The sequence below is a fragment of the Hemitrygon akajei genome, chromosome 6 (genome assembly GCF_048418815.1).
Source record: "Hemitrygon akajei chromosome 6, sHemAka1.3, whole genome shotgun sequence".
Taxonomy (NCBI): domain Eukaryota; kingdom Metazoa; phylum Chordata; class Chondrichthyes; order Myliobatiformes; family Dasyatidae; genus Hemitrygon; species Hemitrygon akajei.
Genome location: NC_133129.1, coordinates 182606404 through 182869519, shown reverse-complemented (window position 1 = coordinate 182869519; position 263116 = coordinate 182606404). Strand labels below are relative to the sequence as shown.

The 263116-nt window shown below is 43.8% G+C and overlaps 1 protein-coding gene and 1 non-coding gene across 3 annotated transcripts; both read right to left on the bottom strand.

Annotated features, from left to right (window-relative positions):
* Positions 1-2455: 2455 nt before the first annotated feature.
* Positions 2456-2562, bottom strand: LOC140729874 (U6 spliceosomal RNA). The gene has a single exon (XR_012099418.1). It is a non-coding gene; the product is annotated as a U6 spliceosomal RNA (small nuclear RNA).
* A 57721-nt stretch (positions 2563-60283) lies between these two features.
* syt9b (synaptotagmin IXb) lies at positions 60284-194739 on the bottom strand. Of its 2 annotated transcripts, XM_073049881.1 has the most exons (7): positions 193986-194739; positions 125108-125453; positions 117770-118313; positions 89595-89715; positions 87245-87416; positions 83997-84126; positions 60284-61717 (listed from the first exon to the last, which is right to left on the bottom strand). In XM_073049881.1, the coding sequence occupies exons 1-7, from the start codon at positions 194131-194133 to the stop codon at positions 61649-61651; spliced, it is 1530 nt and encodes a 509-aa protein (XP_072905982.1). In that variant the 5' UTR covers positions 194134-194739; the 3' UTR covers positions 60284-61648. The 2 variants fall into 2 exon arrangements, with proteins under 2 accessions (XP_072905982.1, XP_072905983.1); XM_073049882.1 differs by lacking the exon at positions 60284-61717 and having other exon boundaries at positions 84008-84121.
* Between the last annotated feature and the right edge of the window lie 68377 nt (positions 194740-263116).

The following is a 263116-nucleotide window of genomic DNA, read 5'->3' as shown; positions in this document are numbered from 1 at the left end:
TTACTACCACTGAGGAGGAGGCACAGGAATCCGAAGATCTACATTGTGCTTTAAGAACAGCTTCTTCCTTTCTGCCATCTGATACCTGAACAGTCCATAAACCCCAAAAAGTTCAAAGTAAATTTATTATCAAAGTACATATATGTCATCATATACAACCACGAGATTCATTTTCTTGTGGGCATTCCCAGTAAATGCAAAACACAGTGGAGTCACTGAGAAAACCACCACAACATGACAGATAAGCAACCAGACGCAGAACATGACAACCCGTGCAAATCCAAAAACAGAAACTAGTAATAATAAATCAATAAGCAATAAATATGGGGAACATGAGATGAAGATTCCTCAAAAGTGACCCATAGGTTGTGGGAACAGTTCAATGGTGGATGAGTGAAGATGAGTGAAGTTATCCCCTCTTGCTCAAAGAGCCTGATAGTTGAGGTGTAATAATTTTTCCTAAACCTGGTGGTGTGGGTCTTAGTGTCACAAAACTACAAATTTCATAAGTGATAATAATCTGATTCTAATTCTGATTCCTCTTATAACTATCAAAATACAAGCCATTATCACAAGAAGCTTTTCACAAATCAATGTAAAGCATGGCTGTTTCCTTCAGTGGGGAAATGATCTCTATTAAGGCTGTTTGCATCAAATGTACCGTGGAGCCACTGTTATTTGGTACATTAATATTTACTTTGACAGTTCGGTACAGTTTGTGTGAGAGACCTTGCCATGATAGTCACACATCGATGATTTGTTTCTTATTAGATACCGTCTGGCAACGTGAGGGAATCGTTCCTTCATCCAGCAGAAAGAGAAGCACGTTTTTATTCCTTAAAGATCAAGTGAACACATTTCAGCTTCTCAAAAATCTCCAGCCAGCTCCAGCAGCGTGCGCACAGCGGTCTCACGAGACATTGTTGAAGTGTTTGGATGTGCAGCACAGAGGGAGGCCACTTATGCCATCAGATGTTTTTCCACAGTTAGCCTAGCACATCATGGAAACTAGCCTCCCCTCCATGTCCTCTGTCTACACGTCTCACTGCCTCCATAAAGCAGCCAATGTAATCAAATACCCCACTCACCCAGGGCGTTTTCTCTTTTTGCCCCTCCCATTGGGCAGAAGATACAAAAGCTGGCTCAAAAATAGCCTCTACCCTGCTGTTATAAGGCTATGGAATGGTCCCCTGGAGTATATGAGGTGACAAGGGAGGGGTAGCACCTCTGGTGAAGGGGTTTTTCATGTCCATTCTGGGGCAGCTCACTCACCTTTGTCCCCAGTGGACACTCAGCTCTCACCTGTGGTTCCAAGAAGTATTTTGCATGTGACAAGAGCCATACACCAGTACATGGCTTTGACAGGTGGGCTGAACCAGCTGAGGGTAGCTGGTGGCCTCATACCCAGGCAGACAGGGACATGCCTGCCCTAGCATGCGAAGTAAGCTCAATGGACTAGGTAAATGAGATCTCCATTGAGATCCAATGCCAGAATGGTGGATATATAACGCTTTGTTGAGAGTGAAGGACATGACGAGGCACAGTAGATGTCATAGTCATCCACTGTAACCATAGAAGACCTCAGCTTGTAACAACTACTGATACCACCAGCCCTGGATTTCTGAGCTCGAGAGACTGGAATTGCCCCAGCTTTTCCATTTTAAAAACATTAGAAGCACAGGTCTCCTGCCATTGTTGACCTCCCATTCCTATTTTAACATGTCAGTCCATGGTCCCCACTACTGACAAAATGAAGCCACTCTCAGGCTGGAGGAACAATTTGTCCTCCTTCTGCTCCCATCTATCTGCACCTGGCCCAGAGCCCTCCATACCCCTCCCATCCATGTAAACATAGAAACATAGAAAACCTACAGCACAATACAGGCCCTTCGGCCCGCAAAGTTGTGCCGAACATGTCCCTACATTAGAAATTACTAGGCTTACCCATAGCCCTCTATTTTTCTAAGCTCCATGTACGTATCCAAAAGTCTCTTAAAAGACCCTATCGTATCCACCTCCACCACCATCGCTGGCAGTCCATTCCACACACTCACCACTCTCTGAGTAAAAAACTTACCCCTGACATCTCCTCTGTACCTACTCCCCAGCACCTTAAACCTGTGTCCTCTTGTGGCAACCATTTCAGCCCTGGGAAAAAGCCTCTGACTATCCACATGATCAATGCCTCTCATCATCTTATACACCTCTATCAGGTCACCTCTCATCTCCGTCGCTCCAAGGAGAAAAGGCCAAGTTCACTCAACCTGTTTTCATAAGGTATGCTCCCCAATCCAGGCAAATCTCCTCTGCACCCTTTCTATGGCTTCCATCCTGTAGTGAGGTGACCAGAACTGAGCACAGTACTCCAAGTGGGGTCTGACCAGGGTCCTATAGAGCATCTAAATACAATTCCCCAGTTGATGAAGGCCAATACACCATACATGTTCTTTTTTTTTAAAATATGGAACGGTTCACAAATTTGCGTGTCATCCTTGCGCAGGGGCCATGCTAATCTTCTCTGTATCGTTCCAATTTTAGTATATGTGTTGCCGAAGTGAGCACCATACATGTTCTTAACCACAGAGTCAACCTGCACAGCTGCTTTGAGCATCCTATGGACTCAGACCCCAATATCCCTCTGATCCTCCACACTGCCAAGAGTCTTACCATTAATACTATATTCTGCCATCATATTTGACCTACCAAAATGAACCACCTCACACTTATCTGGGTTGAACTCCATCTGCCACTTCTCAGCCCAGATTTGCATCCTATCAATAACCCGCTGTAACATCTGACAGCCCTCCACACTATCCACAACACCTCCAACCTTTGTGTCATCAGCAAACTTACTAACCCATCCCTCCACTTCTTCATCCAGGTCATTTATAAAAGTCATAAAGAGTAGGGGTCCCAGAACAGATCCCTGAGGCACTCCACTGGAGACCGACCTCCATGCAGAATATGACCTGTCTAGAACCACTCTTTGCCTTCTGTGGGCAAGCCAGTTCTGGCTCCACAAAGCATTGTCCCCTTGGATCCCATGCCTCCTTACTTTCTCAAAAAGCCTTCGATGGGGTACCTTATCAAATGCCTTGCTGAAATCCAGATACACTACATCTACTACTCTTCCTTCTTCAATGTGTTTAGTCACATCCTCAAAAAATTCAATCAGGCTCGTAAGGCATGACCTGCCCTTGACAAAGCTATGCTTGCTATTCCTAATCATATTATACCTCTCCAAATGTTCATAAATCCTGCCTCTCAGGATCTTCTCCATCAACTTACCAACCACTGAGTTAAGACTCACTGGTCTATACTTTCCTGGGCTATCTCTACTCCCTTTCTTGAATAAAGGAACAACATCTGCAACCCTCCAATCCTCTGGAAGCTCTCCCGTCCCCATTGATGATTCAGAGATCATCGCCAGAGGCTCAGCAATCTCCTCCTCCCACAGTAGCCTGGGGTATATTTTGTCTGGATCGGTGACTTATCCAACTTCAAACACGAGGAAATCTGCAGATGCTGGAAATTCAAACAACACACACAAAATGCTGGTGGAACACAGCAGGCCAGGCAGCATCTATAAGGAGAAGCACTGTCGACGTTTCGGGCTTCGTCAGGACTTATCCAACTTGATGCTTTTCAAAAGCTCCAGCACATCCTCTTTTTTAATATCTACATCCTCAAGCTTTTCAGTCTGCTGCGTCATCACTACAATCACTAAGATCTTTTTCCCTAGTGAATACTGAAGTAAAGTATTCATTAAGTACCTCTGCTATTTCCTCCGGTTCCATACACACTTTCCCACTGTCACACTTGATACGTCCTGTTCTTTCACGTCTTATCCTCTTGCTCTTCACATACTTGTAGAATGCCTTGGGGTTTTCCTTAATTCTGCCCGCCAAGTCCTTCTCATGGCCCCTTCTGGCTCTCCTAATTTCCTTTTTAAGCTTCTTCCTGTTAGCCTTATAATCTTCTAGATCTCTAACATTACCTAGCTCTCTGAACCTTTTGTAAGCTTTTCTTTTCCTCTTAACTAGATTTATTACAGCCGTTGTACACCATGGTTCCTGTACCCTACCATAACTTCCCTGTCTCATTGGAATGTACCTATGCAGAACTCCACACAAATATCCCCTAAACATTTGCCATATTACAACAGACAACAAACCAAATGGTCCCCTGGAAGGACCACATGGATTCTTGATCTTCCAGCCTATCTTGTCATGGCCCTTGCACCCTGTTGATTGCCTGCACTGCGCTGTCTGTAACTGTGACACTTTTAGGTCATTAGACCATGCTCTCTTCTTACTGCTGCCATCGGGAGGTTGGCACAGGAGCCCCAGGACCCGCTTCACCAGGTTCAGGAACAGTAATTACCCCTCAACCACCAGGTTGTTAAAGGGGTTACCTTCACTTGCCCCAACACTGAACTGTTCCCCTAACCTACGGACTCACTTTCAAGGACTCTTCATCTCATGTTCTTTATATTTATAGCTTATTTATTCATTATGGTTATTTCTTTTTTCTCCTTTTGTATTTGCACAGTTTGTTTGTCCGTCCTGTTGGAAGTGATCTCGCATTGATTCCCGGATTTATTGAGTGTGCCCACAAGAAAACGAATCTCAAGGTTGTAGAAAGTAACATATATGTACTTTGATAATAAATTTACTTTGAACTTAGATGAAATCTGTATGATGACATGCAAAATTACCTCAGCCCATGTGACAATAAGAGATTAATTTAGGTATGAGTATGATCTCAGTCATTATCCAGTTTGTTGGGAGATACGACTGCGGAATATCACAAATTGTACCATTTCACAGAGCTCAAGTGCAAATTTATTGTCATCTGACTCTACATACAGTATATACAACCAAATGAAACAACTTTCCACCAGACCATGATGCACCCACAAAACATATATCACACACAGCACATAAACAAAATATTACCACAAATAAGTTCATAAATGTAATTTAAAAATGCAGATAGTGTGTAGCACAGACAAAGAATAAACAGAACAATAAACAGCTTGTAGTCTTAGTGACAAGACATCAAGGGTTTCAGGGTATTCATTAGTCTCACAGCCTGAGGGAAGAAGCTGTTACCCAGTCTGGCAGTTCTAGTCCTGATGTTCCTGTACACCTTTCCTGATTGTAGTGGGTCAAAGAGATTGTGGGACAGGTGGTAGGGATCCTGAACAATGCTTTGCTCCCAGTAAATGTCAGGAATAGTGAGGAGGCAGACCCCAGTGATTCTCTCGGTGATTTGTAACTATCCTCTGTAAAGTCTTGCAGTCCAATGCTATTCAGCTTTCGTACCACACAATGATGCAACCAGACGGGACACCCTTGTTGGTGCTCCTGTAGAAAGTTTTTAGAATGGGGTTGGGGAGAGATCAGTCCACCTTCTCCTTCATGGACTCTGTCTACACTTCCCGCTGCCTCAGTAAACCAGCCAAAATAATCAAAAGCCCCTCCCAGCAGGCAGAAGATACAAAAGTCTGAAAGCACATACTACCAGGCTCAAGGAAAGCTTCTACCCCACTGTTGTAAAACTGTTGAATGCTTCCCTGGTATGCTAAGATGACCTGAGGATTTAACTCATCATGATCTTTGCCTGCACTATACTTCCCTGTAAGAGAAACACTTTATTCTGCATTCTGTTGTTGTCTTTCCCTTGTACCGCCAGAATGGGTTGATGTGGTGAAATGATTTATATGAAATCACAGGAGTAGTATCAAATGATTGGAGGGGGGAAATATTGCTCCTTTCTTCAGTAAAGGTAATAGAGAAAGCCCTAGGAATTTTAGATCAGTGAGTTTTACTTAGCGGTGGGCAAAATATTGAAGAAGATTCTCAGAGACCTGATTTACAACCATTTGGAGAAGCATAGTCTGATTAGGGATGGTCAGCATGGCTTTGTGAGGGGCAGATTATACCTCATGAGCCTAACTGAATTCTTTAAGAATATGATAAAGCACATTGATGAAGGTAGAACAGTGGATGTGGTGTATATGGATTTTAGTAACACATTTGATAGGTGTCCCATGGTAGGCTGATTCAGAAAGTCAGGAGGCATGGGATCCTGAGAAACATGGCTGTGTGGATATAGAATTGACTTGCCTATAGAAGGTGTTTGTAGATGTTTGTATATTCTGACCAGTGGTGTTCTGCAGGGATCTGTTCTAGGACCCCCACTCTGTGTGATTTTTATATTGATTTGGATGAGGAAGTGGAAGGCTGGGTTAGTAGGATTGCAGATGACACAAAGTTTGATGGTGTACAGAAGGTTGTAGGTTACAACGAGACATTGACAGGATATCGAGCTGGGTTGACAAGTGGCAGATGGAGTTCAACCCGGAGAAGCGTGAAGTGATTCACTTTGAAATGTCAACTTTGAAGACAGAATACAGGGTTAAAGGCAGGATTCTTAGCAGTGTGGAGGAACTGAGGGATCTTGGGGGGGGGGGGGGGCAAGTTGACAGGGTTATTAAGGAAGTGTATGGTGTGATGAGCTTCATTAGTCAAGAGCTGGAAGGTCATTGTTACAGCTCTCTAAAACCATTGTTAGACAACACTTGGAAGATTGTGTTCTGTTCTGGTTGCCCCACTATAGGAAGGATATGGTTGCTTTAAAGAGTTCTAAGCCTTAGTACAGTGGGATAGAAGTTGTCCTCGAGTTCTGTGGTACCATTTTTGTGTATTTTATGCTGAATGAGAGGGGGAGAAGAGAGAGCACAGCAGTCCTCTCATGATGGTGCAGGAGCTGTCTGATGGAGTAGGGAGCTTGTGATGTGGCCGCCTCCTTCTGCCATTCATTTGGATCTTTTGGTTTTCCCAGCACATAGACTTGAGTTCTCAATATGACTTGAATACTTCTTGGCCACAAGGAGTTGGGAGATTCCCAGGAGTCTGTGGGAAAGTCTCCATGGAGGCTTTGAGTGCATCCTTGAATCATTTACTCTGTCCCATTAGACCAGAAGATTTAGGAGTATAATTAGGCCATTTGGCCCATCTGGTTTGCTCCATCATTCAATCAACCATTCAATTATTTAAAATTGATGGAAAAAGTTGGTCAAGATTATGTTCTGATAGTATGATAAATACAATAAATGTTTGACTTAGATTAATACAATATAATTTTTTACATCAATTATATATAACACCACAGAAAATAAATAGATTAAATTCAAATATGTCTGACCAATGTTTTCGATGAAATCAAGAAATTGGTACCTTTTTACATTCTACTTGGTCTTGTTTTAAAATTCAACCATTTTGGATAAATCTAAGACTTTTATTGGAACAAATTACTGGAGTACAACTCCCACATAGTCCAATATTATTTTTATTAGGAGATATTGAAGGGACAATACTGAAACTTAAACTGAATAAATATCAGAAAAAAATTATAAAAATTGCATTGGCAGTAGCTAAAAAGGTTATCGCAGTTACTTGGAAATCTGATTTATATTTAACTATGGATCATTGGAATAATGAAATATATAGATGTATTCCAGTTGAAAAAATTACATATAATCTAAGAAATGAATATGATATATTTTTGAAAATTTGGCTCCCATACCTACAAAAGATGGGATTAAATATATAGATCCTTTGAAAATAATATTATAAAGTAATTAGGGAAAGTAAAAAAAAATATTAAAATTATTTTGAACTCCATGGAGCATGTGGGGATCCTTCGATATCCAGGCAATCTTTTTCTTCTTTCTTTCCTTCTTTTTTTTTCTTTCTTTAGATAAGGGTTAAGGGGGGGAGGGGGGAGGATTAATATTATTTTTCTTTTTCTTACTAATTTTTCATTACATTTATTCTTTGTAATTTTCTAATAAATAAATAAATAAATAAATAAATATTAACCATTCAATTATTTTTTCAATCCTATTCTTGCACTTTCTCCTCTTAACATTTTAGATCATAAGCTCAGAAGATGTAAGAGCTGTACTAGGCCATTTGGCCCATTGAGTCTGTTTTGCAATTTCATCATGGCTGATTTATTAACGCTCTGAACCCCATTCTCCTGGTTTCTCCTCATAACCTTTGCCACCTTTAATAATCAACCTTCTCTTTAAATATACCCAATGACTTAACCTCCACAGCCATCTGTAGCAATGAATTCTACAGATTCACCACCCTCTAGCTGGAGAAATTCTTTGTCATCTTATTTCTAAAGGGATGTACTTCGACGCCGTGCTCTCTGGTCCTAGACTCTCCTATTGTACTCTTAGTCATCTAATCTCATGACAGATTAAGACTGATGTAAGAAGCTGGCAGATGATAGGTAAATCTAGGTGATGAGATGAAAGGCAGATAAGAAAGGGAGGAGTGGGATTGATGCATAAAGCTGCCAGGTGAGAGGTGGAAATGTCAGAGGGCTGAAGGTGATGGAATCTGATAGGAGTCACAGTGAAAGTAAATTCATTATCGAAGTACCTATGCATCACCATGTACAATGCTGAGATTCTTTTTCTTACAGGCATTTACAGGAAAAAATACAATAGAGTTATGAAAACTATACATAAACAAAGACAGAAAAACAGCACACGTACAAAAGAAGACAAACTGGGGGAAAACTAATACCGAGAGCATAAATTGTAGGATCCTTGAAAGTGAGTCTAGATTGCAGAGTTCACTGCGTATCACCTTATATACAGATATTTCTGCACTTGGTGGCACTTTATGTACATACAATCAGTCTGCACTCAGTGGACACTTTCTTATGTACCTCCTACACCTAATAAAGAGGTCACTGAGTATATGTCATGGTCTTCTGCTGCTGTAGCCCATCCACTTCATGGTTGAACACACTGTGCATTCAGAGATGCTCTTCTGCACACCACTGTTGTAACGGGTGGCTACTTGAGTTACTGCTGTCTTGAACCATTCCGGCCATCCTCCTCTGACCTCTCTTATTAAAAAAGTGTTTTTGCTCATAATACAACGGCCGATCACTGGATATATTTTTGGTTCTCGTGCCATTCTCTGTAGATCTTCCCGATTCTGACGTTTGGGCTGAACCTCTTGACCATACTGGCATGCTTTTATGCATTGAGTTGTTGCCACATGATTGGTTGATTAGAAATGTGCATTAATGAGCAGGTGTAGAGGTGGTTGTTTTGTATGGCATGGCCCGGGAGGCCACTGTGTGTATATCCTGTCAGTCACTTTATGTACAGACACTCCTGTGCCTAGCATCACTTTATGGACATACCATCTGGCTATGTATATAAGCTGTCTTATGTATTTATATTTATTGTGTTCTTTATGTTTATTGACATTTTTTTATGCTGCATTGGATCCACAGTAACAAACATTCTGTTTTCCTTTACATTCATGAGGCTGCTTAGCAAGATAAGAACCCATGGAATTACAAGGAAGTTACTAGCATGGGTGGAGCATTGGCTGATTGGCAGAAAACAGAGAGTGGGAATAATGGGATCCTATTCTGGCTGGCTGCCGGTTACCAGTGGAGTTCCACAGGGGTCGATGTTGGGACCGCTGCTTTTTACGATGTATGTCAATGATTTGGACTACGGTATTAATGGATTTGTGGCTAAATTTGCTGATGATGCAAAGATAGGTGGAGGAAATGGGCAGACTATTATTTAGATGGGGAGAGAATTCAAAATGCAGAGATGCAAAGGGACTTGGGAGTCCTTGTGCAAGATACCCTAAAGGTTAACCTCCAGGCTGAGTCAGTGGTGAAGAAGGCGAATGCGATGTTGTCATTCATTTCTAGAGGTATAGAATATAAGAGCAGGGATGTGATGTTGAGGCTCTATAAGGCACTCATGAGACCACACTTGGAATATTGTGTGCAGTTTTGGGCTCCTTATTTTAGAAAGGATATACTGACATTGGAGAAGGTTCAGAGAAGGTTCATGAGAATGATTCCAGGAATGAAAGGGTTACCATATGAGGAACGTCTGGCAGCTCTTGGCCTGTATTCCCTGGAGTTCAGGAGAACGAGGGGGGATCTAATAGAAACATTCAGAATGTTAAAAGGCCTGAACAGATTAGATATGGCAAAGTTATTTCCCATGGTAGGGGAGTCTAGGACAAGAAGGCACAACTTCAGGATTGAAGGACGTCCATTTAGAACTGAGATGCACAGAAATTACTTTAGTCAGAGGGTGGTAAATCTGTGGAATTTGTTGCCTTGAGCGGCTGTGGAGGCCAAGTCATTGGGAGTATTTAAGGCAGAGATAGATAGGTCCTTGATTAGCCAGGGCATCAAAGGGTATGGGGAGAAGGCAGGGGAGTGGGGATGACTGGAAGAAATGTATCAGCCCATGATTGAATGGTAGAGCAGACTTGATTGGCCAAATGGCCTACTTCTGGTCCTATATCTTGTGGTCTCATGTACAGATGAATGACAGCAAAAATCTTGACCTTTGAATTTATTTATTTGTGGAACAGGCCCTTTCTTGCCTATTGAGCCACATCGCCCAACAGCCCAGCTGTTTAACCGATGGCTAATCACAGGACAACTTTGACCAATTAACCTACTAACTGGTATGTGTTTGGACTGTGGGAGGAAACCTGAACACCTGGGGCAAACCCATATGGTCACGGGAAGGATGTACTAACTTCTTATACAGGATGCTGGAATTGAATTCGAACACCGACATCCCAATCTGTAATAGATTGAGGGCTAGCTACTCTGTTACCGTGGTGCCCAAATCTTGAATCTTGGATCTTGAGTTGAGGAAAGGAGTGGAAGATTGAAATGACTTTATTTCTTACATCCTTCACATAGATGAGAAGTAAAAATCTTTACATGATATCTGTCTAAATGTGTAATGTGCAAATTGCAGTAATCTGTAATAAACAATACACACAGTAAGGTATACAACAGGACAGTCACTATAGCTTAGGAATACAATTCTGTCAGCATGAATGAATCAGCCGGATGGCCTGGTGGAAGCAGCTGTCCCGGAGCCTGTTGGTCAAGGCTGTAATGCTGTGGTACCGTTCCCCGGATGGTAGCAGCTGGAACAGTTTGTGGTTGGGGTGACTCAGGTCCCCAGTGATCCTTCAGGCACTTGTTATGCACCTATTGACTTCAGACATGCGACTGACGGTGCACCGTGAGGCAGCCTGCTCCACAATCCTGAGGTGTTTGGTAGCTCAGCAGTTAGCGCGACACCGTTACAACTCGGGGTGTCGGAGTTCAGAGTTCGTTTCCGGCATCATCTGTAAGGAGTCTGTGTGTCCTCGGCATGGAATGTGTGGGTTTTCTCCGGGTGTTCCAGATTCCGCCTGCTTTCAAAAGATGGATCAGTTAGTTGTAAGTTGTCGTGTGAATAGGCGAGGGTTAAATGGGAGTTTGCCAGGCAGTGCGGCTGCAAGGGCCTGTTCCAGGCTGTATCTCCAAATAACAAACTGATGCTCTCTACAACTGATCCAAACTCTTCACAGAACCACTGACAGAAAATGCCGCTGTGATGCAGGATCCTTGTTGACTGCTTAGCGCTTCTCTCCAGTGGATCTATCCATCACAAAGCGGTGCTCTGATTGTGAGAACAGCCTGATTAAATGGCACAGCTCAGGGCTGAGATCCCGCCGGCTTTCTCAGCCTCCAAATGTTAGGCCTCAGGGGGAAACATTTAGTTTAAAGATAATGAAAGAAGAGAAAATTTGGCCAGCTCTCTGTCAATTGTATGAGATACATCATTTCAGGGGAATAGTATTCTTTAGCATGGACCCATTGTGCAAAGCTATTAATGCAATATCTCAATTTTATTGAGCAATATTTTGGCAATATTAGAACTTTGGCTGCTTTAGAAATAGCTTCTCATCCACCATCACTGCACTGGAGTGACAAAGCACAACATAAGACCATAAGAAAGTGGCCAGTGAGTGAGTGGGCCAGTGAAGGAGTGGAGATTTGAGGCTTTGACTCGAGAGATTCTGGCAGTTTTGGCAGTTGGACTGTGTAATCAAGTCAATCAAGATTTGAATAGCTCAGCAGAAAGCCGCTGATTAGACAATCAAGATTTGAATAGCTCAGACTCAGCAGAAAGCAGCTGATTGGGCAATCGAGGTCAGGTGACCAAGCAGTTTGAAAAGCTCAAACAAATAAGTAGAGAGTTACCTCAAGCAGAGCGGCCTGTGGAAAGTGGCCAGTGAGTGAGCGGGCCAGTGAAGGAGTGGAGATTTGAGGCTTTGACAAAAAGAGGCTGAGGACAAGCTTCACTCCAAGTGAGGTAAGGCTGGGTAAGTTCCTTTCAAAGGAGAAAGTTTCAAAAGTTGAGGCAAGTATTGGGTAGGTCATGGCAGCTGAGATCGGCCCTGTGGTTTGTTCATCCTGCAGCATGTGGGAAATCAGGGATACTTCCAGTGTCCCTGAGAACTATGAGTGCAGGAAGTGTGTCCAGCTGCAGCTTCTGGCAGACCGCATTGAGCGTCTGGAGCTGCGATTGGATTCATCCGCGATGCTGAGAAAGTCATGAATAGCACGTTTAGTGAGTTGGCCACACCGCAGGTAAAGGCTACACAGGCAGAAAGGGAAGGGGTGGCCACTAGACAGCGTAGCAGTAGGCAGGTAGTGCAGGAGTCCCCTGGGGTCATCTCCCTCCTAAACAGATGTACTGTTTTGGATACTGTTGGGGGAGATGTCTCATCAGGGGAAGGCAGCAACAGCCGAGTTCATTGCACCATGGGTGGCTCTGCGGCACAGGAGGGAAGGATAAGGAGTGGGAGAGCTATAGTGATAGGGGATTCGATTGTAAGGGGAATAGATAGGTGGTTCTGCGGCCGCAAACGAGACTCCAGGATGGTATGTTGCCTCCCTGGTGCAAGGGTCAAGGATGTCTCTGAGCGGCTGCAGGACATTCTGGAATGGGAGGGTGAACAGCCAGTGGTGGTGGTGCACATAGGTACCAACGATATAGGTAAAAAAACGGGATGAGGTCCTACAAGGTGAATTTAGGGAGTTAGGAGATAAACTAAAAAGTAGGACCACAAAGGTAATAACCTTTGGATTACTACCAGTGCTACGTGCTAGTCAGAGTAGAAATAGGAGGATATTTCAGATGAATACGTGGCTTGAAAAATGGTGCAAGGGGGAGGGATTCAAATTTCTGGGGCATTGGAACCAGTTCTGGGGGAGGTGGGACCGGTATAAACAGGACAGTTTGCACCTGGGCTGGACTGGGACCAATGTCCTAGGGGGAGCGTTTGCTACTGCTGTTCAGGAGGCTTTATACTAATGTGGCAGGGGGATGGGAACATGTGCAGAGAGACAGAGGGGTGTAAAATGACGGTAGAAGCAAAAAGTAGTAAGGTGAAAAGTAAAAGTGGCAGGCAGGCAAATCCAGGGCAAAAAGCAAAAAGAGCCACTTTTCAACATAATTGTATAAGGGCTAAGAGTGTTGTAAAAACAAGCCTGAAGGCTTTGTGTGTCAATGCGAGGAGCATTCATAACAAGGTGGATGAATTGAATGTGCAGATAGTTATTAATGAATATGATATAGTTGGGATCACAGAGACATTGCTCCAGGGTGACCAAGGATGGGAGCTCAACATCCAGGGATATTCAATATTCAGGAGGGATTGACAGGAAAGAAAAGATGGGGTAGCATTGCTGGTTAGAGAGGAGATTAACGCAATAGAAAGGAAGGACATTAGCCTGGAGGATGTGGAATCGATATGGGTAGAGCTGCATAACACTAAGGGGCAGAAAATGCTGGTGGGAGTTGTGTACAGGCCACCTAACAGTAGTAGTGAGGTTGGGGATGGCATTAAACAGGAAATTAGAAATGCGTGCAATAAAGGAACAGTAGTTATAATGGGTGACTTCAATCTACATATAGATTGGGTGAACCAAATTGGTAAGGGTGCTGAGGAAGAGGATTTCTTGGAATGTATGTGGGATGGTTTTCTGAACCAACATGTCGAGGAACCAACTAGAGAGCAGGCCATTCTAGATTGGGTATTGAGCAATGAGGAAGGGTTAGTTAGCAATCTTGTCGTGCGAGGCCCCTTGGGTAAGAGTGACCATAATATGGTGGAATTCTTCATTAAGATGGAGAGTGACATAGTTCATTCAGAGACAAAGGTTCTGAACTTAAAGAAGGGTAACTTTGAAGGTATGAGACGTGAATTAGCTAAGATAGACTGGCAAATGATACTTAAAGGGTTGACGGTGGATATGCAATGGCAAGCATTTAAAGATCGCATGGATGAACTACAACAATTGTTTATCCCAGTTTGGCAAAAGAATAAACCAGGGAAGGTAGTGCACCCATGGCTGACAAGGGAAATTAGGGATAGTATCAAGTCCAAAGAAGAAACATATAAATTAGCAAAAAAAAAAGCGGCACACCTGAGGACTGGGAGAAATTCAGAGACCAGCAGAGGAGGACAAAGGGCTTAATTAGGAAAGGGAAAAAAGATTATGAGAGAAAGCTGGCAGGGAACATAAAAACTGACTGTAAAAGCTTTTATAGATACGTGAAAAGAAAAAGATTGGTCAAGACAAATGTAGGTCCTTCACAGTCAGAAACAGGTGAATTGATCATAGGGAACAAAGACATGGCAGACCAATTGAATAACTACTTTGGTTCTGTCTTCACTAAGGAGGACATAAATAATCTTCCGGAAATAGTAAGGGACCGAGGGTCTAGTGAGATGGAGGAACTGAGGGAAATACATGTTAGTAGGGAAGTGGTGTTAGGTAAATTGAAGGGATTAAAGGCAGATAAATCCCCAGGGCCAGATGGTCTGCATCCCAGAGTGCTTAAGGAAGTAGCCCAAGAAATAGTGGATGCATTAGTAATCATTTTTCAAAACTCTTTAGATTCTGGATTAGTTCCTGAGGATTGGAGGGTGGCTAATGTAACCCCACTTTTTGAAAAAGGAGGGAGAGAGAAACCGGGGAATTATAGACCGGTTAGTCTGACATTGGTGGTGGGGAAAATGCTAGAGTTGGTTATCAAAGATGTGAAAACAGCACATTTGGAAAGAGGTGAAATCATGGACAAAGTCAGCATGGATTTGTGAAAGGAAAATTATGTCTGATGAATCTTATAGAATTTTTTGAAGATGTAACTAGTAGAGTGGATAGGGGAGAGCCAGTGGATGTGGTATATTTAGATTTTCAAAAGGCTTTTGACAAGGTCCCACACAGGAGATTAGTGTGCAAACTTAAAGCATACGGTATTGGGGGTATGGTATTGATGTGGATAGACAATTGGCTGGATCACAGGAAGCAAAGAGTGGGAGTAAACGGGACTTTTTCAGAATGGCAGGCAGTGACTAGTGGGGTACCACAAGGCTCAGTGCTGGGATCCCAGTTGTTTACAATATATATTAATGATTTAGACGAGGGAATTAAATGCAGCATCTCCAAGTTTGCGGATGACACGAAGCTGGGCGGTGGTGTTAGCTGTGAGGAGGATGCTAAGAGGATGTAGGGTGACTTGGATAGGTTAGGTGAATGGGCAAATTCATGGCAGATGCAATTTAATGTGGATAAATGTGAGGTTATCCACTTTGGTTGCAAGAACAGGAAAACAGATTATTATCTGAACGGTAGCCGATTAGGAAAAGGGGAGATGCAACGAGACCTGGGTGTCATTGTACACCAGTCATTAAAGGTGGGCATGCAGGTACAGCAGGCGGTGAAAAAGGCAAATAGTATGTTGGCATTCATAGCAAAAGGATTTGAGTACAGGAGCAGGGAGGTTCTACTGCAGTTGTACAAGGCCTTGGTGAGACCGCACCTAGAATATTGTGTGCAGTTTTGGTCCCCTAATCTGAGGAAAGACATTCTTGCCATAGAGGGAGCACAGAGAAGGTTCACCAGATTGATTCCTGGGATGGCAGGACTTTCATATGAAGAAAGACTGAATCGACTAGGCTTATACTCACTGGAATTTAGAAGATTGAGGGGGGATCTTATTGAAACATATATAATTCTAAAGGGATTGGACAGGCTAGATGCAGGAAGATTGTTTCCGATGTTGGGGAAGTCCAGAACGAGGGGTCACAGTTTAAGGATAAAGGGGAAGCCTTTTAGGACCGAGATGAGGAAAAACTTCTTCACACAGAGAGTGGTGAATCTGTGGAATTCTCTGCCACAGGAAACAGTTGAGGCCGGTTCATTGGCTATATTTAAGAGGAAGTTAGATATGGCCCTTGTGGCTAAAGGGATCGGGGGTATGGAGAGAAAGCAGGTACAGGGTTCTGAGTTGGATGATCAGCCATGATCATACTGAATGGTGGTGCAGGGTCGAAGGGCCGAATGGCCTACTCCTGCACCTATTTTCTATATTTCTATATTTAAGACACAGGAGCTGAATTAGGCCATTTGGTCCATTGAGTCTGCTCTGCTATTCAATCATGACTGATTTATTTTTCCACTCAACCCCATTCTCCTGCCTTCTCCACGTAACCTTTGACGCCCTTACTAATCAAGAAGCTATCAATCAAGTCATCCAATCTGTCATTCCACAGATTCACCTCCCTCTGGTTAAAGAAATTCCTGCTCCTCTCTGTTCTAAAGGGATGTCCCTCTGTTCTGAGGCTATGTCTTTTGGTCCCAGACTGCCCTATGACAGGAAACATCTTCTCCACATCCACTCTATCCATTATTGAACTGGACAAGTCAGGAACATGCTTCTTCACCCCTACTACGTCCATGCCATACTAATTAAAATTGATGACACTTAATCCCTTCATGAACATATCCCTCCAGAAACGCAAGAGATTCTGCAGATGCTGGAAATCCAGAGCAAAATAGACAGAAAATGTTGGAGGAAATCAGTAGGTCAGGCAACATCTATGGAAATGATGAACAGTTGATGTTTCCGGCTGAGACCCTTCAGCAGGACTGGAAAGGAAGGTAGGAGATTCCAGAATAAAAAGGTGGGGGGGAAAGGAGGATAGCTAGAGGGTGATAGGTGAAGCCAGGTGGGTGGGAAAGGTAAAGGGCTGGAGAGGAAGGAATCTGATAGGAGAGGAGAGTGGGCCAGAGGAGAAAGGGAAGGAGGAGACTCAGGGAGAGGTGACAGGCAAGTGCGAAGAGGTAAGAGACCAGACTGGAGAAACAAAGAAGAGGAGAGAGGGAGGGAAAAGTATTTTTTTTACTGGAAGTGGAAATTGATATTTACGCCATCAGGTTGGAGGCCGTCCAGATGGAATATAAGGTGTTGATCCTCCACCTTGAGGATGGCACAAGATGGGCCGACATACCGGAATCAGAATTAAAATGTTCAGCCACTGGGAAGTTCCACTTTGGGCGAATGGAGCAGAGGTGAATGACGAAACAGTCCTGCAATTTATAATGGGTCTCACCAACGTAGAGGGGGCCACATCAGGAGCAGGAGCCTCTTAAACACCATAAGTATATCTGTCTCCACACAACCCTTGGCAGCTATTCCAGGGACTCCCCACTCTCTGTGGGGGAAAAGCATCTTACCCTTGCACATCTCCATTGAACTTACCCCTGTCACCTTAAGCAAACAAGTAAAATGCTGGAGGAATTCCAGTCCTGATAAAGGGTCTCGGTTTGAAACGTGGACTGTTTACTTCACTCTGTAGATGCTGCCTGACCTGAAGAGTTCCTCCAGCAATTTGTGTGCATTGCTCTTGATTTCCAGCATCTGCAGGAATTTCCCATATCGCTCGCACCTTGAACGCATTCCCTCTAGAATTAGACATTTTGACTCTGGCAGAAAGATACCGACTGTCTAATCTATCATAATCTTATAAACCTCTATCAGATCTACTCTCAGCCTCCCTGGCTCCAGGGAAAAGGACCCAAGCTTGTCTAACCTCTCGTTATAGCCCATGACCTCTAATCCAGGCAGCATCCTGGTAAACCGCTTCTGCACCCTCTCCAAGGCCTTGACATCCTCCCTGTAACAGGGCAATCAGAACTGTATGCAATACTCCAGAAGAGGCTGAACCAGGGTTTTATAAATCTGCAGCATAACTTCCTGATTCTTGACCTCAGGTGCCTCGACTAATAAAGGCAAGCATGTCACAACAACTGGAAGGTTAGTTGTGAGGCAGCAAAAGTTTGATGAAAAGTAAGGGTTACTTAAACAAAGGATGATGAGGGTAGAGTTGGACTAGACTGGGTAGATTTTAGGCAAGGAGGCATTACACTGGGTAAGGGTATTTCAGAGTGTGAGGAGAGAGGGTAGAGGATTAGACTGGGAAGGGATATTAAAGAGTGTGGAAGTGAATGTGTGGGTATTTGACTGGCTGGGGTATTAAAGAATATGGGAGGGGGGAGAAATAGACTGAGAAAGGGTATTAATGCGTGTGGGGAATGAGTGAGGAGTATTAAACTGGGAAGGGCTTATTAGACTGGGAAAGGGTATTAAAGAGTGGGAGACAGTGTTGGCGTGTAGTAAAGAGTCTGGGGGACAGGGTGGGGTAATTAGACTGGGCAGAGATATTAAAGCATGTGGGAGTGAAGGAGGGGAATTAGATCTAGGGGTATTAAAGTATTTATTTTTCTGAATATTAGCTGTGGTACGCTGGAGATTTCCGATATCAGGGATTTTACTACGTGACAGTTTCAGGGATCTGTACAGAGAACAGGTTAATGAAGGTTAATGGCTTTTCTGTCTGATGTGGGAGCCTGAGACGTGTGAACTAATAATGATCTGCAATATTGCCACCACTTTGTTCTCCTACAGCAGCCATTGAATGCTTGATTGTACCTTTACTTCTCTTTGAAAAATATCCTCTATTACCCCGTTGGGGTGCTGGGGGAAGAAACGGGGCACCAGCTGTTTGCTAACATCTGCCACTCCCATCTCCTCTGCAGCAATAAACTCAAATGCATTTTCTGTGATGGTATTTTGTTTTCTCTAGAGTGCAGAGGCTGAGGGGAGACCTGATGGAAGTTTATAAGTTTACTAGAGGTAGAAACAGAGGAGTCAGCCAGTATCTTTTCTCCCTGGGTCAAAATGTCAAATACTAGAGGATCAGGGTGGGGGCGGGGACATATGGGGCAAGTTTCTTAAACAGAGAGTGGAAAGTGCATGGAATGTGCTGCCAGAGGAGGTGGTGAAGGCAAATAGATACAATAAAGGTATTTAAGACTATAGAACATAAGATATAGGAACAAAATCTGGCCATTTGGCCCATCAAGTCTGCTCTACCATATTATCATGCCTGACCCAATTTTCCTCTCAGCCCCGATCTCCTGCCTTCTCTTGGTAACCCTTCGTGCCCTGACCAATCAAAAAACTATCAACCTCTGCCATAAATATACATAAAGACTCGGCCTCCACAGCTGCCTCTGGCAAAGAATTCCACAGATTCACCACACACTGGCTAAAAATAATCTTCCTTATCTCCATTCTAAGAGGACACCCCTCTATTCTGAGGATGAGTCCTCTGGTCTTAGACTCTCGCGCCATAGAAAACCTTCTCTCCACATCCACCCTATCAAGGCCTTTCACAATCAAGAGTTTTTAATGAGGTCGCCCCTCATTCTTCTGAATTCCAGTGAATACAGACCCAGAGGCATCAAACACTCTTCAGGTGACAAGCCATTCAATTCTGGAATCATTTTTGTGAACCTCCTTTGAACCCCCTCCGGTTTCAACACATCCTTTCTCAGATAAGGGGCCCAAGATTGCTCACAATACTCCAAGCGAGGCCTCACCAGTGTTTTATAAAGTTTCACCATTACATCCTTGCTTTTATATTCTAGTTCCTCTAGTAGCTGGTTGTGGACTACCAGAGGAATGGAGACAGACTCGCCCCTATTAACATCAATGGATCTAGGGTTGAGAGGGTGAACAGCTTTAAGTTCCTCGGCGTAAACATCACCGAGGATCTCACGTGGTCTGTACATACTGGCCGTGTGGTGAAAAAGGCACAACAGCTCCTCTTTCACCTCAGACGGTTGAAGAAGTTTAGTGTGGGCCCCAAATTCCCAACACTGTGTTCCATCTGCCATTTCTTTGCCCATTTTCCTAATCTCTCTATTCCTCAAAACTACCTGCCTCTCCACCTATCCATAAGACACCTATCTAGCTCCTTCTTGAAAGCATCCAGAGAATTGGCCTCCACTACCTTCCGAGGCAATGCATTCCAGACCCCCACAACTCTCTGGGAGAAGAAGTTTTTCGTTAACTCTGTCCTAAATGACCTACCCCTTATTCTCAAACCATGCTCTCTGGTACTGGACTCTCCCAGCATCTGGAACATATTTCCTGCCTCTATCTTGTCCAATCCCTTAATAATCTTATATGTTTCAATCAGATCCCCTCTCAATCTCTTTAATTCCAGCGTGTACAAGCCTAGTCTCTCTAACCTCTCTGCATAAGACAGTCCAGACATCCCAGGAATTAACCTCGTGAATCTACGCTGCACTTCCTCTACAGCCAGGATGTCCTTCCTTAACCCTGGAGATCAAAACTGTACACAATACTCCAGCTGTGGTCTCACCAGGGCTCTGTACAAATGCAAGAGGATTTCCTTGCTCTTGTACTCAATTCCCTTTGTAATAAAGGCCAACATTCCATTAGCCTTCTTCACTGCCTGCTGCACTTGCTCATTCACCTTCAGTGAATGCACCAGCTGCTCATATGACCATCCACCACCTGCTCCCATAGCTTCATGTGATCCTGAGAGTGGGGGGGGGGGGGGTTGCTAAACAGGTTTTATCCTTTGCTCAAGGGTGACCTGCAGGCTAGCAGAGGGAAGGAGTGACTTAGACCTCCTTTGGTAGAGACCTTTGGTATCTTGCACCCTGCCACCCACACCTTGCCCGACCTATTGCATTTTATTATACATGAGTGAAGTATCCATGCTACTTCAAGAGCCTGATGGTTGAAGGGTAATAACTGCTCCTGAACCTGGTGGTGTGGGATCTAAGGCTCCTGTACCTCCTGTAGCGAGAAGAATGATGGATAATGGGGGTCCCTGATGATTGATGCTATTTTCTTGTGGCAGTGCCCATGTAAATCTGCTTAATGGCGGGAACGACAACGTCTGTAAAAGACTGGGCTGCATACAGCACTTCTTGTAGGCTTTTGCCTTCCTGCAAAATGATCCTATTTAATCCTTGCATAAATTTATTGATTTATTTTATTTATTGAGATAGATTGCAAAATAGACCCTTCTGGCCCTTCAAGCCGCGCTGCCCAGCAACCCCCAATTTAATCCGAGTCTAATCACGGGACAATTCATAATGACCAATTAACCTACCCGTTGGTACGTCATTGGAAATGCACGCAATCACGGGGAGAACGCACAGGCTGCTTACAGGTGGCGGCGGGAATTGAACCTGGGTTGCTGGCTCTGTAAAGTGTTGTGAGAGCCACCACTCCCATGCTTTGCCGTGAGCAGTTGACAGTTCTTGGAGCAGAATGTGCAGCCACAACCCCGTGCATCAGCCCTCCGGAAATGACCACGGACTTTCCTCCCGGGACCTCTGCATTCAAAGTAAATTTATTAACAAAATTTGTATATGACACTCAACTTCACGTGCCCCGTCTCTGAACTGAGCCGTACCCACAACCTATGACTCACTTTCAAGGATTCTTCATCTCACGTTCTTGAAACTTGTTGTTTGCTTGTTTATTTATTTATTATTTTTACTTCTTTGTTTCTCTTGTATTTGTACACTGGCTGTTTGTCTGCCTTGTTTCATTAATTCTCTCATTGGATTTACTGATTATGCCCGCAAGAAAATGAATTTCAGGGTTATATATGGTGATATATATGGAGTTTGATAACAAATCTACTTTGAACTTTTAACTTTAAGTAAACTACCCTGAAGTTCTTTTTCTTGTGGGCATTCACGGTAGAAGAGATTTTGAAAGAGAAATAACCTAAAGCTTAACTTGCAGGTTGAGTCATTGGTACAAAAGGCAAATTGTCACGAGGTGGGGACAGGGGTGCTGGGACATCTTTCTTAGGTATAATAAAATAACTTTTATCACTCACTGCACAGAAGATCGGGAAATCGAGGACAAAGAGGAACACGAACCACGGACTAGGGGACTAGGGACTTGGATCGCCACGGACCTGGGACACGGACGGGGGAACATGGACAGCCGTGGACCTTGGACTTGGACAGGGGGAACACGGACAGTCATGGACCTTGGACTTGGATGGGGGGAACACGGACAGCCGTGGATCTTGGACTTGGACAGTGGGAACATGGACAGCCGCGGACCTTGGACTTGGACAGTGGGAACACGGACAGCCGCGGATCTTGGACTTGGACGGGGGAACATGGACAGCCGCGGATCTTGGACTTGGACCCTGGGGACTGGGACAGCCGCAGACCTTGGACTTGGACAGGGGGAACATGGACAGCCGCGGACCTTGGACTTGGACAGTGGGAACACGGACAGCCGTGGATCTTGGACTTGGACGGGGGAACATGGACAGCCGCGGATCTTGGACTTGGACCCTGGGGACTGGGACAGTCGCAGACCTTGGACTTGGACCCTGGGGACTGGAACAGTCGCAGACCTTGGACTTGGACAGTGGGAACATGGACAGCCGCGGACCTTGGACTTGGACAGTGGGAACATGGACAGCCTCGGCCCTTGGACTCGGACGGGGGGAACATGGACAGCCGCGGATCTTGGACTTGGACGGGGGAACATGGACAGCCGCGGACCTTGGACTCGGACGGGGGAACATGGACAGCCGCGGACCTTGGACTCGGACGGGGGGAGCACGGACAGCCGCGGACCTTGGACTCAGATGGGGGGAACATGGACAGCCGCGGACCTTGGACTTGGACAGGGGGAACATGGACAGCCGCGGACCTTGGACTCAGATGGGGGGAACATGGACAGCCGCGGACCTTGGACTTGGACAGGGGGAACATGGACAGCCGCGGACCTTGGACTTGGACCCTGGGGACTGGGACAGCCGCAGACCTTGGACTTGGACAGTGGGAACATGGACAGCCGCAGACCTTGGACTTGGACAGTGGGAACATGGACAGCCGCAGACCTTGGACTTGGACAGTGGGAACATGGACAGACGCGGCCCTTGGACTTGGACAGGGGGAACACGGACAGCCGCGGACCTTGGACTCGGACAGTGGGAACATGGACAGCCGCAGACCTTGGACTTGGACAGTGGGAACATGGACAGACGCGGCCCTTGGATTTGGACAGGGGGAACATGGACAGCCGCGGACCTTGGACTTGGACAGGGGGAACATGGACAGCCGCGGACCTTGGATTTGGACAGGGGGAACATGGACTGCCGCAGACCTTGGACTTGGACAGGGGGAACATGGACAGCCGCGGACCTTGGACTCGGACGGGGGAACATGGACAGCCGCGGACCTTGGACTCGGACAGGGGGAACATGGACAGCCACGGACCTTGGACACGGACGGGGGGAACACGGACAGCCACGGACCTTGGACTCAGACGGGGGGAACATGGACAGCCGCGGACCTTGGACTCAGACGGGGGGAGCATGGACAGCCGCGGACCTCGGACTCGGACGGGGGGGAACATGGACAGCCGCAGACCTCGGACTTGGACGGGGGAACATGGACAGCCGCAGACCTTGGACTTGGACGGGGGAACATGGACAGCCGCAGACCTTGGACTTGGACGGGGGAACATGGACAGCCGCGGATCTTGGACTTGGACCCTGGGGACTGGGACAGCCGCAGACCTTGGACTTGGACAGGGGGAACATGGACAGCCGTGGACCTTGGACTCGGACGGGGGGAACACGGACAGCTGCGGACCTTGGACTTGGACGGGGGGAACATGGACAGCCGTGGACCTTGGACTTGGACGGGGGGAACATGGACAGCCACGGACCTTGGACTCGGACGGGGGGAACACGGACAGCTGCGGACCTTGGACTGGGACATGGGGAACACGGACAGCCACGGACCTTGGACACGGACGGGGGGAACATGGACAGCCATGGACCTTGGACTCGGACGGGGGGAACATGGACAGCCGCGGACCTTGGACTTGGACCCTGGGACCTTGATTTACCGCCGCCAGACACATGGATACCATGGATCGCTGCAGCCAGAAACATGGACACCAAAACACAGGACAAGGAATCTTGAACCAGGACTCCTCCTTCGGATCAGCCATCGAGCCAGGACTCTTTGAGGGGCAAACACAGACAACGGGCAGGAACGTCGAGTCAGGACTCTGCCTTCCACTCAGGCACCGAGCCGGGACTCTTCGAAGGGTAGACATGGACAAGGGGCATAAACGTCGAGTCAGGACTCCGGCTTCAACTCACCCCTGGTAGATTGACCTTGCCCGGACCCACTCCGGCGACGGAAGGTGAATTGCTGGTACTCCGATGTGGGCTGGATCACTCCGGCGACGGAAGGTGAATTGCTGGTACTCCGATGCGGGCTGGGTCACTCTGGTGACGGAAGGTGAATTGCTGGTACTCCGATGTGGGCTGGATCACTCTGGCGATGGAAGGTGAATCGCTGGTACTCTGATGCGGGCTGGATCACTCTGGCGACGGAAGGTGAATCGCTGGTACTCCGATGCGGGCTGGGTCACTCTGGCGACGGAAGGTGAATTGCTGGTACTCCGATGCGGGCTGGGTCACTCTGGTGACAGAAGGCGAATTGCTGGTACTCTGATGCGGGCTGGGTCACTCTGGTGACGGAAGGTGAATCACTGGTACTCCGATGCGGGCTGGGTCACTCTGGTGAGGGAAGGTGAATCGCTGGTACTCCGATCCGGGCTGGGTCACTCTGGCGACGGAAGGTGAATTGCTGGTACTCCGATGCGGGCTGGGTCACTCCGGCGACGGAAGGTGAATTGCTGGTACTCCGATGTGGGCTGGGTCACTCTGGCGACGGAAGGTGAATTGCTGGTACTCCGATGCGGGCTGGATCACTCTGGTGACGGAAGGTGAATTGCTGGTACTCCGATGCGGGCTGGGTCACTGGTGACAGAAGGCGAATTGCTGGTACTCCGATGCGGGCTGGGTCACTCTGGTGAGGGAAGGTGAATTGCTGGTACTCCGATGTGGGCTGGATCACTCTGGCGACGGAAGGTGAATTGCTGGTACTCCGATGCGGACTGGGTCACTCTGGTGACGGAAGGCGAATTGCTGGTACTCTGATGCGGGCTGGATCACTCTGGTGACGGAAGGTGAATTGCTGGTACTCCGATGCGGGCTGGATCACTCTGGCGACGGAAGGTGAATTGCTGGTACTCCGATGCGGGCTGGATCACTCTGGTGACGGAAGGTGAATTGCTGGTACTCCGATGCGGGCTGGGTCACTCTGGTGACGGAAGGTGAATTGCTGGTACTCCGATGCGGGCTGGGTCACTCTGGTGACGGAAGGTGAATTGCTGGTACTCCGATGCGGGCTGGATCACTCTGGTGACGGAAGGTGAATTGCTGGTACTCCGATGCGGGCTGGATCACTCTGGTGACGGAAGGTGAATTGCTGGTACTCCGATGTGGGCTGGATCACTCTGGGGATGGAAGGTGAATTGCTGGTACTCCGATGTGGGCTGGGTCACTGGTGACAGAAGGCGAATTGCTGGTACTCCGATGCGGGCTGGGTCACTCTGGTGAGGAAAGGTGAATTGCTGGTACTCCGATGTGGGCTGGATCACTCTGGCGACGGAAGGTGAATTGCTGGTACTCCGATGCGGGCTGGATCACTCTGGTGACGGAAGGTGAATTGCTGGTACTCCGATGCGGGCTGGATCACTCTGGTGACGGAAGGTGAATTGCTGGTACTCCGATGTGGGCTGGATCACTCTGGCGACGGAAGGTGAATTGCTGGTACTCCGATGCGGGCTGGATCACTCTGGCGACGGAAGGTGAATTGCTGGTACTCCGATGCGGGCTGGATCACTCTGGCGACGGAAGGTGAATTGCTGGTACTCCGATGCGGGCTGGATCACTCTGGCGACGGAAGGTGAATTGCTGGTACTCCGATGCGGGCTGGATCACTCTGGCGACGGAAGGTGAATTGCTGGTACTCCGATGCGGACTGGGTCACTCTGGTGACGGAAGGCGAATTGCTGGTACTCTGATGCGGGCTGGATCACTCTGGTGAGGGAAGGTGAATTGCTGGTACTCCGATGCGGGCTGGATCACTCTGGCGACGGAAGGTGAATTGCTGGTACTCCGATACGGGCTGGATCACTCTGGCTTGTCGTAGCGGTGGCGACTTGCGAAGGCTTCTTAACAGTCTCGCCCCGAACGGCTAAAGCCAGGGGCTTATAAACTGCTGGTTCGGGTCGAGGGTAGATTACCTTGATTGCCAAGCTCAAGGGACGCGTGAAATGGAATTAGAAGGGAACAAGGCGTCAATGGTCCGGATCGCAACTTAACTAAATTTAAAAGGGAACCGATCCGGACCATGACACAAATACAATGTAGCATTCATTTCAAGAGGACTAGAATACAAAAGCAGGGATGTAATACTGAGGCTTTATAAGACATTGGTCAGTATTGTAAACAGTTTTGGGCCCCTCATCTAAGGAAGGATATGCTGCCACTGGAAGGGGCCAGAAGAGGGTCATTCTGATCTGGGAATGAAAGGGTTAACTTACGTCAGGCATTTACACAGCAGGGAAACCAACTTATTTTAATTAATTTACTTTAATTTTTATTTATCCGTGCTGACCAAGGTCGCTTACACATCTTATCTCATTTGCCTGTGTTTGGTCTATATCTCCCTAACCCAGGGGTTCCCAACCTGGGGTCCATGGACTTCTTGCTTAATAGCATTGCTCCATGGCATAAAAAAAGTTGGGAACCCCTGATCTAATACTTTCCATCCATTTACCTGTCTAAGTGTTTTTTAATGGTCATAATTGTATCTACTGGGCCTATACTCCCTGGGGTTTAGAAGAATGAGGGAGATTATCATTAAAATCTATTAAATACCAAAAGGCCTAGGTAGGTTGGAGTGTGGAGAGGATGTTTCCGAAAGCGGTGGAGTCTAGGACCCAAGGGCACAGCCTCAGAATAGAAGGATGTCCCTTTAGAACAGAGATGAAGAGGCATTTCTTTTAACTGAGGAGTGGTGAATCTATGGAAATCATTGATACTGACAGCTGTGGAGGCCAAGTCATTGTATATATTTAAAGTGAAGGTTGATATGTTCTTGATTAGTCAAGGTGTCAAAGGTTACGGGGAGAAGGCGGGAAAATAGGGTTGAGAGTAATAATAAATCAGCTAGGATGGAATGGCAGAACAGATTTAATGTGCTGAATGGCCTAATTCTGCTCCTACATCTTATGGATCAACCTGTGGTCAGGGTCTACACTTGTAAAACTACAAGCCCCACCTCCCACTCCTCCTCCTCCTATTACTGTGGTGTATTAAACTGATTTAATGGCAATGACGTTAACACAGCATCAGTCTGTACAGATCCATGAACTGTCAACAGGGATATTTAAAAATAAATCACGAGTCACACCAGTGGATATGTGGTGTAACTGATTAAATTAAGCATTGGAATGGTTTAGCAACACTTCATACTCACTGAACATGTCTTATGAAGGTTCTGTTTGTCTTTGGAGCAGAAGTTCTCAGTGATGTGCTTCCCTCACACTGCTCTTCTGCTGGGGTTCCCTTACAATGACAGTCCAGGTCCGGGCCTTCAGCTACCAGGCCCAGTGGAACCATTTCTCCTTACAGGTGAAGAGGGCAAAGGTGGATTACTGGCGCCTGAAAACAACCGGAAAACAAATCACTTTGGGCAGATGGAGCTTGTCAGCTGTGGTTGGCAGCTCACTTAGGAGAAGGAAAACTCTGATCCCAAACCTCCTCTGCCCTGCAGCGATACCTACCCAGGGAGAAATCTTCAGGAATAAACTCTGAGGAAAATCTCAAAGCTGGAGTCTGTAAGGTAGTTCAACACAGACTGGCAATTCCTGCTACGAGGCTGGTGTCGAACTGTATCGGTCTCTGCCATTCCTTTGGGTTCATCAGATGCAGGGGGAGGGGGAGCCTGCTACACGGGCAACAGCTTGTTCTCCATATCATACTGCCCTGGCTTGTGTATCATATAGAGAGCTAGGACTCAACATCGATGGTCAACTCCAACCTCAATGTCTGTGACTATTCCTGGAGAAATTGTATATGTTACTTACTAACATAAGCCCATCAGTCCTACTGGGGCATAAGCTGCTGGCAACAGCTCACCAGAGCTCTTTGTCCTGGGCCAGTCTTTCAACTTGTCTCCAGGTTTAGCCCATTGTCAAAGCTCCTTCCTCTCCCAGGGATGACCTTCTGTTGGTGCTTCTGCCCAAAGTTCAAAGTAAATTTATTATCAAAGAACATGTATGTCACCATATATAACCCTAAGATGCATTTTCTTGTGGGCATTCTCAATAAATTCATAGAATAATAGAATCAATGAAAGTATACAGCTACTTGGGCGTTCACCCAGAGTGCAAAAGAGGACAAACAGTGCAAATACAAAAAGAATAATAGTAATTAATAAATAAACAATTAATATCGAGAACATGAGTTGAAGAGTTCTTGAAAATGGGTCTACAGGTTGTGGTAACAGTTCAGTGATGGGGAAATGAAGTTGAGTGAAATTATCCCCACTGGTTCAGGAACCTGATGGTTGAGGGGCAATAACTGTTCCTGAACCTGGTGGTGTGAGTCCTGAGGCTCCTGTACCTTCTCCTGATAGCAGCAGTGAGAAGAGAGCATGTCCTGGGTGGCGGGGGCCCCTGATGATGAATGCTGCTTTTCTCCAAGGGCTTTGCCCATGATGGACTGGGCCATAACTATTACTTTTTGTAGGATTTTCTGTTCAAATGCATTGGTATTTCCATGTTAGGCTGTGATGCAACCAGTCATGATACTCTCCACTACTTACCTATAGAAGTTTGTCAGAGATTTATATGTCACACCGAATCTTTGCAAAATCCTAAGGAAGTAGAGGTGATGCTGTGCTTTCTTCATAATGGCACTTGCATACTTGGCCCAGGCAGGTCCTCCGAAATAATAACACCGAGGAACTTACCCTCTCCACCTCTGATGAGGACTGGCTCATGGTTCTCATGTTTCCTTCTACTGAATCTACTGTCTGATTAAAGTGGAGGCTAAGGGGCTCTTGATTGGTCAGGGTGTCAAAGGCTACAGTGAGAAGGCGGGAGAATGGGGTTGAGAAGGATATGTCAGCCATGATGGAATTACAGAGCAGACTCGATGGGGTGAATGGCTTAATTCTCCTCCTATGTCTAATAGTCTTAAGTCTTATGGACAGTATGGGGGGGGGGGCGATGTCAGAGGTATGTCCGTTACCCAGTGTGTGGGATGTGTTGTCTGATGTGGTGGTGGAGGCTGAAACATTGGAGACATTTAAGAGTTTCTTAGATAGGTCCATGGATGGCAGAGAAATGGAGGGTTATACTGTATAGGAGGGAAGAGTTAGATGGAATTTAGAGTAGGTCAAAAGGCTAGCACATCATCGTGGGCTGAAGGGCCTCTACTATGATGTAATGTTCTTTGTTCTATTATTGCAGCAACTCCTACAGGACCAATAAAAGGTGTTATTGTCCTTTTTAAATGTGTTTTATATGATTGCAAGAGCCTGATGGACATTAAGAACTTGCAGTACTGCAGGTCTGCCCCGTCAGCGAGTTGCTTGTAGGTGGAGAATCTGAAACAGCTGGACTTGGTGCAGATGACGCTGCTGCCTGCATCAGAGAGGAGTTGGTGCGCAGTTTAACAGTGAATGATTGTCTTAATCACTTTTCTTATAATTGCAAGACCCTGTTGGATAATGTTAATGTGGAATATTGCAAGTCTGCTTCACTGATTTACTGTTCAGTGACGGGGAGGCTGTGTGGCCTTGGTCGTAGTGAGATCTAGGGTTCAAGTTGAGGTGTTGCCTGTTTACAGCTGCCCACGAGAGAAGCATTGGAGTCGATGCGCTCCACCGGAGGGGGTGCGGGTCGGTGTCCAAACTGACCCAGTGTTTCCTGAGCAAAAGACAAGCTGCATTGTGTTAGTCTGCAGATTTCTGCAACATTCATGGGCTCGTGGTCTTGGGCTCTCTATTTTGCATGACTGTATTTTACTGCTATTGTATATGTGCTACATGTGCCTTGTGCTGTGTGTGAATGTTGGTACTATCTCTTGTACCTTGGTCTCAGAGAAATGCTGTTTCATTCTGTTGTATTCATAGGTAATCACGTGTGTTTGAATGACAATTAAATCCAAACTTGAACTTCTGCATTGTGTCCACTTTTTTTTTTTAGGTATACTGTTATACCTGCTCATTAATGCAAATATCTAATCAAGTGGCAGCAACTCAATGCATAAAAGAATGCGGACATGGTCAAGAGGTTCGGTTGTTTTTAGACCAGACATCAGAATGGGGAAGAAATGTGACCTAAGTGACTTTGACCCTGGAATGATTGTTGCCAGACAGGGTGGTTGAGTATTTCAGAAACTGCTGATGATCTGGGATTTAATTTTTAAAAAAACTTGAGATACAACATGGAATAGGCCCTTCCAGTCCTTTGAGCCATGCCACAGAGCAATCTCCTAATCATGGGACAATTTACAATGACCAATGAAGCTTCCAACTGGTATGTCTTTGGACTGTGGGAGGGAACTGGAGCAGCCAGAGGAAACTCACGCAGTCATGAGGAGAACGTATAAACTTCTAACAGGCAGCAGTGGGAATTGAAGCTGGGTCACCTGTACCGTGACGTGATGTGCTACCGTGCAGCCCACACACGCCAGTCTCTAGAGTTTACAGAGAATGGTGCAAAAAACAAACAAGAAAACAAGTGACAGCAGTTCTGTGTTGAAAAAGCCTTGTTAATAAGAGAGGTCAGAAGAGAATGGTAAGCTGACAGGAAGGCAACAGTAAATGAAATAACCATGAATTACAACAGTGACATGCAGAAGAGCATCTTTGAATGCTCAACACATCAAACCTTGAAGGGGACATGTTACAACAGCAGAAGGCCACACCAGGTTCCACTTCAGTACCTAATTAAGTGGCCACTGAGTGTACAGTATGCTTTTTGCAATTCCAATTCCTTCCCTCTGTGCTAATTCAAAACAGGCTTCACAGGGTTAACAGCTGCATGGTGGATAGGGTAGCTTGCTGCCAGCTCTGGCCCAGAGGAGCAGTAATAGTTAACTTTCGCCTGCCAAGCAGCCAGAGCTGGGAAGGTGACAGTTAACTTGCTAACAGGAGCAGCGTGTGATTAAGAAGGACAATATTGTAGTAATCACGCTGGGACCACTGCAAGAGTCTCCACAAAGACATGTTATCACTGATGTTATACTTTATTCTACAAATCACAGCAACACTGGAATTGTGCCCTACAGGACTACAACATTTAAAACCACGTTTTATATTACAGCTTTAGACCCCGCAGTGGTCTTAATGGAAGACTTCTTTGTGTATAATAATCTTGCCAAATTAGTCTCTTTTGAGTTCTTGTTTTGAAAGTCATTATGATGCCAATTTAAACCAAAGATTATTTTTCAAAAACAGTTTACAAAAAAAATTACTGCATTTATATTGCACATCCTCATGACGTGCTCCTCACTTTCATGGACTCAGGTTCTCGATAATTATTGCTTATTTATTCATTACTATTATTATTTTTCTATTTGTATTTGCACAGTTCATTGTCTTTGAATACAGGTTGTTTGTCTTGTGTACAGTTTTTCATTGAGTCTATTGTTTTTCTTTGTATTTACTGTAAATACCTGCAAGAAAATGTATATGTTGACATATGTGTACTTTGATAATAAATGTACTTTGAATTTTGACCTTTGAACATCTCTAACCACTCTACACCCACGGATGTACGTATTTCTGACTCTGGGAAAGGCAAAGTCAAAGCTAGGTTTATCATCATCTACACAAGTCCACGTGGGCACAGGTACGGTGAAAAACCTACATCAGCATCACAGGCACGGAGCATCAGATACACAACATTCACAAGAAAAACATAAATAAAGCACAAAGTATGTACGATTTTACAAGAAAACATGCAATTAGAACTAAAAAAGGAATCCATTGTAGTGTAAACAGGTTGTATTGTTATTGTACTGAGGTAGTGATTAGGGTTGTGCCAGTCGGTTCAGGACCTGAATGGTTGAAGGGAAGCTGCTGTTCTTGAATTTGGTGGTGTGGGACTTCAGGCTTTTGTACCTCCTTCCTAATGGGAACTTGGAGAAGATGGCACAACACAGATGGTAGGGATCTTTGACGATAGATGCTGCCTGTCTCAGGCAGCACCTCCTGTATATGCTACTGCGGGTGTGGAGGGATGTGTCTATGGTGTATGTGTTGGGAAAATTCACACTCTCTGCAGCTTCTTACATCCCTGTGCATTCGATTTGCAATACCAGGCTGTGATGCAGCCTGCTAGGATTGCCACATAACTACATAATGCTGGAGGAGCTCAGCAGATCAGGCCCCATCTATAGGGATGAATAAACAGTCAACGTCAAGGCTGTTAGTTGGTTAACTTCAGACAGTGCTTGATATAAGATACAGGAGCAGAATTAGGCTATTTGGCTCATCAGGTCTGTCCTGCCATTCCATGATGACTGATCTGTTATCACTCTCAATCCCATTCTCCTGTCTTATTCTCGTAACCTTTGACACCCTGACTAATCAAGAACCTATCAACCTCAACTTTAAATATACTCAGTGACTTGACCTCCCAAGCCGTCTGTGGCAATGAATTCCACAGATTCACCACCCTCTGGTTAAAGAAATTCCTTCTCATCTCTGTTCTAAATGGACGTCCCTCTATTCTGAGGCTGTGCCCTCTGGTCATAGAGTCCTCCACTGTAGGAAACATCCTCTCCACATCCATTCTATCTCGGCCTTTCAATGTTTGATAGATTTCAATGAGACCCTCTCATTCTTCTAAACTCCAGCGAGTACAGACTCAGCCATCAACTGAAACAAACCCACAAATGTTGCAGTGACCTTAATTAGATGCACATTCATGTTTTTCCTCGCATTCATGTGGCATAGTAGCTTAGTGGTTAGCATAATGTAATTGCAGTTCCGGGTTCAGTTCTGCTGTTGTACATTCTCCACATGAACATGTGTGTTTCCTCTGGGTACCCTGCCTCTTCCCACATTCCAAAGATGTACAGGTTAGTAAGTCAACATACACAAAATTCAGGTCAGCAGGTATTTATAGAGAGGAATAAAGTGCTGATGTTTTGGACTGAGAATCTTCATCTGTCTTGAAGGGACCTGGCCTGAAATGTCAGCTCTTTATTCCTCTCCATCGACATTGCCTGACCTGCTGAGTTCCTCCTGCATTTTGTGTGCGTCTGCAGACTCCCTTGTGTTTAGGCTTAGTAGCTCAATTAGTGTCATGGTTATAATTAGACAGCACGGGTTCGTTGGGCTGGAAGGCCCTGTTACTCTGTTGTCATCAACATCATCATCATGTGCCATGTTGTATAACGTAGGTGATCATGGTCTCATGACCATGATTGTTCTTGGCAAATTTTTCTACAGAAGTGGTTTGTCATTACCTTTTTCTGGGCAATAATTTTTTCAAAATAGGTGACCCCAGCCATCATCAATACTCTTGATGTTGCAGTGTTTGCTGAACTTGGCAAATAGCTTGCAGGTGTTTCGTCACCAAATGAGGTGACATCTTCAGTGCGCAGTTGTTGGTGCTTCTCTCTGCTTGTCTTGGTCCTGATTGTCTACCCCTTCAGTTGACCTTTGAATTCTAACCACCTCAACCCGAGCAACCAATATTCATCATTACCAATACTCTTCAGAGATTGTTCACCTGGTGTCAGTTGATGCATAACCATGAATTGTGATATGCCCCAGGCTGCCCATATGACCATCCACCACCTGCTCCCATGGCCACACCTTGCCCAAGGGTGACTTTCAGGCTAGCAGAGGGAAGGAGCACCTTACACCTCCTTTGGTAGAGATATATCTCCACCCCGTGCTGTATCTCTAGATAAAAATAAAACAAACTTGAATTTGAGTGGGCTGTGTGGAATATGAGAGGTCAAGGGTTAAGGGAGAAAGGTGAAAAGTTTAGGGGGGAACATAAGAGGGAACTTCTCCACTTAGAGTGTGGTGACAGCGTGGAATGAGCTGCCAGTGCAAGTGGTGGAAATGATTTTGATTTCAGAAATTAAGAGAAATTTGGATACGTACGTGGATGTGAGGGGTATGGAGGGCTATGGTCCGGGGGAGTGATGGGACTAGGTAGTCAAAATGGTTTGGCATGGAATAGATAAGCCAAAGGACCTGTTTCTACACTACGGTTTTCTATGAGTCAATGTCGATGGCCTGTCTTTTTGTCTCTGGGCTGTGTTCCAAGGAGCTGTACACCGTCTTTGTTCTTCGATCCAACCGTCTCTTATACAGGTTATCTACAATGACTAGCCAGGTGCTGGCAAGGGTTCAGAGGAGGTGGGTCGGTGAGGAACAGCTAATGATAGAATAAATTTCCATCAACCACAGCTTTACCCTCACACCTGAACTCTCTGAATATCAAGCAGTTTCATTCCTCTCTGCCAAGTTCAAGTTTATTGTCATCTGCCTGTACATATATACAACCAAACGAAACAATGCTCCTGCAGACCACAGTCACCCACAGCACACAAATCAAAATATTACCACAAATAGGTTGATAAAATATGATTCTGAATGCATGTACTCAGCAGTAGAGGTAAACAGTAAGCTGTTCAGTAAACAGCTCACTTTCCTAAGTGACATGACATTGGAGGTGGCAAGGTATTCATTAGTCTCACAGCCTGAGGGAAGAATCTGTTACCCAGTCTGGCAGTCCCAGTCCTGATGCTCCTGTATCTCCTTCCTGATGGTAGTGGGTCAAAGAGATTGTGGGATGGGTGGTAGGGATCTTCAACAATGACTCAGGTCCTTCATCTGCAATGTTCCCAGTAAATGTCACAAATGGATGTGGGAGGGAGATCCTGGTGATCTTCTAACCAGTTTTTACCATCCACGGTGGGGTCTCACAGTCTGGTGCCTCACAGCTTCTGTATCTTCACGAGGATTTTGTTAAATCAATTGTTTCAACAGAGGGAACTGTGTGACTTGGAAATTTTTGGATCTCAGGACCAGATCGGAGTTCTCAGATTACCCAAGTGCCTGGCCTGGATCCATGTTCCACAGTTCACTCTGAAAATGCACATTTAATTTGGTAAATTGGTTTATTACTGTCACATTACCACAGTACAGTAAAAAATACTGTTTTGCTTGCCAACCACACACATTAGTACTGCGAATAGTGTGATCACTCGAGTCAATCTGTTGTTCTCCCAAGGGGTTATTCCCTTCATGGAGTTATTCCCTTCATGGAGAGTGACTGTATGTGACTTTGTTTAATGTGGGGAGGCTGGTGCACGGCCCACCACCACTCAGTCGTTAACAGATCGGGGTCAGGGTCTAGTGCCATGGAATGCAAGATGACAGGGGACTCTTCACTGCCACAGCCTTCCTTTGTCTTCACTGCCGTTCTGATATGTCATCACCTTCCACCAGCTCCACCATTGAAGTCTTGGTTAGATTTTTCTTTGTCTAGATTCTCCCCCTTGACCATCCCGACACGTGTGAGCCGACCAAGAGCCAAGTGCCAGCTGACTGCACCCCAGTGACAAGACCCCACCACCATGACAAGGTGATAATCCTTGGAGAGGAATCACATTAGTGCATTAAGGTTCAAGTAACAGAATTCTGAATAGAGTGTTGCAGCTATAGAGACAGTGCAGTGCAAGACGACAATAAGGTGCAAGGTCATAACTGTGAGCTCAAGAATCCATCTTAGCTGAAGAGTAGAGTTGGGTTGAAGTTGCCCTTGAGCCTGGTGGTACATGATTTGTACATTCTGCCCCATGGGAGGGGGCAGAAGCAAGAATGTCTGGGGTGTCCGGGGTCTTATATTATGTCATTTGTTTTACTGAGGTAGTGAGAAGTGTAGGCAGAATTCACGGAGAGAAGGCTGGTTTCTGTGATGTGCTGAGCTGTGTCCATGACTCTCTGCAGTTTTGTACCAAACCATAATGCATCCAGACAGAATGGTGCATCGATAAAATTTGGTGAGAGCCGATGACAACATGGGGAATTTCATTCGCCTCCTGAGGAAGTTCAAACTTCAAAGTAAATTTATTATCAAAGTATATATATATATATAACTGTGCAAATACAACAAGAAAGAAAGAATATCAATGTATAAGTCAGCAATAAATATAGGGAACATGAGATGAAGAGTGCTTGAAAGTGAGTCCATCGGTTGTGGGAACAGTTCAGTGATGGGGCGAGTGAAATTGAGTGAAGTTATCCCCTTTAGTTCAAGAGCATGATGGCTGAGGGGCAATAACTGTTCCTGAACCTGGTGGTGTGACTCCTGTACCTTCTTCCTGATGGCAGCGGTGAGAAGAGAGCATGTTTTGGGTGGTGGGGGTCCCCAATGATGGGATGCTGCTTTCCTGCGACCGTGTTTTATGTAGATGTGCTCAAAGGTGGGGAGGGCTTTACCCGTGATGGACTGGGCTGTATTCACTACTTTTTGTAGGGTTTTCTGTGCCAGGGCATTGGTGTTTCTATACCAGGCTGTGATGTAGCCAGTCAATATACTCTCCACTACACAGCTATAGAAATTTGTCAAAGTTTTAGATGTCACGTTGAATCTCCACCGACTCCTAAGGAAGTAAAAGTGCTGACATGTTTTCTTCATAATTGCACTTCCATGCTGGGTCAGGACAGGTCTTCTGAAATAATAATACCAAGGAATTTCAAGTTGTTGACCCTCTCCACGTCTGATCCTCTGATGAGGACTGGCTTATGGACCACTGGTTTCCCCCTCCTGAAGTCAGTAATCAATAATAATGAGCAAAAGGTTGTTGTTTTGGCATGACTCAGCCAGATTTTCAATCTCCCACTCAACCAGATTTGCAATGTGGGCATTGGTGAGTTTTCTTGGCTTTGTCATCACGACGGTTGGGCAAGCTGTTGGTTGTGCTCACACCTCGGAACTTGAAGCTCTCAATTCTCTCAAGTTCCACACTGTTGATGTACTGATGAACACATGCACCGTCCTCCTTCCTGGCAGCAGTGACCATTGAGGGAAAGGAGGTTGTCATGACACCATATCACTAAGCTCTTTATCTCAAGTTCAAGTTTATTGTCACCTGTCTGTACATATATACAAACAAGCTGAACAACATTCCTCTGGACCACGGTGCACCCACAAAACACATATCACCCACGCTGTGACAAAAATGTTACTACACATAATCTCCCTCCTGTACTCCATTTCATTGCTAATTAAGATAAAGGTATAATGGGTAATGGTATTCCAGTGCTGGGGAAACCTGCCACCCACAACACAGATGAGTATCCCAGCTGCATTGTATTAGTGAGAGTCTCCGTGCCTACTCAGGATGATGCAGAAAGTCTCATTCACTCAAGCAGAAGGCATGGTTCTCTAGGGATGTAGCATCTCTTCAAGCAATGTCATGAGCTATCGATTGTGTGGAGAGCTTGTGGAATTGTGCTCCTCTGCTTGGCTGCAGAATTTGGTTACAGTGGGGAAACCAGGACTAGGAAGTCCAGCCACAGAGAGGAGGAAAAATACCTTTAGCCAGGTGATGGTTAATCTGTGGATTCATTGCCATTGACAACTGTGGAGGCCAAGTCATTTGGTATATTTAAAATGAAGGTTGATAAGTTCTTGATTAGTAAGGCTGCCTTATAGGAGAATGGACCTGAGAGCCATGATGGAATGGTGGAGCAGATTCGATGGGCCAAATGGCCTAATTCTGCTCCTATGCCTTACAGTTTTATAGTCTTAAATGGCAAGTGGCTTCTCAGGAGATCAGTTTTTTAAAGATACAGCACGATAACGGACCTCCCAGCATGATGAGCCCTTGCCATCTAATTAAACCCATAGAGCAATTAACCTATGAATCTGTACGTCTTTGGAATGAGAAAGGAAACCAGAGCACTCAGGAAACCCACACAGTCCTTGAGAGAACATACAAATTTCTTACAGGTAGCAGCAGGAATTGAATAGTGGTTATGCTACCCGTAAGATACCATGCCACACAAAAAAAAAACTGAATTAGAGATAGCTCAGTAGCATAGTGGTTAGAGTAATGCTTTATAGTGTCAGCAACTGGGATTCAATTCCCACCATTGTCTACTTGGAACAACACACACAAAATGCTGGTGGAACACAGCAGGCCAGGCAGCATCTATAAGGAGAAGCACTGTCAACGTTTCGGGCTGAGACCCTTCGTCAGGACTCGGTTAGGGTCTTGGCCCGAAACATTGACAGTGCTTCTCCCTATAGATGCTGCCTGGCCTGCTGCATTCCACCAGCATTTTGTGTGTGTTGCTTGAATTTCCAGCATCTGCAGATTTCCTCGTGATTGTCTGCTTGGAGTCTGTATGTCCTCCTCGAGATCAGGTGGCTTTCCTCCAGAATGGCCAGTTTCCTCCCATTGTCAAAATCTTCGCCTGTGGTCCAAGTGCGGAGAGAGAAACATTGAGGCTGGTCAACAGTTCACCGGCTTTAATGAGACCTATTGCAGAATTTAAAGGAACCGAAAAGCAATAAACACTGGGCCAATAGGGCCGTTAAATAAAACTCTCAAACTGAAAGTTAATGCCAATGCTGTGGCTGGAAGCAATAACTAACCCTAAATGAATACCACCTGTTAAGAGAGACAGTTGAAAGGTAGGTCTCCTTTCCTGGACAAGGGCAAGGGTAAGCAGGGAAAATAAATGTTGCTGTGCTTTTGGTCAAGTCTCAGCAAAATTAGAACAAAAAGAAGGGAGTTAAATATTTCCACAATGAAACCATAATTAGCTGAGTAATGCACTCAAAATGCTGGAGGAGCTTAGCAGGACAGGCAGCATCTATATATATTAAAAAAAGGAGTACAGTCAATGGTTCAGGCCGAGACCCTCCTTTGGGGCTGTAAGGAGACCTTTCCAGTGCTGAAGAAGGGTCTTGGCCCGAAATGTTGAATACTTACTCTTTTCCATAGATGTTGCCCGGCCTGATGGGTTCCTCCAGCATCTTGTGTGTATTACTTTGACTTCCAGCATCTGTAAACCTTCTCTAGTAATTAGTTGGAATGTGCATGCACATCAGGCAATTGCTAAACCTGTTGCACAGCCCGCCTGCGTGGGTGCATAGACCCCATGGTTGTAACACCCACATTCCAAAGAAGTGTGGATTAGTAGGTTAATTGGTCACATAGTTATCATTGGGCAATGCGGGCTCATTGGGCTGGAAGGGTCTGTTACTGTGCAGTATCTCTAATAAAAAATAATAATATCCATAAATATTAAAATACAAATGCAAACATTTTCTGTTTGGAATCACAGTTCCATTACCTGTTTTCTATTCTCTTCTAACAGCACCTAGCAACATATCAGTTTCTGTTCTGCATTGGAAGGTGTCACTTACACTATTGTTCTAGCTGACTGGGGCTGACCTTGAGAAGTCAAAAGGATCCAGCGGTAAGATTTGCTCAAGTCTGGTTTCCCTCATCTGCACTCTGATCATTAAAGGGAGACAGTCAGTGAAATTACTTCCTACCGAATCTTTCTCAACAAGAGTCGAGCAATTAAAAGTTGTCAGTTGATGCACCACACTGAAAAGGATAGAGAGACTGCAAGACCTAACTTACAAAGATCAACAGTTCTTGCAATTGATGTCGATTATGTAGTTGACAGGACAAAGTGCAATACATCCATTTTGTTTTTATTTTGGCATTTCCAGCCCAATGAGCTTATCAGCTGAATCAGATTTAATATCACTGTTGTAAAATGTCATGTGCTTGTTTTTGTGTGTTGTGTTGGTGCATGGCCTAGTGGATAAAGCATCGGTCTAGTGATCTGAAGGTCGCTAGTTCGAGCCTCAGCTGAGGCAGCGTGTTGTGCCCTTGAGCAAGGACTTAACCACACATTGCTCTGCGACGACACCGGTGCCAAGCTGCTTGGGTCCTAGTGCCCTTCCCTTGGACAACATCGGTGGCGTGGAGAGGGGAAGGCCTGCAGCTTGGGCAACTGCCGGTCTCCCATACAACCCTGCCCAGGCCTGCACCCTGGAAACCTTCCAAGGCGCAAATCCATGGTCTCATGAGACTAACGGATGCCTATTTCTATTTTTATTGTTTTTGTGTCATAAAATATGTTGTGTTGCAGCAGCAGTACAGAGCAATACATAATAATAAAAACTATAAACTACAATGAGAATTACTATATACACACACGCACACCATGGTAGTGTAGCGGTTAGTGCAACACCATTACACTTCGGAGTTCATTTCTGACATCATCTGCAAGGACTTTGGAAGTTCTCCCCATGACGGTGTGGGGTTTCTCCAGGTGCTCTAGTTCCCTCCCAGAATTCAAAGACATACCGGTTAGTAGGTTAATTAGTCATGGCAAATTGTTTTATGATTAGGATTAGATAAGGGTCAGATCAGGGGCTGCTGGACAGCACAGCTCAAAGGGCCAGAATAGCCTATCCTGCCTGTAGCTCTAACTAAATACATGAAATTAAATTAGTGCAAAATGAGAGGGAAGAAATAATGAGGTGGTGTTCATGGGTTCAATGTCCATTCAGGGCATTGGCAGAGGGGAAGAAGCCATTCCTGAAAGATTGGGTCTTCAGTGCTGGGGAGGCTGGTGCCCAAGATGGAGCTCGGCGAGTTTACAGCTTCCTGCAGCTTTTTCTGATCCTGTACAGTGGTTCCTCCAAACCAGACAGTGATGCAACCTGTTAGAATGCTCTCCACAGCACATCTGTGCAAATTTGCGAGAGTCTTTGGTGACATACTAGTTCTCCTCAAACTTCTAAAAATATAGCCGCTGTTGTGCCTTCTTAGTAATTGTATCAATGTGTGGGGCTCACATGACCAATTACATAGAACAGAGAATACAAAATATAGAATGTTACAACGCATACTGGCCCCTCAGCTCAATGTTCTGCGGATGATTTAACATACTCTAAGATCAAGCTAACTCTTCCCTCCCACATAGCCCTCCACTTTTCTATTACCCATGTGCCTATCTAAGAGTTTCTTAAATATATCTCCCACTGGTGCCCCGGCAGCATGTTGCACTCACCCACCACACTCTCTCCATAAAGATATCACTGACATTCCTCCTATACTTTCCTCCAATCACCTTACAATTATGCCCCTGCTACTAGTCATTTCCTCCCTGGGATGTATCTGGCTGTTCACTCTAACTAGTTGGGAGGATTCAGGACAAAAGAGTTGGATAGAGCTCTTAAAGGTAGCGGAGACAAGGGATATGGGGAGAAGGCAGGAACGGGGTGATCATGATGGATGATTATTATTATGGATTATAATTATAATTATAATCATCATTATGGATGATCAGCCATGATCACAGTGAATGGTGGTGCAGGCTCGAAGGGCGAATGGTGTACTCCTGCACCTGTTGTCTATTGACATAGCACATAGAACACTACAGCACAGTACAGGCCCTTTGGCCCACACTGTTGTGCTGACCTTTTTAACTACTCTAAGATCAATCTAACCCTTCCCTCCTACATAACCCTCCATTTTTCTATCAACTATTTAAAAGTCTCTTAAATGTCCATAATGTATCTGCCTCTACTAACACCCCAGCAGTAAGTTCTACATACCCACCACTCTCTGTAAAAAAACTATCTCTGACACTCCCCATAATTTCCTCCAATCACTGTATAGTTATGCCCCCTCGTACTAGTCATTTTCACCAAGGGAAAAAGTCTTCAGTCAGCCACTCAATCTTTTACATCATTATTCATTCTCTTTTGCAAAGAGAAAAACCCTTACTAACCTGCGTATCTTTGGAACATTGTCTGTTTATTCCTCTCCATAGACGCTGCCTGACCTGCTGAGTTTCTCCGACATTTTGTGTGTGTTGTTGTGAATTTCCAGCAACTGCAGAATCTCTTGTGTTTGAGAGAAAGCATTATACTTATGATTTATTTATTTTTTTATTTTATTTAGAGATACAGCACAGTAACAGACCCTTCTAGTCCAATGTGCGTACACTGCCTAATTACACCGATGTGACCAGTTAACCGACTAACCTGTATGTCTTTGGAATTCGGGAGAGAACTGGAGCACCTATAGGAAATCCATATGGTCATGGGGAGAATGTACAAGCTCCTTTACAGGACAGTGGTGGGAACTGAACCTGGCTGTGTCATAGTGCTACATTAAATGCTGCAACACCGCAGTTTGCTGGAATGCAGAGCAGCTCTGAAGGTACCGATGCAGTTTTTGTGATTACACCAATTGTGTTGTGGCAATGGACAAATCATATGTAGATTCTTTCAAAAGTTCAATCGAATTATGGACCGAGTTGTGTTCAAGGGCTGAAACCTTTCACTGGAAATGACAATGTAGAAGGAAAAGAAATCCATTTTGCTCTTAGCCCTTGAAGCTAAAATGAAGCACATTAACTGGCATCCAGGACATCAATGGAATAAGAATAAAGGATTCAATCCTGACCTTCACAATGTTCAGTAAAAGTATCAGGGCTTGGAATTCTCTTTTTATGAAAATTAACTGTTTCCTATAGTGTGGGAGTCTCGGACCAGAGGGCACAGCCTTAGAATAAAAGGACATAATTTAGAACAGAGATAAGGGGGAGGAGGAATTTTAGCCAGAGGGTGGTGAATCTGTGGAATTCATTGAAGCAGAGAGCTGTGATGGCCAAGTCATTGGGTATATTTAAAGTGGACATTGATTAGTGAGGGTGTCACAGGTTATGGGCAGAAGGCAGTAGATTGTGCTTGAGAGGGATAATAAATTAACCACCACCAAGAGCAGACTTGATTGGCCAAATGGCCTAATTCTGCTCCTATGCTTTATGGTCTTATGGTGCAGTCTGGAGGAAATTCAAGAGTATGTGGAAGGATTAGAAAAATGCAGATGAATCAGATTTGATATCACTAGCATACGATTCTGATTCTGAAATATTATGTAATTTGGAAATGTTTTATTAGTTTGATATCTCCTGTGAGTATTAAGCTGTGTCAAGAATTATTTGTGTAAATTAAATGTATATCACTAAAAATAAAATAAACTGTTAGCTGGAAGTATCTCCTCGTGGGTAGCAAGGGCTAACATACCACTCAGATGGTGATTATTGACAGCTAGGCCTCACTGTGGAGACTAAACAGTGAAGTGAATTTGTTCTGGAAGAATAGGTTGATACAGTATAATCTCCTTATAAAGAGGATTCTCACAGATACATATCAGGTAGGGCTTAAAATCTACTATGAAGGTTAGAGCTCGTGAACAGTGGACTCAATATCATTGCATAGCTAAGTCTCCACTCCACATAGTGGTCTAACTACATGGCAGTAACTCCTCAGTGCTGTACTGTCCTGAAATAGACCCCTACAACAAGGAAACAGACCCTCCATCCTGCTTAGTCCAGACAACGCTTGTCTCATTTGCTTGAGTTTTCCCATATTCCTCTAAACCAGAGGTTCCCAACTTGGAGTTCATGAACCCCTTGTTTAATGGTTTTGGTCCATGGTATAAAAAAGGTTAGGGACTCCTCATCTAAACCTTCACTGTCCATGTATCTAAATGGGATATATCTGGATGCACCACAGCTGAAGATGGAAGCTGCTCTGCCTGTGACCACAGAAAGTTATGGTCAGAGCACAGAAACCAGCCTCCCCTCCATGGAATCTCTTTACACTTGTTAGTAAAGCAGCCAGCCTAAATAAAGACCTCACCCACCCTGGACATTCTTCTTCCATCTCCCCCCCCATGAGGGAGAAGGTACAAAAGCTTGAAAGCATGTTCCACCAGGCTCAAGGACAGCTTCCACCCGGCTGTTATCAGGCTCTTGAATGGACCTCTTGTACAATAAATGTACTCTTGGCCTCACAGTCTACCTCATTATGACCTTGTATTTATCATTTCTTCCTCTCTCATTGGATGGAAAACAGAAAAGCCTGAAAGCATGTTCAAGGACAGCTTCTATCCAACTTTATTAGACTCTTGAATGATTATGGCCACAAAATCATGAGATATAGGAGCAGAATTAAGCCATTTGGCCCATCGAGACTGCACCACCATTTCATCATGGCTGATCCATTTTCCCTCTCAGCCCCAATCTCCTGCTGTCTCCCTGTATTCCTTTGTGTCCTGACTAATTAAGAATCTATCAACCTCTGCCTTAAATTTACCCAATGATTTGGCCTCTGCAGCCATCTATGGCAGTGAATACCACGGATTCACCACTCTCTGGCTAAAGAAATTCCTCCTCATCTCCATTCTAAAAGGACGACTCTCTATTCTGAGGCTGTATCCTCTGGTCTTAGACTCTCCCACCTTAGGAAGCATCCTCTCTACATCCACTCTATCGAGGCCTTTCAACATTTGATAGATTTCAATGAGGTCCCCCCTAACTCTTTTGAATTCCAGCGAACATAGGCCCAGAGCCATCAAACACTCCTCATGACAAGCCTGTCAATTCCAGAATAAGTTTTGTGAGCCTCCTTTGAATCCTCTCCAATGTATGCATATCCTTTCTTAGATAAGGGGCCCAAATCTGCACACAATACTCCATGAGGGGTATGAGTGCTTTATAAATCCTCAATATTACATTCCTGCTTTTATAGTCTAGTCCCCTCAAAATGGACGCTAACGTCGCGTTTACCTTCCCACCAGCGACTAACCTACAAATTAACCCTTGAATCCTGGAGCATAGGAGAATAAGGGGTGATTTGATAGAGGTATATAAAATTATGATGGGTATAGATAGAGTGAATGCAAGCAGGCTTTTTCCACTGAGGACAGGGGAGAAGAAAAACAGAGGTCATGGGTTAAGGGTGAAGGGGGAAAAGTTTAAAGGGAGCATTGGTGGGGGGGGGGGGGCTTCTTCATGCAGAGAGTGGTGCGAGTTGCCAGATGAAGTGTTGAATGTGGGCTCACTTTTGACATTTAAGAAAAACTTGGACAGGTACATGGATGAGAGGGGTTTGGAGGGATATGGTCCAGGTGCAGGTCAGTGGGACTAGGCAGAAAAATGGTTTGGCGGCCTGTTTCTGTGCTGTAATGTTCTATGGTTCTATGAATCCTGTATGAGGGTTCCCTAGTCCCTTTGCACCTTGGATTCTTGAAGTTTCTCTAGTATGATAAGATGGGCTCTTGAATTCACACTCGTTATGACCTTACACATTGTCTACCTGCTCTGCGCTTTCTCTGTAGCCATTTTCATTATCAATGAACACAACCAAAGGATGTGCTGTGGTAGCCCACAAGTGTGGCCACATACTCTAGTGCCACCATAGCATACACACAATGAATAACTACAGCTTTACCTGATTCTGTCTTAATATACTGTACAATGAACTGATGGAGGGCTCAGCCCAAAGCATCAGCTATTACTCCCCTCCATTGACACTGCTGAGATCCCCCAGTATTTTGTGTGTTTGCTCTGGATTTCCAACTGTGGTGAACTAGATATACCTGTCTGACTGCTCCTGTGGCTCCTCCCACAGACCCCTGTATAAAGGCGACTGTGGTCTGCTGCTCTCCCTCATTTTCCCAGGATGTAGTGTTGTTTGTTCTTCCAGTCAATAAAAGCCGATATCTCACTTCCTAAGTCTCAGCGTGAGTTATTGATGGTGCATCAATTTTATTGACTGAAATTTCAACATGGAAACCGCTTTACGCCCAGAACGCCTGGACTTGGACCCCCAAGACCCTGGAGCAGCTCTTGCCTTTGAACACTGGCTGGTGTGCTTCCAATCGTACTTAGAGGAGGTTCGTGCCACCGACTCGGCTGTTCGGCTCAAACTTCTCCTCTCGAGGGTCGCCCCAAAAGTTTATTCGTTCATCAGGGACATATCCACCTACGAGGAGGCGCTTGCCGCCCTCAAAAGACAGTACCTGCGGCCAGTAAATCCAGTTTATGCACGGCACCGCTTGGCAACATGAAAACAGCGGCCTACGGAGTCGACTGCTGAATTTCTCCGAGAACTACAGGCACTTGCGCGGACTTGTGACTGCCAAGCGCTCACAGCGGAACAGCATACGGAACTCTTGGTCCGAGACGCTTTTGTGACTGGGGTCCGGTCAGTGTGTATACGCCAGCGGCTGCTGGAAAAAGCTGATCTTACCTTACGCTCCGCGATAGAGACGGCCGATACGATAGAGGCTGCGCAGCTGTACGCCGAAGAGGTCCAGCCGCGCGATTCCCCGGTTCCGAGCGAATTCGCCAACGCCGCTGCCAGTCGCGGTATCTCAAACCCCACGAATTCGCCAGGTATAAAACTCTGTTACTTTTGTGGGCTTCCGAAACATCCCAGAAACAGCTGCCCGGCACGCGAAGCGACTTGTTCCAGCTGTGGGAAGAAGGGCCATTTCGCCAAAGTATGTAAGTCTAAACCGCGCCCGGGGTCGAGCAGCGCTGCGTCTGAGACCTGGGGGCCGCCATTTTGCATGACCGGATGTGGACAACCATCTTTGCCGGCGTCACCAGGCCCCGCCCCCGACTCGCCATCTTGCATGCCCGGATGTGAGCGGCCATCTTTGCCGGCGTCACCAGGCCCCGCCCCCGACACGCCCCGTTCAACGCTGGCTTCCGTGACCCTCGACCAAAGCGCTCCGCACCAGCTCGCAAGGTCGATGATGGACATCCTGGTGGAGGGGCACAGGACTAGCTGCCTGTTTGACACGGGCAGCACTGAGAGTTTTATTGACCCGGCCACAGTGCAACGCTGTGGACTCGTGACACGGCCGGTACGTCACAGGATCACCTTGGCTTCTGGGTCGCATTCCACAGACATCCGGGTGGGTTGTGTAGCGACATTGGTGGTGCAGGGCACAGAATATCGGAACTTTGCGTTCCTGGTCATGCCTCGGCTGTGCGCGCCTGTGCTATTGGGGCTGGACTTCCAGAGCCATCTCGAAAGTGTGACTATGGCATATGACGGGCCCCTCCCACCACTCACTGTCAGGAACCCTCAGTTTGGTGGGACTTCGCCATATACTCCGTTACCACACGCACATACACCCCGAAACCCACATCCCGCCCAGCACCATGCCGATAGCTGTGCTGCTGACACTATTTGCAACCTCTCCACCCTCAAGATCCCTCCCCCATCGCTGTTCACCAACCTGACCCCCGACTGTAAACCTGTGGCAACTAAACGTAGGAGATACAGTGCGGGGGACAGGGCCTTTATTCATTCAGAGGTGCAGCGGCTGCTCAGGGAGGGGATCATTGAGCCAAGCACAAGCCCATGGCGGTCCCAGGTGGTCGTTGTTCGGACTGGGCAGAAAAATAGGATGGTTGTGGACTACAGCCAGACCATCAATAGATTCACGCAGCTTGACGCATACCCCCTACCCCGCATCGCGGATATGGTCAACCAGATAGCTCAGTACAAGGTGTACTCGACAATTGATCTGAAATCCGCTTATCACCAGCTCCCCATCCGCCCAGAGGACCGCCCCTACACTGCCTTCGAGGCGGGTGGCAGGCTCTATCACTTTCTGCGCATCCCATTTGGTGTCACAAATGGGGTCTCCGTCTTCCAGAGGGAGATGGACCGGATGGTGGACCAGTACAAACTGAAGGCCACATTTCCCTATCTAGGTAACATCACCATCTGTGGTCGCGACTGGTCGGATCACGACGCCAACCTCCAATGCTTTTTCCAAGTGGCCGATGCTTTGAACCTCACTTATAACAAGGACAAGTGTGTGTTCAGAACCACCCGACTCGCTATCCTTGGGTATGTCGTGGAGAACGGGGTCATTGGCCCTGACCCCGACCGTATGCGCCCCCTGTTAGAACTCCCTCTTCCCACTACTCTCAAGGCCCTCCGGCGGTGCCTGGGTTTTTTTTCCTATTACGCCCAATGGGTTCCCCATTACGCAGACAAGGCCCGCCCCCTGGTCAAGTCTACCACCTTTCCCCTCTCTGCCGAGGCCCGCGCGGCCTTCAGCTGCATTAAAGGGGACATTGCCAAAGCAACGATGCATGCGGTAGACGAGACCATTCCCTTCCAAGTAGAGAGTGACGCCTCTGACGTCGCGCTGGCTGCTACCCTCAATCAGGAAGGCAGGCCAGTGGCGTTTTTTTCTCGTACCCTTCAAGGCTCTGAACTTCGGCACTCCACGGTGGAGAAAGAAGCCCAAGCCATAGTGGAAGCTATTCGGCACTGGAGGCACTATCTCGCCGGCAGAAGGTTCACCTTGCTGACCGACCAGCGCTCGTTTGCGTTCATGTTCAGCAACCAACAGCGGGGCAAAATCAAAAATGATAAAATTTTGCGATGGAGAATAGAACTCTCCACCTACACTTATGATATCCTCTACCGGCCTGGCAGGCTCAATGAACCCTCTGATGCCCTATCCCGGGGACCGTGTGCTAGTGCCCAGCTCGACCAGCTGTATGCCCTTCATGCCCAACTTTGCCACCCGGGGGTCACCTGTTTTTATCATTTCATTAAAGCCCGGAACCTGCCGTACTCCCTGGAGGACATCAGGACGATGACCAGGGACTGCCAGATCTGCGCTGAGTGCAAACCGCACTTCTACCGTCCTGACACTGCGCAGCTTGTCAAGGCCACCCGCCCTTTTGAGCGACTGAGTATTGACTTTAAGGGCCCCCTTCCCTCCACCGACCGCAATGTCTACTTTCTCAGTATTATTGACGAGTACTCGCGATTCCCCTTTGCCGTTCCCTGCCCCGACACTACTACCACGTCGGTCATAAAAGTCCTGCGCCAGCTCTTCACTCTGTTCAGATATCCCTGCTATGTCCACAGTGATAGAGGGTCCTCCTTTATGAGTGACGAGTTGCGCCGGTTCCTGCTTGCTAGGGGCATAGCTACTAGTCGCACCACGAGTTATAATCCCCGGGGGAATGGCCAGGTGGAGAGGGAGAATGCCACAGTGTGGAAGGCCATACTTTTAGCCCTTAAGTCACAAGGGTTGCCGGTCTCCCGATGGCAGGAGGTCCTCCTTGAGGCACTCCACTCTATCTGCTCCCTGTTGTGTACGTCCACTAATGCCACCCCTCACGAACGCTTATTCTCTTTTCCCAGGAAGTCTGTCACTGGGACCACCCTGCCAGTTTGGCTGACGTCCCCGGGGCCAGTGCTGCTACGTAAACATGCGAGGAGTAATAAGTACTCACCACTGGTCGAGAAGGTTCACCTCCTGCATGCTAATCCCCAGTATGCCTACGTGGTCTTGCCTGATGGGCGGGAGGACACGGTCTCTGTCCGCGACCTGGCGCCCGCCGGAGCAGCAGACCACTACCCCGAACATTCCACGGTAACTATGCACCCTGTACCCGAGGTGACTCCGCGCGCACCGTGCCCCACACAGACTCCGTATGCGTCTGTTCCAGGGACCTCGCTCACACGCGAGGGATCCCTGACACCTCCTGTTGGGACAGAATTAACCCACTCTCCGCCTCCGGAGCAAACACCACCTCCGGCACCTGTGCCATCATCACCTCCGGCTCCTGTGCAATTGCAGCCGGAGCTACGTAGATCGCAGCGAACGATTCGACCACCTGATCGACTTAACCTGTAAATATGCTTGGGAATTTTTTTTTTAAACAAAGGGGGGGGGGTGAATGTGGTGAACTAGATATACCTTTCTGACTGCTCCTGTGGCTCCTCCCACAGACCCTGCTGACTGCCCGTGGCTCCTCCCACAGACCCCTGTATAAAGGCGACTGTGGCCTGCTGCTCTCCCTCATTTTCCCCAGGATGTAGTGTTGTTCTTCAGTCAATAAAAGCCGATATCTCACTTCCTAAGTCTCAGCGTGAGTTATTGATGGTGCATCAATATCTGCAGAATCCCTTGTGTTGTGATGAACTGATCTGTATGGAGACAAACTTATCACTATCTAAGTACATGCAACAATAATAAACAATTCCACTTCCAATTAACTGTCCAAATGCCTTTTAAAGTGTTGCATTTGTACTCACCAGCTGAGACCAACCAGTGTAGTGTCTAGACCTCTTGCCCCGAGTCACTGAATCACTGTGCACTGTGAATCACAGCTGGGACTAACCAGCCTGAAAGCAGCTGGACTACTTGGTCAAACATTTAATAAATTTATTCCTAGATATGAATAGATAATATCAGTGATAAAAGTATTTCCATATTTTCAATCCATTCCCTTTTGTCCATAAATAAATAACGATTTCTTCCTATGAATCAATAATTTCTGGTTATTTTTAGTGCTTGTTACTTGTCGTGTGGAATGTGTGTTCTAGCACGTGTGTTTTACCGTGTATTACTGTCATGTGGAACATGTGTTGTAACACATGTTTTAGCATGTGTTACTGCCAGGTGGAAAATTCTTTGGAGAATCAGTTTATAAAATGTCTGGCCAGATTTTTTATTTAGACGGTGACACTTTCAGACAGACCTTTTGACTATTCATTTATTCTTGTTGTATCCTCTTCTCCCACCCCTCTACATCAGAATTAGCAAGGCATTGTGTTAATAAGTTGTACCTGGATTGTAATAGTGTTGCGAGGGTTTTTAATGAGGCCAGTCGATGGTCTAGTAGTTGCTGACCTTTATATTTATTTTTCACATGTACAGTGCTGTTCAAAAGTCTTAGACCCATAGATATAGCTAGGGTGCCCAAGCCTTTTGCACTCTACTGTAGTAATTTTATGTATTGAACTGTACTGCTCAGAATCAAGTTTAATATAACCATAATATTTCATGAAATTTGTTGTTGGTGTTCTCAACCTCCTTTTCCCTACACCACTCACAGCCCCTGGTTTCTACAACTCTTGAACAACATTGGTGGACCAAAGGGCCTGACCTTATGAAGTTCTTTCTTATCAACAACAAACAAGTTTAAAAGGATGTATCAGCAGCCTCAAGTACAGCTTCTATCCCACTGTTATCAAACTGTTGAATGGTTCCCTAGTACAATAAGATGGAATCCTGACCTCATACTTCTAACTCATAGTGTCACAGCACCTTCATGTCTGCCAGCATCGCACTTTCTCTGTAACTGTTGCACTTTATTCTGCATTCTGTAATTGTTTTACCTTGTTCTACCTCAATAAACTATGTAATGATCTAATCTGTATGGACAGTACGGGAGACAAGGTTTCCACTGCATCTCCGTATTTTCGACAAGAATAAACCACTTTAACCATTGAATGATGAGAATGTTGAATGGACAGGCCATGGAGTAGTTTGTGACAAAGCGAAGTGATGGAGGCAGATATGACAGTAAATGCGACAATAATGACCCAATTGCCCATTGCTGCATTCAGCCCCTCTAGACTTTGGCTCTCTTGACCACAGTGGCATTGACCCTTAACTGGCTTTGAGTTTATGGACAACTTGAAGAGAAGGTCTCTTTTTTGGACCTTAGTTCTGAAAATTATTTGCCTGCTTTTATAGCTTGCACAGTTTGTTTTTTTCCTCTCTGCATATTGGATATTTGATGGTCTTCTTATTTTTAATGTTTTTTTTGTTTTGGGTCTGCCTGCAAGGAGACGAATCTCATGGTTGGATAATGTATACTACATACTTTGATAATGTACTTTGAACAATAAATATTGCTCCCAATTAACTAAAATGCTTCAAAGTTATTAAAAATAACAATGCATTAAATTTTACTAATAATTTATAACTCAGAAACAGTTCTATGGCCTCACTTTAAATTGCTTTGCGTCATTTCACTTCTGCTGAAAGCAATCTTTGACACAGGTCTACCAGAGAACAAGTTCTGATCCATTATCCAAATGGAGTCTGTAACACATTGTGAGATCAATTAAGGAATAAATTCAACTGGTTCGTGGTAAATGGCCGAAAGCTCCCAGGAAGAACATAAAACATAGCATAGCCGTTTGGCCTATGATGTGCTGACCTTTTAACCTACTTCAAGATCAAACTCCCACAAGCGATAATGATCAGATCTGCTGTGGCGGTGTTTAGCCTAGGGGAGCTCGCAATTAGAGAATATGGCACAGTACAGGACCTTCTGCTCATAATGTTGTGCTGACCTTTCTGTCCCACATAGCCCTGCATTTTTTCTATCATCCATGTGCCTATCGAAGTTTGCTCCTTAGGTAGACTGTGTGTCCCTCCAGCTTCCAACATCTGCAACCTACTGTGTCTCCAAACTCAACATAATTTACTATGGATGAAAGGGATCTGGCAAACTGTCAATGCTGGGACTTCCAGAAGGCATCTAAATAGATCCCACATCAAACATTATTGTGGAAAGTATAGGTTCAGGGTGTAATAGACTAAAAGACAAAGGAAGATGAAGACTAGCTTTACCTGTCATGCATTCAGAGATGCTCTTCTTCACACCACTGTTGTAACACAGTTATTTGAGTTACTGTCATCTTCCTGTCAGCTTGAACCAGTCTGGCCATTCTCCTCTGGCCTCTCTCATTAGCAAGGCATTTTTGTCCACAGAACTGCTGCTCACTGGATGTTTTTGTTTCTTTCCCCATTCTTTGTAAACTCTAGAGACAGCTTTCTGTCAAAATCCTGGAAGACCAGCATTTTCTGAGATACTCAATCCATTCATATGGCTCCAACTATCATCCCACAGTCAAAGTTACTTAGATTATATTTCTTCCCCATTCTGATGTTTGGTCTGTAAAACAACTGAACTGCTTGACCATGTCTGCATGCTTTTATGCATTGATTTGTTGTCACATGATTGGCTAATTAGATATTAGCATTAACGAGCAGGTGTACAGGTGTACCTAATAAAGTGGCTGCTGGGTGTTGTGTACTGAAGGGTATGATCATGCACTTTGGTAGAAGGAATTAAGGGCTAGACTATTTTATAAAGAGAGATAATTCAGAAATCAGAGGTGCAAAGGGACTTGGGAGTCCTTGTGCATTATTCCCTAAAGGTTAACTTGCTGGTTGAGTTGGTGGTGTGGAAGCCAAGTGCAGTGTCAGCATTCATTTCCAGAGGACTAGAATATAAAAACAAGGATGAAATGCTGAGGCTTTATAGAGCATTGTTCAGACCACATTTGGTGTATTGCGAACAGTGTTGGGGCCCCTTATCTGAGAAACAATGTGCTGGCATTGGAGAGCGTCCAAAGGAGGTTCACATGAGTGATTCTGGGAATGAAAGGGTTAATGTGTGAGGAGCATTTGAAGTACTCACTGGAGTTTAAAAGAATGAGTGGGTGGGGGGAGGTTGAATATTGGAAGGCCTCAACAGGGTGAATGTGGAGAGGATGTCTTCTATTGTGGGTGAGTCTAGGACCAAAGAGCACACTCTCAGAATAGATAAATGTCCCTTTGCAGTAGAGATGAGAAGGAATTTGTTTAGCCAGAGGATGGAGAATCTGAGGAATTCATCAGCACAGACAGGTGTGGCGGCTAAGTCATTGGATATATTTAAAGTGGAGGTTGATAGGTTCTTGATTAGTCAGGGTATCAAAGGTTCTGGGGAGAAGGCAGGAGAATGGGGTTGAGAGGGATGATCAATCAGCCATGATGGAATGGTGTAGAAGACTTGATATATGCGCCTATGCTTTACTTTCTATGACAATGGACCATGGGAGAAAGTGAAGGATGAATGTAACTGGAGGGAGGTGATGAGCAGGTGAGAAGGAAAAGCATGAAAGGGAAACCAGAATGGGGAATGGAGAAAGAGAAGAAGGAGCAAGGAGAAAAATACTGGAAGTTTGAGAAATTGATGATTTATAGCTCCAGGAGAGGAAGGGAAATCCCATTTTTAGATAAAAAAGGACATTTCAGATGTTCTGGAATGGAAGGCCTCATCCTGAGAACAAATTTGAATCAGAATCAGGTTTATTATCACTGGCATTTGCCATGAAATTTGTTAACTTAGCAGCAGCTGTTCAATGCAATACATATTATAGAAGAAGTAATAATAATAATAATAAGAAAAGAACAGATGAACTGAGAGAAAATAATAGCATTTTTACAAGTGGTGGGAAGAGGTATAGTCAAGATAGTTGTGAGAGCGTAAAAGATGTCAGTGGATAGTCTGTTAGCAGAAATGGAAACGGAGAGATTGAGAAAAAGGAGAGAGGTGTCAGAAATGGATCGGGTACATTTGAGGGCAGGGTGGAAGCTGAAGGCAAAGTTGATGAAATCGACAAGTTCAGCATGGGTGCAGGATGCAGCCCCAATGGAGAGTGGAGGGACAGGTATCATGCACAGGCAGAATGGATTAGTGTCATTAAGCATCAATGGCTTAATTAGTTTACTGTGGGCTGAAGGGCCTTTTTGTGTGACAAATGACCATATGACAGTAATACTCTGATCTGCTACCCACAATGTTTGCTGAACCAATTAACCTAATTATGCCTAATTAAACTAATCTCTCCTGCGGGCACATGGTTCCTGTTTTTCTATTCTCTGTATATTTATGTACTTTTAAAAAATTAAACAAAATATACTTTATTCAAAAATAAAATTATATACAATAACCATTCAAAGACTTTCAATTCTTTACAGTTGGTACCATTACTGTCTTCACATTTTCAAAGTTCAAATGTTTTGCCACCCATGTGGCACTTTGTTCTTCCATATTTACATTCAGGGCGTATACCCCCAACCCCTGCTACCCCTCAACTCCCATGGGAGAAGAACCCTAGACTGTGGTCCTTCCCCACCGGGCCCTTGCGGTGGCTGCACCGAATTTGAGTGCGTCCCTCAGCACGTACTCCTGCAGCCGAGAATGTGCCAGTCGGCAGCATTCCCCCACGGACACCTCTGTATGCTGGTAGACCATCAAGTTTCGGGCCGACCAAAGAGCGTCTTTGACCGAGTTGATGATCTGCCAGCAGCACCGGATGTTGGTCTCGGTGTGCATCCCCGGGAACAGCCCGTAGATCAGAGAGTCCTCTGTTATGCAGCTGCTGGGGATGAATCTTGACACTGCCCCTTCCATCCTCCTCCACACCTTCTCGGCGAACCCACAGAGTGCAAAGAGGTGGGTCACCGACTCCTCCTCACTGCAGTCCTCCCGTGGGCAGAGGGGTGTAGGGACGACATTCCGGGCGTACAGGAGGGATTGGACTGGGAGGGCCCCTCTCATAGAGAAGCAGCACGGTCACAGGTCCTTCTGGCCCCACAGGCCGGTGAAGCCCGGCTACACCCATGTGAACAACTAACCCGTGGGAGGAAGCACCTATAGTCGAGGGGAGAACATACAGACAGCAGTGGGAATTGAAGAATTTCAGAGTTGATAATAAATGAACATTTGAACTTTTGAGCCTGTGTCACCTGTGTTCTAATAGCAGTATGCTAATTGGTATGTCTCCTTATCTATCTACAAACCTCAACCGTATCTGCCTCCTCTACTGTCCCTGGCGGCACATTCTATGAACTCACCACTCCTTGTAAAGAAAAAACATTTGCACTGCATGTCACATCTCCTTTGAACTCCCCCCCACCGCCCACTTAAATAAATGCTGTCTGGTATTAGGTATTTACTTATTGAGATAAGCACGGAATACATCTTTCCGGCCTTCTAGCCACGCTGGCCAGCAACCCCCTGATTTAATCCTAGCCTAATCACGGGAAAATTTACAATGACAAGCTGGTACTTCTTTGGACTGTGGGAGGAAACCAGAGCACCCAGACGAAACCCATGTGGTCACGGGGAGAACATACAAACTCCTCACAGACAGCAGCGGGAATTGAACACGGATTGTGTGGTGCTAGCTGCTATGCTGCTCACCCCATGTCTACAATGCTCATCATCTTAAAATTTTATCAGAATGGTATTTACAATGCTGGGTGGCGGGTGGAGATACGTCCCTACCAAAGGAGGGGTAAGGCAATCCTTCCCTCTGCTAGCCTGCAGGTCACCCTTGGACAAGGTGTAGCACCTGCTTAGCCCCTTGATCAGGGTCATGTGAATCTGTGGAAGCAGGTGGCAGCTGGTGCATACCACAAGTTCTGTTTGTGTGACCACTGATGCCAGTCAGGCAATCTCTGAAGAGTATTGATAATGGATCAGGTCACCTGTCTCAGAAAGACACTGCCCAGAAGAAGTCAATGGCAAACCACTTCTGTAGAAAAATGTTTCCAAGAACAATCAATAAATAGATAGGTTGCTGGATAGTGTGGCTCAGTGGACCAGAAGGGCCTGTATTTCTAAACAAGCAGACAAACAAAAATGTAATTAAATACATAAATAAATAACAAAAATCTCTGATACTAACTGAACTACTGGGTGTTTCCTAGGTTTTCTATCTGTATTTCATATTCCCAACCTTCCTATTTATGGATTTGAACTCAGGATAATTATTTTAAGAACTGAGTTTTGGAACTCCACCCGGTAACGAAATGCAGTACATTCCTACATCAATCAAACTCCTGTTGAAGCCATCCAAGTCCCTGTACCCTCCAGACAATTCTAGCCTATTGTATTTCTGGCCACACATTCTTCCCTCTAAAAACATTGGACAGATTTCCCTCTCACAATTCTTCCCTCGGAAACTTTGACCTGATCTCCCTCTCACACGTTCTTCCCTCTGAAAACATTGGACAGATTTCCCTCTCACAATTCTTCCCTCGGAAACTTTGACCTGATCTCCCTCTCACACGTTCTTCCCTCTGAAAACATTGGACAGATTTCCCTCTCACAATTCTTCCCTCGGAAACTTTGACCTGATCTCCCTCTCACACGTTCTTCCCTCTGAAAACATTGGACAGATTTCCCTCTCACAATTCTTCCCTCGGAAACTTTGACCTCATCTCCCTCTCACACGTTCTTCCCTCTGAAAACACTGGACAGATCTCCCTCTCACACGTTCTTCCCTCTGAAAACACTGGACAGATCTCCCTCTCACACGTTCTTCCCTCTGAAAACACTGGACAGATCTCCCTCTCACATGTTCTTCCCTCTGAAAACACTGGACAGATCTTCCTCTCACACGTTCTTCCCTCTGAAAACACTGGACAGATCTCCCTCTCACATGTTCTTCCCTCTGAAAACACTGGACAGATCTCCCTCTCACACGTTCTTCCCTCTGAAAACACTGGACAGATCTCCCTCTCACACGTTCTTCCCTCTGAAAACACTGGACAGATCTCCCTCTCACACGTTCTTCCCTCTGAAAACACTGGACAGATCTCCCTCTCACACGTTCTTCCCTCTGAAAACACTGGACAGATCTCCCTCTCACACGTTCTTCCCTCTGAAAACACTGGACAGATCTCCCTCTCACACGTTCTTCCCTCTGAAAACACTGGACAGATCTCCCTCTCACACGTTCTTCCCTCTGAAAACACTGCTTGTGTTCTGTTCACTGGCCATCAGTGCTTGACTACATACATCATCCCTGAGTTCTGCCCTCAGAAGGTGGAGGGTGGTTGTAGGTGGAGTGTATTCTGCCTGGAGGTTGGTGACCAGTGGTTCTGGGATCCCTGCTCTTTGTGATGTTTATAAATGAGTTGGATGGGAAAGTGGAAAGGTGAGTTTGGATATGACACAAAGGTCAGTGGTCTTGTGGATAATGTAGGTTGCCGTGGGTTGCAACGGGATATTGATAGGATGCAGAGCTGGGCTGAGAAGTGGCAGATGGTGTTCAATCTGGAAAAGTGTGAAATAATACCCTTTGGAAGGTCAAACAAGAGGCAGAGTATAAGGTGAATGGCTGGATTCTTAGCAGTGTGGAGGAACAGAGGAATCACGGGGTCCATGTCCAAGTTGATAGGGGGGATTAAGAAGATAAATGGTGTGTTGGTCTTTATTAGTTGGGGGATTGAGTTCAAAAGCCATGAGGTAATGTTGCATCTCTATGAAACTGTGCTTAGACCACACTTGCTGTGTCAATTGTTCTGTGTCAACTCTGGTTCCATTCTATTCAATTCAAGCTTAGTTACCATTCAATCATACATGAATACCCATGAAGACAGCCAAACAAAACAGTGTTACTCTGGGGCCAAGTGCAAAACACAGAACCAATGGGCAAACACAGCTCAAGGCACAAATAGCACATATAAAATATCAGTAAAATACAGTCACACCAAAAAACTCCAGTCCAAGATCCTGAGTCCATGAACGTTGCAGCAATCTGCAATCTGACACAATACGGCTTGCTGACTGAATACTGGGGGGCAGCACTGACGCCACACCACACTGTCCCTGGTATTCCAGTGCAGAGCATCAACTTCAACGCCTCTCCCCCAGGTGACTATAGCTAGGGGCCCAGTCCTCACCCACGACCAAGGTCACGTAGCGCCTTCACCATCCGCCAGTTATCAGTGAATCAGACTTGCAGCCTTCCACATCAGCAATGTCCAGCAGGGTCTTGCGATCACAAGGAAAGTGACCAAGGCGCTCACCTACTGTTAGACTGCACATCTCCTTCGCGCACCGACTCCTCTGACGCAGACAGCAGTACGATTTGCATCAAGCCCCGCTCTTACCACAACAAGCAGAAAATGATGGGGTAGATCTGCGGTACTCCAAGTTCTCGATGTCCAACATGGTCTTAAGATCGTAAAAAATAATCTACAAAAGACAATAACACCTCTAGTTGGCCCCATAGAAGTTGTTGCACCTGAGCACACCACCATCATAGCTCATTACCTGGTTGCCATTATAGGGAACACATGGAAGCTTTAGAGAAGGTGCAAAGGAGATTTACCAGGATGTTGCCTGCATTATAAAGTTACGGGGAGAAGGCCCAGAACTGGGCTTGAGGAGCAGATAGGAAAAAAGGATCAGCCATGATTGAATGGCAGAGCAGACTCGATGGGACAGGTGGCCTAATTCTGCTCCTATGTCCTATGGTCTGATTATCTTATGGGAGAAGTTGAGTGAGCTATGGCTTTTCCCTTTGGAGTGAAGGAGAGATAACTTGATAGAGGTGTATATCTAGAGTGGACAGCAGTGCCTTTTTTCCAGGACGGCAAATACATTAGAGACTTTAAGAGCTGTTTAGATAGGCACATGGAATTAAGGAATATGAAGGGATATGGACATGTTGTTAAAATGTCACCGCACCATCATGGGCCAAAGGGTCCATTCTGTCCATTCTATGTTCTATGATGTTTCAATGTTAAAGTTCCCATGCTTATTTTCTAAACTTTTCATGGTCTCTGTTCTCCCTTTCTGTTCAAGACCCTACAGCACCTAACTTCTTCAGCTGTTGAACTACAGTAAATCACCCTTGAATTTGGAAACATGAGTGACTGCAAATGTTAGAATCCAAAACAAAAATCCTTGGATTTAGCTGTTCATCTCCAGAAACTCCTTGCCTCTGCTGTCAAAGACCTACACCTTGGAGGTCCCTTTCTAAATGTCTCCAGCTTCAAGGCATATGTTTCTGCAGATGCTGGACATCTTGAGAAACACATAGAAAATGCTGGAGGGACTCAGCAGGTCAGACAGCATCTATGGAGGGAGTAAACATTGGAGGGAGCCCCGTCAATGGAACTGGAAAAGGAGGGGGCAGAAGCTAAACTAAGAAGGTGGTGGGGGGGGGGGGGGCGCGAGGAGTACAAGCTAGCAGATGATAGGTAAATATAGCCAGGTTAGGGGAAAGGTGGGTGCATGGGTGGGTGATGGGGGGGTGAAGGAAGAAGCTGGAAGGGGATAGGTGGAAGAGGTAAAGTGCTGAAGAAGAAAATATCTGGATAGTCGGTGGAGAACTGGAGGCAAGAGGGAACTATAGCCAGGTGAGGAGAGGAGAAGGGGCAAGAGGGGAACAAGAATAGAGAATGGAAAAAGAGTGAGAAGGGGAAAGAGGGGGGAGACATTACCAAAAATTAGAGAAATTGATGTTCATGCCATCAGGCTGGAGGCTACCCAGAAAGAATATGAAATGTTGCTCCTCCAGCCTAGGTGGGCCTCATTGTGGACTGACATCTCGGAATGGGAATGGGAAGTTGAATTGAGATGGGTAATGACCAGGACAACCAGCCTTTTGTGGTGCACAGAGAGAAGGCCCCAAACAGCGACTCTTTATTACTTTCCATAGATGCTGCCTGATCTGCTGAATTCCTCCAGCATTTTGTGACTGTCCTACTTTAAGATGTTGTTTTCTTCACCAACCTTAGAACATCTGGCACAATGTTTTCTTGGCTGCCTCGGCCACAGTTATTTCCTGTTTATCAGCACTCATGTGAATTACCTCGGGAGGCCCTCTGTTACCTGAAGGTCACCATATACATTCAACTTCTGTGAAATTTATCAGTGAATTATGAAGTAAAAGTCATGGTAGGCATTAACACAAACAAGTTCATGTCAAAATTGTATCTTTTATTAGGAACTGAGATTTTTTTTTACATAACATATGTTTATAAAGAATAAATCACAGCACATTTAAAATGCGATTTTTTATATAATAAGAAAAAGGAATTTATTTTGCCTTAAAAATGAATCTCACCAAAAACTGGATGAATATAAGTGCTGACATTTTGTCTCGAGAGTAGAAATAACAGCTCTTCTTGCTATAAATTAAGGCCATAAGACCATAAGACATTGGAGCAGAATTAGGCCATTTGGTCCATCCAGTCAGCTCCACCAGTCCACCATGATTGATTTGTTATACCTCTCAACCCCCTTCTCCCCGTAACTATCGACACCCTTACAAATCAAGAATCTATCAACCTCTGCTATAAATACACCCAATGACTTGGCCTCCACAGCCGTCTGTGGTGATGATTTCCACAGATTCACCACCCTCTGGCGAAATAAATTCCTCCTCATCTCCATTCTAAAGGGACATCCCTCTATTCTGAGGCTGTGCCCTCTGGTCTTAGACTTCCCACTATTGGAAACATCCTCTCCACATCCATTCTGTCTAGGCTTTTCAATATTCGGTAGATTTCAGTAAGATTCCCCTTCATTCTTCAAAACTCCAGTTGAAGGCTCCAGGCTCAGAGCTGTCAAAAGCTCCTCACTCGTTAGACCTTTCATTTCTGTGATCATTCTTGTAATCTGACTCTGGACTCTTCCACTAATGGAAATATCCTCTCCATATCCACTTTATCCAGGCCAGTAGGTTCCAATGAGACTCCCTTCATCCTTGTGAACTCCAGCGGGTATAGGCCCAGAGCCATCAAACACTCCTCATACGTTGATACTTTCATTGCTGGGATCATTGTGGATCTCCCACTATCGGAAATATCCTCTCCATACCACTCTATCCCAGCCTTCCAGTATCTAGTAGGTTTTAATGAGATTGCCCCTCATCATTGTGAACTCAAGCAGGTACAGGCCCAGAGCCATCAAACACTCCTCATATGCTGCATTAAAGTAGTTTGGTTTCATTTTAATGGCAGATGTGGTCATAATTAATAGAGACCAAATAATACAGTCACATATTGGGACGACTAACAAAAAAACCCACTGCCATCGTCAGGAAGGATGTTATCAAAATCTTTCCTCACAATGGTTCACAGGTCACCTAACAGTGACATAGTAAGTGGTTACCCGGATATGATTAACTAGCATGCAACTGAATACAATGTCTTCATGCACGGGAAATTAAAAACAGGAAGATAGAGGGGAAAAAAAATAACGATTTCTGATTTGGGCCATTGTCAGAGAATTCCCAGTGCTCCGGCCTTTCCTGATTACAAGCCTTCAGGAATGTTTGTGATAAGGATCCTTGTGAAGTTCCTTGACGAGTTCCTGGGAGCTCCTCCCCCCTCTCTCAAGGAGACGGCGCATTCTTCAGGGAATTATAGGACCCCTGGTTGCCGACAGAAGATGGCCCCAGCCACTGTGTTACAAAGAAGTGAACAAAAGAATAGATAGCATTAGATTCATCCTTATTTGTGCTAAGAAAGTAAAATCATCGCTGCAGCATTGTCTCTTTCTCCATTCACTTTTCCGAATTGGAATTGGTTTATTATTGTCACATGTACTGAGATATAGTGAAAAGCTTGTCTTGTATACTGTTCATATAGATCACAGAGTATTGAACTAGAACAAGGTTAAAAATAACCAAATGCAGAATAAAGTGTAACAGCTACAGAGAAAACGCAGAGTAGAGTTCAAAGTATAAAGTAAGTTTATCATCAAAGTTTGGAGAAGAAGAATCTTAGAATCATAAACTACATACATACTTTGATAATAAATGTACCTGAACCTTGAATCTGTCACCATATACTATCTTGAGATTCATTCTCTTGCAGTCAATCACAGTAGAACAAAGAAATACAATAAAATCAATGAAAAACTATATACAAAGACTGACAAAAGAAGACAAACTGAAAACTAAAAAAACTGATAATATTGAGATGAGTTGCAGAGTCCTTGAGAGTGAGTCTATAGGATGTGGAATCAGTGCATGGCTGGGGTGAGTGAAGTTGTAGGCTTAGGTTCACTGTTCCTGAAGCTGCTGATGCGAGACCTTCTCTTTGCCCGGGTTTCACCCATACCTTTCCTGTACGGACACTTGGCCAAGTACCTTCTAATTGTTGTTAATGTACCCTCCACAACCACCTTCTCTGGCAGCTTGTTCCATGTATTGCCACACTCTGGGTGAGAAAAGTTACTCCTCAGGTTTCCACGAAATTTCTCCCCCTCCCCTCTCACCTTAAACCTTCTGCACACAAGTTGAGCACCCAAGCTGGTGCAGCCTTTCACTGAGTCTGCAAGAAAATGAATCTCAGGGTTGTATATGGTGACATACATGTACTTTGATAATAAATTTACTCCAAAATTTGAAAGAGACCTGATGAAGAGTCTTGGTCCAAAACATCAACTGTCCATTTCCCACTGCCTGATCCAGTGAGTTCCTCCAGAATTGTGTGTGTCTGTCTGTGCATGTGTGTGTCTCTGTGTGTGTGCGCATGCGTACGTGTGTGTCTGTGTGTGTCTGTGTGTGCAAGCGTCTGTCTGTGTGAGTGTGCATGTGTCTGTGTGTGCATGTGTGTGTGTGTCTGTGTGAGTGTGTCTGTGTGTGTGTGTGCAAGCGCGTGTGTGTGTGTGTGCATGTGTGTGTCTCTGTGTGTGTGCGCATGCGTACGTGTGTGTGTCTATGTGTGCGAGTGTGTGTGTGTCTGTGTGTGCAAGCATGTGTGTGTGTGTCTATGTGTGTGAGTGTGTGTGTCTGTGTGCAAGCGTGTGTGTGTGAGTGTGTTTGTGTGTGTGAGTGTGTGTCTGTGTCTGTGTGAGTGTGTGTGTGTGTGTCTGTGTGTGCATGTGTGTGTCTCTGTGTGTGTGCGCGTGCGTACGTGTGTGTGTGTGTGTGTCTGTGTGTGCAAGTGTGTGTCTCTGTGTGTGTGCGCGTGCGTACGTGTGTGTCTATGTGTGCGAGTGTGTGTGTCTGTGTGTGCAAGCATGTGTGTGTGTGTCTATGTGTGCGAGTGTGTGTGTCTGTGTGTGCGAGTGTGTGTGTGTCTGTGTCTGTGTGAGTGTGTCTGTGTGTGCAAGTGTGTGTGTGTGTGTGTGTGTGTGTGTGTGTTGATCCAGATTTCTTACATCTGCAGTCTCCCTTGTGTTACAGAATGAGGTCTTGCCAATTACAATTATGACCGTGGATACAGAGACGGTGAATTCTGTTTCACTCCGGCTGATTCCATTGGCCTCGTTCCCACTGCAATTTCAACAGAAATCACTATTTGACCTCCAAAATAAGGATACTGTAACTTAACCCTGTCTCCAAGGAGATTTCTGTGACAGGAATACATCCAGGCAGTGTGAGTTGACTCAATGATTTCCTCGTCTTCAATCTATCATGCACATATCTGGCAGGGTCCCAGCAAACCACCCCTCCCTTCCACCTCAGGCTGGACATTTGCTGAATGAGACACTGGCAGTGAAATAAGATGTGGTCTTGCCAATGTAAACTTCCTGCCAGGCCTGATGGAATCTTATGCAAGGCAAGATGCAACTAGCAGGCTCGAAGAAGGATGTATTATACTTGGGCTAAGGGCAGAATGGGTTTAGGGACAATGGGGAGAAGCAGAGGGTGAGAAAAGAGATAACACAGGTACAGAATCAGAATCAGAATCAGACTTTAATCGCCAAGTACCTATGCACATACAAGGAATTTACTTCCGGCAGATGTTGTCTCTCTGCTCATAACAATAATAATGATAAATATAAATGAAAATATAGATTATACATACAGGTAGTGCAATCCAAGTAATAGTTAGCCGACAGTTAACCGGCAGTTAACTGTCCAGCAAAGTGACCGCAGTAGGGAAAAAACTTCTCCAGTGCCTATTAGTCTTAGTCTGGAGGGATCTGAAGCGCCTACCAGACGGAAGCAGATCAAACAGTCCGTGCGCAGGATGGGAGGAGTCCTTTATGATGTTCCCCGCCCTCTTCTTCAACCTGGAAGAGTACAGGTCCACAATAGAGGGCAGGGAGGCTCCAATCTAATGTAGGAGGTACAAACTTCCTCTGGATTCAAAAACCAATGACTTAGGGCAGCACAAGCTCATCAGAGCATAAGTCCATAGACATGGGAGCAGAATTAAACAATTAAGCCCATTGAGCCTGCCCCACTGTCCCATCATGGTTGATTAATTTTTCACTCCCAACCCCATTGTCCTGCCTTCTCCCTGTAACTTCTGACGTCCTAATCAAGAACCTACCCACCTCCACATTAAACTCACACAAGGACTTGCCTCCACAGCTATCTGTGACAATGAATTCCATAGATACACCACTCTCTGGCTGAAGAAATTCCTCCTCATAACTGTTCTAAAGGACATTCTATTCTGAGGCTGTGCCCTCTGGAGCTAGATTCCCTCACTGTAGGAAAAATCCTGTCCACATCCACTCTATCTAGATCTTCCAAAATTGTTAGGTTTCAATTCATTATTCTAAACTCCAGTGAGTACAGGCCCAGGGCCATTAAATCTTCTTCATTCCTCAAACCTTTCATTCCTAGGATCATTCTCATGAACGTCCCCAGACCCTCTCTAGTGCCAGCACATCCTTTCTTAGATACAGAGCCCAAAACTGCTCACAACACACCACATGTGGTCTGTCCAATGCCTATAAAGCCTCATCATCACATCCTTGCCTCAGCATTATGTCCTTCCTGTCTGGCCCTGTTTGTACTTCCCTGTACTGAATGACAGGGTGGAGATATGTCTCCACCAAAGGAGGTGTAAGGCACTTCTTCCCTCTGCTAGTCTGCAGGTCACCCTTGGGCAGCTGCTTAGCCCCCTGATCAAGGTCACGTTAATCCATGGGAGCAGGTGGTGGATGGTTGTATGAGCAGCTGGTGCAGATCACAAATCCTGGTTATGCGACCACTGACACCAGGCAGACGATCTCTGAAGAGTATTGATAATGGCTGGGGACACCCGTCTTGTAAAGACACTGGCCAGAAGAAGGTAATGGCAAGCCACTTCTGTAGAAAAATTTGCCAAGAACAGTCATGATCATGAGACCAGGATCCCCCACGTCATATGACACAACACATAATGAATGAATAGGTACTGAGTTCTGACTCTCAGTGTGAAAATGTTCCCCTCACATCTGCCCTCCTTTGTGTCTTTGCCCGTGGATTTGTGTTCTCTTCTCCTTGAACCTTTCCTTCCAGGAACTATAGTGCCTGTCCCTGCCAGCTCAGGATGCTGGAGGGTCACTGCTCACGTTATAGCTTCAAAGTTCAAAGTGTATTTATTATCAAAGTACGTGTATTGTATGTCACCATGTACTACTTTGAGATACATTTTCTGGTAGGTATTTACAAAAAAATAAAGGAATACATTAGAATTTATTAAGAAAAAAACTGTATGTAACAAAGACTGACAAGCAACCACTGTGCAAATGAGGACAAACTGTGTAAATAATAAATAAACTCAATAAATAAATAATTCTGAGAACATGTAAAGTCCCAGAAAGATCACAAGACCACAGGATAAAGGAGCAGAATTAGGCCATTTGCTGTATCGAGTCTGCTCCACCGTTTCATCATGGCTGATTCATTTTTCTCTCAACCCTGTTCTCCTTCTCCCCGTATTCCTTCATGGTCTGACTAATCAACAATCTAACTACTTCTGCCTTAAATATACCCAATGGTTTGGCCTCCACAGCCACCTGCGACAACGAATTCCACAGATTCACCACCCTCTGGCTGAAGAAATTCCTCCTCATCTCCATTCTAAGTGTACATCCCTCTATTTTGAAGCTGTGTCCTCTGGTCCTAGACTCACCCACCTTAGGGAACATCCTCTCCACATCCACTCTATCCAGGCTTTTCAACATTCAATAGCTTTCAATGAGGTCATCCCTCATTCTTCTGAATTCCAGTGAGTAGTGGCCCAGGAGCCATCGAACGATCCTCATATAACTAGAAAGCAGGACTGCAGTTTGTGGTGTTGGTTGAGAGCTGCAGTGCAGGAGTAAGTTCTGTAAAATAACTGTTCCTGAACTTGCTGGTGTGGGACCTAAGGCTTCTGTATCTCTTGCCTGATGGTAGTGGTGAGAGGAGAGCAAGGCCTGGATGGTGGGGGTCCTCGATGATGGATGCTGCTGTCTCATGGTAGTATTCCTCGCAGATGGTGGGGAGGTCTTTGCCTGTGATGGAAAGAGCTGGATTCACCACTTTCTGTAAATGTCTCTGTTCCTGGGTTTAAAAGGTTAAAGACTGAGTAAAGCCCCAGCTGCTCACTGTTCCTCTCCGCGCAAGGGTGTGAAATGCAAGCCGGAATCTTCTCTCACATAATTCCCTACTGGCTGACACATTCCTAGGGTGAGGAGTTGAGGAGGAGGGAAGAGTTACTCATCTGCTGCAGAGTTTAGCATGGAGGCGGGAATGATACAGAGCCTTCTGCCAAGAAATGGGCAATTCAGTCCTTCTCTGTGAGTCTCCTGCTGCCCCATCCTCCAGTTCCATTCACCCTCATGTGTTTAACCAAGTTGTGCTTTACCCTGTTCACTGCCTAAACACTCTCTGTGAGAGAAGTTTCCACATAAACTGGAGACAGGACCTTCGACAGGGAAACAAGCTCTGGCCCTACTCCTCCATGATATGTTGCCAAGTGAGCTGGCCCGATCTGCCCGTGTTTGGCCCATAACGTTCTAAATCTCTTCTATCCATATGGACTTATTGAGGAGGCTTTTAAATGTTGCTAGTGTGTCTCCTCCTCAACCACTATTTCTGGCACCTCCCTCGGGTGAAGAAGCTATCCTTAATTCCCATTCTAAAGCGCTTGCCAGCAGCTGGCCTTCAAGTGTGGCTTAGCTACTAAGCGTAGTGGAACCATTTCTACTGACAGGAGAAAGGGCAAAGTCAGGTTGCTGTCACCTTAAAACCAGTCACTTCGGGCAGATGGGGCCCGTCAGCCATGGCTGGCAGCTCATCTAGGAGAAGGAAAATCTGATCTGAAACATCTGCTGCCTTGCAGTTGTACCAACTCTTGGGAAAGGCTTTGGGAAATATCTGGAGCTGGAGTCCTGAAGGCAGTCCTACGTTGAGTTCAATGCTGACTGGCAACTCCTGCGACACTGTTGGTGCTGAACTGTATCAGTCTCTGCCGTTCCTTTGGATTCATCATCAGCGTGGTGAGGGTGAGTCTGCTACAAGGGCAATAGCTTGCTCTCCATATCATACTGCCCTGGCCTGCGTATCGAATGTAGACAGCTAGGATGCAACATCCATTGTCAATCTCGACCAACCGTGCCTCAAAACCTCGAATCTCTCACCTCTGATCTTAAACCCATGCCCTTTTTCTTTTTCATAGTGGTAAAGCAGTAAATTGTTTCATTATTGTCACAGGTATTGAAGAACAATGGAAAAACTTGTCCGACAAACCTCCATACAAATCAGTTAATTACACGTTGCATTGAGGTAAAACAACAACAGACTGCAGAATGAAGTGTAATGGCTACAAAGGAAGTGCAGTGCAGGCAGACAGCAATGAGATAGCTTGTAAGGTGAGTCCAATATAGCACTCTGGCACTGGGTAGAGCTCTCTTGAGCTGATATCTTTATCACAGGAGTGTAGGTTGAGCAAGTGAGAGTTTTTCTCTGGAGTGAAGGAAGATGAAAGGTGACTTGATAGAGGTGTACAAGATGAAAAGAGGCATCGATCAAGTGGGTAGCCAGAGACTTCCACAGACTTTTTCCTAAGGTGAAAATGGCTAATACGAGGGGGCGTAATTTAAGCTGATTGGAGAAAAGTACAAGGGGGATGTCAGATGTCGGATTTTTACACAGAGAATGGTGGGTGAATGGAAAAAGCTGGCAGGGTTGGTGGTAGAGGCAGATACATTGGGGACATTTAAGAGACTCTTAAATTGGCATACAGTAGATGATAGAAAAATAGAGGACTGTGTAGGAGGGAACGGTTAGACTGATCTTAGAGTAGGTTAAAATTTCAGCATAACATGGTTGGTCGAAGAGATTGTATGACATTCTATGTTCTAAACCATATTTAAACTTTCTTGTCAGAAAGTGCCAGTGATTTTCAAAGTTCAAAGTAAATTTATTACCAAAGTGCACTTATGTCACTATATCCAACCCTGAGGGCGTTCACAGTAAATACAGGAAACATAATAGAATCAATGAAAGACCTTCCCCAAAAGGACAAATAACCAATGTGTAAAAGACAACAAACTGTGCAAATACAAAAGAAAAAAAATATACAGTAATAATAATAAATAAATAAGAAATAAATATTGAGAACATGTGTTGAAGATTCCTTGAAAATAAGTCCATGGGTTGTGAGAACAGTTCAGTGAAGGGGCAAGTGATGTTATCACCACTGGTTCAAGACCCTGATGGGTGAAGGAGGAGGAGTGACAGAACTATGGGACACTGGAAGAAAGGTTGCAAGGTATGGTGGTCAGCACAGATGGTGTGACACAGCTGGAGGTACAGGGCAGGTGAACAGACATATGAAAGCAAAGAGTTAAAAAGCAGAAGACAGACACAGACTATTCTTCACACTCATTTTCCTCTAACTAATCTTATCCACCCCACGTTACTATCAGCTGGTCCTCATAATCCCATTCCTCACTAACTCACTTTGGACAACTAAACTCCCAACCCACACGTTTTTGGCATCACCTGTGAACTTCTATATTGTGACCCCTGCATCTAGCTTCTTCCTCACCACCATCAGATTTCTGAACGGACCATGAAGCCATGAACACTATTTATTTATTTTTAATATATTTCTATTAGTGACTTATCATCTCTTATGTATTGCAGTACACTGCTATATGTAAAACAATGAAGTTCATGACATATGTCAGTGCATCAATGTTTCTGATCAGCGACCCTTCATCCCCTGAAAATCAGAACATTCCCAGTTGTGATGAAAGGTCACCAAGATGAAATGATGACTCTGTTTTCATCTCCACATTGGCTGCCTGACTGTTAAGTAATTCCAGCATTTTCTTTAGGAGTTTGAGGAGAATTGGTATATCACCAAAAACAGTAGCAGTTTTTTACAGAAGTACTGTGCAGAACATTTCTGCCTAGTATGGAGGGGCCACTGCACAGGACTGGAAAAAACTGCAGAAAGTTGAAACTTCAGCTGGCTCTATCATGGGCACTAGCCTTCTCAGCTTTAAGGACATCTTCAAAAGGCAATGCCTCAGAAAGGTGGCATCCATCATTAAGGACCCCCACCATGCAGACTATAAGACCATAAGATATAGGATAGGGGCAGAATTATGCCATTTGGACCATCAAGCCTGCTCCACCATTTCATTACGGCTGATCCAATTTTCTTCTCAGCACGTATCCCCTGCCTTCTCCCCATATCCCTTCATGCCTGACCAATGAAGAATCTATCAACCTCTGCCTTAAACATACATAAAACATACATAAACATACATTACTCAGAGAGTGATAGCTGTGTGGAATGAGCTTCCTGTAGAAGTAGTAGAGGCCAGTTCAGTTGTGTCATTTAAGGTAAAATTGGATAGGTATACGGACAGGAAAGGAGTGGAGGGTTATGGGCTGAGTGCGGGTAGGTGGGACTAGGTGAGATTAAGAGTTCGGCACGGACTAGGAGGGCTGAGATGGCCTGTTTCCGTGCTGTGATTGTTATATGGTTATATGGTTAAAACCTCGGCCTCCACAGCTGTCTGTGGCAAAGAATTCCACAGATTCACCACTCTCTGGCTAAAGAAATTCCTCCTCATCTCCATTCTAAAGGTACATCCCTCTGTTCTCTGGTCCTACGCTCCCCATCATAGGAAACGTCCTGTCCACATCCACTCTATCAAGACCTTTCAGCATTTGATACGTTTCAATGAGGTCACCCCTCATTCTTCAGAATTCTAGTGAATACAGGCCCAGAGCCATTGAATGTTCTTCATATGACAAGCCATTCAATTCTGGAATCATTGTCATGAACCTCCTTTGAACCCTCTCCAGTTTCAGTCCAAAACTGCTCTCAGTACTCCAAGTGAGGCCTCACCAGTGCTTTATAAAATCTCAAAATTACAAAGTTGCTTTTATATTCTAGTCCACTTCAAATGAATGCTAACATTGGATTTGCCTGCCTCACCGCAGCCTCAACCTGCAAAGTAACCTTTAAGGAATCCTGCACACGGAATCCCAATTCCTTTTGCACCTCAGTTTTTCATATTTTCTCTCCGTTTAGAAAATAGTCAACCCTTTCATTTCTACCACCAAAGTGCACCACACATTTCCTGACACTGTATTCCGTTTGCCATTTCTTTGCCCATTCTCCTAATCTGTCTGTCCTTCTGTAGCCTCTCTACTTCCTCAAAACTACCTGCCCTCCACCTAGCTTCATATTGTTTGCAAACTTTACAACAAAGCCATTATCCAAATCTTTGAAAAAATCATCGAACAAAGCCATCATCCAAATCGTTGACATATAACTTAAAAAAGAATCAGTCCCAACACAGATCCCTGTGGAACACCACTAGTCACAGCAACCAGTTTATTCCTGCTCTTTGCCTCTTGCCATTCAGCCATTCAGCTACTGCTTTATCCATGCTAGAATCTTTCCTGTAATACCGTGGGCTCTTAGCTTGTTAGGCAGCCTCATGTGTGGCACCTTGGTAAAGGCTTTCTGAAAATCCAAGTACACAATATCAACTGATTCTCCTTTGTTTATCCTGCTTATTATTTTTTCAAAGAATTACAACAGATTTGTCAGGCAAGATTTTCCCTTGATGAAACAATGCTGACTATGGCCTATCTTATCATGTGCCTCCAAGTACCCTGAGAACTCATCCCTAATAATTGACTCCAACAACTTCCCAACCACTGAGGTCTGACTAACTGGCCTAAAGTTTCCTTTATTCTGTCTCTCTCCCTTCTTGAAGAGTGAAATGACATTTGCAATTTTCCAGCTTCTGGAACCATTCCAGAAACTAGTGATTCTTGAAAGATCATTTCTAAAACCTCCATGATCTTTTCAGTTACCTCTTTCAGAGTCCTGGGGTGTACACCATCTGGTCCAGGTGACTTACCTACCTTCTGACCTTTCAGATTCCCAAGAACCTTCTCTCTAGTAATGGTGAATTCACACACTTCATGACCCCTTGCATCTAGAACTTCCACCATATACTGCTAGTGACTTTTGCAGAGAAGAGTGATACAAGACAGACCATGCCCTCTTCTCATTGCTATTATCAAGGAACAGGTACGGGAGCCTGAAGACACACACTCAATGTTTCAGGAATAGCATCTTCCCCACCGCTACCCGATTTCTGAATGGACAATGAAACCATGAACACTAAATCACTACTTTCCCCCTCATTTAGGCACAACTTATTTAACATTTTTTTAATATACTTATTGTAATTTATAACTTCTATTACTATATAGTGCACTGTACTGCTGCCCTAAAACAAAAAAAATCATGAGATATGGTGGTGATATTGAACCTGATTCTGAATAATACAGCACAGAAACAGACCCTTCAGCCCAACTGGCCCATACTAACCAAAATACTCCATCCAGTCCAGTCCCATTTGTCAGAGTTTTGCTCATAACCTTCTACACCTTTCTAATCCATGTACCTGTGTTTTAAATGTTGTTATTGTACCCGCCTTAAACACTTCCTCTAGCAGCTCATTCCTCATAGATATTGCCCTTTTGTATATAAAAAAAGTTGTCCTTTAATTTCCTCTTAAATTAATTCCCTCTCAGTTAAAATGTTTCATTGCAACTTAGATGTTTTTTATACATTGCACTACACAACTGCCACAAAACAACAAATTTCATGAGATATGTCAGTGACATTGAACCTGACACTAATTCTGATTCTTGATCACCTAAGCATGGGAAACAGACTGACTCCATTCACCCATTCTATTCCCCTCATGTTTTTATACATCTCTATAAAATCAGCGGGTGGTGAGTTGGAGATGCATTTCTACAAAAGGATGCGCAAGGCGCTATTCCCTACACTAACCTGCAGGTCACCCTTGGGCATAGCACGTGCTTAGACCCCCCCGATCAGGGTCACATGAAGCCATGGGACCAGGTGGTGGACGGATGTTTGAGCAGCTGGTGCATATCACAAGTACCAGTTATGCGACCTCTGATTCCAGACAATCTCTGAAGAGTATAGATAATGACTGGGGTCACCTGTCTTGTAAAGACACTGCCCAGAAGAAGGCAATGGCAAACCACTTTCTGTAGAAAAATTGCCAAGAATAAACATGATCATGAGACCATGATTGCCCGCGTCATACAGCATAACACATAATGATGATGATAAGATCACCTATTGTGAAATAAGTTTAATTTCAGCATCAAAACCTCCAGGGAGAGAAGGAGTTAAATTGTAAAAAACTGAACCCTGAATCAATGAGTCACCAACAACTTTTGATGTGCAGCAACATTTTAAAAAAATCTCTTGTCACAATCAAAGGCTTGTTCGCAATTGTGAGTCAGAGGGTTAAGAGCAATTTATGCAGAGACACCAGTGAGGTGTTGAAGGAGTATTGCACTGCAGGAGACAACGTCATTTGATCTGTTGGGCACATTTACAAGGAACACAGCCACAAGAAAGCAGAATTCATCATCAAGGACACATACCATCCCAGTCATGCTCCCTTCTTGCTACTGCCATGCACAAGAAGGTACAGGAGCCTCGGACCCACACCACCAGATTCAGGAGCATTTATTACCCCTCAACCATCAGGCTCTTGAAACGGGGGGATAACTTCACCCACCTCAGCACTGACTAATTCCACAACCTACAGACTCACTTTCAAGGACTCGTCAGCTCACACTCTCAGTATTAATTATTTTTATATTTGCACAGTTTGTCTTCTTCTACACAATGGTTCTTTATCTTTGTTATTTATAGGTTTTCATAAATTCTATTGTATTCGTTTAATTTCATGTAAATGCCTGCAAGAAAATGAATCTCAAGGTGACATGTGCACTTTGATAATAAATTTACATTAAACTTTTGAACTTTGGAAGCTCCAGTGCACTCCCAGCTTTATACGTGGGCACTGTCAAAAGTATCCTGACCAGTTGCATCATGGCCTGGTACAGCAATCTGAATGCACAGGAATGCAGGAGAATTACAATCAGATTTATTATCACTGACTAACAGGGTTAGTAGTTTTGCAGTTTGTAGTTTGTAGTTTTGTATCAAAGGTGTAAAATGACTATTGCTCATTTGTTACGTGCCAAGTTGTATGATATATGCACTCATGACCTTATCATGACCGCGATTACTCTTGGTAGTCTTTTCTACTGAGGTGGTTTGTCAGTGCCTTCTTCTGGGCAGTGTCTTTACAAAGCGGTGACCCCAGCCATTATCAATACTCTTCAGAGATTGCCTGCCTGGTGTCAGTGGTCACATAACCAGGACCTGTGATATGCACCACCTGCTCCCATGGCTTCACATGACCCTGATTGGGGGGAATAAGCTGATCTTGCCCAAGGGTAACCTGCGGGTTAGTGGAGGGTCATCTCTTTTTGTAGAGGGGCATCTCCATCCCACCACCCAGAAAATTACTACAAACAAACAAACAAACAAATAAATAAATAAATCTAGAGAAAATAAATTATAGGATGGTGTTTATAGGCTCAGAATCTCAAAGCAGAGGAAAAGAAACTATGGACCAAAGTACCTGCCTAAGCCAGTTCCATTTGTCCAAATATGGCACATATCACTCTTATCTTTCCTATCCATATGCCTGTCCACGAGTCTCTTAAATTTTGTTAATGTTCTTGCCTCACCTTCCTCTGGCAGTTCCTTTCATATACAGACAAGCTTCTGGCTGAAGAAGTTGTCCCTCATTTCCATTTAAATCCTTCCCTTCTCACCTGAAACCTTTACCATCTAGTTTCGTAGGTCTTTAATTTTGGTCAGCATAGCTCAGTGGAATGCCCTTCACTCCAATAGATCAGTAGGAAGCACTCCCAAAGCTTGGATCTGAGGTCTAAAACCAATCTCTTGAGTACATCTTGAAACAGGGTTGTCGTCTAGCTGCCAATTTGTGCACATTCTGGTGTCACCTACCAGATGCTAAGCATCTGGTAGGCAGATGCTAATCTTTGTGAACTCACTGCACTAGATCCTGAAAACCAACAATATATTCATGCCGCCTGTGTTGGACTTTGAGGGCCTTGTTAATTCTCAGGGAAGTCTAGATACCCTACTGATAAACATTTTGGTCACAATCCTTATAAATTGAAAAGTTCACAGGATGGGAAAAAGCTGCAGAAGGCTGTAAACTCAGCCAGCTGCATCATGAGCTTTATCCTCGCCAGCATCCAGACACCTTCAAAAATCCATCACCCAGGGCATATCCTTTACACTTTACCACTATCAGGGAGGAGGTACAGGAGGTACACACACTCACTGTTAGGAACACAGAACATAGAACAGGAGAGCACAGGAACACAGCCTTCAATGTTGTGCCAAGCCAATTAAATTAGTCATTAAATGGCCAAGTAAACTAATCTCTTCTGCCTACACAATGTCCATATCCTGCCGTTTCCCTTCCAATCATGTGTCTATCTAAATGTCTCTTAAAGTCACCCATGTATCTGCCTCTGCCACCACCCCAGGCAGCTCATTCCAGGAACCCACCACTTGCTGTGTGTAAAAAAACATGTCCCTCACATCTGCTTTGAAATTACCCCCTCTCACCTTAAATCCATGCCCTATGTATTAAACCCATGCCTGATGTATTAGACATCTCAAACCTGGGAAAAAGATATTGTCTGTCTGCTCCATCTATGCCTCTCTCAATTTTATAAATCTCCCCTCAGCCCCTGCCACTCCAGAGAAAACAATCCAAGTTTGTCCAACCTCTCGTTATAGCACCATGTCTTCTAATCTAGGCATCATCCTGTTAAACCTCTTCTGTACTCTCTCCAAAACCTTGACATCTTTCCTATAATGGGGGGACCAGAACTGTATGTATGTAATACTCCAGATGCAGCCGAACTAGAGTTTTGTAAAGTTGCAACATGACTTCCTGGCTTTCAAAATCGATGCCTTGATGAATAAGGCAAGTGTCCCAGATGACTTCTCAACCTGTGTAGCCTCTTTCAGGGTACAGTTGTTTTCGGAATAACTTCTTTCCCTCTGCCATCAGATTTTTGAATGAACAATGAACTCATAAACATTACTTCACTGTTTTTTGCACTACTTATTGAATTATTTATATATATATATATATTTTTTTAATTTTAGTTTATAGTATATTTTATGTAGTGCACTGTACCACTGTCACAAAACAACAAGGTTTACAACATAGTGTATGCCAATGATAATGAACCTGATTCTGATTTAAAAGAAATTGTTATTGGATTATCTTCAAGATTTACATTTCAACTTTGCTTTAACAGGAGGTTCAGTAGCCTGTGTACAGAGAGTTAGTGAAATGCATCCTACAAATCCAGAATAACACATACAAAATGCTAGAGGAACTCAGCAGGTCAGGAGCACCTGTGGAGAGGAATAAACATTGAACATTTCTGGTGAGCCCCTTCTTCAGGACTGAAAAGGAAGGGAGAAGATGCCATCATAACAATGTGAGAGAAGGGGAAAGAGGATAGCTGGAGAGTCATCTTGTAAAGTTTAAAGTCCATGCTTTGGGAATTACTTCAAAGTTTACAAAACATCTAGAACTATGTATTATAAACATATAGATTCTACAGATGCTGCAAATCCAGAGCAACTCACATAAAATTCTGTGGGAACTCAGCAGGTCAGGCAAAATCTATGCAAAGGAGTGAACAGTCACTATTTCAGGCTGAGATGTTCAATCTTTATGAGCCCTGATGAACGGTCTCAGCCAAAAATATTGGCTCATTATTCATTTCCATAGATGATGCCTGACCTGCTGAGTTCCTCCAGAATTTTGTGTCTGTTGCTCTGGACTTCCAGCATCTGTGGAATATCTTGTATTTGCAAAAGTGGAGGGAAACTGAGGAGAACTTTTATTCAATTTCACCAAGAGGACAGGGTAGATTCAATAGTAAGACACTGGGTAAGTGTTTGAAAAGGCAAATGTTTCAGAGACAGGGAGGAAAGAATATCAGAGCAAAACCAATTTTCTTGCTTTATTTCTGTGAGGTAAACATTGCTGTCAAGACCAGTCTTTATTACACACCAGCGCTGTACAACAGTGAATTCCTCCATTAAACTACCCTCACCCTCCCCATATAATCTTTAATCCAGTTAAAGATCTCCGATAACCTTGCCTCAATTCTTAACTAACATCATTTTTATGATATGGTGCAAAGCTATTTTTATCGATGCAGCACAGAAAGCATCCCATCTGGATGTATCACAGCTTGGTACGGCAACTGCTCTGCCTGTGACCATCAGAAACTGCAGAGAGTTATGTGAACACAGTTCAGCTGTGAACAAGCCAACTCCCCATGTCTACACTTCTCACTGACTTAGTGAGGCAACCAGCATAAGCAAAGTTCCCACCCAGCCCAGGCATTCTCTCTTCACACCTCTCCCTTCAGGCAGAAGATATCAAAATCTAAAAGCACACACCTCTAGTCTCAAAGGCTACTTCTATCCCACTGCTAGTGGATATCTTGTACAATAAGATGATTTTTTTTTACCTTCCTGTCTATCCCGTTATGACCTTACACTTTATTATCTGCCTGCACTGCACTACCATAGAGTATTGAACAGTTCAGAACATTGTGATGACCTTCTAACCTACTCTGAGACCAATCTAACCCTTCCTTCCTACAGAGCCCTCCATTTTTCTATCCATGTGCCAATCTAAGAGTTTTAAAAATGTCCCTAATGCATCTGTCTCTACATCCCCTCTGTCAGTGTGTTTCACATGTTCACCCCTCTCTGTCTAAAAACACCGCTGACATCTCCTTTATACCCCCTGGGAAAGAGTTGCTGGCTGTCTACTCTATCTATGCCTCTTATGATCTTGCATACCTCTATCAAGTCAACGCTCATCCTCCTTCACGCCAAAGGGAAAAGCCCCAGCTCCCTCAACATCTCCTCATAAACCTGCTCTCTAATTCGGGCAGCATCCCGGCAACACACACACAATGCTGGGGGAGCTCAGCCGGTCAGGTAGCATGTATGGAAGTTAATAAACGGTCAATATTTTGGGCTGAGACCCTTCATCAGGACTGCAAAGGAACAGGAAAGATGCCAAAATAAAAAGGTGGGTGGAGGGGAAGGAGGACAAGGTAGAAGGTGATAGACGAAGCCAGGGAGTAGGAAAGATGGAGAGGAGAATGAACCATAGGAGAAGGGGAAGAAGAAGGAGCACTAAGGGTAGGTGACAGGCAGGTGAAAAGAGGTAAGAGGCCAGATTGAGCAATTGAAGAATAGGGGAGGTGGTAGGATTTTATTTTACCTGAAGGAGAAATTGACATTGATGCCAATAAGTTGGAGGCTACCCAGACGGAATATAAGGTGTTATTCTTCCATCCTGAGGGTGGGCTCATTGGGGTATAAGAGGAGACCATGGACCAACATGTTGGATTGGGAATGGGAATGGGAATTAAACCGGGTAAATTTTCTGCGTACCCTCTCTAAAGCTTCTACATCCTTCCTATAATGAAGTGGTCAGAACTGAAATCAATACTCTAAGTTTGGTATAACCAGAGTTTTATGGAACTGCAACATTACTTGGTGGCTCTTGAACTCAATCCCCTGTAATGAGGTGACCAGAAATGAACACTAAGTAGTCGAGAGATAAGCCATAATTATGCAGAATGAAATCTCACCTCCCACATGAGGAAGTGACATAAAAGCATAAGACATTGGAGCAGAATTAGTCCATTCAGCCCATCGAGTCTGCTCCGCCATTCCGTCATGGCTGATTTAATATCCCTCTCAGCTCCATTCTCCTGCCTTCTCCCTAGTCCTGATCACAAACCTGTCAACCTCCGCCTTAAATATTCCCATCCTTCTGTGGCAATGAATTCCATAGATCTACCACTCCTTGGCTAGCGAAATTCCTCCTCATCTCTGTTCTAAATAGATGTCCCTCCAGGAATCCTGCCTTGCAGAAATGTGGTCGTCATATTTCCAGATACCAAGGGACTGAGTTCTAGAATTCCTTCTATAAAATCCATTAGCCATTTTCTCTTGCTGAGATGCTCCTTATCAGATCAATGTCCACGTCAGTTTTTGTGATTCAGTCACCCAGTATGACTGATAGTGTACTAAATTATTAAGTATCTCCTGTACTTAATAAAGTGGCCACTGCGTGTATATTCATAGTCTTCTGTTGTTGTAGCCCATCCATTTCAAGGTTCAATGTGTTGTACGTTCAGAGATGATCATCTGCACACCACTGTTGTAATGTGTGATTATTTGAGTTACCGTCACCTTGAACCAGTCTGGCCATTCTCCTCTGAGCTCTTTCATTAATGAGGTATTTTCACAAACAGAACAGCCACTCACTGGATGCCTTTTAGTCTTTCACGCTATTCTCTAAAACTCTAGAGACCATTGTTTGTGAAAATTCCAGGAGATCAGCAGTTTCTGAGATACTCAAACCACCCTGTCTGGCACAGTCAAAGTCACTGGGATCACATTTCTTCCCCATTCTGATGTTCGGTCTGAACATCAACTGAACCTCTTGACCATATCTGCATGCTTTTATGTATCAAGTTGGTACCTTATGATTGGCAGATTAGATATTTGCATTAACAAGCTGGTGTACAGGTGTACCTAATAAAGCGGCCAAAGTGTGTATAAAATAGACTATAAACTACAATAAGAAATTTTTATTTCCCTATTTAGCAACAAGCAGTCTGCTGGAGGAACACTGCAGGCTGATCAGAATCTGAAGGGAGAGAGGAGCAGTTGGTGTTTCAGGTCAGAATCCTACCTCAGAGTGGAGAGGGGAGATGGCTGATATAAAGAGGATAAGGGGAATGGTGACAAAGGATTGGGAGGTGATTGATGGTTTAGGGAGGAGTGTATGATGACAGGTAAGTACGGCCAGGTAGGGGATGTGAGAGATCGCATTTGGTAGATGGTGGCAGCCAAATGATTAAGGTTAACTTTCAAGTTGAATCTGTAGTTCAGTTTGTCCATTATGTGCCATGTCATATGAAGTGGACAATTATGGTCTGTCCATGATCACAATTGTTCTTGGCAAATTTTTCTATAGAAGAGGTTTGCCATTGCCTTCTTCTGGGCCGTGGCTTTACAAGAGAAATGACCCCAGCCATTATCAATACTCTTCAGATATTGCATTCGATGTTTTGGGGCTGGGATCCTCCTTCATGCTGTGTGTGCTTCTTTTGATCTTCAGTATCTACTGATTTTCTGATGTTTGCAACTCTTCAGAGGTTGTCTGTTGGTGTCAGTGGTTGTATAACCAGGATGTGATATGCACAGGCTGCTCATATGATCATCCACCACCTGCTCCCAGGGCTTCATTTGACCCTGATCAAGGGGCTAAGCAGGAGTTACACCTTGCCCAAGGATGACGTGCAGAGGGAAGGAGCACCTTACACATCCTTTAGTAGAGACTCATCTCCACTGCCACCTGCAAGGAAAATGCAGTAAGGATGGCAAATGCAATGTTAGCATTCACTTTGAGATGACTAGAATACAAATTCAACAATATAGTGCTGAGGCTTTATAAGACATTGGTCAGCCCTCACCTGGGAGCAGTTTTGGGCTCCATATCTTGGAAAAGATGTGCTGGCATTGGAGAGGGTCCACAGGAAGTTCATGAGTATTATTCTGGGAATGAAAGGTTTAACATATGAAGAGTGTTCCAGGGCTCTGGGCCTGTACATGCTGGAGTTTAGAAGAATGAGGTAGCAAATTGGATGAGACTTTGGCTTCGCTGGAGAAGACAGAAAGTAATAGTTGATGATTGCCTGTCTGACTGGCGGCCTGTGACAAGTGGAGTACCGCAGGTACCAGTGCTGGATCTGTTGTTGTTTGTCATCTACAGCAAATCAATGATCTGGATGATAGTATAGAAAAATGGGATCAGCAAATTTGTGGCTGATACCAAGATGGGGGGTGCAGTGAACATTGAGGAAGACTGTCCAAACTTTCAGTGGGGTCTGGATCAGCTGGAAAAATGGGCTGAAAAATTGTAGATGGAATGTAGTACAGACAATTGTGAGCTGATTAAGGTAGGATTTCCATGGAAGGACATTGAGGAGTGCATTAGAACAGTGGGATCTGAGAATACAGGTCCATAATTCCTTGAGAGGGGCATCACAGGTACAGTTGATAGGTTTGTGGCACATTGACATTCATAAATCAAAGTTTTAGATACAGGAGTTGGCATGTTAAGTTGAAGTTTTAGAAAATGTTGATGAGGTCAGATTTGGAGTATCGTGCACAGTTTTGGTCACCTACCCAGAGGAAAGATATCAATAAGATTGAAAGAGTGCAGAGAAATTTGACAAGGACGTTGCCGGGACTTGACAACCTGGTAATTGGTGAAGGTTGAATAGGTCAAGACTTTATTCCCTGGAGCAAAGGAGATTGAGGGAGAGATTCGTTAGAAATATACAATGGCATGAGAGGGGAACTGGCTAAAGTTGACTAGAAAGGGAGGCAACAGAAAGGAAACTATAGACCTCTTAGCCTGACATCAGTGATTGGGAAGTTGTTGGAATTAATTGTTAGGGATGAGATTATGGAGTACCTGGAGGCACATGCCAAAGCCAGCATGGTTTCCTGAAAGGAAAATCCTGCCTGACTAACCTATTGCAATTTGTTAAGGAAATTACAAGCAGGGTAGACAAAGGAGATGTAGTAGATGTGGTGTACTTGGATTTTCAGAAGGTCTTTGACAAGGTGCCACACATGAGGCTGCTTAGCAAGGTAAGGGCCCATGGAATTACAGGGAAGTTACTAGTATGGGTGGAACATTGGCTGATTGGTAGAAAACAGAGAGTGGGAATAAAGGGATCCTATTCTGGTTGGCTGCCAGTTACCAGTGGAGTTTCACAGGGGTCGATGATGGGACTGCTGCTTTTTACAATGTATGTCAATGATTTGAACTATGGAATTAATGGATTTGTGGCTAAATTTGCCGATGATACAAAGATAGTTGGAGGAGCGGGTAGTGTTGAGGAAACAGAAAGCCTACAGAGAGACTTAGATAGTTTAGGGAAATGGGCAAAGAAGAGGCAAATGAAATACAATGTTGGAAAGAGTATGGTCATGCACTTTGCTAGAAAAATTAAATGGGCAGACTATTATTCAGATGGGGAGAGAATTCAAAATACAGATGCAAAGGGTCTTGGGAGTCCTTGTGCAGGATACCCTAAAAGTTAACCTCCAGGTTGAATCGGTGGTGAAGAAGGCAAATGCAATGTTGGCATTCATTTCTAGAGATATAGAATATAAGAGCAGGGATGTGATGTTGAGGCTCTATAAGGCACTCGTGAGACCACACTTGGAGTATTGTGTGCAGTTTTGGGCTCCTTATTTTAGAAAGGATATACTGACATTGGAGAGGGTTCAGAGAAGATTCACGAGAATGATTCCAGGAATGAAAGGGTTACCATATGAGAAACGTCTGGCTGCTCTTGGGCTGTATTCCCTGGAGTTCAGGAGAATGAGGGGATCTCATAGAAACATTCCAAATGTCAAAAGGCCTGAACAGATTAGATATGGCAAAGTTATTTCCCATGATAAGGGAGTCTAGAGCAGGAGGGTGTAACTTCAGGAGTGAAGGACAGCACTTAGAGCAGAGATGAGGAGAAATTACTTTAGTCAGAGGGTGGTAAATCTGTGGAATTTGTTGCTGTGGAGGCCAAGTCACTGGGTGCACTTAGGCAGAGATAGATAGATTCTTGATTAACCAGGGCATCAAAGGGTATGGGGAGAGGGCATGGGAGTGGGGATGACTGGAAGAATTGGATCAGCCCATGATTGAATGGCAGAGCAGACTCGATGGGCCAAATGGTCTACTTCTGCTCCTATATCTTATGGTCTTATGATCTTATACAAAATTATAAGTGATACAAACAGAGTACAATGCCCCAAAGGAGGAAATGGAAAACCACTTCTTTAGAAAAATTTGCCAAGAATAATCATGGTCGTGGTTAGAGAAAAGAATAAGAATAACAGCATGAAGATGGTCTTCCCCACAGGCAATGATCAGATTAAAGACAGATGGATGGCCATGATCACCCATGTCATACGACATGGCACATAATGATGATCGTGATGAAATGCAAGCAGGCCTTTTCCACTGAGGTTGGGTGAGACTAGAACTAGAGGCCATAGGTTAAGGGTGAAAGGTGAAATATTTAAGGGGACCATGAGGGAGATTTTCTTCACCCAGAGGGTGGTTGAGAGTGTGGTCTAAGCTGCTAGTGGAAATGCTGATGTGGGTTTGATTTCAACATTGAAGAGAAATTTGAGTAGGTATATGGATGTGAGAAGTCTGAAGGTATATGGTCCAGGTGCAGGTTGTTGGGACTAGGTCAGCATCAACTAGATGGACTGAAGAACCTGTTACTCTTCTGTAGTACTCTAAGACTCTGTAGTTTGATTTCATAAGGGTCTTGTGTTTTATTCCATTATTTTATTTGTTTAATTAACTGAATCAAAACGTCTCTTTGAATGGAAATAATGGTTATTCACTCCACTTAAGCATCAAATACATTTGAAACAATATAGAGAACATGTCAGACATCATCTCATAAAGTATTAATTAAAATAATGAGAGAAATTAGTTTTATCTGAGAAGATTAAATCCCATACATTATTTAAGTGTGTTGTACTCTATCATAGGTGCAATAACATGATGAGGGACATAAATGGGTTGAAACTCAGAATGAATATTCATAAGCCATCTGTTTAAATACTAGTACCTCCCTGATGGATTTTGTTTAGCCCTACATCTACTCTGTAGGCCGTTCTGATTTGCTCCAAATATTATCCTATCCTTCAGAGATGAGAACAAGTTCAAAGATGGACTGTTGGCTTTCAAAACTCAACTTTTACAGAATTTAATTTGCTATAAATAGCCCAATGATACACACTGTTCCAGTCTCCATATTCAGTCCATCAGCCACAGGAGTCGAATTGGGCCATTGTGCAGTGCCTCCTGTACAGAAGAGAGTGCGCTAGGGTGAATTTTAAGGCAGATTAAAGTGTGGCCTTAGAGTGGAAAACGAACCAGTGTTCAGCCACACTACTCAGTGCCAGCCAAGATTCCCCACCTGAGCCCATCCCGACTGCCTGCACTTGACCTATCGTCATTTCTTCATCGGGAGCCGGGGTTCCCAACCTTTTGTATGCCATGAGCCCCTATCATTAACCAAAGGGTCTGTGGACCCCAGGTTGGAACACCTGATCAGGAGGAAGGTGCAGGAGTGTTGGTCACTATGCTACCAGATTCAGGAACAATCTTTGCCTATCAGGCACTGGATTGCTAGACCGGGCTGGATTTCTTTACTTGCCTCACAGCTGAACTAACTACATAGTTTCAGAGAATCTACTTTGGTTGTACATGGTTTTTTTATGGAATCTATTGTATTCCTTTATTTTTCTGTGGGATTTCCTTTTAAAATCCTTTGAGTTTCTTTGCTCTTCGATTGGAGGCCTTATCAAATATGAAAGGTCATCACTGGGGACACACCCACGTGCCTCCTTCTAAACCTGCAAAACCATCCAGGTTCTTACCTCTGCCAACTGGTGCCAGTGTGCCACTGGTTTCCGGGGATAGCTGAGCATTTCACTCCAGTGATCTCGTCCCAGTCTCTCGGCGTCATTCCCCACGCGACACACACCGATGACCTCATTGTGACCTACGCTGTGAAAAGTTGGCCATAATGATTTTCCTTAAAAAGCCAAAACAGTAATCATCTCTCGAACAAACAGCTGAGGAAGACATGTATAAAATAATGAGAGGCAAAGATAGGCTATGCTTCTCTGCATCACAGCCTGGTATGGAAACACCAACACCCTTAAATGGAAAATCCTATAGAAAGCAGTAGATAGGCCCCAGTCCATCACGGGTAAAGCCCTCCCTACATTGAGCACAAATACACGGAGTGCTGTCACAGGAAAGCAGCATTCATCATCAGGGACCTCCACCACCCAGGCCACGCTCTCTTCTTGCTGCTGCCATCAGGAAGAAGCTACAGGAGCCTCAGGACTCTCATCACCAGATTCACCAACAATTATTACCCCTCAGCCATCAGGTTCCTGAACCTGAGGGGACAACTCCACTCAACATCACTCACTCCAACACTGAACTGTTCCCACAACCGATGGACTCACTTTCAAGGCCTCTTCATCTTATGGTCTCGATATTTATTGGTTATTTATTTATTTGTTATTATTTTTCTTTTCATTTACTGTGAATGCTCATAAGAAAATAAATCTTAGGTTTGTACATTGACATATTGTGATAATATACTTATCTAGAACTTTAAACTTTGAGATAGGCAGAGTCTCTTCTCAGGGTGGAAATGTCAAGTAGGTAGAGGAAGTAGCTTTAAGGTGATAGGAGGAAAGTTACGTGCTAGTTTTATTACTCAGAGGTAGTGGCTGCATAGGTTTAGGGTGGGTGAGAGCAAGTTTAAAGGAGATGTGCAAGGCAAGTCTTTTGTACCGAGAGAGTTAGGCACCTGTAATCCGTTGCCAGCATAAGTGATGGAAGTGGATACAATAACAACATTTCTGAAACATTTTAACAGGTGAATGAAAAGTCAGGGATACACACATAGATGAACGTCAAGCAGTGGATGTGGTGTATATGGATTTCAGTAAGGCATTTGATAAGGTTCCTCATGGTATTGTTACGAATGAGGAGCAACTCTGATGGGCAGAAGGGTGCAAAGTCACCCCCCCCTTTTTGAGAATCACGAAATCGCTATTATTTCGGGTCTGATACCAAGGAAATGAGAGAGATAAACAGCTCATGTCAGTTAATGAGAGAGAGACAACGCAGAGATACACAAAAGTGGAATGTCTCCTCCTAACAAAAGCGGAACGGAACCACTGATTACTGCTATTGTCTCTTGGAGAAGGAATTGTGTATTGAGTACTGTTCTATTCATTGAAACCCCTCAGGGGGCAACCAGAGAGGTCTGGTTGATAGGTTGCATCATCCCAACCTGATTGACACCTGAGACCCCGTGAGTGGGGATAAAAGTAAGGTCTGGGGAACACCCCTCAGATGCACCAGGAGAGATGCTACGAGACCGGTGGGGGCTTGTGTGTGTGTCCACCCTTGCCTGGGTGATGAGTCTGCCATGGAAGAATGGTCTAGCTAAAGGACGGAGGGGTCATACGTGAATGGCCACAACAACAACGCATCGACGGATCAAGATCGAAAAGGAAAGTCGGCAAGTCAATAGCTGTTTCTCTCTCTCTCTCTCTCTCTCTCTCTCTCTCTCTCTCTCTCTCTCTCTCTCTCTCTCTCCCTCTCTAACAATTGCAACATAGTGACCAACAAACTACCGCAGCCTGCATGAAATGAACTGAACTTTATATTTCCATTGGACAATTCATTATCCCCTAGACAACGATAGAGCTTATTTCTTATTGATTATTATTATACCCGCACTTTTAGGTTTAGTATTGATGACGTATATTTCTGTATATTTGCATTGATATTATTTTTGTGTATTTTTACTAATAAATACTGTTAAAAATAGTATCATCAGTCTTCAACGGATACTCCTATCTTTGCTGGTAAGACACCCAGTTACGGGGTTCGTAACAGTGGGCTCATCTAGAAAGTCAGGAGGTATGGGATCCAGGGAAACATGACTGTGTGGGTTCAGAATTGGTTTATCCACAGAAGGCAGAGGGTAGTGTATTCCCTTTAGGGTAGATGTGGAGTTTTCCTGCCTGGAGATTGGTGACAAGGGGTGTTCTGTGGGAACTTTTTTCTGGGATTCCTGCTCTTTGTGATTATTATTAATGACTTGGATGGAGAAATGGAAGGGTGGGTTAACACATTTACAGATGACATGAAGGTTGGTGGAATTGTGGATAGTTTAGAAGGCTGTCATAGGTTACAATGGGAAATTGATAGGATGCAAAACTGGGCTGGGAGGTGGCAGATGGAGTTCAACCCGGGCAAATATGAAATGATTCACTTTGAAAGATCAAATTTGAAGGCAGAATACAGAAAAAAAATGGCAGGATATTTAGCAGTATGGAAAAAAAGAGGGATCTTTGGGTCCACATGCAGAGATTCCTCAAGATTGCTGTGCAAGTTATTAGGGTGGTTAAAAAGGCATTTGATGTGTTGGCCTATATTAGTTGGGGGACTGAATTCAAGAGCCATGAGGTGATGTTACAGCTCTATAAAACCCTGGTTAAACTGAACTTCGGCTGCATTCAGTTTTGGTCACCTCATTATAGGAAGGATGTGGAAGCTTTAGTGAGGGTGAAGAGGTGATTTACCAGGATGCTGCCTAGATTGGAGAGTATATCTTATGAGACTAAGCATATGAGGGCTTTTCTCTTTAGTGTGAAGGAAGGTAAGAGGTGACTTGTTATAGGTGTACTTTGATAAGAAGCAGAGACTGAGTGGATAGCCAGAAACTTCTGCCCAGAGTGAGAATGACTAATACCAAGGGGCATAAGTTGACGATGATTGCAGAAAAATACAGGGGGATGTCAGAGATAGGTTTGTTATGCAGAGAGTGGTGTAGGCATGGAATGTCCTGCCAGGGGTGGTGGTATTAGGGACATAGGCACACGAATGAGAGGAAAAGTGGATGGTTATGTGGGTTAGATTGATCTTAGAGTAGGGAAGTAGATCGGCACAGCATCCTGAGCCAAAGGGCCTGTACACTACTGTGCTGTGAAGTTCCGTGTTCTATGTTCTAAACTAATCTTTATCTGTACACTATGAGCAAGGATAAGGTAAGAGTCTATCATTAAAAACTATTTGTAAACTGGTATCTCACCGGTCATAATCCATTACGGCTATTAACAAGTTCACTTGGTCAATATTTTCCGGAGGGACGTCAAACACTATGGCCTCGTTGTACACGGGGTTCAATGTGTTTCTCTTTGTCGATGTTTTCCTCTTCTTCAGCCTCCTCCCATTGCACATGAGGGAGATCTTCACGTATGGATCTGTGTGAACATAGAACAACACAGCTCAGCCCAGGCTCTGCAGCCTATGATATTGTGCTGACCTTTTAACCTACTTCAAGGTCAATCTAACGCTTCCCTCTACATAGTCCTCCATTTTTCTTTCATCCATCTACCCCAGAGCTTCCTAAATGTCCCTAATGTATCTGCTTCTATCACAGGCCCACAATGCATTCCATGCACCCACTACTCTCTGTGTAAAAAAACTTACCTCTGACATCCACCTCTGTACACTCCAATCACCTTAAAATTATGCCCCCTTGTTTTAGCTATTTTCAACCTGTGATAACGTCTCTGTTTATCCACTCTATCCAAACCTCTTAACATCTTGTACACCTCTGTCAAGTTATATCTCATCTTCCTTCACTCCAAACAGAAAAGTCCTAGCTCACTCAGCCTGTCCTCATCAGACATGCTCTCCAATGCAGGCAGCATCCTAGTAAATCTCCTTTTACACTCTCTGTGAACCTTCCACATATTTCCTATGATGAGGCGACCAGAAATGAACACAATACTCCAAGTGAACTTCATAGAGTTGAAACTTTACCTTGCGGTTCTTAAACTCAAACCCCCTAACTAATGAAGGTCACCACACCATTGTGGTCTTCTTAACCACCCCACCGACTTGTGCAGCAAGTGTGAGGGATCCATGACTGTGGATCCAAAGACCCCTTTGTTCCTCCACAAAACTACCATCAAACCTGTACTCTGCCTTCAGTTTTGACCTTCCCACTTTGTCTGTCTGCTCATTCTCAGCTCAGCTTTGCATCAGTTGTAACCTACAACGTCTCTCACCTGATTAAAAGCACCACCTTTCGTGTTGTTCAAATCCTGTCTGACGTTGACCTGAGCTGGCTGATTGAAAGGCAGAATGGTCCAATTCTGCTCCTACATCTTACGGTCTTATAAGACCATAATACCCCATAGGAACATAATTAGGCAATTAGCCCATCAAGTCTGGTCTGCTATTCCATCAGATCTAATTTATTTTCCCTCGCAATCCCATTCTCCGGCCTTCTCCTTGTAAACTGTTCATGCCCTGAATAATCAAGAACCTATGAAGCTCCACTTTAAATATTTCAATAACTTGGCCTCCACAGCTCTCTATGGCAATGAATTTCATAGATTCACTACCCTCTGGCTAAAGAAATTCCTCCTCACTCTGTTCTCAAAGGACGTTCTTGTACTCTGAGGCGGTATCCTCTGGTCATAAACTCCCCCTCTATATGAAACATCCTCTTTCAAGGTCTATCAATATTCAATAGATTTCAATGAGATCCCTCCTTATTCTAAACTCCAGTGAGTACAGGCCCAGAGCAATCAAACACTCCTGATAAATTATCCCTTTCATCACCAGGACCATTCCCATGAACCTTCTCTGTTCAAGTTCAAGTTTAATCATCATTCAACCATGCATGAATACTGCTGGATGAAACAGTGTTCCTGTTACCCTGGGACCTCTCCAATGCCAGCACATCCTTTCTTAGATAAGAAGCCAAAATGACTCACAATACTCCAAGTGCATTCTGACCAATGCTTCATAAACCCTCAGCTTTATGGTTTACCTCTGCTTCTTTCTTGACCAAACTTCTGAGTTCTTCTTGCTTTCTTGTTCCAGAGTCTTGTTCATTCCTTATATCTGTTGCTTTAGAAGTGACAGGTATTTCATCAGCTACTGGGCCCTAAGCTCTGGAAATCACCCCCCCCCCCCCAACACTGCTAAAACCTTTCCACCTCTTCTGTCTAACATTGTGAAGTTCTTTTAAACAGAATTGTTATTCCAAGCCTTCTTGGTTACCTTTCCTGGTGCCTAACCTTTACTTACTAGCATCTCTCATCAAGATCCTCTGGCCTGTTGAAGCCCTTGTATTGGCTGCAGAGGATGTTGCTGCTAATAGCTTATCTTACAGCACAATAGCAAACACTTCCAGTTCAACGGGACTGTGCTGTCCAACTACATCCCTGAGACTAATACATCTACTAACCCATCTGCCTTTGGAAAGTGGGAGGAAACCGGAGGACCCAGGGGGAATCCATGTTATCACTGGTATAAATTCCTTACAGGGAGTGACGGGAATTGAACCCAGATCGCTGGTGCTGTAATAGCGTTGCATGAACCGCTACACTACTGTGCCAGCGTCTGATGGTAGGAGTGCTTACCAGATGCCCCCGTTATGTCCATGGCCTTGAGGTTGCGTGCCTTGATGACAGTGACGGTGAGTCTGCCGGCAGTGGGTAGATAGCACAGGGAGAACATAAGGTCCCCCAGGTCCACATTTTCCTAAAGTACAAGAAGCAAAGTTCAACAGTACGGCACACGCTTCAAAATGGAAAAACACCAGGGTTTCTGCAAATACTGGAAATCCAAAGCAACATGTACAAAGTGCAGGAGGAACTCAGCAAGTCAGGCAGCACCTATGGAAATGAATAAAATGTTAATGTTCTGGGCCGAGAACCTTCTTCAGGACTGGAAAGGATGGGGGAAGACGCTAGAATAAGAAGGTAGGAGGAGTGGAAAGAGGATAGCTAAAAGGTGATTGGTGGAGCCATGTGGGTGGGAAAGGTCAGGGCTGGAGAGTGAGGAATCTGATAAAAGAAGTGATTTGACCTTAGGAGAAAGGGAAGGAGGAGGGTTTCCAGGAGGAGGGGATCCAGGAGGAGGTGATAGGCAGGTGAGAAGAGGTAAGAGGTAAGAGACTAGAATGGGGAGTAGAAGGTGGGGGGGGGGGTGGGAGGGAATTTTTTTTCTACTGGGAGGGCTTTGGTCCGGATGCAGGTCAATGAGACTAGGCAGATTAATAGATCAGCACTGACTAGATGGGCCAAAGGGCCTGTTTCTGTGCTGTAGTGTTTCCCCTTGTTCCACTCCGTAGAACTGTATGCAAGGCAAGATTGAACCTCTTTATATTTGACAATTAAAAAAAGCAAATTCAATTCAAAAAGCTGCATTGGGAATGAACTTTCCTTGAAACATTACCACAGATGCTGCCTGACCTGCTGAGAAGTTCCAGCATTTCCTGTTTTATCCAGTATCTGTTGTTTTTTTTTTGTATTTTCATGACCTTCATTTGTCACATGTATGTAGGCCTCCGTTAGTCTCGATAGACCATGGATTTGCACCTTGGAAAGTTTCCAGGGCGCAAGCCTGGGCAAGGTTTTTTTTGGAAGACCGGCAGTTGCCCAAGCTGCAAGTCTCCCCTCTCCACACCACCAATGTTGTCCAAGGGAAGGGCACTAGGACCCAAGCAGCTTGGCACCGGTGTCATCGCAGAGCAATGTGTGGCTAAGTGCCTTGCTCAAGGACACAGACAAAAGCCTCAGCCAAGTTCGAACTAGCGACCTTCAGATAACTAGACGAACGCCTTAACCACTTGGCCACAAGCCGACATATATATTGAAACATCAGAACAGTGAAATGTGTTGTTTGTGTCAATGACCAACACAGTCCAAGGACTGTGCTTCTCTACCCAACATAGCTTGCTTACAGTTTCCTAACCCTAACCCTTATGTCCTTGAAATGTGGGAGGAAACTGGAGCACCTGAAGGAAACCTATGTGGTCATGGGGAAAATGCAGACACCTTCCAGGCTGCGGCAGGAATTGAACCCCAATCGCTGGCACTGTGAAGTGTTTCATGAACAACTACACTGCCGTGCCACCCCTGGTTATTGTTTTTACTGAGATGCAGTGAATGCTTGTCTTTCATACTGTTCATACAGATCAGGAGATAGTCTTCATTGAAGAATCGGAGGTGGAGAGGGTTAGCAAGTTTACATTCCTTGGTGTTACTATTTCAGAGGATCTGTCCTGGACCCAGCACGTAATTGCAATTGCAAAGATAGCACGGCAGCACCTCTTCTTCCTCAGAAGTTTGTAGAGATTCGGCATGACAAATGACTATAGTGGAGAGTATACAGAATGGTTGCATCATGGACTGGTATGGAAGCACTAATGCCTTTGAATGGAAAATCCTACAAAAGATAGTAAATTCAGCCCAGTACATCATGGGTAAAGCTCTCCCGTCCATTGAGCACATCTACATGAAACGCTGGTAGAGGAAAGCAACATCCATTGTCAGAGATCCCCACCGCCCAGGCCATGCTCTCTTCCCACTGCTGCCATTGGGAAGGTGGTACAGGAGCGTCAGGAATCACAGCACCAAGTTCAGGAACAGTTACTACCCCACAACCATCAGGCTCTTGAACGAAGGTGAGAATTACACTCATTTGTCCATCCATTGAGATATTCCCACGAAGAATTATCTCACTTTAAGGTCCTTATCTCATTATCTCATGTTCTCATTATTTACTGTGATTTATTTACATGTGTATTGGCAGTTTCTTGTCTTCTGCACTCTACCTGATCTTTCATTGATTCTGTTATAGCTACTGTTCTCTAGATTTGCTGAGCATGCCAGCAGGAAATTGAATCTCAGGGTTGTTATATGGTGATATACAGAATATGTAATTTGATAATAATATTTGCTTTGCACTTTGATGGTTACACAGTGCATTGAGGTAGGCCAATAAAAATGCAGAGTGAAGAGTTACAGAGAAAGTGCAGTACAGGTAGCAAATCAAGTGCGAGAACTGAACAAGGAAGGCTGTGAGGTTGAGTCCAATAAGGGAACTGCTCAATAGACTTATCACGGTGGGGTAGAGGCTGGCCTTCAGCCTGCTGGTACAAGAACTGGAAAAGAGATTCTGCAGATGCTGGTAATTCAGAATAACACACACAAAATGTTGGAGGAACTCAGCAGATCAGGCACCATCTATGGAAATGAATAAACAGCCGATGTTTCGGGCTGAAACCCTTCATCCAGGACTGGAAAAGAAGAGCAGCAACTGTGGGAAAAGGGATTGTTGTCATTGTTGTCCCTGAGTTCCCTGGTACAATAAGATGGACTCTTGACCCCACGATTTACCTTGTCATAGTCTTGCACCATACCGTCTGCCTGTGCTATACTTTCTCTGCAACTGTAAAATGCTGCTCTTCTTTCCAGCCCCGATGAAGGGTCTTGGCCCAAAACATTGATAGTGTTTTCCTTTCCATAGAAGCTGCCCAGACTGCTGATTTCCTCCAGCACTTTGTGTAAGTTGTTCAAGAGAAGAGAGTGCTAACTTCTTCTAGTATCCTGTCCTGATCTCTGTGATAAGTGCCAATGGAGTCTGCTTTATCCTGCGACTGGCATCGAGTTGTGTTGGCTGTTGACACAAGCAACACATTTCACTGTATATTTTGATGTACATGTGACAAATAAAGCTAATCTTTAGATACAGTAAAATGCTTTTGTGTGCGTGCTATTTTGTTTGATCATATCATACACAAATGCTAAAATCCTGCTGATCCTCTCTCCCTATCTTTCCCTTTCCCTCTCCATCTCTTATCCTCTAGCCCTCCCCCTCCCTCTCTTCCCTTTCCTTTTCCCTCCCCATCCGCATCCATCTCCCCCTACCTTTCTCCTTTCCCTCTTGCTTCCCCCTCCCCTCTCTCTCTCTGAGCACCTCCTTAAAACATGCATCTTTGACCACGTTTTGGCTGTGCTTCAGAGCTTCATAATGAATGGCTTGGTATCAGGTTTTGATGTAATTGCTCTGTAAAATGCTTTGGGACATTACACTGCACTAGAATTGCTTACAACAGCAAGCTCAGCTCCTGACAGGAGGCACAGAAGCTACCGACTGATGTCCAAATAGAATTACAAGCATAAAGTCCGGGAACATTGCAGCGTAGAAACAGAGGCTGTCTGTATCAGACCATACGGATGTTAATGAGGCTGCACTGGGAGTACTGTCACCCTGCTATCATCATCATTGTTATGTGCCCTGTTGTATGACGTGGGTAATCATGATCTTTCCATGATGATAATTGTTCTTGGCAAATTTTTCTACAGAGCTGTTCGCCATTGCCGCCTTCTGGCCAGTGTCTTTATGAGACTGGTGACCCCAGTCATTATCAGTACGCTACAGACATTGTCTGCCTAGTGTCAGTGGTCGCATAACCAGGACTTGTGATATGCACCAGCTGCTCATACGACCATCCACCACTGCATCCATGGCCTCACGTGACCCTGATCAGGGGTCTAAGCAGGTGCTACACCTTGCCCGAGGATGACCTGCAGGCTAGCGGAGGGAAGGAGCGTCTTACTCCTCCTTTGGTAGAGACTTATCTATAGGAAATATATTACTGTCCAAAGTTGGCAGAAAGGACTAGCTGGGCTGAAGCATCTCAGCTGGGCATGGAGCAGATGGGCCAAAGGGCCTGTTTTTGAGTGCTGTAACTCTATGACTCCATGAGTGAACACAAGACAACAAAAAAAGAGGAGATAGAGTAGGCCACTTGACTCATCAAGCCTGTCCTACCATTGAATATCATCCTGATCAATCTGACCCAGGTCTCATCCCCTCTTCTGTGCTCTTCCCCGTAGCCCTCAGTTCCCTGATCTTCCAAAACATTGTCTCAGAATTCGAATCCGAATCAGGGTCAGGCTTAACATCACTTGTATACGTTGTGAAATGTGTTGTTTTGTGACATCAGTACATTGTAATACCTAATTATTCAAAAAACTATAAATTACAGTAGTAAGTATATTTATTTATTTAAATTATATAAGTAGTGCAAAAAGGGAAAAAATAGTGAGGTAGTGTTCATGGGTTCACCGTCCATTCAGAAATCTGATGGTGGACGGGAAGAAGCTATTCCTGAAATGCTGAGTCTGAGTCTTCCTGCCCCTCTTCCTCTTAAGTACCCGCAACAGTTTACAAAAAATAGGATTAAATATATAGGTGCTCCGAAGATAAAATTATTGGTTATCTGGGGAAAGAAATAAATATACATATTAAGGCTATTATGAACTCCGTGGAGCATGTAGGGATCTTCCGCTATCCAGGCATTCTTTCTTTCTTTTTTCTTCTTTTTTTTCTATAGGGATATGTTGGGGGGAGGGGGAAAGGTTGATAATTTTTTTTTCTTTCTGTAACCTATTTGAAAATTCAATTAAAATTTTTTTTTTTAAAAAAGTACCCACAACAAACAGCCTCCATAACTCTTCAGGGTAGACAGATCTAGAAATTTACTAAATTCTGCAAGAAGTTCCTAGACACCTCAGCTTTAAATGACCTTGTCCTGATCTCGTAAATGTGTCCACTCATTCAAGACCCACACTAGTAGGGACATCTCAACATCTACCCTGTCCCGCAGACTCAGGATAAAGAGCTAGAAACGTGCACTTTATTTGTCATATGTGAGGCCCTCCATTGGTTGAGGTGGACCATAAAGTTGCTTCCAAGCTCTCTACCTGACACACAAGCCATTACACAACCAGTACACTAAGAAGAGCGAACAGTTGCCCATGCAGCAGGCTCCCCTTCTCCACACAGCTGATGAATCCAAAGAAATGACAGAAAATACAGTTTGGAACCAGCAGCATCAGGGATTTGAGATCAGAGTTTTCCTTCTCCTAGATGAGGTTTCAAACACAGTTGATGAGTCCTATCTGCCCAGAGCATCTGGTTTTAAGGCGTCAGTAACCCGCCTTTGCCTCTTCTGCAGTAGAAACTGTTCTGCTGGGCTTAGTAGCTAAGCAACATGTGAAGGCCAGGAGCTGGACTTGGCTGTCAGAAGTTATTTGAGATGCATGATATTGGGAGCATCTAATAGGTAGTGGGAGCTTATCCCCACACCCTACCCACCTGGCTATGACAACCTTAGGAACCATACAGATGTCACATGTCACAGGTACATGTCTTGTTTGCATTCACAACCAATATAGTTCAAAGATATGCTTGGGACAGTACACAAGCCCATTTTACTAAAATTAAGTAAATAAAGAGGGAGCAAAAAATAGAGAGGTAGTGTTGATGGGTTCATTGTTCATTCAGAAATCTGATGGTGGAAGGGAAGATGCTGTTTCTGGATTGTTGAGCGTGTGGCTTCAGGCTCCTGTACCTCCTCCCTGATGGTAGCAATAAGAAGTGGGCATGGCTTAAGTTATAGGGAGGTCCTTAATGATAGATGCCATCTTCTTGAGGCATCGCTTTTTGCACGTTGTCTTGCACAAAATCAGATTTGAGAAGTGCATCAGCACGCTCTCCTCAACAGACTGGAGAAACGCAAGCTGATGCAACTGGGACAGACAGACAAGGGACATCTAAAGAAGCAGAACACTGAGGGGAGAACTGAGCAGGACGCAGGATGTCCACAGATTTTGAAGGTACAGGAACTGAATAGTACAGTGGTCAGAAGGATGTAGGGATTAGTATGGATGAATAAAACATAGAAGCAGGAGAGTAGACCATTCAGTCTTTTAAACCTAGTCTGGCATCCATATTTAATCCTTGGCTCCTACTTTTCTTTTATCCTTTGATTCATTTAGTACTTTGAAGAATGTACAACTCTTTCAATATAGGAGAATGATCCTGGGAATAAAAGGGTTAACATATAAGGAACTTGATATCTCTGGGCCAGGAGTTTAGAAGAATGAGTTGGGAGGTGGGGGGGGGGGGGGTGGGGGAATGGTGAGAGGGAATCTCATTGAAACCTATCAAAGGCCTTGATAGAGTGGACCTGAAGAGGATGTTTCCTACAGTGGGGGAGTCTAGGACAGAGGACACAGCTTCAGAATACAAGGACGACTCTCTCTATATATTTCTTTTTGTAATTTATAGTTTTCTTTATGTATTGCATGGTACTGCTGTTGCAAAACAATAAATTTCCTTACATATGTCAGTGATATTAAACCTGAATCTAATTCTGATATTCATGTGCCTGTCTTACTGCCTCTCAAATGCTACCAATATTTTTGTCTTTATCTTTCTTCTGCAGAAAGATATACCATAGGTTCATGATCCCTTTTAGAGGAAATTTCTTAGTCTCATATGCTTTGCATCTCATTCTGAGACTGTGACCCATGGTCCTAGAATCCATCAGCATTCAATACATTTTGCTTGCATCTGTTCAGCACAGTAGGAATTTTACAGGTTTCTTTGAGAATTCTCTCAGTCAGTGGGACAATGACTCTGAATTGATGACTAATAGTTATTGTGTCTCATAGCTTTGTCAATGTTGACTCTTGCGAAATACTAAGGAGTGAGTAGGGCAAAATCAACTTCATCACATTTGGAGGATTGAGGGCAATTCTGGCCACCCCATCACTGGGAGGATGAGCAGACGGTGCGGCAGAATTTAACCAGGATGGTCTCTGGTTTAGGTTAGGACTTTGTTCCCTGGAGTGTAGGAGGATGGGGGGAGATCTGAGAGAGGTATACAAAATTATGAGGGGTATAGAAGGGTAAATGCAAAGCAGCGTTTTGCACTGAGGTTGGATGAGACTACAACTAGAGGTCATGGGTTAAGGGTGAAAGGTGAAATGTTTAAGGGGAATCTGAGCGGGAACGTCTTCACTCAGAGGTGGTGAGAGTGTGGAATGAGCTGCCAGTGGAGGTGGAGGATGCGGGCTCGATTTCAGCATCGAAGAGAAATTTGGATCATGCAGTACATGGATGGGAGGGCTGTGGTGGGTCAATGGGATTAGGTAAAATAACAGTTTAGCATGGACTAGATGGGCCAAAAGACTTGTTTCTGTGCTGTTGTGTTCTGTGACTCGCTGTAATAAGCAACTTTCTCTAAATCCTGTGAAAAACGCTAGCTCATCGTGACACAGAACTGAAAATCACTATCAGATTTACTGAATCCAGCAATAGTACAGTGGTTATCCGGGGAGCTAGCAAACTCTGGATAGTCACAAGTTCAAATCCCATCACAACAGTTGGGGAATTAAAAAGAAGAGACAACCTGCAGATGCTGGAAATCCAAGTCAACACACACAAAATGCCGGATGAACTCAGCAGGCCAGGCAGCATCTATGGGAAAGCACACTGACAAAGGGTCTTGACCTGAAAGGTCGACTGCACTCTTCGCCATTGATGCTGCCTGGCCAGCTGAGTTTCTCCAGCATTTTGTGTGTGTTGCTTGGGCAATTAAGTTTTGTTAAGTAAGTTTAATGAAAATCTAGTAATATCAACAGTGACAATGAAACCGCTGACAAACGCGTATTCCTAAGGGAATCTGGGCTGATCTATACGTGACTCCAGATCCTTCATATTGAGGTTTGCTATTGATTACTCTCTGAAAATAAGATAAGATTAAAATTAGTTTTATTTGTCACACGTATATGGAATTGTACAGTGGCAGTTACATATCAAAAGCAAAGATGTTTCCCTCTCTTCTATGTCAATATACATAGATAGGGTAGACAGTATCTAAGACCAGAAGGCATAGGAAGGTACAGGAAGGGGGCAAGAGCTTCAGCGGGGTCATAGAGCACAGAAAAAAAGGCCATTAGGCCAATCTAATCATGGCAAGCAATTATTCTGCCGAGTCTCATTGACTTGCTCCTGGACCATAACCCTCCAAATCCCTGCAATCCATGTACGTATACAAACTTCTCTCACCTGGAATGGACATGAAGAGGATGTTTCCTGTACTGGAGGAGTCTAGGATCAGAGGGCTCTACTTCACAATAGAGGAACATCCATTTGGAACAGAGAAGAGGATGAATTTCTTTAGCCAGAGGGTGGTGAATCTGTGGAATTCATTACCACAGGTGGCAGTAGAGGGCAAGTCATCGGGTATATTTAAAGCGGAGGTTGACTTTCTTTATTAATAAAGACATCAAAGATTATGGGGATAAGCCAAGCAAATAGGTTTGTGTGGAATAATAAATCAGCCATGGTGGAGCAGACTCGATAGGCCAAATGGTTTAATTAATTCTGCTCCTATCTTTTATAGTCTTAAATGTAGAAATCAAAATCTTCGTCCACCACCTCTGCTGGCAGCTCATTCCACACTCTCACCACCCTCAGAGTGAAGAAGTTCCCCTTCATGTTTATCAGTAATCTAAGGAAGATCATTCTTCATCCAGAGGGCAATGGGAGCCTGTAATCACTGCCTAAGGAGCTAGCAGAAGCAGAGACCCCAAAAGAGGCCTTGCACAGCTGTCACAAGGGATGTCAAGTTACAAGATGTGACAGCCACAGACAAGGCCAGCAATTTTTACCTGGATTTGAGTGACTTGCTGGGTTATATTTAGACAGTAATCAATAGTAAATCACTGAGGTACTGGAATCGCAACTAGGCCAGGTGCAGTAAGAACATTACAGCACAATATAGACTCTTTGGCCCACGATGTTGTGCCAAACTTGTAACCTACTTTAAAATCAATCTAACCCTTCCCTCCTACATAACCTTCTTTCATCCATGTACCTGTCTAAGAGGCATTTAAATGTCCCTAATTTGTCTACCTCTACCACCACCCCTGAGAGCTCTTTCTACACATATTCCACTCTCTGTCTAAAATATCCTGCCTCTGACATCCCCCTTATAATTTCCTCCAATCTCCTTAAAACTACACCATTTATATTAGTCATTCCCACCCTGGGAAAATGTTTCTGGCTGTCCACTTTACTTATGCCTCTTATCATCTTGTACATCTCTGTCAAATTCCCTCTCGTCCTCCTTTGCTCCAAAGAAAATATCCCTAGCTCGCTCAGCCTGTCCTCATAAGACAGACAGACATACTTTATAGATCCTGAGGGAAATTTGGTTTCATTATAGCTGCACCAAGAATAGTGAAGGAATATAGCATTAGGGTCTCTAATCCAGGCAACATCCTGGTAAATCTCCTCTGCACCCCTCTAAAGCTTTCACATCCTTCCTATAATGAGGCAAACAGAGCTGAACATGGTGGACCCCCTTTCTTTAGGAATACTGATGAACCACAAGGGGATTTCAGATGTGTTATGTTTTGTAACTCCAAAACATTAAACTAATTGAGGGGAAAAGACGGAAGACAGAAATGTGAAGTTAACTCTATTTTCACTTTAAGTGAGGTGTGTATGTATGACATGGTAGCACGATGACTTACGCAATTCACTTATTTGTTTATCTATTTATATATTTATTTAGTTATTGAGATACGGCATGGAGTAGGCCTTTTCAGCCCTTTGAGCCTCACTACCCGGCAACCCCCGATTTAATCCGAGCCTAACCACGGGACAATTTACAATGACCAATTATCCTACCAACCGGTACGTCACTGAACCATGGAAGCACTGAGAGAACACCCACCCGGTCACAGGGAGAATGTACAAACTCCTTACAGACACTGGTGGGAATTGAACCTGTGTCGCCTGTACTGTAAAGTGTTATGCTAACCACTACACTACCGTGTGGCCCAATATTATTCTTACCTATAACCCAATAATGAGATGATTAAATGAACAAAAATATAGGACATTATTACTCAAAGCTACTGAAATATTAAATACACAACACTCGTCACCCCCCGTTAGCTAGAGTATAACCTCCAACACAATATAGAATGCATCTTAAATATATACACAATACACTATATAATACAACTACTATACAGACATCCACAGTATAGTATTTTGTTTAATTGTCCCATTCAGGCCTAAAGATTTAATCACTGTGGAGGATTTCTTACTCTTGTGGGTTAACTCTTTCCGACAAGTGGAGCTCACTCTTCACAGCAGGTGAGGCTCGTGGCTGTGAAACAATCTCAGTTTTTGGGGCCTTCTCCATGGTGGTTGTAGGAGTTGATTCTGGGACTGCAGGAAATGGTTCTGACAGCCCTGGCCAGCTTTTTTCTCTAGCAATTGACTCTGCTCACCTCAGCTGATCGATGTGTCATCTCCAGATGATATCAGACACAATCTCCATTGTGTAAGACAGTAATCTTTCCGAGTACCCACTTTTCATCACCTCTGACATCCCTCACCAGGACTGCTTGTCCAGGGGTGACCCTCCTTGTTTGAAGAGCCCTCAAATTGTCTCAGTTGTTTGTCCTGCAAACTCCTTCCGACATTGGGTTTGAGGAGATCCAAGTGTGAACACAAAGGATGATTCAGGAACAGCAGAGCCGGTGAGTTGTTGGTCGGGGAGTGTGCTGCATTGCCATATACAAGGAGGAAATTGGTGAGCTTCTGGTTCAGTGTCAGAATAGTGTGTTCTGCTGAAGTTGCTCACAGTATGTTCTTTAGACTCTGATTAAACCTTTCCGTTAAGCCATTTGTAACAGGGTGGTACAGTGGAATGATTTCAGGAATGCCTGGAATTGTTCCACAACAACTGTGGCTTATTGTCACTGACTAAGTTCTGGAACACCAGTCCTTCAGAAGAGGCTTCTCAACACTTCAGCAGTGTGAGAGGCTGTAGAGGAGGCTATTGGGAACACATCTGGCCACGTTGTAGCAGCATCGACTACTATCAAGAAATTTAGGCCCATGAATGATCCAGAAAAATCCACATTCATACTCTGCTAGGACAATACCGACTATTCTCAGGGATGGAGAGGGCCTGTTCTTGGCATCTACAGAGTGCATGGCAAGCTGTTCACTCTGATGGTCCATTCCAGGACACCAGATACAACATCAAGCCAATGCTTTCATTTTAACCACCTCTAGCTGACTGGCTTGTAGCTCCTCCAGCATTGTAGCTCTCATCTTGAATGGCACAACTGTCAATCCCCGCATAAGGAACTCCCATCAAGGCAAGTTCACTTTGGTGCTGGTGAAACTGGTGTTTCTACTGCGCATATCACCCATTTTGGGTGGCTAGTTATCCCCGAGACTGTGTTTTTTTTCTGGTTTCCCTTTGGATCATCTCTGCCATAATAGGGAGACTTTGGATCTATGTTAGGGAGAATACACCAAGTGGAGTTGTGGTAAACTATGTATACCTGTCTGGACACGCCCCTCTGCTGACTGCTCCTGTGGCTCCTCCCACAGACCCCTGCTGACTGTTCCTGTGGCTCCTCCCACAGACCCCTGTATAAAGGTGATTGTGTCTCTGCTCCTCCCACAGTCATCCGGCATGAACGTGCTGCGTTTTACTGCTAATAAAAGCCTTTCGGTATTTATTCTACTTCCAGTTATTGATCGTGCATCAGGAGTGTCCTCTTTTTAAAAATGTTCAGGTATTTCCTTTCCTCCAAATGGGGCAATCCATCAGCATTTCCATGATTTGACGTCCCCTTGAATTCAATCTTGTAACTGCACCCTCCATGAAACAGAGTCCACCTCTGCATTCGTGCTGCTGCTGTTAGTGGAACACTCTTCCGTGGATTGAAAATGGATACTAGTGGTTGTTGATCAGTAATGAGGGTAAACTCTCTCCCACTGGTTAAAGAGTCTTACAGCCCAAACCAGACTCAAGACCTCTCTGTCAATCTGCGTGTAATTTTGCCTGCAGCGGTATGGGAATGTGATGCAAAGGCTATGGGCATTCACTTCCATCACTCATAATATGTGACATGACTGCACCTATACTATAAGGTGAAGCATCACAGGCAAGTTTCACGAGGTGGTGTGGATCATAATGTGTGAGTACAGTGTCTCACATCACCATTTCCTTCACCTTTTTAAAACCCACCTCACACTGGTTTGTCCATTGCCAATTTTTTCCCAATCTGTAGTAATGGGTTCAAGGAGTGGCTAGTAGTCAGGCTTGGCAGGAACCTGTTGTAGTAATTGACAAATCCTAAAAAGAGCCACAGTTGTGGCATGTTCTCTGGTTTGGGGCATCCACCATTGCTGGAATGTTCTCAGCACACCTGGGTAATCCTTGTGCATGGATGGTGTTGCTTGGTTTAAAGAATTCACACTTGTTGTGTTATGCTCTGAGCTCATAGCCTTCTAATGCCTTTAAAACTGTCTTGAGATTTTGGAGAGATTCCTTGCTATCCTCATGGGTTACAGTGTTGTCATCCAGGTAATATTGAGTGCCTGAAGAGCCTTGCAGCTCCTGGTCCATAGCTTTCTGTCAGAATGCAGGTGCAGATGTTACTCCAAAAATAAGCCCATTATAGCAAAAAAGCCCTTTGTGAGTGTTTATGGAGAGCAACATTTTTGACTCTGCTTCCAACTCCATTTGTAGTTAGGCCTTAGCTAAGACCACTTTGGTGAAGTGTTTCCCTCCAGAAAGGTTTACAAAGATATCCTCTCTCCTGAGGAGAGAATATTGGTCTATTTTCAGTACTGGGTTGATGGCAGCCTTAAAATCACCACCGATACTGACAAATTCATTCTTCTTGGCTATTGGGACCACTGACATTGCCCAGGGCTCCACTCAACTTTATCACAGATGGCATAAGGAACTGGGCAGGTTTTGTAAAACTTGGGTGAGACATTTTCGTTTAACACTATTTTACCCTTGATATGTTTGAGTTTTCTAATGCCACCCTTGAACACTGCTGTGGCATCTTCCAGTACCTTTCTTAATTCGCGTTCAGTTGACTCTGATTCAGGAAATGTGGCATGCAAGTGGTAGATGGATCTCCAATCAATTTGTAGAGTGTCAACCAATCTCAGCCCCGCAATGTTGGCCCTTCTGTTTTTACCACCTACAAGCCTAATGTGGCTTGTTGATCGCTGTATTTCACTGTTACAGATGTCGTTTCCACAGGAGTTATCTTTTCTCCAGTATCTTAGTTGGATATCTGCAGACTTCAGTTCAGTACTTTTGAAATTCCATTCAAACTCATTTTGAGGAATTACTGAAGCAGCCGATCCAGTGTCTAATTCCAGTTCGATTAATTTGCCGTCCACTTCTGGTGTAAGTCATATTGCTTGTCTCCTGTTGGTTTTCACATGTAAATCTCAGGGCTGCTCAGCCCTTGTCACTCTCATCATGATCAGATTTTTCATCAACAGCATGCATATTAGTGCTCTTTTTGAAACTGGAACTTTACTTTTTAGCCTTTTCTCTTCCCTGTCAGTCCATTTATTTTTGTCCGCCTGACGTGCTCTTTGTGTGTGTCTACTTTGTTGTATTTTCTGCAAGTGTCACCTGCTTTGGTCTGGTGTTTGTGAGCCCTTGCCCAATGGTAACATAGTTTGTTCATCTAGGCAGTTTTCTGCTTCTTGTTGCTAGTTTGTTCATGTTCACATTCATTCCTGACTGCAACTCAACTGCATCTAGGTTTGCCGTTTCCATTGATATGGCTATTTCAACTGCTCTTTTAAATGTAAGTTGTGTTTCAGTGTTTTCAGATGCTTTCTTGTAAGATTCCACAAGCTAAATGAATTCTCACTGCATCATTAAGTTGATCATTGAACTATCCATGCTCAAACAATCTCTTTAACTTAGCCACATACATTAAAATGGAGTCCCCTTCTTTTCTATTCTGCTTATGAAATCTTAAGTATTCTGTAATCAACAATGGTTGTTGTTCTAATTGTTCCTACATTACTCTCACAACATCAGCAAAGCTAATTTTGGCTGGTTTGGTTGGAGCAGCCAAACTCCTAAGCAAACTATATGCTTTTCCATCTAATGCACTCAGCAAAACTGGTATTTGCTTCTCATTGGTTATTTAATTTGCTTCAAAATACTGCTCAGTTAGCTCAGTATACATAAGCCAGTTGAGGAATCAAGCTTGTCTATCCTTCCAATATAGCTAACCATTTCTGCCTTTTTGTAATGATTATTATCACCTGATCGTCACTGTTCATGAACCAATGAATTTTTCCATTGTCTTGCATTTTTTTACTTCAACAGTCTCTGTTGATTCACAAAGAAACACGTGTTGTGCTGCTTTTTTAATCAAACTTTTCTTACTGTGCTTTTCTTAACTCAGAAGCCTCACTGGTTGTCACCTTGGATTCATTTGAAATTTGTCATTGCCACTATTATGTTTTGTAACTCCAAAACATTAAACTAATTGAAGAGAAAGGATGGGAGTCTGATATGCGAGTTTTATTTTGTTTTTCCTTATGTGAGGTGTGCATGGTAGCATCATGACCAATGTTCCCTCTAGGATGTGTGCGTGTGAGACACGTGCACACACATCTTTTGCTACTAGCGCACAACAGAATTTAAATTGCACACTAAAGGTTTTCAGTCTCTACCTTGTCGGCATGTATATATTCACAATCGTACACAATCACATTCCCTTTTCTGGTTTCTGATGAGACGATGTTCTCCAGATTTTAGAATTGGTTTATTTATATTGTTTTTATTGAAGAAATTATTCAGTGTGCACATGTTTTTCTCACTGGGTAAAAAATTGCACAGCACAAGATTTTTGTACTGGTCATTATAAATTAGAGGGAGCATTGGTCACTTATTTTTACATATAACCGTAATGAATTATTTAAATTACAAGAATGCTTAATCCAGGACAACATCTACAAGGTGTTGATAAAGCCACATTTGGAGCACTGTGTACAATTCTGATCATCATGCTAATGCAAAAAGAAAATTACAAGGTGTGTTACTGGAGGGCTTGGTTTATAAGGAGATACTGCCTTCTTTTTCTCCGTAAGGAGCAAAGTAGGCTGATTGGTGACCCTGTAGAACAGGTGTTCCCAACCTGGGGTCCAGAAACCCCTTGCCTAATGATATTGGTCCACGGCATAAGAAGGTTGGGATAAAGAGGTTTATAAAATCATAAGGCCATAGGGGGGTGGGGTGTGGTGATCAAGGTCTTTGACCATGATTGCTCTTGGCAAATTTTACAGATATTTTACAAATCTACTGAAGTGGTATGCCATTGCCTTCTTCTGTGTAGTGTCTTTACAAGATGAGTAACCCCAGCCATTGTCAATACTCTTCAGAGATTGTCTGCTGGGCATCAGTGGTTTCATAACCAGGACGTGATATGCAACAGCTGCTTATATGAGCATCCACCATCTGCTTCCATGGCTTCACGTGACCCTGACTGGGGGGATAAGCAGGTGCTACACCTTGCCCAAGGGTGACCTGTAGGCTAGTTGCGGGAAGGAGCACCTTACACCTTCTTTGGTAGAGATGTATCTCAGTCCCACTTCCCACTAGGGTAGAGGAGTCTAAAACTAGAAGACACAGGTTTAAATTGAGAGGGGACAAATTTACAGAGGACCTGATAGATGACTTTCATTAAGTACATATATTAAAAGTGGATTTGTAAGGGCATCAAAGATTATGAGGAGAAGGCAGGAGAATGGGGTTGAGAGGGATAATAAATCAGCCATGATGAATTTTCAGAGTACCCTCAATGGGCTGAATGGCCTAATTCTGTTCCTATACCTTACAATCTTATGGTCTAATGGACAAGATTATGGGGTGAAGACAGGAGAGTGGGATTGAGAGGGATAATAAATCAGCCATGACTGAATGGTGAAGTAGCCTCAATTTGCCAAATGGCCTAATTCTGCTGCAATGTCTTACAGTCTTAAGGTCTAAATTTTTCAGACAGAGGATGGTGAGTTTATGTTTATGGAATGAGCTACCTGAGGAAGTGGTAGATGTGGGTACAGTTACAATGTTTAAAAGACATTTGGAAAGGTATGTGGATCGGGAAGGTAGAGAGTGCTACGGGCCAAAAGCCGTTAAATAGGACTAGCTCAATTGGGCAACTTGGTCAGCATGGATGTGTTAGGCCGAAGGGTCTCTTACTGTGCTGCATAACTCCCACAATTCTTCACGAGTACCTGGACAAGCACTTCCATCACCAAGGTATAGAAAGTTATGCATCAAGTGCGAGTAAATAGGGGGAGTACAACATGGATATGGTGGGCCAAAGGGCCTGTCTCCAGGCAGCATCTGTGGAGGGAAATGGACAGTCAGCTTCTGGGGTTAAGACTCTTCATCAGGACTGGAAAGAAAGATGGTCAGTGTAAAGAAGTGAAGGGAAGGGGTGGAGCAAGAGTGGCCAGCAGATGGTGCAGGGGAAAGTGGGAACAGTGGCACTGTAAGGTTACCCCTCTGCTACGCTCCAACTGAAAATGACCCAGCTTGCTGAACCTCTCTCCATAACTCAGTGCTTCAAGACTCAGGAAACATCCTCTAAAGAAAGTGATAGATACAGCCCCCCACATCACAGACAAAGCTTCCCCACTACTGAGTACATTTACAAGTGTGCTAACACAGAAAGTACATCTGTAATCTAAGAGCCCCCAAAACCAGGCCATGCTGTCTTTCCACTTTTACCATCGGACAGAGGCACAGGAACCTGAGATCTCACACCACTGGGTTCAGCAACAGTTATTACCCTAAACCAGCGTGGATAACCTTACTCACCACTGCTCTGATCTGATTGTGTAATCTACAGACTCACTTTCAAAGACTCTTTACAGCTCATGCTCAGTATTTGTTAAAATTTATTTGCTCATTGCCTTCCTTTGCACATTAATTACTTGCCTGCAAGCAAATGAATCTCAGAGTTGTATATGGTAACATATACTGTAATCCTTTAATAATAAATTTGCAGTGACCTTAAATCTCCTCTGCACTTTTTCCAGCTATATGACATCTTTTCTATAGCAGGGCGACCTAAACTGAGCACGATATTCCAAGTGCTGCATTAATTGGCTGCAGTAAATAGTCACTCATGTGAGGGTAAATGGTAGAAACTGGGGGAAGGGTAAATGGCTTAGGGTGACATTAATGTAGGTGGGGCCATGATGGTTGGCATGAGCTGTAGGCTCTCTCTCTCTCTCCCTCCCCACACTCTTTCCATTTCGATCTTTCTCTCTCTCCCACACACTCTCTCTGACTCTATTTCTCTCTCATGCTCTGCCTGTTTTATTCCCTCTCTTTCTCTTTCCCACTTTCTCCCTTTCACTCTGTCTCTGTCTCTCTGCCCCCTCTTGTTTTTCTGTGTCTCTGTCTGTCTCTCTTCTGTCTCTCTGTCCCTCTCTCACTCTATCCCCTCCCCACTCCCTGTCTCTCTCTCTGCCCTCTCTATCTCTCTCTTCCTCTCTGTGATTCTCTCTACCTCTCTGTTCCTCTCCTTCTCCCTCTCTGTCTCTGTCTCTCTCTCTTTGTCTGTCTCTCTCTCTGACTTGCTCTCTCTCTATCTCTATCTGCCTTTGGCTCTCTCTCTCTCCCTGACCCTGTCCCTCTCTGTCTCTGCCTCTCTCTGTATCTCTCTGTCTCTATCACTTCTCTCTCTCTGTTACACTCTGCCTCTCCCTGTCTTTGGTTCTCTCTCTCTCTTTCTGTCTGTCTGTCTGTCTCTCTCCCTCTCTATCTCTTTCTTTCTGTGTCTCTGTCTCTCTCCCTCTCTGTCTCTATGCCTGTGGGTGTGTGTCTCTCTGTCTCTCTCTCTTTCTCTCTGTTTGTCTGTCTCGCTGTCCCTCTCCCCATCACTCCCCTCACCCCTCTCTGTCTCCCTCTCCCCTCCCTCTGTCTCCCTCTCTCTGTTTCTGTCCTTCCCCTCACTGTCTCTCTCTTTGTCTCTGTCTCTTCATCTCCCTCTCTCTCCCCTCTGTCTCAGTGTCTCTCTTTTTCATATCTGTCTCTCTCTATCTCTATCTCTCTCAGTCTCTCTCACTTTGTCTCTCTCCCTCTCTGTCTTTCTCTGTCTCTCTCTGTTCCTCTTTCTCTTTCCCTCTCTCTTTCACTCTCTCTAATTTATCCCATCAGCAGAGCTGATTTTATTTTCAGCGCTGCTTCATGTAGAAAGCTCCTGTGTTAGCCAGCTCGCAGCTTCCTGTGGGAACGATTCACAGTCTCTGAGTGGTACGTGCTGACTGATGTGCTGTGTGTACAGCTGGTGCGCACGAACTGCAGCTGCCCCTTCAGGCTAGCTGTCCCCATTCTCAGTCAGATCGTTAGTCAGACGCAGGTATGAGGCACTCACAACTGGTCCTGCCTCTGCTCTGGGCTCCTGGGGGAAGAGGAGTGCTTGCAGAAGCAGAATCATAGAGTCACAAAGTCAGAGAGCTACAGCTCTGAAGCAGGCCCTTTTGCCTAACTAGTCCACATCAAACTTGTTATTCTGGCTAGTCCCATTGATCCGCACCTGAACCATAGCCCTCCATATCCCTCTCATCTATTATTTATCCAAACATCTCTTCAATGTCACCTTAGCTTCCTCTTAAATATTTTACCTCTCACTCTTAACCTATGATTTCTAATTGTAGTCTCACCCAACTTCAGTGGTAAAAGCCTGCCTGTATATACCCCATCTATACCCCTCATAATTTTGTATATCCCCTCATTCTCCCATACTCTAGGGAGTAAAGTCCTCATCCATTCAACACTCCGGTCCTCAGGTCCCTGCAAAATCCTTGTACATTTATTTACAACCTTCCTGGAGGTAGGAGACCAGAACAGCACACAACACTCCACATTAGACCTCACCCCAATGACTTATCACATTATATCCCAACACCTGTACTCAATATTTTGATTTATGAAGGCCAATGTCCAAAATCTCTTTGTGCAATCCCACCTACCTCTAGCACAACTTTCAAGGAATTGTGGATCTCTATTCCCAGATCCCTCTGTTCTACTGCACTCCTTAGTGCCCTACCACTCACTGCGTAGGTCCTACACTAGCTTGACCAGATTCCACACCTATTTCCACTTTCGAGGTCTCTACAACTTGTGTTCTCAGTGTTATTCATTTTGTATCTGAACTACTTCCAAAGTGAAGTTATTCCTCATGTTCCCATTGTATCTATTGCCCCGTCAGTGTTTTCCAGTCCTGGGAAACATCTATTAAAGCAAATGTTTCCCTCTAAAACCAGTCTTGTCCGTATCAATCTTACCTCCTTGAAAATTTCCTTGCTCCTGAGGAGCAAGTTCAACTGCTCCGGCAATCCTCTCGGATGGAAACACCCTGGAATCCTGGAATCATTCTGTTAAACCATTTCTACACACTCTGCAGCTGTGTGAAGTGACCAGGATTAGTATTGGTTTATTATTATGTGGTTCCTTAAGGTTGTCATAGCCAGGGTGGTAGTGGGGATAAGCTCCTACTACCTACTGAATGCTCCCCATCGCGTGCATCTCTGACAACCAAGTCCAACTCTTGGCTTTCATGTCTGGCTTAGTTACTAAACCCGGCGGAACCATTTCTACTGACTGCTGAGTTCAGTGCTAACTATCAACAACTATATAGGACCCTGGTCAGACCCCACTGTTACAGCTATATAGGACCCTGGTCAGACCCCACTGTTACAACTATATAGGACCCTGGTCAGACCCCACTGTTACAGCTATATAGGACCCTGGTCAGACCCCACTGTTACAACTATATAGGACCCTGGTCAGACCCCACTGTTACAGCTATATAGGACCCTGGTCAGACCCCACTGTTACAGCTATATAGGACCCTGGTCAGACCCCACTGTTACAGCTATATAGGACCCTAGTCAGACCCCACTGTTACAGCTATATAGGACCCTGGTCAGACCCCACTGTTACAACTATATAGGACCCTGGTCAGACACCACTGTTACAGCTATATAGGACCCTGGTCAGACCCCACTGTTACAGCTATATAGGACCCTGGTCAGACCCCACTGTTACAACTATATAGGACCCTGGTCAGACCCCACTGTTACAGCTATATAGGACCCTGGTCAGACCCCACTGTTACAACTATATAGGACCCTGGTCAGACCCCACTGTTACAGCTATATAGGACCCTGGTCAGACCCCACTGTTACAACTATATAGGACCCTGGTCAGACCCCACTGTTACAGCTATATAGGACCCTGGTCAGACCCCACTGTTACAACTATATAGGACCCTGGTCAGACCCCACTGTTACAGCTATATAGGACCCTGGTCAGACCCCACTGTTACAACTATATAGGACCCTGGTCAGACCCCACTGTTACAACTATATAGGACCCTGGTCAGACCCCACTGTTACAGCTATATAGGACCCTGGTCAGACCCCACTGTTACAACTATATAGGACCCTGGTCAGACCCCACTGTTACAGCTATATAGGACCCTGGTCAGAACCCACTGTTACAACTATATAGGACCCTGGTCAGACCCCACTGTTACAGCTATATAGGACCCTGGTCAGACCCCACTGTTACAGCTATATAGGACCCTGGTCAGAACCCACTTGTGCTCAGTTCTGGTCACCTCACTACAGGAAGGATGTGGAAACCATAGAAAGGGTGCAGAGGAGATTTTCAAGGATGTTGCCTGGATTGGGGAGCATGGCTTATGAGAATAGGTTGACTGAACTTGGCCTTTTCTCCTTGGAGCGGCAGAGGATGAGAGATGACCTGATAGAGGTGTATAAGATGATGAGAGACATTGATAGTGTGAATAGTCAGAGGCTTTTTCCCAGGGCTGAAATAGCTAATATAAGAGGGCACAGTTTTAAGGGCTTAGAAGTAGGTACAGAGGAGATGTCAGGGGTAAGTATTTTTACTCAAAGAGTGGCAAGTGCGTGGAATGGGCTGCTGGCGACGGTGGTAGAGGCGGATATGATAGGGTCTTTTAAGAGACTCCTGGACAGGTACATGGAGCTCAGAAAAATAGAGGGCTATGGTTAACCCTAGGTAATTTCTAAAGTAAGTACATGTTTGGCACAGCATTGTGGGCTGAAAGGCCTATATTGTGCTGTAGATTTTCCATGTTTCTACCTGCAATGCCGATGATGTCAAACTGTATCGGTCTCCTTTGGATTCATCAGTTACATGGAGAGGGGGAGCCTGCTACCTGGGTAACAACTTGCTCTCTATATCGTACTGCCCTGGCTTGTGTATCATGTGGACAGCTGGGACACAACATCCACTGCTGACCCCGGTCAACGGAGGGCCACAAAAATAAAAGATTGTCACACTTACAAAGATATGCAGGGAGTATCTTGGCACATATATCATAACTATATGTGCCAACTGTGTGCTGTGTGTGACTGTATGTTCTCAGTTTTGCACCTTGGCCCCAGAGCAACTTTTTCCATTTAGCTGTATGCCAGTCTATGGTTGAATAACAATTAAAGTTGAAAAGTTTGTCTTACATACTGTGTAAGATCATTACACAATGTATTGAGGTAGAACAGGGTAAAGCAATAACAGAATGCAGAACGAAGTGTAAAAGCTAACAACAAAGTGCAGTACAGGTAACCAATTAAGTGCAATGAGGTAACATCCTGACTTGTGACCCAAACATTGTCTCGTATCTTATCTTGTATAAGACCATAGATACAGGAAAATAATTACATTATGTCCAGCATTTTGAGTCTACTCCACCATGCAATCACTGCTGAATCTTACAATCACTATAAACCCCACTCTCCTGCCTTCTCCCAGTAACTCTTAACCTACTTACCGATCAAAAACCTATTAATCTCTGCCTTAAATACACCCTATGATTTGCCCTTCACAGCCCTCTGTGGCAACAGTTTCTGCAGATTCACTGCCCTGTGGTTGAGGAAATCTCAGTTTTAAAAGGGCATCTTTTTATTTTGTGGGTGTACCCTTAGATCTTGAACTCTGCCACTAATGCCCCCACAATGCACAGTCTCTTAGATCTCCTACCATCAAGCAGAAGGTACCACAGTATAAGGACAAGGACGGTCAGGCTGGGTGACAGTCTCTTCTCCCAGACTGTGAGTCTTCTGAACACCCTGCTACCAGCCAGTACACATTACTAATGACGGAGCCAGTAACAGTAATGATGAAGAGTCTTGGGCTGAAACATTGACTGTTTACTCTTTTCCATAGATGCTGTCTGACCTGCTGAGTTACTCCAGCATTTTGTGAGTGTTGCCTGAACTAATAGATATAGTTTAATTCCGCATGGTGGTCCGCACAGACATTGTGGGCTGAAGTGCCTGTTCCTGTGCTGTACTGCTTTTTATCCTGTGAGATTCTCCAGGGCTCATGTAGCCTGACTTTAATATTCTGCTCAGAAAGCACAGCCTCATCACGGGGAGAATGAGCCAACGTGTTATCAGTGATGTTGTCTGCATAATTACATTAGTCTCAGAGAAGTGCCTTTGATGTCATCAGTTGCAGTCAATCAATGTCATCAAAGGACTGTGACCACACCCCTTATGAACACGAGACATTCTGCGGTCGCTGGTAATCTAGGACAACGCACACACACAGTGCTGGAGGAACTCAGCAGGTCAGGCAGCATCTATGGAAGGGGATAAACAGTCAACGTGCTGGGCTGAAATATTTTATCAGGACTAGAAAGAAAGGGGGAAGAAGCCCGGGGGGAGGGAGAGGAGTACAAGCTGGAAGGTGGTAGGTGAGACCAGGTGAGGACGAAGGTGGGTGGATGAGGGAGGGGAGGATGTTGAAGTAAGAAGCCTGCTCTAAACTGGAAATCTTTCCCCCTCCACTTCTCTCTTTTTCTGTTTCCCACTCTGGCTCCCTGCTCACCTCTTCTCTTCACCAACCTATCACCTCCTTCTGGAACACCCCCTTCCCTTCCCTTCCATGGTCCTCTCTCCTCTCCTATCAGATACCTGTTTCTTCAGCCCTTTACCTTTTCCACCTATCACGTCCCAGCTTCTTACTTCACTCCCCGCTCCACATTCACTCTACTTTCCCCTCTCCTGGTCTCATCTATCACCTACCAGCTTGAGCTCCTTCCCTTCTCTCCACCTTCTTATTCTGGCTTCTGTACCTTTCCTTTCCAGCCCTGATGAAAGGTCTCGGCACAAAACATTGAATGTTTATTCCTCCTCATACAGGAGGAATAACTACTCATACAGGAATCATAACTACCCGTTATGATTGTTTACACCTCCATAAGGACACTTCTCATTCTCGTATACTCGAGGCTTGGACCTTTTTCCATTGGAAAGTAGGAAACTGAGATTAATAATGTCAAGAGAGGCATGAATGAGGTGGATGGTTGCAATCTTTTCCCAGAGCAGGGAGTCCAAAGCTAGGGAGTTTCAATGGCCCAGTGGATCGGAAGGGTTAAAATGGTATGAGCCAAACACAGACAATTAAGACTATCTTCAATAGATATCTTGATCAGCCTGGGTGAGTTGGGCCAAAGAGCCTGCTTCCATGCTGCATACTTGATGACCAAAAATTATATCCGGTTCTGGAGGATATACTTTAGAAAAGGTATGAGATCAGGAGGCGGATGGTTATATCACAAGTCCTGGTTATGCGATCACTGACACCAGATAGACAATCTCTGAAGAGCACTGATAATGGCTGGGGTCACCTGTCTTGTAAAGGCGCTGCCCAGAAGAAGGCAATGGAAAACCACTTTTCCAGAAAATTTTGCCAAGATCAATCATAGTCATGGAAAGATCACAACTGTCCATGTCATATGACACAGCACATAATGAAGGTAAACATTTCCCATTGGATTCTCAACATTTGCCCAATCCAACAGTTAACAAGGAAAGCACTTCCGATAAATCAGCACTCTTCTACCCTCTGCAAAAGACATGTTCTCTTGGTGGTTACCCATTCAACTTCCCATTCCCATTCCAACATGTCTGCTCATAGCCTCTTCTGCTGCCACAGTGAGGCCAAACTCTGGCTGAAGGAACAACACCTCATATTCTGTCTGAGTAGCTTCAATCTGATAGCATAAACATCAATTTATCTAACTTCCTGTACTTTCTCCCCCGCTCTCTTTTTTTCTCCTTACTTGCCTATCACCTCCACTTGGTCCCCCTCCTCCTTCCCTTTCCCCCATGGGACACTCCCCTCTCCTATCAGATTCCTTTCTCTTCAGCCCATTAACTTATCCACCTATTCCTCCCAGCTTCTCACTTCATCCTTAGCAGTTGGAGACACATCTGTCAGCTGTGGAGCAACTCAATTCAGTGTTAAAGCCGAGGTCGATAGTTTCTTGATTAGTAAGAGCATCGAAGGTTACAGGGAGAAGACAGTAGAATAGGATTGAGAAGGATAAAAGATCAGCCATGATGGAATGGTGGAGCAGACTCGATGATGTAATTGAACGGCCTACTTCTGCACCTACGTATTATGATCTAATTCAGAACTGCCTGGTCACTTTCTGAACCTCAGTCAGTTCAGAATCAGAATCAGAATTAGTTTTAGTATCACTGGCATAACTTGTTGTTTTGCAGCAGCAGTACATTGCAATATATAATCATAAAAACTGTAAGGTACGGTAAGAGGTATACATATATTTAAAAAGTTACATTAAATAAGTAGTGCAAAAAAAGAAAAGAAAGTGAGGTAGTGTTTAAGGGTTCAATGTCCATTCATAAATCTGATGGCAGTAGGTAGGAAGTTATTCTTGAATTGCTAAGTGCGTGCGTTCAGGCTCCTGTACCTCCTCCCTGATGGTAGCAATGAGAAGCAGACATGTAAGGGTCAAAAGCATCCACTTAAACTCGTCTCATATTCCCAAGTTTGGCCCATATCCCTTGAAACCACCCCCCATCCCTGTACCTCTCCAAATGTCTCTTAAATATTGTTATTATCATTGTAACCAGTTTATTACTGTCACGTGTATGAGGTGCATTGAGAAGCTTTCCTTTGCATGCCATCCACACAGATCATTCCATCACATAGACCGAGTGGCCTCTCTCCAAATCAAAAGAAGAAAAACAGTGGGAATTAACTGAAGAAAGTCTGCAGATGTTTGAATTCCAGAGTAACTCATACAAAATGCAGGAGGAACTCAGCAGGTCAGGCAGCATCAGTGAAGACATTTCAGGCCAAAACCCTTCATCAGGACTGGAAAAGGAGGGGGAAGATACCAGAATAAGAAGGTGGCGTGAGGGGAAGGAGTACTAGCTAAAAGGTGATAGGTGAAGCTAGGTGAGGGAGAAGGTAGATGGGCGGGAGAGGAAGGATGAAGTGAGAAACTCTGAGGGGATAGGTGGAAAAGATAAAGAGCTGAAGAAGAAGGAGGAATCTGTAGGAGAGGAGAGTGGACTATGGGACAAAGGGAAGGATGAAGGGCATCAAGCAGAGGTGAAAGGCAAGTAAGGAGAAAAGATAAGATGGGAGCCAGAATGGGGAATAGAAGACTTCTCATCTCATGTTCTCATTATTTATTGCTTATTTATTATGACTATTAATTCTTCTCTTTCTCTTTTTTTGTATTTGTAGTTTGTTTTTTTTTGCACTTTGTTGTCTGAACAGCTGTGTGTGGTCTTTCATTGATTCGATTATATTTCTTGTATTTACTGTGATTGCCAGCAAGAAAATGAATCTCAGGGTTGTATATGGTGACATATATGTTCTTTGATAATACATTTACTTTGAACTTATGAAGAGTTCAGTGTTAAACAAGATGCCAGGATAAAAGCTAAAGGTGATTACAGGGTTGGCAACTCAAACTAACTGGCCGATGGCTTTCTGTATGGAATCACAAGGTTGAGACAGTTTACAGTAATTGCAGCAATTTCTTCACACTCCATTGATTTAATAGCCTGCTATTCTTATACAGTATCTCCAGCATCTGTGCAGTAGCAACACAGCAAATGCTCTGCGTAATTCTCTCTGACAGAGCGAGTAAGGGGCAGAAACTGAGATCCGTATCATCAGAGAAGACTCTGTAAAATGGGTCAGGGCTGTACTGAAGAGATTTGTGTGCTAGTTTTGCAGGTTTCACAGCTGACATTTCTGGGATTTGAACTTCCGATATGTTGCTAACGAGCTAATATACCAAGTGCTCTTGTTAAGCTGCTTTCGTTTCAAAACAGGTTATTACCACTCTGAAATGCCTGCTTCAGCAGTGCCCAATTTCAAATAAAATATGGTAGTTTAGTTAAAGGTCTCTGCTAATGGCACATCTAGACTGATCCCACTTCACAGCAGTTCAAAGTTCAAAGTAAATTTACTATCAAAGTATGCCAATGTCAACATACACTACCCTGAAATTCATTTTCTTGTAGTCATCTACAGGAAAATAAAGAAATACAATATCCTTTATGAAAATCTTAAGGATGTAGTGCTGACCCTCTGAAAGGCATTGGTCACACCACTCTTGGAGTATTGGGCCAATTATCTGGGAAATAATATGTTGGTATTGGAGAGGGTCCAGAAGATGTTCCAGAGGATATACTTTTAAGATGAGTGGAGGAAAGTTCAGGGGTGATGTCAGAGGTGGATTGTTTACAGAGAGTGTGGTAAGGGCCTAAAACGCACTGCTAGGGAGACTGGTACAATATAGATATTTAACAGACTCTTAAGTAAGCTCACAGATAAAGGAAAAATGGAGGGTTTTGGTCTGCATAGGAGGGAAGGCCTAGACTGACCATGGGATAGATTTATATTGTTCTGCACCACATTGTGGACCACAGGGCTCATTTTATGCTGTAATCTCCTCTACATACAAAATACTGGAGAAACTCAGCAAGTCAGACTTCATCTGACTGTCTGTGGTAGCGTTGCAGAATGAGCAAGGTTAATACATCCTGGGGCATTGGAGTTCGGAGTTCAGTTCCAGCGTCCTCTGTACGGAGCTTGTACATTCCTTTCCATGTGTGAGTGGGTTTCCTTCGAGTGCTCCGGTTGCCTCCCACAGTCCAAAGACATACCGGTTAGTGGGTTAATTGGTCATTGTAAATTGTCCCATGACAAGACTCCAGTTTAATAGATGGGTTGCTGGGCGGTACGACTCAAAGAGCCGAAAGGGCCTAATCCACACTGTATTTCTAAGTCATTCAGTCAGTCGATCAGTTGGAGGGGAATAAACAATTAATGCTTTGAGTTGCACTTCTTCATTAGTGAAGAATCCTCTCCATAGATGCTGCCTGGCCTACTGATCTCCTCCAGCATTTTGTATGTTTTGCTCAAGATGTCCAGCATCTTCAGAACCCCTTTGGTCATCTATATGCTGCAGGTTGGTGTGGCCTTTAGCACTGTTCCCTCAAAGCTGCACAGATGCATGACTGCGCAGTAACTGAAATGTTTCTGCGCACTTAGCCTTTGTTGTCACACAGCGCTAATTTTCTTTTATATAATGTTAACATAAATTTGAAATTCCAGTATGCTAATAGAATTTTGAAACCTATGTTAATATTATTGTGAAATACCCAGTAATTAGTTATGTGTTAATGAATGTACACCATAAATTTTCTAAATAATAAATGTACCCCAACATTTACTTTGAAACATTTTAGAGCTTCAATGTATTTACATCGTCAGTGTTTCAAGTTACAACACAGTTACAAATTGTAACAATAAACACAGAATGGAAGTCAGTAACTCATTGTTAATAAACCCCTGGCCCACTGAATGCTGAAGCCATCTAGTCAAAACATTCTTTTTGTGCTGTATTTCATTACACTCTTCAATTAATAAGATCAAAGTATGTGATTTTTCAATTTTCATTTGAAATATTAATAGCATGCATAATAGAGAAATAGAGGCCCTATGTGCCACCCAGGCACAAAGGGTTCAGACAACGACGATGACATTAGAGAAAAAAGACATTAAAGTTTTCAGGCAGTGCAAAAAATTCCTGCTCAAAGCAATGAATCATCTGTGCAGCTGTAAAAATGATTAGAGGGAACATTTGTTTTTAGTCAAGCTGTGGACCACAAGCCATAGGAAAGGAAGTGGCTCAGATGGATGCCTTCCTAGGTGTTGGTTTGGAAAGGTCTCACTTACCGAAGTGACGTGCTGAATGTCCTTCCATAGCACCGTCTCCCGAGGGAAGTCAGATAGCTCGAGGAAGTTGTCCACAGCCACTTGACCAATCACATCATGGCGGGAGAACCTGTCAAAGTCGTAGACGCTGAAGTGGAGTTTGCGGTTGGCCAGCTCATTGTAGGGGACGGGGAAGAGGAAGGCTTCGTTGAAGACGGGGTTGAGGGTTTTGCGGTGCACCTTGGTCTGGTGTTTGGTCTTGCGGTCGGGCAGCAGGTATATCTTCACGTAAGGGTCAGATGTGCCCGAGAAGTCCTTGGCTGGCAGATTAACTGCTTTGTGGACTTTGACTATCAGCTGTTCCAAGTCGCAGTCGTACTTCAACGTGAAGTTAAGTTTGCCACAGGTCTCGTTGTTCCTTCGCCCGTCATCTGTGTCCACCGACCTCTGTTTGTACAACTCAGGTTTGATTCGCCCGATGTCCATGGGTCTCTCCTGCCTTTGGCACTGTTGGATGTCAAAGTCTGGGTTGGAGAGGTTTAACTGTCTTCTTATTGAGTTGTGCCTGAAACCACAAAACAACACCTTTCAGTTAAAAATGTAGTAGGGGATAGTAAATTCACAGGGAATTGTGAACTCCTGGTTGTGTAGCACAGCAGCGCGTGAGAGATGGGGGGGGGGGGAATGAGCATGTAGTGAGCAGTTTTGGGTCCCTTATCTAAGAAAAGGAAACAGGGAGCCTGCAGAGAGACTTAGATAGTTTAGGGGAATGGGCAAAGAAGTGGTAAACGAAATACAATGTTGGAAAGTGTAAGGTCATGCACTTTGGTGGAAGAAATAAACGGGCAGTATTATTTAGATGGGGAGAGAATTCAAAATGCAGAGATGCGAAGGGACTTGGGAGTCCTTGTGCAAGATACCGTAAAGGTTAACCTCCAGGTTGAGTTGGTTGTGAAGAAGATGAATGCACTTTTGGCATTCATTTCTAAAGGTACAGAATATAGAAGCAGGGATGTGATGTTGAGGCTCTATAAGGCACTCATGAGACCACACTTGCAGTATAGTGTGCAGTTTTGGACTCCTTATTTTAGAAAGGATATACTGACATTGGAGAGGGTTTAGAGAAGATTCACAAGAATGATTCCAGGAATGAAAGGGTTACCATATGAGGAACATCTGATGGCTCTTGGGCTGTATTCCCTGGAGTTCAGGGGAATGAGGGGATCTCATAGAAACATTCCAAATGTTAAAAGGCCTGAACAGATTAGACATGGCAAAGGTATTTCCCATGATAGGGAATTCCAGGACAAGGGGTATGATTTCAGGATTGAAGGACGTCCATTTAGAACTGAGATGTGGAGAAATTTCTTTAGTCAGAGGGTGGTAAATCTGTGGAATTTGTTGCCATGACCCGCTTTGGAGGCCAAGTCATTGAATGTATTTAAGGCAGAGATAGATAGATTCTTGATTAGCCAGGGCATCAAAGGGTATGGGGTGAAGGCCGAGGAGTGGGGATGACTGGAAGAATTGGATCAGTTCATGATTGAATGGTGGAGCAGACTCAATGGGATGAATGACCCCACTTCTGCTCCTATACCTTATGGTCTAAAAGAAGTGCTGGCATTGGAGAGAGTCTGGAGGAGGTTCATAAGAATAATTCTGGGAATGAAAAGGTTAACATATAAGGATCGTTTGATGACTCTGAGCCTATACTTGCTAGAGTTTAGAAGAATGAGGGGGGATTTCATTGAAACCTATCAAATATTAAAAGGTCTAGACCGAGTGGATGCTTCCTATAGTCAGGGAGTCTAGGAACAGAGGGCACACCCTCAGAATAGAGGGACATATGTTTAGAACAGAATTAGGGAGAAATTTGACCAGAGGATGGTGAATCTGTCGAATTAATTGCCACAGGCAGCTGTGAAGTGCAAATCATTGGGTATATTTAAAGTGGAGGTTGATAGGTTTCTGATTAGTGGGGGCATCAAAGGTTGCGGGGGAAAGAATGAGAATGGGGTTGAGAGGGATAATAAATCAGCCATGATGGAATGGAAGAGTAGACTTACAGAATCATAGAAAACTACAGCACCAAAACAAGCCCTTCAGCCCTTTCAGTCTGTGTCAAACTATTATTCTGACTAGCCCCATCGACTTGCACCAGGTCCATACCCTTCCATAATACCCCCCATCCATGTACGTATTCAAATTTCTGTGAAATATTGAAATTGAGCCCACATCCACCACTTTTGCTGGCAGCTGGTTTGACGCTCTGATTGAACCCATTGGACTGTCCCCTAGTATGACAAGATGAACTCATGACCTCACAATCTACTTTGTTATGGCTTTGCATCTTATTGTCTGCCTGCACGGCTCTCTCTCTGCAACTGAACAGTTTACTCTGCATTCTGTTATTATTTTATCTTGTACAACCTCAATGCATTGATGAAATGATCTGTTTGGCTGGCGTGTAAACAAAGATTCTCTCTGCAATGATCAAAAGTTATCAAAGGTCATGAAAGTCTTATCAAAGGTGAAGGGAATGGGGTTGAGAGGGATAATAAAGCAGTCATATTGCAATGGTGGAATGAATGTGATGGGCCAAATGGTTCCTCTAACTTCCAGGAGGAATGGTCCTATCCACTATTCTCAACCTCAGGAACCAGTCTAGGGAATCTCCAGTGCTGCTTTTCCTTCTTTGAGTTTACAGAGGGAACCTATTCAGCTCTGGCAAGACTTCTTTACTCTTATATTTCAGACCTGTTAGATTAGATGCATCATTTTTAGTTTCTTTGTAATTCAACTTTCATCCCTGCTTGTATTTTATATAACTACCCACATACATGTAACTATTTAGTATGTTTCCTGGTGGTCACACTATGTATATGCAATTGTACAGTGTGTCCCCTAGTGGTTACATTTCTGTATAATTCTGGGAAGTTCTTGGTATTACATTATTTGAATAGGGGCTGTCTGATTAACTCTTATCTACAAATTTGAATTGAATGTTCCTTATCTGTAGGGTATAGGAAATGTTGGCCCACTGTCCTTTTAGTCTTTTCTTAAGCTACTAGACCTTTGCAACTCTGTGCTTTTGATTCTATTCGTACTATTAGCACTTAATAAAATGATTGTGAAGTAATAAGTTTAGTGCCACTTCCTTGACTTCCAAAAGAACCTTGGCTCCAAAACATCAGAATGAAACAAAGCCCTTCCTAATAAAGTGATAAACACAAGAGACTCTGCAAATGCTGGGAATCCAGAGCAACACACACAATATGTTGGAAGAGCTCAGCAGCTCAGGCAGCATCTGTGGAAAGAAATAACAATCGACCTTTCAGACTGAGACTCTTCATCAGGATTGCTGAAGGGTCTCAGCCCAAAACATTGCCTGTTTATTCCCCTCCCTAGATATTGCCTGACCTGCTGAATCTCCAGAGTATTGTATGTGTTGCTCTTTACAATAAAGGTTTACTTTCCAATTCACCTCCCTTCTTTTACCCACTTTATGAAAGGTGCTTCTTCCCTTTAACTTTTACATTGAAACTCAATGCACTTAGTCTGATTGAATAGATTTTTGGAATCATTAACACAAAACATTTAAGAGAAGTTTGGATGAATACATGGATGGGAGGGATATGGTCCTTGCACAGGTCAATGGGACTAAGCAGAATAACAATTTGGCACAGACTAGATGGGCTGAAGGGAATGTTTCATGCTGTAGTGCTGATCAATTCTTTCACTATTAGTCATCTGATACTTATTTGGCTAATTAGAGACTTTTCCTTACTTTATTGACAGAATAATTACCCAGAGAACCATCCTTCCCCACTCCAATGCTAAGATTTCTTGAGGGCTCCTTCATTCAGGGTTAACCATGGATTTTGCTTATCCCCACTACTTCCCCTGGCTAAGGAACCAATGCTAGTACTTATTTTAATATGCTTTGCAGATAAAATGCTAATATTTATTGTCTCTCAAACAAATAATACTACATTTTAAAATTGTTTTCTGCCTGGAGGTGGGGTGGCCTGGAAATAACTCTGTAACTTCTGAAAAATCCTGTAACCGTTGTTGGTCTAAATCAGAAGACTGGTTTGTTTCTAAGTTGCAAACAGGTGTGTTTATTATCAGATTTGCGGTGTTGAACAGGTTGTCTTCTGAGGAAAGGATGGGCTTACAGATGTCGGCGCTCAGGAGAGTGAGAGAGGATGTAATTGAAACATATACAATCCTGAGCGGCCTCTGAGAGGGTCTATCCTTGAGCGGGAAAATAACCAAGGGTCACTAATGAAAGTTTGAGTCATCCATCTAGGATAAAAATGACACGGTTTTATTTCATTCAGAGAGTCTTGGACCTTCGCAATTTTTCTACTCGATTGGCAATGAAAACAGAGTCTTTGATATATTCTCAAGTTAGAAATGGATAAAATAGTCACAGAGTCATACAGCATGGCAACAGCCTTTGGAACAGTTCATCTATGCTGGCTACTCTGCCCATCTGAACTAGATCCTATTTCCTATGTTTGGCTCATATCCCTCCTAGGGGTTCCCAGCTGGGGGTCCACAGACCCTTTGGTCAATGGTATGGGTCCATGGCATAAAAAAGGCTGCTTTACACCCTTCCTATTCATGTGCCTGTCAAGTTCCTTTTAAATGTTGATATTGTAGCTTCCTCCAACATTTCCTCTGGCAGCTTAGTCCATACGTAGGTCACCCTTAGTCCATATACAGGTGAAGAAGTTGCCATTCATGTCTCTATTAAACCTTTCCCTTTTCACATTAAACATATGCTTCTTCTTCTTAAGCTCATCACCCCTATTGGGGCATAGCCCTCGGACAGCAGATCATCTGCCCAGTTTAGTCTTTCAAGTTTTCCCAGGTCTAGATCAGCCTCTCCCTTTTCTCCCAGGGTGGAGGCCTGTGGAGCTTCTGTAGCACACCTTACTCCTATGCTTCTAGTATTTGGTTCCTTTTCCTTTGGAGTGTGCATTCACTCCACCTGTAGCCCTCGTGATTTTGTGTACCTCTATAATTTTGGTCCTCAGTCTTGTATGTTTCAAGCAATAAATTCCTGGCTGCCTGACCTCTCCTAATAATTCAAACCCTCAAATCCCAGCAACATAATCCTAAATTTTCTTTTGCACTCTGAATTTGCAACTGAATGGTATTTTTCCTTACAAGAGAATGGTTAAAAATGCACACCGTACTCTAAGAGCGGTCTGACTTGTACATGTGAGGTTAACATGTGAGGTGTGTTTGATGGCTGTGGGCCTGGACTGGCTGGAGTTTAGAGGAATGGGGAGGGGGCGGGTATCTCATTGAAACCTATTGAATATCGAAAGGCCTAGTTATAGTGAATGAGGAGAGGATGTTTCCAATAGTTGGAGAGTCTAGGATCTGAGATCACAGAAAGACATCCCGAAAGAATAAAGATGATGAGTAATTTCTTTAGCCAGAGGGATGTAAAGTTGTGTAATTTATTGCCACAGATGGCTGTGGAGTCCAGGTTATTAAAAGCAGTTTCTTGATTAGTAAGGGTGTCAAAGCCCTTGATTAAAGATTCTTGATTAAAAATAGATTCTTGATTAGTAAGGGCGTCAAAGGCTATGGGGAGAAGGCAGGAGATCGGGGCTGAGAGGGAAATAAATCAGCAATTATTAAATGGAAGAACAGACTCGATGGGCTGAATGGCCTAATTCTGCTCCTATGTTTTATTGTCTAATGGCCCAAGGCCAGAGTGTAAAAAGCCTTCTTTACCCCCCTGTCCACCTATGACATCAATTTTACAGACTTGTATACAGTACTTGTACTCCAAGATCCCTCCATTCCTACAACACACTCCAAAGTGCAAACTTTTGCTATATAAACAGTATCCTAGTTTGACTTCCCACTTGGCACTTATGTTTTATTTTACTTAGAGATACAGCACAGTAACAAACCCTTCTGACCTAATGAGCCTGTGCCTCCCAATTATAACCATGCGACCAATTAACTTACTAATCCTGTCCGTCTTTCTGCGATGAAACCGGACACCCTGGAGGTTGCCAATGTGGTCACCGGAAGAATGCACAAACTCCTGCCAGGCAGTGGCAGGAATTGAACCCGCGTCACAGCCACTGTAATAAAGTTATGCTAACACTAAGCTACAGTGTCACCCCAAAAAAAACCCAAATTAGGGGTGGAAAGGTAGCATAATGTTTAGGGTAATACTATTACAGTGCTAGTGACCCGGGTTCAATTCCTGACGCTATCTGGGAGGAGCTTGTATGTTCTCCCAGTGACCATGTGGGTTTCCTCCGGATGCTCTGGTTTTCTCCCACATTCTAAAGACAATCAATGGGTCACATTGTGTAATTGGGTAGTAAAGATCTGTTGGGCCTCAAGGGCCTGCTTCACGAATTGGTACACTACCATAAGTAGTTTATAAACCTTCCCAGGATCCAGGCAGAGGAAAGGAACTTGGGCCTTCCCTTACCTGTCTCAGACCAGTATCATATATCTGCAGGCAACACACCATAATACAAATGTACAGGATATGCATCCAGCTCACATGTTGGTGAAGCAGACTCGATGGACTGATGACCTAATTTTGCTCCTATGTCTTGTGGTCAAATGGTCCGACCTCTACACTCAGAGCCCTGACTGATGAAGATCAAAGTGCCAAAAGCCTGAAAAGCCATCTCGTAGGCATTCTACAAATTCTCTCCCTTGGGATCCAGCACCAAGCTGATTTTCCCAATCCTCCGGCATATTGAAATCCCCCGTGACTATCGTAACATTTCCCGTTTGACATGTGTTTTCGATCTCCTATTGCAATTTGTATCCCACATCCCGGCTGCTGTTTAGAGGCCTGTATGTAACTCCCATCAGGGGATTTTACCCTTGCAGTTTCTTAACTCTACCTACAAGGTTTCTACATCTTCCGATCCACTGTCACCTCTTTCTAACGATTTGATTTCATTTTTACCAACAAAGCCACCCCACCCCCCTACCTACCTGCCTATCCTTTCAATAAAATATGTATCCTTGGATATTAAGCTCCCAGCTTTGATCTTCTTTCAACCACGACTCAGCAATGCCCACAACATCATACCTGCCTATCTTTAACTGCGCTAACTTATTCTGTATGCAATGTGCAGTCAAATATAACACATTCAGTCCTGCATTCATCACCCTTTTCAATTTTGTTCCCCTGTTACATTGCAACTCATCCCACTGACTACAATTGTAGCCTATCATCTGCCTATCCTTCCTGACAGTCTCACTATACACTGCTTCTGCTTGTATACCAACTTTCATTTATGATTCCAATCTCATAGGCTTGCAGGCTGCCCTTTACAAACATGTTTTACCACTGACCTTGTGGAAGACGTGGGTTCTGTGACCTGCCGGTGCATCCGTACATTGTGGGAGCAGTTCTCTGTGTTCTGGGCTTCCACAGGGATGTTGGGGGAGGTGTGGCTGATCTTCATGGCTGACTCTGGGTAGGAGGCCGGCTCTGTCGCGAAGTCCTCGCTGCAGTCCTGCCCATTGGTCCCGTTGTCCGTGTAGGGCTGCTGATCCTGTTGGCTCCCCTTGTGGTCAGACGACTCACTGCGCTCTCGCCACGGGATCCAGCACAGCTTCCAGGAGACGAAGAGCGAGACGCCGAAGAGGGCCAGGCCGCAGGCCGTGACCACCAGTGACAGGAGGCTAATGGAGATGTCTGGAAAATAAGGAAGATTTTTTGCTTTGAACCGTCATCCAATTATAGTGTCACAGAATCACAGAGCACATAAACAGGCTCTTCAGCCCATCTAGTCCACTCCTAGACACCATCAACCTGCACCTGGACCATAGCCCTCCATATCCCTCCAATCCATGTACTTATCCAAACTTCTCTTAAATGTTGAAATCGAACCCACATCCATCACTCTATGCCTACAAGGTTCAGCAGAACAACAGAGAACTCACATACAAAACAGAGCCCGAGGAACAGAGCAAATGCCATGCACAAATACATTCCTCATGAGCTCAGTGGGCAAAGGTCTCCATCTGTTGTGCATGATCCATAACTCTTGCCTGTAGTTGATGCTACTTTAGTCATTAACTCGAGCACTGTGGACCACTGTTACAAACAAGCCTTACTTTTAATCACAAATTCAATTGAAAATTTGGCACTTGTACTGTGGTTGATTGTGAAGCTTGGTGACTTGATCTAGGGAATGCAGACCTATTGCGCAAACCCCACCAGTGTCTGCTTTGCTGAGAGCACACTTGCTTCCTTCCATGGGCAGACATGATGAGCCAGTGCCATCCAAACAATATTGCATCTTCTGACAACAATTACATTTCAAAGTACATTGACTGAGGCTGCCATTGGTCAGGGTCAGCCATGGAAGTTGTGTCCTCCCTGCGTAGATATGCAAGCCAGGGCAGTACGATATAGAGAGTAAGCTGTTACCCATGCACCAGGCTCCCCCTCTCCACCCATCTGATGAATCTAAAGAACAGCAGAGACAGATACAGTTTGACACCGGCGTTGAACTCAATGTAGGACTGCCTTAGGGACTCCAGCTCTGCAGTTTTTCTTGGGATTTACTCCAGAAGCTGGAACCATGAGGCAGTGGAGGCATGACATCAGAGTTTTCCTTCTCCTAGATGAGCTGCCAACCATGGCTGATGAGCCCCATCTGCCCAACGTGACTGGTTTTAAGGAGCCAGTAACACATCTTTGCCCCTTCTTCTGTCAGTAGAAATGGTTCTGCCAGGCTTAGTAGTTAAGCCACATGTGAAGACCAGGAGCTGGACTTGGTCATCAGAGGCTGTTTGAGACGCATATCATTGGAAGCAATTAATAGGTAGTGTGAGCTTGTCCCCATTACCAACCCTGGCTATGACAACTGTAAGGAATCTATCAAAGTACAGTACTGTGCAAATGTCTATGGCTAGGGTGCCTAAGGCACTTGCACAGTACTGTAGTAATTTTATGTATTGCACTGTATTGCTTCTGCAAAAAAAAAATTCAAGGCATATCTCGGTGATGTTAAATGAGATTCTGATATGGGTCTCTTTTGTTGACTGAGAGTGGGAAGGGGCCAGAGAGAGGGAAGGGAGCGGGAAGCACCAGAGAGACATTCCGTAATGATCAATAAACCAATTGTTTCAAATGAAATAACCTTGTCTGGTGTCTCAGGGCTGGGTGTGCCTGCACCCGCACCACTCCACCCCCACCCCGGCACTCCTACTCTGCCACCTGTCCCACACACTTCCCACAGCACTCCACCCAACATCTTTTGCTCCCACCAAATTTGCAAGCTCGATCTCCACGCCACGTTGACAAATACAGTACTGTGCAAAATTTTTAGGCATCTCAGCTATATATATATACCTAAGACTTTTGCACAGTACTGTACATATACATCGCTATACACAAACCTGAAGTTAATTTATTTGCAGGCATTCACTATTTTCAAAGAAACACAATAGAATCAAAAAACTGCACATGACAAAGAACAACAAACTGCAAATACAAAATGAAAATAATTAATAATAACAACACACACAAAATGCTGGTGGAACACAGCAGGCCAGGCAGCATCTATAGGGAGAAGCACTGTTGATGTTTCGGGCCAGGACCCTTTGTCCTGACAGAGCTTCTCCTTATAGATGCTGCCTGGCCTGCTGTGTTCCACCAGCATTTTGCATGTGTTGTTTGAATTTCCAGCATCTGCAGATTTCTTCGTGTTTGCTAGTTAAAAATAGTATATAAGTCAGCAGTGAATACTGAGAACATGAGCTGTAGAGTCATTGAAAGTGAGTCCATAGTGTGCGGAAACATTTCAGTGTTGGGGTGAGCGAAGTTATCTGCACCAGTTCAGGAGCCTGATGGATGAGGCATAGTAACTGTTCCTGAATCAGGGGGTGTGTGACCCAAGGCTCCTGTACGTCTTGCCCTGTGGCAACTGTAAGAAGAGAGCATTGCCCGGATGGTGGGGGTCCTGGATGATGGATGCTGTTTCCCTGTGATAACAGTCTGTGTAGACGTACAGCGCTCCTTCGAAACATACTGCCTCCATTGTCGGGCAAGTTCAACAGCACAACCGTTAATAAACTGTTGGTTCCTTAAGGTTGTTATAGCCAGGGTGGTAATGGGGACAAGCTCCCACTACCTACTAATGCTCCCAACTCTGCAACTGGATCCTAGACTTCCTGACTGGGAGACTTCAGTCAGTCCGGATCGGGAGCAGCATCTCCAACATCATCACACTGAGCACGGGGACCCCCCAGGGCTGTGTGCTCAGTCCACTGCTGTTCACTCTGCTGACCCACGACTGTGCTGCAACACACAGCTCGAACCACATCATCAAGTTCGCTGATGACACGACTGTGGTGGGTCTCATCAGCAAGAACGACGAGTCAGCTTACAGAGAGGAGGTGCAGCGGCTAACGGACTGGTGCAGAGCCAACAACCTGTCTCTTAATGTGAACAAAACAAAAGAGATGGTTGTTGACTTCAGGAGGGCATGGAGCAACCATTCCCCACTGAACATCGATGGCTCCTCGGTAGAGATCGTAAAGAGCACCAAATTTCTTGGTGTTCACCTGCCGGAGAATCTCAACTGGTCCCTCAACACCAGCTCCAAAGCAAAGAAAGCCCAGCAGCGTCTCTATTTTCTGCGAATGCTGAGGAAAGTCCATCTCCCACCCCCCCATCCTCATCACATTCTACAGGGGTTGTATTGAGAGCATCCTGAGCAGTTGCATCACTGCCTAGTTCGGAAATTGCACCATCTCGGATCGCAAGACCCTGCAGCGTATAGTGAGGTCAGCTGAGAAGATCATCAGGGTCTCTCTTCCTGCCATCACGGACATTTACACTACACGCTGCATCCGCAAAGCAAACAGCATTATGAAGGGCCCCAAGGACCCCTTATACAATCTCTTCTCCCTCCTGCTGTCTGGGAAAAGGCTCCGAAGTATTCGGGCTATCATGACCAGACTATGTAACAGTTTCTTCCCCCAAGCTATCAGACTCCTCAATACGCAGAGCCTGGACTGACACCTTACTGCCCTATTGTCTTGTTTATTATTTATTGTAAATGCCTACACTGTTTTTATGCACTTTATGCAGTCCTGTGTAGGTCTGTAGTCTAGTGTAGCTTTCTTTGAGTTCTTTTTTTATTACGTAGTTCAATCTAGTTTTTTGTACTGTGTCATGTAACACCATGGTCCTGAAAAACGTTGTCTCATTTTTACTGTGTACTGTACCAGCAGTTATGGTTGAAATGACAATAAAAGTGACTTGACTTGACTTGACTTGACAATAGCATGTGCCTCAAATGGCCTCTGACAATGAAGTCCAGCTCCTAGCCTGCATGTATGGGTAAGCCCAGTGGAACCATTTCTACTGACAGGAGAGGGGCAAAGGCGAGGTGATTTGAAACCAGTCAGTTTGGGCAGATGGGGCTCATCATGTGTGGGTCAATGGGACTAGGCTGAATAACAGTTCATGTGGACTAGTGGGCTAGTTTCTGTGCTGTAGTGCTCTATGGCGCTATGCCAGGTGGAAGCCAATGGCATTAAGCAGAATTATAATTTGGTATGGTCTAGATGGGCCAAAGGGCCTGTTTCTGTGCTATAGTGCTCTGTGACTCTGGTTGGTTAGTCACTATAGATTACACTTTGTGTGTAGGTCAGTATAGGGACAGTTGACAGGAGTGTAGGCCAAGCAAAATGGGAAATGGGAGTTTGATGGTTGGTACAGATGTTGGACTGATACTCCATGATGCTCTGACAAATGGCCACCAGTCACCACAGGAGGAACACACGACAGCACATCTATGACTAAAGTCAAAGAAAATAATGTAGGAACATCAAAAATAGATGCAACCATAGTCCCATTCCATCTTCTCCCCCATTCAATCACATTATGCCTGATCTTTCACCTCAACACCATTTCCATTGATTTCCTTAATATTTCAAAAAGGGCGGTGAGGTGGAGATATGTCTCTACCAAAGGAGGTGTAAGGCATTCCTCCCCTCTGCTAGCCTGCAGTCACCCTTATGAAAGGTGTAGTACCTTCTTAGCCCTGATCAGGGTCACGTGAAGTCATGGGAGCAGGTGGTGGGTGGTTGTATAAGCAGCTGGTGCATATCACAAGTCCTGGTTATGCAACCACTGACACCAGGCAGGCAATTTCTGAAGAGTATTGATAATGTTTGGGGGTCACCCATCTTGTAAAGACATTGTCCAGAAGAAGGCAATGGCAAACTACTTCTAGAGAAACATTTGCCAGGAACAATCATGGTGAAAACCATGATCTTTACTATTACAATGGGATAAGTGTCCTTTATTTAAGATTGGGAAAAGGAACTTAATTTGACTTTTATGACGGAGGACTGGACGCGGATTCTGAAGTTGGTTAACTTTTCTTCAACTTGTGCTAGTCATTCAATTTAAAATTGTACATCATTATTATTTGATGAAGGAGAGATTGTCTAAAATCTTTCCTAATGTTGACAATTATTGTGATAGATGTAAAACTAAGACAGCTACACTGACACACATGTTTTGGCCTTGTTCTATACTGGAACAGTTTTGGAAGTCAGTTTTTTCTACAATTTCTAAAGCACTTAAAATTAATTTACAACCTAACGAATTAACTGTGCTTTACGGAATAATTCCTCAAAATATCCACGGTATTTCTTTATCTGACCAACATGTTATTGCATTTGCTACATTGATAGCTAGGAGGGCCATTCTGTTGAAGTGGAAGGATATGTCGGCTCCCACTCTGTCACAATGGTTCTCTCAAGAGATGTTATGTCTTAGTTTGGAAAAAATGAGAAGTTGAACCTTTGAACCTATGTTTGATTTTGAGAAAAGATGGGGTTCATTTGCTCGTTATTACTATTTGAGTTAATTGATAGATTTCTTCTATGATCTAATTGTAAATTTTGGTATAATTTTTTTTGCTGGCGGTTTGATGTTTATCTTTAGAAGCTTTTTGTATGACGCACGGCTCCGGGGTTGAACACCTAATGGGTTTTTTTGCTTCTCTTTTTTTTTTGTGTCACCATATTTTTCAATCTTTAAAACATTGTTTTTTTTTCTTTGAGACATTGTAAGTGTTACCTACTTCAATGTACTCTTGTTATTTTGGATAATAATAATAATAATAAAAAGATTTGAAAAGGAAAACCACGATCGTCTGTGTCATATGAGACGACACATAATGATGATGATGAATGTTTCAAAATCTGTTGACAAGCAACTGTGCTTCCACTGCCCCCTTAGAGTTGTACTGGGCAGCATGGTAGTGAAGTGGTTAGTGCATTGCTTTGCAGTGATAAACAATTGGGTTCAATTCCCACTGCTTTGTGTAAGAAGTTTGTACGTTCTCCTTAGAACTGTGTGTGTTTCCTCCACATGCTCCAATTTCCTCCCATATTCCAATGATGTATTGATTAGAGTTAGTGAGTGGTGGGCAGTGCCATGTTTGTGCCAGAAGTGTAGTGACATTTGCCCAACACAATCCTCGCTGATTTGATTTGACACAAATTATATATTTCACTGTGTTTCAGTATATACATATAATAACTAAAGCTAAAATCCTTAATATTTAATCCTTTAGTCATAAAGCACAGAAACAGGACCACCATGTATATGCCAACCATCAAGCCCTCTCTATTTTAGTCTGTTACACAAGCAGTTGATCTGTAGCCTCCTACACCTTTCAACTCCTCATCCAGGTACTCACTAAATATTATGTAAGTTTCTGCCTCCATCATTCCCTCAGGCCACACATTCCAGATTGCAATCAACTTCTAGGTGGAAAAAAATGGAATTGGTTTATTATTGTCGCATGTACGGAGATACAGTAAGAAGCTTGACTAGCACGCAGTTCACACAGATCAGATCATTACACAATGCATTGAGGTAGAACAAGGGAAAGCAATAACAATGCAGAATAACATGTAACAGCTACAGAGAAAGCACAGTGCAGATAGACAATAAGGTGTAAGATCCTAATGAAGTCATTTGTAAGGTCAAGTGTCCATCTTATTGTACGAGAGGTTCATTTAAGAGTCTGATAACAATAGGAGAGATGATGTCCATGAACCTGATGGTACATGCTTTCAGACTTTTGTGCCCAATGTCAGAGGACCTCCAAGAGGACCACAACCTTGTTGTGGTTTGGAGGCTTGCATGCCTCAATAACCTGGAGAGCTGTGTTGGCTGGAGTCACGGTGTTATGCCTTGGGTCCTGTTAGGGTCACCAATGTCAAACAGGTCAAAAGGTAGAGACTAGACTAAGAGTGGTCCAACGGTCATCCAGATTTGGACTTTCAAATCTGGACCAACAACCCTGACTGAAACAAATCTGTTATGGAACAGCAATGAAGAATCCTTCTATATCTGAGTGGCCAAAGACAGACAGAGTTGGAGGACCTTCATTGCTGCTCTAAACGCCAGTGACGTTACAGGCAGTAAGTAAGTGAGAAGGGAGAAGAGAGATTGGGCGAGGTCTTTGGTTATGCTGGCTGCTTTACCGATGCAGTGAGAAGAGTAGACAAAGTCTTTGGGGAGCGGGCTGGTTTCTGTAATTTATAGTAATTTTATGGCCTAGTAATGTTATGTGATTTAATTAATGCTTTATGTATGTGTATGTGTATATATATTACTCAAGTTTGTTATAGCCGGAGGTGGGGTGGTAATGGGGTAAGTTCCCACTACCTATTAAATGCTCCCAACGGCGTGCACCTCAAATGCAGTAGTTTCTAACAACTAAATACAGCTTCTGGCCTTCATGCGTGGCTTAGCTTCTAAACCTGGCAAAACCATTTCTACTCACAAATGAAGGAGCAACAGTGGGTTACTGGCACCTTAAAACCAGTTGCTTCAGACAGATGGGGAATGTCAGCCATGGTGGGCAGGTCATCTGGGAGAAGGCAAACTCTGATCTCGAACCCCTGCTGACTTGCAGCTCTCCACACTCATGAGCAACCCTGTGGGAGTAATCCCCAAGGAAAAATCTGAAGCTGGAGTCCGTAAGGCAGTCCTATATTGAGTTCACCACTGATTGGCAACTCATGCAACGCTGCTGTTGCCAACCTTATTGATCTCTGCCATTCCTTTGGGCTCATAATATGTGTAGAAAGGGGGAGCCTGTTGCATGGGCAACAGCTTGCTCTCCATATTGCATCACCAAAGGTTACATATCTGGACATCCATGGTCAACCCCAACCATTGCAGGTCAAGATCAATCAGTGATAATAAACCTGATTCTGATTCTGATTTCCTGCACTCTAATCTTAAAGCTATCCACTCTAGTATTCCGCAGCACTACACATGGGTCCTTGGCTTCCTTGTTGGGACATCACAGTCAGTGTGGATCGGTATTAGCATCTCTTCCTTGCTGGTAATCAACACGGGTGTACCTCAGGGATACGTGCTTACCCCACTCAAGACTGTATAGCTGAGCACGGATCAAATGCCATCTCTAAATACACCGGAGACACAATCATTGTTGTCAGAATGATGAAGAGACACGCAGGATTGAGACAGATCGGCTGGTTGAGAGAAACAACAACCTTGCAGTCCACATCAGTAAGGTTAGATTGTGGACTTCAGCAAGGGGAAGGACACGCCAGTCCTCATCAAGGATTCAGCAGCGGAAATGGTGAGCATCTTCAATTTCCTGGGAGTCAACATCTCTGAAGTTCTACCCTTCATTCAATCAGAAATAGAGTACACCAGTGGCTATACTTCATTAGGAGCTTGAGACTTCTTGTAGGCATTCACAGTAAATAGAAGGAAACACAAGAGAATCAATGAAAACCTTCACACGAGAGAGCCGGGCACAAAACCAATGTGCAAAAGGCAACAAAATGTGTAAATACAAAAAGAAAAGAAATAATAATAATTATAAGTAAGCAATAAATACTGAGAACATGAATTGTAGAGTCGTTAAAAGTGAGACATAGCTTGTAGATTCAGTTCAATGTTGGGGTAAGTGAAGTTATCTGCACTGGTTCAGAAGCCTGATGGTTGAGGAGCAATAACTGTTCCTGATCTTGGTGATGTGAGTCCTGAGGCTTCTGTACCTCCTGATGGCAGCAGCGAGATGAGAGCAAGGCCTGGATGGTGGAGATCCTTGATGATAGATGCTGCTTTCCTGTGGCAATGCTCCTTGTAAGTATATGCTGGGGAGGGATTTACCTGTGATGGACTGAGCTGTATCTAGTACTTTCTGCAGAGTATTCTATTGCGCCTTTGAAGATGGAACGGCTTTATAAAGTCAAGTGATCAGTTACTCACCACAGGGCATTCAGCACTGATCTGCACTGATTTATGTGGCTGGTCCAATTATGTCTCTGTAGTAACACACACAAGTTGGTGGAGGAACTCAGCCAGTCAGGCATCATCTATGAAAAGGAGTAAAGGGTTGACGCTTTGGGCCGAGACCCTTTATGAAGTATCCAGTTAACTGATTTATTTTATTTAGCTAGACAGCATGGAACAGGTTGTTCTGACCCACTGACCTGTGATGCCCAGGAACCCACTAACTTTAACCCTAGCCTAATCAGAGGACAATTTACAATGACCAGCTAACCAACTAAATGGTAAGTCATTGCAATGTGAGAGAAAACCAGAGCACTCAGGGGAAAACTAAATACACATGGGAAAGGAATGTACAAACTTGCTTATATAGGGTGTGGAATTGAACTCCGATGTCTCGAGCTGCAAAAGCTTTGGGCTAATCACTATGCTACCCTATGCCCTATGTCTCCTATTTACGGCCCCCAACATACTGACGGAAATTATACTAAATGAAGGTGAGTTCATTCTTTTTATGCTTTTTTTAAGCAAATGTCTTAAAAATGCCAATGCTGAAGCTATAATGGATTCTCAAGGCTTAGAATGAGCTCTCAGCTTTCAATGATAAATCATTTATGAAATACACATTATGATGAGATGTGGGCTGCAATATGAATTTCATAACGGGGCAGATTTGATAACTCACAATAGAATTAGGTCTGTGGTTTAATTGTAGGCATAAGGTTTTAAATTATATCTCAGTAACACTCTGCCCTCTGATTTTAACCATTCATTAAATATTCATCACTGAAATTGTTTGGAAATGCCAGTATGCATAGATAACTAGAACTGTACAGCACAAGAACAGGCCCTTTGTCCCAAGATGTCTGTGCCAGACATGATGCCACATTAATCTGATCCCTTCTGCCTGTACAAGATCTACACTCAGCAGTTACTGCTGTGCATTTGGAGATGTGCTTCTGCATACCATTGTTGGAATGTGTGGTTATTTGAGTTACTGTCACCATCCTGTCAGCTTGAACCAGTCTGGCCATTCTCCTCATTAACAAGGTGCTTTCACAACAGAACTTCTGCTCGCTGGATGCTTTTCTCACCATTCTCTGTAAATTTTAGAGGCTGCTTTGCATGAGAACCCCAGGAGATCAGCAGTTTCTGAGATACTCAAACCACCCTGTCTGGCACCAACAATCATTCTATGGTCAAAGTCACTTAGATCACATTTCTTCCCCGTTCTGATATTAGGTCTGAGCAACAGCTGAACCTCTCAATCATATCTGCATGTGACAGCGGACACCGCTTCAAAGGATGGTCTAAAGCAGGTGAGATAGAGACATGCCTGTCCTAGGATGTAAAGTCAGCTCCTGCCGACTGAACCAATGAGATCTACAGTGAGATCCAACGGCTAGGAAAGTGGTACTACAAATGTGTGGAGAGTGAAGGGCATGAGAAGACACAGAAAACATCAAGGTCACTCACTGCAACCAAAGGATATCCCAGTTTGTGATGCTTATTCGTACCACTGGACCTGGACTTTCAAGGTTGAGAGAGTGGAACTGCCCCAGTGCAATGGATTTTCCACTTTAAAAACTTTCTCACAAGGTTTTTCTATCATCATCAGACATGAGGAACAATCTTATATATATATATAATTAAACAAGTAGAGCAAAAAGCAAAAAAAATAGTGAGGTAGTGTACATGGGTTCATTGTCTATTCAAAAATCTGGTGGAGGAGGGGAAGAAGTTGGTTTTGAAATGTTGAGTGTGTGCCTTCAAGCTCCTGTACCTCCTCCTTGATAGGAGCAATGAGAAAGAGGGCATGTCCTGAGTGATGAATGCTGCCTTCTTGAGGCATTGCCTCTTGAACAGTTTACCCATCCATGTCTATCTGGCATCTTTACCAAGGGCAAGAAATGCCTATCGGAATATTTAACACAACCAGATGTGAGACGGATAATGAGACGCCTTCTTCAACAGCAAAATTCTTCATTACTTTCTGCTTGACACTGAACTAATGTATCTTCCATGAGGAGATAAAATAGATATAAACCAAAATAAAAACTGATGAGTTTGCATGTATTCTCACTGGGTTTGTGACAAACAGAGAGTGACTCGAATTCTGAGCCATCTTGCTCCTCGGCTACATTTAGCTTGAGCTGCCCTTTAATTTCGATCTGTGTAGCATTAATCATTCATTGCCATGCAACTTTTAGTGAAAATACCCCAGAGATCCATTCGGATTCTTCCAGTTGTTCAAATGAATATTGCATTTTGCCTTGAGTAACTAAATAGTCATGGTGAGGGGAGGGATTGTTGAGGTAAGAGAGTTAGCGAAGGGAAGAGAGAGGGAGAGAGAGAGAGAAGAGAAAAAAGGGGAGGGGGAAGAGAGAGAGGGAAATGGAGAGATAGAGAGAAAGAGGGAGAGAGAGAAAAAGTTAGAGGGAGGAAGAGAGAATGAGGTGGAGAAAGAGAGGAGGGAGAGATGAAGAAGAAGAGAGAGTGAAAAAGGGGGAGAGAATGTGTGGAGGGAAGAGGGATTTGAGAAAAGGTAGGGTAATGGGAAGCCAGAAGCAGAGAGACAATGGTGAGGGGTGGGGTGCAGGAAAGAAAACAGGAAGTATAAAGGAAAGAAATGCAGTGGCAAGAGGAAAAGGCCTCCGTGGGTTCCTCTCAAGTGCTCTGTTTTCCTGTCACATCCCAAAGATGCATGGGCCAGTGAGTTTATTGTCCACTATAGCGTGAGTGTATGCGCTAGAATGTGGGGTGGGGGGGGGGGGGGAGTTGATGGCAATGTGGGGAAAATAAAAAGATTTGAGATTGTTTAATGTCATTTCCATTATTCAAGTGTAAAGGAGAATGACATAATTTTTGCTCCAGTTAGGGTCTAACACAAAAAAACAATAAAAAGGGATTCATGTAGGATTGGGGACAAAGGGAGGGAGAAGAGAAAGTATGGGCACAATGGAAGCCACTTGAATTAGAGGGTATGAGCTACAAGAGAGGTTGGACAAACTTGAATTGTTTTCTCTGGAACAGGCTGAGGAGAGATGTAATCAAAGCTTATAAAATCCTGCCCAAGGACTCGTAAGTCCCTTTGCACCTCTAACATTTGAATATTCTCTGTTTGTAAAATAGTCTATGCTTTTATTTTTTCTGACCATACATTTCCCTACACTGCATTTCATCTGCTGCTTTGCCCATTCACCTAATCTATCTAAGTCCTTTTGCAGACACCCTGCTTCCTCAACACTACCTACCCTTCACCTATCTTTCTATCATCCACAAGATTGGCCACTAAGCCATCAATTCTGTTATCCAACTCATTGACATATAATGTGAAAAGTAGCAGACCCAACACCAACCCCCGCAGAATACCACTAGACCAACAGCCAATCAGAAAAGCCCCCTTTATTCATGCACTTTGCCTTCTGCCAGTCGGCAAATCTTCTGTCCATGTTAGTATCTCTCCTGTAATACCATGGGCTCTTATCTTGTTTAGCAGCCTCATGTGTAGCATCAGACTAATTTTATTGTCCAAATTCCTTACAATGTGAGTGAATCTATTCAGCCCAATTTTTCTCTGCTATCTCTCAGGACCATTTATCTACCCCTACCTACTTCCTTATAACCTACCTATCCTAGACCTTACTGCTCACCAACATAACAATCAAAGTTCAAGGTTCAAAGTAAATTTGTTACCATATACTACTTGAGATTCAGTTTTTTTCAAGCATTTACAGGAAAATAAAAAATAGAATAAAATTTATGAAAACCAAACCTAAACAAACACCAATATACAAAAGAAGACAAACTGTGCAAATAAAAACATTATACTAAGAACATGGGTTTTAATGAGTCATTGAAAATTAATCTGTAGATCATAGAATCAGTTCTGTGTTGGGGTGAGTAAAGTTATCCCCACTGGTTCAACAACTTGATGGTTGTAGGTTAAAACTGTTCCTGAACCTGGTAGTGTGGGATCCAAGGCTCCTGTGCTTCCTTCCTAATGGCAGCGGTGAGAAGAAAGCATGTTTTGTTTGGTGAGGTTCTTTGATATTGCTCCATGTAAATGTGTTCATTGGTGAGGAGGACTTTGCCCGTGATGGACTGGGCTGTATCCAGTTTTTGTAGCCTTTTCCATTCCTGAGAATTGCTATTTCCATTCCAGGCTGTGATGCAACCTGTTAGGAGATTCTCAACTTTGCATCTCTAGAAATTTGTCAAAGCCTTTAGTGACGTGCTTCATCTACACTAACTTCTAAGAAAATAGAGGTGCTGTTGTGCCTTCTTTAGCTGCCAATGAACCTACCTTTGGAAGGTGGGGTGTTGAGGGGAAACCAGAGAACTTGGATGGAAACCCCTGTGGTCACAGTGAGAATGTGGTAACCCAACACTAGATGTTGGGTTTGTTGGAGTTGTGGGATAGATGTGTTATCTGCAGTTTCATTGTTCCTGCAGTCTGAATGCTCCCCTAGCTGTAAAATCAGTCATTGGCTGTCCTGATGTAGGATCTCAGCCCAAAACATCAAGTGTTAAATTCTCTCCTCAGGTGCTGCCTGACCTTCTGAGCTCCTCCAGCACTTTGGCCCAGCGTGCTGTATCCAACTCGTGAAACTAGTAATTAAACGCCTAACAAAATTAATCCTTTCTGCTTGCACGTGGTCTTTCTCCCTCATTCTCTGCACTTTCATGAGTCTATCTAAAAGTCCCTGGACTGTCTCCTGTATTTGCAACCACTACTAACTCTGGCAGCACATACACACTGAGCGTTGCCACCTGGAAGCAGCATCCATCATCCAGGCTGTGTTCTCCTCTCACTTCTACCACGGGCAGGAGGATCAGGAGCCTCAGGCTGCCTACCACCAGGTTCAGGGACTGTTATTACCCTACAACCATCAGGCTTCTAAACGTCACTCAACTCAACTCTGAAGTGGTTCACTTTCAAAGACTTTACGGTTCATGTTCTTAGTAATATTTCTTTTTCACATTGTTTCTTTGTACAGTTTCCATAGATTATATTGCATTTCTTTTTCCCCTGTAGATGCTTACAAGAAAATTAATCTCAAGGTAGTATTTGGTGACATATACAAACGTACTTTGATAATAAATTTAAAGTTCAAAGTAAAATTTATTATCAGAGTACATACATGTCACCACATACAACCCTGAGATTTTATTTTCTACGGGCATACTTAGCAAATCTATAGAACAGTAAATGTAAATGCGATCTGTAAACTGTAAACACACTGTGCAACTGCAAATAATAAATAAGCAGCAATAAATACTGAGCATGAAATAACAGAGTCCTTAAATGAGCTATCCCCTTTTGTTCAAGAATCTGATGATCAAGGGGGAGTAGTTGTTCTTGAAGCTGGTGGTGTGAGTCCTGAGGCACCTGTACCACCTACCTGATGGCAGCAGTGAGAAAAGAGCAAGGCCTGGGTGGTGAGGATGAATGCAGCTTTTCCGTGGCAATGTTTCATTACTTAAACTTTAACTATCAGGCTCCTGAACTGTTGTGGATAATTGAAACTCAACTCAACTTTTAAATGATTCCACAACCTACAGACTCACTTTCAGGGACTCGTCAGCTCATGTTCTCAGTATTATTTACATATTTTGTTTGCACAATTTGTCTTCTATACACATCGGCTATTTGTCAGTTTTCGTTTCTCCAGTATTATTGTGTGTGTTACTCTGTCAATTACAAAGGAAGCTTTTGTATTATCTGTAAAATTCTTGATCTTCGCTGCCCTAAATCTTAATCAAAGTAATTACTATGCAACAAGAAAGGAAGTGAGTATGGGTCCCACTGGAATTCTGCTGGTAGCAGGCTTTCCATCACAAAGAGGAACATTAACTATTTCCCTTTGCTTCCTGCTACAGAACAAATGTTGGATCCAAATAAAAATCAGAGAATTGCAGATGCTGTAAATTGAATCATGGAAGATCATATGACTGAGCCTAACATATACACAGAGCGCTGTCACAGGAAAGCAGTATCCATCATCGCGAACTCCCACCGTACTCTCTTCTTGCTGCTGCCCTCAAGAAGGAGGTGCAGGAGCCTCAGGACTTACACCAGCAGATTCTGGGGAACCCTTCAAACATCCGGCTCATGAACCAAAGGGGGTAACTTCACTCAACTTTGCTTGCCCAATCACTGAACTGTTCCCACAACCAATGAACTCACTTTCAAGGACTCTTCATCTCATGTTCTCGATATTTATTGATTATATATTATTATTTTTTTCTTTCTTTTTGTATTTGTGTAGCTTGTTGTGTTTTGCAAATTGACTGCGTGTCCATCATGTGTTTGCAGTCTTTCATTGATTCGATTGCCTCGTTGTATTTACTGTGAATGCCTGCAAGAAAATGAATCTCAGGGTCGTATATGGTGACATATATGCACTTTCATAATAAAATTTCTTTGAACTTTGAACTGAGAAAGAGGCCTTATGGCCCATCAACGATCTCAAAATTCTAACCTTCACCCACATGTTAGGGGCAATTTACAGCAGCCTGTATGTCCTTCCGATGTGCGAGAAGACAGAATACATGGTGGAATGGGAACATGCAAACTCCGCACAGTCAGCGGCAGAGGTCAAGTCACTGGAATTACAGGGTAGTGGCTCTACCAGTCACGGCATTGTAGTGCCCTGACACTGAGACATAGACCACTGCAACACAGAAACCGGCCATTTGGCCCATCTAGTTTGTGGAAAACTGTTAATTTGTTTAGTACCTTCAACCTTCACTTGGACCATAGCCCTCTATACCCCTCCCATCCATATACTTATCCAGATTTTTCTTCAATGTTGTTGTTGAACCCGTATCCACCACTTGCACTGGCCGCTCATTCCACACTCTCACCACCACCACCCTATGAGTGAAGAAGTTCCCCCTCATGTTCCCCTTCAACACGTCACCTTTCACCTTTAACATACTGTATATCCTCTTAGTTCTAGCCTCACTCAAACTCAATGGAATATGCCTGCTTGCATTTACCCTATCTATACCCCTCATAATTTTGTATACCTCCATCAAACCACTCTTCATTGTCCTGCGCTCCAGGGAATAAAATACTAACCAATTCAACCTTTCCCTTTAACTCAGGTTCTCAAATCCCCAACAACATCTTTGTAAATTTTCAATGTACTTTCAGTCGTATTGGTCTCTTTCCTGTAGGTACGTATCCAGAACTGTGTAATGCGATTACAGCGTAGGCAAACAGAATTCAATTCCCGAAGCGGTTGTTAAGGAGTCTGTATGCCCTCTCCCTGGGTTTCCTCCAGGTGCCCTGGTTTCCTCCTACATTCCAAAGACATACGGATTAGTAAGTTAATCGGTCACAAGGGTGTAATTAGGCTTATTGGGCCAAATGGGTCTGTTGCCGAATGTCTAAATAATAAATAACCAAACAATAAAACAACTAATAAACATGAGAAATTCTGCAGATGATGGAAATCCAGAGCAACATGTACCAAGTGCTGGAGGAACTCAGCAGGTCAGGCAGCTTTTATGGAAGTGAATAAACAGTTGACGATTTGGGCTGAGTCCCTTCATCAGGACTGAAATAATAGATAAATATGTAGATAGATACAGAGGGAAAACACCCGACGTAATCAAGGACTCTGAATACTCTGGAGATTCTCACGTCTCCTATAAGGAACAGCCTGAGGGCATGATGGTCGGGTTATGGAGGGCTATGGTCCCGGTGCAGGTCGATGGGACTAGGCAGTTTAAATGGTTCAGTATGGACTAGATGGGCCGGAGGGCCTGTTTCTGTGCTGTACTTTTATATGACTCTATGACTGTAATTCTCCTTTTCACTGTTATTGTGTTTGGCTTGATCTGTTTGAGTGACACTTCTCACTGTATCTCAGTACGTGTGACCATCGTAAAGGAGTAGATGAGATGGAAAAGGCATGTAAAAAGGGCAATGTTAGGGGGTGATGGGGAGAAGGCAGGACAATAGGATTGAGAGGGATAATAAATCAGCCATGGCAGAGCAGACTACATGGGCTGAATAGCCTGATTCTTCTCCAATGTCTTTTGGTCTAATAATAAGAAGAATAAAAGGTCTGCATTGTCAAGCTGGGCTGAACAACCTGTTTCACTGTCATAAAACTCTATGACTTTTAAACTCCATGGTTAAACTAACTGGCCTACAGTCCTTGGATTTATAAAACATAGCATCAGTTAGGCCATTTGACCCATTGGATCTGCTCCACCATTCAACATGAGACCATGGGACCATGGGGGTTTTGTTATTGCTTGTATGGTGGGAGGTGGGGGGGGGTGGTTGTCTGATGCTTTCTGCTAGACCAAGTAAGGGGGTGGGTTGTGGCTTTACTGCTGCTTGCATGTGGAAGGGTGAGTTTGGGCTTCTAATGTTTTTCTGTCATTCATTCCTTGAGGTTTTCTTCTGCTCCGTGGATGTCTGTGAAGAGTAAGAATTTCAGGTTGGATACTGTATACATTCTCTGATAATTAAATTAAATATTGAACCATAAGACCATAAGACATAGGTGCAAATTTCGGCCATTCGGCCCACTGAGTCAGCTCCACCATTCCATTATGGCTGATTTATTATCTCCCTCAACCCCATTCTCCCACCTTCTCCCTGTAACCTCTGCTACATGGGTAGCAGCTTGCTCTCCATAGTGTTCTGTCCAGACAGCTAGGACGCAACATCCATGGTCGACTCCGACCACCGGAGGCCTTAGACAATGAGATCCTCTCCCCTCTCATTCTTATTCCGGTCCTGGTGAGTTATCCAACTTGATGCTTTCTAAAAGCTCCAGCACATCCTCTTTCTTAATATCTACATGCTCAAGCTTATCAGTCCACTGTAAGTCATCCCTACAATCGCCAAGATAATATTATGGATTTCAGCAAGGCATAAATAGATGTACTTATTTAGAGAAACAACACAGTAACAGACCCATTGAGCCCACACCACCCATGGGACCAATTAACCTACTAAGCCATACAAGTTTGGAAAGTGGGAGGAAATTGAAACAGTCAGAGGAAACCCACATGGTCACAGGGAGAACTTACAAGCTCCTTAAAAGCAGTGGTGGGAATCGAACCTGGCTGCTGGTGCAGTAGTTGCATTTCTCTAACCACTATATGACTGAGCCACCCATATATATTGCCTCTACATCCTGAATAAGCCCTAAATTTACCTTACCTGTACTAATGCCTCTGGAGAAATGTGTTCAATTGTGGTCAATCCATTACAGGAAGGATGTGGAGGCTTTGGAAAGGGTGCAAAAGAGGTTTACTAGAAGCTGCCTGGATTAGGCAGTGTGTGCTATCAGAGAGGCTAGACAAACTTGGGTTGTTTTCTCTGGAGCATTGCAAGCTGCAGAGAAACCTGATAGAAGTTCATAAAGTTATGGGAGACATTGAGAGAACAGACATTTGGAATCTCTTTCCCAGGGTCAAAATGTCTAATACCTCAGTGTATGCATTAAAGGTGAGATTAAGCATTAAGTTCAAAGGAGATATGTGTGGTATGGTTTCTTACACAGAAAGTGGTAGGTGCCCAGAAAGTCAAAGTAAATTGATTATCAAAGTATGTAAACTGTATTTCACCAAATACAACCTTCAGTTTGATTTTCAGGAAAATAAAGATATAGAACAGAATTTATGAGAAAAACTATACATAAATGAAGACTAACAAACAACCAATGTGCAAAAGAAGACAAATTGTGCAAATAATATAAGATGTAATACTGAGAATATGAATTGGTAGGTTCCTTGAAAGTGAGTCTGTGGAATCAGTTCAGCATTAAGGTGAATGACATCATCAACGCTGGTTCAAGAGCCTAATGATTGAAGGATAATAATTGTTTCTGAACCTGGTTGTGGGTGACCTCCTTCCTGATGGTAGAAGCAAGAAGAGAGCATGGCCAGGATAGTGGGTGTCCTTGATGATGGATGCTGCTTTCTTTTGGGAGAACTCCATGTAAATGTGTTGCCAGAATTGGTAGTGGATGCAAATACAATAGAGGCATTCAAGAGGCTCTTAGATATGTTCAGGAATGTACAGAGAATGGAGGGAGATAGAACCTGTGCAAGCAGAAGGAATTAGTTTTGATAGGTGTTTAATAACTAGGTTAATGAGTATGGTGGGCCAAAGGGCCTATTTCTGTGCTGCACATGCTCCATATTCTGATGTTCTCCATTCTGCCACCCCAACAGCATTATCCCTGCAGTGCCACACAGCAGGAAATGGTGAGAATTTTGGTACACATTCAGCAGAGTTACATTTGAACTTCTGGCCACTAGGCTAAGAAACAAGGGTGTTACCTACTGGAGTAAAAAATAAGCTCTTCCCCAAGCCCAACCAGAGGACAGTCCAGAAGCTCAGTTCTGTTTGTAGTCATGCCCTTGGGTTCTATGACCATAGGAGTACAAAATGTTTCGTTTGGTCACCACATTGGTTGATAAGTCTCAACCTTGCACATTGATTGCATACCTAAGGAATTATGAGATCTGTCAAACACCATCTGACATGACTTTTATATCCTGTTCATTTATATGGGCAACAACTTTGTCCTTCAAACACCATTTATGAATTCATTGATGGTACTACTGTTGTTTGTGGAATCTCAGATGGCAACAGGAAGACACACAAAAGTCAGATAAGACCGTTCATTGAGTGGTGCTGCAGCAACAACTGCAGACTTAGTAATAGCAAGACCAAGAAGTTCACTGTGGACTTCAGGAAGGGGAAGTTGGAAGAATACACATCTATCTTCATTGATGTTTCAGCAGCTCAGAGGATCTATACTCAGCCCACCACATTCATGCAATGTCTCTACTTCATTGGGAGTTTGAGGAGATTTGGAATGTCATCAAAGATGTTTACAAATTTCTACAGATACATCGTGGAGAGTATTCTGACTGGTATGGAGACTCCAATGAACAGGATCACAAGAGGCTGCAGAGAGCTGTGGACTTAGTCAGCTCTACCATGGGAACAATGTTCACTACCATCGAGGACATCATCCTCAAGTTGAAAGCAAGCAATTTTAAGTTCCTGGTGTCAACATCTCCGAGGATCTATCCTGGGCCCAATACATCAATGCAGTTACAAAGAGAGCACAACAGAAAGCTATATTTCATTAGGACCTTGAAGAAGATTTACTGTCACCAAAGACACTTGCAAATTTCAACAGATATATCGTGGAAAGCATTCTAACTGGCTGCATCACCGTCTGGTATGGGGGAGGCGAGGCAGTGCACAGGAAATATGCTGCAGAACATTGTAAACTCAGCTAGCTTCAACATGGGCACTAGCCTGCCCAGCATCCAGGACTTCTTCAAGGAGGCATGCCTCAAAAAAGCAGCTTCCATCATTAAGGACCCCAATCACCCAGGACATGCCCTCTTCCCGTTGCTACCTACAGGAGCCTGGAGGCACACACTCAAGGGTTCAGGAACAGCTTCTTCCCCTAGGCATCAGACTTCTGTATGGACATTGAGCCCATGAACACTATCTCATTACTTTTTTTGCACAACTTATTTAATTTTACGTTTATGTATAAACTTCTTACTGTAATTCGCTGTTATTTTTATTACGTATTGCAATGTACCAGTATCACATACAACAAATTTCACAACATATGCCGGTGGTCTTAAACCTGATTCTGATTCTGAGAAGGCAGTATCTGTCATTAAAAACCCTTACCTTTCAGGGCATTCCCTCTTTTTGTTACTACCAAAGGAGAGGAGGTAGAGAAGTCTGTAAACCCACATACATTTCAGGAACAGCTTCTTCTTCTCCGCCACCTGATTTCTGAACATTCTGTGAACCCATGAACACTACCTCATTGTTCATCTTTTTCAATATTTAGTTATTTTGAAACTTATAGTAATTTTTAATCTGTGGAGGCCAAGTCATAGAGTATACTTAAAGCAGAGGCTGATAGGTTCTTGATTAGTCAGGGCACCAAAAGTTACAGGGAGAAAGCAGGAGAATGTGGTTGAGAGGAATAATAAGTTAGCCATGATGGAATGGCTGAGCAGACTCACTGGGCTGAACAGCCTAATTTTGTTCAATAGTCTTATGCACTTTAAGTTTTGCACTGTACTGCTGCTGCAAAACAAGTATCACAATATCATCATCATCATCATCATTATGTGCCATATCATATGACATGAGTAATCATGGTCTTGACCATGATTGTTCTTGGTAAATTTTTCTACGGAAGTATTTTGCTATTGCCTTCTTCTCAGCATCAGTGGCTCCACAGTGGAGAGAGTGGAAAATATCAAGTTCTTTGGGGTGCAGATCTAGAAACAATCTCACCTGGTCCAGGAACACCACTGGGATTGTGAAACGGGCCCAGCAAAGATTGCACTTTCTGAGAAAACTTAAACAAGCATCACTCCCCACTAACATCTTAACTACATTCTACAGAGGCGTGGTTGAGAGTGTGCTGACCTTTTGCATCACAACCTGGTACTCCAGCTGCATTGTTGCTGACAAAAAAGCCTTGCAGAGGGTGGTTAGGGGAGCAGAGAAGGTTATTGGGGTCTCCCTACCTTCTGTCCAAGACCTCTTTCAGAGTCGATGCCTTCAGAAGACACAGTACATCATTAAAGTCCCCTCACACCCTCTCCATAAACTGTTTGTTCTTCTGTCATCAGGCAAATGTTACAGGAGCATCAAAACAAAAACCACAAGGCTACTAAACAGCTTCCTCCCACAGGCAGTCAGACTGCTAAATAGCTGCTCTACCTGACTCTGCTTTGAACACTTTTAACTTGCACTGGACAGTTATAACTTGATTTTAACTGACATGTGGCTGTTGTGTTTTACTATTTATTGTTATGTTTATTATTTAGTGTTGCGTTTGTTATGTTATGATTGCACTGCTCCTGGGAAACGCTGTCTCATTCTGGCCTGCAGACCTGATGTATGGTTGGAATGACAATAAAGTTTTTGAATCTTGAATCTTGAATCTTCTGGGCAGTGTCTTTATTAGATGGGTGACACCAACCATTATCAATACTCTTCAGGGATTGTCTGCCTGGCATCAGTGGTTGCAAAACCAGGACTTGTGATCTGCACCAGCTGCTCATACGACCGTCCACCACCTGCTCCCATGGCTTCATGTGACACTGATTGGGGGGCTGAGCAGGTGCTACACCTTGTCCAAGGGTGACCTGCAGGCTAGTGGATGAAGGAGTGCCTTACACCTCCTTTTGTAGAGATATATCTCCACCCCACTACCCAAATCAAGGTGCATGCCAGTGACAATAAACCTGATTTTATTCCTTCGATAACAGTTCCTAAGATGTTCACCGATATTTTGATAACACTCAGTAATTATCTGGATTCGTCCTGTTCCATATTTAACAAATAAAGGCATGATTGTCTGCACGTGAGTTTTCTGGCACACACCAACACTTGGAGAGCTTCATTGCATTCCAGAGTCTTCTCCCAGAAGATTCTGACTTATCTCCTCAGTGTCATGCCATTTTACTTTTCTCTAGACTAATTAAAATATTGAAATTTATCCGTAACTCACCTTTCTCTCAATCACGTCAGGATTATTTTCCTCTATAATATCCTTCCTGTGGAAAAGACCAGGGAACAGTCCTTTATAATACTATTGTTCAACTATTGAGACCTATCGTCAATCATGGTCCTCCATGGATATTACGTTCTAGCTATTTAAGTCAATATGCAAGCTACAGCAGTGTGATATGGAGAGCGAGTGGTTGCCTGTACAGCTGGCTCCCCCTCTCCACGCAGCTGATGAATCTAAAAGAACAGCAGAGACTGATACAGTTTGGCACCAGCATTGGACTTAATGTAGGTCTGCTTTAGGGACTCCAGCTCCGAATTTTTCCATGGGCTTTCCTCCTGAAGCCTTCCCCATGGTGGGTATAGCCACAACGTCAAAGTTCAAAGTATATTTATTATCGAAGTATGTATACATTATATATTCTTGAGATTCGTCTTCTAACAGGCAGCCCCGAAACAAAGAAACCCAGAAAAAGCTCATAAAAAAAGACTGTCAAACACCCAACGTGCAGAGAGAGGAAACACATCACGCAAACAGTAACGTGTTCTGAACTGAAGCCTGCAAAGAGAGTCCCATAGTTCAGCACAGAGCCAAGTCTTGGAGCAGCGAGCTGAACCAGCTTGCCCCTCGCCTTAGGCCCTGACACCCTGACCTTTTCAATCTGGTCTGGCGCCTAAATTGATGTCATACATTGGGTTCCATCGCCTTGATCTGGGACCAGGACCCCAGTGTCTCAGTTTGGCCTGTGACTCACCTTTCTGATTTGGCCCTGGCCTTAAGTCTCATGTTCAGTTGAATCAGTACATTCTGGTGCCCGCACCTCGGCGTCTCGATTTGGCCTTCAGCATGGCGCTTAAACCGATCGAAACTTGGGTAATTCTCATTCTCGGTGACGGGCCTGTCACTTTGCCTTGCTGCGATTCTGCCACATTGAGTTGCCTCCAAGTCCAAAGAGAAGTTACAGACTATTACTTGTGATGATTGTTTGCCAGAAAAAAATGTGAGCTGCCAACCATGACAGACAAGACCCATCTGCCTGAAGTAACTGGTTTTAAGATGGTAGTAATTCGCACTTTCCCCTCCTACGTCAGTGGAAACATTTCCGCTGGGCTTCGTAGCTTAGCCACACATGAAAGCCAGGAGCTGTCAGAGGCTATTTAAGATGCACATCATTGGAAGCATTTAATAGGTAGCAGGAGCTACCACCACCCCCACCCCCCAGGCTATGACAACCTTAAGGAACCTGCTGACTTGGAGCACTTGAAAAAGTCATCTTTCTTGGGACCAATTTTAGATTTCAAAATATCTATTGTTTTGTTGATGGTTTATTCTCCTTTGTACTTTGTAGACAATTTTAATTCTGCTGTTAGGCTATTATATTTCTGCAATGGTCTTCAGTTTTTCATTACTGATCTTACTGAGAGTCAATTCTAATCTCATTCAGCCACTTAGTTAAACCACTATGTTCCCATGCTTTTATGTAATCTGCACCTTCGCAATATTGTTTTGAATCACCATCCTCTTTATTCATCGATCTCATTGAAAGTATAGTTTCTTTTGGCCAACCTTGCAATAAAAACTTCAAGTCAAGTCAAGTCAAGTCAACTTTTATTGTCATTTCAACCATAACTGCTGGTACAGTGCATAGTAAAAATGAGACAACGTTTTTCAGGACCATGGTGTTACATGACACAGTACAAAAAATTAGACTGAACTACGTAAAAAACAACACAGAGAAAGCTACACTGGACTACAGACCTACACTAGACTGCATAAAGTGCACAAAAACAGTGCAGGCATTACAATAAATAATAAAGAGGACAGTAGGGCAAGGTGTCAGTCCAGGCTTTGGGTATTGAGGAGTCTGATAGCTTGGGGGAAGAAACTGTTACATAGTCTGGCCGTGAGAGCCCGAATGCTTCAGAGCCTTTTCCCAGACGGCAGGAGGGAGAAGAGATTGTATGAGGGGTGCGTGGGGACCTTCATAATGCTGTTTGCTTTGCGGATGCAGCGTGTAGTGTAAATGTCCATGATGGCAGGAAGAGAGACCCCGATGATCTTCTCAGCTGACCTCACTATCCGCTGAAGGGTCTTGTGATCTGAGATGGTGCAATTTCCAAACCAGGCAGTGATGCAGCTGCTCAGGATGCTCTCAATACAACCCCTGTAGAATGTGATGAGGATGGGGGGTGGAAGATGGACTTTCCTCAGCCTTTGCAAAAAGTAGAGATGCAGCTGGGCTTTCTTTGCTATGGAGCTGGTGTTGAGGGACCAGGTGAGATTCTCTGTCAGGTGAACACCAAGAAATTTTGTGCTTTTTACAATCTCTACAAAGGAGCCATCGATGTTCAGCGGGGAGTGGTTGCTCCGTGCCCTCCTGACTTCCAATGAGACTAAAGATTTGTTTTATTTCTCACAAACCATAAGACATAGGAGCAGAATTAGGCCATTTGGCTCATCAAGTCTACTCCCAATTCCACCATGGCCGATTTATTATCCTTCTGAATCCCATTCTCCTCACTTCTCCCTGTAACCTTTGACACCCTGATTAATCAAGATCCCATCAACCTTTGCTTTAAATATACCCAATGACTTGGTCTCCACGGATGTCTGTGACAATGAATTCTACAGATTCACCACTCTCTGGCTAAATACTTCTGTTCCAAAGGGAAGTCCTTCTATTTTGTGTCTTTACCCTCTGGTCCTAGACTCCCTCACTATAAGAAACTTTCTCTTCACATCCACTCCATCTAGGCCTTTCAATATTTGATAGGTTTCAATGAGGTCCGCTCTCTTTCTACTAAACTCCAGTGAGTACAGGTCCAGAGCTATCAAACACTGCTATGTTAAACCTTTCATTCCTGGATTAATACTTGTAAACCTCCTCTAAACCCTCTGTAATACCAGCATAACCCTTCTCAGATAAGGGGCGCAAAATTGCTCACAATACCACAGATGTGGCGTGATCAATGCCCCATAAGCCTCAGCATTACATCCTTGTTTTTATGTTCTAGTCCTCTCAAAGTCAATGGTAACACATACACGAGGACCCACAAACCCTTTTGCACCTCTGATGTTTGAATTTTCTCCACATTTAGAAAGTAGTCTACATCTTTATTCCTTCTACCAAATTGCATGATCATACATGTCCCTACACTATATTCCATCTGCCACTGTTTTGCCCATTCTCCCAATCTAAGTCCTTCTGCTTGCTTCCTGCTTCCTCAACATTACCTATCCTCCACCTACCTTCATATTGTTAGCAAACGTGGTGTCAAAGCCATCCATTCTGTCATCTAAAACTTGAACCATCAAAATACAGTGAAATGCATTGTCATGCCCCAAGATGAGTTGGACACACAGCCTGCCACTATCACCATGCTTCTATCACCAATAGAGTACATAATTTAATAATCCATATGTCTTTGGGATGTAGGAGGAGACAGGAGCACCTGAAGGAAACTCACACAGTTAATGGGAAAACTCCTTACAGACAGCAGCACAATTGAATGTGGGTTGCTGATATTGTAAAGTGTTGAGCTAACCACTGTGCTACTATGTCACCTCGTAGATCCCTCGTTCCATTACACTGCGCAGTGCTCTACCATTCACAGTGTAATCTGGCAGCATTTAAGAACCATCTTGAGAATGATGTGGCTGACCAAGGCATTGAAAGCAACAGATCCAATGTAGGTGAATGCGATTAGTGTAGGGGCCAGTACGGACAGACTGGGCTGGGTTCGTTTCCAAGCAGCACAATTCTATAATTTCATGACTACAATCAGACACCAGAACTCACTGTGGTTTTCATTAAAGGGAGGCAAAAGTGAGACTGCAGATGCAAGAAATCTGGATCAAAACACGTGTGTGTGTGTGTGTGTGTGTGTGTGTGTGTGTGTGTGTGTGTGTGTGTGTGTGTGTGTGTGTGTGTGTGTGTGTGTGTGTGTGTGTGTGTGTGTGTGTGTGTGTGTATACACACACACAAGTTCAAAGTAAAGTTTATTATCATAGTACATATATGTCGCCATGTAGGTTTTCGTAAACAAAATGAAGTGAGGTGGTTTAAGTTTAATGAAACCTATAACAAATTTTATTGAACTCCAAAACCTAAACACAGAAGTGCACTATAATCCTTTACGTAATGATGTCATCACATCAAAGTAGCCTCTTAAAGTGAACCCCAGCTCACTGTTGGTGGTTGTGAATCACGGGAGAACAGGGTAATGACCCAAAGTCCTTGACATCCACAAGCTGGCAGTTCTTAAGATCGACTTATAGTCCTTGGGCACACAGGAAGTCTGCACTGAGCAAAGATCTAGCCACCTTAGCCAGGATGAAGTCCTGTGTGTAATGTTGCCCACTGAAGCTGAGCGTCACCCATCATGTCCTAGAAGTCCGGATGCTGCTGCCCTCCAGCAAGGTTTCATCACTCTTTGCCTTCTCATCAATAGGTGATGTTGGCAGCACATTCACTTGAGCACCCGTGTCACAGAGGAAGTTTCGCCCTGTAAGGGTGTCTGTAGTGAACAGTAGATGATCCCGGCAGCTGGAACTCACGCTGATCACAGACCTCTGACGTCTTGATGCCCTGGCACTTGGTCAGGCATTTGCTGCATGAAGAGTTCCTTAAAAATAAGACAATCATGGTGATTTCCCAGGAGAGACAGCATGTGGTCCATTAGGTCTGAAGGCCAGGCAAGGAGAGCAACTGTTTGACGTGCCCAGACTCTGACAGCCCAAAAATCTATGAAAGATGAGCTTTCAGCAATCAGTATTTATTGTGTTCAGGCGAGTGTTCTAGTAGACTCACCACTCTTGCAGCCGTGGAGTTGCTGAGCAAAACTACTACGTAGAAATATTTGGTGTTGTCAGCATTTATTTTTCTCAGGGCAAATTGGTTCTCAGCTTGTACAAGCCAAGCGATTTCACTTTCCTTCCAATACACCGACTGTTTCAAAGCAACTGCGTTGGCTGACAAGTTCAATAACTCTGGAATCATCTTAGAGCATTGAGGTCAACGACGTAGGTTTTCGCAAATAAAACAAAGTTAGGTATTTTATGTTTAATGAAACCTGCAACACATTTTATTGAACTCCAGAAGCTAAGCACAAAGCTTGCTAAAACTCTTTATGTAATAACATCATCGTGTCAGATCAGCCTCTTAAAGCGAAACCCCAACTCAATGTCGGTGGTGGTGAATGATGTTTATTTCTCCCAATTATATTACCCAACAACCACATACAATCCTGAGATTTGTTTTCCTGCTGGCATACTCAGTAAATCTATAGAATAGTAACTGTAAACAGGATCAATGAAAGATCTAGTAAAGCATAGAAGACAATAAATGGGCAAATGCAAATATAAATAAATAGCAATAAATAATGAGAGAACAGATAATGAGTCCTTAAAGTGAGATCACTGGTTCTGGGAACATCTCAATAGATGAGTACAGTTATCCCCTTAGTGTGGCGCGTGGCCAAGTGGTTAAGGCATTGAACTAGCAATCTGAAGGTCGTGAGTTTGAGCCCCAGTTGAGGCAGCATGTTGTGTCCTTGAGCAAGGCACTTAACTGGGTACCGGCAAATTGCTGGGGGTTAACCTCGCGATAGACTGGCGTCCTATATGGGGGGGGAGTCTTGTACACTCAGTCGCTTCATGCCACAGAAACCGGCATAAGCACCGGCCTGTGAGCCTATAAGGCTCGGGACTGATTTTAACTTTTATCTCCTTTGTTCAAGAGCCTGATGGTTGAGGAGTAGTAACTATTCTTGAACCTGGTGGTGCATGTCCTGAGGCTCTTGGACCTTCTACCTGATGGCAGCAGCAAGAAAGAGCACGGCCTGGGTGATGAGGATCTTTGATGATGGATGTTGCTTTTCTACGGCAATGTTTCAAGTAGGTGTGCTCAGTGTTTGGAAGGGCTTTACCCATGATGTACGGGGCCAAATCCACTACCTTTTGTAGGATTTTCTGCTGAAAGGCATTGGTGTTTCTATACCAGGCCATAATGCAGCCAGTCAATACACTTTCCACCACATATGTATCTATAGAAGTTCGCCAAGGTTTTTGATGACATACCTAGTCTCTGCAGACTTGTAAGGAAGTAGAGGTACTGTCGTGCTTTCTTTGCAATAATATTTATATAATGGGTCCAGGACAGGTCCTCTGAGATAGTGACACCCAGGAATTTAAAGTTACTGACTCTCTCCACATCTGATCCTCTGCTGATTACTGATTCATGGACCTCTGGTTTCCTTCTCCTAAAGTCTACAATCAGTTCCTTGGCCTCATTGACATTGAGTGAGAGGTTGTTGTTATTATACCACTCAGTCAAATTTTCAATCTTTCTCTCCTATATGCTGATTCATCACCACCTTTGATATGGCCCACAATAGTGGTGTCATCAGCAAACATGTATATGGTGTCGGAGCTGTATTTAGCCACACAGTCAAAGGTGTGTGTGTCTATATATATATACATATATACACACACACCACACACACACACACACACACACACACACACACACACACACACACACACACACACACACACACACACACACACACACACACACACACACACACACACAATCTGATAGGAGAAGCAATTGGACCCACCTTTCCCCTCACCTGGTCTCAACCTATCACCTGCCATCTTGAACTCCTTTCCCTTCTCCTACCTTTTATTCTGCAATCTACACCCTTCCTTTCCAGTCCTGAAGACAGATCATGACCCAATTCGACAATTGTTTATTCATTTCCATAGATGCTGCATAACCTGCTGAGTTCCTCCAGCATCTTGTGTATGTTGCTCAGGATTTCCAGCATCTGCAGAACCTGTGTGTGTTGCTCAAGATTTCCAGCATTGGCAGAACCTCTTGTGTTTATAATATGAATTTAATTGTCCTTGTACTCTTGGCTCCAGCAATTCATCCATCTGGGTGCCGACAAGCCAGGGGAGAGCTAGTTTATCTAATTTGACACTTCTCACATACACATCAGAGGGTTCCAACTGACTGACAGGTGAAGATGTGAGTCTGCTTTTCTCAGGAGGTAGAAATTTGTTACATCCGAGCTTACGCCAGTGGTCCTACTCAACACAAAGATGATTGGCAGTTCAACAACCTCTTCGAATATCAGAAAACAAGAATTAGTTAAACAATCATCCTTTGTATCCTCCAACAAGTAATTTACTTCTTGACACCTCAAAGCCTTTTTTCACACGGCGATATAGCAGTTGGCAAAACACTCCTACAGTGACAGAAGTCAGCAATCAGGGTTCAATTCCCACCACTGTCTGTAGGAGTTTGTATGTCCTCCCCATGGTTTTCATTCGGATACTCCAGTTTTTTCCCACATTCCAAATATGTGTCACACCTTCTTATTCTGGCTTCATCCCCCTCCCTCTCCTCTCCTGATGAAGTGTCTCAGCTTGAAATGTCAACTGTCCATTCCTCTTCGTAGATGTTGAGTGACCTGCAAAGTTCCTCCAGCATTCTGCGCGGATTCCTCGAGATTGTCAACATCTGCAGAATCTCTTGTGTTTATGACTTGTTCCTCCAGTTATCCGGTTTTGGACCACAGGCCAAAAATGTACAGCTGAAGTTGTGAGCGTGCTATGCTGGTGCCAGAGGTATGGAGAGATTTTCGGGCTGCCTTGAACTGTGTTGGTCATTGATGCAAATGATGCTTTTTACTGTATCTTTCCACGTTTTTATGTACATGTGACAAATAAAGGTAACATTAATATTAAAAACAGGGCACAAGTCAGTTGTGTGATAGAATAAGGCGACTTCTGGTGAGTGGTTGAGGTAGTGTCTGGGATGTGCCCAGCTGTGGTCTTCATTGTGTTACGGTCCAGCAACAATGAATATATAACTGAGACAAGTTTTTTTTATAACAAATAAAACATTTATTAAACACTGCTAAAAAAAACCCCAAAAGTTAACAAACGACTAACTTAACCGGAAGTCAGCTGCGATACGGCAGCTCCAACAGTCCTTAAAGTGAGAAATGCGAACTCAGTTCTTTAAAATAGTACTGCAAAGAGTCCAAAATGATTTACAGTCAGTTAAAGGAGAGACTTTCCTTGAATTAAATCCTCTTTCACGATGTTACTGCTGATCCCAGCCGAAGTATGCTTTGCCGAGGGATTTACAATTGAAGAAAATAAAACGGCTTAAAGGCATTGACCTTTCCTTGGCGAAACTCTGCATCCAACTCTCTGCTCTTTTTTGGCAAAACAGGAGTTAACATGGACACAGGTTACTAATTACTCGTGCGAAGATTAAATAAAGGTCAAACCTGCTTCACGGCCGAAATCAACTTTCTTCGATCTTTCAGCTTCCCGAACTTCAACGAAACTTCACTCTCTGACTAGATTTTAACTGGTAGTATTGTAGCAACACTGCCGGCAATAAACTTTGACTTAAGGCAGAAAGTAAAACTCCACTTTTAAGTGAAACTGCGTCATAACATCGGAATACGCAGCAACATGGAATCACTGGTGAATTCAGCCACGAACTGCCCCACCTCACAGGGAAGGGTTCTCCTTTTATACCCGGTTGAAAAAAAAAATCACATGACCTCTCACTGGTGGGAAAATGACATCACTCCACCATCACAAGACCATAACCTCATGTCCAGCAAACCTCAATTACATCATGGTCACGTGACACGTACGAGATACCCACGGTTACGTAACAATTGAAATCTTGGCTCAGACTTAATTGCTTTATAATTTTGTCAGGATGGTTGATGGGGATATAGAGAGGGGAGGCAGGTGTCAGGTTATGGGTTAGGGACAGAGATATGAGGAGCTTAGATGTCGCATTAGGGTTAGAGAAAGGGATGTGGAGCAGTTAGTGGTCAATGCATTTCACTGTATGTTTCAACATATATGTAGTGAATAAATCTAAATCTGAAACTAACCTCACTGAATGCAAAAACACTGAAGTTCCACATATCTAGGAGAAAGCAACCCATTTGAATGGCATCCCAGACCTCAACCATTCACCTCTTTCACAAATGGCATAGATTGTCTGCACAGTGCACCATCCATAAAACATTCCAGACTCATTCACTCATGAGAATTACAGCATGGAAAAAGGCCTTTTGGCCCAACTGGTTCTGTCATGGTTCTGGTTGGCTGTTCCCCTTTAACGCTCCTTTCTCCCTGATTATGCCCTAATTTCAGTCATTAGATCTCCAATTGCTGTTAGTTTACTCAATTACAGTACACCTGGTTTTCATCAGAGACTGTGAAATAAGTACAATCACAGGTTGCCACTTTGTTAGTCTATTCCCATGTGACAACTTTGTTTCTCAACTGCTTAGAATGATTTGTTCTAAGTTCAGCTCCAGTTTCAGGATATTCCATGAAAACCCTGTCTCTGTGTCAAGACTCCATATCAGAGCTCTGTCACAAGATTCCTCTGGTTTGCTTTTTAACATTCAAGGTTGTGCTAGCATCCCCAACTCAGTCTCTGTGCCTGTGTCCTGAACTTGGGTTCTCCTCAGTCGTTCCATGCAACAGGTTCATGCTGATCAAGATGCATATGTAAGTTAGTCCAAATTGGTTTATTATTGTCACATGTATGGAGATAGAGTGAAAAGCTTGTCTTGCACATTGTTCATACAGTTCAGATCATTACACAGTGCACTGAGCTAGAACAAGGTAAAACTATAATATAATGCAGAATAAAGTGCAGTCAGTAAGGTGCAAGGTCATAACATGGAACATAGTGAGGACAAAGGTCCTTCTAATTGTATTAGGAAACTATTCAATAGTTTTAAAACAACAGGACAGAAGCTGTCCTTTCAAGCTCTTGTATCCCCTGTCCAATGGAAGAGGGGAGAAAAGAGAATATCTGGGGCAAGTGAGGTAGTTGATTGTGCTTGCTACTTACTGAGGCAGGGAGAAGTGTAGACAGAGTCCATGGAGAGGTCCACAACTCTCCGCGGTTTCCTGTGGTCACGGGCAGAGCAGTTGCCGTACCAAGCTGTGATGCATCCAGATAGGATGATTTCTATGGTGCACTGATTAAAAACTGGTGAGGGTCAATTTTCTTTAGCCTTCTTTAGGCATTGATGATCATTCTCAGTCATGGTGTTAGTGTAGTTGGACCAGGCCAGGCTATTGGAGATGTTCACTCCTGCAAACCTTCATTTTCTCTTATTTAGAGATGTAGTACAGAATAGACCCTTTGAGCTATGCTCACCCAGAAACCTACCAATTTACTCCTAGCTTAATCATGAGACAAATTATAATGAGTAATTAACCTACCAACCAGTATGTCTTTGGACTGTGGGAGGAAACCAGAGCACCTGGGAAACCCACGTGCACACGGGAAGGACAAAACAAAATTGAACTCCGAACACTGATTCCAGGAGTTGTAATAGTGTTGCATTAGCCTCTATGGTGCCCCTTTTACAGATTACAAAGACAATTTACAATGACCAATTACATAGTAATTGGCATGTCTTTGGACTGTGAGAGGAAACCAGAGCACCTGGAGTAAACCCATGAGCTTTGTGGGAGTAGATACAAACTGCTTACAGATGACGTCAGAATTGAATTCTGAATTCCTAAGCCCTGAGCTGTAACAATGCTGTGCTAACCATCTGCTACCGTGGTACCTTATGACATTTTGTGTGTGACATTCAAATTATGAAAATGAGTATAAAAAATAAAACAAATTGGATGTTAAATCAGCTGATGGATGCTTCATCCCAGCAGTGTCAGACATCAGCACCCCTGGCTGATCAATCTGGCTGCCCCACATGTCCATGGGTGATCACTTGGCACTTACTCACCTGTCATTTTGATGATAGAAGAGCTTTATTTAATTTTATATGGGTTAGTGTGTCCTCTAAAGTGTACAGTGAATGCATTGAATTTAGTTTTTCTAATAGTACTTAAAATTAACTTGTGTAATCCATTACGGGTAAAGCCCTCCCAACCATTCAGGACGTCTACATGAAACTCTGTCACAAGAAAGCAGCATCCATTATCAGGGACCCCCACCACCCAGGCCATGGTCTCTTCTTGCTCCTGCCATCAGGGAGGTGGTACAGGAGCCTCGGGACTCACACTACCAGGTTCAGGAATAGTTATTACCCCTCAACAATCAAACTCTTGAACCAGAGGGGATAACTTCACTAGCCCCATCATTGAACTGTTCCCACAAATAATGGACTCACTTTCAAGGACTCTTCATCTTGTGTTCTCGATATTTATTGCTTATTTATTTATTATTATTATTTCCTCTCTTTGTATTTGCAGCTGTTGTCTTCTGCACTCTGGTTGCACCCACTAGTTGAATGGCCTTTCATAGATTCTGTCCTGGTTTCTATCCAATAGATTCATTGAGTAGGCCCTCAAGACAATGAAACTCAGGGATGTATATGGTGCCATATATGTACTTTGATAATAAATTTACTTTGAACTTAAATTACAAGATGGCAGTGCGCACAAATTCAGTGGCCTCTTTGGGTATTATCAAAAGTGTAATTTTATCCTTTATGTCTTTTTTAGCATCACAAGACCCTGCTGCATATTGAAACATCAGGTACTGCAGGTCTGGCCCATCAGCAAGTTGCTGGATATCAATAGAGATGGACTTGTCACCTGGACTTGCTGCGTATTGTTGCTATGCAGAGGTGGTGCACAGTCTAACAATCAGTGCAAATGATTTTCTTAGACACTTTTATCATGGTTGCAAGACCCTGTTGGCAATTGGTAATGTTGAATACTGCAAGTCTGGTTCACTGGTTTATTGGTGAGAACAATGGCGGGAAAGCTGTGTGGGCCTTGGTTGTAGTGAGGACAAGGCCCTCATGCTGTGAAGTCTCCGCCCAGGAGAGGAGACACTGAAGCAGTGTGGGAGAGAGGAGGTGCCTGTTTGAGCACACTGGAATCCATACTGGATTGGGGCTGGTCCCTCCATTCGGTGCTGCCCTCCAGTGTTCACTCAGTGGAAGACAAGCTGGACCAGGACAACATCCAATGTACCACTAATCTACAGAAATGCCACTTAGGGACTTGAGCTGTATTATTTATTTTGTGACTGTATGTTTTTCTGGTATCGTAACTATATGTGTTGTTGTACTGTGTTTTGCACCTTGGCTCTGGAGGTACGCTGTTTCCTTTGGTTGTATTCATGTGCATAGTTGAATGACAATTAAACAAACTTAAACTCATAGCCAATGGGGGCATTTCAAATAGAACCCTGCTAAGACAGAGGAGGTTAGTTCTAATGAAGCTCCTTATCATCCCATGTGTTATAGAGACAGAGCACTACAGTACAGAAACAGTCCCTTCAGCCCATCTAGTCCAAGGCAAATTATTATTCTGCCTAGCCCCATTGCCTTGCATTTGCATTATAGCCCTCCATACCCCTCCCATCCATGTACTTGTTCAAACTTCTCTTAAATGTTGAAATCAAACCTGTATCCATCACTTTCATTGGCATCTCATTCCACACTCTCAGCACCCTCTGAGTGAGCATCTTCTCATGTTCTTGTTAAACATTTCACCTTTCACCCTTAACCTATGACCTCTAGTATTAATCTCACCCAACCTCAGTAGAAAAAAGCCTGCTTGCATTTACCCTATCTATATCCCACATAATTTTATATACCTGTCTTAAATCTCCCTTCAGTCTCCTTCAGGCTAGAGAGTAAACTTACCTATTTAATATTTCCTCATAACTCAGGCCCTCAAGTCTCAGCAATATACTTGTATACTTCTGATGAGAAAAGGTAAATATAATTTCCAGAATTGCAGGAATCAAAGTCTAGTTCCCTCCATAAATGTAGATGTAGTCTCACCCAGCCTTGGTGGAAAAAGCCTGCTTGCATTTACTCTATTTATACTCTTCAAAAATTTGTTTACCTCTATTATATAAGACCATAAGACATAGGAGCAGAATTAGGCCATCTGTCCCATCGAGTCTGCTCTGCCATTCAATCATGGCTGATCCTTTTTTTTCACCTCCTCAACCCCAGTTCCTGGCCTTTGCCCTGTGACTTTTGATGCCATGTCCAGTCAAGAACCTATCAATCTCTGCCTTAAATACACTCAACAACCTGGGCTCCACAGTTGCACATGGCAACAAATTCCACAGATTCACCACCCTTTGGCTAAAGAAATTTCTCTGCATCTCTGTTTTGAAAAGACTCCCCTCTATCCTGAGGCTGTGCCCTCTTGTCCTAGACTCTCCCACCATAGGAAACATTCTTTCCACATCTACTCTGTCTAGGTCTTTCAACATTTGAAAGGTTTCAATGAGATCCCTCCTCATCCTTCTGAATTCCAGCGAGTACAGACTCAGGGCCACCAAATGTTCCTCGTATGATAACCCTTTCATTCCTGGAATCATCCTCGTGAACCTCCTCTGGACCCTCTACAATGCCAGCATTCTCCCCTCAATCTTCTACATTCTAGGGAATAAAAATCTAACCTAGTCAACTTTTTGCGATTATTCAGGCCCTCAAGATCACAGTAACATCCTTGCAACTTTTTCTGCACTCTTTCAGTCTTACTGATAGCTTTCCTGTAGATAAGTAACCTACCTGCACAATACTCCAAATACTAACCAATGTCTTTACAACTTCAACATAACATTCGAGCTCCTGTACTCAATACTTCCATTTATGAAGGTCAATGTGTATGCCATAACCTGCATGACTTTGCAATGTGGGAGGAAACTGGGACACCCAAAGGAAACCCATGCAGTCAGAGGGAGAACGTACAAGCTCCTCACACACAATAGTGGGAATTGAAACTCGAGTTGCTAGCATTGTATTGGTGTTGTGCTAAGGGCTACACTAACGTTCCCCTGATGTGTGCAGGGCAAGTAGTTTTTACAGAGTGGAGGAGAAAAATGTGATAGAGGCACTTAAGAGCATTTTAGGTAGGTACATGAATGTGTTGAGAATGGTGTTAAATCAGATTTGGATTCTGAACCATCTCATCTTAGAAATTAGATTGGTGGATCTATTTTGGACCGTCTCCAATTTGGGTGTTTCCATTGTTAAGTAAGAGGAACAAAACAATGCACATTGCTGTGAAGTGGCCCTACCTGTATCCTGAGCAAAACATATAAAATGCTGGCGGAACTCAGCAGGTCAGGAGCATCTATGGAAGTGAATAAACAGTTCATGTTTCTGGCTGAAACCCTTCTTCAGGACTGGAAAGGAAAGGGGAAGATGTCAGAATAAGAAGGAGAGGGAAGGGGAAGGAAGAAAAGCTAGAAAATAATAGGTGCAGCCAGGTGGGTGGAGGAGGGGGTGGGAATGAAGGAAGAAGTTGGGACGTGATAAGGAGAAGAAGTAAAGGGCTAGAGAAGAAGGCATCTCATAGGAGAGGAGAGCAAACCATGGGAGAAAGGGAAGGAGGAGGTGATGGGCAAGTGAGGAGAAGGGGTAGGAATCCCAAGTTGGGAATTAAAGAAGAGGGAAGAGGAAGGATGAAAAATACTGGAAGTTGGAAAAATCAATGTTCATGCCATCAGATTGGAGCATACCTAAACATGGCAGAAGAGGAGGCCTTGGAGAGACATGTCAGAATGGGATTGGGGATAGGAATTGAAATGCTTACCTGTATCCTGGATAGTTGTGACAACGTCTCCATTATTAAACTCCAACCCTCTTGCTAAAAAGACTAATAACCTTCCTAATAGCATTTGTGTGAGAAGTACACAGGAACTCCCAGTCCCTCTGTAATTCATCTGTTATAATCTTGTTCTATTTTGATAATGGTCTGACCGTAGATTCCTATTACTGAATAGATGAACTTCTACTTTCCTTCATAGAACATAGACCGGTGCAGCACAGTACAGACCCTTTGGCCCATAATGATGCGCTGACCTCTTAACCCTTCCCTTCACATAGCCCTCCATTTTCGTATTATCCATGTGCCTATCTAAGGGTCTCTTAAACATCCCTAATGTATCTGCCTCTACCATGACTCCTGGCAGGATGTTCCATTGATCCACACTCTCTGTGTAAAGAACCTACCTCTGACATCCTCACTACACTTTCCTCCAATCACCTTAAAATCATGTCCCCTTGTATTAGTCCTTTCTGCCCTGGAAAAGTCTCCGGATATCCATTCAGTCATGCCCCTTATCATCTTGTACATCTGAACACCGTTTGTTAAGTTTTCACCTGCTTACTCAATCTCTCTATATCCTGTTACAGAATCAAAATTCCCTCATTCACCATATCATTATTATTTTTTTTCTCAGCCCGAGGTACAGGCATAGTTAAGGACGCTGATTTCTCAATTGCTAGGAACTTTCGGACTATTCTAGTGGTGTAATATTTATTATCAAAATATGTATGCAGTGTACAACCCTGAGAATCATCTTCCCACAGACAGACATGAAGCAAAGAAAACCACGGAACCCATTCAAAGAAAATAGGCAAACCCCCTCCCCCCACCCCCACACAAAATAAAGACAAATCGCACAACCAGCAACAAGCAAAAAACACTGTGCAAATAAACAGAGAATATAAAACACAAAATCAAAAGGAGTCCAGGCATAACTCAGTTCATCTCAGTGTTCGTTACGTGCAGCCTGCCCCAATTAAAATTGCCCAAAATAGCAACAAAAATGGAGTGATCCGAAACCAGGAACACATCATAATGTGGACTTCATTGTGGCTTTTGGGAGATCTACACAAACATTGCCATGTAAACCTAATAGTTCAATGCTATTGTGTTCCATAGTCTTTCAATTTCCTCTTTTAATTCAGCATATTTCTGGTGTTTTTCACTCAATTGATTTCTGCACCTTATGTGTGCTTGGAATGCCGAAATTGATTAACTAAGTTGTTCTTGCTTGTTTATCTGTAATATTATATCCGGACAGATATTGTGGATTGTCCTATATCTAATAATGGATCAGTTGTAATACAATTTGTAGGACTCTGACTCTAAAACTGAATCAGGCTTGTGTTTATAGTGAGGGTGTCTTTTATCAGTTGGTATTTTAAAGCAAGATTTTGGTGAATGATATTTGCCACTAGATTTACCCTGTGTAAGTAATCAGATTGAGTTAAACTGCTGCAGGATCCTGTAATGTGTTGGATTGTTTCTGGTTTCTCTTGGCATTTTCTGCATTTATTGTCTTGAATTTGTTGGTCATTTATTATGTATTTTTGATTTTTTTTTTGTTTTAATAACCTGATCTTGTATTGCCCAAGGAACCCCTCTGTTTCTGGGAAAAGGTCTCCAAAACTGAGCCAGGCATTCCACTTTTCCTTAGAATCATAGAGCCATTTAAAAGTACAGCACAGAAACAAGGCCTTCAGCCCATCTAGTTCATGCTGAACCATTTAAACTACCTACTCCTAGTGACCTGCACTGGCACCATAGCCCTCCATACGCCTACCATGTATGTACGTGTGGTAAACTATGTATACCTGTCTGGACATGCCCCTCTGCTGACTGCTCCTGTGGCTCCTCCCACAGACCCCTGTATAAAGGCGATTGGGGCACTGCTCCTCCCTCAGTCTTTGACATGGTCGTGCTCCCTTTTTTGTTGTTAATAAAAGCCTATCGTTCACTTCCAGTCTCCTAGAGTTATTGATGGTGCATCAGTACGTATCCAAACTTCTCTTATACATTGAAATTGAGCTTGCACGCACTACTTGCATTAGTAGCTCATTATACACTTCCACGACCTCTAAGTGAAGGTCTCCCCTCATGTTTCCCCTTCAATTTTTCACCTTTCACTCTTAACCCATGACCTCTAGTTGTAGTCCCACCAAGTCTCAGTGGTGAAAGCCTGTTTGCAATTACTCCTCATAATTTTGTATACCGCTATCAAATCTCCTCTCAATCTTCTCTGTTCCAAGGAATAAAGTCCTAGCCTATTCAATCTTTACTTATAACTCAGGTCCTCCAGTCCTGACAACATTTTTGAAAATTTTCTCTGTGCTTTTTTAACCTTGTTTACATCTCTCCTGTGGGTAGGTGACCAAAACTGCACACAATATTCCAAATTAGGCCTCACCAACGTCTTATACAACTTCAAAATAACATTCCATTTCCTGCCCTCGATACTTTGATTTATGAAGGCCAATGTGCCAGAAGCTTTCTTTACAATTCTCTGTATCTGTGGCGCCACTTTCAAAAAGTTATGGACCTGTATTCCCAGATCCCTTTGTTCTACAGCACTTCTCCACTACCCTGCCATTCACTGTGCTCCTTGTCGACATCGAGTCTGCTCAGATCGTGAGAATGTCTTCCATGGAGGATCATGCTCTTCCATGGGTTAAGCTTACAATCGCTGCTGCTGTAAAGCGTTACGTTTCCTGCTGCACTACCATCCCAGCCATAGAACATAGGGCACAGAGCAAAGAACAGTATAGCACTGGGGCAGGCACTTTGGCACATGTTATGCTAAACAAAATAAACTATTAATTGATACCTAATTTCTCCTGTCTACACAATGTCCATATCCCTCCATTCTCTGCATATCTATCTGCCAATCTCAGAGTCTCTGAAATGCCTCTTACTGTGTTTGCCTCCACCACACCTGTCAGCGCATTCCAAGCATGGACCGCTTGTAAAAATCTTGCCCCACACTTCTCCTTTGAACTTCCCACTCTCAGCAAAAGCGCATGCCCTCCTATATTAAAAAATGTTGCCCACTCTCTCAGGAGAAGGATAACTCTGATCTCAAACCTCTGCCGTCTTGCAGCCGTACCCACTCATGGGGAAGGCTTCAGGAGTAAACCCTGAGCTGGAGCTCCAAAGACAGTCCTACGGAAAATTCAATGCTGACTAGCTACTGCTGCAATGCCGCTGGTGCCGGATGCATGGAGAGGGGCAGCCTACTGTATAGCAACAGCTTGCTCTACATATCATATTGCCCCAGCTTGCTTGCTGACTTCTGTATCGATTTCAACTGCTAGGACGCAACATCAATGGTCGACCCCGAACAATGGAGGGGCCATGCTGGCTCTATGCTCTATACGTACCTGTTGCAATCTTACAAACTTCTGCAAAGTTTCCCCTCTGCTCCACTACATTCTCGACTCTACGCTTTCATACTTGAATGCTTTATACACTCCTTTTGGTAATTCATATGAATAAATGAGGGCCAAAGTCCAATCCTTGTGAAACTCCCATAATTACACCCCCTCCAGCCTAGTCAAGGCCCATTTACACTCAGTGGCCACTTTATTAGGTACACCTGCTCGTTAATGCAAATATCTAATCAGCCAATCATGTGGCAGCAACTTAATGCATAAAAGCATGCAGATGTGGTCAAGGGGTTCAGTTGTTGTTCAGACCAAATATCAGAATTGAGAAAAATTGTGATCTAAGTGACTTTGTCTGTGGAATTATTGTGGGTGCCATTTGGGATGGTTTCCGTTGTCTCAGAAACTGCTGATCTTGTGGGATGTTCACACACAACAGTCTCTAGAGTTTACAGAGAATGGTGTGAAAAACAAAAAAAAATCAATGAGTAGCAATTCTATGGGCAAAAATGTCTTGTTAATGAGAGAGTTCAAAGGAAAATGGCCAGACTAGTTCAAGCTGACAGGAAGGTGACAGTAACTCAAATAACTAGGTGTTACAACAGTGATGTCTAGAAGAGCATCTCTGAATACACAACATGTTGAACCTTGAAGTAGATGGGCTACAGCAACAGGAGACCACAAAATACACTCAGAGGCCACTTTATTAGATACCGGTTCATTTGTTATGAGCTGCGTTGTATGACATAGGTTATCATGGCCTTTGACCATGACTGTTCTTGGCAAATTTTTCTACAGAAGTGGTCAGCCATTGCCTTATCCTGGGCAGTGTCTTTACAAGACGGGTGACCCCAGCCATTATCAATACTCTTCAGAGATTGTCTGCCTAGTGTCAGTGGTCACATAACCAGGACTTGTGATGTGCACCAGCTGCTCATACGACCATCCACCAGCTGCTCCCATGGCTTCACGTGACCCTGATCGGGGGCTAAGCAGGTGCTACACCTTGCCCAAGGGTGACTGCAGGCTAGCGGAGGGAAGGAGTGTTTTACACCTTTGGTAGAGATGTACCTCCACCCCACCCTGTAAGATACAGGAGATACCTAATAAAGTGGCCACTGAGTGTACATTGATTTTGTTTTTTATATGATAACCAACCTTGACTCTTTTCTTGGCTCCTGCAGCATTTTTGATCTCACTTCAGAGCCCTTTCACACCATTAACTGCAAACCTTCACCACGCAGAACTTGGTTGCCCAGTTCCTCTGTTTTTTCCCAGCTATCTTAAATCAGTGGCTCCAGATATTGAACTCTCTGTCAAGGGAAATAGATCTGTCCTGCTAGTAGAACTTTCAGAATTTTCAACATAAATAGAAGAGATTTTGTAGATATGAAAATCTAGAGTAGCATGCACAAAATGCTGTATGGAGAAGAATGAAGAGCCCATGTTTTGGGCCAGGAACCTTTATCAGGACATAGATGCTGCCTGACCTGCTGAGTTCCTCCAGCAGTGGGTGTGTGCTACTCACTATTTTTGCTCTTTTTGCACTACTGAATTAATATATTTTTATATTTATTTTTATAATTTATAGTATATTTTCTGTATTGCACTGTACTGCTGCCACAAAACAGCAGATTTCATGACACATCAGTGATAATGAACCTGATTCTGACTCCTCCCCCACCCACCCACCTCACCCCCTCATCTAGTCTCATCTTCCAGCTTGCACTCCTTCCTATCTTCCAATCCTGGATTCTTCCCACTTCCTTTCCAATCCTGATGAAGGGTCTCATCCCAGAATGTTGACTACTTATTCCTTTCCATAAATGCTGCTTAACTCGCTGTCTTCCTCCAACAGTTTGTGTTTTCATATTTTTTGATTTTTTTTAAGCCTCCTCTTAGTCTCCATTCAACATAGAACGTAGAACGCTACAAATCAGTACAGGCCTTACAGCCCACAATGTTGAGCTGACATCTTAACCTTTGTTAAGATCAATCTAACCTGATCATCACACACAGACTTTCATTTTTCTATCATCCATGTGCCCATCCAAGAGTCTCTTAAAAGTTCTTAATATGTATGCCTCAACCACCACCGCAGGCAATACATTCCACACACCCACCACTCTGTTAAAAACTAACTTCTGATATCCCTCTTGTACTTTCTTCGAATCACTTTAAAAGTATGTCCCCCATATTAGATATTTCTGTCCCAGGAATAACCAGTTGGACGTCCACACTATCTGTGTCTCTTTGCTCTACAAAACTGAGAATCAGGCTTATTATCACTGACTTAAGCCATGATTTTTTTTTCGTGGCAGCAGTACAGTGCCATACATAAAAAAAATTATAAATGACAAAGTTCAAATAAACTTATAATCAAAGTGTATATATCTCACTGGACACTACCCTAAGATTCATTTTCTTGCAAGCATTTACAGGAAAATTTAAAAAAAATACAGTAGAATCAATGGAAAAACTACTCACAAAGATGATAAACAATGTGCAAAAGGAGGCAAACATGAAAATAAATAAATAAATAATACTGAGATCATGAGTTGCAGAGTCCTTGAAAGCGAGTCTGTAGGTTGTGGAATCAGTTCAGAGTTGAGGTGAGTGAAGTTATCCATGTTGGTGTGATGATTGTAGGGTAATAATTGTTCCTGAACCTGGTTGTTTTTTGGTCCTGAGGCTCCTGTTTCTACTTCCGGATGTCAGCAGTGGGAAGAGAGCATGGCCTGGATGGTGGGGTCCCTGATGACAGCAGTGAGAAGAGAGCATGGCCTGGATGGTGGGGGCCCTGATGACAGCAGTGAGAAGAGAGCGTGGCCTGGGTGGTGGGGGTCCCTGATGACAGCAGTGAGAAGAGAGCATGGCCTGGGTGGTGGGGGTCCTGATGACAGCAGTGGGAAGAGAGCATGGCCTGGGTGGTGGGGTCCCTGATGACAGCAGTGAGAAGAGAGCATGGCCTGGGTGGTGGGGGTCCCTGATGACAGCAGTGAGAAGAGAGCATGGCCTGGGTGGTGGGGGTTCCTGATGACAGCAGTGGGAAGAGAGCATGGCCTGGGTGGTGGGGGTCCCTGATGACAGCAGTGAGAAGAGAGCGTGGCCTGGATGGTGGGGGTCCCTGATGACAGCAGTGAGAAGAGAGCATGGCCTGGGTGGTGGGGGTCCCTGATGACAGCAGTGAGAAGAGAGCATAGCCTGGGTGGTGGGGGTCCCTGATGGCAGCAGTGAGAAGAGAGCATGGCCTGGGTGGTGGGGGTCCCTGATAGCAGCAGTGAGAAGAGAGCGTGGCCTGGGTGGTGGGGGTCCCTGATGACAGCAGTGAGAAGAGAGCATGGCCTGGGTGGTGGGGTCCCTGATGACAGCAGTGAGAAGAGAGCATGGCCTGGGTGGTGGGGGTCCTGATGACAGCAGTGGGAAGAGAGCATGGCCTGGGTGGTGGGGGTCCCTGTTGACAGCAGTGAGAAGAGAGCGTGGCCTGGGTGGTGGGGGTCCCTGATGACAGCAGTGAGAAGAGAGCGTGGCCTGGATGGTGGGGGTTCCTGATGACAGCAGTGAGAAGAGAGCGTGGCCTGGATGGTGGGGGTCCCTGATGACAGCAGTGAGAAGAGAGCATGGCCTGGGTGGTGGGGGTCCCTGATGACAGCAGTGAGAAGAGAGCGTGGCCTGGGTGGTGGGGGTCCCTGATGACAGCAGTGAGAAGAGAGCGTGGCCTGGATGGTGGGGGTCCCTGATGACAGCAGTGGGAAGGGAGCATGGCCTGGGTGGTGGGGGTCCCTGATGGCAACAGTGAGAAGAGAGCATGGCCTGAGTGGTGGGGGTCCCTGATGACAGCAGTGAGAAGAGAGCATGGCCTGGGTGGTGGGGGTCCCTGATGACAGCAGTGAGAAGAGAGCGTGGCCTGGGTGGTGGGGGTCCCTGATGACAGCAGTGAGAAGAGAGCGTGGCCTGGGTGGTGGGGTCCCTGATGACAGCAGTGAGAAGAGAGCGTGGCCTGGATGGTGGGGGTTCCTGATGACAGCAGTGAGAAGAGAGCATGGCCTGGGTGGTGGGGGTCTCTGATGACAGCAGTGAGGAGAGAGCATGGCCTGGGTGGTGGGGTCCCTGATGACAGCAGTGAGAAGAGAGCATGGCCTGGGTGGTGGGGGTCCCTGATGACAGCAGTGGGAAGAGAGTGTGGCCTGGGTGGTGGGGGTCCCTGATGACAGCAGTGGGAAGAGAGCATGGCCTGGGTGGTGGGGGTCCCTGATGACAGCAGTGGGAAGAGAGCATGGCCTGGGTGGTGGGGGTCCTGATGACAGCAGTGGGAAGAGAGTGTGGCCTGGGTGGTGGGGGTCCCTGATGATGGATGCTGCTTTCTTGCGGCAGTGTTCCTTGCAGATGTGCTCAATGGTGTGGAGGGCATTTCCTGTGATGGATGGGGCCGTATCCACCACTTCTGGTAGACATTTCCATTCTTGGGCATTACAATAAGAAATATATAAAATATAAGTGGAGCAAAAAGTGAGGTCGTGTTCATGTTTTCAGGGACCGTTCAGAAATCTGATAGTGAAGGGAATAAGCTGTTCCTAAAATATTGAGTGCAAGTCTTCAGGCTACTGCACCTCCTCTCAAACTCCAAAGTTCAAAGTAAATATATCATTGAACTATATACTGTATTTGTCAACCTTGGATTTGTTTTCTTGCAGGCATTCACGGTAAATACAAGACAAAACAATCGAGTCAATGCAAGCAAACACGAGGAAATCTGCAGATGCTGGAAATTCAAGCAACACACACAAAATGCTGGTGGAACGCAGCAGGCCAGGCAGCATCTATAGGGAGAAGCGCTGTCGACGTTTCGGGCCGAGACCCTCCGTCAGGACTAACCGAAAGGAAAGATAGTAAGGGATTTGAAAGTAGGAGGGGGAGGGGAAAATGCAAAATGATAGGAGAAGACCGGAGGGGGTGGACTGGAAATCTCAGCTTCACCCCACCCCCTCTGGTCTTCTCCTATCATTTCGCATTTTCCCCTCCCCCCCCACTACTTTCAAATCCCTTACTATCTTTCCTTTCGGTTAGTACTGACGAAGGGTCTCGGCCCGAAACGTCGACAGCTCTTCTCCCTATAGATGCTGCCTGGCCTGCTGCGTTCCACCAGCATTTTGTGTGTGTTGCTTGAGTCAATGAAAGACTGCATTCAACAGGATGGGCAAACAACCAATGTGCAAAAGACAAAGTACTGTGCGAATACAAAAAGAAAGAAAATGAAAACAATAGTAATAAATAAATAAGCAATAAATATTGAGGAGTCCTTGAAAGTGGGTCCATAGGTTCTGGGAACAGTTCAGTGACAGGGCAAGTGAAATTGAGTATTGTTGAGAAGAGGGCATGAAAACAGCCCTAAGTAACATTCGCTCATCATTCCTGTAATTCTCAGCCTGGTAACGATTCAATAAGTTCCCCTTTGTATCTTTCACATCCTTCCTGTAGTGTAATAAAGTGTCTTCATTCAAACAGTAACCGTGCCAGGCACAGATGTATTAGGATGGAGTACAGCAGATAGATCATAGTAATTATCATCGCTGCATTGCTTATAATGGTTATGGCCAAATTTGAAATTAGCAAAATGCATCCCAGGATACTCCAGCTCCTGTTGGCAATAAATCCCTTTACACAAAGAAGATAAAGGCTTTTTCACCCTTGACAATAGAAGCAAGTCCTGTTATTGTTGAGTTTACAGTCACATGTATATGTACAGTGAGGGACAGGTACAATGAAAAACTTGTTCTAAGCAGTCGTTTGCAGATGACATAACTCTGACTGACCGAATAACAAACAATATTGGGAGTACAGTGGACAGCGAGGAAGACTATCGTGGCTTGCAGTGGGATCTGGACCAGCTGGAAAAAATGGGCTGAAAAGTGGCTGATGGAATTTAATGCAGAGAAGTATGAGGTGTTGTACTTCGGTAAGACCTATCAGGGTTGGTCTTACACAATGAAGGGCAGGGCACTGTAGAGTGTGGTAGAACAAAGTGATCTGGGGATACAGGTCCATAACTAATTGAAAGTGGCATCAGAGATAGATAGGAAAGGTGCAAGTATGGTGAAAGAGTACAGAGTAAGATTTACAAGGATATTGCAGGGTTTGGAGGACCTGAGTTATACGGAAAAGATTAAATAAGCTAGGACTTTATTCCTTAGAACGTAGAGAAGATTGAGAGGAGATTTGATAGAAGTATACAAAATTATGAGGGGTCTAGATAGCAAGCAGACTTCTTCCACTAACATTGGGTGGGACTACAACCAGAGGTCATCCATTAAGAGTGAAAGATGAAAAGTTAAAAGGGAACATGAGGGGAAACTTCTTCATTCAGAGAGTCATGCTGCCAGCACAAATGAGGATAATTTCATTGAAGTTTGGATAGATACATTGATGGTAAGGGTGTGGAGGGATTAGGTGCCAGTGCAGGTCAATGGGAGTAGGTAGTTGAAATGGCTCAGCTCAGAGTGGATGGGCCAAAGGGCCTATTTCTCTGCTATACTTTTCTATGACTTTTAGTAGCGAATCTGCATATTTAGAGGAGGTTCTGAAACTGTCCAATTAGCACAGGAACCACATCAAGAAGTCAAAAGAAATGATAATTGACCTCAGGAAGGCGAGAGGTCCCGAATAAACCCCATGGTTCAGAAATGGGGAGGTACTGGAAAGGATCTCCAGTTTCAAGTTTTTGGGGATGAACATCACCGAGGAGCTCTCTTGTTTTGTCAACACCACATCGATAGTAGGGAAGGCATAACAGTGACTATACAGATCACAAAGCACTCCAATGCATGTTTAGGACGGTTCAGCATATCATTGGGACTCAACTACCAGACCCAGAGACGATCTACAACTCTCATTGTCTATGGCGTGCTTGTAGCATCATTAAAGATACATCCCATCCCAGACACGTTCCGTTCAATCTCCCGCCATCTGGTAGGAGATAAAGAAATATCTTAGCCAAGACAGTAGGAGTGAAAAACAGCTTTTTCCCAAGAGCAGTTGTGCATCTGAGTAATGCTACACCCGGCTTGTCAATGACCTTTGAGTGTTATAGACTATCAAAGTCACTTGTTGCATGTAAAAATGAGAATTTTTTAAAATCATGCCACATGCTTTGCCCGGACTGGAGTAACTTCGCAGTCTCATTGTCCTGAGCAATGGCAATAAAGTTCTATTCTATTCTATAAATAATACTGTGCAAAAATATTGGGCACCGTAGGTTTTCATACAGTTTCAGATGGTATGTCCCCACAGAGACTGATTTCAACATCATTGGGTCTGTCTGGAATTACCTGGAGAGACAGAAGCAAGTGAGACAGCCAAAGTCCACAGAAGAACTGTGGCAAGTTCTCCGAGATGCTTGGAATAACCTAGCAGCTAATTTTATTATAAAACTGCACAACAGTGTGCCTAAGAGAACTGATGCAGTTTTAAAGGCAAAGGGTGATCACACCAGATATTGATTTGATTTAGTTTTTTACAGTTTACTGCTCTTTATAGTATTTTTCATTTCATTATTTTTGAAAGCATATTTGCTTTACAGAATTCTTTTACATGTGCCTAAAACTCTTGCACAGTACTGTAGGTAAATTTGACACATAGAATATAAACTTCCCTCTGGTGTCCCTCCTCTTTTCATTTCTCCCATGGTCCATTCTCCTTTCTTATCAGATTCCTTCTTCTTCTTTAGCCCTTTACCTTTTCCACCTATCACATCCCAGCTTCTTATTTCACCTCCTACCCCATTCTCCCACCTCCCCCTTACCTGTTCTTGCTTATCACCAGCCAGTTTGTTCTACTTCCCTTCCCCACCACCATTTTTCTTTTGGGATATAGATCCAAATGAAGAATATACACATCCCAAAGAAGAAGAGGTCTTCTAAAGGCAGGATAACACAACAGCAGCTGATAGGAGAAGTCAAAGCTAACATTAAAGCCAAAGAGGGGGCACATAATAGAGCGAAATTTAGTGGGAAGTAGAGGATTGGGAAGCTTTTAAAACCAACAAAAGGCAACTAACAAAGTCATTAAGAAGGTAAAGATGGAATAGGAAAGTTAGCCAATAATATTAAAGAGGATACCAAACGTTTCTTCAGATACATAAAGTGTAAAAGAAAAGCAGGAGTGGATAGCGGACTGCTGGAAAAAGATGATGGAAGGGTATTAATGGGGGGACGAACCGGACAGGTATTTTGCATCAGGCTTCACTGTGGAAGATAGTAGCTGTATGCCAGATATTTAAGCATTTCAGGGGCCAGACGCGTGTGAAGTTGCCATTACCAGAGAGAAGGTGCTTGGCGAATTGAAAGGTCTGAAAGTAGGTAGACAAGTCACCTGGACCAGATGGTGTGCACCCCAGGGTTCTGAAAGAGGTGACTGAAGGGATTGTGGAGGCATTAGTAATGACCTTTCAAGAATCACTATATTCTGGCATGGTTCCAGAGGACTGTAAAATTGCCAGTGTCACTGCACTCTTCAAGAAGGGAGAGGCAGAGGTAAGGAGATTACAGGCCAGTTAGTCTGACTACAGTGGTTGGAAAGATGTTGGAATCAATTATTAAGGATGAGGTCTTGGGGTACTTGGAGGCAGATGATAACTACTACTGCGTCAACTCAGGCCTAGGGGCCGGCGTCAGGCAGATGATAAAATAGGCTGTAATCAGCATGGTTTCCTTAAGGAAAATCCTGTCTGATAAATCTGTTGGAATTCTTTGAAGAAATAGCAGAGCAGGATAGACAAACGAAAATTGGTGGATATTGTATACTTGGATTTTCAGAAGGCCTTTGACTAGGTACCACACATGAGGCTGCTTAACAAGCTACGAGCCCATGGTATTACAAGAAAAACAGTAGCATGGATAGAGCAGTGGTTGATTAGCAGGAGGCAAAGAATGGGAATAAAGGGAGCCTTGCAACACACACAAAATGCTAAAGGAACTCAGCAGGCCAAGCAGAATATTGAGTTCTGCCAACTGGTTTCGGCCCGAAACATCGACTGTACATTTTTCCATTGACGCTGCCTGGCCTGCTGAGTTTCTCCTGCATTTTTGTGCGTTACTTAGATTTCTAGCATCTGCAGATTTTCTCTTGTTTATAAAGGGTGTCTTTTCTGTTTGGCTGCTGGTGACTAGTGGTGTTCCACAGGGATCTGCGTGCGGACCGATTCTTTTTCCATTATATGTCAGTGATTCAGAAGATGGGAGTTGTTGGCTTTGTTGAAATGTTTGCAGATGTTATGAAGATAAGTGGAGGGGCATGTAGTTTTGAGGAAGCCGAGAGCGACTTAGATAAGGAGAATGGACAAAGAAGTGGCAGACAGAATACAGTGTTGGGAAGAGTTTGGTCATGTACTTTGGTAGAAGAAATAAAAGTATAGACTACATTCTAAATGGAGAGAAAGTTAAAAAAAACTGAGGCACAAAGGGTCTTGGGAGTTGTTGTGCAGGATTCCCTAAAGGCGTCACTGGGGAGGAAGGCAAATGCAATGTTAGCATTCATTTTGAGAAGACTAGAATATAAAAGCACGGATGTCAATGTTGGGGCTTTATAAAGCACTGGCGAAGCCTCTCTTGGAGTACAGTGAACTGCTTTCTAAGAAAGGATGTGCTTACATTGGAGAGGTAAGATGTTCATGAAAATGATTCTGGGGTTGGAAGGCTTGTCATATGAGGAATGTTTAATGACTCTGCACCTCTACTCACTGGAATTCAGAAGAATGAGGGGTGACCTCATTGAAACCTGTCAAATGTTGAAAAATATCAGTAGAGTGGATGTGGAGAGGACGTTTCCAATGGTGGGAGAGCCTAAAACCAGAGGACACAGCCTCAGAATAGAGGGGTGTCCTTTTAGTTCAAGTTCAAGTTTATTGTCATTTCGAACATAAACTGCTGGTACAGTACACAGTAAAAATGAAACAGTGTTCCTCCAGGACCCTGGTGAACCGGGGATGAGGAGGAAATTCTTTAACCAGGTATTGATGAAATAGTGCCAGAGGCGGCTGTGAAGGCTAAATCATTAGGTATATTGAAGACAGGGTATTAATGGATATGGGAAGAAGGCAGGATTTTGGGTCTGAAAGGGGAAATTGCTCAGGCATGATGAAATGGTGGAGCAGACGCGCTGGCCCAATGGCCTGTTTCTGTGCCTATATCTTATGGTCTTTTTTTCTGGTTTCTGCCCCCTTCCTTTCCTGTCCTGATGAAAGGTTTTGGCCCAAAACATCAACTGTTTATTTCTCTCCATAGATTCTGCCTGGCCTGCTGAGTTCCTCCAGCATTTTATGTGTATTGTTCTGGATTTCCAGCACCTGCAGGATTTGCAGAAATTATATATAAATCAGTAAATTATATAAGTTAACTATTATGAACACTTCAACACAAATCACTTCATGCCACTTGAAACTGGAATTGGTTTATTACTGTTACATGTACGGAGATACAGTGAAAAGCTTGTCTTGTATATTGTTCATACAGATCAGATCATTACACAGTGCATTGGGGTAGAACAATAACAGTTTGCAGAGCAAAGTGTAACAGCTACAGAGAAAGTGCAGTGCAGGCAGACAATAAGAGGCAAGATCAGAATGAGGCAAATTATAGTTTGTGAGTTCAAGAGCCCATTTTATCATACTAGGAAGCAAATAATAGTCTTATAATAGTGCAGGGTGGAGATATGTCTCTACCAAAGGAAGTGTAAGGTGCTCCTTCCCTCCACTAGCCTGCAGGTTAACCATTGGCAAGGTATAGCTCCTGCTCAGCCACACCTCCCCACCCTCCCTTCCGATTAGGGTCACGTGAAGCCATGGGAGCAGGTGGTGGATGGTCATATGAGCAGCCGGTGCATGTCAAAAGCCCTTCTTATACGACCACTGACACCAGGCAGGCAATCTAGGGAGAATATTGATAATGGTTGGGGTCACCCATCTTGTAAAGACACTGCCCAGAAGACCATTTCTGTAGAAAAATTTGTCAAGAACAATCGTGGTCATGCAAAGACCATGATTGCCTACGACATATAACATGGCACATAATGAATGAATGAACAGCAGTGGCTAGAAGCTGTCCTAGAGCCTAATGTTTTGTGTTTTCAGGCTTTAGTATCTTCTGCCTGATGGGAGAGGGCAGAAGAGAGTATGTCCTGGGTGGGTGGGGTCTTTGATTCCGCTGATTGCTTTAGTAAGGCAGTGAGAAGTGTAGACAGAGTCCAAGGAGGATAGACTGGTTTCCGTGGTGTGTTCAGAGGTTAAAAAAAAACTTAAGACTTTTGTTTGGTGCACCATGGACTGAGGAGAGAGCTGAAATGAGTTTTATAAAATTATGAGAGATATGGACAGCCAGAATCTTTATCCCAGTGTAAAAGCACCAAATGCTAGAGGACATAGATTTAAGGGGAGAGGGGAAGGGTTTAAATAAGATATCCAGGGCAAGTTTTTTATTACACATAGAATGGCAGATGCCTGGAATGGGCTGCCAGTGGTGGTGGTGGAAGCAGTTATGATAGTGATGACTAAGAAGCTTTTAGGCCGACAGGTGAATATGCCGGATCACGCATAGGCAGAGGAGACTGGTCTAATTCGGCATTGTGCTCAGCACAGACACCATGGTGGAAGAGTGTGTTCCTGAGCTGCACCCTTCTTTGTTCTGTGATCTATGTTTAATGGACATGATGGGATACAACTTTAAGGTGATTGCAGGAATGTATAGGGGGCATATCAGTGGCAGGGTTTTCTCACAGAGTGGTGGGTGTATGGAACGTGCTGCCATTGGTGATGCTAGAGGCAGATACATTGGAGGCATTTAAGAAACCCCTATTTGATAGAAAACTGGAGAGCTATGCAGGAGGGAAGAGTTGGATTGATCATGGAGTCGGGTTAAAGGCTTGCACAACACTGTAGGCCCAAAGACCTGTAGTTTTCTATAATGTTCCACCCGCAAAGAGTTTGTCTGTTCTCCCCACAACGATGTGGGTTTCCTTTGGGTGCTCTGGCTTCCTTCCGTAATCCAAGGACATATTGGTGGGTAGGTTAATTGGTCAATATAAATTGCCCATGATTAGGCTAGGATTAAATCAGGGGATTGCTGGGCAGCAGGGCCAGAAGGGGCAGAAGGGCCTGTTCTGTGCTGTTTCTCAATAAAATAAACTAAAAAATATAACACTCTATGTTGAATGGCGCAATCAGTCATGAATTATACGCTAGTTATTAGGGAATGGACATGAAATTAGATATATGATATCTCACCTCATTGTGTTTCCCATCTAAGGAATTAGTTTGTGTTAATTAATTATTCAGTTAGTCAGAGTAGACGTTATTTTACACTGACTAGTGTGAAGTGTGACCATTTAATCAAGGTCATGTCACTGGGTGAGGGTCACTTTGAGAGGAGGTGTGTCTGAAATGGATGACATGAATCTACTCAGTATTAGAGAACTTGGTTCCAAGCCCAGTGAGCTGGGCACGTAATTCATCCAGGCTCTCCACTGCAGTGCCCAGGGAAAGTCGAACTGTCAGAAACACCACAGATGAGATGCCAGACTGATTCCCAGGCAAATATAGAATATTGCGAGGTAAAATGTCAGACAAGATAAAAGGAATGTTCTTTGTACCCTGGACAAAACCTTTCTCTCAACAACATCTGTCAAAGCTCTTAACAATAACAAATGTCAGCTCTTTTGGGGTATTTTCTTTCCTGTGCTCACTGGAGTTTAGAAGAATGAGGGGGGATGTCAGTGAAATCTACTGAATATGGAAAGAGCTGGATAGAGTGGACGTGGAGAAGATGTTTCCAACAGTGGGAGAGTCTAGGACAGAACACGCAGCCTCGCTATAGAATGACATCCCTTACACAGATGAGGAGGAATTCCCTTAGCCAGAGGGTGGTGAAACCATGGAATTCATTGCCACAGGCACCTGTGGAGGCTAAGCCATCAGGTATATTTAAAGAAACAAGAGAAAATCTGCAGCTGATGGAAATCTGAGCAACACACACAAAATGCTGGAGGAACTCAGCAGGCCAGGCAGCATCTATAGAAAAGAGTACAGTCGACATCATGGGCCGAGACCCTTTGAAGGAGTCCTTCCAAAGAGTCTCAGCCCAAAACTTTTGACCGTACTCTTTTCCATAGATGCTGCCTGGCCTGCTGAGTTCCTCCAGCATTTTGGGTACATTTAAAGTGGAGGTTGATAGGTTCTTGATTGGTCAGGGTGTCAAAGATTATGGGGGGATGGCAGGAGAATAGGGTTGAGGGGGATAAGAAGTCAGTAAATATTAGAGACATCTTTCTCATATCTCATGGCCTTATGACCTTATTATGCTGGTTGTACACTGGTAGCTGTGCTTTTTTCATTATAGACTTATGTAGAAACACAACTTGAAAACAGGCTCTTTAGCCTGACCGGTCTGTGCTGATCAAGAGCCCCACCTGAGCTAGTTCCATTTGCCTGCATTTGACCCATATCCTCTAAAATTTTCCTATCCATATCCTCTAAATATTCTCTATCTAATCTTCAAAAGCTTTCCTATCCATATCTTCTCAATCTGTCCTACCCTTTTACCTGCCCAAGAGCCTTTTAAAAGTTGTTAATGTATCTGCCTCAGCCATTTCCTTTGGCAGCTTATTCCATATACTCATCACTGTCTGGATGAAAAAGTTGTCCCCTGGGTCCCTCTTAAATCTTTTCCCTCTCACTTGAAAGCTACGCCCTCTAGTTCTTAAATCCCTAATCATAGGAAATAGAATGTGTGTATTCGACTTATCTCTACCCTTCATGATTTATACTCTTCTTTAAGGTCACCCTTCAGTGTCTTACAACCTAAGAACGAAGTCCCAGTGTGTCCAAACCCTCCCTTTAACCAAGGCCTTCAAGTCTCAGGAACTTCCTTGTCAATTTTCTTTGCACTCTTTTCAGCTTCTTGGTGCATTTTCTGTATCAAGGTGACAAAAACTGTACATCATACTCCAATCACAAACAAGAGAAAATCTGCAGATGCTGGAAATCCAAGCAACATACACAAAATGCTGGAGGAACTCAGCAGGCCAGATAGCATCTAGGAAAAGAGTACAGTTGACATTTCCACAGGGGTTTTGGCCCGAAACATCAACTGTACTCTTTGCCTAGATGCTGCCTGGCCTACTGAGTTCCTCCAGGATCTTGTGTGTGTTACATCATACTTCAACTGTGATCTCACCAACATCTTGTACAACACCTGCATATTGCCCCAGTGTTTGTAGTCACTGATGAAGATCAGCACGCCTTCTTCACCACCCTATCTGTGGCACCACATTCAGGGAAAGATATACAGAGATATGCAGTTCTGTATTTCTCAACATGGAGCGGAGAGCAAGTTTGTAAATTTGGTGGGGCCAAAGGATGTTGGGAATGGCGAGGGTGGTAGAGAAGACGTGCCAGAGGGTGGGGGTGGTGCATCCAGCCCTGAGACAATGGGCAAGGTCACTGGACTCCAAACAACTGGTTATTGATCAGAATGTCCTTCCGGTGCTTCCTGCTCCCTCCCTCTCTCTTTCCCTTTTTCCAACCATGATTCCCCTCTCCCTGCCCACTGAGTCTTTACTGACAATCTAGCACTTATTCACACAAATCCTATCCAAATCTATTTTATTCTCCTTTCATCCACCGCTGCCCCCCTCCCCCCCCCCCCCCCACTGCACCAATGTCAATTTACAGTGGCAAATTAACCAACTGAACCACATAGTTTTTAGATATGGGAGAAATCTGTTAAGAGACTATTAAATGGTTCTCTCGTTGCATAAGATGGATTCTTGTCCTCGTTATATTCATGCACTTTATCGTTTACCTGCACCGCACTTCCTCTGTAGCTGTTATGCTTTATTTTGCATTGTTATTGTTTTACCTCATACCACCTCAGTGAGCTGTGTAATGGTCTGATTTGTGTGAACAGTATGCAAGACAAACTTTTCACAGTATTCCGGTAGATGTGACAATAAAACCAGTACACCAAACCCTTCCTGGACATTCTTGCATCTCCCCCTTCCCACAGGACAGAAGATACAAAAGCCTGAATGTACATACAACGAGGCTCAAGGACAGCATCTATCCCACAGACATAAGACCATTAAACGGTTCCCTAGTACACTAAAATGGACTCCTAACCTTACAATCCATCTTGTTATGATCTTGCACTGCACTTTTTCTGTAGCTGTTACATTTTATTCTGCATTTAGTTATCGTTTTACCTTGTTCTACCTCTATACACTGTTTAATGATCTGTTCCGTATGAACAGCATGCAAGACAAGCTTCTCACTGTATCTCCGTGCATGTGACAGTAATAAACCATTTCCAATACCAAAACTGAAGCAGCCAGAGGAAAGCCATGAAGTCACAGGGAGAACATGCAAACTCCACACAGAGAGCACCAGAGGTCAGATTTGAACCTGGGTCACCAGAGGTGCGAGCCAGTGGCTCTACCCAGTATGTCAACGGTTCTGCTACTGCAATAACTCTTTGGTGTGTCCTATAGGAGCTTGAGGTGAGGTGTTTCTTTTTGACTAATTTTATACATTTGGATACCTCATATTTCTTCCAACAAATACCATCTGACAAAGCAATGTAGCGTAGTGATTAGCACAATGCATTACAGTACAGGTGACACAGATTCAATTCCCGACTCTGCCTGTAAGGAGTTTATACGTGCTCCCCGTGACCGTGTAGCTTTTTTCTGGGAGATGCAGTTTCCTCCCACAGTCCAAAGACGTCCCACGTGATGAAGACCATGGAGCGGCTGATAATACAGAATCTGAGGCCACAAACCAGGCACGCCCAGGATCCTCTTCAGTTTGCGTATAAGGAGAAGGTGGGAGTGGAGGATGCTATCACGTATTTGCTGCACAAATCACTCTCTCACCTAGATGGGGTCAGTTGTGCTGTGAGGATTACATTCCTTGACTTCTCTAGTGCCTTTAACACAATCCAGCCCAAGATCTTAAGGCACAAACTAACGGAGATGGGAGTAGACTCTCACATGGTGGATTGGATAGTGGACTACTTGACAGATAGACCTCAGTATGTGCGGTTGGGAGACTGTAGGTCTGACACGGTGGTCAGCAGCACAGGAGCGCCGCAGGGAACCGTACTCTCTCCGGTCCTGTTCACCCTGTACACATCAGACTTCCAATATAACTCGGAGTCCTGCCATATGCAGAAGTTTGCTGATGACACGGCCATAGTGGGGTGTGTCAGGAATGGACAGGAGGAGGAGTATAGGAAACTGATACAGGACTTTGTGATATGGTGCAACTCAAACTACCTGCGTCTCAATATCACCAAGACCAAGGAGATGGTGGTGGACTTTAGGAGATCTAGGCCTCATATGGAGCCAGTGATCATTAATGGAGAATGTGTGGAGCAGGTTAAGACCTACAAATATCTGGGAGTACAGTTAGACGAGAAGCTAGACTGGACTGCCAACACAGATGCCTTGTGCAGGAAGGCACAGAGTCGACTGTACTTCCTTAGAAGGTTGGCGTCATTCAATGTCTGTAGTGAGATGCTGAAGATGTTCTATAGGTCAGTTGTGGAGAGCGCCCTCTTCTTTGTGGTGGCGTGTTGGGGAGGAAGCATTAAGAAGAGGGACGCCTCACGTCTTAATAAGCTGGTAAGGAAGGCGGGCTCTGTCGTGGGCAAAGTACTGGAGAGTTTAACATCGGTAGCTGAGCGAAGGGCGCTGAGTAGGCTACGGTCAATTATGGAAAACTCTGAACATCCTCTACATAGCACCATCCAGAGACAGAGAAGCAGTTTCAGCGACAGGTTACTATCGATGCAATGCTCCTCAGACAGGATGAAGAGGTCAATACTCCCCAATGCCATTAGGCTTTACAATTCAACCGCCAGGACTTAAGAACCTTTTAAAAGCTATTATTAATGCTTTTTGAGATAGTGATTTAGATGCATATCATATTTTTTACTGAGTTAAGTATTGTATGTAATTAGTTTTGCTACAACAAGTGTATGGGACATTGGAAAAAAAGTTGAATTTCCCCATGGGGATGAATAAAGTATCTATCTATCTATCTATCTATCTATCTATCAGTCTGTAGGTTACTTGGTCATTGTAAGTTGTCCCGTGAGTATGTTAGGGTTAAATTGGGGGATTGCTGGGTGGCAGGGCTCAAAGGGCCAGCAGGGCTGATTCTGCGCTGTATCTCAATAAATAAACTAACAAACAAATAAATGAATAAAACAGACCCCTTTCCTGACAAATTCTCTCTTCTCCCCCCTCTCACTGGGCAGAAGAGAGAACCTCAAGAGGATCAGCAGGGTCTCCCTCCCTCTTATATGTGACACTTACAGAGAATGTTGCAGATGATGGGTCTGAAGCATTGTTGAGGATCCCACAATCTCTCTGACCCACTACCATCAGGAAGGAGATTCAGGAGCATCAGGACCAGGACTGCCAGACTGGGTAACAGCTTCCTCCCTCATGAGACTAATGAATGCCCTGCACCAACAAGGTCTCATCACCAGGACAGGGAACTGCTTACTGTTTACCTGGGCTGCACACTACATGCATTTTGTATTATAATTTATTAAGTTTGTTATAGTAATACTTTGATTTATGTGCTGTGTGATGCTATATATGTTGTGTGGGTGCACCATGGTCTGGAGGAGCGTTGTTTCGTTTGGTTGTAAACATACAGTCAGATGACAATAAACTTGCACTTGAACTTGATGTAAAAGCCTGAAAGCACTATCACCAGGCTCGTAGAAGAGCTTCTATCCGACTGTTTAATCAGACTATAGCAGACTTCTAGCAGTAGGATGGAACTACGACTATAGGCCATAGGTTAAGGGTAAAAGGTGAAAAGTTCAAACGGAACCTGAAGTGGAACTTCTTCACTCAGAGGGGGTGAGAGCGTGAAACGAGCCACCAGCAGAAGTGATGGATGCAGGTTGCATTTCAACATTTAAGAGAAGTTTGAATAAGTACATGGATGGGAGGGATATGGAATGGAGGACTTTGGTCCATCTGCTGGTCAATGTAAATAGGTCAGCATGAACAATGATCCTTTATCTGTGCTGTAGTACTCTATGGCTTTTGAATATCATCAACCTTGCAATTTACCCTGTTATGACTTTGCACCCATTGTTTAGCTGCACTGCACTTTCTATGTAACTGCAACACTTTATTCTGCACTCAACCTCAATGTACTATTGTAATGAGTTAATCTGTATGAACGTTACACAAGATAAGGTTTTCACTGTACTTCAATATCTGTCAATAATAAACCTATTTACAAAGCTTGTTATAAGTGCAAGAGATTCTGCAGATGCTGGAAATCCAGAGTAATGATGCTGGAGGAGCTCAGCAAGTCAGGCACCATCTGTGGAGAAATATAAACAGTTGATGGTTCAGTCCTGATGAATGATCTCAGCCCGAAATATCGACTCTTTATTTGTCATCATAGATCTGCTCCTGACCTGCTTAGTTCCTCCAGCTGTTTGTACGTGTTGTCCAAGTTTGTATTAGGTCATGAAGATAAGTTAATTTGCATTATTCAGGGACATATTTCTGTCTCTCTTCCTCCGATATTTAATGCAAGAAGACAAAATTTAAGCAAAACACAACATGTTGGAGGAACTCAGTAGGTCAGACGTCATCTATGGAGGAGTGTCCAGTCAGCATTTCAGGCCAAGATCCTTCATCACGACTGAAACATGAGCTCAGGTCAACAATGAATGAAACCACAAAGGTGGGGGAAGTGATTTTTGGGAAGGGGAGGGAGGTAATGCAGCCAAATGGCTTGTCATCTCATTACAGGCTATCTAGCTGGTGGCATTTAGCAACACTGATAAAATCTCTGTATTAACATCTTACAACAAATGATATTCCCAGAATCCTATATTTTACTTATGCTGACAAGATCAAATTAATTACATTGTGAGGGGCAAGTTTTTTTTTTACCCAGAAGGTGGTGGGTGCTTGGAATATGCTGCCCGGGTTGGTGGTACAGGCTGAAATAGTAGAAAATTTTAGAGATGTGGTGCCACAGCAACAACCTGGCACTCAACATCAGTAAGGCAAAAGAGCTGATTGTGGTCTTCAGGAAGGGTAAGATGAAGGAACACATAGAGGGACCAGAAGTGGGGAGAGTGAGTTCCTGGGCATCAAGATCTTCCAGGACCTAACCCGGTCCCCACTTATCAATGTACATTATAAAGAAGGCAAGACAGTGACTCTATTTCATTAGGAGTTTGAAGAGATTTGGCATGTCAACAAAAACACTCAGAAACTTCTATAGATGCACCATGGAGAGCATTCTGACAGGCTGCATCACTGTCTGATATGGGGGGGTGGGGTGCTACTGCACTGGACCAAAAGAAGCTGTAGAGGGTCATAAATTTTGGCAGCTCCATCTTGGGTACTAGCCTACAAAGTACCCAGGAGATCTATAAGGAGCAGTGTTTCAGAAAGGCAGATTCTATTATTAAGGGCCCCCAGCACCCAGGGCATGCCCTTTTCTCACTGTTACCATCAGATAGGAGGTACAGAAGCCTGAAGGCACACTCTCAGCGATTCAGGAACAGCTTTTCCGATTCCTAAATGGACATTGAACTCATGAACTCTACCTCAGGTTTTTTTATATATATTATTTCTGTTTTTGCACGATTTTTAATCGCTGTAATTAATTAATAAATTTATTTATAGTTCTATATTATGTATTGCATTGAACTGCTGCTGCTAAGTTAACAAATTTCACAACACATGCTGGTGATAATAAACCTGATTCTGATTCTGATTCTGATTCGGACCTGATTTTCCCAATCGACCTGCATGTTGAACTCTCTCATCACTATCATAACATTTGCCTTTTGACACAACTTTTCTATTTCTCATTATAATCTGTAGTCCACATCTCAGCTACTGTTGGGAGGCCTATATATAACTATCATCATGGTCCTTTTAACCTTGCAGTTTCTTGACTCAGTCTACAAAGATTCAACATCTTCCAATCCTATGTCACATCTTTCTAAAGATTTGATGTCATTCTTTAGTAGAAGAGTCACACCAGCCCATATGCCTATCTTCCTATCCCTCTGATATAACATGTCACCTTGGATATTCGGTTCCCAACTGCAACCATCCTTCAGCCATGATCCAATGATGGCCACATCATACTCGACAATCTGTAATAGTACAGCAAGATCATCCACCTTATTTCTTATACTCCATGCATTGAGATATAACACTTTGAGTACTGTATTTGCTACTCTTTTTGATTTTGCATTCCTAATGCACTGATACTCACTTTGCTGGCTGCAATTTTGTTCTATCATCTGCCTGCCCTTTCTGACAGTCTGACTGCACGCTATTTTTGCTTTTTTACCATCTGTCCTATCCTGAGTCCCTTCACTCCATTTCCCGCTCCTTCTAAATTAGTTTAAACCCCCTCCCCAGCAGCTCCAACAAAACTGACCATGAGAATATCAGTCCTCCTCAGGTTCAGGTGCAAGCCTTCAGGTCATAGCTCCCCCAGTAGAGGTCCCAAATGATCAAAGAACCAGAAGCCCTGCCCCCTTCATCAGTTTCACAGCCACACGTTATTCTGCCACATCATCCTGTTTCTACCCTCACTGGCACATGGCACAGGTAGCAATCCATAAATTACTACCCTGGAGGGCCTGCTTCTCAGCTTTCTGCCCAGCTCTCTAAATTCTCTCTTCAGGACCTCTTTGTTTTTGCTTCCTGCGTCATTGGTACCAATTTGTGTCAAGACATCTGGCTCCTCTCCCTCCCCCTCCAAAATGCTGTGGACGTGACCTGAGACATCCCTGACCCTAGCACCTGGAATGCAACATACCACCCAGGTGTCCCATACATGTCTGTTCCTCTAACAATTGAGTCCCTTATCACTACCATTCCTCTCTTCTCCCTCTTTCCCTTCTGCACCACGGACCCATGCTCTGTACACTGTACTGCTGCTGCGACTGCAAAAAGAAAACAAATTTAATGACATATGTGAGTGATGATAAATCTGATTCCACTATGGGTCTCTATTGTGGACTGAGAGTGGGAAGTCTGCAGAGAGAGGGGAATCATGGTTGGGAAAAGGTGACGGGAGAGGGGAGGAAGTGGGAAGCACCAGAGAGACATTCTATAATGATCAATAAACCAATTGTAAGGAATCAATTTACCTTGTCTGGTGTCTCAGGGATGGGTATGTCTGCCCTTGCACCACACCCTGCCCTTGGCACTCCTTGTCTGCCACCTGTCCCATACCCCTTGTATGGCACTTCACCCTCAACATTCCCAACATCCTTTGGCTTTTCTGTAGTACTGTACAAACTCCCTAGAGAACAGTGCTGGAACTGAACTCTGAACTATGAAACACCTGGAGCTGTAAGAGTATCTTGCAAACTGTAACACTACCATGACGTCCATGTTTAAAGTTCAAAGTTCATTTATTATCAAAGGCAATTTATGTCACCAGATGCAACTCTGAGATTCATTTTCTTGTGGGCATGCTCAATAAATCCATAAAATAATAACCATAACAGAATCAATGAAAGATCACCCAACTTGGGCATTCAACCTGAGTTTAGAAGACAACAAAGTGTTCAATTACAAAAAGAACCAAATAATAATATAAAAGCAATAAATATCGAGAACATGAGATGAAGAGTCCTTGAAAGTGAGTCCATTGGTTGTGGGAACAGTTCAAGTCCACAATGTAACTGTAGAACATATGAACAAAAATAGTTCCCTTCATGTACAAGAGTTCTATAGGTACAGGTATATAATTCGTTAAAGGTGGTGGTGATGTCATTAGACAGGGCGATGAAGAGGTGCATGACAACCTGGCCTTCACTGGTTGAGGAACAGAGTACAGCCATTGGAATGTTATGTTTCAACTATACAGGATATTGGGCAGACTGTACCTGTACCTGCATGTGTTTCTGATTACTGTACTATAGAAAGGAAGTGATTAAAGTTCAAGATTGTTTAATATCAATTCCTGTTCACAAGTGCAAAGGAAAACCAAGTAATTGTTACTCAGATCTGATGCAGCACAAGAAAAGTAAGATAAGGAACACAACATTAATAATAAAAACATCATAATATATAGATTGATTTTATGTCCGTAAAGTGACACTAGGCACAGGAGTGTCTGTACATAAGGTGACTCTGACAGGAAATGATAAAGTAGTGGTGGTTGAGGAGTGTGGAGAGTGGGTTAGTGGGTGGAGGTGTTGATCAGCCTTACTGCTGGGGGAAAGTAACTGTTTTTGAGTCTGGTGGTCCTGGCATGGATGTTATGTAGCAGCAACTCAATTCATAAAAGCATGCAGACATGATCAAGAGGTTCAGTTATTATTCAGATCAAACATTAGAACAAATGTAATCTAAGTGACTTTGACAGTAGATTGATTGTTAGTGCAAGACGGGGTGATTTGAATATCTCAGAATTTGCTGATCTCCTGGAATTTCATGCACAGTAGTCTCTAGAGTTTACAAAGAATGGTGCAAAAAGATTAAAAATCTAGTGAGCGGCAGTTCTATGGGTGCAAATGCCTTGTTGATGAGAGTGGTCAGAGGAGAATGATCAGACTGGTTCAAGCTGACAGGAAGGCGACATTAACTCAAATAATCATGTGTTACAGCAGCGGTGTGCAGAAAAGCATCTCTGAATGCACTACGCATCAAAGCTTCAAGTGGATGGGCTACAACAGCAGAACACCATAAACTACACTCAGTGTACACAAGAGGTACTTAATAAAGTGACCACTGTGTGTATGGTTAATTCATGTTTTACTTGTGAATGCTGTTTATCTGATGTTATGCACATGTGATGCTGTTGCAAGTAGGTTTTTCATTGCACCTGTGCACATGTAGACTTGTCCAGATGACAATAAACTTTACTTTGTCTTTGTTGTACAATTTTAGTAAGAACTGTTTATACATATTCATTGTGATCTGTTAACTGATCCATAATCCAAGTTAATATGCACAATCAATCCCATGTGTCCTCATCTTGTACATTATCCTTTTATGAGATACTTTATCAAATGCCTTAAGGAAATCTAAATACTTTACATTGTCTAGATCCCCTTTATCCACCCTGCTGGTTAAACTCTCATAGATTTGATACATTTATTATTAACATATACAAGGAGATCTGTCTCCTTACAGGCAGCCACAAAACAAAGAACCCCAATAGAACCCATTATAAAAAGACTATAAAACACCCAAAATGCAGAAAGAAAATCAAAGCATGCAGATAATAAAAGTAAGCAAATACTATTCAGAAATGAAGTTCACAAAAGTGAGTCCACAGCCACGAAGGATCCAGGAGCCTGTTTGTTGCAGACCACAGTTTCAGTGCAGCGTGGAGACTAGTAAACCTCGCAGGCAACAGGCTGAACACTGGCCCATCCCTTTCTACCAGCCCCAACACCCTGAATTTTTCAACCTGGCTTGGCACTTAAATCAGCCAAAAAATGGGTCATTCCTTGCTCTTGGACTTGATTCAATACACTCTCAGGCCTGGCCCCGCTGCCTCGATTCAGCCTGTACCTTGCCTTTCCAATCTGGTCCAACTCTGAAATCAATCAAACATCAGCTTGTTACTCACTCTCGAGCATGGACCCTGATGCCTCAACTCTGTCTCACTTCAGTTCTGCCGCATCGAACCGGCTGGGGGTTTCGCCAGGCTGATTCCTACAGTGCCGCAACTGTTCTGCACCTTCAAGACTTCAGTTCACATCGCAAAAGTATCAGGTCAACCTAGCGGTTCAAACGTTCAACTCCAAAGGGAAGTCATGGGCTATTGATTGCAAGCATTGCTTGCCAGGAAAAGTGTGATTAGTAGAGTAGTTAGTAGTTTTGTTTGCTGTCAGCAAGTCATCACTGTTACACAAGCATCATCTTCCCTATTGATAAATCCATTCTGACCGTGCCTCATCAATGCATACAAATGGCTGCAGGACCTCAGCAGGTCAGGCCTCATCTATGGAGAAGCACCCCCAGAGCAATCATCAGGCTTCTGAGCCAGTGGGATAACTTCAATCACCTGAACTCTCAACTGATTACACAATCTATGTCCTCCCTTTCAAGAATTTGATGATTCATGTTCTCAGCATTATCTATCTATCTACAGTACTGTGCAAAAGTCTTAGGCACATACAATATATATAGCTAGGATGCCTAAGACCTTTGCACAGTGTTGTGGTAATTTTATTTATTGCACTTTACTGCTGCCATAAAAAACCCAAATTTCATGACATGTGTGAGTGATGATAAACCTGTTTCTGATATGGGTTTCTATTGTGGACTGAGAGTGGGAAGTGGTCAGTAAGAGGGGAATCATGGTTCAGAAAAGGGGAAGGGAGAGGGGGGAGCAGGAAGCACCAAGGAGACAATGATCAATGATCTTGAATGATCAATAAACCAATTGTTTGAAATCAAGGGACTTTGCCTGGTGTTGCAGGGCTGGTTGTGTCTTCACCCACACAACTTCACCCTCCCACACCTGGCATTCCTCTGCCATAGAACCATAGAACACTACAGCACAGTACAGGCCCTTCAGCCCTCCATGTTGTGCCAACCCATATAATCCTTTAAAAAAAATACTAAACCCACACTACCCCTTAACCCTCCAGTTTTCTTTCATCCAAGTGCCTGTCCAAGAGGTTTTTAAATAACCCTAATGTTTTAGCCTCCACCACTATCCCTGGCAAGTCATTCCAGGCACTCACAACTCTTTGTGTAAAAAACTTATCCCTGATGTCTCCCCTAAACTTCCCTCCCTTAATTTTGTACATATGCCCTCTGGTGTTTGCTATTGGTGCCCTGGGAAACAGGTACTGACTATCCACCCTATCTATGCCTCTCATAATCTTGTAGACCTCTATCAAGTCCCATCTGTCCCACAACCCGCCCTTGGGCAACCCCACATAAGCAATTCCCCACACCCTTTGCTCCTGCCAGATATCCACGTTGACAGTACCACACAAAAGTCTTAGGCACCCTAGCTACTATATATTATATATATATAGTATTGAGATACAGTGTAGAATAGGTCCTCTCGGCCCTTTGGGCTAAGCGGCCCAGCAATCCCTCGATTCAATCCTAACCTAATCACGGGACAATTTGCAATGACCAATTGACCTACCATGTGGTAGGTCTTTGGATTTTGGGAGGAAACTGGAGCACCAGGATGAAATCCAAATGGTCATGGGGAGAACAATGTACAGACTCCTTACAAGCAGCGGGTGTAAAGTTGTGAATTGACCCGAGTCGTTGTACTGTGAAGCAAATGCACTAACTAATACACTACCCAAAACTTCTATGCCTAAAACTTTTTAACAATACTAGATCTATCTGACTATCTTTTGTTTCATTTGTTTGTATTTGTATTTATGTTTGTCGTTTCTAAATTGGTTGTTTGACAGCTTTTTATTGATTATATTGCATTTCTCTGTTCTAATGTGAATGCCTGTAAGAAAAATATATCTGGGTAGTACATGGTGACATATATGTATTTGATAATAAATTTACTTTGAACTTTAATATTTCACGCAGAACTTAGTTGACTGTAAGGTATTTTACAATCACTTACAAAGAGATGCGAGGTGCGTTTTTAACTGCAAGCTTTTCATTAATCACCAGTCTTTGCCTTCTGAACCATAGCAGTCTCTCACAATTACAAATATTCTATTTTGCCATGCACTTTAAAGTCCTAAGATAATGAAGTACTCTCTACACCAGTCGTAGTTTTGACAACACAGCCTAATTATTCTTAATATCTTGCCGGCATTAGCGAGTCTGGTGATTAGTTACATTTCGTCAGCGTCTATCAGCAAGTCTCTGATCCAAATTAATTGCATTTTGGACACCGAGACTGCAAGCTCCGGTCCTGGAGCCTGGGCTGTGATTTCAGACGGAGCTGAAAGGTGAAACTGCGGAAGGAAAAGCTTTCACATCCGATCACCCTCCATAATGTCAGTAGATGCTAACCGCAAGAATAACTTGGCCGTGTGCTTTCGGTGCTTAGTGCGAAGCAAGACCCGCTGTGGTATTAGAAAGGAAAATGAGTCTAACTCCAGAAAGCAGTTAGTTATGCTTACCGAGTCCCTCTCCAACTAAAGGCACTGCATCCCACAGCGGGGATACCCACGGATACATCATATAAGGTTACACACCCGCTCAGAACCCCATCTTACACACAGTTTTTCGAAGTAAACACGCAACACGTGGATGGCAAAAATAAGACAATTATTAACTTGCCCCGCACAGAAACCGCGGTTTACCCGTGATGTGCATTTCAAGGGAATAAAAATACCACGTACAAAAGGGCGTGTCAAGTTCGACTGCGAACTGCAGCGGAACCCACTGTCGACTCGCCTTGGACCACGGAGGCTGGTTTAACGCGGAGTAAGGTGACGGACGTTCAATAAATGTTCACCTTTTCACAGATCCAGGCAGAGGCGGCCGGTTATCCCTTGAGAAGCAGTTCCTAGACGACCAAGCAACAAATGCACCGAGTGCGGCAGGATTTCATTTTAATCCTTTCGTGCACTATTACACTATGCCTGAACCTGAGGAGTGTCTGGGCGTGGATGCTTACCAGAAATCAGCACTAAACCCCAATACCAATCGGCCCAGTTTGTGTACTTTGATGTGTTCCCGCCCTCTTAATCAAGGCCTCTAACCTAAACTTCCTATCCTAAAACGACCCTTTCCTTCCCCTCCCCCCGCCCCCAATATAACCCGTAGCTTGGACAAACCTGAGTTATCTAAACCAGCGAAGGCTGAGGGGAGATCTGATAGAGATTTATGAGATTACAAGAGGCATAGATAGAGTATACAGACAGTATCTTTTTTCAAGAGTTGGATTGTCCAATACCATAGGTTATGCATTTAAGGTGAGGGGGGTAATTTCAAAGGCAAGTTTTGGAAATGAGAGGTAAGTTTTTTTTAAAAACACAGAGAGTGGTGGGTGTCTACCTGGGGTAGACCTGGGGTGGTGGTAGAGGCAGAATCATTAGGGATTTTTATGAGACGTTTGTGAAGAAAATGGAAGGATATGGACATTGTGTAGGGAGAAGAGATTAGTTAGCTATTTGATTACTAATTTAATTCAGTCGGCACAACGTTGTGGGCAGAAGGCCTTGTTCCTGTGCTGTATTGTTCAATGTTCTATGTTCTATATTCTATTCACCGGAATGGGGTTATTTTAAGCAACAGCCAATTAGATAGATAAAACTATGAATGACCTACATTTAGAACATTTCCACGGTCTATTTTAAGTACTTCTAAGTCCTGGAACCTAGTTTCTTCCTAGCAATGCATCGCCAAAACTGTACCATGGACATTACCAAGCCCGGCGTGCTACAGAAGCGCCAACCTAAGCTCCAGAGTCCTCCTCCCTGGGAGAGCAAGGATCTTCGAAGATGATCTACACCTGGGAACAATTTGAAAGACTGGTCCAGGATAGATGACCCTGACGAGCTGCTGTCAGTGGCCTGTGCCTCTGAAGAAACACGGATCGCCAAGTCTACTTCATATATTTATGCAATATTTAAACTGATAGAAATAGTTGAAATAATTCCTGAATCGTTTATGATGCGTTTAAACTTTCCAAAGCGCACTTGTTAGTAATAACCTGGTCTTTAACCAGAGACTGCCGCAGGCTGAGAGGTGGGGGAATGTAACCGATGGTTAGAGCGCCGGGGCCGCGGGTGTCAACAGCTGGAAGACTCGGCCTACGCGGCTCGGCTGCAAACCGCCGACGGATGCGAGTGATCGCTTCAAGTCGAGATTTGCTCAGCGTTGCGGTCTAGACTGGCTGATAACAAGTGCCTGCATCACCCCTGGCTGATTGGCTACAGCGGGGAGATTCGTTTGCATTTGCTGCACTGGTTCAGAGCGACTTTTACATGTGCATCTATAACCCATAGGTATATACACACCCCTATATGACGGTGTATTCACACTCGGACCTACCTATAAATACAACAAACAGACATCGCTTCGCACGCATTCGTAAGTCTGCTTTTATATTTATGATCACATATCCGCATACATAACCATAAAAAGTTTTACCTAACTATCCACATTTCTAACTACCACTTTTATATATCATTTAGGATAAATTAATAGATGAAGGTATAGTATATTGATTCACTTGAACAGCGAGTGGAGAATTTGCCCCACATGTACTTTTAGCACAGCGGAGAGCGAGAGAGCGAGAGAGCGAGAGAGCGAGAGAGCGAGAGAGCGAGAGAGAGAGAGAGAGAGAGAGAGAGAGAGAGAAAGAAAAAAAAGGAATATCTAAATCTATCCGGATGGTGTACCTGACTCCGTGTGGCGTGGCCTGCCCCGGTCCCGGAGATAGTAGGAAAAATCGAGACAGCTCTCGTGCTCCACCAGCCCTTTAAAGCAGAGTTCGGTCACAATGTTGAGCGCTTTCTGACAAAGCTCGTCCTCTCGGTCTGCAGTCATTTCCCATCAGCATCCTTCTGAATGGGGCTCAGCTACGCAGTAACGGGAAGAGGGGGCGGCACATTCGGTGAGCTTCAGCACCGCGGACAGCACCAACGCGTCCCCTCCAAGAGACTTCCCGGCCTCCACATCCAGCCGCACCCCAAGCAAACTCCCAGTCTCGCTCTGTAGAAATAGTTCCTGGGTCTGTGTCTCCTAGATCTGCTCCCCACCCATCCACACCCTCCCAAAATAACGCCTCCAGGACCCGCTGGGCCAAGTAGTTTTATTTCGACACACTTAGTGTGGCAGAAAGGGATCCAGCCCTTTCTAGCTCTGAATCACGGCTGCTGGCCATTGGCGCCCGTAGCAGAGAGCCGCTCCTATTCAATTGAGATAAATGGCTCCCAGACCAGATTACTTAGCAGATGTGTCCGCCAGGGATTTGCAAAGCCTTAAAAATGCTGGGCTAATTACCTACAGCTCCCTCCTCCGCCGGTGCCAGAGAATTCTGACCTCTTTATAAACCAACTTCACTCAGCAAGGAAATGCTGACATTTCTGTAACAGCCGCCGCATCCCTTTCGGGACGTCCTGAAGTTCTTTTCGACTAGATCGCATACTCCGAATGATCACGCGACCATGCACGAAACTAAGCGGACAACGCGCGCGTAGCAAAATCCCTCAAGCGGAAACGTGAAGAGGCCTGTCTTCGCAAATGGCGAATGAAGTAACATAGCGGGGGGGGGGGGGGGGGGGGGGGGGGGGCAAGTGCGATAGAATGTTGACACGCAGTCGAGGAGGGTGTGGGGGTCTCGCTTAACTAATAGTCGGAAGACAGGGCCAGCAACAGTTCTGCCTAGTCTTGGTATTGCACGGGAAATAATGCACTACATCTTGTTGCTCTGAATGGGTCTTTTCGCTTCAGAGGCTAGAGTTTGGTTTCCCATTCACTCTCACCTTCCCGGTCCCCTGGTTCAGCCACCCCCATTCACTCCTGTTCCCCCACTTAACAAACACGCGCGCGCTTTTATTTTAATACGTTTGTCCACCGGGTAAACTCTTTATCCCACGTATTTGTAACGAAAATAATCAAGTTACGACATCGCTATTTGATCTTTCTGTTTTTGCTGTTTTAGAGGGACAGTATTGTATGACTTGGGAGGGTTTCTTAAACCAGATTCAACACTCCCACATCAGAAACGTGATACTCCGCAAAGCAAGGCGGCGACGATGTCTGACACCGGTCGCAAGGCGACACATAGAGTTGTGAAATGCAATCTGTAAATTTCGGTCTGGTACGGAAGGGGCCACTGTACAGGATTGGAGAAAGCCGCAGAGAGTTACAAACTTAGTCAGCTCCATCATGGGCATCTATGGAAAAAAGCACAGCCGACGTTTCGGGCCGAGACCCTTCTGTCCTGATGTAGGGCCTCGGCCCGAAACGTCGACTGCACTATCTTCGATAGATGCTGCCTGGCCTTTTCCTCCAGCATTTTGTGTGTGTTGCTTGGATTTCCAACATCAGATGTTCTCGTTTGTGATGTGTACTAGCCTCGCTCGAGGATATCTTCCTCAAAAAGGCGGCATCCGCGATTAAGGATCCTCTTTTCATGAGGAGGTACAGGAGCCTGAAGATACGCACTCAGCGTTTTAGGAACAACTCTTTCCCAAACACTATCAGATTTATGAATGGACAATGAACCCATCGACACCACCGCACTATTTTTATTTACTTCTGTGCTCTCTTTTGGCTCTATTTAATCGTGTATAAATATATGTAAACATTGAATTCGAACTAGTAAATAAGAAATAACGAGGGCGGATATATGTAAAGCGAAACAGCTCATACACCAAGTGTTTGATACAACCTTGTGGGTTTAGAACAAGTATCAGAATGTCTTTCTTTCCGAAGTGTCAAGAGTTTAAATAAAACAAGGGCTGCTGTTATGTGCGACATGGGACGCCACCAGTCGCCTGTTTAAAGTTGCATCTCGTCTCGCTCAGTTCAGCACCACCGACCCGGACTGCGACCGGGTAGCCTCCATCTACCATTCACTTGCCACTGTTTCAAAATTCAAAGGTTCCAAATTCAGAGTAAAATACCTACCTATGTGTACGTATTGACTTTCTTGCAGGCGTTTATAATAAAAAGCAGTACAACAAATTTTTTATGTAAATAAAGGGATAAAGACAGACCAATGCACGAAAGAAGACAAAATGTGCGAATAAAAATAACACTGCGAACATGAGTTGTAAAGAGTCCTTAAGAATGTGTCTGTAGGTCATGGAATCAGTTCAGAGTTGCGGTGAGTGAAGTTTTCCACGTCTGTTCAGGAGCCTGAAGCTTGGAGAGTAGTAATTGTTCCTGAACCCGGTGATACGGGACCTAATGGTTTTGTACCCCCTGTCCGATGGTAATAGATTGAAGAGGGCACGTCTTGGACGGTGGGGTCCATGATGATAGATGCTGTTCTTTTTAGTGGTGACGCTCCTTGTGGATGTACTCAATGGTGGGAAAGATTTACCTTTGAGGGACGGGGTTGTAAGCACCGCGTTCCGGTATCTGCAGAATCACTTGTATGTATCCACCACTTTCTGCAGCTCTTTCCATTCCTGAGGTCGTGGTGCGACCAGTTACCATGCTCTCCACTGTGCATCTAAAGAAGTCTGGCAAATGTGTTTGAGACCTCCCCCTCCAGGCACTATCTACCTGTCATCTCAAAACCCTCCTCCGCCCGCCAATCGCTTCAAAAATCCTTTCTTCTTACTCTTTTCGCCTTTTTATACCGGTAATATCGCCTCTCCACTTTTACTCTCGAGGCATGGCTTCAAATTTCCACAATTTCTACCACCCCACCAACATTCACACGCAGATGTCCCTCGGTCCGTCGACTCTTCATCCCATGTTCTCGATATTCATTGCATATATATTTACTTATTTTTACTATTATTTTATTATTATTTCTATTTTTCTTCCTTTTCTATTTTTTCTTTCTGTTTGTATTTGCATGGTTTGTTGTCTTTTGCACATTGGTTATTTGTCCGTCCTAGTGAGGGCATTTTTTTCATTGCTTCTATTATGTTTTTTGTATTTAATTTGAATGCTCGGAAGAAAATAAATCTTAGGGTTGTATGTGGTGACATTTATATATTTTGAACTTTGGAGTTCATCCAGCGCATTATTTATTGTTCTGGATTCAAGCACCTGCCGACTCCTTCTCCGGAGTTCCGAAATACCCCACGTGAGGTGGCGTAATAGATTTGCCCTTGTAGGGTGATAGCGTTTTAAAGTGACGCCTAATGGATTTTTCCCCTGAGTTATTCTTTTTCCTCCACCACCTCTTACCCCTCTTGGCACTGAGATCAGCAAGACACGGGGCAAGCAGTAGACACGGTGTTGGAGGAACTCAGTGGGTCAGGCAGCGTCTATGAAGGGAGATGGACAGTCAACATTTCAGGTCAAAACCCTTCAACTAGAGACATGGAGTGATCTGTTAGCAGTTGCAAATAGATACTCTGTTATTTAATGTTATAAATTGTTATGTCACGTAGAAAGTACCACATTACACAATTGATACATTGGATGCAATTTACACTCAAGGGCTGGGTGTCTCTTTGGTCTGGTCTCTTGTATATAAGGCCATAAAAACCTGGCAACCAGACCAAGGTGACAGAATTCACTGCAGATTGGCGCTAATTGGGAGTCCACTTAAATAATCACAATATGCGTAAAACCCATGCCAGTCAAACTAAACAACAAGATTAAACAGAAAGCACAAGGGCTTAACGACTCTAGATAAGATAACAATGAACAAACTGAGGTGCACAGATCCACAGCAGTTCTTGTCATAGTGCTATGGTACCTCTTGCCTGATGGTTGGTGGTCACAGAGATTGCTGGATGGATGGGAGGAATCATTGACAATGCTAAGGGCCCTGCATATGCAGCACTTCTGAAAAATATCTCTGATGGGTGGAAGAGATACCCCAATGATTCTTTCAGCAGTCCTTGCAATTCTATGTAGAGACTTGCGGTCAGATGCCTTGTAATTGCTGTATTAGATGGTGATAAGACCATAAGGTATAGGAGCAGAATTAGGCCATTTGACTCAGAGTCTCCTCCACCATTTTACCATGGCTGATTCAATTTTGCTCTCAGCCCTAATCTCCTGCCTTCTTCCTGTATCCCTTCATGCCAGGACCAATCAAGGATCTGTCAACCTCTGCCTTAAACATACATAAAGATTACATCTCCACAGCTGCCTTTGGCAAAGAATTCCACAGATTCGCCACTTTCCGGCCAAAGAATTCTTCCTCAGCTCTGTTCTAAAAGGATGCCTAACTATCATAAAGCTATGTTCTCTGGTCTTAGACTCTCCCACCACAAGAAACATCCTTTCCACATATACTCTATCAAGTCCTTTCACCATTTGATGGGTTTCAATGAGGTCATCCCTTATTCTTCTGGATTCAGGTGAATATAGGCCCAGAGCCATCAAATGCTCTTCATATGACAAGCTATTCAATCCTGGAATCATTTTTGTGAACGCTTTGAACACTCTCCAATTTCAGCTAATCTTTTCTAAGGTAAGGAGCCCACAGCTGCTCACAATACTCCACATGAGGCCTCACCAGTGCTTTATAAAGGTTCAACATTACATCCTTGCTTTTATATTCTAGTTCTCTTGAAATGAATGCGAACATTGCATTTGTCTTCCTCCCTACAGACTCAGCTTCCAAAATAAACTTTAGGGAATCCTGCACAAGGAGTCCCAAGTCCCTGTGTACCTCAGTTTTTGTATTTTATCTCCATTTAGAAAGAAGTCAACTGTCTCATTTCTTTTACCAAAGTGCATGACCAGACACTTCCCAACACTGATGCAGCTAGTCAGGACACTCTCAATAGTGCTTCAAACTGAGCTGGACTTTATTTGTGCTTCCACTCAAGCAACCTTTTAAAGCTTTAATTGTGCATTCATTATTGATTGTGCTTAACTGAACCCAATAAAATACTCCTTAAAATGATCTCCATGTACAATGCAATTTTTGGCCTGAACATTTATATAGAAAAGCAGTGATGGATATTTTAATCAGAAATTTATTCACAAGGGAATTTTATTTATTCCCCTACTCAGACACATGGCAGAAACTTAACAACAGTTTGGTTGGTACAGTAGCATAGCGGTCAGCACAATTGCTTTATAGTGCCTGTGATCACCAATCAGAGTTCAATTCCCACCACCATCCTGTAAAGTGTTTATAAATTCTCCTCGTTACGCATAGGTTTGCTTCAGATGCCCTGGTTTTATCCTACATTGCAAAGATGTATGGTCATCAGGTTAATTGGTCACAAGGGTTGTAATATGGCAGCACAGGCCCAATGGGCCAGAAGGGCTTGTCACCATGTGGTGTCTTGAAATAAAAAAAATAAAACCAGAACTATTCATCAGGGTCTCTATGCATCAGTCAAGTATTAATTTCATTCTCTCTTCAAAAGGCAATAGATCAGGGGTTAATTAGTTATTGTCACAACAAAAGGCAAGGATATTACATCAGGAAACCTTGGTTATCAAGTCATATTGAGGCCCCAGTTGCAAAAAAGGAGCTGCATAGCAGGTATAGGCAGGAAGGAACAAATGGGTACTCGAAGTTTATAAGAAAAGCAAGAGAACACTTAAGGAAACCAGGAGGGGTAAAAGAAGACAGGAGGTTGCTCTAGCAGATAAGGTGAAGGGGAATTCCAAGGGGTTCTACAAGTATATTAAAAGCAAAATGATTGAAAGGGACAAAATTGATCCTCTTGAAGATCAGAGTGGTCGCCTATGCATGGAGCAGAAAGAGATGGGGAGATCATACATGGATATTTTGTATCTGTATCTACTTGGGAGACGGACACCAGGTCTATTGAAGTGAGGCAAAACAGCAATGAGGTCATGGACGGTATGTAGATTACAGAGGATGAGATACTTCCTGTCTTAAGGCATATTAGGGTGCATAAATTCCCAGAGCTTGACAAGGTGTTCCTTGGACCTTGTTGAAGGTTAGTGCAGAAATCACAGGGGCCTTAGGGGATATTTAAAACATCCTTAGCTCACAAATGAGATGCTGGAGGTTTGGAGGAAAGCTAATGGTGTGCCCTTGTTCAAGAAAGGCTCTAAGAAAAAACTTTTATTGGCCTGTGAATGTGACATCAGCAGTGGGTAAATTATTGGAAGGTATTCTAAGGGACAGGATATTTAAGAATTTGGAAAGACAAGGATTGATTAGGGATAGTCAATTTGACTTTCTGGCAGAAGGTGATGCCTAATCAATGTTATAGAGTTTTATGAGGAAATTACCAGGAATGTTCATGAAGCCAAGGCAGTGGATGTTGTCTACATAGATTTCAGCAAGGCCCCTCATAGGCGGTTGGTCAAGAAGGTTCAGTCGCTTGACATTCAAGATAAGGTTGTAAATTGGATTAGGCATCGGTTTTGCCAGCGAGTGGAGGTAGAGTGTTGCCTCTCTGACTGGAGGCCTGTGACTAGTGGTATGCCACAGGGATCAGTGCTGGGTCCTTTGTTGTTTGTTATTTACATAAATGATCGGATGATAATGTGTTAATTGGATCAGAAAATTTGCAGATGACACCAAGATTGTGGGATTGGGGGCATAGTGGACAGCGAGGGAGGCTATCAAAGATTACAGTGGGGTCTGGACCAGATGGAAGTTGATGCAGATGTTTGTGAGGTGTTGCTCTTTGGGAGGACAAACCAAGTTAGGACTTTCACGGTGAGTTGTAAGGCACTGAGGAGTGTGATAGAACACAGAGATCTTGGAATACAGATCTTACACTGAGGTTGGGTGAGACTAGAACTAGAGATCATGGGTTAAACATAAAAGGTGAGATGTTTAAGGGGATCATGATGGGTAACTTCTTCACTCAGCTGCCAATGGAAGTGGTTGATGCAGGTTCAATCTCAACATTTAAGAGAAATTTGGATAGGTACATCGTCTACCAGACAAAGCAGGATCTCCCAGTGACCAACCATTTCAATTCTACTTCCCATTCTCATTCCTACGTATCAGTTCATAGCCTCCTCTACTGTCACAATGAGGCCACACTCAGGTTGAAGGGGCAACACCTTGTATTCTGGGTAGCTTCCAACCTGATGGCATGAACACTGATTTCTCAAACTTCTGCTAATTGCTGTCCCCCCTTCACCATTGCTATTCCCATTTCCCTCACTTATATTATCTTCTTACCTGCTTATCATCTCCCTCTCATACTTCTCCCCTTTTGCTTTCTTCTGTGGTCTTCTATCCTCCCCTATCAGATTCCCCCTTCTCTAGCCCTTTATTTCTTTCACTAATCAACTTCCCAGCTTTTTATTTCATCCCTCCCCCTCTCATGGTTTCACCTATCACCTACCAGCTTGTACTTCTTCCTCCCCTCCTCCATCCTCTTATACTGACTTCATCGTTATTTTAGAAAGGTCTCACCCTGAACCATCAATGTTTACTCTTTTCCATAGATGCTACCAGGCCTCCTGAGTTCCTCCAGCATTTTGTATGTGTTACATGGATGAGAGGGCGATAGAAAGCTTAATATTTAAGATTAATATTTTGCTGTGGACTAGATGGGCTGATGGTCCTGTTTCTGTGTTGTAGTGATCTCTGATTCTATAACTCTATGAGTTTGCTGAAGGAACTCAAAAGTTCAGGCTGCATTGATGATAGGAAATGGACATTTTAGATCTTTCATTTGGACTGAAAGGGTTAGGGATAATAGCCAATATACATAGGGTCAAAGAGTTCTACAGAACAGAAACAGGATCTTTGGCCCATCTAGTCCATTATTCTAACTTGTCCCCTTGATTGGCCTCTGGACCATGGTCTTCCATACCCCTTCATCCATGTACCTATCCAAACTTCCCATAAAATCCTACATTCACCTGCACCCACTTCTTCTGCTGGCAACCCTTTTCACACTTGTGCCACCTTCTGAGTAAAGAAGATCCCACTCAGGTTCCCCCTTGGACCATCGATCTACTCTGCCATTCCTTTATGTCTGATATATTAACCTTCTCAGCAAACCTTCTCCTGCCTTCTCCCCATAACTTTTGATACCCTGTCTAACCAAGAACCTATTAAACTTCTGCTTTAAATATTCTCAATGATTTATCCTCCACAGTAGTCCATGGCAATACATTCCACAGATTCACCAACCTCTGGCTAAAATGATTCCTTCTCATCTGTTCTAAATGGACATCCCTCTATTCTGAGGCTGTATCCTTCGGTCCTAGACTCACCCACTATAGGAAACATCCTCTCCACATCCGCTCTGTCTAGGCCTTTCAATATTTGGTGGGTTTCAATGAGATCTCCCCTCATTCTTCTAAACTCCAGCAAGCATAGTTCCACAGCCATCAAATGCTCTCATATGTTAACCAGTTCATTCCCAGAATTAATCTCATGAACCTCCTTTAGATCTCTCCAATGCTAATCCAGATAAGGGACCAAAAACTGCTCAAAATATTCCTAGTGTGGTCTGAGCAATGCCTTAGAAAGCCTCAGCATCATATGCTTTTTTATTCTCATCCGCTCAAAATGAATGTTAAAATTGCATTTGATTTTCTCAGGCTGACCTAACCTGCAAGTTAACCTTTTGGGAATCCTGCACAAGGACTCCCAATTTCCCTTGCACCTCTAAATTTGAATTTTCTCTCTATTTAGAAAATAGTCTATGCCTTTATTTCTTCTACCAAAGTACATGACCAAACACTTCTCAACACTGTATTCCGTCTTCCATTTCTTTGCCCATTATCCCCAATCTATCCGTCCCTCTGCAGAGACCCTTCCTCAACACCACCTGCCCCTCTACCTATTTTGTATTATCTTCAGACTTCTCCACAAAGTCATCAAATCCATCATCCAGATCATTGACATATAACGTGAAAAGAAACGGCTCCAATACTGACACCCACAGAAAACCACTTGTCCAGCAGCCAACCAGAATCTGCCATTTATTCTGACTCTTTGCCTCCTGCCAATCAGCCAATCCTCTAGTCATGCAAGTATCTTTCCTATAATACCAATTCCATTGGCTCTTATCTTGTTAAGCAGCCTCATAGAACATAGAATAATACAGCACAGTACAGGCCCTTCAGCCCCCAGTGTTGTGCCCACCCTTAAACCCTGCCTCCCATATAACCCCCCCACCTTAAATTCCTCCATATAACTGTCTAGTAGTCTCTTAAATTTCACTAGTGTATCTGTCTCCACCACAGACTCAGGCAGTGCATTCCACGCACCAACCACTCTCTGAATAAAAAACCTTCCTCTTATGTCCCCCTTGAACTTCCAACCCCTTACCTTAAAGCCATGTCCTCTTGTATTGAGCAGTGGTGCCCTGGGGAAGAGGCGCTGGTTGTCCACTCTATCTATTCCTATTAATATCTTGTATACCTCTATTATGTCTCCTCTCATCCTCCTCTCCAAAGAGTAAAGCCCTAGCTCCCTTAATCTCTGATCATAATGCATACTCTCTAAACCAGGCAGCATCCTGGTAAATCTCCTCTGTACCCTTTCCAATGCTTCCACATCCTTCCTATAGTGAGGCAACCAGAAATGGACACAGTACTCCAAGCGTGGCCTATCCAGAGTTTTATAGAGCCGCATCATTACCTTGCAACTCTTAAACTCTATCCCTTGACTTATGAAAGCTAACACCCATAAGCTTTCTTAACTACTCCTATCTACCTGTGAGGCAACTTTCAGGGATCTATGGACATGTACCCCCAGATCCCTCTGCTCCTCCACACTACCAAGTATCCTGCCATTTACTTTGTACTCTGCCTTGGAGTTTGTCCTTTCAAAGTGTGCCACCTCACACTTCTCCGGGTTGAACTCCATCTGCCACTTCTCAGCCCACTTCTGCATCCTATCAATGTCTCTTTGCAATCTTCAACAATTCTCTACACCATCCACAACACCACCAACCTTTGTGTCATCTGCAAACTTGCCAACCCACCCTTCAACCCCCACATCCAGGTCGTTAATAAAAATCACGAAAAGTAGAGGTCCCAGAACCGATCCTTGTGGGACACCACTAGTCACAACCCTCCAATCTGAATGTACTCCCTCCAACACGACCCTTTGCTTTTTGCAGGCAAGCCAATTCTGAATCCACCTGGCCAAACTTCCCTGGATCCCATGCCTTCTGACTTTCTGAATAAGCCTACCATCTGGTACCTTGTCAAATGCCTTACTAAAATCCATGTAGATCACATCCACTGCACTACTCTCATCTATATGCCTGGTCACCTCCTCAAAGAACTTTATCTGGCTTGTTAGACACGATCTGCCCTTCACAAAGCCATGCTGACTGTCCCTGATCAGACCATGATTCTCTAAATGCCCATAGATCCTATCTCTAAGAATCTTTTCCAGCAGCTTTCCCACTACAGATGTAAGGCTCACTGGTCTATAATTACCTGGACTATCCCTACTACATTTTTTGAACAAGGGAACAAGACTCGCCTCCCTCCAATCCTCCGGTACCATTCCTGTTTCATGGAGCAGCCTGGGGAATATTCCATCAGGCCCCAGGGACTTATCCATCCTAATGTATTTTAACAACTACAACACCTCCTCTCCCTTAATATCAACATGCTCCAGAACTTCAAACTCACTCATATTGTCCTCACTGTCATTAAGTTCCCTCTCATTGGTGAACACCAAAAGAGAAGTATTCATTGAGGACCTCGCTCACTTCCACAGCCTCCAGGCACATCTTCCCACCTTTATCTCTAATTGGTCCTACCTTCACTCCTGTCATCCTTTTGTTCATAATTTTTGTACATAATTGACGAATGCCTTGGGGTTTTCCTTAACCCTACTCACCAAGGCCTTCTCATGCCCCCTTCTTGCTCTCCTCAGCCCCTTCTTAAACTCCTTTCTTGCTACCCTATATTCCTCAATAGACCCATCTGATCCTTGCTTCCTAAACCTCATGTATGCTGCCTTCTTACACTGGACTAGATTTTCCACCTCACTTGTCACCCATGGTTCCTTCACCCTACCATTCTTTATCTTCCTCACCGAGACAAATTTATCCCTAACATCCTGCAAGAGATCCCTAAACATTGACCACATGTCCATAGTACATTTCCCTGCAAAAACATCATCCCAATTCACATGCACAAGTTCTAGCCTTATAGCCTCATAATTTGCTCTTTCCCAATTAAAACTTTTCCTGTCCTCTCTGATTCTATCCTTTTCCATGATAATGCTAAAGGCCAGGGAGCAGTGATCACTGTCCCCCAGATGCTCACCCACTGACAGATCTGTGACTTGACCCAGTTCGTTACCTAAAACTAGATCTAGTATGGCATTCCCCCTAGTTGGCCTGTCAACATACTGCGACAGGAATCCATCCTGGACACACTTAACAAACTCTGCCCCATCTGAAGCATTGAAACTAATCAGGTGCCAATCAATATTAGGGAAGTTGAAGTCACCCATGATAACAACCCTGTTATTTTTGCACCTTTCCAAAATCTGCCTCCCAATCTGCTCCTCGGTATCTCTGCTATAGAATACTCCCAATAGAGTAACTGCTCTCTTCCTGTTCCTGATTTCCACCGATACTGATTCAAAAGTGGATCACGCTACATTACGCACCCTTTCGGTAGCTGTAATGGTATCCCTGACCGGTAATGGCACCCCTCCTCCCGTTTTCCCCCTTCTCTATCCCTTTTAAAGCACTGAAATCCAGGAATATTGAGAATCCATTCCTGCCCTGGTGCCAGCCAAGTCTCTGTAATGGCTGCTACATCATAATTCCATGTATGTATCCAAGCTCTCAGTTCATCACCTTTGTTTCTGATGCTTCTTGCATTGAAGTACACACACTTTAGCCCTTCTACCTTACTACCTTTATACCCTTTATTCTACTTCTCTTTCCTCAAAGCCTCTCTATATGTTAGATCTGGCTTTACTCCATGCACTACACTTGCAGTTTTTGCATGACCTTTATCCTCCTCCACCTCACTATCTGCTCTAACACTCTGGTTCCCCTCCCCCTGCAAATCTAGTTTAAACTCCTCCCCCCGAAGCAGCAATAGACAATAGACAGTAGGTGCAGGAGTAGGCCCTTCGGCCCTTCTAGCCAGCATCACCATTCACTGTGATCATGGCTGATCATACACAATCAGTACCCCGTTCCTGCCCTCTCCCCATATCCCTTGACCCCGCCATCTATAAGAGCTCTATCTAATTCTCTCTTGAAAGCATCCAGAGACTTGGCCTCCACTGCCTTCTGGGGCACAGCATTCCACATATCCACCACTCTCTGGGTGAAAAGGTTCTCCCGCATCTCTGTTCTAAATGGCCTACCCCTTATTCTTAAACTGTGGCCTCTAGTTCTGGACTCACCCATCAGCAGGAACATGCCTCCTGCCTCCAGCATGTCCAATCCCTTAATAATCTTATATGTTTCAATCAGATCCCCTCTCATCCTTCTAAATTCCAGTGTATACAAGCCCAGTCGCTCCAACCTTTCAACATATGACAGTCCCGCCATTCCGGGAATTAACCTTGTGAACCTATGCTGCATTCCCTCAATAGCAAGAATGTCCTTCCTCAAATTTGGAGACCAAAACTGCAGGTGGGGTCTCACCAGGGCCCTGTACAGCTGCAGAAGGACCTCTTTACTCCTATACTCAATTCCTCTTGTTATAAAAGCCAACATGCCATTAGCTTTCTTCACTGCCTGCTGTACCTGCATGCTTGCTTTCATTGACTGATGTACAAGAACACCTAGATCTCGTTGTACTTCCCCTTTTCCTAACTTGACTCCATTTAGATAGTAATCTGCCTTCCTGTTCTTGCCACCAAAGTGGATAACCTCACATTTATCCACATTAACCTGCATCTGCCATACATTTGCCCACTCACCCAATCTGTCCAAGTCACCCTGCATTCTCATAACATCCTCCTGACATTTCACACTGCCACCCAGCTTTGTGTCATCAGCAAATTTGCTAATGTTACTTTCAATCCCTTCATCTAAATCATTAATGTATATTGTAAACAGCTGCAGTCCCAGCACCGAACCTTGCGGTACCCCACTGGTCACAGCCTGCCATTCTGAAAGGGACCCGTTAATCACTGCTCTTTGTTTCCTGTCAGCCAGCCAATTTTCAATCCATGTCAGTACTCTGCCCCCAATACCATGTGCCCTAATTTTGCCCACTAATCTCCTATGTGGGACTTTATCAAAAGCTTTCTGGAAGTCCAGGTACACTACATCCACTGGCTCTCCCTTGTCCATTTTCATAGTTACATCCTCAAAAAACTCCAGAAGATTAGTCAAGCATGATTTTCCCTTCATAAATCCATGCTGACTCGGACTGATCCTTCTACTGCTATCCAAATGTGTCGTAATTTCCTCTTTTATAATTGACTCCAGCATCTTTCCCACTACTGATGTCAGGCTAACCGGTCTATAATTCCCTGTTTTCTCTCTCCCTCCTTTCTTAAAAGGTGGGACAACATTAGCCACCCTCCAATCCGCAGGAACTGATCCTGAATCTATAGAACATTGGAAAATGATTACCAATGCATCCACAATTTCTAGAGCCACCTCCTTAAGTACCCTGGGATGCAGACCATCAGGTCCTGGGGACTTATCAACCTTCAGACCCAACAGTCTATCCAACACCATTTCTTGCCTAATATAAATTTCATTCAGTTCATCCATTACCCTAGTTCCTTTGGCCACTATTACATCTGGGAGATTGTTTGTGTCTTCCCTAGTGAGGACAGATCCAAAGTACTTGTTCAACTCATCTGCCATTTCCTTGTTCCCCATAATAAATTCACCCGTTTCTGACTTCAATGGCCTAATTTTGGTCTTAACTTTTTTTTTGCCTTTCACATACCTAAAGAAGCTTTTACTATCCTCTTTTATATTCTTGGCTAATTTACCTTCGTACCTCATTTTTTCTTGGCGTATTGCCTTTTTTTGTTATCTTCTGTTGCTCTTTAAAAGCTTCCCAGTCCTCCGGCTTCCCTCTCATCTTTGCTATGTTATACTTCTCTTTTATTTTTATACTGTCCTTTATTTCCCTCGTCAGCCACGGACACCCCTTACTCCCCTTAGGATCTTTCCTCCTCTTTGGAATGAACCGATCCTGCACCTTCTGCATTATTCCCAGAAATACCTGCCATTGTTGTTCCACTGTCTTCCCTGCTAGGGTATTATTCCATTGAACTTTGGCCAGCTCTTCCCTCATAGCTCCATAGTTCCCTTTGTTCAACTAGCAAACTAGCAAACCGTCCCGCAAGGATGTTAGTCCCCCTCCAGTTCAGGTGCAACCCGTCCCATTGGAACAGGTCCCACCTTCCCTGGAACAGGCCCAATTGTCCAGAAGCATGAAGCACTCCCTCCTGCACCAACTCCTTAGCCACGTATTTAGCTGCATTATCTTCCTATTTCTAGCCTCACTAGCACATGGCACGGGTATCAATCCTGAGATTGCAACCCTGGAGGTCCTGTCCTTCAACTTTGCACCTAACTCCCTAAACTCTCTTTGCAGGACCTCCTCCTTCTTCCTATCCACGTCATTGTTCCCTACATGGAACACAACATCTGGCTGCTCACCCTCCCTCTTGAGAATACCAAGAACTCGATCCGAGATATCGCGGACCCTAGCACCAGGGAGGCAACAGACCATCTGGGATTCTTGATCTCTCCCACAGAACCTCTTATCTGTCCCCCTATCGAATTTCCTATCACTACTACTCTCCTCTTTTCCCTCCTTACCTTCCGAGCTGAGAGTCCAGTCTCAGTGCCAGAGACACGACCACTGCAACTTGTCCCTGGTAGGTCGTCTCCACCAACAGTATCCAAAACAGTATACTTATTATTGATGGGAATGGCCACAGGGGTGCTCTACTCTTCCTGTCTATTCCCCTTCCCTCTCCTGACAGTCACCCAGCTACCCGCCTCCTGACTTTTAGGGGTGACTATCTCCTTGAAACTCCTGTCTATTTCTGCCTCACGAATGATCCAAAGTTCATCCAGCTCCAGTTCCCTAACTTGGTTTGTCAGGAGCTGCAGCTGGATGCACCTTTTACAGGTGTAGTCATCAGGGACAATTATGCTGTCCCTGACTTCCCACATACTTCAGCTATTGCTGCTCTGCCTTTACCTCTGCTAGTGTCCCCTTTCAGTCAACTCTGGCAATCTCTTCCATCATGCCTCTGTAATTCCATTTATTCCACTGTAATACTGACACATCTGACTATCTTCTCACTCACAAACTGCAGAGTGAATTCTATCATATTATGATCACAGTCTCCCAAGAGTTCCTTTATCTTAAGCTCACTAATCAAATCCTATTGATAATGCAACACTCAATCAAGAATTGCAGATCCCCTAGTGTGTTGAAACACAAGCAGCTCTTGAAAGCCACCTTGTGCATTCTACAAATACCCTCTCTTGGGATCAAGCACCAACTTAATTTTCTCCAATGTAGCTGCATTTTGAAATCCCCCATGACTATTGTAACATTGCCATTGTTATATACCTTTCCCACATCCTGGCTACTGTTTGTGTATCTTTATATAACTCCATTAGAGTCCTTTTACCTTTACAATTTTTTAACTCACAAAAATCCTATCATCCAGGTCATTAATATAGATGACAAGGTGAGGGGGGTGGGGAAAGGGTGTTCACAACTGCCCTTGTCGTTTTGGGGATATGAATATGAATACTAGTTCCTGTCTAATCAATTGGATTAACAGCAGAATAGCCTCAGTCTTCTCCAATTAAGCTATAGATGCGTCTTACCTTGCTCTGAACTCTTTCCAGCCTCTTGGCTTTCCTGGTCAAACTCGAGATGACTGTGAAGTGATGGATGAGGCCGAGCCTGTGGCTGACTATTGGGTTACCACCAGCCTGGTTGGTATGAAGGCCGTTTATTATTGATCCCCTGTAACCATGTTAGGAGACTTTTAGAATTATCCAGAGCTCCTAGCAGATTAATAATCGACATGTGTAAAGACTGTTTGGGGAGTTTTAAATTCACGCTGTGAATTATGTGTCAGGTACAATACAGCTCCGATTTCTGAAGTAATGAGGTATTCTTTCTCTGTTAGTTACATAATAATGACATGACATTTTTGTTCTAATTGTGTTCTTCCTGTAAAAATTGTGCATAATTTGTATTTTTCTTGTTCACTTTTTCATTACTCTTGTGCATACATATTTGTGCAAATGACAATGAATTCATCGTTGACATTGACCATGATACCAGAAGAGAAAGGTGGCAGGTTAGAGATACATCTCTACCAAAGAAGATGCAAGGCTTTCTTTCCCTTCACAAGACTGCAGGTCACCCTTGGGGAAGGTGTAGCACCTGCTTAGCCCTCCGATCAGGGTTACGTGAAGCCACAAGAGTAGGCTGTAGACGGTTGTATGAACATCACAAGTCCTGGTTATGCAACCATTGATGCCAGGCAGAAAATCTCTGAATAGTATTGATAATGGCTGTGGTCACCCATCTTGTAAAGATACTGCCCAGAAGATGGCAATGGCAAACCACTTCTGTGGAAAAAATTGCCAAAAACAATCATGATTATGGAAAGTCCATGATCACCCACATCATTTGATAGATAATGAGCAAATGAACCAGAAGAGAGAAGACATGAGACCAGAGTTAGGCCATTTGTCCCATCGAGTCTCCTCTACCAGTCCATCATGGCTGATTTATTTTCCCTCTTTACTCCATTCTGCCGCTTTCTCGCTAGAATCTTTAAGATCCTTAGTAATGAAAAACCTATTAGCCTCTACTTTAAATATACCCAATGACTTGCTCTCCACAGTCCTCTGTGAAAAAGAGTTCCACAGATCCACCACTCTCTGGCTAATGTTGATTAATGCTTTTTAAGGCTGTTCCTTTAGATGTGACATTTAAAACCCATTCTCTTCTCAGTCATGAAAGACACCATGATACCATTCTCTGATGAACACAGGAGTGAAGTCAGCTCAACTTGTGTCATAAGCATAAGTGAGGAAGTTGCAGCAAGCCAATGGTTCAAATGGCATGGAAACTGAACAGTGTACTGTCTCAAACTGAATGAAACCTTTGAAAGCTGCACCACCCTTTTCTGAGTGCGGAAATTCAGCAAGGCAAGGTTTAGAACAGTGTACTGACAGAGACAGTGTGCAGACTGAATACAAGCCACTGAGAGCTGGACTCCCCTCTGTACTTCCATTTCTGAATGTGGACGTTCAGTAAGGCAATATACAATATAATGAGCTGACAGAATCAGTGTGCAGACCTGTACAGACACAGAATAAAACTTCGGAGAGCTAAACTCCCCTCTGTACAGTCTTTACTGACTGTGCACATTCAGTCAGACATTAGTCAAGATGCTAAGCTGACAGAGGCAGTGTACTGAATAAAACCACTGAAATCCAGTCTCCCCACTGTACAGCCTTTTCTGAATGCGGACATCCAGTAAGGCAGTAGTCAAGATGATGAACTGACAGAGACAGTGGACAGAGATGGTGCAGTCACCCAGGCTGAACACAGTCCTTGAAAGCCTAACCTCTCTGCTCATATTTGGGAATCAAAATCAGAATCAGGTTTAGGCTGACATATGTGGTGAAATTTGTTGTTTTGTGGCAGCACTACAGTGAACTACTTAGAAAATACCTTAAGTTACAACAAGAAAAATGAAGAAAATAACACATGCAAAATGAGGACAAGAAGTTAGGTAGTGCAGTAGAGTTGCAGTACTTGTATTTTCAGAAGGCCTTTGACAAGGTGCCACACAGGAGGCTGCTTAGCAAGATAAGAGCCCATGGAATTACAGGGAAGTTACTAGCATGGGTGGAGCATTGGCTGATCGGCAGAAAACAGAGAGTGGGGATAAAGGGATCCTATTCTGGCTGGCTGCCGGTTACCAGTGGAGTTCCACAAGGGTCGGTGTTGGGACCGCTGCTTTTTATGATGTATGTCAGTGATTTGGACTAAATTTGGACAGTGATTTGTGGCTAAATTTGCCAATGATACAAAGATACGTAGAGGAACGGGTAGTGTTGAGGAAACAGAAAGCCTGTGGAGAGACTTAGATATTTTAGAGGAATGGGCAAGGAAGTGGCAAATGAAATACAATGTTGGAAAGTGTATGGTCATGCACTTTGGTGGAAGAAATAAATGGGCAGACCATTAGGTAAGGAGAGAATTCAAAATGCAAAGCTGCAAAGGGACTTGGGAGTCCTTGTGTAGGATACCCTAAAGGTTAACCTCCAGGTTGAGTCGGTGGTGAAGGCAGTGAATGCAATGTTGGCATTCGTTTCTAGAGGTATAGAATGTAAGAGCAGGGATGTGATATTGAAGCTTTATAAGGCACTCGTGAGACCACACTTGGAGCCCAAAACTGCACACAATACTCCTCATTTCAGAAATGATTTCTGACATTGGAGAAGGTTCAGAGAAGATTCACAAGAATGATTCCAGCAATGAAAGGGTTATCATGAGGAATGTCTGGCAGCTCTTGGGTTGTATTCCCTGGAGTTCAGGAGAACGGGGTGGGGGAGGCATCTCAGAAACATTCCAAACATTAAAAAGGCCGAAACAGATTAGATATGGCAAAGTTATTTACCATGGTAGGGGTGTCTGGGACAAGAGGGCAGGACTTCAGGATTGAAGGACGTCCATTTAGAACTGAGATGCAGAGAGATTACTTTAGTCAGAGGATGGTAAATCTGTGGAATTTGTTGCCATGAGTGTCTGTGGAGGCCAAGTCATTGGGTGCATTTAAGGCAGAAATAGATAGGTTCTTGATTAGCCAGGGCAGCAAAGGGTATGGGGAGAAGGCAGGGGAGTGGGGATGACTGGAAGAATTGGACCAGCACATGATTGAATGGTGGAGCAGACTCGATGGGCCGAATGACCTACTTCTACTCCTGTATCTTATGTTCATGGACCTTTTGGAAATCTGATGGCAGAGGGGAAGAAGCTGTTCTTAAAACATTGAGTTTGGGTCAACAAGCTCCTGTACCTCCTCCCTGTTGGTAGTAATTAGAAGAGGGAACACCCTGGGTGGTGGGGCTCTCATTCATGGATGGTGCTTGTTTGAGGTATTGCCTTTTGAAAATGTCTTCGATGGGGAATGAAGATCACCAAAGATCAAAGAAAATTTGTTATTGAAGTACGTATATGTCAGTCTATACTGTTCAACACAGATTGTTTTCCTCTGGACATAGTCAGTAAATCCAAGGGACACAGCAGAATCAATGAAAGACTACACTCAACAGGATTGGCAAACAAGCAATGTGCAAAAGACAACAAACTGTGCAAATACTAAAGAAAATAAATGAAATTATAAGAATAAATAAACAAGCAATAAACCTCGAGAATGTGGTGAAGAGGTCTTGAAAGTAATTTGATAGCCCATACAAGTTAAAGTTGCAAATGAAGGATTCTAGCGCAACACTTGCTATTGGACAGTTATCTTACTCATTCTCAAGTATCATTGGCTTTTAGCACAATTGGTGATTATCACCTGACATACATATTCTGATTGGTGCTTAAATATGCAAACACTGTGCACAGAGTTTCTATTGAGTCAGTATCAGTATTCAATTAGTCATTTTCTGTATAGGAATGGCAATTTTTGGTTCACACTGCAGAACGGTGTGGTGATGGGTCCGCACTGTTCTCTTTGTGCACAAGGAAATAAAGTGTGATTGAGGAACAAGTATGAGCTGTTAGGAACCAGTTAACTGAGAACAACACAAGTAGTGAGAAATTTGCTTACGGGAGCATCAGAGACAGTGTGCATGCTACACAGAATATAAAGTATACACAAATTGTACAGGACAGTGAGGAAAAAGACTGTGTGCAAACGAGAAACAGCCAAAGACTATGGGAGTGCGAGAGGTGAGAAACTTGCTTGCAGCTGCATTACAGGCATGTAGGTGCCGATAACACAGAGAATGAAAAGTATACAAGACAACAAATAAATCTGAGCAAAACAAGATATTAGAGAAAACAAAAAAAAAATTCAGAATCATAAGACCATAAGATACAGGAGCAGAAGAAGGCCATTTGGCCATTGAGTCTACTCCACCATTCAATCATAGGCTGATCCAATTCTCAGTCATCCCCATTCCCCTGCCTTCACCCCATACCTTTTGATGCCCTGGCTAACCAAGAACCTATCTCTGCATTAAATGCATCCAATGACTTGGCCTCCACAGCTGCTTGTGGCAACAAATTCCACAGATTTACCACCCTCTGACTAAAGTAATTTCTCTGCATTTCTGTTCTAAATGGACATCCTTCAATCCTGAAGTCGTGCCCTCTTGTCCCAGACTCCCCTACCACAGTAAATAACTTTGCCATATCTAATCTGTTCAGGCCTTTTGACATTCGGAATGTTTCTATGAGATCCCCCCTCGTTCTTCAGCACTCCAATGAATATAGCCCAAGAGCTGCCAGACATTCTTCATATGGTAACACTTTAATTCCTGGAATCATTCTCATGAATCTTCTCTGAACCCTCTCCAATGTCAATATATCCTTTCTAAAATAAGGAACCCAAAACTGCACACAATACTCCAAGTGTGGTCTCATAAGTGTCTTACAGAGCCTCAACATCACATCCCTGCTCTTGTATTCTATACCGCTAGAAATGAATGCCAACGTTGCATTTGCCTTCTTCACCACCGACTCAGCCTGGAGGTTAACCTTTAGGGTATCCTACACAAAGACTTCCAAGTATCTTTGCATCTCTGCATTTTGAATTCTCTCCTCATCTAACTAATAGTCTGCCCATTTAATTTTTCCACCAAAGTGCATGACCATACACTTTCCAACATTGTATTTCATTTGCCTCTTCTTTGCCCATTCCCCTAAACTATCTAAGTCTCTCTGTAGGCTTTCTGTTTCCTCAACACTACCCACTCCTCCACTTATCTTTGTATCATCAGCAAATTTAGCCACAAATCCATTAATCCCATAGTCCACATCACAGCAGTCCCAACAATGACCCTTGTGGAATTCCACTGGTAAACAGCAGCCAGCCAGAATAGGATCCTTTTATTCCCACTCTTTTCTGCCGATCAGCCAATGCTCCACCCACGCAATTCTCTGCAATTCCATGGGCTCTTATCTTGGTTAGTAGCCTCATGTGCAGCACCTTGTCAAAGGTCTTCTGAAAATCCAAGTACACCACGTCTCCTTTGTCTACACCGCTTGTAGTTTACTCAAAAAAATTGAGGTCGGTTTTTCATGCATGATTTTCCTTTCAGGAAACCACGCAGAATTTGGCCTATCTTGTAATGTACTTCCAGGTTCTCCGTAATCTCATCCCTAACAATCAATTCCAACAACTTTCCAACTACTGATGTCAGGCTAACAGGCCTATAGTTTCCTTTCTGCTGCCTTAAACCCTTTTGAAATACCAGAGTAACATTTGCAATTGTCATCCAGTACAATGTCAGAATCTATTGATTCTTGAAAGATCTTTGTTAATGCCTCCGCAATCTCTTTAGAACCCGAGGGTGCATTCCATCAGGTCCAGGAGATTTATCCACCCTCAGACCATTAAGCTTCCTGAGCACCTTCTCAGTCGTAATTTTCACTGCACATACTTCACTTCCCTGACACTCTTGAATGTTCGGTATACTGCAACTGTCTCCCACTGTGAAGACTGATGCAAAATACGCATTCAGTTCCTCTGCCATCACTGGCTAATCAAGAACTTATCTATCTCTGCCTTAAATGCAACCAATGACTTGGCCTCTACAGCCACTCATGGAACCAAATTCCACAGATTTACCACCTTCTGACTAAAGTAATTTCTCTGCATCTCAGTTCTAAATAGACGTCCTTCAATCCTGAAGTTGTGCCCTCTTGTCCTAGAATCCTCTACCATGGAAATAACTTTGCTGTATCTAATCTGTTCAGGCCTTTTAACATTTGAAGTGTGTCTATGACGTCACCCGTCATTCTCCTGAACTCCAGGGAATACAGCACAAGAGCTGACAGACTTACCTCATACGATAAACTTTCACTCCTGGAATCATTCTCTGAATCTTCTCTGAACCCTCTCCAATGTCAGTACATCCTTTCTAAAATAAGGAGCCCAAGCCTGTACACAAAAATCCAAGTGTGGTCTCATAAGTGCCTTATAGAGCCTTAACATCACCTCCCTGCTCTTATATTCTATACCGCTAGAAATGAATGCCAATATTGCAATCACCTTCTTCACAACCAACTCAACCTGGAGGTTAACCTTTAGGGTATTTTGCACAAGGACTCCCAAGTCCCTCTGCATCTCTGCATTTTGAATTCTCTCCCCATCTAAATAATAATCTGCTCGTTTATTTCTTCCACCAAAGTGCATGACCATAATCTTTCCAACATTGTATTTCATTTGCCACTTGTTTACCCATTCTCCTAAACTATCTAAGTCTCTCTGCAAGCTCTCCATTTTCTCAACACTACCCGCTCTTCCACCTATTTTTGCATCATTGGCAAACTTCACTATCCTGATATTCTTGAATGTCTGCTATACTGCAGACATCTTCCACAGTGAAGACTGATGCAAAATGCACATTCAGTTCCTCTGTCATCTCTACATCTCTCATTACAATATCTCCAGTGTCATTTTGTATTGGTCCTATATATACCCTCAACTGCCTTTTATATACTTAAAAAAGCTAGTAGTATGTTCTTTGATATTAGTCACTAGCTTCTTTTCATAATTCATCTTTTCTTTCTTAATGTCCTTCTTAGTTTCTTTCTGCAAGTGTTTAAAAGCTCCCCAATCCTCTATTTTCCCACTAGCTCTGGCTTCCTTGGATACCCTTTCTTTTACTTTACTTTGGCTCTGACTTCACTTGTCAGCCACGAAAGTGTCTTTCTTCCCTTTGAAAATGTCTTCTTATTTGGAATACATCTGTCTTGCACTTCCCTCATTTTTCACAGAAACTCCAGCCATTGCTGCTCTGCTGTCCTTCCTGCAAATGTCCCTTTCCATTCAACTTCGGACAGTTCCCCTCTCATGCCATTGTAATTTCCTTTATTCCATTGAAATACTGACACATTGGATTTTATTTTTTCCATCTCAAATTTCAATGTGAACTCGATCATATTGTGATCACTGTACCCTAAGGGTTCTTTAACCTTAAGCTCTCTTATCACCCCCGGCTCATTGCACAACACCCAATGCAGCACAGCCAATCCTCAAGTGGGCTCAACAACAAGCTGTTCTAAAACCCATCCCTTAGACATTCTACAAATTCTCTCTCAAGGTCCAGTACTGACCTGGTTTTGCTAATCCACTTTCATGTTAAAATCCCCAACAATTATCATGACATTGCCCTTCTGACACACCTTTTCTATCCCCTGCTGTAGTTTGTAATCCACATCCCGCCTGCTGTTTGAAGGCCTGTGTACAACTGCCATTAGGATCCTTTTACCCTTGTCATTTCATAACTCAACCCACAGAGACTTTTCACCTTCCGATCCCATGTCATCCATTTCTAATTATTTCATATTATTTCTTATACACAGAGCCACACCACCCCCTCTGCCTACCAACCTATCTTTCTGTTTCTCTGCACAGGCAGTCCCCGGGTTACGAATGAGATCTGTTCCTAAGTCTGTCTTCAAGCTGAATTTGTAGGCAAGTCAGAACTGGTACATACAGTTCTTATTTAGCTTCAGTTAGTCAAATGTTTATCTTAGTATATATTTTACCTTTCTATGCATATAAAACACTTAAGGAACACTTCCAAATACACTAAAACATCTTAAACATAATACAGTAATAATAAGTAATTGCATACAGTACTATACTGAAGAGAGAGAATCTGTGTGTGTAGGTATACAGCACTGAAAAAAAAACATTAAAGAAACAGTTCTTAAAACAGTTTAGATAGAAAAAAAAAAGTAAAAAGGTCATGATTAAAGGTTAACACTTACTCTCGTTGCATCAATGTCTTTCATACTGGAAGGGACATTCGTGAAGCAACATTAATAATTGGATGATGCAGGAGAAGGTGCTGGAGAGGATGGGCCTGGTGCTGGGGAGTCAGGGTTTGATTCTGCTGCTGGGGGGGTGGGCGGCTGTGTTTACTACTGGAGTAAATTTCTTGAAGTAGGCATCAAGGGAGCTTCTTTTTCTCGTCATAAGTTGCCTCATCTACATTAAATATTCGGTCTGGCAAATAATCTCCCTCCTTAATAATTTTTTTCAACATTTCAAGAAAATCACTCACAGCACTTAAATTGGCTCTCGCTGTTTCACCTTGCACTTTAATATTTTGTAAATTTGCCCTCACTTTGAAACGATTGAACCAACCCCTACTCACAACAAATTCTTCATCACAATCACCTTTGCTTGCAGCACGTGCAGCTTTTAAATCATTGAAAAGGCTTCAAGCCTTTTCTTGCACTAAAGGCACTTAAGGCTAATAAGCATATGATGCTGATTTTGATCGTCTAACCAAATCATCAATAGCCTTTCAATTTCAATAATTAAACCACTGCATTACTTAGTAATGATTGTAGCTTTCATCGGGTCAGGGCCTTTCACGTGCTCCATTATTCTCATTTTATCCCTTAAAATTGTTCCGATTGTTGACCAACTGTAGCCTAATGGTTTTCCAATAACCGATAGTGTTTCATACCTTTCCGATCGCTTTATTATTTCCACTTTATTTTCAATCGTGATTGTTTTCCTTTTCTTTGATGGATCACCAGCACTTGCATCGGATTTACGCTTTGGAGGCATGGTTACAAGGGTAAATAAGAGAAAAATTTAAGCCAAATACAAAGTTACACACTCAACACAGAGTTAATGGCAACGTGATCTGACTTAAAATGGCGGACGGCATTCTTCTTCCACGAGCTGCCGAACCGCTGAAGCCACGCAATGTTTTTAATATAATAGGCTTTATGGCTGTCTGTTCATAAATACGAGTTGTCCATAAGTCAGACGTTCTTAACCCAGGGACTTACTGTATATAGAAACTATCAGGTTGCTGAAGCAAAGACCCAATTGCAGACCCAGTACTGTGCACACAGTGATATTAATTGAGTAACAAATCCCGAGGTGCAAACAAAGATGGGGTCAAAGTTCAGGCAGAGATCAAAACATCCAGAGAAATCCAAAAACCAGAATCGGGAAACAGGCAGTGTCGATATTCAGACGGACAGAGTTCAGATACAAATGCTGGAAAGGCTCAGGAAAACTCACTGGCACAATCTGGCAACAAACAGGTGAAAACACAGGACTGAAATACACTGAGCAATAAACAGAGAGGCAGATGATAGGTGGAGCACAATGAGACCCAGGTGGCAGCAATACAGGTAATAATGAGAAACAGATGAGAGACGGAGTACTCAGTGATCCAGGGACCAGGGCAGAGCAGGAGCAGGGACAGGAGCACATGACAATACAAAACCACAGAATGATGGCTGGGGGAAACACACAGAAAGATGGAGTTCAACTAGAGGTACTGACAGAAACATAGAAAACCTACAGCACAATACAGGCCATTCAGCCCACAAGGCTGTGCTAAACATGTCCTTACCTGAGAAATTACCTAGGGTTACCTATAGCCTTCAATTTTTCTGACTCCATGTACCTGTCTGGGAGTCGCTTAAAAGACCCTATCGTATCTGCCTCCACCACCATCGCCAGCAGCCCATTCCACGCACTCACCACTCTCTGCATAAAAAACTTACCCCTGATATCTCCATAATGTACTGGTTAGGCACAGGAGTACATTCAGCCAGAGACTCATTCCACTGAGATGCAACACTGAGTGTCATGGGAAGTCATTCCTGCCTGTGGCCATCAAACTTTACAACTCCTCCCTCAGAGTGTCAGACACCCTGAGCCAATAGGCTGGTCCTAGACTTATTTCCACTTGGCATAATTTACTTATTATCATTTAATTATTTCTGGTTTTATTTTGCTACATTTCTACACTATTCTTGGTTGGTGCAACTGTAACGAAACACAATTTCCTTCGGGATCAATAAAGTATGTCTGTCTGTCTCTGTACCTACTTCCAAGCACCATAAAACTGTGCTCTCTCATGCTAGCCTTTCTATAGTTTCCACATCCTTCCTGTAGTGAGGCGACCAGAACTGAGCACAGTACTCTAAGTGGGGTCTGACCAGGGTCCTATATAGCTACAACATTACTCTCGGCTCCTAAACTCAATCCCATGATTGATGAAGGCCAATGGACTGTATGCTTTCTTAACTACAGTGTCAACCTGCACAGCTGCTTTGAGCGTCCTATGGACTTGGACCCCAAGATCCCTCTGATCCTCCACACTGTCAAGAGTCTTACCATTAATACTATATTCTGCCATCATACGTGACCTACTAAAATGAACCACTTCACACTTATCTGGGTTGAACTCCATCTGCCACTTCTCAGCCCAGTTTTGCATCCTATCAATGTCCCGCTGTAACCTCTGACAGCCATCCACACTATTCACAACACCCCCAAACTTTGTGTCATCAGCAAACTTACTAACCCATCCCTCCACTTCTTCATCCAGGTCGTTTATAAAAATCATGAAGAGTAGGGGTCCCCGAACAGTTCCCTAAGGCACACCTCTGGTGACCAACCTCCATGCACAATATGACCCATCTGCAACCCACTCTTTCCCTTCTGTGGCAAGCCAGTTCTGGATCCACAAAGCAATGTCCCCTTGGATCCCATGCCTCCTTACTTTCTCAATAAGCCTTGCATGGGGTCCCTTATCAAATGCCTTGCTGAAATCCATATACACTACATCTACTGCTCTACCTTCATCAATGTGTTTAGTCACATCCTCAAAAAATTCAATCAGGCTTGTAAGGTATGACCTGCCCTTGACAAAGCCATGCTGACTATTCCTAATCATATTATACCTCTCCAAATGTTCATAAATCCTCCCTCTCAGGATCTTCTCCATCAACTTACCAACCACTGAAGTAAGACTCACTGGTCTGTAATTTCCTGGGCAATCTTTACTCCCTTTCTTGAATAAAGGAACAATATCTGCAACCCTCCAATCCTCTGGAACCTCTCCTGTCCCCATTGATGATGCAAAGATCATAGCAGAGGCTCAGCAATCTCCTCCCTCACCTCCCACATTAGCCTGGGGTACATTTTGTCCAGTCCTGGTAACTCATCCAACTTGATGCTTTCCAAAAGCTCCTATATATCCTCTTCCTTGGACGTTCAGCTCCCAATGGTAGCCATCCTTTAGCCATGTTTCAGAAATGGCCAAAAAGTCATAGTCATGAAGAAGTGGTCCATAGCAGACACCCATTTCAACTCGACATCCCATTTCCATTCAGACATGTTGGTCCATGGCCTCCTCTGCTGCCGCAGTGAGCTACACTCAGATTGGAAGAGCAACACCTCATATTCCAGCTGGGTAGCCCCCAGCATCGATTTCTCTAACCTGGTAGTTTCTCCCCATCTCTCCTCTCTCTTTGTTCATACCCCATTTGGCTCCCCTTTCATCCCATCTCTTCTCCTCACCTGCCCCTCACCTCCATCTAGTTCCCCTCTTCATTCCCTTTCTCCCATGGTTGACTCTTTCAATCAGATTCTTTCTTCTTCTACCCTTTATTACTTCCACCTATCATTTCCCAGCTTTTTACTTCACCCTCCCTCCTCTAGCTGCCCATCTTCCCCCTTATCTTGTTTCAACTTTCACCTGCCAGCTTGTACTCTCCCCACTCTCCTCTTCCTTTTTATTCTGGCTTCTGCTCCCTTCCTTTCTGGTCCTGCTGAAGGATCATGGCCCAAAATATCAATTGCTGGTTGCCCTTCCACAGATGCTGTCTGACCTGCTGAGTTCCTCCAGTATTTTGCGGGTGTTGCTCTGGGTTCCCAGCATCTGCAGAATCTCTCATGCCTGGAGGGTTCCATTTTGAGGTAGGCTTAGGGTCATTCTGGTTAGCTCAGGAACCTAATGGGTGCAGGAAAGTAGTCATTCCTGAGCCTGATCACATGGGACTTCAGGCTTATGGACCTCCTGCCCATGGTATTCGCGAGAAGAGGACATGTTCTCGAAGGTAGGGATCCCGTCTGCCAGCTTCTTGAGGCAGCATTATACAGAAGTTATTAACGATGGGGACTGGTGTGCCTGGAAACATATATAGAAACATAAAATTATGAAAGATAAGATAGAGGCAGAAAAGTTGTTTCCACTAGTAGGTGAGATTAGAAATAGGGGACATAGCCTCAAGATTCGGGGGAGTAGATTTATGATGGAGATGAATAGGAGCTGCTTTTCCCAGAGAGTGGTGAATCTGTAGAATTCTCTGCCCAATGAAGCAGTGGAGGCTACCTCAGTAAAAATATTTAGGACAAGGCTGGATAGATTTTTGCATAGTAGGGGAATTAAGGATTATGGGAGAAAAAGGAGGGTAGGTAGAAATGAGTCCATGGCTATATCAGCCGTGATCTGATTAAATGGTGGAGCAGGCTTGACGGGCCAGATGGCCTACTCCTGCTTCTATTTCTTATGTTCTTAAATGTTCTCTTCTGGAAGGACTGGCTATGTCCATGACCACATATTCTAGTTATTATATTGTATTGTATATTACACAAACAATGGAATTAATGAGGAAGAGTGTAAATATATCGGTTGGCAGAATGGAGATACATCTCTACCAAAGGAAGTGTAAGGTGCTCCTGCCTTCCGCTAGTCCGTGGGTCACCCTTGGGTAAGGTGTAGCACCTACTGCGCCCCCCCCCCCCCCCCAATCAGGATTCATTAATCCATGGGAGCAGCTGGTGGATGATCGTGTGAGCAGCTTCTGAGGTTATATGACTACTGATGCCAGGCAGACAATTGCTGAAGAATATTGATAATCACTGGGTCACCCATCTTGTAAATACACTGCCCAAAAGAAGTCACAGACTATTACAGCTCAGAAACAGGCCCTTCAGCCCCTCTAGTTTGTGCCAAATTTAATCTGCCTAGTCCCACCAACTTGCACCTGGAATACAGCCCTCCCTACTGCTCCTATCCAAATTTCTCTTCAACCCGACTCACAGCAGCATTGTACCAGAATTAGCTCTGGAGGAAATGTCACCATCGCTCTTGAAAATACCTAGATTGGATAGCATAGAACCAATGAAATTTGATGGAAACAAGTGCTCCTTGTAGGTTAGGAACTGATACTTTGTACATCTACGCTACACACAGGGGTTAATCCCATCAAGTTTCAAACCCACCCCTCTGATCACACACTAAACTGCAAGAGAGTGAAGAATGCAAATACAGTCATCCTTTGAAACCAGAGATTGAATAACCTAGAAATTTGTTAACTCATAAAATATACATAAAATCATCTACTATTTTCAGCCAGTGCTGGTTTCCTGTCTGAGATATTATGACTTTCGGCCAAAAGTATTTCATTTGTGATGTGGCTTTGCCCTCATTTTAAAACTGCACATTTTCCAAAACATTTGGGAGACTGAGTTGTCATGTTATATTTTCCATTTCTTGCCTCCCTTCACTCCATCCTTAAATATTCAATTTCTTCTATGCTTCACATAAATCTTTGATATTTTCTTACATATCTATCATCTCAATTCAACATCATTTTAGCCATTTAACCAATCCAGTCTATTAAAACAGAAAAGCCATCAAGTGTATGAATGAGGCTGTACTTTGAATGCTGTGTTCTGTTTTGGTCACTGTGGTACAGGAAATACGTTATTAATGTAACCCTCTCACCATAGTCTTGTAATGAGTTAACTATTACTGTGAATTCAAACTAACAGTAACATAATTCTACAATGCATGGGGAATAACAATGAAAAAGTAATTTCCAATAAATAAACATGTCTAGGGTAAATATGATTCAGTTAAACACAAAAGTATAAAAAATTGGATGTTCCTTTAAGGGAAAACTGAAGTAATTACCTGCATTCACCCATGCAAATTTACCCTTTGCCAGGAAGCAATAATTTAACTTACATCAGTGTAAACGTAGATCAAAATTATATTGACGAAGTATTTTAATCTATAACAAACAAAATAAAGAAAAAGAGCCCATTACATATATATTAGTATATAGTGTGCACATAATCATTTTACTTCATTGAGGCATAATCAATCCAGTTTGCTTCACTTTATTTATTCATGGTACCAAAACAATTCTGCCTGAAAACCCAGTGCAAGTGAAACTCAAATAAATATCCACACGATGTCCAAGGACAAGGCATTGAATGTTCTCCAAGGTCATGTGAAAACTAGCTAATTAAAAGTTATCTGTACATTCTCTGTCAGCCCAAAGTCTGCAGGAGGATTTTCTGACATCTGTATCTATCCTTTCAAATTTATTACCAAGCATTTCACAATGCTTGTCACTCATGCTTGTTGTCCATCTCCATCCTTTCACTTTCTCTTTCTCTTTCTTCCTCCAAGACTCCTGCATTCCCTCCAGAAAATGGCTACCCCAATCCCACTGGAATGTTCTGGGGCATTTTATTGGCTAAAATGTTAAGAAAACAAATCCTATTGGCTAATACAATGAGCATAACTTAATCAAACGAATTGTTAATTTAAGCAGCAAAAAAATGAAATACTTGATTTTATAATGTAATTAAAGGAATGCACTGCAGTTTGAGAAAATATGCAAAAAATAAAATACCCAACAGCATAATTGTATTAATAAAATAAACTGTGGTCATAAGCCAGGGTATTTCAACAACTTGGAAAGAATACAGAAAGGATTTGCAAGGATGCTGCCAAGATTTGAGAAAGTGGGTTGTAAGGAGAGATTGGGCAGGCTAGGTCTTTACTCCTTGGAACATAAGGGATAATCTTACAGAAGAGTATAGAGATGGTGAATGCTTTCAGTCTTTTTCCCAGAGCTGAGCAAACAAGAACAGAAGGGCACAGGTTTAAGGAGATGAGAGAAACCTGAGGAGCAATATTTTTACCCCAAGGGTGGCAACTCTATGGAATTATCTGCCAGAGGAAATGGTTGAGGCTGGTGCCATAGCAACTCTTGAAAGACAGTTGCACAGGTACATGGATTGGAAAGGTTTAGAGCAGGGTTTCACAACTTGGAATCCACAGATACCTCAGTTAATGGTGGAGGCCATGGCAAAAAAAAAAGGTTAGGAACCCCTGGTTTAGAGAGAAATAAAGATTAGCTTTATTTGTCACATGTATTTCAAAACATTGAAACATACAGTAAAAAGCATTGTTTTGCTTCAATGGCCGATAAAGTCCGAGGATGTGCTTGAGGCAGACCACAAGTGTGGCCATGCTTCCACACCAGTATGGTATGACCACAACTTACCAACCCTAGCCTGTACATCTTTGGGATGGCAGAGCACCTGGAGGAATGCCATGCAGTATGGACAAACTCCTAACAGACAGAACTGGGAATTGAAACCCGATTGTTGCTGCTCCAATAGCTTTACAGGTTCCTGATGGTTGTCATAGCTAGGGGAGGTTAGTGGAGATAAGCTCTTCCCACCTATTAAATACCCCCATAGGAGTACATTTCGTATAGCCTCTGACAACCTGGACTTCACATGTGACTTAGCTATTAAGCCTGGCAGAACCATTTCTACTGACAGGAACAGGGGTAAAGGTAGATTACTGATGTTTCAGGCAGATGGGGCTTGTCAGCCATGGTTGGGAGCTCATCTAGGAGGAGGAAAACTCTGATCTCAAATCTCTGTTACATTGTGACTATACCCCCAGTCTGCATACCAGCTTGTGTATCACATAGGCAGCTGGGACACAATATTTATGACCAAGCCCGACCAATGAAGGGCCTCAGAATAGCATTACACTAACCACTATCTAGCCTTTACGGACTAAGTGCTGACTAGATTGGATAGGGCATCTCGATTGGCACGGACCCTTTGGAGTGTTTCAGTACTATATGACTATGACTCAACTTGGATTAGACCTTTATTCCCATTTATCAGTCTGGATGAACATAGGTAAGCAATAATCAATACCAAATCTCTTAAAGATATTGCTGACAAATGTCAATAGTTTTGCACTTAAGTTCCACTGCATCTGAATTTTCAGCAAGTCAGGCAACATTTATGGAGGGGAAATAAGCAGTCAATGTTTCGGGGCAAGACCCTTGACCCTGTCCATATATAGTGCCTGACCTGCTGAGTTCTTCCAGCATTTTGTGTTAATGTTAGTTTGGATTTTCAACATCTGCAGAATCTCTTGTGTTGATGAACTGAGTTTTCAGCAGATGGGATGTCAATTGATTGATTGATTGGTTGTCTGCCATATCTGATGATGATAGGAGACCTGTGTGGGAACGCTTTTGAAGTAGAATCCATTGCACTGAGACAGTTCCACTCTCTCATCCTCAAAAGTTCAAGTCCAGTGGTATGAGTAGTCATCACTACTGGGGTCTTCCTCAGTTGCAGTGGATGACCATGATGTCTCCTGTGCCTTGCCATGTCCTTTGCTCTCCACAAAGCGTGGCAGAACCACTTCCCTGACCTCACAGTTGATCTCATCCCCCCAGATGGAGCTGACTTCACATGCTGGGACAGGAATGTCCCTATCTCACTGGGCTATGCCACCAGCTACCCTCATCAGGTTTAGCCCACCTGTGAAAGTGACGTAGCCGCTGTCACTTGCAAACAGCTACTAGGAGCCACAAGTGAGAGCTGAGTGTCTGGTGGGGACCAAATATGAGTGAGCTGCTCCACAATAGAGATGACAAGCCCCTTCACCAGAGGTGCTACTGCTCCCTGGACACGCCATACACTCTATACACCCCAAATACAATCTCCCCAAATTCAACTGAAGATACTAGATGCTGGAATATAACTACGTCCAAATTTTCAGAGACTCCTCGACATTCCAACTGAGGTATGGGCTCTTAAATAAATAGGTTCCATTTTTGGCTCTGTTTATTTCTGTTTTGTTCTGTCAGTGGTCTCAGAAGAGACCATAATTAAAAAACAGAGAATGTAGAGACACAAGAGATGGCGGACGCTGGAATCTGGAGCAACAAACAATCTGCTGGAGGAACTCAATGGGTTGAGCAGCGTCTGTGGGAGGAAGTAGAATTGTCGCTACTTCAGATCAAAACCTTGCATCAGGACTGAATGTGGAGGGGAAGATGTTCATTATAAAGGGAGCGGGATGAGATTAAGATTAAAGATTAAATGTTAGCTTATTTGTCACATGTACAGTACATCAAAACATCAAAGCATACAGTGAAATACATCGTAACACACACAAAATTCTGGAGGAACTCAGCAAGTCGGGCAGCATCAATGGAAAGAAACAAACAGTTGACACCTTGGGCTGCTTATTCATTTCCACAGATGCTGTCTGACCTGTTCCTCCAAGATTTTGTGTGTGTTGCTCTGGATTTCCATATCTGCAGACTCATTCATGTTTATAATTTGCTGCTGTATCATGTCAGGATGAGTTGGGTCTTTCACACTTTATCTGTCCACCAGTTACTTCACTCTCCTCTCTCACCACTCCCCAACTCTTTTTTATATTGGCCGACCCAACCACACTCTCAGTCCTGACTCATATTTTCCATAAGAACATAAGACCAAAAGGCACGGGAGTAGAATTAGGCCATTCATCCGATCGAGTCTACCCAGTATTTCATCATGACTGGTTAACTACCTGCCTCAACCCCATTCTTCTGCCTTCTCCTCGTAATCTTTGACACCCTGACTAATGAAGATCTTATCAACCTCTGCTTTAAATGCACTCAATGACTTGGTCTAAACAACCGTCTGTGGCAATTAATGCCACAGAAACGTCAATAATTCCCTCCTTCCACAGACTCTGCTTGACCCGCTGAGTTTCTCAAGCAAATTGCTTGTTGCAATAGAGAACATGCAACTGCACAAAGGACCGGGCAGGAACTGTAGGGAGAGAAACCTCTGGTGTTTCAGGACAACAGCCTCTCATCAGAACTTGAAAACTGTTAAAAATCAAATACAGTTTAAACTGTTCAGAGGGCAAAGGGTCAAGAGGACAAATATCCCTCATAGGATGAAGAGCAATAGAGAATAAAAGACTGCTACACAGATAGTACAGTGACTTAACAGCTAGCATAATGCTTTACAGTGTCAGCAATTATGGTTCAATTCCCACTGCTGTCTGTAAGGGGTCTGTACGTTTTCCCTATGGCCATATGAGTTGCATCTGGTTTCCTTCCACATTACAAAGAAGTAAAGTTAGTAGGTTGTGGGCATTCTGTGTTGGGGCTGGAGGCATGAGAACATTTGCAGGCTGCCGTCAGGACATGCTCGCACTGCTTTGGCACATTTTACTGTATGTTTCAATGTACATGTGACAATTGAACCCAAGCATTACCTTCATAACGGCTTTTTCAACAATATTTGGCTTATTTAATATTTTCAATTACTGCATGTGTGATTTTTTTTTACTCTAAATTTATTTTTGATGGGAAAATAGCTCTTTTGGATTTCCTTTCATTTTTTAAATGTGGCTGAATAGTAGCGCACTTAAGGAAATGTCTAGTATGGGCAGTTTTGTCAGCTGGCAAAGCAGGGACAGGACTTTGTTGCTTATCCAAGTTTCAGGGACACAATTTATTCAGCTTGCCATTGGAGGCCCTGCAGCCACACAGATCGTACACCTCATTGCCGGAAAACTACAGTTGTTGCCATCCTAGAGAAAGCAAGCCAAGTAGGCACAGGATCTGACAGGAATCTCTGATGGAGCATGGGTGGACTTGGTGGGGTAAATTTCCTTGCTCTGGCAGTTAACCAGGGCTGAAAAGTGAGCTGTCCTGAATGTCAATCTGAATTGATTGAGGTAATTATCATTCCACCATACACAAATATAGCCAAACAAAACAGCATTCCACATTACCAACAGCACACAGTACATAGCACATATGGTATGACAGCAGAAGACATGCAGTCACAAACAAAGTCACCGAATGTCCTGGCCTGTAGAATGGTGGTGCGTGGGATGTTGTGCTGGTCCAGCTTGTTCTTCCTCCATGCGAACACTGGAGGGCAGCACCAATGGAAGGGGCAATCTCCCAACCCAGCACAGCTTTCAATGTGCTCACCCAGGCCTCTGCTCTTTCCCACACCAGCTCCGTCGTCTCCTCTCTTGAGTGATGGCAACAGGCAACCCTATGGTCTGAGGGTCTAGTCCTTACCACAACCAAGGCAACAGCACTCCCTTGCCATCGGATTTGCAAATGAAATAGTGAAACAGGCTTGCAATATTCCACATTACCAATCAACCAATTAACTGAGTTAAATTACCAATGAACTGAAATCAGATCTCAGTTAAACACTGAGCAGGAATTGAGGCATCAGTCAATAGGATCTGTAACCTGGGCTCCAGCCAGACTGTTGTTGTGTACTTATACCACTTTGGCTGGAATCTATCTAGCTGGAATTTTAAGCTTTCCTTTTAATAAGAGAGGTTTGCAGAAATCTGAATAAATTCATGCATAAATATAATTTTCTTCCAATAATTAGAATTGGCATCAATAGAGTGGGCAGCCAGTTCCATTTTTCCAGGGTGGCAGTGACCAAAACCAGAGGATTGAGGCGGGGGTCCCATCCTGGGGTCATGGACCCTTTGTTTCATGGTATTGGTCCATGCCAGAAAAAAGGTTGGGAACCCCTGGTTTAAGGTGAATAGAGGAAAGTTTAGGGGAGATGTCAGAGGTATAATTTTTCCACAGAGAGTGGTGGGTGCACTGCTGGTAAAAACAGATAGATTAGGGAAATCTAAGAGACTTTTAGATAGTCACATGGATGAAAGAGAGAAAAAACAGGGTTATGAGTTGTGTTGGATGGAAGGGTTAGACTTACTGTTTAGCAGGTTTATAGAACATGGAACATAAAACAGTACAGCACAGGATCAGGCCCTTCAGCCCATAATGTTGTTCTGAACCAAATAAATTAGTAATCAAATAGCTAAACTAATCCCTTCTGCCTACACAATGTCCGTATCTTCCATTTTTCTAACATTCGTGTGTATCTAAACATGAAATTCAGCTACAGATTGGCAAATATGACATTTTGGCCATATCTAAAACTTGGCTAAAGGACGGCTGCCATTGAGAGCTGAACATCCAACGGTATATCGGAAACATAGGTTAGTAGGCAGAGGGGATGGTGTGGCTCTGTGTACAAGAACCAATATTAAATCATTTAGAAAGAGATGACATATGATCAGAGGGTGTAAAGTCTCTATGGGTTGAGTTAAGAAATGACAAGGGTAAAAGGACCCTAGTGGCAGTTGCACACAGGCCTTCAAACAGCAGGCGGATGTGGATGTGGATTACAAACTACAGCAGGCGATAGAAAAGGCGTGTCAGAAGGGCAATGACATGGTAATCGTTGGGGATTTTAACATGAAAGTGGATTAGCAAAACCAGACCAGTACTAGACCTCAAGAGAGAGAATTTGTAGAATGTCTAAGGGATAGCTTTTTTAGAAAAGCTTGTTGTTGAGCCCACTAGGGGATTGGCTGTGCTGCATTGGGTGTTGTGCAATGATCCGGAGATGATAAGAGAGCTTAAGGTTAAAGAACCCTTAGGGTACAGTGATCACAATACGATCGAGTTCACATTGAAATTTGAGAGGGAAAAAATAAAATCCAATGTGTCAGTATTTCAATGGAATAAAGGAAATTACAATGGCATGAGAGGGGAACTGTCCGAAGTTGAATGGAAAGGGACATTTGCAGGAAGGACAGCAGAGCAGCAATGGCTGGAGTTTCTGTGAAAAATGAGGGAAGTGCAAGACAGATGTATTCCAAATAAGAAGACATTTTCAAAGGGAAGAAAGACACTTTCGTGGCTGACAAGTGAAGTCAGAGCCAAAGTAAAGTAAAAGAAAGGGTATCCAAGGAAGCCAGAGCTAGTGGGAAGATAGAGGATTGGGAAGCTTTTAAACACTTGCAGAAAGAAACTAAGAAGGACATTAGGAAGGAAAAGATGAATTATGAAAAGAAGCTGGTGACTAATATCAAAGAACATACTACAAGCTTTTTTAAGTATATAAAAGACAGTCGAGGGTATATATAGGACCAATACAAAATGACACTGGAGATATTGTAATGAGAGATGTAGAGATGACAGAGGAACTGAATGTGCATTTTGCATCAGTCTTCACTGTGGAAGATGTCTGCAGTATAGCAGACATTCAAGAATATCAGGATAGTGAAGTTTGCCAATGATGCAAAAATAGGTGGAAGAGCGGGTAGTGTTGAGGAAATGGAGAGCTTGCAGAGAGACTTAGATAGTTTAGGAGAATGGGAAAAGAAGTGGCAAATGAAATACAATGTTGGAAAGATTATGGTCATGCACTTTGGTGGAAGAAATAAACGAGCAGACTATTATTTAGATGGGGAGAGAATTCAAAATGCAGAGATGCAAAGGGTCTTGGGAGTCCTTGTGCAAAATACCCTAAAGGTTAACCTCCAGGTTGAGTTGGTTGTGAAGAAGGCGAATGCAATGCTGGCATTCATTTCTAGAGGAATAGAATACAAGAGCAGGGATGTGATGTTGAGGCTCTAAAAGGCACATTTGAGACCACACTTGGAGTATTGTGTGCATATTTGCACTCCTTATTTTAGAAAGGATATACTGTCATTGGAGAGGGTTCAGAGAAGATTCAGAGAATGATTCCAGGAGTGAAAGTTTATCGTATAAGGTAAGTCTGTCAGCTCTTGTGCTGTATTCCCTGGAGTTCAGGAGAATGACGGGTGACATCATAGAAACATTCTGAATGTTAAAAGGCCTGAACAGATTAGATACAGCAAAGTTATTTCCATGGTAGAGGATTCTAGGACAAGAGGGCACAACTTCAGGATTGAAGGACGTCTATTTAGAACCAAGATGCAGAGAAATTACTTTAGTCAGAAGGTGGTAAATCTGTGGTTTTGGTGCCATGAGTGGCTGTGGAGGCCAAGTCATTGGTTGCATTTAAGGCAGAGATAGATAAGTTCTTGATTAGCCAGGGCATCAAAGGGTATGGGGTGAAGGCAGGGGAGTGGGAATGATTGGAATAATTGGATCAGTCCATGATTGAATGGTGGAGCTGACTCAAAGGGCCGAATGGCTTACTTCTGCTCCTACATCTTATTGTCTTATGGTCTGAAAATCTCTTAAAAGTCCCTAATTTTGTATTTGTCTCGACCATTACCTGTGGCAGTATATTCCAGCACCCACCATTCTCAATGTAAAAAAAAATACTCTCCCATCTCCTTTGAACTTTCACCCTCTCACCTTAAATGCATGCCCTCTGGTTTTAGACATTTCAACCCTGGAAAAAAGATACTGTCTGTCCTCTTTATCTGTGCCTCCCATGATCTTATAACCCTCTGTCAGATCTCCTCTCAGCCTCCGTCACTCCAGAGATACAGCCCAACTCTGTCCAACCTCTCATTGTAGCACAGCCCTCTAATCCATGCTGCATCCTCGTAAACCTCTTCTGCACTCTCTCCAAAATTTCAAGATTCTTCCTATAATGGGGGTGACCAGAACTGTATGCAATACTCCATGTGTGGCCTAACTAGAGTTTTATAAAACTGCAACATTTCTTCCTGCCCTTTGAGATCGATGCCCTGACTAATAAAGGCAAACATGCCATATGCCTTTTAACTATCCTATCAACCTGTGTAGCCACTTTCAAGGAGTTATGAACTCTCTGCTCAATGTTAAGGGTCCTACGCTTGACAGTGTACTGTCTCTGTACATTTGTCATACCAAGGTACAACACTTCACATTTGAACATGTTAAACTCCATCTGCCATTTCTCCATCCATCCCAGCAAAAGATTCCAAGAAGCCCTTGTATTCTTTGCTAGACATCTATGCCACCAAACTTTGTATCATCTGCAAACTTACTAGTCCACCAGTCTACGTTTTCATCCAGGTCTTTTATATTAGATCATAAGACTATAAGACACAGGAGGAGAAATAGGTTATTTGGCCCATCAAGTCTGCTCCAAAATTCAATCATGGCTGATCCATTTTCCCCCTCCTCAGCTCTGCTCTCCAGCCTTATCCCCGTAACCTTTGATGCTGTGGCCTTTCAAGAACCTATGAATCTCTGCCTTAAGTACACCCAGTGCCCTGGCTTTCACAGCTGCCTGTGTTAATAAATTCTACAAATTCATCATCCTTTAGCTAAAGAAATTTCTCCACATCTTTTTTAACTGGATGCTCCTATATCCTGAGGTTGTACCCTCTTGTCCTCGACTCCTGCACCTTGAGAAGCATCCTTTCCACATCTGCTCTGTCTGGGCCTTTCAACATTTGAAAGGTTTTAATGAGATACCCACCCCCATCCTTCTAAATTACAGTGAATACAGACCCAGAGCTGTCAAACATTCCTTGTATGATAACCCTTTTATTCCCAGAATAATCCTTCTGAACCCTCTCCAGTGCTAGCACATCTTTTCCTAGATGAGGAGCCCAAAACTGTCCACAATACTCAAGGTGAGGCCTCACCAGTGCCTTATAAAGCCTCAGCATCACATCCCTGCTCTTGTATTCTAGAACTTCTGAAATGATTGCCAGCATTGCATTTGCCTTCCTCACCACTGACTCTACCTACAAGTTAATGTTTAGGTTGCTCTGCACAAGGACTCCCAAGTCCCCTTGCATCTCAAAGTTTTGGATTTTATCCCCATTTAGAAAATAGTCTGCACATTTATTTCTACTACTTGCATGACCATGCATGACCATGTATTTTCCAACAATGTATTTCATATACATCACAAACAACAGAGGCCCCAGTATATCTATTAAACACCACTAATCACAGACCTCCAGCTAGAATAAGTCACTTTCACCACTACCCTCTGTCTTCTATGAGCAAAGCAGTTCTGAATTCATACAGCCAATTCACCATTGATCCCATGTATATTAATCTTCTGGATGAGCCTCCCATGGGGGACCTTGTCAGATACCTTACTAACATCCATCTAGATAACATCCACAGCTCCATCTTCATCAATCACCCTTGTCACCTCATCAAGAAGCTCAGTCTAGTTAGTTAGACTCAACTTGCCCTGCACAAAGCTATACCGGCTTTCCCTAAAAATGCCATGGTCTTCCAAATGCTTAGAATCCAATCCTTAACAATTGTCTCCAGTAGCCTCTCTACCACAGACATGAGACCCACTGGTTTATAATTTCCAGGATCATCCCTGGTTTCCTTCTTGAATAATGGAACATACCGTGGGTTCGTACAATAAGAAGCACATTTAAGAGATGTTTAGACAGGCACATTGATGTGGCAAAAAATAGCAGGGTTATGGGTTGTGTTGGAGGGAAGGATCAGATTGACTGTGGATGAGGTCAACAGTCTGGCAGAAGAAGATGGGCTGAAGAGTCTGTACTGTGCTGAACTGTTCTATGATTTTCTTTATTGGGGTATGGCGTGGAATATGCCCTTCTGGCCTTTCAAGCTCCTCCACCTAGCAACCACTACGTTCACCCTAGCCTAATCACAGGAAAATTTACAATGACCAATTAACCGGTATGCCTTTGGACTGTGGGAGGAGCCTGGAGCACCGGGCGGAAACCCACGTGGCCACAGGGAGAACATACAAAAACTTACAGGCAGTGGCTGGGAATTGAACCCAGATTACTTGTACTGTGAAGCATTGTGCTATCCACTACACTACCTTGCCACCCTGTGATATTCTACACTTTGTATTGTAATTAGCTGTTTACAGCTGGAAAGAATCATCCTGAAGAAAGTCCTGAGGACGAATCATATGGCTTAAAATTGACAATGCCACAAAGGACAAAGATTGGTGACCAATTATACTGAAATGTTCACCCTCTCTGCTACCGTGGCTGCAGTTATTACTTCTATACTGTCTACATCCCTTGTTGCCTCAGTAAAGTAGCCAACATAATGAAAGACACCACCTAAGCTGGATATTCTCTTCTCCTCTCTCCCATCAGGCAGAAGGTACAAAAGCCTGAAAGCACATTCCACCATGCTCAAGGACAGCTCCTTCCCCACTGTTACCTGACTCTTAAGTAAACCAGTTGTATGATAAGATGGATTCTTGGTCTCACTATCTATCTTGTTATAATCTTGTACCTTACTGTTTACCTGCTCTGCACTTCCTCTGTCATGGTTATACTGTTTTCTGCATAGTCGTTATTCTAGCTCAATGCACTGTGTAATGAACAGTATGCAAGGCAGGCTTTTCACTGTAGCTTAGTACATGTGACAATAATAAACACAAGGGATTCTGCATTTACTGGGAATCCAGAGCAACACACACAAAATGCTGGAGGAACTCAGCAGTTCAGGCAGCATCTATGGAGGGGAATAAATAGAAGACATTTCGGTCTGAGACCCTTTTTGTGTTTTATGTTGTTCTGCCACGTTTTGTGGGCATGCTGTGTTGGTGTCGGAATGTGTGGGGATACTTGCGGGCTGCCCCCAGCACTTTGTTGTTAACACAAATAATGCATTTCAGTGCACGTTTCGATGTAAATGTAATAAATAAACCTGAATCTGAAGCCCGTGAAGCAACCACAGCTTCCCTCCAAGGCACGTGCCAGCTGGCATCACAAACACAGTCATCCTTTTCTTCACTCCCACTGGGGCGAAATCCCGAAGATCCGATCCCAGCAGCACCTTGGAGTAAATTCCCCGACAGGGATTGGAAGAGCTTCAGATGAAGACACTAAATATAAATCAATTAAGGCTGCAGACAGCAAGCTTCATTGAAAATCTAATCATAAATGAATTATTTAAACAGTTCAGGCTGTGGTGGTATTTAAATATGTAATTTGGTTGCAAACCTCTAACAAAACAAAATCACTTCATTCTGACATTTACAATCAATGCTTTCAATTTGGCCACGTGTCGAAAAGTGAGGCCAATCGATTTGCTGTCAGGATTGGAGGTGACAATGTGACATCTTCCACTGCTGTACCACAGGGATGAATATATTCAAGGATCAGAATGCTACTGCCTGGGGTCTCCCTTCTGTCGCAAGTTTGCTTTTAATTAAGTCTGATTAAATCAAGAAAAGTCATTGGTCCTGATGCATTTACACTCAGTGACCACTTTATTTAAAAAATTTATTTATTGAAATACAAAGCAGGACCAGCTCTTCCAGCTCTTTGAGCTATGCCACCCAGCAATCCCCCAATTTAAGATGGGCAATTTACAATGACCGATTAACCTACCAATCAGTACGTCTTTGGATTGTGGGAAGGAACCCAAGCACCCGGAGGAAACCCACGGGTTCATGGGGAGAACGTACAAACTCCTTATTGGCAGCAGCAGGAATTGAACTCGGCTCGCCTGTACTGTAAAACGTTGTGCTATGTGTTACACTACTGTGCTATACATCTTCTCGTTAATGCAAATACGTCATCAGCCAATCATGTGGCAGCAACTCGAACCATAAAGGCATGCAGACATGGTCAAGAAGTTCAGTAGTTGTTCAAACCAAATGTCAGAATAGAGAAGAAATGTGACTTTGACCACATAATGATTGTTGGTGCCAGAAAGGTTAGTTTGAGCATCTTAGGAACTGCTGTCTCCTGGATTTTTGTGTGGAACAGTCTCTAAAGTTTACTGAGAATTGTGCAAAACCCAAAAGGTGGCATCCAGTGAGTGGCAGTTCTGTGGACAAAAGTGCCTTATTAATGAGAGAGGTCTGAGGAGAGTGACCAGACTGGGTTAAGCTAACAGGAAGATGGCAGTAACTCAAGTAACTACGCACCAGAACAGAAGAGCATCTCTGAATGCACAATGCGTCAATCCTTGTTGTGGATGGGCTCCAGCAGCAGAAGACCACAAACGGACATTGAGTGGCCACTTTATTATGTACAGGTGGTCCCTAGTAATATGGCCACTGAGTGTACATGCCTGAAGCAGTCAGATCGACTAATTAATTTTGTCTGATTCATCTATTGGAAATTTTGCATGTCCCCATTGACCTTCACCAGTTGTTACTGAGGGACCATTGAAAACACCCTATCCAGACACATCTGAACTTGGTACTCCTACTGTTCTGGCCAAGTCTGTGAGAAATCACAAATAGTTGTGAACACAGCCCAGTCCATCACAAAAACCAGCCTCACCTCCACACAGTCTTGAACTGAAATGTCCACCGTCCATTTCCGTATGGAATCTGCGGTGTACGGGCAAAACAGCTAGTCAATGTATCAACAGCACCTTCAAGGACATATAAATAAAAAGGTGTTAGAAAGGGGCTAGTAACATCATGAAGCCACCCACCCACCCACCTTACTCATGGGCTGTTTGCCTCACTCCTATCAGGGAGGAGGCTATATATCATCCACAACAGGACCACCAAACTCAAACAGTTACTTTCCCCAAGTAGTAAGGCTGATTAACACCTCCACACACTCAACCACCACTACCTTATCATTTCCTGCTCACCTTATGTATAGACACTCCTGTGCCTAGCGTCACTTTATGGACATACAGTCAATCTATGTATTTCAGCTATCATGCATTTATATTTATTGTGTTGTTTATCTTACTGTTTTTTTGTGTGCATCAGATCCGGAGTAACAATTATTTTGTCTCCTTTATACTTGTGAACTGGAACTGACATTAAACAAACATGAATCAATCTTGAATTTGCCCCTGTAGATGCTGCCTGTCTGACTGAGTTCCTCTAACTCCTTTGTGTGTTACTCCAGATTTCCAACATCTTATGTCTCTGCTCCAAGGACTTTATCTGTGCTTCACTCTGCCTTGGGAAAGCAGTTTATCAAGGACCCCTTCCACCCTAGGAGCTAGCTTAGTGCAAATAGGGTAGAATGGGTTAGTTTAGAAAATTTGGTGAAAATCATAATCTAGATGACAGACTTGTGAAAGAACTCAGATTAAGGATCAAAGTTCAAAGTTCTAAGTATATTTATTATCAAAGTATGTCTTAAGAAGGTTGTTCTCTCTGAATGACTTTCATGTTTGTTTCTTTTTTTTTCATGGCTATCTGGTGAAGAAGAATCCCGGAGTTGTATGATAAATAAACTAAATCTTTGATCTTTTATGTATGCTGTATATAATCTTGAGATTCATCTTCTTGCAGACTGCCACAAAAACAGAGGAACACCACAGACCCTGTTTAAAGAAAACCCCCACAGCCATCAGCCATCCAGTGCACGAAGAAATGAAAGAACCATGCAAACAACAAAAAGCGAACAAATAACACACAGAACACTAAACATCGAAAGCAGTGTCGTTGAATGTGAGTCCACAGCCATGAGCTGTCGAGGTGAGTGAGGCCGGTTCAGGAGCTGTTGGCTGCAGGCCTTAGCCACTGAGGTGTCCATCAATTAGTGTCAAAAAGTGGAATTTCCTGTTGGCCAACCAGTTTAATTCCTATCCCCATTCCTGTTCTGACATGTTGGTCCATGACCTCCTCTTCTGCCACAATGAGGCCACTCTCAGAGTGGAGGAGCAACACTTCATATTCTTTATGGGTAACCTCCAACATGATAGCATGATCTCTTTCCAGTAATTTTTCCCTCCTCTTTCCCTCTTCTTCTATTCTACACTCTAGCCTCTTACCTCTTCTCCTTGCCTGCCTTTAACCTCCTCCTTCATTATTTCCCATGGTCCACTCTCCTATCCTATCAGATTCCTTCTTTTCCACCCCTTTGCTTTTTCTACCCATCACCTTCCAGCTTCTTTCTTCACCAACCCCTCCCCTACCCACCTGGCTTCACCTATCATAATCCAGCTTGTTCTCTTTCCCTTTAACACAACTTCTTATTCTGGCTTCTTCCTCCTCCTTTCCAGTCCTGACGAAGGGTCTCGGCCTGAAATGTCAACGGTTTATTACTTTCCACAGATGCTGCCTGACCTGCTGAGTTCCTCCAGCACTTTGTGTGTGTTGCTCTGGATTTCCAGCATCTGCAGAATTGCTTGTGTATATAATACATGGTCCAGTTGGCTTCAAACCATCAGCCTCTTTTGGCTTTATACCTTGCCAAAGTCAAACCACCAGAATAAAAAATAGCTCCATGAATATACCATCCCCTCAGCTCACACCCTTCCCTTCCCGAATCCTGTCCACTTTGAACTGTTAGATCCTGTCTGACCTGCTGGGTTCCTCCGGCATTTTGTGTGTGCTGTTCTGGATTTCCAGCATCTGAAGAATCTCTTGTGTTCCAATCTTCCTTTGACTCCCCAGCCAGAAGAACTCTCTACAGATTCTGTTCAACAATTTTGGACCACAAGGCATGTTTGTCTTTAGGAGTCAGTGAGTCAAGTGCATTGGTATCCCTGGCAACCTGTAGCAAGAGCAGGCACTTGTTCAAGACACCCAGGGTGTCAACATTATCATGTCTAAGGTGCGAAGTGGGACATGGACCAGTCACCTATATCCAAATGCTCTGTAGAAATGGGCAAAATGCTGGTGACTCAGTGTTTCCAGTCCAATTAGTACTGATGGAGGGGCGAGACATATTCGTTGGTCACGTTTCATTTTATTTTTTATCTAGATATACAGCATGGTAACAGGGCATTCCAGCCCATGAGCCCACACCACCTAATTATAACCATGTGACCAATTAACTTTCTAACCTGTATGTCTTTGGAATGTGGGAGGAAACCGCAGCACGTGTAGATCCTTTGGCTATATCAGAGGATGTATGTAACTATGGTGACCAGAAATCTTTTCAGACATTAAGTTCTGCTGTTGCCAGCTTTATCTCCTTTTGCAGATTATACATGTGTCTCTTTAGCCATCAACGTCAAATTCTGAAGGAAAGGAAGGCCATCTGGCTATTGTCGAGACTAACACTTTTCTGAGCAAGTCTCATTACCCTCTTTTTCTTCTTTTTAGCCCCTGTAACTTATTACTTTAAATTATATTCCAATTTATAACCTTTCACAGGGAGATATGAACTCAAAATCTCAAAGTGCACAAAGCATATTTGCCTTTATTAGTCATGGCACTGAGTATAACACTTGGTATGTCGAGAGGGGTAAAGATAGGATAATTGCAACAGGCCTTTTCCTCTGAGATTGGGCGAGATGAGCTGGAGGCCATGGATTCAGGGTGAAAGGTGAAATGTCTAAGGGGACCTATCCGTGTGGGAACTATTTCACTCAGAGTGTGGAGTGAGAGTGTGAAATGAGCTGGCAGTGGAAGTGTGAATGTGGGTTTGATTTCAACATTTAAGAGAAATTTGGGTAAGTACATGAATGGGAGGGGTATAGAGGAGCTATGGTCCTGGTGTAGATTGATAGGACAAGGCAGAATAAGTCTGGCATGGACTAGATGGACTAAAAGGCCTGTTTCTGTGACTCTACGACCCTAGCTTGCAGTGTGTAAAACATTGGTTTGGCTGCATTTGGAGCATTGTGTACAGTTCTGGTCATCCCATTACAAGAAGAATGTGGCGGCTTTGGAGAGGGTGTACGGGAGGTTCACCAGGATTCTCAACACGTACAAACAAGCTGGATGAACTCAGCAGGTCGGGCAGCATCCGTGGAAAGGAGCAGTCAACATTTCAGGCCGAGACGTTGACTGCTTGTTTCCACAGATGCTGCCTGACCTGCTGAGTTCCTCCAGCTTGTTTGTACATGTTGATTTCACCACAGCATTTGCAGTGTACTTTGTGTGCACCAGGATGCTGCCTGGATTAGAGTGGTTGGACAAACTTGAAAAGATTTCTTTAGAGCTTCGGAGGCTGAGGGGAGACATGATAGAACTTCAATAGATTATGAGAGGCGCTGATAGCAGACAGTCTTTTTCCCAGGGTGGAAATGTCATACATGAGAGGGTATAGCTCTAAAATGAGTGAGGGGGGAGGAAGTTTAAATGAGATTTGAGAACACAGGGGTTCTGCAAATACAGCAAATCATGACTTGAGTACTTAAATATTTAAGCTCATCACTGCTACTGGGGCATAGACAGCCAGCAGATCCTTCCTCTACCAGGGATGAGGTCTTTGGAGCCTCTGTTGTTGTTTCTGTAACTCTGGGTTTTTATGGGATGGGGTTGCTAGCTCCATGCCCAGCACTCCTCCTCTTGCAGCCGGGCTTGGGGCCGTCCGTGGCGGAGTTTGGAAATCTCGAGCGACACACAAAATGCTGGAGTAACACAACAGGTCAGGCAGCATCCACGGAGGGGAATAGCTAGGCGACATGTTGGGCCAAAGCTTGTGATGAGGTTTGTGAGATTTACATGATAAGTGTCTAGAGCACGCTACTAGGTGGAGTGAGAGAGGGGGTGGGAGGGCAAGGATCATGTACAGGCAGATTGGATTAGTTTAAATTGGCATCACGGTTATCACAGACAGAGAGTGCTGAAGGGCTTGTTGCAATGGTATGATGGGTTCTTGCTCTATGTTCTAATTTTTGGTTCATTTCAAGTTCCTGGATATCAGCATCCTTGGGTATCTATCCTGAGCCAAGCCTATCGATTCAGTTACAAAGAAGGCACAATAGCAGCTGTATTTCATTAGGAGTGTGAGATTTGATATGTCATCAAAGACTAGCAACCTTCTACAGATGTACCGTGGGGAGCATTCTAACTGGCTGCATCACAGTCTGGCATGGGGGGGGGGGGGGGGCTGTCTCTGCACAGGATCAGAGTAAGTTGCAGAAAGTTATAAACTCAGCCAGCTCCACCATGGGTGCTAGCCTCCCCAGCATCGAGGATGTCTCAAAAGGTAACACCTCAATAACTAGTATCCATCCATAAGAACCCCCATCACCCAGGACATCACCCAGTTACAAGAGGATATAGACAGGATGCAGAGTTGGGCAGAAAAGTGGCAGATGGAGTTCAATCCGGATAAGTGTGAGGTGATGCATTTTGAAAGGACAAACCAGAAAGCTGAGTACAGGATTAATGGTCAGTTACTTAAGAGTGTGGATGAACAGAGGGACCTTGGGGTTCAAATCCATACATCCTTCAAGGTCGATGCACAGGTTGATAGGATAGTTAAGAAGGCCTATGGGATGTTAGGTTTTATTAATATGGGGATTGAGTTCAAGATTAGAGAGGTCATGTTGCAACTCTACAAATCTCTATTGAGACCACACTTACAGTATTGTGTTCAGTTCTGGTCACCTCATTATAGGAGGGATGTGGAAGCTATGGAGAGGGCTCAGAGGAGATTTACCAGGATGTTGCCTGGATTGGAAAACAAGTCCTATGAGGCAAGGTTAGCAGAGCTGGGACTTTTCTCTTTGGGGTGTAGAAGGATGAGAGGCATAGATAGGGTGGATAGCCAGTACCTGTTTCCCAGGGCACAAGTAGCGAACATCAGAGGGCATATGTACAAAGTTAAGGGAGGGAAGTTTAGGGGAGACATTAGGGGTAAGTTTTTAACACAGAGGGTTGTGGGTGCCTGAAATGACTTGCCAGAGATGGTGTTGGAGGCTAAAACATTAGGCGTATTTAAGAGCCTCTTGGACAGGCACATGGATGAAAGAAAAATAGAGGGTTATGGGACAGTGTGGGTTTAGTACTTCTTTTTTAAGGAATATATGGGTTGGCACAATATCGAGGGCTGAAGGGCCTGTACTGCACTGTAGTGTAGTATTTTAGTGTCTAGTGTCTAGTGTCCAGACATGACTTCTTCTCATTGCTACCATCAGGGAGAAGGTACAGGAACCTGAAGACATACTCAATGTGTTTTAGGAACAGCTTCTTCCCCTCTGCCATCAGATTTCTGAATGGACAATGAACCTATTTGCACTACCTCAATATTTTATTCTTTTTTGGTCTCTTTTTGCACTACTTACATAACTATATATATATATATATATATATATCCTCACCCCTTTATGTATATGTAAGTATATTTTGTGTATGTATATTTTTCCCTCAGTCTCGGGTACACTACCAGAGGCTTGGGAGCTTGAGGGTTCAGTGCAGTGCCCTTACTGCTCCTAGTAGAGTGCTCTTCCAGACTCAGATCTCCGATGTTGTTCCGCGGATTTGTTGGAGCCACTCTCCCAGTTCAAGTGTCACAGATCCAAATGCTCCTATCACCACCGGGGTTACTCTGACTTTAAACTTCCACATCCTTTCTATCTGCTTTTCAAGCCCTGGTATTTATCCAGCTTCCCATATTCTTCCTTCCTGATGTTCCTGACATTCGGGTTTGTCACATCTATTACTATTGCTTTCTTCTGTTCCTTGTCCAGCATTGCTAAGCTTGGTTGCTGTCCAGTCCCTGCTTACCAGTCTGCTTTGGAAGTCCCACACGATCTTAGCTCTGTCATTCTCCACTACCTTCCTGGGTGTTTCCGTTTGGACCTGGGAGTATCCAATCCATACTCAGCACAGACGTTACTCTACACAATTCCCGCAAACTGATTTTGCAGATTCATCTTGAACCCTGCTATCGTGTGCTGGATGGTTTCAGACGATTCCTTGCGCCATCTGCATCTTGGGTCTTGTCTGGTGTGACAGACCCCTGCTTAGCGCCTGTTCTTGTGCAGCCATGTGCAGCGCCTCAGTGCTGTCCCTCAGCCCTGCCATTTCCAGTCATTGGCAGGACTTTCTTATGTCTGCCACCTCTGATATCTGGCAATTGTACATCCCATGCAGTGCCTTGCTCTGCCATGGCTTCTGGTCCTCACCCACTTCCATTTCCATATCCTCTGCCTGCTGTCTGAGGTATTCTCCTAGCAGGTCATCCTTAGCGGCCATCTTCCTGACATACTCAGGGATGTCTCACATTTCTTCCAGGACTGTGGCCTTGACACTTTCAAGTCCTGTCCTCCTTTACTCCAGTGGGTGTACAGTTGCTCAACGTCAGACTTTGGATGGAATCCTCTATGCATTATTAGTAGTTTCCAGGTCTTGACAACAGTGGCTCCCAATTCTTTCCTTGGGCAGCACACTATTGTGGCTAGGTATCTGATGACTGGTAGGGCAAATGTGTTGAAGCCTTTGAACTTGTTCTTCTCATTCAGCTGGCTTTTTAGAATCTGTCTCACTCTTTGGAGCTACTTGGATGTTACAGCCTTCCTTGTGTCCTCATTGTGGCTTCCACGTGCCTGCAGGATTCCCAGGTATTTGTAGTTGTCCTGTGCATCTGGTATGTGGCCTTCAGCTAACACCTCCTTGGAAATTTTACATTGTTTTAATGTTTTACAACATTCAATCACTGTGGACTTAATTTCATTTTATTTGATACTGATAAACAGAAAAAGCACCCAGGCAACAGTTGTTATACACGGTTTCTTCCGTCTCAGCCACTGAAGCTTGTAAGAGTGAAAGCAAATCTGCACAGTGATCTAAATTAATTACAAATATAAAACACAAAATAACTGATCTCATAAGAATTCATCCTCCTTTAATACGACACACCAAATCACCACTGCTGCAGCCAATTGGTTTTGGAAGTCACATAATTAGTTAAATAGAGATCTGTTTTTGGAGACCTGTGTGCAGTCAATGTATTTCAATTGATTGTAGTAAAAATACACCTGTGTCTGGAAGGTTCAACTGCTGGTGAGTCAGTATCCTGGCAAAAACTAAACTATGAAGACAAAAGAACACTCCAAGCAACTCTGCAAAATGGTTATTGAAAAGCACAAGTCAGGAGAAGGATACAAGAAAATTTCCAAGTTATTGAATATCCCTTGGAGTACAGCTAAGTCAATCATCAAGAAATGGAAAGAATATGGCCCAGCTGTAAATCTGCCTAGAGCAGGCCGTCCTCAAAAACTGAGTGACTGTGCAAGAAGGGGACTAGTGACGGAGGCCACCAAGAGACCTGTGACAACTCTGGAGGAGCTACAAGCTTCGGTGGCTGAGATGGGAAAGACTGCACATACAACAACTGTCGCCCAGGTGCTTCACCAATCACAGCTTTATGGAGAATAGCAAAGGCACTGTTGAAAAAAACTCACATGAAATCTTGGCTAGAGTTTGCCAGAAGGCATGTGGGAGACTCTGAAATCAGCTGGAAGAAGGTTCTAAGGTCTAATGAAACCAAAATTGAACATTTTGGCCATCAGACTAAACGCTAGGTTTGGTGTAGGCCAACACTGCACATCATTAAAAACACACCATCCCTACCGTGAAGCATGGTAGTGGCTGCATCATGCTGTGGGGATGCTTCACTGCAGCAGGCCCTGGGAAGGCTTTTGAAGGTAGAGGGTAAAATAAATACAGCAAAATACAGGGAAATCTTGGGTGAAAAATCTGATGCAGTCTGCAAGAGAGCTACAACTTGGGAGAAGATCTGTTTTTCAACAAGACAATGACTCCAGCCATAAAGCCAAAGCTAGACAGGAATGGCTTAAAAACAACAAAGTAATGCTTTAGGTGTGTGTGTGTGTGTGTGTGTGTGTGTGTGTGTGTGTGTGTGTGTGTGTGTGTGTGTGTGTGTGTGTGTGTGTGTGTGTGTGTGTGTGTGTGTGTGTGTGTGTGTGTGTGTGTGTGTGTGTGTGTGTGTGTGTGTGTGTGTGTGTGTGTGTGTGTGTATTATTGTAGTTTATAGTTCTTTTATTATGTATTGCAATATACTGCTGCTGCAATTTAATCATCAGTTAATAATGCATTGGGCGATTGATAAATTTGTGGCCTAAGGTAGAAGGAGATAAGTTATTAACTTCAAACTTTCTGCATAATCACTCAAAGAGTTGACCTGCATGTGCATGTAACAAGAGCTGTATAACTCATCTCCTTCTGTCTTAGGCCACGAACTTATCAATCACCCCTTGTATGTCACAACATATGCCAGTGATATTAAACCTGATTCTGATTCTCATTTTAGCCACAATCATTTAGAAAGGTCTCTGTCAGCTTAGTGTCATGTGTGAGCTTGGCTTATTTGCCAGTCGATAACTGCTTCCGCTGTGTTGCTCACTGATTGGCCCCTTTGAAGGATCCAGCCACTCTTTTCCACTGGCTGCCTTAAGCACCAGGGCTCTGGTTTCCAGTTCCAGGAACTATCTGAGTATAAGGATAGCACTTGCAAGAGACTCATTCTCTTTCCTTTGTCTCCTGGGCCAGCTTCAGGCTGAAGTCACAACTATCATGAAGGAGCCATTGGGAAAGAGCGTTCAGAGATACACAGACTGCCCACGTTTACTTAGCGAAGTACTCGTTCACAGCATGCTTAGCTTTGTAGTTTAATAACTTGAGGAGATTTAATGGAGTACCTGTTGATTTAAAAGGGTTAGTGTTATAGCTCAGATGAGCGCTTGTTTAGCTACATAGCCGGTTTTGTGTTTCTCTGGTGGTTTATTGTGCTCTGTTGCAATCCGTGTCTCTTCCCTCTCACAAGATTGGCGAATCTGTTTCCAAGTCACTCTTAGTGGTCTCAGAGTAAATCATACTTGACAGCAGGAGAATGAGTTGTTTTTATCCTTCACAGACCACGGGAGGCCAAAGTCTTTGGATCAGTAACCATGGAGATACTTTCACTGATACATTTCATGCTAAAAGAGCAAAGTAATTTCTCTGAGTAGCTGTCTTGACCCTGATTCTCAAGTTCCCGGGTTCAAGTCCCACTACAGAGCCATGAGCGCTCATCCGCCTCCTCTCGGTTTCTCAGTCCCTGAACCATGGACCGCTGAGTCAGAAGTTAACCCAAGGTTCCTGTTGATTGGAAATTGCTCTGTGCTCTTAAGGATTGGTTAGTTTTATTTCTCACAGGTTTTTATTTCGGCACCACGGCAGCGTAGCAGTTAACCATCTGACCATAATACTATAAGGTACAGGAGCAGAATTAGGCCACTTGGCCCATCAGGTCTGCTCCGCCATTTCATCATGGATGATCCATTCTCCCTCTCAGCCCCAATCTCCTGTCTTCTCCCCGTATCCTTTCATGCCTTGACCAATCAAGAATCTATCAGTCTCTGCCTTAAATACACCCAATGTCTTGGCCTCCACAGCTAGTTAGCATAATGCTATTACCGCTTGGAGTGTCAGAGTTCAAAGTTCAATTATGCTGTCCTTCCTGTGAGTTCATGTGTTTCCTCCCAGTATTCTGGTTTCCTCCCACAATCCAAAGACATACCGGTTGGTAGGTTAATTGGTCATGGTAAATTGTCTTGTGATTAGGCTAGGGTTAGATCAATGGATTGCTGGGCAACACAGCTCAAAAGGCTAGAGGGGCCTGATCTGCTCTTTATCTTTATGTAAAAAAACATTAAATAAGTGTGCATCAAAACATAAAAACATACGGTCAAATTCTGGTTTCCAACCAGTTTCTTCTAGCTGAGGCAGCACTTCACCTGTGAATCTGCTGGGGTTGTCTATAGTGTCTGGTGCCTCTTTTTACATTGGTGAGACCCATTGTAAATTGGGGGACTGCTTCGTCAAGTACCTCTGTACCATACACTGCAAGTGGAACTTCTCAATGACAACACAGTTGAGGATGTGCTGGGTGGGAGGGGAGCATGCCCACATCTCACTTTGGACAGTGGGAGGAAACTGGAGCGCTTGTAGGAAACCCACGTGTTCGTGGGGTAGGCAGACAAACTCAGGTGAAGCGTTACGGTAACTGCAACACTACTTTGCCACCCCTCTTATTGACTACATTGACTGCAGTTCCAAATCAAAAGGGCAGATGCAGTAGGGCAGCTGGTGAAGCCCCTGCCTCACATCTCCAGTGACTCTGATTCAATGCTGACCTGGGGTGGGGTTTGTGTGCTCTCAGTGTGACTCCATCTATTTCTCCAGGTGCTCCGGTTTCCTCCCACATCCCAAAGACTTATGGGTTGGTAGGTTAATTGAACACTATAAATTGCCGTTGGGGTAAACTGGTTTATTATTGTCACATGCACCTTTTTACAGTGGTAAGCTTGGATACTGTTCATACAGATCAATTCAATACAATTCCTCCTCACTACCAGGGTTGGCCTCATTCACTACCAAAGTTCAAAGTTCAATGTAAAGTATTATCAAAATACATACTGTATATGTAATTATATGCAACCCTGAGTTTCCTTTTCTTGTAGGTATGCTGAATAAATCCATAGAATAATAAACATAAGAGAATCAATGCAAGACTGCCCAACTGGGGCATTCAACGTGTATGCAATAGAGAACAAACTGTGCAAATACAACAATGAAACAAATAACAACAATAAATAAATAAGCAATAAATATCTAGAACATGAGGTGAAGAGTCCTTGAAAGTCAGTCTATTGGTTCTGAGAACATTTCAATGATGTCATCCTCTGATGTTTGAAGTGTATTAGCTGTTCCATGGTGATGTGAGTCCTGAGGTTCCTGCATCTTCTTCCAGACGGCAGCACGAGAAGAGAGCATGTCCCGGATGTTGGCGGTCTCTGGTGATGTTTGCTGCTTTCCTGCAACAGTGTTTCATGTGCCGTATGGTTGGGAGTGGGCAGTATCCGTTACTTTTGTAGAATTTTCCATTCTGTTTAAGGGCATTGGTGTTTCCATGCCAGGCTGTGATGCAGCCAGTCAATATACTCTCCACTACACATCTATATAGTTTCATGTAACACAATTGTTCCTATTTTCCTTTACTCGCTCTTCCTGACGCTACCCAGTTCCTCCTACACCGACTCAGTCCTCCACCTCAGACCACTCCAGAAAGGCCTGGAGAGAGTGGACACAGAGAGAATCTTTCTTTCAGTGGGAAAGTCTAGGATCCGAGGGCACAGAATCTGAACAAAGGGCTGTCTATTTAGAACAGAGATGCGGAGGAATTTCTTCAGCCAGAGGGTGGTGAATCTGAAGAACTCATTGCCACAGATGGCTGTGTAAATTTAAGACAGAGCTTGACAGTTTCTTGATTGGTAAGGGGTTGAATATTATAAGGAGAAAGTAGGAGAATGCAGTTGAAGGAAAAAATTAGTCGTGATTGGATGGCAGGGCAGAATTGATGAGCAAAGTGGCCTAATTTTGCTCCTATGTCTGATGGCATTTATGGTCTGTCACTGTATTTCTTTTCTGCTCTCCACCCACTCCCGCTGTCCATCACCCACACATTCCTCCCACTGGGTCTCCTCTCCCCATTCCCCACCCCTCCTCCCTTATTTGGTTCTATGCTCCACTTTCCTGTCCAATCAGATTCCATCATCTACAGCTATTTGTCATCCTTACCAATCACCTCCCTGCCTCTGTCATTCTTCTGTCCTCCACCCTCACCTTGATCCACCTATCACTTCCGAGCTCTTGCTCCACACCTTTCCCTCACTTCTTTAGACTGACTCGCTTGCCTCTATCACTCATTCCAGATGAAGGGTTTTGACCTGATACATTTCCCTCCACAAGTAATGACTGATCCACGGAGTTCCTCCAGCACTTTGTGTTGCTCTAGATTCCAGCCTCTGCAATATTTTGTGTCTCCAAGCTCCACCAGGCCACATCAACTGTGAGCTGCCTGTCAGCATTGTGCACTGACGAAACAAGAATCAAACCCACCCCCACCACAACCTCTGACTGGGCGTTCCATGCACCCACCACTCTCCGTGTAAAATATCTACCTCTGACTTCCCCCAATACTTTTTTATAACTTAGAGATACAGCACAGAACAGGACCTTCTGGTCCACAGAGCCTCACTGCCCCGCAACCCACCTATTTAACCCTAGCCTAATCACAGGACTAGTTAACCTACTACCGGGTACGTCTTTGGACTGGGAGGAATCTGGAGCACACAGGGGAAGCTCACATGTTCACGGGAAGAACGTACAAACTCTTTACAGATATTGCCAGATTGAACTCTGAGCTCCCATGCTCTGAGTTTTATAAGCATTTCACTAACCGCTATGCTATTGTGGTGCCCCAAAATTCCCCTATAAACTCTCTACCTCTTTCAAAAGTTCTCTTCTCAAACTCTCTCTTTTTCCATGAAACTCCCATGACTTCAATCTCTCTCACTCTCTCAAAACCTGTCTCTCCCTCTTATCTCTCACTGCCTCAAAACTTCCACATTCCTCAAACTCTACCTGTACATTCCTTCAGTTACCTTTGGTGTGACCCATTTCCATCCTGGGAAAAGGTCACTGGCTGTCCACTCAATCTATGCCTCTTATCATCAATCATCTCCCATCCTCCTTCACTGTAAAGAGAAAATCCCTAGCTTGCTCAAACTGTCATCATAAGGCAAGCTCTCTATCCAAGCAGCATCCTGGTAAATTTCCTTACATATAATATACGAATCATACAATTCATACATATAAATACAAAAAATTGCAAAGTGCATTCAAGTAGAAGAAGGCAAAACAGTAACAGAATTCAGAACAAAGTGTAACTGCTCCAGCGAAAGTCCAGAGCAGGTAGACAATAAGATGAAAGGACATAACAAGTTAGTTTGGGATTTCAAGAATTCAACTTGTCGTCATGTGAACTATTTTTAGATAGATAGATAGATAGATACTTTATTCATCCCCATGGGGAAATTCAACTTTTTTCCAATGTCCCATACACTTGTTGTAGCAAACCTAATTACATACAATACTTAACTCAGTAAAGAATATGATATGCATCTAAATCACTATCTCAAAAAGCATTAATAATAGCTTTTAAAAAGTTCTTAAGTCCTGGCGGTAGAATTGTAAAGCCTAATGGCATTGGGGAGTATTGACCTCTTCATCCTGTCTGAGGAGCATTGCATCGATAGTAACCTGTCGCTGAAACTGCTTCTCTGTCTCTGGATGGTGCTATGTAGAGGATGTTCAGAGTTATCCATAATTGACCGTAGCCTACTCAGCGCCCTTCGCTCAGCTACCGATGTTAAACTCTCCAGTACTTTGCCCATGACAGAGCCCGCCTTCCTTACCAGCTTATTAAGACGTGAGGCGTCCCTCTTCTTAATGCTTCCTCCCCAACACGCCACCACAAAGAAGAGGGCGCTCTCCACAACTGACCTATAGAACATCTTCAGCATCTCACTACAGACATTGAATGACGCCAACCTTCTTAGGAAGTACAGTCGACTCTGTGCCTTCCTGCACAAGGCATCTGTGTTGGCAGTCCAGTCTAGCTTCTCGTCTAACTGTACTCCCAGATACTTGTAGGTCTTAACCTGCTCCACACATTCTCCATTAATGATCACTGGCTCCATATGAGGCCTAGATCTCCTAAAGTCCACCACCATCTCCTTGGTCTTGGTGATATTGAGACGCAGGTAGTTTGAGTTGCACCATATCACAAAGTCCTGTATCAGTTTCCTATACTCCTCCTCCTGTCCATTCCTGACACACCCCACTATGGCCGTGTCATCAGCGAATTTCTGCACATGGCAGGACTCCGAGTTATATTGGAAGTCTGATGTGTACAGGGTGAACAGGACCGGAGAGAGTACGGTTCCCTGCGGCGCCCCTGTGCTGCTTACCACCGTGTCAGACCTACAGTCTCCCAACCGCACATACTGAGGTCTATCTGTCAAGTAGTCCACAATCCAATCCACCATGTGAGAGTCTACTCCCATCTCCGTTAGTTTGTGCCTTAAGATCTTGGGCTGGATGGTGTTAAAGGCACTAGAGAAGTCAAGGAATGTAATCCTCACAGCACAACTGACCCCATCTAGGTGAGAGAGTGATTTGTGCAGCAAATACGTGATAGCATCCTCCACTCCCACCTTCTCCTTATACGCAAACTGAAGAGGATTTTTCACTGTAGAACTGTTCTACGTGGAACAGTTTATATTCCAAGGCTACACTCCCTAACATTTCCTACGCTACATTGACTGCATTGGAGCTGCTTCCTGCACCCATGCTGAGCTCGTCAACTTCATCAACTTTGCCTCCAACTTGCACCTCAAATTTAACTGGTCCATTTCTGACACCTCCCTCCTCTTTCTTGATCTCTCTGACTCTGTCTCTGGAGACAGCTTATCTACTGATATCCTTTATAAACCCACTGAACCTCACAGCTATCTGGACTATACCTCTTCCCATCCTGTCACTTGTAAAAATGCCATCCCATAAGACCATAAGTCAATAAGACATAGGAGATGAATTTGGCCACTCAACCCATTGAGTCTACTCCGGCATTTCATCATGGCTGATCCCGGAACCAACTCAACCCCATACACCTGCCTTCTTGCCATATCCTTTGATGTCCTGTCTGATCAGGAAATGATCAACTTCCACCTTAAATATACCCATGGACTTGGCCTCTACCAAAGTCTGTGGCAGAGCATTCCACAGATTATGTTGCCACTGCAAAGAGCTATTTTTCATTAATGAAAGAGATACTGCAGATGCTGGAAATCCAGGGCAACACACTTCTTGTGTTTATGACCATTTTGGATGTGGGTTAAAGCGGAGGTCCTGCTCACTCTCCTAACTGGACCTGATAAGTTCCTGGGTATGTGTGTTCATGACCTTTCAATGGCCGGCCAACAGGGCTCTGGTGAAGCTATATAGGCCAAAACCCTGTACAGTGGATACAACGGATTACAGAAACATTGATGAATGCTCACCATACATCGACTTTATAAGAAGAAGCTCATCATCCAGTGAGCACATGAACAAATGGTTCATAACGGAGGACAATGAGGACGGGAGGTCATTGATGGCCAATGCTCCATGGGAGCTAAGGGCCCAACAACAACAAAAGTATGTGCCCATAACAATAAATTTGAGCTTGAGATTGAGGCAGGGATCGATACTGATTACACTGTATGTGCAAAGAGCCAGTATAGATCTAGTGAGTGGAATGTGTCCCGTTTTTGCTGTAAAAATTCCTCACTTTCCATCCTCCTGGATCGTGTTGATCAAGATTGATAGATAGATAGATAGATAGATAGATAGATAGATAAATACTTTATTCATCCCCATGGGGAAATTCAACTTTTTTTCCAATGTCCCATACACTTGCTGTAGCAAAACTAATTACATACAATACTTAACTCAGTAAAAAAATATGATATGCATCTAAATCACTATCTCAAAAAGCATTAATAATAGCTTTTAAAAAGTTCTTAAGTCCTGGCGTTAGAATTGTAAAGCCTAATGGCATTGGGGAGTATTGACCTCTTCATCCTGTCTGAGGAGCATTGCATCAATAGTAACCTGTTGCTGAAACTGCTTCTCTGTCTCTGGATGGTGCTATGTAGAGGATGTTCAGAGTTATCCATAATTGACCGTAGCCTACTCAGCTACCGATGTAAAACTCTCCAGTACTTTGCCCACGACAGAGCCCGCCTTCCTTACCAGCTTATTAAGACGTGAGGCGTCCCTCTTCTTAATGCTTCCTCCCCAACACGCCACCACAAAGAAGAGGGCGCTCTCCACAACTGACCTATAGAACATCTTCAGCATCTCACTACAGACATTGAATGACGCCAACCTTCTTAGGAAGTACAGTCGACTCTGTGCCTTCCTGCACAAGGCATCTGTGTTGGCAGTCCAGTCTAGCTTCTCGTCTAACTGTACTCCCAGATACTTGTAGGTCTTAACCTGCTCCACACATTCTCCATTAATGATCACTGGCTCCATATGAGGCCTAGATCTCCTAAAGTCCACCACCATCTCCTTGGTCTTGGTGATATTGAGACGCAGGTAGTTTGAGTTGCACCATATCACAAAGTCCTGTATCAGTTTCCTATACTCCTCCTCCTGTCCATTCCTGACACACCCCACTATGGCCGTGTCATCAGCGAATTTTTGCACATGGCAGGACTCCGAGTTATATTGGAAGTCTGATGTGTACAGGGTGAACAGGACCGGAGAGAGTACGGTTCCCTGCGGCGCCCCTGTGCTGCTTACCACCGTGTCAGACCTACAGTCTCCCAACCGCACATACTGAGGTCTATCTGTCAAGTAGTCCACTATCCAATCCACCATGTGAGAGTCTACTCCCATCTCCGTTAGTTTGTGCCTTAAGATCTTGGGCTGGATGGTGTTAAAGGCACTAGAGAAGTCAAGGAATGTAATCCTCACAGCACAACTGACCCCATCTAGGTGAGAGAGTGATTTGTGCAGCAAATACGTGATAGCATCCTCCACTCCCACCTTCTCCTTATACGCAAACTGAAGAGGATCCTGGGCGTGCCTGGTTTGTGGCCTCAGATTCTGTATTATCAGCCGCTCCATGGTCTTCATCACGTGCGACGTCAAGGCAACAGGTCTGAAGTCATTCAACTCCTTTGGTTGTGGTTTCTTTGGTACCGGGACAATACAGGATGTTTTCCACTGTCTGGGTACCCTTCTCTGCTCCAGGCTCATGTTGAAGATGCGCTGTAGTGGTTCTCCCAGCTCAGTCGCACAGGCCCTCAGTAATCGTGGGGAAACTCCATCCGGTCCAGCCGCCTTGCTGGTACAGATCTTCCTCAGTTGACCTTCCACCTGTGCAGCCGTAATCCTGGGCGTGGGCAAGGTCTCCTGTGAGTGGCTATTTTCCTGTGAGGGAAGTAAGCCTGGTGTGGATTTCTGCGGTGAGGATGAGATTGAGCTGTCGAACCTGTTGAAGAAGTTGTTCAGCTGGACAACAGACTGGAGCTTATCACCGACTCTCTCAATGTTCGATCACAGGACTGCTTCACTGGTCATGTGAATGTGAGTGTACCTTTAGGAACAGTGTGTGCTAAGTGATTAGATTTTCAAAACATTATTCCAGCTATTTAATATCATTTGCGACTCAGCTGCATTCACCAGGGGATATTTTATCGGTAACCCTGCCGTTGCCAACAACATAAATAAATGCCGAAAGACACTTCAGAAGAAGGAAGGACCAGTCTGCTCATGAACTGCGATTCTTCACCTTGCCACTGGCTTAGCTTGCTTGTGTAATCCACACATTTCAAAACCTTTCAGTTCCCAATGTGATGATCTTCCCTTTGTACGTTAGGGTTAATTTCCTGCTCTTGTAGTAACTCTGGAGAATAAGAAATTGCATTAAAAGTAGGTTACTTGTTCCACCAAGACTGCATCCCCATTCAGATTATTTATCATTTATTTATTACATGTACATTGAAGCATACTTTCCCCAGTAGACCTAAGCTTCTGTAGAATTCTGCACTTCTAATTGAACTATTGGCTTCGATCTTCAGTATCCACCTGAGAACCCACTGATGATGATGAGTGAGGAATCTGGCTGATAATCTTGGACACCAGGCCTTGAACTCTGGACTTGCAAAGGATGTGACTCTGAACTCTAGACCTTAAACTCTGGACTCACCAATGGTGGGATCTGAGCTCTGGATTCACCAGGGATGTGACCCTGAGCACTAGGCTTTGAACTCTGGTCACCAGACCTCTTGCCTCCTGCCTGCACGGAACTCCAATCCTGAAAACTGCCGGCGACTTGCTGAACTGGGGGCCAGGGATCAATAGCCCTTGTCTCACTGGTCTGCTGCCCAACATCTGCCCACCATGTCCATGACTTTAGCCTGATCTCTAAATACTTTGAGATTGGCAAACATTCTCCTAATTTTTACTTCCTGGAAACCACAGTCAGTCTCTTGTTCTGGCTGACATTGAGTGCAAATCTGTTGATGTATCACCATTCAACTGGCCAATCTACCTCTCTCTTGTAAACCTCCTTGTCACCATCTGAGAATCTGCCAAAAGTTTAAGTTTCAAGTTCAAGTTTAATTGTCATTTAACAGTGCTTATGAATACAACCAAATGAAAAAGCTCTCCTACAGGGTCAAGCTGCAAAACATAGTACCAACAGTTACACACAGCACACAAAGCTTATAATGTTCAAAGTTCAAAGTAAGTTTATTATTAAAGTACAAATATTCCACCATCTATAGACCTGAAATTTATTTTCTTGTGTGCATACGTAGTAAATACAAAGAAACACAATGGAGTCAATGAAAGACAGCACTCAACAGGACAGACAAACAACCAGTGTGCAAAAGGCAATAAACTGTACAGGTACAAGGGGAAAAATAATAAGAAAGAAAGAAAGAAAGAAAGAAAGAAAGAAAGAAAGAAAGAAAGAAAGAAAGAAAGAAAGAAAGAAAGAAAGAAAGAAAGAAAGAAAGAAAGAAAGAAAGAGAAAGAAAGAAAGAAAGAAAGAAAGAAAGAAAAAGAAAGAAAGAAAGAAAGATTAAATATCGAGAACATGAGATGAAAAGTCCTTGAAAGTATTCCACTGGCTGTGGGAGTAGTTCAGTGTTGGGCTGAGTGAATTTGAATGAAGTTATTTGCACTGGTTCAAGAGTCTGAAGATTGAACCTGTTTGTGTGGGTTTTGAGGCTCCTGTACCTCCTTCCTGATGGTAGCAGCAAGAAGACAGCATGGCCTATATTAATGACTATATATAGCACACATTATTATCATTTCAGAAAAAAACATACAGTCACAGAAAGTAGTCCGACTCCCTGAGTGACATTGCCTGTAGATTGATGGTGCTTGGAACGTTGTCCTGGAGCCTCGTTTCTGCAAGAACAAGCACACTGCATTTCCTGGAAAAGACTGTGTTACACAACAGTTCCTCATCATCAGCGGTGATGTTGACAGCAATTTATAGATGGAGATTACAGGAACCTAAGTTGTTTACAGTACAACAGGCAGGGTGTCACTGTTGTTGTGTACCATCACAGTGTGATGTCCTTCTCCACTCCAGCCTCATAAAGTAAATGTTAACACTCAATGGTGACGAAAAGGCACAAGAGTGAGACAGATCAACTGGTTGAGTGGTGACAAAACATCTATACATAATATCTATATAATTGTAATTTATAGTTTTTTAAATAATGTATTGCAATGTACTGCTGCCACAAAACATCGTAGTTTACAACATATGACAGCGATAGTAAACCTGATTCTGATGACCTTCCATCTTCTACTAGTTCTGTGTGCCAGCTTTCTATATTGTGCACACTGGAGACCTGCCCAATCCCTTCCTGGTCTCTGCAAATTATTCTCCACGTAAGTAATATTCCGATCGTTTGTTTTCCCTTCCAAATGAATGGCTTCACGTATTTCCAGCATCATTTCCCACATTTGCCAAGTTGGCTGATCTCCAGGTTCTCAAGGGTAATTAGGGACAAGCAGCAAATACTGGCCTTGCCAGAAATGACACCACATGAATAACTTAATGAAAAGGAAAGACAGGAAGGTAGATTTGAAGGTTTATGATACAAGGGCAACGGGTTTTACATTTACACTTCAGTGGCCACTTTATTAAATACCTCCAGTGGTCACTGAGTGTATGTCCATGGGCTTCTGTTACTGTATTCCATCCACTCCAGGGTTTAATGTTTTGTGCACTCAGTGATGCTCTTCAGCACACCACTATTGGAATGTGTGATGACTTTGTTACTGTCTCCTTCCTGTCACCTTGAACCATTCTCCTCTAACTCTCTCATTAACAAGGTGTTTTCACCCACGAAACTGCTAATCACTGGATTTTTGTATTGTTTTTCACACCATTCTCTGTAAACTCTAGAAACTATTGTGCACAAGAATCCCAGGAGACAGCAGTTTCAAACCACCCCATCTGGCACGAACAATCATTCCATGGCCAAAATCACTTAGATCACATTCCTTCTTCATTCTGATATTGAGTCTGAACCACAACTGAACCTTTTGACCATGTCTGCATGTTTTTATGCATTGGATTGCTGCCACATGATTGGTTAATGTGACATTTGCATTAACGACCAGGTGTACAAATGTTTGTAATAAAGTGGAAAATCAAAGATTTTCCAGTGCTTTCTATGCAGTATAACTCAGCATCACGGTAGTGTAGGTGGTTTTCACGATGCTATTACAGCTCAGGTGTCAGAGTTCAGAGTTCGGTCCTGGTGTCCTCTGTAAGGAGTTAGTACATCCTCCCCATGGAATGCATGGGTTTCCACCAGGTGCTCCGGTTTCCTCCCACAATCCAAAAACATACTGGTCAGTAAGTTTAAAAAGCAAACACAAGGAAATCTGCAGATGCTGGAAATTCAAGCAACACACACAAAATTCTGGTGGAACACAGCAGGCGAGACAGCATCTATAGGGAGAAACATAGTCGACATTTTGGGCCAAGACCCTTCGTCAGAGACCCCCCCTTTCTCCCTAGGCCTCCCGTCCCATGATCCTTTCCCTTCTCCAGCTCTGTATCCCTTTTGCCAATCACCTTTCCAGCTCTTAGCTTCATCCCACCCCTTCCGGTCTTCTATCATTTCGCATTCCCCCCCCCCCCACTTTCAAATCTCTTACTATCTTTCCTTTCAGTTAGTCCTGACGAAGGGTCTCGGCCCGAAACGTCGACAGCGCTTCTCTCTATAGATGCTGCCTGGCCTGCTGTGTTCCACCAGCATTTTGTGGGTGGTCAGTAAGTTAATTGGTCTTTGTAAATGGTTCTATGATTGGGCTAGGTTTAAATCAGGGGTTGTGTGGCAGAGAGGGTCATAGTGCCACAAGGATCTATTCTGTGCTGTATCTCTAAATAAAACATACCTGGAAAACATTTCAATTACTTCTTACTTGGCCATGTCACTTGTTACAAAATGTAGGAGTTACTCTTCCAGGGACAAGTGAATATAAGGCTATACCCTTAATGAAAGCGGATGGTTCCTCAAAAAGTATAGTGTCCTGACGAAGGGTCTCGGCCCGAAACGTTGACTGCTCATTTCAACGGATGCTGCCCAATCTGCTGAGTTCCTCCAGCTTGTTTGTACATGTAGCTTCAGAATCTCTCTGGAAATCACTGGCAAATTCAGGTCGTCTGTGTTTTGGAATGAATCCCGAATTTGGTATTGCTTATAAAGTAAAATGCCACTTAGCTTGGGCACAGTTTCAAAGATTTTCCAGTGCTCTCTAAGCAGCTAACTTCCTTCTCTCCACAGATGTTGCCTGATCTGCTGAGTGTTTCCTGCATTCCCAATGTTCACTTTATTTCAGATCTGTGGATGACTGAAAATGCCCTCCGTATGTTAGCTGGAATCAAATTTGCATTGATAATGATCTGTTCACATAAAATGGTTAGCAGAACTTAGCAGGTTAGCCAGCGTCTATGGAGTGGAATAAGCAGTTGATATTTTGGGCTGAGACCCTTCATTAGGACTGGAAAAGAAGGAGTATGAATAAGAAGCTATAAGAAGTGCTGAATGGTCTCCACCTGAAATATCAACTGTTTATTCCCCTCCATAGATGCTGCCTGACCTGTTGATGAAGGTTTCTAGACTATCTTGTGTTTACAATAATGATCTGCAATGTTTTGTTACATTAAAGGCATGTTCTAAATGCTTGTTGGCATGTTTACTTGAGGAATAATATAGATTAATCTTGTTCTTTTACTGGTTTGAAATTCTGCCTGGATTAATCCTTCAAGTGTAAACAAAGAATGTTGGAAATGCTGTGAAGCTATTTTACAAAAGATGGGGGAGAGGTCTGTAATGTGGCATTAGAAGGATTTCATCTGGTTGTCAAGGAAACATAAAAATGTACAACATGGATGGAGGCCAAGTAAGCTCATTATATTGGATTTGGTTAAAATGTAACTACCCCTACCCTAACTTCACCCTCCAGCACTGGGTCTATGGCTCAGCAAGGAACACTGTCGCAGGAAAGCAGCAACCATCATCAGAGACCCCCACCATCTAGGCCATGCTCCCTTCTCACTACTACCACCAGGAAGGATGTACAGGAGCCTCAAGTCCCACTCCACCAGGTTTAGGAACAGTTATTACCCTTCAACTGTCAGGCTTCTGAACCAAAGGGGAAAACTTCACTCAACTTCACTCACCATATCACTAAACTGTTCCCAGAACCTGTGGACTCACTTTTAAGGACTCTACAACTCGCGTTCTCAATATTTATGACTTATTTATTTATTAATATTATTTATTTTCTTTTGCACAAGTTGTTGTTTTTTGCAAATTGGTTATTCATCTTTGTTGTGTGCACTTGCATTCTGAAGAAAAAACGTGTTGCGTTTCAACAGGTAGGTAGTCGTCTTGGGTTCATTTTAAAACTAGCTTGTCATCACTGTTATACTTTGTTACTCCAGAAACTGATCAAAAGAAAGACACGTGAGCCCGGGATAAGGTGTTTACTTAGCTTTACTTACCTTTTATGAGGCAGTCACATATGACGGGGTGGCATAATGACGTATGCCATTCACCTACTTTGTACATGTAGCTCATTATGAATTATGTAAACAAACAAAGAATGCTAATCAAACAATATCTTTACAATGTTAATCAAATATTACTGCGACATTAAATACACAATGATGCATTTTGATGATAAACTTACCCTGAGGGTCCAGAGAACTGTGGTGAGGATGCAGAGGAGTAACATCTCAGCCACGTTTCTCCCAGTCAGTTTACAATCACATCAACACCACGGCCATGAAAGTGCACCACTGCCTCTGCTTCCTAAAGAAATCCAGCTTTTCCCTTTGACACCTCATCAATTTTTATCAATGTACCATAGGAAGCATTACAGCTTGGTATGGCAATTGCTCTGCCTGTAACTGCAAGAAACTGCAGAGAGTTGTGGACACAGCTCAGAACATCCCAGGAACCAGTCTCCTGCTGCCTACGCTTGTCAATGCCTTGGTAAAGCAGCCAACATAATCAAACAGCCCACCCACCCCGGACATTCCTTTTCCTCCCCTCTGCCATTAGCCAGAAGACAGGAAAGTCTAAAAGCACGTACCTGGGTGGTGGGGTGGAGATACATCTCTGCCAAAGGAGATGTAAGGCACTCCTTCCCTGCACTAGCCTGCAGGTCACCCTTGGGCAAGGTGTAGCACCTGCTTAGCCCCTCGATCAGGGTCACAGTGGTGGATGGTTGTATGATCAGCTGATGCTTATTATAAGTCCTGGTTGTGCGACTACCGAGGCAGACAATCTCTGAAGAGTATTGATAATGACTGGTGTCACCCGTCTTGTAAAGACACTGTCCAGAAGAAGGCAATGGCAAACCACTTCTGTAGAAAAAATTGCCAACAACAATCATGGTCATGGAAAGGCCATGATTGCCCATGTCATACTGACACAGCATATAATGAAGGTAATACACACAAAATCAGACGAACGGTTTCGGCCCGAAACATTAACTGTTTATTATTTTCCATAGATGCAACCTGGCCTGCTGAGCTCCTCCAGTATTGTGTGTGTGTTACTTAGATCTTCAGCATCTGCAGATTTCCTCTTGTTTGTCATTTAGCATATAATGATGATGATGACCAGGCTCAAGGACAGCTTCTATCAATTGTTATCAAACAATTGCATGGTCTTCTAGTACAATAAAATAGACTTAGCCTCATGATGCTGAGATGTATCCTAGGATGTGCTGAGACACATCATCAGTGCTGTAACATGGGGTAATCAGGTGTTTCCGGTCTTTCTACATCGCTCAGCAACCTCTGTGATGGGCCTGATGGCTCTTTTCTTTGCAGCCCTCGTAACGCTAAGGAGAAAGTAGGTTCTGCACAGTGAGCAGTGAGCAAAACCTCTACACCTCCTTTAGAGGCTCATATTGTGTCCTCCACTCCTGTCTCCAGCACTGCTCTACTAGCTCCTGGTATTTGGCTTATCCCTACAGAAAGCATGCAAAATAAGGGTTTTCACTGTATGTCCTACTATTGAACAGTCCCCCAGTAAGAAAGGATAAAATCTGACCTCACAATCTCCCTTATTCCGACCTTGCACCTTAATACATTTTCTCTGTAACCGTAACACTTTATTCTGCAATTTCTTAATGCTTTTCCTTGTCAGAATCACAATCAGAATCACCGGCATGAGACGTGAAATTTGTTCTACCTTATTACACTGTTGTAATAGGTTGAGCTATATAAACGGTATGGAAAACAAGTTTTTCAACTTGTACCTCAGTACATGTGACAATAATAACCAACTTACCAAGTGGTGATTATATTAGTTCTATCAGGTTAATGAGAAAGATCCAATGATGCAAGTTTGACGTTCTCCTGGTAGCCTGGCCGATTTCTGTTCTCCAAGCAACATCACCACATCTAAACTTACAGAAATGGGCAGGTTGTGGTTTATGGGAGCTTACTGTGCATTAACTTCCTGCCATGTCCCGCTGTCCCCATACCACACCTTACCACAGCAACCACATTTCAAATGCAGTTCAGTGAATGTAGAGTCCATCCGTAAGTCATGTAGGATGTAGATAATCCTGGGTCTGAAGCATTTGATGGCTTGGAACCTATACTCACTGGAGTGTAGAAGAATGAAGGGGGATCTCATTGAAATCTATTAAATATTGAAAGGCCTTGATAGAGCGGATGTTGGAAGATTGTTTCCTATTGTGGTAGAGTCTAGGAACATTCTAGGCACAGCTTCAGTATAGAGGGATGTCTATTTACAACAGAGATGAGGAGGAATTTCTTTAGCCAGAGGGTGGTGAATCTATGGATTTCATTGCCACAGACGACTGTTAAAGGCCAAGTCATTGGGTATATTTAAAGTGGATGTTGATAAGTTCTTGGTTAGTAAGGATGTCAAAGATTACAGGGAGAAGGAAGGAGAATGGGGTTGAGAGGGAAAATAAATCAGCCGTGATGGAATGATAATAATAAAAATAATAATAATTTATTGATATTATTTATTTCTTTTTGTATTTTCAAATGCTGTTGTCTTCTGCACACTGGTTGAATGCCCAAATTGGTGTAGTCTTTTGTTATGGTTATTATTCTATTATTGATTTTCTGAGCATACCTGTAAGAAAATGGATCTCATGGTTGTATATGAAGACATATATGTACTTTGATAATTAACTTACATTGAATTTTTGAATTATTGAATTGTGGAACAGGCGGTGTGCCGAATGGCCTAATTCTACTCCTGTGTCTTATGGTCTTCGTATAGAGGCATCAGCTCTTGAAAAAGAAAGAGACAGTTCTGTAAAGAATGATTGGCATAGTGATCTCACTTTGCTGCTACTTTCTGCTGTAATTTCATTTCAGTCTTTTGTTTGTCTAGCTCTGACAGATGAATTGGTATTTCTTGACAAGGCCATGTCTGACAAGTTTGCTTACTGTAAGATGTGCACTAGCATTTCCAATAATTTAGCATGAGGGCAATCTAATGTCAGAATTAAGGATTATCTGTGAGCATTAATTTTGAGAAGACTAGAATATAAAAGCAA

Coding starts and splice junctions, on each gene's coding strand:
- syt9b (XM_073049881.1), bottom strand. CDS start 194,133: ATGACTGCAGACCGAGAGGACGAGCTTTGTCAGAAAGCGCTCAACATT. Junction 118,314..125,107: donor GAACCCACGTCTTCCACAAG/GTCAGTGGTAAA, acceptor TTGTGGTTTCAG/GCACAACTCAATAAGAAGAC. Junction 89,716..117,769: donor ACATTCAGCACGTCACTTCG/GTAAGTGAGACC, acceptor CTTGTACTTTAG/GAAAATGTGGACCTGGGGGA.